The following is a 288,358-nucleotide window of genomic DNA, read 5'->3' as shown; positions in this document are numbered from 1 at the left end:
GGTCTTAAGAAGAATTTGATTTTAGTTTTTATGCTGTAAAATTTTGGCTATGATTCGATATTTAGAAAAGGAAAGGTTTGCCTTCGTCACATAACCTTAGGACAAGTGGAGTGAATCGAGGTTCAAGTGAAGAACAACTACAAATTGGATGTAGAAGTTTGTGTTGCTTTTTGTAGAAGTTTGTGTTGCTTTGAGCACAAAATTAGAGAAGGTGTAGAGCCAAGACATCGACATAGAAGATTGGGTCACTTGCACCATATTGTCTTGAAGACCATGCAAAAAATTTCTACAGGAGACTTCCCAAGAGAACACTAGAGTAGAGAGATACATTCAAAGGGTGTACATTAGGGAAGTACACCAAATCCACCTTTCATGATAAGGATAGTTGAGTGCAAGAGGTCCTCAGATGTGTTTGGACCATTCTTAATAGCCTCCATGGCCAAGAAAACGTATGATGTAATTTTTGTAGATGATTTCTCTCATAAGTGTTGGGTTTTATTAATGCATAAAAAATATCATACATTTGCTAAACTTTATGAATTTAAAGAACTTGTTGAGAAAGAAACTGGCAAGAAAGCGAAGGCTCTTAGGAGCGATAATGGTGGAGGATATGGGTCGAATGAATTCAATAACTTCTATGCATCAGAAGGCATTTGAAGATAGTTAATAACACCCAATAAACGACAACAAAATGGGGTGGATGAAAGGAAGAAAAAAATTATTGTGGGAGCTGCACGAGTGATGTTAAATGATTAGGGCATATCGTTGCACTTGTGGACTTAAGCATGCAACGGAATTGTATATATGCAGAACAAGAGGCCTCATCAGATTCTCAGGATGAGTACACCAGAATAATATTTTTCAGGTAAGAAACCAAAGGTGGCACACTTTAGGATCTTTAGTTCATCAGTTTATTGGCATGTTACGAAGGATGCAAGGAAAAATCTAGAACCAACAATTGAGTTAGGCATATTTATGTGGTACACTGATACACATCACAACTATCAAGTGTACTTTCCATATCATAGGATGACAGTGGTTTATAGAGATGTGAATTTCAATGAAGATAAGGGCATGATATTTTCCCTTGAGATGGAGTTTTAGTTGCATGGACAAGAAGAGCTTTTAGATCCAAAGGAAGAACCTCAGGATGATGTGGAGTATCCACTTACAAAGGAGAAGAGAATTGAAGAACCCATTCATGTAAAGACTTCCAGAGATGGAAGGAAGCAAACTAGAGAGGCTGACATATTGATGCATGATGCTAGAGATAATTTAGGAGCACCCGCATCACAACGTAGGCAAAGGAGGTCACCAGATAAGTACATTGGCTACATGCCTATGATGAGTGAGAGTGTAGAGATTGAGCCGTCCTCATTCGATGAAGTAGTGCAGAAAACCATATGGGTTTATGCCACGATAGAGGAGTATGAATCTGTTATTAGAAACAATGTTTAGGAAGTGGTCCCAAGACTAGTAGACAAGTCAGTGGTGAGTTCCATATGGATTTACAAGGTAGATAAAACAATAGATAGGAGTGTGGAGAAACACAAGGTGAAATTTTGGGCCAGAGAATTCTCTTAGGTGGAGGGAATTGATTAGGAGGAGACCTTTTCTCTAGTAGTAAGATACTCTTCAATCATATCTATTCTATAACTTTCAGTGAAGATGGGATGGAAGATACAAAAAATGGATGCAAAGACAACATTCCTGAATGGTGTGATTGAGGAAGAGGTGTACATTGAGAATCGAGAAGGATTTGAGACCTTCAATAGAGAGTCACATATATGAAAACTCAAGTGAGTATTGTATGGATTGAAACAAGAACCATATGAAGGAGATAAAAACCTTCAACATATTGTGGTTCAAGTTAAATTGTTGACTATATTATTATATGTCGATGATTTAATTCTATCATGTGATGATAATCTAGTAAAATCCTGCAAAGAGGATCTTGCAAGAGAATTTGAGGTGAAGGACCTGGGGCTCATGCACTATTTCCTTGGAATGGAAGTAGGGAAAGGAGACGAGGAAATGTTTTTCTCTCAGGACAAGTATGCCAATGACATATTGAAGAAGTTCCACATGGAGAAAAGAAAAATCATGGAGACTCCTCTAGTAGGGAATGGGAGGAAGGAAGATACCACATCAGGTGAAGTAGTGGATGCTACTATTTACATGCATCTTGTGGGTTCCCTTATGTATTTGGTGAACACACGATGAGACATATGTTTTGTAGTTAACCAACTTAGTCAAGAAATGGTTAATCCAACCAAACTCTATTTGAAGAAAACTATACATGTGTTGATATACCTTGGGGGCACCACTCAGTTTGGGCTTTGGTACAGACAGACAGAGGGAGTGAAGCTTCAAGGCTTCACAAATGCATATTGGGTAGGGAGTTCATCTAATAGGAAGAGCACATCAAGGGGAATCTTTAGTATTAGGTCAACAATAGCTTCTTGGTACAAAAGGAAGCAGAGATTAGTTGCACTCAGTTTGGTAGAAGGTGAGTAAGTGTTTGTTAGTCAAACAGCTTGTGAGGCTTTCTAGATGATGATGATCCTTTTTGGGTTATTTGGTCTGTAGATGGATCCTACAATGATTTATTGTGACAATCAAACATGTATCAAACTCTCTAATAATCTATTTTTTCATGATCAGTCCAAGCATATCGACATCCGATATCACCATCTACAATATTTTTTTCATATGAGATCATGTTGTTGGATTACATTCCTATGGAGGAACAATATGTAAATATTTTGAAAAAGGCATTGTTAAGATGAAAAGTCGAGTTTTATAGAGGTAGGATCGGGGTAGAAGATATTCCCTTTCTTGTTGAGAGGGAGCGTTGTGTTAGTGTCTGTTAGTTCATCCTATCACTAGTGATCAAATATGCTCTTACAAGGTGTTGCTAGGGTGTCAAGTCAAATTTTTGTCATTTCAGTGAGTCTTCAAATAAAAATTTGGTCACTGGTTATTGTGTCAATGTCACTGTTTCTCCCTTCACTTACTCATGGTCTTCATCACTCATCACAGTCACTATCTTCTTCGAGGTATCATATCTTCATTTAAGTGTCTTGGGTCATGAAATGGTTAAATTCCTCATTTTAGGTCATGGTCTAGGTTTCACTCCATGTGTCGTCATGATACCATCTATCAAAACAAAACATGTCCATCATGTGATTTAGTGGGTAAATGGAGTTAGTAGCCTAGGGAAATAAAAATAAAGGTAAAGGTAAATATTTAATTTCAAATAAGACAATGTTGTAGTACACTACCTTACCTCATCATTCCCTCATAGGGACATGTTTGATTCAAAATATGTTTCTGGCAAAATGGATAATAATTTTACAAAAGTGAAAGAGGTTTTTGTCCATTATAGTCCAAGGAACACCAAAATCCTTTAGTTTATGCATAGGTGTTATGATTTGAAATAAATACCCCAAATACACTTGATGTGGGAGAGTTGCTATACTTTTGGACAACTTGACTTCAAGATAGTTTTTCAGGGGTTTGGAGTAGGTTTTGGCAGTGTTTTAGGACTCTACTATGTAGAAGACATCCTAGTCTTTTCAATGGTACCTTCAACTTTTGATTTGATTAGTGGAAGGAATCCAAAAGTAATCTGCAAGTTTGCGTTGTGCTCTTGTCAGAGAAACCCTGATTTTTTGGAGTGACCATGGGAAAATCAATTGTTATCCCTCATGGAGTGTCCAAATTACATGCTTGAGGTGTCCATCTTATAACAGACTTCAAGAGCTTTCCAACAAGCTATCATGCTCTCAATTTTAGTAGGTTAAGGCCTCAAAAAGTGGTTTGGGAGACTGACGTTGCACTCAAGAACAAAGCACTGCACTTAGAGCAGAGGCGTTGCACTTAGAATAACTGTGTTGCGCTCAGGAACAAAGCACTGTGCATAGGACAGAGTGCCTAGAAATCATTCAAAACTCTCCCAAATCTCATTTTTTGACTTTCAAGATTGATTTTATTGACTTATAAGCCAAGGTACAAGTAAGTACACCATCATTATCCCTCATTTTCTTTTCCAAATTCATCTCATGTCAATGATTCTCCAAATTATGGTTTGTAGTGAAATTTGCATGGGGAATGTTAGGTGAAAATGGCCATCTTTATTTTTGGTTTCTAAAACATGTAAAATGATATCCTACACTTACATACATGTTTAATAAACCATTATAACCATTTAACCCATCTCAAAACAAAGTTTTAACACTCAAAATGTAAAACCCTAGCTCATTCCTAGAGGTTTTTGGGCATTTTTCATTACAAACCTTGTTTTTCCTCCTTGCAAGTAGATCACTCTTCCACTATTTCTTCACTCATTTTCATCAGCTTCCAAAGTTCATATCCACCTTTTCCAAACCTCCTTTATAATTTTGTCAAAATCCACCATCACATCACTTCATTTCCCACTCATACCTCATTGTTTTTCCCTTTTTCTATCATCTAGGCTTTCAAAAATGAAATGAGATTGCTTCACCAAGACACATCAACACAGCCTATGGAAGTAGGGTTATCTAGCAAAATAGAGGAGAAGACTCAGATACCCAAACTTGAGGTGACTAAAATGTATAAGAGAGGATAGAGGTTTGTGTTTTCTTCTCATGGAGAGAAAGGGGCCAAGTCTTCTTCATCAACAATGTAGGAACCGACAACAAATGAGAAAGACACAGTTGAGCATGAGTTTGAACTGGTTGATTTAGAGACTAAGGACTAGACTTAAAACATGCGACAAACAATCAAGGATAAGGACTATCAAATCAAGGAGCTAGCAATAAATTTTTAAAGATCAAATTATGTTATATCATTCCTTGAATAGGAAAACAATGAACTCAAAGAAAAGGAGTTGATCCTAGAAAGGGAAAAAGGCAAGTTATTGTAGCAAGTTGGAAAAGGTAAGGAGGTCATGGAATCAAGTGATCCTATAGCATTAAAGGAGAGAGGAAAAAGGAAAATACCAAGAACAATAGGCCTCAAGAAAGCTTTGCAAGAAGAGCAAGAACAAATTATGCTAAATGAGCACCTTGACCTAGAAGATAGGATTGCCTTAGAGGTTCATCAAGATGAGGAATATTGGCTAAATAGGGTAAATGAACACTTGGAGAAGCTTCTTGAGAAGGAAAACATGGATAATCAGTTGCTCAAGCACATGGCACACCACTACCAAGCTCAAAACATGATCACCAATGTCAAAGTAAAGCATCTTGAAAATAAGCTCAAGGAGGCCAAAAAAGACCCAAAGGATGAGGGGAACTTAGAGACGCTTGCTGAAGCATAAATGAATCTATAAGAAACATGTTTTTACACCTTCCCTCCAATTTTAAGAAAATTATGATAATTTTGAGTTTCTTGAGAAAGTTTGGTCCAAATTCAAAAATTCAGTTGCTCCAAAAGCGCAACACCTTAGCGCTACGCTTTTTCCTCACACCTCCATTTGCAGAAATATCTATTTTTTTGGAAATCTATTGCCATACTATAAAAAAAATTTGATTAGATTTTGCAGAGGTGGCTCAGTTTTGGAGAAAAAGGAAAATAAGTGGCAACAAACTAGCATTCTAGACCATTTTTTGACAGGTGCTGCACTTATGGAGTGACCTTGGGAGAATGGATTTTTGAAGGCCTTCCCATGCTCCAAATTCAAAAATTCAAAATGTTATGGAAACTATACTTGAAGGGTTAGTTGACTGTTCTCTCAGTTTTGCATTTTAACCCCTAAAAGGCACCTCACAATCATCTCAAAGTCGGCATTGCTCTTCTACACTTTTTTATGTTTTAATTGGAAAATTTCACTGTGTAAAATTTCTAGTTTCTAGTTTGACTCAGTCAAAGTCAAGATTATTTATGTAATGGCACTAGTTTCAAGGATAGGTGATGTAGGCATTAATAAATGTACATCATAGGTTTTTTTTTATGTTTATTAGGCCTCATAAAAGAAGCAAACTCCTAAACAAACTCTCCATGAAGTGTTTGAGTTTCACCTTCTCACTCTCACCTGTTGGTTGAGAGAATCTTGGAGTCAGTTCCTCAACCAAGTAATTTGACTCCTGAATGTGGGAAAGTGGTCTAGGAGAGTCTATATGTACCATTTCTCCTTAAGAGAAGATGGTTGAACTTTTCGTGAAGGAAGCTTGCATGTAATCATCTTTTCAGCCAATACAAAGACAGGTTGTAGCTATTTTCAAGGAACTCTAGCCCATTGAGTTCATGGTGCTTGTACTTCATTATTTATATTTTCTAATGGTATAAACATCTTTATCTACATTATATCTCTTCTTTCTATGGATGCCTTACAATAAAATACACATAATTCTTGTTTTTCAAGTTCTGTTATATGGTTTTCATAGTTATGTGTATGTCTTCCTAAGCTAATGAAATCATGTTTACTTATGATCATTGCTCAAAATAGACATCGAAATAGATACATACATGACAAGTACATTAGGTTTTAACACTCTATGAGGAAAGGAAATAATTTACCTCATGTATGTTGAGAACAATAGTCATAAAATGTTAGTGAGCTAAGGAGAATGGGGAAGCATTATCAATTATCTAACTATGGAGAACCATGGATGTCATATATAGAATTAGCATTTTGGATCAAGATGAGGAGACCAAAATATCTCATAGTTACCCCTAAATTTTATGGAATAATAGTTGGCTCCAACATGGGGACATGTGCTCATTTTAGAGCATAACCTTAGCAATATCTAGAACTCTAAGAACTAGACTACATCAATCCAGAAAAAAATAAAAATAAAAAAATAAATAATAAAAAAATAAAATAAAAAATAAAATAAAATAAAAAAAATCCCACTACATCTCACCATAAAACCAATAGAAACAAAAGGGAAGTGAAATACTCCCCTTGGTATATGAAAAATGTAAAGGAGTCACAACACAAAGTCATATTTCATCATATATTTGTATACACATTTATCTCTCTCTCTCTCTCTCTCTCTCTCTCTCTCTCTACATGAATAAATAAAAATTACAACTATTATAAATGCATAAATCCCTGTAATAATTGAAAGTAAGAAAGTAAGAAACACATTCAAGATGCAAAATAAACATATAAAATGTAATACAATTATCCTACTCAAATCTATAACTAACAAGTGAAGTATTAGTTGCAAAGTAAATCTAGAGAAGTTTCCCATTAACTCACAAAGGCAGCATCTCTCAAGTTTAAAAATTGAGCCAATATTCGAGAATCCTTTGTCGTCATTGCAATGACATTTCATCACTATAATGACAAAAGATGGTTTCACTAACCATTATTTATGGTACAATCATGCACTCAAAATTTTTTAGAATCATCGAAATTTCAATGCTTGTTATGCATTGGTAGACTAATGGAAGGACGATTTTCTTGTCTCACATAATCTGTTAGGATATTCCGACACATAGGATATAGTTAAGTTCAACTTGGTCTAGTATAGAGTTAGGTTAGAGTTAGGTAAAGTGTGTTTCTTTACCGTTGTACATTTTGTAACTTACAATCCGACGGTCACGATATGTAGGGATCTGACGGTTCACTCTCACCTCGGTATTACTGACACTTGATCCGTGGCTTGACACCCGATTGGTCCATGAGTTCTATTTAAAGCGCATGGAGGGTCATTGTTCGGGTAATCCGTGCATGAGAGAAGCTTATGTAAATTTTCATTCTTTGATTAATAAATTGCCTGTAGTACCCACGTTGGGACAGGCCGTGGACTGTTTCCCTCCTTGCACTCTGAGGGTTTTAACCACGTCAAAAATACTGGTGTATTGATTTGAGATCTGGTTGTGAGCGGTGTCCTTTTGGTATTCTTTCTGTGGAACTTACCCTGTAAATTACTACATTGTATCGGAGCTATTTGAGGGCCGCGTCTGTTGGTGATCCAAATCTGAAGCCGGTAGAACTGCATGCGGCTGTCGTTTCCTAGATCTGCTATTTCTGACTGCTTTTGGGCCGAGAGGACTACTCTGTTGCGTTCGGAGCATCTGTTCCAGTGAGGAACCCCTTTCGTTTCACGCGAAAAGGTTTCCGGTAGCCCTAGCTGCGTCATTTTTCAGATCAGGAGGTATACAGTGTTTTTTTTTGCAGTTTACTGTTATTTTCTCTCTGCTTATTTCGGTCTTAGTTTATTTAGCCTTTTTTTTTAACCGGATCTATACCTTTCATTTCTGCGTATGCTCTTTGCCCTGCAACTCTGTGCGATCTGGGCAAATCAGAAACAGAAAGGAAGGATTTTTCTCATGCGTATGCTCTTTTCCCTGCACCTTAGTGTGATCTCGGAAAATCAGAAACATTGAAAAAAATATTTAGTTTTTCGGCTAAAGCTAACTTTGAGATTTTTTTTTAAAATTTCTAATTTTTTGGCTAAAGCTAACTTCGAGCCGCAAGGTTCATTTTTCTTTGCATATTCGTGTTGGGTTTTGTGTTTTGTGTTGGGTTTTGTGTTTTGTGTTTTGTAGGGAAAAAGAGCTTTCTCAAGGCAAGCACGCAAATCAAGGCCCCCCCTCTCTCTCTCTCTCTCTCTCTCTCTCTCAAATTTTTTGTATAGATCAATTGGTTCAAAGCTATTTTAAGAGAGTAGAGGTCTTGGGTTCAAGTCTCCATTTTGTGGGGGCGGATTTTTTCATTCCCGCACATTCGCGCACTTTGCCGGCAACGTCAACAATTTTTTTTCAAAAAGCCATAACTTCTTCATCCGGAAGCCTTTTTCAGAGCCGTTTTTTTTTAAACCGCCTATTTTTTCGAGATCTATCCGTTGGAACACTTACTTTCAGCATCTTCAGCTTCAGTTTTTAAAAAAATGGAAAGTCCATGCCAAGTCATTCTTGACAGCACTAACTACTTCCAATGGGTAGACTACATGGAAGATTTACTTAGAAGTAAAGGTCTCTTCAGAATAGCCACAGACCAAGAGAAGAAACCAAAAGATGAAGACAAGGCGGCAAAATGGGAAAATAGACAAGATCAAGCACGAGGTTTGATAGGGATGTCTATTTCTCCTGATCTTAGATTCCACATTGCAGGACTTGAGACTCCTCATGAAGCATTAGAAAAACTTGCTAAAGTTTTTGGGATTAAAAATGTAATTAGAGCCCATCAACTTGAAAATGAGCTGCTTACTTTGGATCCTAATAATTTTTCTTGCATTGGAGATTTCTTGTCCAAATTCAAGACCCTTAGATATCTCTTGGAAGGTGTTAAAGTTAAGAAAGAAGATGGTAACCTTATTTATTCCATCCTTACTAAGTTGGGACCAGCCTACTTTGTATTTGTTTCCACTTTCCATTCTACAAGGGAAGCTTTCATTTGTCAAGGACAAGACTACAAGGCCCCTTCCTTTGACTCCTTTTGTGATTCCTTAATAAGAGAACAAGAAAAACTCTTACACCTTGGTCTTCTTAATCTTGGAAACTCTTCCACGAAAGCATTAGCCGCCCAACAGCAACCAAATTCAAAGAATCCTAAGAAGTCATATCCTCAAAAGAATGGTCCTAAACCATCTCAGCCTCAAAATGAAAGATCATTTCAGCAAAATGATAAGACCAATAAAAACAAATGGAAGAAGACTGATAGACATTGTAACTTTTGTAATCGAGATGGCCACTTAGAATCTAAATGCTTTAAGAAGATGGAAGCCTTGGAAGCCGCAATGAAGAAACATAACATCCATGTGGAGCCTACTTCAACTTCAACTTCCGGAATGGCACTTTCTGCATGTCATTGTCAATCATCTCAGTCTGGTTATGCATTAAATGTATCTTCTTCTTCTTCTCATTCTCATGAGTGGCTCATTGATTCTGGAGCCTCTTGTCACATGGCCAAAAACCAAGCCATGTTTTCTTCTTTAAATGATTGTAACACCAAAAATATATATATTGGTGATGATAGATCTCTTAATGTTGCAGGGACTGGAACTGTTCATCTAGACAATGGTCAGTTTAATGATGTATTATGTGTTCCAACCTTATCCTGCAACCTTCTATCTGTCTATCAGATAACTCATTCAGGTGAAGGTAAAATTGTTGAATTTTCACCTCATGATGTTGTAATCAAGGATCTAAAAGATCCTAAACAGATTCTAGCTACTGGTCTTGCTGATGATTCCAAAAGGTTGTATAAGTTTCACAACTTTGGGTCATCCAATCTTCCCTCAGTATTTGTTGCTCATAATGATGAAGTGAGCAAACTTTGGCATGAGCGATTTGGTCACTTAAACTATCGCTCCCTTCAGCATCTATGTAAAGAAAATATGGTAACAGGTCTTCCTATGGTATCTTGCAGAGATGGTGTTTGTTCCGGATATGTACTCGGAAAACATCATCGGGACAGTTTTGACAAACGTGCCTCTTGGCACGCCTCAGCCCCTTTACAGCTTGTGCACAGTGATTTATGTGGTCCTCTTCCTGTTGCTTCATTCAGTGGCTGCAAGTACTTCTTAACTTTCATTGATGATTTCTCCAGACGCACTTGGGTATACTTCTTAAAACTCAAGAGTGAAGTATTTAACACTTTTTTGGCCTTCAAAGCCTTTGTTGAAAAACAATCTGGACATCAAATTCTTAAGCTAAGAACTAATAATGGTGGAGAATATGTTAAAAACACATTCATCAACTTTTGCACCGAAAATGGAATTCAAATGCAACATACTGTTCCATACACTCCACAACAAAATGGTGTAGCTGAAAGGAAAAATCGCACCTTAAAGGAAATGGCTAATTGTATGTTGCAATCTAAAGGACTCAGTCTTAGTTTTTGGGCCGAAGCAATTAATTGTGCAAATTATATAATCAATCGCACTCCTACTAAGGTTCTAGAGAATATCACTCCAGAAGAAGCTTGGAGTTCCATTAAACCAGATGTAAGTCACTTTCGTGTGTTTGGAAGTGAAGCATGGGCCCATATTCCAGATGAAAAGCATAAAGCTTTAGAACCTAAGAGTGAGAAATGTACTTTTGTTGGATATTCTGAAGATGTAAAAGGTTATAGACTTATTCCATTTAAGTCCAAAAATGTTATCATTAGAAGAGATGTAAAATTTGATGAAAATAAATCGGCCTGCGAGCCTAGTCCGGCGGATGTGCCACCTCTTCCTATCTCTTCTATTTTTGAAAACATTTCTTCTTCAGATGATGAAAGCGAGGATGATAATCCTCCCCCACCTTCTCAAGATCCTCAACTTCCAAGATGGGTCCGTGCTACTCGGGATGCAGCAGGTGATCTTGCCGGTGATCCTACAGATCAACGACGTACACGTTCTCAGTTTGAAAGAGCCTCTTCTTTACTGGCTCAAGCTCCAGTAAATCATGATCCTGACACTTTTGCAGAAGCTTCAGGCCATCCACATTGGGAAGCAGCTATGAATGAAGAATATCATTCATTAATTACAAATGATACATGGGACCTTGTTCCTCTACCAAAGGGACGCAAACTTGTTAGATGTAAATGGGTTTACAGAACCAAGTATGGACCAGATGGGAAAGTTGATAAACATAAAGCTCGTCTCGTTGCTAAGGGCTTTTCACAAGTCGAAGGCATTGACTACACTGAAACCTTCTCCCCTGTTGCCAAAATGAACTCTATCCGCCTTGTTCTTTCCCTTGCTGCCTCTTTAAAATGGGAAGTCCATCAGATGGATGTTAAATCTGCCTTCTTGCATGGGGACTTGCAGGAAGAAATCTATATGGAACAACCCATTGGCTTCATACAAACGGACTCCAGCCTTGTTTGTCGACTTAAGAAATCCCTTTATGGCCTCAAGCAAGCTCCTCGGGCTTGGTATGCCAAAATGGATAGCTTTCTTTTAGAATCTGGCTTTTCTAGGTGTCATTCTGATAATACTGTCTACACGAAGAAAGTGGGCAACTCTCTTATCATCCTTGTTCTTTATGTTGATGATCTTATTCTTACTGGTAGTGATCCCAACCTTATAAACCATGTGAAGTCCAGCCTTAAAAGGAAATTTGAAATGACAGACTTAGGACACTTACACTATTTTCTCGGTCTTCAAGTCTTGCAATCCCAAGAGGGTATTTTCCTTTCCCAGTCCAAGTATGCTTGTGATATTCTTCGTCATTTTCACATGGAAGACTGTAAGCCAGCCCCTTCTCCCTTTCAGTCTGGAGTCAAACTTTCAGTCTCTTGTACTTCTCCTGAAGTTGATGCTACCTTATACCGTCAACTTATCGGAAAACTCTTGTATTTAACCCATACTCGTCTTGATCTTTCCTTTGTTGTTGGCCTTGTTGCTCGTTTTATGCAAAACCCCCGTGAAAGTCATTGGAAAGCAGCTAAAAGAATACTTCGTTATGTTCGAGGTACAGTACAGTTTGGGATTCATTACAGTGCCAAAGAAGCTCCTCTGTTAGTTGGTTTCACTGATTCTGATTGGGCTGGTGACCCTGATGATCGGAAGTCTACTGCCGGTTATGTCTTCACTCTTGGTTCAGGACCTATTACATGGGCTTGTAAGAAACAGGCCGCCATTTCTCTTTCGTCAGCAGAAGTAGAGTATCGTGGTGCCGTGGAAGCTAATAAGGAAGCCTTGTGGCTTCGTCAGATCCTATCAGAGTTTGGCTTTAAGCAGCAGCATCCAACCACACTTTGGTGTGATAATCAAAGTGCCATTCAGCTATGCAAAGATCCAGTCCAGCATCAGCGCAGCAAACACATTGAACTACACATGCACTTCATCAGAAAGCTCATTCATGACCATGTTCTTGAAGTGCAATATTGTCCAACAGATGATCAGGTTGCAGACATCTTCACAAAGGCTCTCACAGAGGCGAAGTTCACTAAACTTCGATATATGCTTGGAGTTCAGGAAGTTGTCACTAAGGGGGGATAGGCTCTAGTGCCTCCTTCCTTCTCCTATTGTGTCATATTTGTAAATCCTTCAATCCTATCCCAAGTTGTTCTTAAGGGGGGATGTTAGGATATTCCGACACATAGGATATAGTTAAGTTCAACTTGGTCTAGTATAGAGTTAGGTTAGAGTTAGGTAAAGTGTGTTTCTTTACCGTTGTACATTTTGTAACTTACAATCCGACGGTCACGATATGTAGTGATCCGACGGTTCACTCTCACCTCGGTATTACTGACACTTGATCCGTGGCTTGACACCCGATTGGTCCATGAGTTCTATTTAAAGCGCATGGAGGGTCATTGTTCGGGTAATCTGTGCATGAGAGAAGCTTATGTAAATTTTCATTCTTTGATTAATAAATTTCCTGTAGTACCCATGTTGGGACAGGCCGTGGACTGTTTCCCTCCTTGCACTCTGAGGGTTTTAACCACGTCAAAAATACTGGTGTATTGATTTGAGATCTGGTTGTGAGCGGTGTCCTTTTGGTATTCTTTCTGTGGAACTTACCCTGTAAATTCCTACATAATTGGCGCTAATTGCTGTCATTTTGTTGATGAAAGCAAACATCCTTTGATGAAATCGGTCAATCTAAGACTAATGTGAGTGGGGTTTGGTCTACCAACAATGTCAAAAAATATGCATTAGAAGACCGATGGGCTAGGGGTGTCAATCTATCAATGCACAATTAACATCATTTGATGAACTTACGATATCAACCATGGTTTTCTTGTGATGCTTGTATGTTACCTCTCGTCAGACTCCTTCAATGGAAGACCAATGAGCTATAGTATATATAGATATATATATCCTGCTTACTCCATAAATGAGTAATGTTAACCTAAAATCTTATAATTTTAACCCCATAAAGTCCTATTTCTCACATAGCCATTTTATAGAATTATTTCCAAACTACGAACTAGCGAGGAATATAACCTAGTGATTTACTCTAATCTTAAAAAGCATACTTCAACTTCAAAAATACACACATTTTTTATTCTCTTATATTATCTTGAATCAATAACAGTAACATCTTATCTTCAATCAATAAAAGTACAAAATTTAGCAAACCAGATTCATGCCTTTATCCCTTTTTAGTATGACATCAATTCTACTACATACATTGCTTACTATGGCGAATGAGTTATTTTGTTTTGAACAAATGATTGCAAGGAACCTTAAATTCCATATCATTATTAGGTCCATCTCCTATTTAGGAATGTCTAATAACCCTACCATTCATTCTAGAAGTTGTATTCCACTTCCATTATAAGGATGTTTAAATGAATATAGAGGTTTCCTTCTTGCAATGTATAACAACTCTACTATCCACACAATACTTATATAATTTGTACTTCCACTACCATTAGAAGCATGTTTGCATGACCTTGGAGGTTTCCTTCTATTTTATTTTAAAAGTATATAAAACACATTTCTTGAGAAAATTGGCTCACTCTAGAAACACCCTAGAAGCACTGGAGAAATAACAAGAAAATTAAGTGACTTATAAGAGATGGGATTTCCAATAAAAAATAAGGGGGTCAGTTCTTTTCTAAATGTTGCATTTTATAGATTTTGTAGTTCATCAATACAATATTTTCTATACAACACTCATGCATCTACTTCCTGATTTGAAATGCATTACTCATATATATAGCTCATTGTTAGAACCATACAGCATGAAAGAAAATTGCTAGTCTCACGTGTACAAGCACAAAAAAAACCCCAGAAACACAAACGTATTATTGAAAGCCACAAGATGTTATCCAAATAAATGTGGACTTTAATCACCCAATAGAAACCATTACAAAGTTCAAAAAATTATTAAATATTCTAAACATGAGAAAAAATGCTTAACATTAACAAAAAAATTTAGAGCCAGATTTTGGATGAGAAGCAATCGAAGAAATATAAACATAACTATAAAGTGTTAATATTAACATTGATTTTATTTTTTATCAACTCACCCATGGATTTTGAAGAGAACATATATGCATCTTTGTTGATAAGTATTTGAAATTCCCCTTGATTACATGCGCGTGCATCATTTGATGATGCATTCAAATGCTCATGAACATTCCTTCTATCCAAAGCCTCTCTTCCTTTTGACCATGTATTATGAAACTGTCTCTTATATGTCAAAGAGCTAGAAAAATTACTTGACTCATTTTTTTATTCATCTTCTCTTGGAAATGAAAACCTATACTTCTCTCTATTGTGGAATTCCCATGAACTCTATGTGTTTTTTGGAAAACTAGGCTTCATATCGTTCTCACTAACCAATACTTTGGCTAGGTTGTGTGCGTTAGTTATTGAATTGTCTACCCAAATGTCAAAGTTCACGGACATATATTTTAAATAATGTTGCTCTCCCTAGCATCTATATCCATACTATTCCTAGCATTGGATTTATCTTTTTGAAGATTTTCCAACCATTTTTGTTGTGATATTCCAAAAGAATCTTCATAAGTCTGCTCACTGGCTTGAAAATTTACCATTGAAATTTCATAATTATCCATGTTATATTATTTATAAGGAGGTATGAAACAAGTGGTATAAATTATTCCAGATGAATAAAATACCTCAGTTTTGTCATTGAGCATTCCAATTTTATAGTCATCACTATGAGTAACATCATAATTTGAAACCTTGATAGGATATTCCATGCTTATATCTCTCTCATTCAAGGAAATATAATGAGAAGTATCTGTCATCATGGTACCACCAACTGGAACACATACCGCAAGGATGATAGTTAATGCCTTAGAATCTAAATCCCTATTATTATCCTCAGATGCAAGTTCATGTTTGTTTTCTTCTTTTATCTAAGGGTATATGAATAGATGAGCTTGAATATTCTTCCAACTCTTTTGGATGACATAGATCTTTATAATCCATGATGCAAACATTTTTTTATCTATGCACCCATGGAAGTCTTAATATCAACCTTATTATCAATCTGTGATGAGTTTGAGCATGCAATTGGCATGTCAAAAGGAATTTTGGTGGTATGAATCTGATATTCAAACCTTTTCTTGAGGAAGTTGAGTTTGTGCTAGAAACATTAGGTTTTGGTGGAGGCAGAAAAATTCCCCCACATCTACGTCAAGGATTTTTAAGGCCATGGAATTGTTGAATCCTGTTTCTAATGCAACCAAAATTAAAGTAAAAAGACCACAATTAAGTAAAGCTATGTCTCTTTTGTGATACTTGAACCATACTAGTGACTACTCAACTCAAAGCTCATAAATATCATATTTTGAGCAATAAGCTATAAGATGTAAAAAAAATCTCCTGGACCAACACATTTAATAAAGGTTAAAAAGGGATCTAAGTTACCTAAGGAATGATAAAATATTAATATAAAAATAGTAACCATACATGAAATCATTCAAAACAAATTGATAAAGTTATAAAACTCATCATTGAAGATAGAAAATATCATCTCCTAAACATACATTAAGTAACTCAAAAGAATAGGGATTGTAAGAAGAGAATCATAATGAGATTCATGCTGAAGAAAAACTATAAGAAACCTGTTACAGATCCATTTGGGAACATCAATCCCATCATTTAGATCAATGGTTTAGGGCTCATCGAATCCTAATTCTAGTTGTTACATGCCCTAAACAAGTCACCCCTTTGAATGCCTCCTTCCCAGACACTTTCCTGATTTGGAGACATCCAAAATAGCCTCTAGAGGGACCAACGTAGGTAGGCCCATGTAAGGGTGCACTGCAGAGAAATTAAGTCCATGATAGGGTGCTATGTAGAGAACTTAAGATTCCTTTCACATGCTCTGGGTGAGATTGAGAGAAATTCACATAGGGTTTGGGGAATATTCTTATCTTTTGGATTCATCTAGAATGTTCCCTCACTTATCAACTCCTATGAGCTCAAAAATGTATGATGAATGATTTAAGGTGCATCATATCCTCTCATCCCTTCCTCCATGGAACTAATTCTATGTATGGAAGGTCATTCAATGGCACCATTTATGACAAAAACTCCTTCATATTCCTATAAATTGGCCACTCATCTAAGTGATCAGGGGGTTGGATTATGTTGAATTTTAAGGAGATACTACTGCTATGAGATTTGGCTTTGAAGAAAGTATTGTAATGCTACAAGTTTCTCATCCTTTTGATGTGATGTGGATGGGATACAAGCTAGAGGAATGGATTTCAATGAAAGAAAAATGGTTGTAGTTCCTTCTTCTATTCAATAAAGTGTTTGAACCTTTCTCCCATATGTTTGTATTGTTTTATAATGCTTTTTTTTATGTTGTGTTAACAGGTACCTCTCAAGCGTATTAAGTATGGGAAGGAGCGATGGGTTCAATACAAAGGAGATGAGAGGAAAGTGGAACTACAAGTAGATCTTATCATCTTCTAATCTTATCTATTGCTTATAGAAAAAGACTAAAACAATTCAAACTATTGTTCTAGATATGGCTACTTATCCAGGGAATTAGTATTTATGCGTAGATACCAAATTCTCCAAAACAAATTGGTGACTCCACTGGGGAAGAACCTATTTCCTAGTAGCTTATCCACCTCCTAGGACATCCTTGCAGACCTTACTTGTGTTCATAGATTCTAATTTAGCTCTTTTGCATTGAAAATTTGGTCAAAACTGTGTCAAATTTCCTCCTAGGATCAATTTCCCATGTTTAGAATGTGTTTTGCCAAACTTTTCTTTGTTTGTTTTCTTGTTGATTGATCAATGAATGCCATGTCTCAAAGAATAAGTTTCTATCTCGCTGGCCGTACTTTGACTTGATTGATTAGTGTTTCTTGAATTTTTTTCTTTGTCATTATCAGTCTATAGTCAAAGTTAGAATATATTTTATTAATATTTGCTCGAAAGAAAGTGTCATAAAGTCTTCTTTTCCTTCGAAACTGAACTGTCGAAAAGTCTTCATTCTCATAAAAGGATTGATTGATTGTATGTCCATTAGTTTCCCTTTTTGTTCATCATAACATTAAGGGAACCAAAAACAAAAACTTGCATCGTTCATATTGTAGTTTGTGAATGCTTGAAAGGAATAGCTAGCGAAATTGCATTAGATGTGCTATTTTCTCTTTGTCAAAGATTTGATTACTCTATCCCTACTAGCTAAGGTTTTCATTGTTCAATTGAATCAAAAGAATGCTTAGCATATTAGTTGCATATCAGGAATTGAAAACATACATCACGTGATGAACCTTGTAAGGAAAATTCTAAAGAAGATCAACTTAAAATTTATCTATATTTACCTAATGGAGCATTGTCACCTAACGAAAAACATTTAGTGGCTATAGGCTAGACACACATTCTGGTGCCGTAAAAGAAAGTAGTTGTCACTAACTTGTCTACAATACATCCTGAGTTTGATACCTCATTCTTAATATGTGAGTACATCGTAGTTCATCCACGTACCTTTGGGTATATAGGGCAGTGTTCCAGTACATAAAGTATATGGGAATTCTCTCATTGTGCGATTTTGCATTAGACAACGCTTATAGGATTGGGCCTCCACATACCTTTGGGTATATATAGGAGGACAAAACTAGGTCTCTATCCATCCTTAGGTAACTGAGTCGGTCGCCTTATACATTTTAATAAGCCGAACACAAAATTTTGGGAGATTGCCTTCCCGTAGTTCTCGGTTCGCTAGGAGGTATTTTGCAGTTCACAGTTTCTTGGTAAACCTTTTTCCTAGATTATCCCTCTTTTGTTTTGTTATGTTACTTTGATTAAAATAAAATTAATTGACTATAGATAACATCCTCCACGCTCACTCCTTAGTTTATCTTAGGTTGAAACATATGGCGACAAATACAGAGTCCACCGATCAAGGAATTCCTTTTGATGGGAATCCTAGTCCTTTTCCTCCTTTTGGAAATATTGGTGCTCCTTATATGGCTACATTATCCCTACCAGGACATACCATTGGCTTGCCAGTATGGTTTCTTTCAGCCTCCTTGATACAAAATATTGCGATTTCTCTGCAATCGAGTACTCCTCCAACTAGACAAAATCAACTTCCATTTGATCCTAAAGTTGACCCTTTGTCTTCTTCCTCAGTTGTTTCTTCCTACCCTTCTTCCTCTTCGCTTGGTGAAAGTATTGGTACTAATAACCAGGTGACTATGAAGAATAATAAAGGGAAGAAGAAAAAGAATAAGAAAATTCATCAGAGGGGAAACCAAGCAACCATTGGTTTGAATGCAACATCTGATGAGAATTCTTCTGTCAAGCCTCACAAAGTTTGATATCCATGAAAACTTTGTGTTGGAGACCATAGTCTTCGAAACTGTCTTGATATTCCTCAGATATTAAAAGAATGGTCTTTTCGTTCACATTGTCCTGTGTCATCAACTTCTAGAGATCATGCTGGTGACACACCATCAACTTGTGGTAGTAAAGTTCATGGAAAGAAGGGTAGAGTTAAGTTTCCCTATAGGTTATGTGAAGGGAATCACCCTATACACCTTTGTCCCTATATGGATGAAGCCAAAAGAGTGTTAGCTATTCTTCCTACTTCTCCACAGTGACTCCCATCTAGTTACAGGAGACTATCCCTTAATCCTTCACTAGTTGATAAATTGACTGATCAAAATCAACCGTCAGTCAAACCCACTCTCTAAAAGTAAATCTTATGAGTCGATACCTGACCCAAATCAATAGGTCAAGGAAATAGTTGACCTAATTTCACCTTCAGTTAATCATACCTTTCCTAAAGAGAGTGAATATGATACCACTTAGGTTCTTTTCATTTCTTCAGATTGAAATGAGCTTGGGGGAAATCCTATTGTTCCATCAAGATAGGAGGAAAATCCTCCCATTATCGTAACTCAAGGGGTTAATTCTACCGTCTCTACAGTACCTCCTCCAAGTAGTCTATTCACTTCCTTTGATTGGAATCGACTGGCAGGATTTTATCTTCATTCTTATGTGCCTTTCTAGATCATAGTATAGGTTTGTACCTGGCACTATTATAGATGAATTTGCATCTGTGAGTATCCTTTCCTCAACTGCTTGGAAAGCACTCTATTCACAGCCACTTGTGCATGTTACCTAGAATCCGTTGGCTCTTAATAGAGGAACTAGTCAACCATTAAGGATCCTTCCTCAATTCCTATTACTTTGGGAGGAAAAATCATTTATCTGAATGTGATGGTAGTCCCAGGCCCTTTATATTACAATTTACTTCTTAGGCACGACTATGTTTATGACATGGGAGCTATTGTTTCAACACTCTTTCGAGTGATTTGTTTCCTGCAGGAAGGTAGAATTGTCACCGTTGACCAGCTTTCATTTCTCGATCCAAATATGGCTTCTAGTCAACCATCTTCCCTAAATGGTCCTTTTGTACCAATGGTATCTTCCCCACCACGGGTCAATTATGTTGCAACCCATTCCATATCTACATCAATTGATGATCAATTCAGTGATGTTGTACATCATGTATTGGGGGCATTGGAATCAGATCTCTCCTTCATGACCTCTTATGAGTTGTGAAACCAAGGAATACGAGGACAATTCCTTTTCTTGTGTCAACCTCATCAAAAAATGAAACGAGGGTATCTGAGAATAGTTCCTTGTCTTGTGTCAAGCTCATTAAAAAATGAAACAAGTGTCTATGAGGAGATTTATTTTACTGTGTAAACCTCATTAAAAAATGAAACAACTCCCATAAGTATATTTCCTTGTCTTGTGTCAACCTCGTTAAAAAATTAAACAAGGAATATGAGGATAGTTCTTGGTCTTATGTCAACCTTGTTAAAAAATGAAATAAGAAGTATGAGCATAGTTCCTTGTCTTGTGTTAAGCTCATAAAAAAATGAAACAAGGAATCTGAGTAGAGTTCCTTATCTTGTATCAATCTCATTAAAAAATGAAACAAGGTCCCCTGGAACAAAGTTCCAATTCGAGTCTTTGATTAGATCTCGAAAAATCTCAGTCGCATCTTTCACTTGGTATCATAAGTGAACCTTCACTCCATCCACCTGATAGCCACAAGTAGTCTACTTAGGTGAATTTAATGAAGCTTGGGTGGCATGCACCTAGTGGTAAAGTTAAGTTTTCCTGTAGGTTATGTGAAGGGAATCACCCCATTCACCTTTGTCCCTATATGGACGAAGCCAAATAGGTGTTGGATAATTGTCATGCTTCACCGCAGCGACTTCCATCTGGTTACATGAGACTCTCCCTTTCATGTAAATCAATCTCAAGCATAGTTTTGTTGTTTCAAGCTTGTGTAAAAATGAAACTGAATTCAAGCGTAGTTTTTCATTTCAATCTTGTGTAAACATGAAACTGAATCCAAGCATAGTTCCCTATGGTTCAAGCTTGTGTAAAAATGAACCCATTTCCATTTTTAACCCTCATGATTTCCATTCTATCAGCCTTTTTCGTCAGATGAGCCTTGGTTGTTTTCATCCCATCACCATCATCCCTTTGGCCGATCATACGCTTTCACTTGGTTGTTTTACCCTTTTTTGAGTAAGAGTTGCAATGAGTGGTCTTATTAGCCACCCTCTTCATATCAATCAACATGTTTTGAGAAGTTCCAACATCACTAGAACCAATTTCTATCCTAGACACCACTCGTTCCTCAAATTGGAGTCTTCTTTAAGCTCTTTTTAGACTCTCTAAACATGAGAATATTGTTAAACACTTGTCCTTTACAGCTCATTAACAGATTGGAAATGACATCTCTCTTGTATTATTCTATGCTTTTTCAGCTTTGAGAGATTAATTTACAAAAAATAACTTGTGGAGTTTTCGTTTTGTCCCTTTTAAAACTTTCTAAACATGAAAAGAACCGAGTTAACAACACCAAGTTTCACCTTCATTAGACTCGTTAAAACATCAAATAGCGATGGATTCACCCAAAGCATGGAATCATACAACAAGAATATGCTATCGTCCTCAAGCTTGATAAAAATAAAGAGGTACTGGTCAACAATCACTGGGGAAAATGGGAAAAAGGAGAAACCACTTTATGGAAGTAGGTCGCTCTTGGACATGACAGTTTCACTCCATCAGCGTGACTATTTGGGTTGGGTTATTAGCTTGATGGTTATCATACCGTTGGTCTATCATACCATCCATCACCTTGTTTTGGGTCAATGCTACCAATTCATTTCAATGTCACTAACATGTTCAAAAGAATTCATTCAATCAAAATTAATTCTTTGAAATACCATAAACCTTCATTTTGATGACCGCCATTCCTTAAACTTGTGTCATGAGTCAAATTCCATCTCTAAAATCACTACACTCATTTTGTGTCATTGATTTGGGATCCATCAAGGCCCTCCTATGATGAGTCGCTTCTTGTCGACATTAGCACATTATCCAAGAAGTTGACTTAGAAATTACACCCTTCTAGTACCTTGAGGCTTGCATGCATCAATGACATGTTTCTTGCTTCTGGCGATAGGTTGACATCAATGACCTTTGACCAAAATACTTTGTATGGTGTTAGACATCAAATCATCCATTCACACCATGCAGAATGTACTACAGTACCTTGAGGATAATTAACATTATCAATGATTTCTCTCGGATCTGTTAGGAACTTACATCATTAGGTGGTAATCAGATGGTGTCTTCCAATGTTCGACTTCAGATCACATATTCACATGGTTAGACTCATACTTGAGTGAATGATTGAACGAGATAGAAGATCCCAAATCTAGTTTCATCCATTTGGGCTGCGATTTCGAGAGTACTAAATCATATGTACAATGTTTTTACATTGATGGTCATTCTGATCATGGGTCTATATTTGTAGATGACTATTTATGTACATGTAATGAAATTTTATAAGTAGAGCATGGTTATACCTTCCCTCAGAAACTCATGTAAAAATCAAATATCATGATATATTTATTGTAATTGATGTAGGTCACCTTCCACTTCGATAACTCCTCATCACATCGTAAAGCATTTAATTCGACATTGGCATTTTTCCAACTTCATGCTTTAGGGGGTAGTTATTAAAGATCCATTTGGACACATTAATACCATCATTCAGATCAGTTTTTTAGGGCTCATCAAACCCTAATTTTAGTTGTTACATGCCCTAAACAATTCACCCCTTTGAATGCCTCCCTCCCAGCTAGTTTTATGATTTGAAGACATCCAGAAATAGCCTCTAGATGGACTAGTGTAGGTAGGCTCATGTAAAGATGCTTGCAGAGCAGTTAAGTCCATGCCAGGGTGCTCTGCGGAGAACTTAGGCTTCCATTCACTTGCGCTGGGTGAGATTGAAAGAAATTCACATAGTTTTTGTGGAATATTCTAAAATTTTGGAGTCATCTAGAAGGTTCCCTCAATTATCAACTCCTATGATCTCAAAAATGGATGAGGAATGAGTTAAGGTGCATCCTATCCTCTCATCCCTTCCTCCATGGAACTAATTCTAAGTATGGAAGGTCATTTAATGCCACCATATATAACAAAACCTCCCTCATCTTGCTATAAATTGACCACTCATATAAGTGAATAGGGGGCTGGATTATGTTGAATTATAAGGAGATAATGCTGCTATGAGATTTGGCTTTGAAGCAAGTATTGTAATGCTACAAGTTTGTCATGATTTTGATGTGATGTGGATGGGATCCAAGCTGGAGGAATGGCTTTGAATCAAACACAAATGGTTGTAATTCCTTCTATTCAATAAATTGTTTGAACCGTTCTCCCACATGATTGTATTGTTTTATAATGCTTATATGTGTGAAATGTATCTGATTCCATTCACTTATATTCAATAGTTCTTTTTCTTTGATCAATTCTTTGTTTTCTGTTGTGTTAATAGGTACTTCTCAAGTGTATTAAGTACGAGAAGGAGCGACGGGATCGATACAAAGGAGATGAGAGGAAAACAGAACTACAAGTAGGTCTTCTCATCTTCTCATCTTATCTATTGCTGATAGGAAAAGACTAAAACACTTTAAAATGTTATTCTAGATATGGCTACTTATCTAGGGAACTAGTATTTATCTGTAGATACCAAATTCTCCAAAAAAAATTGGCGACTCCATTGGGGAAGGTCCTCTTTCCTAGTAGCTTATTGACCTCCTAAGACATCCTTTTAGACCTTACTTGTGTTCATAGATTGTAATTTGGCTCTTTTGCATTGAAAATTTGGTCAAAATTGTGCCAAATTTCCTTTTGAAATGGCTCACTTTCACCAGCGCAAGCTTGTGAGGGACATAGTACGCTGCAAAGAAACCCTGGCTTAGGGACAATGCTCTAAAGCACACTGTCTCCCATTCAGGGTTGCACTAATCCTCTTAGGGTCAGTTTCCCACCTTTGGAATGTGTTTTGCCAAACTTTTCTATGTTTGTTTGCTTATTGATTGATAAATGAATGTCATGTCTTAGAGAACAAGTTTCTATCTCCTTGTCTAGCCTTACTTTGACTTGATTGATTAATGTTTCTTGAATGTTTTCTTTTTCATTTTCAGTCTACAGTCAAAGTTAGAATATAATTGATTAATATTTGTTCAAAAGCAAGTGTCATAAAGTATTCTTTTCCTTTGAAACTGAACTATCGTAAAGCCTTCGTTCTCATAAAAGGATTGATTGATTGTATGTGAATTAGTTTCCTTTTTTGTTCATCATAACATTAAGGGAATTGAAAAGAAAAACTTACATCATTCATATTGTATTTTGTGAATGCTTGAAAGGAATAGCTAGGGAAATGTCATTAGATGTGCTCTTTTCTCTTTGTCAAAGATATGATTTCTCTATCCCTACTAGCTAAGGTTTTCATTGTTCAATTGAATGAAAAGAATGCTTATAATATTAGTTTCATTTTAGTAATTGCAAACATACATCATGTGGTTAACCTTGAAAGGAAAATTCTAAAGAAGATCAACTTAAAATTTATCTGAATTTACCTAATGGAGCATTGTCACCCAACAATAAACATTTAGTGCTTCTAGTCTAGAGACGTGTTCCAATGTTGTAAAACAAAGAACTTGTCTCTAACTTATCTTCAATACATCCCAAGTGTGATAACTCATTCGCGTACATGAGTATATCATAGGTCGTCCACGTACCTTCGGGTATATAGGGCGGTGTTACAATACGTAAAGTATATGGGAATTCTCTCACTGTGTAGTTTTGCATTAGACAACGCTTATGTGGATTGGGCCTCCACATACCTTTAGGTATATATAGGAGGAAAAAACTAGGTTTCTATCCATCCTTAGGTAACCGAGTCAGATACCTTGTACATTTTGATAAGCTGAACACAACATTTGGGGAGATTGCTTGCCCCTACTTCTTAGTTTGTCGAGAGGTATTCTGCAGTTCACAGTTTCTTAGTAAACCTTTTGCCTAGATTATGCCTCTTTTATTTTGTTATGTTACTTTGATTAAATTAAAATTAATTTACCATGGATAACATCCTCCACACTCACTCCTTAGTTGAAATTAGGTTGAAACATATGGCGACAAATCCAGAGTCCACCGGTCAAGGAATTCCTTTTGATGGGAATCCTAGTCCTTTTCTTCCTTTCGAAAATATTGGTGCTCCTTATATGGCTACATCATCCCTACTGGGACTTACAATTTTCTTGCCAGTATGGTTGCTTTCAACCTTCTTGTTTCAAATTATCGTGATTTCTTTGCAATCGAGTACTCCTCGAACTGGACAAAATCAACCTCCAATTGATCCTAAACTTGACCCTTTGCCTTCTTCCTCGGTTGTTTCTTCCTCCCCTTCTTCCTCTTCGCCTAGTGAAAGTATTGGTACTAGTAACCAGGTGACTAAGAAGAAGAAGAAAGGGAAGAAGAAAAAGAAGAAGCAAACTCAACAGAGGGGCAACCAAGCAACCATTGCTTTGAATGCAACATCTGATGAGAAACTATGCGTCAAGCCTCACAAAATTTGATATCCATGAAAAGTTTGTGCGGGAGACCATCTTCTTCGAAATTGTCTTGATATTCCTCAGATCTTAGAAGAATGGTATTTTCGTTCACATTGTCTTGCATCATCAACTTGTAGAGATCATGCTAGTGACACACCATCAACTAGTGGTAGTAAATTTCATGGAAAGAAGGGTATATTTAAGTTTCCCTGTAGGTTCAACTTATGTGAAGGTAATCACCCCATTCACCTTTGTCCCTAACTGGATGAAACCAAAAAAGTGTTGGATAACCATCCTGCTTCTCTACAGTGAGTTCCATATGGTTACATGAGACTATCCCTTAATCCTTCACTAGTTGATAAATTGACTGACCAAAATCAACTGTTGGTCAAACCAACTCTCTCTGAAAGTGAATCCTATGAGTCTATACCTAACCCAAATCAACAGGTCAAGGAAATAGCTGACCCGATTTCACCTTCAGTTAATCAGACCTTTCCCGAAGAGAGTGAATATGATACCACTCAGGTTATTTTCATTTTTTAGATTCAAATGATCTTGGGGAAAATCTTCCTGTTCCATCAAGACAGGAGGAAAATCCTCCTGTTCTTGTAATTCATGGGATTAATTCTACCATTTCTACAGTACCTCGTCCAAGTAGTCTGGTAACTTCCTTTGATTGGAATCGACTGGTAGGATTTCGTCTTCCTTCTTATGTGCCTTTCTGAATCATAGTAAAGGTTTGTAATATGATTGTTCCTAGCACTATTATAGATGAAGGTGTATCTGTGAGTATCCTTTACTCAACTGCTTGGAAAGCGCTCGGTTCACCACTGCTTGTGCCTGTTACCTAGAATCTATTGGATTTTAATAGAGGAACCAGTCAACCATTATGGATCCTTCCTTAGTTTCCTATTAATTTGGGAGGAAAATTCATTTATCTGAATGTGATGGTAGTCCCAAGCCCTTTAGATTAAAATTTACTTCTCGGGTGTGATTATGTTTATGACACAGGAACTATTGTTTCAAAACTCATTTGAGTGATTTGTTTCTTGCATGAAGGGAGAATTGTCACTGTTGACCAGCTTTCATTTCCCGGTCCAAATATGGCTTCCAGTCAACCATCTTCCCTAAATGGTCCTTTTGTACCAATGGTATCTTCCCCGCCATGGGTCAATTATGCGGCAACCCATTCCATAACTACATCAACTGATCAATTTGATGATGTTGTACATCATGTACTTGGGGCATTGGAACCAGATCTCTCCTTCATGACTTATTATGAGTTGTGAAACCAAGGAATATGAGGACAGTTCCTTGTCTTATGTCAACCTCATTAAAAAATGAAACAGGGGTCTGTGAGCATAGTTCCTTGTCTTATGTCAACCTCGTTAAAAACTGAAACAAGGGTCTATGAGGAGAGTTCTTTTACTATGTCAACCTCACTAAAAAATGAAACATCTCCCATGAGGATAGTTCTTGGTCTTATGTCAACCTCATTAAAAAATGAAACAAGGAGTATGAGCTTAGTTCCTCATCATGTTTCAAACTCATTAGAAAATGAAACAAGGAATATGAGCAGAGTTCCTTGTCTTATGTCAATCTCATTAAAAAATGAAACAAGGTCCCCCAGAGTAAATTTCCATTTTGAGTATTTCATTAGATCTTGTAAAATCCCAGTTGAGTCTTCCACTTGGTCTCATAAATGAACCTTCATTCCATCCACCTGTATAGCCACAAGTAGTATACATAGGTGAATTTAATGAAGTTTGTGGGGCATGCACCTAGGGGTAAAGTTATGTTTCCCTGTAGGTTATGTGAAGGGAATCACCTGATTCACCTTTGTCCCTATCTAGACGAAGCCAAATAGGTTTTGGATAACCAGCCTACTTCACCACAATAACTTCCATCTTGTCACAAGAGACTCTCCCTTTCATGTAAACCAATCTCAAGCATAGTTTTAGCTTTCAAGCTTGTGTAAAAATGAAACCGAATTCAAGCATAGTTTTTTGTTTCAAGCTTGTGTAAACATGAAACTGAATCCAAGCATAGTTCCCTATGGTTCAAGCTTGTGTAAAAGGGAACTCATTTCCATTTTTAACCCTTGTGATTTCCATTCTATCAGCCTTTTTCGTTAGATGAGCCTTGGCTGTTTTCATCCCATCACCACCATCCCTTTGGCCGATCATACGCTTTCACTTGGTTGTTTTACCCTTTTTTGAGGAACAGTTGCAATGAGTGGTCTTATTAGCCAGCCTCTTCACATCAATCAACATGTTTTGAGAAGTTCCAACATCACTGAAACCAGTTGTTATCCTAGAAACCACTTATTCATCAAATTGGAGTCCTCTTTAAGCTCTTTTCAGACTCTCTAAACATGAAAATATTTCCGAGCGCTTGTCCTTTCTAGCTCGTTAACAGATTGGAAATGACATCTCTCTTGTATTATTTTATGCTTTTTTGGGCTTGAGATATTAATTTATGTCAGGCCAGGCAGTAACTCTCCAAGCACAAAAAAACTAATTGGTGTGTTTATTTCATAGGTATGTTATTGTTTTATACATTAGGAGTGATTGTTCTGTTCATCTTCTGATGACTCTTCACATTCCTGATTTATTTATGTTACAAATTCCCCAATCATGAAGATTAGGTGTCAACATTCCCCCCCTAATCTAAGGGATGTTGGTGAGTCCAAGCATCATTCTGAATCGTTCAAGCTTTTCCTTTCCAAGTGCTTTGGTGAAGATGTCTGCAACTTGCTCATTTGTGGAACAATGACGGAGATGGATTGTTTTGGCCTCAACATGATGTCGAATTAGATGATATTTAGTATTGATATGCTTTGTTCGATCATGGAACTTTTGATTCTTGGCCAACTTTATTGCAGAGGTGTTATCAATCATGAGTGGAGTTGATTGTACTTGTTTTACCTACAAATCTTCAAGAATTTTCCTGAGCCACACAATTTCTTCTATTGCTTCAGCTGCTACCACGTATTCTGCTTCAGTTGTGGAATCTGTTGGAACTGATTGTTTGCGTGATCTCCAGGAGACAGCTCCTGATCCAAGACTCATAGCATATCCTGAAGTAGATACCCCAATTTCTTTGTCTCCATCGAAGTCTGAATCAGAGTATCCAATCAAGCTGAAGTCGTCCACCTGTGTATACTTGATTCCAAGGTATAGAGTTCCCTTCAAGTACCTTATAACTATTTTTGCAGCAGACCAATGTACCTCACAAGGCTTTTGCATGAACCTGGAGAGGATTCCAACAGTAAATGAAATGTCTGGTCTGGTAGTAGTGAGGTAGATGAGACTTCCTACAAGCTGTCTATACTTTGTTGCATCCTCAAATTCGTTTCCTTCAATAGTTGTGAGCTTTAAGTTTTGTTCCATTGGAGTAGAAAGAGGATTGCACTCTGTCATGCCAAATCTTTTTAACAAATCTCCAATGTATTTATTTTGAGAAAGAAATCTGGATTTTGGATGTCGGGTTACTTCAATGCCAAGATAGTAATGAAGATAGCCCAAATCAGTCATTTCAAAACTTTTCCCTAATTCCTTCTTTATGGATGCAATGTAGCTTTCATTGTTCCCTGTCATTAAAAGATCATATACATATACCACAAGATACACAACCGTTTTTCCAACTTTCTTAACAAATAAAGTTGCATCATCAAGATCAAAATGATTGAAGTTGAGTTTCAGAAGATGCTCAGTTAGTTTTTCATACCAGGCTCGCGGTGCTTGTTTGAGGCCATACAAGGAATTCACAAGTTTGCATACTTTATGTTCATGTCCTTTCACAGCAAATCCTTCAGGTTGGGACATAAAAACATTTTCTTTTAGATCTCCATTCAAGAATGCAGTTTTTACATCCATTTGATGGACTTTCCAACCGTTCTGAGCAGCTAGTGCAAAGAGTGTTCGGATGGTGGCCCATTTTGCTGTGGGGGCAAAAGTTTCCTCATAATCGACCCCTTCCTTCTATGCAAAGCCTTTTGCCACAAGCCTAGCTTTGTTCTTTTCAAGTGAGCCATCAGCTTTGTACTTGTTCTTGTAGACCCACTTGCAGCCAATTGGTTTGGTTCCAAATGGAGGATCAACCAGCTTCCAAGTGTCAATCTTTATGAGGACATCATACTCCTTTTTCATCACTTCTTTCCATTCATCATGAGAAGCAGCTTCTTTGAAGGAAGTTGGTTCAAAATCTGTAGACAAGTTCAATTCACAATCATAAGTAACATCCATATAAACAGGTGAATTAGAGTCATCTACATCACCTCCATTTTGTCGGTTTGAATTTCTCGTTCCTATTTCTCCAATTTCATCAGGATGAACACTTTCAAGTGTCTCTGTCAGCCACTTTGGGGGACCATTCTGAGATGGTCCATGCTTCTCTGTTGATTGAGTTGGGACTGAATCAAGATTGAGTCTCCAAATTCTATCAATTACATCACTTAAAGCATCATCCGTTGTTAGAGTTTCATGCAGAGGAGATTGTTCTTCAGAAGAAGATTCCACATGTTGTTCTAGTATAGGAATACCCCCTTCAAGATGTGGAATATGATTATCAAATTCTTGAAATGATTTCGTTTTTGTAAATCTATCCAAGCGATCAAGTTGCCACTCAACAACATTGTCAGATTTGGATGATTCAAGAAAAATGACATCTCTAGATACAACAAACTTTTTATTTACTTCATCATAGAGGCGGTATGCTTTGGAGCTGTTTGAATAGCCCAGGAAGATACACTTACGACTTCTAGCACCAAGTTTGTTTCTATGTACCTTTGGTATCAAAGCATAACAGGTGGAACCAAAGATCCTGAGATGTTTTACCGAAGGAACATGTCCATACCACAATTCATAAGGAGTCTTGTTTCTTATAGCATTAGATGGACATCTATTCTTTATATATGCAGCACATAGAACAACATCAGCCCAAAACATTATCTTTACATTTTTGAAGAAAAACATGGATCGTACCATATTCAAAAGTGTTCTATTCATTCTTTCTGCTACACCATTCTGTTGGGGATTATAAGGTACAATTGTTTGATGTTTGATCCCATGTTGGCGAAGATAGTTTTCAAATTCCTTTGATGTATATTCTTTTCCATTATCAGTGCGAATAGACCCAATATGAGATTGTGCATCATTTTCAATCCATTTATGAAAATTCTTGAATCTTTGAAAAGCATCAGATTTGTTCTTCAATAAATAAACCCAACACATTCTGGTGTAATCATCAATAAATGTCATGATATATTTATTTCCAATTGCAGAAGGAACAGGAATTGGACCACATAAATCAGAATGAATGAGTTCAAGCTTCCTATGTGCTCTTGAATGTGAATCATGAAAAGACTGCTTGCTATGCTTTCCTAGAATGCAAGCATCACATTGCTTATGTTTCCTAGGAATTGTAGGCAAACCAGCAACAACATTTTTCTTCAATAAGCGGAGATTGTCATAGTTTAAATGTCCAAATCTAGCATGCCATAATAAACTTGATGGAAGTGTAGCTTCTTTGTTATGAAACCAGCTCACAAAAAGATAGAAAAGAGAGATCCACGCCTTAGAATTCAACATCTTCGAGGGGGCAACCTCCTTTACATTACATAAATGAACAATTCTTGGATGATACAAATGAAAATACCTCCTTTCTATATATAGGAGTCTAAGTGGTCCCAATACAATCAAAGCCTACATAACAATAATATTGTAGGGCACAACAGTAACAATGGTGGGCTTCTATGTGGCATAATAGTAACAATATGGGCACTACATGGGTACATCAATATAATAAGTGGGTTATACTAATAACAATAAGGGGTTACACTAGTAGTATAGGGGCTAACATGCCCCTCTCCTTCAAAAAGCGTTGTCCTCAACGCTTGAGTAGTTCTTGATGCTTCTATATAAAATTCTTGTCCTCCCATGTGGAATATTCAGCGGGTAAGTTCTTCCACTTGATGAGATACTCTGAAATTGATCGATTTCGTAGCTGTCGGGTTCTTGTTTCTGTGACTGCTCCAGGTTCCAATATGATTTTTCCTTCCTCTTCAATTTCTGGCAATATTGCTTGAATTGGGATCTTTTGCAACTTTTGAATAAGTGGCCATACTTCTTCGTTCTTCTTCCATTCATCTGTTGCTTCGTTTATCCAATTTGGTTGGATGATATAAATAGCACAAAACAATGCTTCCACATCCTCATCCTTGAAGCGTCTTCCCATACGGTAAGGTCGCCATTTTTTAATTGCATGTAGTATTGCCAACGTTTCCTTCTCATAAATAGTTTTCTTGAGATGTAGCAGTAAAAATACCCAATCACTCACATCAAAACATTTTTCACTACGATGTTGATCTACCTGTTGTTTCATTTGATTTTGTACCGAAGTGGCATTATCCTTTAAAAGTTGGAGAACTTGCTGTTGATGCTCGATATGATCTTTCTCTACTTGAACCTTTTTCTTCTTGATATGTCCTTCTATCTTTTGAGGAGTGGTAATTTCTTCCAGTCCTTTACAAGATATGGTCGGATTCATTTCTTGATGCTCGATGTGATCTTTCACTTCTTGAACATTTTTCTTCTTGATGTGTCCTTCTATCTTGATAGTTTGAGGAGTGGTAATTTCATCCATTGAATTACAAGATATGGTTGGATTCATTTCTTCTTTCTCGATGTGATATTTCACTTCTGGCACCTTTTTCTTCTTGATATGTCCTTCTATCTTGAGAGTTTGAGGAGTGGTAATTCTTGCCAATGCTTTACAAGATATGGTCTGATTCATTTCTTCTTTCTCTGGGGTGGTGTCCTGACGTATATCCTCTTCTTTTGATGTTTCTTGATCCTTTTCTTCCTCCTCTTCATATTCTATGTAAAATAATTTCTTCTCAGCACACCTATGACTTTTAGTGCATTTTCTATCACAATTGTAACAAAGCCCTTTTTCTCTTTTTTCTTCCAATTTTTGTGGTGTAACCCTTGTAGGTTGTGGAAGGCTGGGAGAAACAACACTTCCATCTTTATAGTTGTGAGGGGTATGCTTCCTGGTTTCCATAATTTTGCTTTCCATTATGTCACAAATCCCTTTTACTCTTTCCAATTGTTGTGGTGTTTCTCTAAAGAAGGTGTTTCTCTTTATATCCTCATAATGTGCTATCATTTCCTCCGTGAAAATTGACCACGTAACAAGTTTTTTACGAGAACAAAGCCCTTTGTACCATAAAAATTGATCTGGTTCTAAATATGAAGATGCAATACATACCTTTTGTAACAGTTGTACACCATGTATATCAAAATATTGCTCCATCTGAAGTATCCAATTTACCGGATCCTTGCCATCAAACTTCCTCATCTTGCTTTTTCTTGATTTTAGGAGCTCTACCTTGAAACCACTGTAACTCTGTACTTTCAGATCTTTAAGTTCTGAACTTGTGACTTGTAGTATCCCTCTGTGTCCTCTTTCGAATGCCACAAGTCTGATCCAAATTTGATTCTCCAAGAAAAAGTTATGTACAATCTCCCACAGTGACCTGATTATAGACTAGTTCAGTAGAGCGAACTTGTAGGAAGTGCCACGTGTCACTGTTTCAACCTTTGACTCTAAAAAATATATAAACCGAAACTACAGTCCGTCCTCTTTCTGTACCTTCTTACGAAATTTCAATCCGATCCTAAGAAAGAAAGTTATGACGCTTTTCCCCAGGTCACCTGTATTGAGTGTAATTCAGGAGTCTGCAAAAAGACCAACTTCCGCAGATCATATCTCCGAAAATATCGCGCGAAAAGATATGAAATTCGGAACCAAGGTTCAGCGCCAATTCTTCTCAAATGGGTTTTTTTTGCGACTTCTGAAACGTCACAGAAAAAAAGGTATAGCCAAAATTCCACGATGACCTGTTTGGATCAGCGAAACCCTAGAATCCAAAGCTCTGATACCAAATGTTATGAAACCAGCTTACAAAAAGATAGAAAAGAGAGATCCACGCCTTAGAATTCAGCCTCTTCAAGGGGGCAACCTCCTTTACATTACATAAATGAAAAATTCTTGGATGATACAAATGAAAATACCTCCTTTCTATGTATAGGAGTCTAAGTGGTCCCAATACAATCAAAGCCTACATAGCAATAATATTTTAGGGCACAACAGTAACAATGGTGGGCTTCTATGTGGCATAATAGTAACAATATGGGCACTACATGGGTACATCAATATAATAAGTGGGTTATACTAATAACAATAAGGGGTTACACTAGTAGTATAGGGGCCTAACATTCTTCATGATGAGAAATATATGAGAAATTTTGTGCATGAGCAGAGGTTCCTTGCAGTTTGAGAAGTCTTTCTTCTTCTATTCCCCTCATGACAAGTGAGTGGTCAGATGCTTTTCTTACCTCAAGCTTGCCATCAAACATATGAATGGAGTGACCTAGCTGGCGGATGTGGACGAAGGAAAGCAAGTTTCTCTTGAGCTGTTGGAGATATAGAACATGATCCAGAAGAAAGTCTAGAAGACCAGGCAGTTTAAGCCTGATTGTGCCAAGCCCTGATGGCTTGATTTTTGACTGATCTGCAAAGTATACTGCTCCATCAACATTGTCAGTGAAATCTTCAAAAAAATCTTTCCTATGAGTCATATGAGATGTTGCTCCTGAATCAAGCAACCAATAATTTTTCGAAGAATCAAGTGAAGCATTAAACAAATCTTCATTTTCTCCAATGTTACATTGTGCCTCAATATAGTGAGCGGATTCAGGTGCTTTACCTTTGTCTGTATCATCAGTTTTACCTTTCTGCTGGTTTCTTTTCTACTCAATTTTTTCCCATGGTAGCTTGCATGTAGAAGCATCATGTGGTCCATTTCATTTGCAGTGAATGCAATGCAGATATGCTTTTTCTCCTTGAGAATGTCCGCCCCCCTGCCTCTGAAGTATCTTCCTCTTCCTCTTCGTCCACCTCTTCCTCTTGTAGAATCTTGAGCAGGATGCTTTTCTTTATGAGCAAGCAAACAGTCTCTTCAGAAGATTCAGGGACTGTCTTCTTTCTAAAGGCTTTCTCTCTTTCAACAAACGTTTTCACAAGAGAGTCAAAGGTTATATCTTTAAGATTTCCATTTGCTTGTAAAGACTCAAGATAATTGGAGTAAGTAGGATAGAGTGCCTTGAGAAAAGCAATAAGAGGGATATCCATCTCAACCTTAGTGGATTTGATATCATGCATTATGGATTTTACTTCAGATGTAAGAGAAAGAGGATCATTATTTTTCACTTCAAGAGTGAAGAGTTTAATCATGAGCTGAACAACTTCAAGTGCAGAATGTGAGTCATAGAGTTATTTAAGATTTTGTAAAGCTTCAAAGGAAGTTGAATATGATGAAATATGGCGACTTACTTCTTCATTTACAGATGCTGCGATTAATGCATATGCTTTGTTGTTCTTGTTAACCCAAATGACGAGCTCTTTTTCTGATGTAGGCTGTACTGGGTCATTGTCTCCTTCTCTGATACACACTCCCTTCCACAACTCATTGAAGGTGAGGGTGTGTTTTATCATCCGAGACCATTCAGGATAGTTCTCCTTGCCAGTGAGAACTATTCCTACAATACATATGATTGAATGCATTCTGTAAAAAAAAAACTTTTGCTGATAGAAAAGAATACTTCTACCAGTGTACTCAAAAAAGCATTCTCAAAGGATTTCAAATCCACAATGTGACTCATATAAATCCATCATTGTATAAATTCACCTCACATAAACCTCATATAAGTTTTATATAAGTTCATCATATAAATCTCATAAAACTTTGCCTTATAAATCTTAAAAAAACTCCACCTTATAAATCTTATATATCTCATATGAATCCACCATATGAATCTCATATAAACTTCATATAAGTTTTATATAAATCCATACAAATCCACTATTATATATGCATATGGCATACTTATCCTTTTAAAAATTCAATTACCAGGTGAGATGGTAATTTCAAATATAATGAAAACCACAAAAAAAGGATCATACGACTTATATTCAGCTCGTACGATGAAGATGAATAAATAACCAGCTCTCACCATAAATTCTGAATCTGTGAAATGCTCAGAAATCTGATCAGTTAATAGATGATTGCATTGATTCTTCAATGTCCATGGATTACTGCTTAGTTTACCTTTCACGTGATTACAAATTCAATCTTGGAATTTATATAAAGCAGCGTTTATACAAAGCAGCGTTTTAACACAGCATTTCTGGAATTTATATAAAGCAGTGTTTATATAAAGCAGCGTTTAACACAGCATGACAGCGTATAGCCAAAACACATTCAACGTATATATACCAGTGTTCTTCATAACAGAGCAGCATTCCAGAGTGCATTCAAATCAAGAGCAGCATATTCAATATAGGGTTACTATTCAACTCAGGAGCAGCATTCAAATCAGGAGCAGCGTTCATACATTCCTTTGGCATGTAGATAGACTCATTCCAATGCGTGCTCGCTTCTGCCTGCCTCCAACGCCTAGGATTGTCAAATCCTCTAACGCCTCTGACAACGTCCAAAATGTATTTCAGAGGATGAGCAGCGCAGCTTACAGTGAATATGAAAAAAAATGGTCAGAGAAGAGGGTGCAGGAAATGTCAGGCACCAGTGTTCAGGTGACAGTGTGGAGTAGGCTACCATATTTATGAACATGCAACATTTTTGAATGGAAAGCAGAGGAGCAGAGGAGCAGAATAGGGAGTTACAATAGCTAAAAAAAGGGCTGGCTCTGATACCATGTCAGGCCAGGAAGTAACTCTCCAAGCGCAGAAAAACTGATTGGTGTGTTTATTTCATAGGTATGTTATTGTTTTATACATTAGGAGTGATTGTTCAGTTCATCTTCCGATGACTGTTCACATTCCTGATTTATTTATGTTACAAATTCCCCAATCATGAAGATTAGGTGTCAAAAATTTACAAAAAATAACTTGTGGAGTTTTCTTTTTGTCCATTTTCAAACTCTCTAAACATGAAAATGATCAAGTTATCTTTGTCGTTAGACTCGTTAAAACATCAAATAGTGACAAACTTGTCCATCTAGACAAGACCAAGTTTCACCTTCGCTAGACTCGTTAAAACATCAAGTAGCAATGGATTCGCCTGAAGGGTGGAATTATACAACAAGCGTATGTTATCATCCTCAAGATTGATAAAAATAAATAGGTATTTGTCAACAATGACTAGGGAAAATGGGAAAAAGGGGAAAACCACTTTATGGTAGCAGGTCGCTCTTGAACATGACACTTTCACTCCATCACCGTGACTATTTGCGTTGGGTTATTAGCTTGATGGTTATCATTCCATTGGTCTATCATACCATCCATTACTTTTTTTTGGGTCTATGCTACCAATTCATTTCAGTGTCATCGACATGTTCAAGAGAAGTCATTCAGTCAAAATTCATCCGTTGCAATATCATAAAACTTCATTTTCATGACCGCCATTCCTGAAACTTGTGTCGTCAGTCAAGTTCCATCTCTAAAATCATTACACTCATTTCGTGTCGTTGATGTGGGATACATCAAGACCCTCCTGCGATGAGTCACTTCTTGTTGGCATTAGCACATTATCCAAGAAGTTGACATAGAAACACCCTTCCAGTACCTTGAGGCTTGCATGCATCAATGACAGGTTTCTCACTTCCGACTATAGGTTGACATCAATGACCTTCAACCAAAAGACTTTGTATGGTGTTATACATCAAATCATCCATTCACACCATGCAGAATGTACTATAGTGCTTTGAGGATCATTATCATTATCGGTGATTTCTCTTGCATCTATTAAGAGTTTACATCATCGGTTGGTAATCAGATGGTGCCTTTCCATTTTCGATTTTAGATCACATATTCACATGGTTAGACTCATACTTGAGTGAATGATTGAACGAGATAGAAGACCCTGAATCTAGTTTCATCCATCTGGGCTACGATTTCAAGAGTACTAAATCATATGTACAATGTTTTTACATTGATGTTCATTCCGATCATGGGCCTATATATGTAGACCACTGTTTATGTACATGTAATAAAAATTTATAGGTTGAGCATGGGTATACCTTCCCTCAACAATTCATGTAAAAATAAAATATCATGATATATGTATTGTAATTGATGCAAGCCACCTTCCACTTCGATACCTCCTCATCACATCGTAAAGCATTTAATTCAACATTGTCATTTTTCTGACTTCATGCTTTAGGGGGCAGCTGTTACAGATCCATTTGGACACATCAATCCCATCATTCAGATCAATGTTTTAGGGCTCATCAAACCCTAATTTTAGTTGTTACATGCCCTAAAAAAGTCACCCCTTTGAATGCCTCCTTCCCAGACACTTTCATGATTTGAAGACATCTAGAAATAGCCTCTAGAGGGACCAGTGCAGGTAGGCCCATGTAAGGGTGCACTGCAGAGCAGTTAAGTCCATGCTAGGGTTCTTTGTAGAGAACTTAGGCTTCTTTTCACCTGCACTGGGTGAAATTGAGTTTTGGGGAATATTCTTATCTTTTTGAGTCATCTAGAAGGTTCCCTCACTTATCAACTCCTATGAGCTCAAAAATGGAAGAGGAATCAGTTAAGGTGCATCCTATCCTCTCATCCCTTCCTCCGTGGAACTAATTCTAAAAATGGAAGGCCATTCAATGCCACCATTTATGACAAAACCTCCTTAATCTTCCTATAAATTGACCACTCATCTAAGTGATCAAGGGGCTGGATTATGTTGAATTGTAAGGAGATAATGCTACTATGAGATTTCGCTTTGAAGCAAGTATTGTAATGCTACAAGTTTTTCATGCTTTTGATGTGATGTGGATGGGATCCAAGATGGATGAATGGCTTTGAATCAAACACAAATGGTTGTAATTCCTTCTTCTATTAAATAAAGTGTTTGAACCTTTCTCCCATATTTTTGTATTATTTTATAATGCTTATATGTGTGAAATGTATCTGATTCCATTCACTTATATTCAATAGATCTTTACTTTGATCAATTCTTTATTTTCTGTTGTGTTAGCAGGTACTTCTCAAACATATTAAGTAAGGGAAGGAGTGATGGGATTGATACAAAAGAGACGAGAGGAAAGCGTAACTACTATTAGGTATTCTCATCTTCTCATATTATCTAGTGATTATAGGAAAAGACTAAAACAATTTAAATTGTTGTTCTAGATATGGCTACTTATTTAGGGAATTAGTATTTATCTGTAGATACAAAATTCTCCAAAACAACACCCCTACACCATTTACTTTGTGCATGTGAAATCCATCTCTTTTGCAAAACTGTCTTCTTATGCACTTATATCGTGCAAGTATAAACAATATGGATTATTGCATGGATAAATAAAGAAAGAAACCATTTATCATATAAAACTAAATATTAATGTCATGATCATTGGATATGAGTATAGAACAAGTTTAGTAGTCAAATTTATAACTCTAATGTAGTAATAACATTGAATCAAATAAATTTACTTTAGGAAATATATTGCAACAAAATACACATCAAATTTTCCAACAATTTTCAATAGTGAAATGCATCAACCATGTTTTCCTTTGTTGACAATTCCTAGCTAGAGAACTATGTCAAAGCATCTATGTAGTGGATGTGCTTTAAAGATGACCGATTTAAGCATAAAACCCTTGCTTAAGTAAATAGGCCTTATTCTTGTAAAGACTACCCAAAGTGTTGATTTCCAATAATAACAACATACAATCCTTTTAAAGGTATTGATGGAAGAATAAAAGAGAAATTAAACAAATTGTTTCCAATCTAAATATTTAATCATCTAATGATAACATAAAGTGTATAGAAGTATCTCCCATAAATTAACATTAATACATGCAGGAATTGTACAAAAGGAAACAATCTAAAAATTACATAGTAACTAAAACAAACAAACAATTTTCTTATTTCACCTATTATTGAACATAAATTTGCTAGGGGATGTTCAAAGGCTAAGCCTCAGCCCAACCTTTCCCAATTATCAATACAATCTTTAATTTTATTGAAGAAAAATATAATGGAATACTAGAAGAACTCACATGTGAAGTAATATTTCTATAAGTTGAAAACATAACTCCTTGATTTGCTTTGAAATATTAAAGTATTAGAAAAATATCCAAACTTTGGTCCAAGAAACAACCCTTTTTCAATTAAAATAAATAATATATATAGATTTAAAAAAAAACTGCACATTACAATGAAAAATAGTTTTTTATCCAAAATAATATCCTTCATAATATTAACAAAACTTCGGCCAAAATAGAAAATATTTAGTTTGATAATCTGCAACTATCCTTGATATTTGCATTATGTCCCTAAGATATCTGAGTCTTCTTTGATTTTGCACCTCTAGATCTAAATTTTCCTTTATTAATTGCCCAAATATATTTCTCCTTTGAGATACTTCCTTTCACTTTGAGAACTAAGATATGAGATCAACAAGTTGTTCCCATTCTTATCCTACTCGGTAAGTTAAAGAAATCATATTTCTATATGTTTCATCCACTTTAGTATATTTTTGAAAGGTTGGTTTAACTGTGAATTGGAAAAATCATTAGATAATTTCTCAAGCATTCTTTGACTAGTCAAAGCCCCTTTAATTCTAGAACAAATTTTGACTTATCCAATGCAACGCTATTAAGCGATCTTTGATATTCTTTTTGATATGCAAATTTTACCTGTGAGTTTTTAAAAGAGGTTAAAACTCTTTGTTGTAGAGTAGCGAGATTTATATTACACTTTTCTTTCATTTGCATAATAATATTTTTCTTAGTCAAAATGTTTTTGGTTTGTATGATTGAAAGAGTTCTCTCAACAATACCCTTTTATTCTAATTCCTGTTTTGAATTTGAATTTAAACACTTCATAATTTTGCTAGCTTGATTGGATTTGTTTCCAAGCTCATTGTTGATTTCATCTATTGCTCTTTTTTCTATTTCTAATAGTCTCCATTGTTCAACTGTAATCTCATTTGATGTCCAAACATTAGATACTTAAGGAATGATATCCACCCAAATTATTTCTTTAGCTTGAATTCGACATCGAACACTGTTAACTCCACCTAGATTCCATTCATGTTGTTTCTATAACTTGGAAGTATTTTGAATTTCAAACCAAAGCATTATCTAACTTAATGTTCTGTTACTCAAATTTGTTTAAATATTTCTTCAATTTGTCAATTTCTTGATTCGCTAAAGTTAGATATGGTAATTCTTGTGTTAATTCCTCAGTTGCATCATTTCTTTGTAAACTCACTTGGTATGCAAAAGGAATTGTACCTCATATTTGTTCTCTTTCCTTTAGTATTTGTTCATTTGTGTTCCCAAATTATACATCTGCAAATTATGCACAATCATTACTAGTAAGAGTAATTTTTTTTCTTTTTCCAACTCTCCAATTTTTTGTGTTTGTGGACGTTCAATAGTTCGCAACTTTAATCTTTTGTGATGACTTGAATGTATGCATTACTTTTATTTTTTATTTCTTCTATAGCATTGATATCATGAGGATCTAATCCCATATTGATAATTATATCCTCCAATGATTTTATTTTGTTATCCTTAGAAAGAGAAAACATTCTCACCATATTTAACTCATAAATTTTATATTTTAAAGAATTATGCAACTTTGAAAAAATAATTGTTGAATTTGTTAAGGTGGAAGAGAAAATATCCCCTATTTTTATATGGAGATCAATTTGGTAAATTGGATGGAATTTCTTTATATTAAAAAGAATACATAAGTCTTAAAATATTTTGTAGCCTTAGCCCCTCGGACCTTTGGTTCTAGGAAGGCTAATTGAAAATGTCCCTTCTCAGCGTCCAAGGCTGAGTGTAACCTATTCTTTGTAGAAGAAGTTTGTTTCCAGAATTGAGTGTAGGTAACTGACTTCAAAAATTATTTTTACTTTTAATCTCCATGAATTTAGAATAGATACTCTATCTATTAGAGGAAGGAGTTGAAGAATAATTTCTTGTTACTGTTTCCATTTTTTGTAGCTTGAATACAAGCTGACTTGAGAGAATAATTGTAGAAGGTGTAGATACATCTATGGATCTAGTATTTAACATAACTTCTTCTATTTCCATCACATTTTTCCTTTTGTATAATCTAAATTCTATTCCTTCTGATTCTGAAGTGGAATGTGTAACATTTTCAATTACCCTTCTGAGTTCTTTTTCCATTTGTTTAGTAGTTTCTAAAACATTAATTTTACTGGTTTCTATAACTATTGTTCTTCTAGTAACTCATCTAGTGTTCTTTCTTCCCATGTTTCTTTATTGGAGTATCTTTCAATATCTGGTTTTGGTGAATGAACATATGAAGTAGAATTCTGATAGATGAAACATTCCCAATTGGATCATAATATCAACTCATTCCCTTTGTAAATTTCATTTGTGCCAACATAAATTCAACATCTTTATCAGTTGACCTAGTATTCAAAATAAAAGGTCCAACTTTTTATTCATTTTTAAAATACCCTCTTTATTTCTTGGTACGAAATGAATTTGATCTATATTCAGACTCTGTCTAATGAATTCAAGAGAAAAAATTCTGATTGGGAGCAAAACGGGAAAACAATATGGAGGGAGTTCAAATCCATACATTCTTATCTCAGTGAAAGTTTTATACAAATACCATTATCCTAATTTAGTTTGTTCACTAAGTTGTAGAAAGTTCTTGACCTTTGGTAGACTTATTGGGAATTCCTCACTATTTGAAAGATTGAAACATACTGATGGAAATTGGTCCACAAACTTTACAAAAGAAATTTCTCCAAAGTGTTTATTGACCAAAGAGTATAGTGAAAGACTAACCATTGAATCCCCTGTATATCCTATTTTCGAAACTACATTTGAAGGAACTTATATAACTGATGATATAGAAATAGATATACCAAAACTCATTGATGTTTAAATGATCACTCAATTCCAAATTTCAAAAATTGCTCATGAATGGTGTTTGAGAGAAATTGATTGAAATTGAATAAAATATAGTGTTTCTTTCATGGTGAATGAGTTGACATAAAAACTAAGACCACTTCATCCATAACTTCATCACATTCATACCCTAATAAATAACATAGCATGGATATTATTTGTTTGGAAATATCTAGGAATATATTTGAAGGATAATGAGGCTTGTGTTGGGGAATACTATTGTTAGGCCCCTATACTACTAGTGTAACCCCTTATTGTTATTAGTACAACCCACTTATTATGTTGATGTACCCATCTAGTGCCCATATTATTACTAATGTGCCCCATAGAAGCCCACTATTATTATTGTGCCCTTACATTATTATTGTTATGTCGGCTCTAGTTATGTCATGACCCCTTAGACTCCTATATATAGAAATGAGGTATTTTCATTTGTATCATCCAAGAATTGTTCATTTATGTAATGTAAAGGAGGTTTCCCCCTCGAAGAGGCTGAATTCTAAGGCGTGGATCTCTCTTTTCTATCTTTTTGTGAGCTGGTTTCATAACATTTGGTATCAGAGCTTTGGATTCTAGGGTTTCGCTGCTCCAAACAGGTCATCGTGGAATTTTCGCTATAACTTTTTTTCTGTGATGTTTCAGAAGTCGCAAAGAAAATCCCATTTGATATGAAATTGCGCTGAACGTTGGGGCCGAATTTCAGAGCTTTTCACGAGATATTTGCGGAGATATGATCTGAGGAACTTGGTCTTTTTGCAGACTCCTGAATTACATTCAAAATAGGTGACCTGGGGAAAATTGTCATAACTTTCTCTCTGGGAATCAGATTGAAATTTCGTAAGAAGGTACAGAAAGAGGACGGACTGTAGTTTCTTGTATATCTTTTTCAGAACCAAATATCGAAGACTGTACATGTGGCGCTTCATACAAGTTCGCTCTTCTGGAAAGGTCTATAATCAGGTCATGTTGGGAGATTGTGAATAACTCTTTTTTGGGAAATCCAATTTGGATCAGACTGGTGGCATTGTAAAGAGGACATAGAGGGCTACTACAGGTAGCAATTTTAGAACTTAAATATCCGCAAGTACAGAGTTACAATCATTTCAAGTTCAAGGTCCTAAAATCAAGAAAAAGCAAGATGAGGAAGTTTGATGGCAAGGATCCGATAAATTGGATACTTCAGATGGAGAAATATTTTGATCTACATGGTGTGCCACTGTTACAAAAGGTATGTATTGCATATTCATATTTAGAACCAGATCAATTTTTATGGTATAAAGGGCTTTGTTCTCGTAAAAAACTTGTTACATGGTCAATTCTCACGGAGGAAATGATAGCACATTATGAGGATACAAAGAGCAACACCTTCTTTAAAGAAACACCACAACAATTGGAAAGAGTAAAAGGGCTTTGTGACATATTTGAAAGTAAAATTATGGAAACAAGGAAGTCTACCCCTCACAACTATAAAGATGGAGGTGTTGTTCCTCCTAGCCTTCCACAACCTACAAGGGTTACACCACAACAATTGGAAGAAAAAAGAGAAAAAGGGCTTTGTTACAATTGTGATATAAAATGCACTAAAGGCCGTAAGTGTGCTGAGAAGAAATTATTTTACATAGAGTATGAAGAGGAGGAAGAAAAGGATCAAGAAACATCAAAAGAAGAGGATATATGCCAGGACCCGACCTCAGAGAAAGAAGAAATGAATCAGAACATATCTTGTAAACTATTGGCAAGAATGACCACTCCTCAAACTCTCAAGATAGAAGGAAATATGAAGAAGAAAAAGGTGCAAGAATTGAAAGATCACATCAAGAAAGAGGAAATGAATCCAACCATATCTTGTAATTCAGTGCTCGGAATTACCACTCCTCAAACTGGCGAGATAGAAGGACATATCAAGAAGAAAAGTGTTCAAGAAGTGAAAGATCACATCGAGCATCAAGAAATGAATCCGACCATATCTTGTAAAGGATTGGAAGAAATTACCACTCCTAAAAATCTAAAGATATAAGGACATATCAAGAAGAAAAAGGTTCAAGCAGTGAAAGATCACATCGAGCATCAACAACAAGTTCTCCAACTTTTAAAGGATAGCGCCACTTCGGTGAAAAATAAAATGAAACAACAGGTAGATCAACATCATAGTGAAAAATGTTTTGATGTAGGCGATTGAGTATTTTTACTGCTACATCTAAAGCAAGCTATTTATGAGAAGGAAATGTTGGCAATACTACATGCACTTAAAAAATGGCGACCTTACCGAATGGGAAGACTCTTCAAGGATGAGGACATGGAAGCATTGTTTTGTGCTATTTCTATTATCCAACTAGATTGGATAAACGAAGCAAGGGATGAATGGAAGAAGGAAAAAAAAGTATGACCACTTATTCAAAACTTTCAAAAGATCCCAAATAAAACAATATTGCCAGATATTGAAAAGGAAGGAAAAATCATATTGGAACTTGGAGCAGTCACAGAAACAAGAACCCGACAGCTACGAAATCGATCAATTTCAGAGTATCTCATCAAGTGGAAGAACTTACCCGCTAAAGATTCCACATGGGAGGATAAGAATTTTATACAGAAACATCAAGAACTACTCAAGCGTTGAGGACAACGCTTTTTGAAGGATAGGGGCATGTTAGGCCCCTATACTACTAGTGTAACCCCTTATTGTTATTAGTACAACCCACTTATTATGTTGATGTACCCATGTAGTGCCCATATTGTTACTAATGTGCCCCATAGAAGCCCACTATTATTATTATTATTGTGCCCTTACATTATTATTGTTATGTCGGCTTGTTGAGGGCCCCGAAGTCGGGTCAACAACAAGGGGGATACCCACCCGGTCCGGAACCTGGTTGGCGGCTCCTTGCCCGTTTGGAGTAGCGGGTCCGACTGGGGGTAACGGGACCAGTTTCCCAATGTGAAGGGTATGCGTGTGTGTGTAGAGTTTGATGATATTAATCTAAAAGGTTTCTCTGAACTAGTCTTAATTCTAACAGCTAAACTACTTCTATACTAATGTGATCTAATGAAGAGAAACAATACATCTAATCTACGCTAACCCGGGGTGTTCTCTTTTGTTATGCGATCTAGAAAGATTTCTAACAACAGCTGGTAATAAAGATCATTCAACTATTATCAGAATATAAATCGATAAAGATAAACCATTCTGCATAAGAAGTTAGGCAGAGTAGTTGTGAACAACATATCGCATAATCAGTTTTCTATATGTCAAGCATAAATAAATGACTCCACCGTACAGAAGTGCCAAATGGTAATACAGATATTCATACAGTAACATATAAAGAACTCAGCTGTATATCACTTTAGGGATACTAGCAGAATTTAGTCAAGAGATAAAAGTACCATTTATGACTGATTTCACTAATAAACTTCAAGCAATAATGATTTACTTCTACTTGTTTCTAATATCTGCTAAGAGTACAGAAGTGAAACATCAGTAACAAACATTAAAATGCAAACATAAATAAATCTCGATCCATCCATTCATCAAAAACCTCCTCTGAGGGTGTAGAAGTGCATGTTCTGAGGACAAGTTTTTTGACAGATTTCTGGACCCTTCTCCAAATGCCATGAGAAGGGTTAAATACTACTAGCTAATTGATATTAATTACATGAATCTAGGGAATCGGCTTCAGATGACCGCCCTTTACTAAAAGAAAATTTATTTCTAAAACTTTAAATCTAATTTCTGACCATTTCTGTATATTCTCTTTAGTGCTGTCAACAGCGCAATGCTTTCCTGGGAAGAGTCGGCTGGCTGCCTTCTTCTTTTGCTCGGGAGATAAAAGTGGAAATAACAAGAGCTGGCACCTCCTTCTGACAGACCAGAAGATATTTTCGAAAACCTTTCTCTAGCTGCGTGTATTTGCCGCGTGTATACTTAGCACAACCCAGGTTCTTGTCGAACTAATTTTGCTGTTGCTGTTTCGGTTTTCGGTCGTGCGAATGACTGAGTGGGTTAGGAGTCGCGCTGTATGGACAACCCCCTGTTTCGAGAATTGTTTCCGCTCTTTGTTCCAGGCTTTTATGGAGCGTCCTCCTTCTTCTGCGTTTCTCTTTCTGCTTTACCCAGTCTGAGCTTTAAGATCTTTGGTGAACACGCTGCTTTTGTGCGCCTTTGACTCTGAGTCCTGGATAGTCTAATTTCATCAGTGCCGATTGTCTGACAGTCTGGAATCCGCGGTCCTGCTGCATGCGGCATTCGTTTGCGGAGGCATCTTCTCTCTGCTATTTGATTGGCGCTTTCCCCTTTCTCTCAGATGTTTCCTGCATATAGATTTATATCAGTTGCGTGTCTTGCAGTCTACGCAAAGAAGAAGGGAAATGAAAAGATTGACATAAAAGCATTAAACTTTAATGAATGCGTAATCCTGACATGAATCATGACTTGAATCTTCGATAAATGCGATGCAATCATTCCTTGATACTCAAGCATGCGGTCATTAATTTCCTTTAAGGTGCGCGCTTGGTCTTTGGGTTTATCGTGTGATGAGTCTTTTCAGATTGCAGATCGCAGTTTACTAATATCGCAGATCGCAGATTTTGTTCAATGGTTCATGGTGCCATAGCGTGACGTTTGCGATGTGTGATGTCGCATATCGGCGATCGGCGCTTCTTGGAGGTCCTCCTTTTAGAGCGCGTTTGAGATGCATGTGACGTGATGAACTTCGCGTTGCTCTTTCGCAGTTTTACTTTTCGCGCTTTAAGTAATGCTTTAACCTTTCTTTGCGATGCGATTTAAGCCTTAGGGAGAAAAATACAAAAATTTAACAAAATATTTTTTTGGGATTTTTTGTTCAGGGTTCCCCCTTTGCTCGACGTTATTGCTAATATCAAGCAAAGAGGGGGGTTTTTGGTGACCACAACAATGGCGATTCACTGTGAAGAACCAGTTATCTCTGCTCGTTCTATTGCATTTTCACTTCCAAAACAGAAAAAATTTTCTGATGTCTAAATTTTGTTATGGACGGATAGAGTATTACCCCTTATCTTGTCAATGATGTTTCGTCACAACTTTTTATTTCATTCTGATTGTTTGCTTCCTCTGGGTTATTTCTTGTATTCACACCTAGACATTACTCAGTCTTTTCAAAGACAAAATAAGGTCTTCTCTGCGTACTGGCTTTGTAAAGTATGCTCATTTGTCGTAGGTAGAGCCTCTGCTGCCCGCAAGCGTCCATAGCCTCGACAAGGTTACCATATTATCCAGCAATGATCCTTTTTCCTGCTTGAGGTTATTTACAACATTCCAGAGAAAAATCCTTTTGACACTTTTCTTTCTTTTTTGATTTTTTATTCTCTAAAGAACAATGTCTTGGTTTGGTAGCCAAATTATGACACAGTCATTCACTTGATTTACACTTTTGCTGAACAAGTTGGCTCGCGATGAGACCCCTTGTCTTTTGATTGCGACAATCTTGAGTCATTTCCCTATTTTGATAGACAGTAGTGGCAAAGTCAGCAAGTTATAATATCTGTGATCATGATAAGCCAGCTCGTGATGAGACCTCTTATTCTTTGAGATATAGTGTTTTCTTGGATTGTTTCTCTGGATGCTGCGATTTTCCTTAACAGGGAGGAAGTCATTGTTTTTCCTTAAGAAAGCTCTGGACGACAATAATAGAGTTTAAGAACAACAGTTTTGCAGAGAATACTTATTTTGCTATTGATGATACTTTTCATTGCGTTGGCATAAAACAATTTTTTGCCAAAAGTTACTTTCATCCCAGATTTCTTTGTGAAGTTGAAACTAACATCATATTCAGGCTAAAGTTAACTCTATCTGTCAATAATAAAAGTCAGATTTTTCGAAATTTTTTACTATTTATACAAGTGAAATCAAAATCTGATAGAGAAATGGTATATTCTTCATAAATACAATTTATGATCACTCACAACCAACCTTATTTATAAAAATATAAAACTAAAATTATCCTACAAAAATTAGAAGGATAACCTTCTATGGAAAATACATTTTGAGGATTTGTCCATTTACAGGCAGAGAATCTCTTTTGCCTATTAAGTCCTGCAACACAAAAGTCGACAGGCCTATGACCTCTACAATCTGAAAAGGACCAAGCCAAAGCTTCTGGAATTTCGTATGTTTGCCCTTTTCTTCATGTGCCTTATCCCACTTTAAAACTAAATCTCCCATCTGAAATTTTTTTCTGGTCATTATGTTCGAATCAAAAGAGGATTTTATCAGCGCTTGGTGGTGAGCATGGGTTTTCTTGGCCTGTTCTCGTTGTTCTTCTAGCTTGATTATTTCCGTTTGCCTTAGTTGTAAGGGAGAAGTGGATACTTCATCATGTATTGTACTAAGGACAAGGAGGGAATGACTAAGTGAGTAGGAAGAACTGCTTCTCTCTCGTAAACTAAATTAAATGGAGAAGTGCCGATAGAGGCTTTCTTTGTAATTTTGTCTGCCCATAGGGCGTTTACTAGCGCTTTATGCCAATTCTTTTGGTTTTGGTCGACTGTCTTTTTGATAATCCTGATTAGGTTCTTGTTCGTTGATTCAGCCAACCCATTGCCTTGCAGATAGTAGTTGGTAGAATACTTCAGTTTGAACCCTCTTTTGAGCGCGAACTCAGTCATGGTATTTCCAGAAAAATATGAAGCATTATCGACTATTAAGGCTGTTGGCAATCCAAACCTAGTAATGATAAACTGATCTATGAATTCAATAATGTTTTCAGAATTAGCTGTTTTGAGAGGAACTGCCTCTACCCATTTAGTGAAATAGTCAATTGCCGTGAGGATATACCTATGCTGTTTAGAGGAGTGAGGAACAATCTCACCTATTATGTCCAGGCCCCATTGGCTGAACGACTGTTCAATGTTAACCAGCTGCAGTGGCATGGATGACTTCTTTTGTTTTCCTGCAGAAGTCTAGCAGACTTGGAATTTTCTTACGTGATTGTACGAGTCTTTGAACATCGTGGGCCAGTAGTATCCTGCACGTAATATTTTGTGCGCGGTGGCTTCTCCAGCATAGTGTCCACCTGCTGGTCCATCGTGGAGTTCCTGCAAAACCAATTCGGCTTCAGTTTTCTCAAGACATCTAAGAACCACAGAATCATAATTTCTTTTAAACAAGACATCATTCACGAGTTGGTATTGTTTGGCTTTTAATCTCAGGGCTCTCTTCTTGAAGTGATCCAGGTGAAATGGAGCATGCCCGTTCTTCAGGAAATAAATGATGTCAGCATATAATGATTCTGCGTCGTTTAGGCTTACCTCATACACGTGTACCTCTTCAGACAATTTTTCGGGGATTTGCGATGCTCCAGCTAACATCTTGCAGAAGCCTTGGCCTCGAACGATGTGTGCCGGCTTGATCTCCAGGTCGTATTCTTGCAAGGCGGTGATCCAATTCGCTCTCTTTTCGCCCACATCCTTCTGTATCAGGAGATTTCTTACCACTGGGAATGGTACTATGACCTTGGTATGGGCCTTTAGCAAGAATGGTCTGAAATATTTAATCGCTTTAAAAACGGCATATGCCTGTTTCTCTAGGTCTGAATATTTCAGCTCAGCACCTTGTAAGTTTGAGCTAAAGAATGCGATCGGAGCTTCTACCTTTTCTTGATTCGCTTGAGTCAAGATTGCAGCATAAGAATTCTCTGAGGCAAACGTGTATAAGAAAAAAGGCTCTGAAAAGTTTGGGGTTGCTAGAGATGGAGCATTGATGATGGCTTGTTTGATTAAGTTAAACGCTTCGTGCTCGTCTAGACCCCATTTAAAGTTTGAATTCTTTTTTATCATTTTTTGTAAAGGAGAAATAATACGTGAAAAATCAGGGACAAATATTTCGACAAAATTGATCTGTCCTAGGAAAGATTGCATGGTCTTTTTGTTATGGGGCATGGATATCTCGAAAATTTCTTTGATTATGTCAGGTTCAATGTGAATGCCAGATTTGGACACTATGAATCCTAGCAATTTTCCTTCACTCAACGCGAAAAAAGATTTCTTCGGGTTAAGCGAGATCCCATACCTTAAACATCTCTGAAAGATTTGCTTCAAATATTTGAGGTGGTCGTTTCGGTTCTTGGAGTACACAGTTATATCATCCAGGTAAATCACAACCGATTTGTTGACTAAACCTTTAAACGCGATGTCCATGGCCCTTTGAAAAGTAGCGCCGGCGTTGATCAGACCGAACGACATTTTCCGATACGCGTAGGTACCCCATTTAGTTCGGAAGGTGGTTTTTAACTGATCATATGGGTGTACCAACACTTGGTTATATCCTAAAAATCCGTCCATGAAAGACATTAACTCTGAGCCTGCGACTGCCTGTAATATTTGCTCCATAGGTGGGAGGGGGAAATTGTCTTTCTGACAGGCTTTGTTGAGGTTCCGGAAGTCGATGCAGATTCTAATATCTCCGTTTTTCTTCCTAACGGGTACCATATTGGATACCCATTTGGAATGTCTGACCGGGAAGATTATTTTGGCTCTCAACAATTTATTCAGCTCAGTTTTTATCTGACTTTCCAAGTTGGGGTGGATTTTCCTGAGCTTCTGCTGGACAGGTTTCTCGTTGTCAATCATGGGGATAGTGTGTTGGATGATAGAAGTGTTGTAAGTCTTCAGCTCATCGTAATTCCAGGCGAAGACATTTTTGTACTATTGTAGAAGACGGATATATGCTTATTTTTCTTCAGGAGCCAGGCCTTGGCCTAGATTAACGTTTTGCGGCTTCTCATCGGTTCCTAGGTTCACTGATTCATAGTTCAGAGTCGAACTGTAAAGTTTGGCATTAGCTGACCTTTTGAACCGACTTTTCAAGTCGTATAAGTCTTCTAGTTTGACCACCGATTTGGGTATGGCATTATCAGTGTTATTTTGTTGTATCTGGTGATCATGACAGTCTTCGTCGATTATCTGGTTTGAGTAGGATCCTTCGGAGGTGAGGAAACTTACGATGTCTGGGTCGTCGTTGAATACTCTCCAGTTAGTGATGTTGTCAGGGATAGATGGTTTAAAAATCAATTCTATCGAAAACCTATCTGGACTAAAGTCTTCGGAGGGAATGAGTCTGGAGGCTACGTTAGCTAACAGGTCTGTGCTTGCGTTGTGAAGTCTCGGGATTGATGAAATATTGAACGCTGTAAAATGTGCAGTGAGATCTTGTACTAAAGATTGATAGTGCTTTAAATGACTAGACAGGTAGTGTATGGTGTTACGTACCTGTTTGACGACGATCTCGGAATCTCCAAAGACTTGAAGATATTTGACGTTGCAGCCGATTGCTTTGTATAGGCCTTGGACCAAGGCTTCGTATTCCGCTATGTTGTTCATGCAATTGAACTCCAATCTGCATGTGAGCATGGTCTTATTTCCGTCAAGGCTAATCAAAACGCATCCTGCTCCCGCTCCCTCGTTGGATTTAGAGCCATCAAAATACAATTTCCAAAATAAAGAAGTATTTACAAGGTTATCTAAGAAACTAACACATTTTGAATCATCAGTCTGGGAAAAGTTTTCTACTTGGGACAAAACTGAATTTTCTAAATATGGTGATATGTGAGCATTGAAATTTCCGAGGAAAGAGTCTACCGAGTAGTTGCCTATGATGCTGCTGTTGTATTCTATGGCTTCATTCTCTCCTTCCAAATCCGTCACTATGTATTTTTGGTGCAATTCTCGTTCAACATTTATTTGATTAGGTTTCCCGTTGAAGGGTAACCACATGTGCGACCAGTCGGTCGAAAAGTATCCGTGGAGTTTCTCGGACCAGTCTCTGCTAAGAATCAGGCCATAAAATTCAGGGATGTCAGCCACTAGGATGTCGATAACTTGGCATACCTTGGGTTTAGACGACAGTCTTATGGTTACTTGATTCAGTTCACCTATCACTTCGACTTGTGATCGATCAAGTTGAACTATGCGCACTGCAGATTTTTGTGGTTGAACGTTGAGTTTGGCACATATTGACTTGGGTAGAATATTGGTTGAAGCACCAGAATCAACCAAGCAGTTGTGCACATTTTTGTTAAAGATTTCATAAGTGAGGAGGAAAGGAGGAGTATGAGATCTAGATCTCCCTCCAATCAAAGCGATGTCATTTGGATCGATTTTATTGATTGTGTTGACTGGAGGTCTTCCTATATTATGGGAAGCTACGGCTATAGGTAAAGGCGTAGTAGGTACGGCGTGTAACTCTTTCATCATGATTTTCTGTTGGTGTTTCAATTTGCTCAACTCGTACATGGTGATATTAGCCCTAGTCTTTTTCATGTCATCGATGATGCTATACTCCATTTCATCCGACACTATTAGTGTCTTTGATGGAGGCGTTTGTTCTGATTGGATTGGGCTAAAAGAGGTCGCTTTAGCAGTTGTTTTCTTTGGTGCGACCCTTTCTTTTGCTGCAGGGCTTGCGCCCTTCTGTTTTTGGATATTCTGGGGAGGATCAAGCTGATTTCTGCTTCGTGTGCTGACCGGAAGTGCTTCTTGATCTTCCTCTTGTGGGAGGATGAAATCCCACATTCCTTGCAGTTCCACCACTTCTTCATCGTCGGTCTGCGTTTCGATGGTGATCTCTTCTTCTTCTTCGTCAGATTCCACGTTTGAGACCACGTTGGGTGGATTCGTCTCCATAGGAGGATTTCTCTTAAAACTCCTAAAAGGCTTTCCTGGGGATGATTCTAGTACTTGTTTCCTTATATCAATCATCTCATTGGACATGGCCTTTAATACCTTTTGTAATCCTTCCATGTCGAAAGGATCTTTCGTTTGCTTCTTCTTGGTGTCTTCTTTGAAAGAGATTTTCTTGGATTTACGCTCTTCGATTGTAGATCTATTTTCTAGGGATACTACGCGTCTTTCAACTGCCAACGCCTCAGCCAAATTTTCGACTAAGGTTGTCTTGCTCGCCCTATCTACGAAGATGGCCAAGTTTGAAGGTAAGGCCGTGATGTACCATTCGCATCTTACTTCCTCACTGGGTTGAGAAGCAGCGGGGATTTTGTTGAGGATCTTGTTGAACCGTAAGTTAAAATCTTTAATGGGTTCTCTAGCCTCAGCTTTGAGATTGGATAAATCGTTGATCAGTGTCGCGGTCGATCTATCATCGCCGAATTTGGTGAGAAATTGATTTTGAAAAATGTCCCAGCTGGTGATAGATCCGGAGGGCAGCAAAAAGTACCATGACCCGGCTGTCCCTTGCATTGTATAGGGGAAGATTCGGACCACGACATCTTCGTTGGTAACTCCGTTGAGATTAACAGAAAGCATGAAATTATTGATATGTTCTTCAGCTAGCATTCCTGTTTCTGGATTGAATTTCGGCAGCCATTTCTCAGGATGGGCAGGTATTGGACTTAGGGGTGGAGGCATTAAAACCGTCCCAGGATTGTTCCATGGAGATTGGGCCATCGCTGAGTGACTAATTAACAAAAGTGCAGAAGATGATCTTTGATGTTGAGAAGATGGAGATGTTACGATCTTCGACGATTGCGGAGGAAGGGTTGTGGGGGATGGATGAGTGTTTTGAGGTGACGACGTGGGTGGTAGACTTCGCGGAGAGGGAGTCGAAATGGACGAAGTGGATGAAAGAGTCTCTCTATCAGACTCTGGAAGTGCTTTCCTTGCTCTTTTCCTAGTAGGGAGAGGGGTTTCAGTTGGCTGGATGCCAAACTTTTCACTCTTCAATCGGGTCAGGGGATGAGCAGGGTTGTATTGCGAAGTCAAGCTGCCTTTAGATTTATCAGACTTCTGGGTGAAAATAGAGAATCCCTGGAGTTTACGGATCAACGTTTGAACTTCAGGGGGATCAAAAATAGGACGGTCTGATGTATCGGGGTGTATAGCAGCGGTGGATGTCCGAGTGACTTCTAGTTCCGAGTTTAATCGTACTGGAGAAGTCGGGGAAGTTGGTGAGGGTGATTTTCTCTCAGAATGGTATTTGGATTTTGAATTATGCGCCATTCATAGCTTCATCCCTCCTTCTAGCGCCAGAAATGTTGAGGGCCCCGAAGTCGGGTCAACAACAAGGGGGATACCCACCCGGTCTGGAACCTGGTTGGCGGCTCCTTGCCCGTTTGGAGTAGCGGGTCCGACTGGGGGTAATGGGACCAGTTTCCCAATGTGAAGGGTATGCGTGTGTGTGTAGAGTTTGATGATATTAATCTAAAAAGTTTCTCTGAACTAGTCTTAATTCTAACAGCTAAACTACTTCTATACTAATGTGATCTAATGAAGAGAAACAATACATCTAATCTACGATAACCCGAGGTGTTCTCTTTTGTTATGCGATCTAGAAAGATTTCTAACAACAGCTGGTAGTAAAGATCATTCAACTGTTATCAGAATATAAATCGATAAAGATAAACCATTCTGCATAAGAAGTTAGGCAGAGTAGTTGTGAACAGCATATTGCATAATCAGTTTTCTATATGTTAAGCATAAATAAATGACTCCACCATACAGAAGTGCCAAATGGTAATACAGACATTCATACAGTAACATATAAAGAACTCAGCTGTATATCACTTTAGGGATACTAGCAGAATTTAGTCAAGAGATAAAAGTACCATTTATGACTGATTTCACTAATAAACTTCAAGCAATAATGATTTACTTCTACTTGTTTCTAATATCTGCTAAGAGTACAGAAGTGCAACATCAGTAACAGGCATTAAAATGCAAACATAAATAAATCTCGATCCATCCATTCATCAAAAACCTCCTCTGAGGGTGCAGAAGTGCATGTTCTGAGGACAAGTTTTTTGACAGATTTCTAGACCCTTCTCCAAATGCCATGAGAAGGGTTAAATACTGCTAGCTAATTGATATTAATTACATGAATCTAGGGAATCGGCTTCAGATGACCGCCCTTTACTAAAAGAAAATTTATTTCTAAAACTTTAAATCTAATTTCTGACCGTTTCTGTATATTCTCTTTAGTGCTGTCAACAGCGCAATGCTTTCCTGGGAAGAGTCGGCTGGCTGCCTTCTTCTTTTGCTCGGGAGATAAAAGTGGAAATAACAAGAGCTGGCACCTCCTTCTGACAGACCAGAAGATATTTTCGAAAACCTTTCTCTAACTGGGTGTATTCGCCGCGTGTATAGTTAGCACAACCCAGGTTCTTCTCGAACTGATTTTGCTGTTGCTGTTTCGGTTTCCGGTCGTGCGAATGACTGAGTGGGTTAGGAGTCGCGCAGTATGGACAACCCCCTGTTTCGAGAATTTTTTCCGCTCTTTGTTCCAGGATTTTCTGGAGCGTCCTCCTTCTTTTGCGTTTCTCTTTCTGCTTTACCCAGTCTGAGCTTTAATATCTTTGGTGAACACGCTGCTTTTGTGCGCCTTTGACTCTGAGTCCTGGATAGTCTAATTTCATCAGTGCCGGTTGTCTGATAGTCTGGAATCCGCGGTCCTGCTGCATGCGGCATTCATTTGCGGAGGCATCTTCTCTCTGCTATTTGATTGGCGCTTTCCCCTTTCTCTCAGATGTTTCCTGCATATAGATTTATATCAGTTGCATGTCTTGCAGTCTATGCAAAGAAGAAGGGAAATGAAAAGATTGACATAAAAGCATTAAACTTTAATGAATGCGTAATCCTGACATGAATCATGACTAGACTCTTCGATAAATGCGATGCAATCATTCCTTGATACTCAAGCATGCGGTCATTAATTTCCTTTAAGGCGCGCACTTGGTCTTTGGGTTTATCGTGTGATGAGTCTTTTCAGATCGCAGATCGCAGTTTACTGATATCGCAGATCGCAGATATCGCAGATCGCAGATTTTGTTCAATGGTTCATGGTGCCATAGCGTGACGTTTGCGATGTGCGACGTCGCATATCGGCGATCGACGCTTCTTGGAGGTCCTCCTTTTAGAGTGCGTTTGAGATGCATGCGACGCGATGAACTTCGCGTCGCTCTTTCGCAGTTTTACTTTTCGCGCTTTAAGTAATGCTTTAACCTTTCTTTGCGATGTGATTTAAGCCTTAGGGAGAAAAATACAAAAATTTAACAAAATATTTTTTGGGGATTTTTTGTTCAGGGTCCCCCTTTGCTCGACGTTATTGCTAATATCAAGCAAAGACGGGGGTTGTTGGTGACCACAACACGGCTCTGGCTATGTCATGACCCCTTAGACTCCTATATATAGAAAGAAGGTCTTTTCATTTGTATCATCCAAGAATTGTTCATTTATGTAATGTAAAGGAGGTTGCCCCCTCGAAGAGGCTGAATTCTAAGGCGTGGATCTCTCTTTTCTATCTTTTTGTGAGTTGGTTTCATAACAACTGTCTCCTTCTGGAAAAACGGATTCAAGTATGAAATTTATTTGATGAGGGGTTAATCTCTAATAGGTTTCTAATAAAAATTGACTATATAATGGATGGAGTGAACTATAAACAATAATCTATAGGGCCTGTAGAATTGATGCAAGAGTAATATAGAATAAATGCTCTTCATTCTTAGAAATAATGCCTCTCTCACTCAGTAAGTATCTATTTGAACACCACACAACAAAATGATCAAAATGATGGGTTTTTGGAAAAAAAAAACTGGAGAAGGATTCCCAAAGGGAAAAGTCATCATTGTTGTCCTAGAACCTTTGCAATGCCCAATTCTCTAGTTCATAAAGGTTAAATTCACATTTTATTTCCACAATCCTGACATCTAGATCAATTAAATACATCTTTTCAATTTTTATTGGTGTAGGAGGTGGTGTTTTTGAATGGGATTTAACTGATTTTCCTTCTTGTGAACTAATTTTAACAATGTGAAATGAGGGAAAAATAAAATAATATTACCAATGAAACCATGGTGCTTGAAAATAAAATGCATTTGATTCCTTTGAATGACTTAGGATTGGTGTTGTTCTTCCTCTAACATATATTTAATTAAATTTTTTAACTACAAGGTGGATCTATAATTTTTTTACTTTAACTAGATTGAGTTTTTCCCAAAAAAAGAACTAGAAAATCATTTAATTCACTACTTTGAATGGATATATTCACTATTTTTGAGACAACATTATCATGATAAACTATGTAACTCAAATTTATATAATCTTCACTACTTTTCTGATAAAATTATCATAATAAACTATGTAACACAAAGATTTTCTGAAAAAAGGAACTAGAAAATCACTTAATTCACTAAGTTGAATAGATATATTCACTATTTCTGTTCTAAATTTATCATGATAAACTATTTAAGAAACATTTATATAATATTCACTACTTTTCTCATAAAATTATCATAATAAACTATGTAACATAATTTTTTCCAAAAAGAGGGACTGGAAAATCACTTAATTCACTACTTTGAATGGATATATTCACTATTTTTGTGATAAAATTATCATGATAAAATGTAACAAAATTTTATATAATATTCACTACTTTTCTAATAAAACTATCATAATAAATTGTGTTACACAATGTTATATAAGTTTGCAGAAGAAAATATTTCAAGTATTCATGTCTTAGTACTTTATGTGATTTCAACCTTGAATTTCATCATTTACATAATAATCCATAACACAAACATTACCAATTGAGATGAACTTTGTGGGTTCATTATTCCTTTATTAATCAATTAGTAATATTTCATGTGGATATTAATAATAATTCTTAGCTATTAATAATAATTTAATATTTATTATTAAAAAAATCATAAATTAATAAACTATTATGAAATAAATAACTTAATTTAACTATTCAATAATTAAAATATCCAAGGGAACAAACAACCTAAACTTGACTAGAAATGGGGCCCAATCAATTGATTGGCTTCTTGGTATACTTGGCATGAAATTGGAAGGATGGCCTTGATCCATGACTAGCAGTTAGTCGGGCCAGCGAAACATGGTAGCCTTTGGGCTCTGCCTGAGGTAAGTTTTAGGACTTTGGACAAGGTCAGGGGTTGGTCTAAGTCGTATTCGTAGAAAAAAGAAAAAAGGTGGTGGAACACCTGACCCCCGACTGGAAGTGGCGCCCAATAATTTGGGTTGGGCATATGGCCTAGTCTTATAAATTCCCATAGAGATTGGAGGAAGAACCTTCTCCACTGTAACATTTGGGATTACATAGTGATTTTTTTCATCATATGGGATTAATTATGGATAGATTGGATTGGCCTATGCACTGAGAAAGGAGAAAATTCAGAGTTCCTTCCTCATAGGAAAGGAAGAAATTCATTGCGCTATCATACTAGCCTACGTTTGAATATTAAAATAAGGGCCACCTTAGACATGGGATTTCTCCTCCATTTTTCCTTTGAAATTCGTTTCAGGGCATAATCATTCCAAGTGGGGGTCTTCTCCTATTTTTATAGTCATTTAGAGCATAAGCATTCAAAGTTGAAACCTTCTCCCATTGTTTCAAGTGGATACATTTATTAGTGTTGGATCAAGGATTTATATCAACTATAATAAGAAACATTAAGAAAATATCGCTTCAAATTTTATTTCAATTGTTTGGCATTTATTCAATAAGTGCTTAAATCGTTTATATTGAAATTATCTACCCCAATACTATTTTAATATACAAAGTCTAAATAGACATTGCTTTTAAGTGCATTATTGAATTTGACTATGAAATTTTGATATTGTGATAAGTTATGTTGGTTAAAATCATTTTGAACTTAAAAATTGAATAAAAGTGTCATGTAATTCACATAAAGTATCATCACATGGAAGAGCATAATAGTGGAAACAAAAGCCCACTTTATTTCAATTGTCTGGCATTTAGTCATTAAGTGCTTAAATGGTTTATATTTAAGTTAGCTACTGCAATATTATTTTAATATACAAAGTCTAAAAAGGCATTCATTTTAAGTGGATTATTGAATTTGACCATGTGAAATTGATATAGTGAGAAGTTATGTTGGTTAAGAAAATTGAACATCAAAATTGAATTAAAGTGTGATGTAATTCACATAAAGTATCATCATATGGAAGAGAAGAATAGTGGAAACAAAATCCCACTTTCAAGATATCAGATTCCATCATATATACAAAGAATACAACAAAGAATCAGACATGTTATCAAAGAGTGGCTTATCACTAGAGATGAGCTTCATAACATTCAAAGATCTTGATGGTAACATTGTCCAGGAAGCACACTCCCTACCCATAGCATCAATGCAATAAATATCACCTTTATGGTAGGATGAAATTCCATATCCATAAAGAAAAAAGTAAAAATTATCAGCCAAACAAATTAGTACAATTCTAATAGTCACATCCTCATTTTTATTTTTATTTTAGCAGTGCTATAGGCTAAAGCATCAAGTCACAATTTTGAAATTTTTATAGACACACTTTTTGATATGATACATTAGGATCCAAATCAATATGTAATCTTACAACCATGTATTAAAAACAAACCAGTGAGGTCAAGGTGAATTTGTAGTCATCAACTGATAGACGGTTAAATTTCGCAATTATAGTTGTTATTATGTAAAAGTAAAAATCTGAAAAACAAAAAATGTTACAGTCTACAATGTACTTTTTATTATTATATTCGAATAAAAAAAAGTAAATTTTTGAAGTGAAAAAGTATCATCACATGATTACATTGAAGTTGTATTAAAATGTGCATATATGTACTAAATAATATAAAACTACTCAAAAAATAATATGAATACAATACTTGATATAAAAAAAACATTGAAAATTTCTTTTGAAGTATATCATTAGATCCTTCAAAATACAAAATTACATTCATGAATCATCTCTACCCAATCTCAATATATTCTCTCAAGTAGATTAAAAACAATTTCTACACCACATTTATTTATCTTTATCTTCTGGCAATCTTCTTTATTTGACATCTATGCTGAAACTATGGTGATGATTAGAATAAAGCCAAGTTTTATGTCATTTTCATTTGGTACAGGGGCAAAGTTTTGAGTTGCAACGATTTGAGTATTGGCCTAATTGGGGTCCCAATAAGGCCCCTTTTTGTTGAAGTGGTTGTATACTCTCTGGAACCAAGGCACGATTTCCTATTTTAACTTAAAACTAAACTTAAGTAATGCTTAAAATTAAAAAATATTAGGGAAAATGTATGACATAAGTCAATATTTACAAATAATTACAAAAGTATAAAAATTGTTGTATGTGTTAATGGGCATTGGCTTGAAAGATCCAAAAACGGTAAGGGTGAGGGGATGGAGAATTCATTCAAACATAATATTTTAAAGAAAACATTGTGTGTCTAAAAATTATCTTGTGTGGTTAGCTGGACCCAAATTCCAACTAGATTTAAACATACATAATGTTTTCTTTATATATGTATATAGACTTTTATATTGATTTTCATGCATTATGTTGAAATAAATGATCTGAAAATAAATGTATCTCGATAAAATATCGAACCAAAACATTATTGTTGGAATATCAATATTTACCATCAAACTCGTCAAACATGAACATATAACATACCTTTTGTACTTAAATAATTTTGGTAGCAAAAAAAATATTGTAACCTATCATAAGAGACATTAACCAGAATATCCTAATATTCAATAGAAATATGTATATAAGTTAGAGAATTGGTACGAAATATATCAATTAAATGATTAAAATTATTGCACGATATCAAACACATAACTCATGAACAAATTCAAGTATGAAATTTGGTATTCAAAAACTTAAAGTAAAAATATGATTGAAAAATGCAAGTCTTGGTTGTGAACAATTTTTGACCCTTACACCAATGTAATGGGTCATATAAATAATAAAATGTAACATAAGATAAGATTTGTCATTAGCTAAATATATAAAATATTTCCATATTTTCTCAACTAAAGATATTCCTAAAATAGAAATCTTATCTAACCAAAAAACTTCATTCTTTGGATTGGGTAGGCCATTTTAATCTTCTTGCTAGATTGAAGAAGGAGAGGTTGACTCGACTGACATCTTCTTCGGAGCATTCTTCTAGATATATGCAACCCATACCAAATATTTCTCTGTAATATGTTGAAGATAAAGTGGAACAAAGTGATGAATATTGCACTGATATGTGGACAACAAATTTTCAAGGTACATTTTCTTGTGGTTATATCTTTTTGAGAAATTAGAAATCTATTTCATTTGTTCAAATGGAAGCTTGAAGGAATTTTGAAAGCTCTGCTCATCCCAAGTAGCAATTTCTTTAATTTTACTTTCATCTGCTCTTCTTTTTTCTTCAATTGCGTCTTGATTGACTGTTAATGGAGGTGCTTGTCTAAGAGGATTTGGATTAGGCATATTGAACTCATCTGTTACATTTAAACCTTTATCCCATATATAGTCAAAAAGTTTGATTGCATCATCAATCCATTCCTTGATTTCTTTACAACTTATATTTCTTTGATTAAGTGAATCCAACATCAATATTTTATGTTTCTTTGAGAATATAACAATATTTTTAGGACTAAATTGTTTCTCCCATTCAAAAATATATCCAAATTTAGTATTAATAATTTGATCATCTACTATTATTGACTCAATTTTATCTATAAGGGATAATAGCTCGATATAAAACCTATAAATATTATACTGCTGTTTGTAGAACTATAGCTAGACCTTATTTAAGCTTCGACTTGTTTGCAAATATCGCTCTTTCAAAAAAATGACATTTTTATCTTTTTCTTGGCTTTGTTTCAATTGTTGTTGTAAGGAGGCATATTCAATTTTGAAAACTAAAATATGACACTCTTGAGCTATTTTCAAATCTTTTATTTTTGTGGCATGTTGAGTAATCGTTTCATTTAACTTGGTTTTCCATGATTGTTCTAATTTTGTTTTATTAGAACTTTGTTTTTGCTCCATGTGCTGCAGAGTTATAGAAAATCCTTCTATAATTTTAGTAGAATGCTTGTTCCAATCATATTCATTGGAGTATTTGCTTCTTTCAAGTTTTTCTTCTAGTTCTTTAATCTTGTCTAAACTTTGAACATGTCTATCATAAAGATTGTCCACTAAGCTTTGTGTGTAATTTACAGAGGCTCCTAAGACTTTGGTTAATTCCTTTGCCTTGTCATTATGGTACCCTAAGGCTTGCCAACTAAATTTTATAATTTCCACAAAATAATTATACTTCCTCTTCTTTGTTTACGTGACCACTGATTTAGTTTCTGAATTGAAAAGAGAAGCGCCAGTTTTTGTAACTAGCTCAACCTTGGATAGAGGTCTAAAAAGAAAAGAGGCAATAAGAGTGTTTTCTGAAAATAACTTCATCTAAAGCAATCATTATATAATTTCAAATATTGTAGAAATTCTTTTTGCAATTTCTTTTCCACAAAATGGAGATATAATATTATATGGTTTGATGGGAATTAAATGAATAATTTAATTACAATAATGGAAAAGTAATTGTTGCCAAGAAAACATCCATGAGGAAGAAAAACATATAAAATCTGTGTTCAAACCCAGGAAGAACCACTTTAGAATATGATTTAATAGCATGTGAAATATTTTGGGACAAAATATCACCATTTAAATCTCTTTGACTTGTTATATATTCCATGAATAAGAGGGATCCATTCAAGTTTGGAGTCATCTAGATTAGTGTCTTGATATATTCTAGAGGGCATCTTGACTATATTCCTACAAGGGACTTTTAGGATTGTTATTGGGTGATCTTCCCCTATTTTTAATTTACAACTTTCAAGATCATGTAACCATCTTTCAATCAACAAATTGTAGCTTTTTTTCTTCTTTAAGATATCATTGTTTAACTCATCTAACAACTCCCTATTCTAAAGAATTTATGGGGGGGGGGGGGGATTTAACTTATAAATATTGTTAAACTCTTGAGGCTTCTAAGAGGCAATCACATTTCGGTTGTGATAAAAGATAGGGCAAGTTGGAACATGAGAATGTGACAAAATCCGGTTTATCATATAAAAATAGGGACAAATAATTGGTATTGATCCAACTTTATGCAATTTTGTTCTCCTAATAGCCTCAAAAGTGAAAGAATAATTGGCATCATCTAAAGTTTCTAATCCTATCCATTTCTTTTCTTGAAACAAAGTAAAGATTTCTTCCCAAGAATTCTTACCTACATTGTTGATCCAGTAAGTAGTGTTTGAGATGAATGATGGAATTAAATTTTTGTGTTCAAACTCTTAGATATCCACAAATTTCATTTTCATTTTAACTTATGAATTTCTTGTCTGCTAGCCCGAAATTTTGCTTATTTACCCACTTTCAAACCACCTGTAAGAGAGAGCAAGATGAGAATTTTTTTATTATAAAATCGAGCTAAATATTACAAATGAGTAACCAACAAATTTATAATAAGATAAATACTAATAAGTAACCAAAAAATTTCAATGGAGTTTCAGAATCAGTTTTGCAACAAATGAGAAACTCTGTGTATAAAAGTCTGGAAATTAAAAAAAAGAAAGCTATTTTTTATTCTTTTCAAAAAACTTGTGGGTAATAATCATGGTGAATTAATAATGAAGCATGGAAATTTAATAAAACTAAAAAAATTTACACGTTAATTAATAGGCATTTAAAGAAAAAATGACAACCATCCATATAAGCAATAGATGAGAAACTTTGTTAAAGAAACTTGAGAAATTTTAACATAAAAAACTATTTTTGATTTTGTTTTTGAAAATTTCCCCAGTATAGGAATCATGGTGAATTAATAACATGCAAAATTGATAAAATGAAAAGCATGTGAAATTGATCAAATAAAGCATGCAAAATTGATAACACTGAAAAAATGCATAAAGGATCATTAGAAAGCATTTAAAGTAGAAATAAAAGCCAACCAAGTTAACTTCTCATGGAACAAGGTTTTATTTAGTCGGATATTGGAGGTTAGATGCTTCTTGACTTAATTATGGACCTATAGAGAGCAAAATTAGAAATAATTTATTACAAAGAGCAAGCTAAACACTAACCATTAAAGCAACAAACATATAATAAGCTAAATACTTACCCATAATCAACAAATTTCAAAGTAGTTTCATAATTTCTTTGGTAACAAATGAGAAATTTTGTTCAAGAAGGTTGGGACATTTTAACATAAAAAGCTCTTTTTTTTTTTTGTTTTCAAATAACTTCCCCCGAAAGATTCATGGTGAATTAATAACATAAAAAATTGATAAAACCGAAAAGCATGTTGAATTGATAAAACACTAACCATTAAGCAACAAACATATAATAAGCTAAATACTTACCAATAACCAACAAATTTCAAAGTAGTTTCATAATTTCTTTGGTAACAAATGAGAAATTTTGTTCAAGAACGTTGGGACATTTTAACATAAAAAGCTCGTTTTTTTTGTTTTCAAATAACTTCCCCGGTGAATTAATAACATGAAAAATTGATAAAACCGAAAAGCATGTTGAATTGATAAAACAAAGGATGCAAAATTGATATAACCGAAAAAATGTATTTTGGGAACTATAAACAAAAGTATCTTGAAAACAATGCCCCAACCCCGACTATTGAAAACAATGCCCCAACCCCGACTATTAGATAGTTGTGGACGTCGGAGGTTAAGAAATTACGAGAACTTTAAATAAAATATTCCATCTCCTAACCTTCCTATTTATTTTCATATTTTTTCAAGGTTTTATATTAAAAAGAGAGGAAAAATATATTTACAACATTTTCAAAAAAATATATACATGTATAGGGTCTTTTTTACTTTTCTTTTTATTAAACAAATATAACATAAAAAAAAATGAGGAGGTTGTTGTAGTCCTAACAATAATACCCAATAATGTTCTAATATTCTTCCATTATATTTCCTTGAAATAGGCTTCCACCAATCAACCTTTACATGAAGAGTGTCACTTTCATTATCCTTGAAGAAGTCCAAGGTGGATTTTTTTCATATAAATCATCTCTCCTTCATCCTCAAATTCACTGATACCATTTTTATTTATGTCTTTCAAACCCCTTCTAGCTGCTGCAATGGCCTTCCTATCCATATGCTGAAGACAAATTTTCTTGCAACACTTAGCTGTAGGCAAAAGTTGAATTTCATTCTCTTCATCTATTTGTGATTTCCATAATTATTTTGGTAGACACAACTCACTTAACCTTTTTATATGCCTTTGTTGCATGAAAATAAATTGAGTTTATGTTTTCTTCATTATAAGTATCCCCATCCCATCTATTTAAGGGAAGTCTTGTGCCCTCTATAACATCACATATTTCCATTTCCTTGGGTGGCTCCTTGAAATTTTTCTTGACCCTTAACATCTCACCTTTTTTTTCAAATAACTTATTTATTGGGCATATAACCAAATAGTGTATATAGCTATCCGCAATCCTATACATTTGACAATTGTTGTCTATTCCTTCTACAAAAACACCAAATATATTCCATTTCACCTAGTATTTACCCTAATCCATATCATCCTCATGGACACCATCATTCCTTTGGCAATGGAAATGATTGTTCCACTGCATTCATGTTGTTACCGGGAAAACTAGTGTCTATGCAGAGCTGCTAGTCCCACTAAGGCTGGTAGCTACCTTAGAAACAAACAAACTAAAAACTACTTTCATTTTCCTTTATGAGAAATAGATGAGAGAAGAATAAGGAGACCAACCTCTGTCTTGCTCTTGGTTCCTTTCTCGTTTCCTCTCTCTTCTGATAGGTCTTTGCCACTCGCTTCCTTGTCTACCCAGCTTCAAAGAGTACCTGCAGAATCAAAGCAACATAACACTATCCAAGAACATATATATATTATGACAAACAATATAGGACCAGATGTATATTAACCACACAAATGCATAAATCATCAATCATACAAGAATGTGGAGGAAAACTTGAATAGCTTTATTGATAATCAAGAAAGAGCAAAGAGGATTACAACCAATTGTTCTGACCCAGCATCATCCTCTCAGCAAGAAAGACCTTCTTCACCTCATGAAAAGCTTAGATCACCCAACACTATGATATTGCACCAAGAAACCAACAGCACTTCCTTACAAGATACAAAATTCCAGCCTCCGGATCTTTGGGATGAGGGATCCATATATAGATGTTTGTAAGGGGAATGAGTCAGATTTTGATATTTGATTAGTGTCCTCTCTCTGATAGTTCTTGATTCCACTTGGAGATTGATGATCTCTTACTCATCCCTAGTCGAATGCAGAGAGGCAAGTGTCACAGGAGAAGTTTCTGGAAGATTTCATGTTCCTCCACCTTGCGGATTGACCGTGCCATTTGTCCACTCTCGCTCATCACACCCCATAGAAGGGCTTTTCAACATGCATCACACCTATTGTGTGTATTCAGGTGGGATGCAATGCACTTTGACTATGATGCAGGTGAAATGGTCCAGTTTTGACCAGTTCTGAGTAGTTTTTCATGGAGAACTTCTGGGAGATGCTGTAATCAGTTGACCTTGTTCTTTTAGGGGTTGGAACAACACCTTTAGGGACTTAGGAGCCCTTGGTTTATGGACATTTATGCTTGGGGTTGTAGTGCCCAAAAATGTCTATAACACATGTGTAAGAGAAACCTTTTCACACATGACCGTAACCTTATCTCAGGGAATATTTTGGGCATGATCATGATAGTGAGGTTCCAAATCTATTTTTTGACAAATCTCAAAAGATTCTAGTGCACCCGCTAGTGAATGTTCAAATTTTTATGGATGTGACAGAGGAGCATCATGTTTTAACACCTCAATTCTAACCACTATGCATAATTTATTTACCATCTTTCCATGCACCTTATTCCCAAGATTTGTATTGAATATGGAGCCCTCACCCATTTTCACTCCATCTTGTAGAATAAATACCTTGTCTCCAGTAGAAAGTGTAGAATAAAAATTTGCACTATAAATCACACTTAACACATGCTTCGAAATTTTGATTTATCTATGTTAAGCCTCAAATCCATGACCTTCCACTAGTGAATTTCCCCTTAATCAACATCCTCTGGAATACAATGTGCTTGAGTGACATCAATTATCAAAATTGTAACATAGTCCACAATAACACTTTCTTTAGCATAATAACTTTCGGTCTCCCTAGATTCAATTATTTTGAGCCCAATAATCCAAACATTAGCTAGGGGGTCAACATAATTCCCTTTTGTCTAAATAAATTTTTCAATTGGAACTCATACAATTTTGTAACAATTCAATTGTAATTTGTAATTAGGGTTAAGCCATGGAAAGTATGATTTTTTTTTATTTTATTTTAGCCAAAACACAACTTTCAAAAATGTGCTACGGTGAAATATTTTAGAACATTGTGGTAGAAATTTTGTATTTATTGAAACATTGTAGTCCAAGGTAGATTTATAAAATGATAAATGTTAGCTCATATATAACCACCAAGTTCATATTTAAATTTGGAAATGACACTTATATTATTAATGCATGTGTACAAATAATGCTCATAAGAAATTTGTAGAAGTTGGAGAACCACAACATGGTCCTTTGGAAAATAAAATAATGTTTAGAATTGATGCTACATAATATTTTTAAAAGCCCTAAGTGAAGCATAAATTATATTTATATCTCACTTAGTGAGTATGTTTTTTGTTTAAACTTGATATTTGGAAGTCATTCTAGAGGTTTTTCTTCCAAATAAAAGTTATAGTACTATAAATACTAGATAATTCTCATTTTCATTCTCAAAGTAATTTCAAAACTTTAGTTCCAATGTTAGGACTCACTACCTTACATATATGAGGACATACTATTTAGGATGGATACATAGGGATGTTAAACTCTAGGTCCTCGAAAAGTGTAGATTTGAGTTTTGTTAGATAGTTGTGTTGATGAAGAAAAGTGTGACCTTATGCATCTATAAATTAGTGAAATTGTATTTTTTTCTAAGAGAAAAAAATATCCTTTTCTATTACCAGAAAAAAGGAGTACATATTCAAGAGGAGTCCGCATATAAAATACATCCCAAGGAAAAACATGCCATATATTGATAGCCAATGTAGGGATGAAACATCTGATAAACCTAACATTTACATCATACATACAATTATCCAAATAACATAGGGGAAAATTCCTAATAAAAAAGAGATCACCTATATCCGAGGTGACTACAAAACACACATTTAAAAATAAAATTAAAACAAAATACAACAGTAATCTCTTCCTATATGGTATGAAGAAGTCATATACCATGCATTTACAAATAAAACTAAAACAAAAGACAACAAATGCTTGTGATTGTGATAGAATCAAATCACACATATGCTAGATTTGTTTTAACCTCTAATGCTTGTGTTTGTGTGCTCGGAACAAATCTTATGCATGCTATGATAATTTACCCTACAAATATTTTTTGTTCTTGTGGTTTTCCTTGCAATGATTTTGTTTGTTCTAGAAACAAATATAACGTGTGCTAGATTTGTTTTACCGTCCATTGCTTATAATTGTGCTAGAAACAATTATAATGTGCGATAGATTTGTTTTAATTTTTTATGCTTTATTTTGTGCTAGAAACAAATATAGTGAGCACTATATTTGTTTTTAACATACGATTCTTATAATTATGTTAGAAACAAATATAGCATGGACTATATTTGTTTCTCTTTGAGATGCTTGTTTGTGTGCTAGAAGCAAATCTAACACATGCTAGATTTGTTTTATCTTGTGATAGAAGAACTCCCTCCCTCTTCATATGCCAAATGATACCATAACCCCTCATACCATGGATTTGTTCGAGTGGATAGTATCCGTTTGATTGGAGTGGCAGAACCAGGAGGCAGAACTGTGATAGTGGGACACCCCCCTCATCTTATGCCAAACGCTACCATACCCCCTGCATATCGTCGATTTGGTTTGGCTAATAGGAGCCGTTCGATAGGATGGGAATAAATAGGAGGAATAAAATTGATAATTTGTCACCCTCTGATTGACTTTATGAGGCCCCCAAATGGCATCAGGAGGCCTGCCACCACTATTCAAATATGACCGTCCAATTATCCATTGAAATGGTACAACCAATCTCGTAGTATAAAAATAATTTCATTTCTATTTGTGGATTATATGAGAACATATGGTGATGAGGATCCACATCTACATTTCATATATACATATTTATTATGCTAGGTGTGTGAAGATAATGGAGGGGATATAACAATTGGCATAGTTTGTACACTTACCACATCATATTGGGAGTTTCTTATCGAAATGTTTTTCTACAGTCCCATTTCAGTTCTTTCGATATTAGAGTTTCAATGTAATGTGGATCCTTAACCATCAAGTATTGAATATATATATTATTTTAAAATTATAAATATTGTCATAATATTGAGCCTTAAAATAAAACTTGATGTAGATGTTATTCCCTAGAGATAGTTATTGGCTGAAAGAACCAATGCCCAAGACATCCACAAAACTGATAAACATTTTAAAGAAAATATTTTCTGAATAAATTCTTCGAGACAATCCACGTATGTATCTAATGCTAACTTCTTGGGAAGAAATCAAGGCCCGACAAATTGGCCTTTTTCTTGACAATTACGAACCTTCAATGATTAAAAATGGAATGAAGAATAAAGAAGATAAACAATGTTTTTACTTAGGCCAAGAGGAATCTAATGCTTGTGCGATGCATGAAAATTAGTGAGTGGAACATAGAACACGATAAAATGTCAGTGCTAAAATTAATGGAGCACTTATTAAGGCTCCTTAAAAGAAGAAACAGGTAATTTTTTCAACAAACTATAAAAGTAATAAACTCGCACTTATATTAAGAGCGACCTGGTACATCATACACTAAATTATTTTGAAAAAATATTTACATACAAATTGTTTCTCATAAAGAGATATATGCCAACTTTTGCAATACTAATTCAAATAAGGAAAATTTTGAATATGACATGTCATTATCTAGTTCCTGGTTCCACTACTTCTATGACTTGAGGTGTGATAATCCTCTCACATATTTCTCATGTTGCTCTGTCCAACTGTGGACACTAAACCATTTGATGACAAGCTATCTATAAATTGGAATTCTTGGTATAATCTGAGTTGGCCACAAACAAGGCTTTTACGAGCCACTAGAGCTCGTTAGGATGCAAAAAAGTGACAATAATTTATCACTTTAGAGATTCTAATGATTAAGGAGTATTTCTAGCTTGATTTTTAACAAGTTTTAGTGCCTTCTCATAAGTCTCCCAAGAAAGTAGCTTCCCATTTTGATCCAAGTAGTTGGGAAATCTAGTTGTTCTTCTTTGATCAAATTTATTGTTAAACATTGAGTCTACCTTTTGAACTTCTTTCAGTATATTAGAAGCTTGGATGAAAATAAGTTTTTTCTTGATAACCTTTCTAACTTATCTAATCAAAGAGGCTTTGTGAATCACATCTAGTGCCCTGAGCTCATTTGGAGAATTTTCATTCAAATATTTTATTATTTTCTTAGTTTTTGGGATGTTATATTTTAATTCATCTTTAATTCTATTTATAACTGGCTCTCACTTTTGTAGAAGGATTTTTTTTTCTGCAACAATATGAATATAATCCTAGACTGAGTGTACTACCTATGTAAAGCCATCCTAGGTTGTCCACTTTTCTTTCAATAGGGAAACATTTCCCTTACATTTTGCTTTGAGTTTATTAATCTCTTTCTAAGAATCTTGCTTTTCCTATATGAACTTGTCATCTCTTTCATTTTCCAAAATAATATGTGTTTCTTTAATATTGAACTAATCACTTGCTTCTACCAAAGTAGCTTGTGTTTTTATCAATTAACTTATGAGAGATTGAGATCAGCTACTAATTTGGATAATTTCTCTAAAGGATCTTGGGAATCCATGTCAACTAAAATGGGAGAAAAAAAACATGGCTTTGAAGGGAGTTCTCCAAATCCTAAATATTCGTTTGTAAGCCGGTGACTCCACTTGATGTAGAACACGCTGATGTGCAAGTCATTACAATATGTGAGTTGGCTTGGTTCATGTTTTTTTGCCATGCGGCCTCGTTGAAACCACATACCACTTAGACAAGGCCCTCCTCGAAGTTTTTGGATAAATAGAGGGATGGTATCACTTTTAACCATCATCGCAGATCTTCAAGATTAGTTTCATCCAAAAAAAACATAACACGAGGCCTCATCCTTGATTAAAATTTGACAAGGTGTGGGCTCTCGCATCTTCTCCACTAGTTCTAGATATGCACATGTTTGATGATTACACCATAGACATGTGCATGCTTTAAATACTTTGTGGAAATAATTGAAGATAATTTGGAAGAACTTGTGTGTTCTATTTTTGATTCAAATGATTGATTGTTGTGATGTGTTGGGGCCCAGATTCACAATGTTGTAGTGTGGAGCCTGTGAACATCTAAGCGGGAACTTAGTTTTTTGTTATGTTAAAAAAATTTAGTGCATGGATCCATATATCATTATATCAAATATTTCTAAATTCACTTATATGTTTTTTGAGCTTGATGCTCTAATGCATTCATTCTTGGCCTAAAACTTGAACAAGAAAACATAGATGACGCAAAGTTGTAGCAAATAAGACCGTATATTAATATTGTTCCTGTGAATGCATTGTTATGAAATGACTGTGCAGTTTTGTGTTGAATATTATTGTTGTTTTAGAATTTGAGTTTAGGTTCAAGTATCATACACTTTATTTCCCCTTATAAAATGTCACAAGAAAGCAAAGTAGCATGAAGAACTATTGCAACCATTGAAATAGTATGTAAATCCTACTATGTGCATGTTTATTTCTATGTTGAATGAAATAAAACTAATTATAATATAACTGATATATAATTATGCCTTTGAAAATCATGTTCATTCAACATTCATCATGAGTTTTCAATAAAGTATCATTACAATGCATAGGTCATAAACATCATAAACATCATTACAAAACTGCCAATTGTATTTTAACTAAATTCTTCCAGAAGTTTCTTGAAGGATTTGTTAGCTGTAGAGTGTGTCCCTTTAGATTTGGCTATAATAGGTTTTAAATATCTCTCTTATTTGGGCGTTGCTGGAGTTGGGCGCTACCATGGATGAGTTTCTGGCGGTGCCAATGATTGTTCTAACACCAATGTTGATGCTAGTGTTGACTACTGAAGTTGTGTTTGATGCAGTGAAGTTCTTGAGCTATAAATTGCCTCTCTAGAGGCTTCTCAAGATATTGGCGCAATGCCTCATTGAATAGCCCATTTGTATAGGTACATTAGAGCCCTCCACTCTTTAGCATATGAAATATCACATGATCGGGCCTCTTTAATAACTCTTTCCAAAATGTTAATGTATTCATAGTCAATTCCACCTCACTCTTTGAAAATATTCTTGAGTAAGAACATAACTTCATGGTCCGTAAACTGCTGTGGATATTCCACTAGACAATTCGTCACAATTGATCTCATAATATTATATTAAAAATCTGAAATTCTACACTATTACAATTTTATTTAATTTCTAGATCTATAAGATTAACTATAATTAGTGCATGCATGTAAAAGTAAATCAAACAGGAAATAAGATAATGAAAAAATAATATTACACACACATAATACACAAGATATTCCCTCTGGGAAACCCTTTTGGGAGAAAACCCAGCTGGAAGGTGACGCCGCTTCGCTCCCTTTCTCCGTCTGTAAATATGGCTGCAGATACAAATAGGTAATGTTTGTGGCCCGTGGACTGCTACAATGCACATACCCTCTCTATGTGATCTACCTCCTATCTATCTTTGTTATATTTTCTCAGCTATGGAAAAAAATGCTCTTGAAAGAATGGAATGCCTCTTCCTCCTAATGGTTTGGTTATAACACAACCCGATAGCCTACTAGTGGTTAATTTTGACTACATAAACTCTTAACTAGAGTTACAAAATTGAATCTTCTAGATAATTTTACATCATCAACACATTACTAGCCCCTTTTCCATGAATAATGGGGGTTGACGCAAGATCCTCTTGAACTATAGGTGTGAAAATAGGAAGGTCAACTTTGAGTGGCATAACTTTTGCATACGAACTCCGATTGACGCGATTCTTATGCCGTTGGAAATATATTTGTGTGTAGAATAACATGAAAATGTACATGATTCAGTAGAAAAATTTTACCCTCAAAAAACGCCATGTGATGCCTCAAAACGCTCCTGGAATGTTTCAGACCTTGTTTCACCAAACTGGGTCTCGTTGGTAAAAACGGTCCTGTGAGATGATTCCTCCACTTTTTCCACTCCAAAATAATATAATGATCCAATTTGGATCACTTCATAATGATAATTATATAATTGTATAATATACTTTCTGTCGAGAGAATGATCTTTCTCTCTAAAACCTTATTGGTCTTCTTTAATTGGAACTAGGATTTTTGTGAAGGAACCTTTGGGGAGAAAGTTCCCATCATTATCATAGATGGTTGGAAAATTATTTTGGCAAAGCATCTCGCATTTCGTTTTAAAACCTTCTCTTTCTTCTGTCACTGCGTTCACCTCTTCTCTAGCCATAATCACTAATTCATTTTTTCTTATTATTTGGTTGGCTCTAGTCAACCATTTAGACCTGTTAAGATTGACCTTTCTAATTTCTTCATTAGGAAATTGGTTAAGGAAGTCTACAATTACTTCATTCTTGGAGGGGAAATCTCCAATATTACTCTTAATGGCCTCTATTTATTTGCATGCTCTCATTACAGTCTCAGTCATTTCTTGAATAAATTCCAAATGATTCTAGTGTTTATCCACCATGTTTATTATTCTTCCATTTACTATCTTCATGGGTGGTTTGATAGAAGGTTTATTAGAGTTCTCTTTTCCTAGAAGTTCTAGCTCTGTTTCCATTCTCCTATTGTGTTCTCGTGCTGAAAGGAGTTCTCTCTTAACTATTTCTAACTCCTATCTTTGATTTAGAAGTGGAAACTAGGACTCTTTGATGATATCTGATGTCGCTAAGGAGTCCACTTCCTCACCGAAAACACTAACCAACTTTGTCAAGTCGAATATTGCCATGAGTGGATCTTGGGTGCTAATATCAATGTTGTAATTGCAACACTCGGACTCAAACTTTACCGAATTTAGAAAATTACTGCTACAATTGCGTAGAGGTCAAGCTAGATGGTAGCAATAGAAAATGCAAAAAATGGGCCCTCATTCACCTTTTATACCAGTTAAGGCATGATTCGTGTGAGGGATGAATTTGGCAAGAAAGTTTGTATGATGTCATGCTGACTCGGTCGACCATGTTGAGAGCTAACTCAACATGCGTGGCATTAGAGGGACATGTGTCCCCCTCTACACCACTCTTTCATGTTAACGTCAGCGTAGCTTTACGATGTAGAACATCCACAACCATTGGACGAAACATCTCTCTCATTGTTGGATTTGAGTGTGCAAGTGGGTTTGGGGTTGGGTGATGCTAGGTTGGTTTCAATAGGAGGTGGGACCTACCATGCAGAGGGAGGAATATGCATGATTGGGATGACGAGGGGTGACATGGTGAATGACTGGACAATAGGCAAAGTAGACATGGCATGTGGGGGGTTGATGAGGAGAATTTCTAGGAGGAAATTGATCACTTATAACAATAAAATCCATAAATATAAAAAAGGCCAATAATGAGAAAACATTTCATTTGGTTTGTCCTTTATAATTAAACTCATCCAATCAACCATTAATTTCAATTTCCTTTATGCATCTGGCATAATTAAATTCAGATGGGTGAACTTATAGAGATGCATATATAGAAATAAATGAACTATATTTGAAGGATATCTAGAAAATATGGCATTTAGAAAATGTTGAAACTAGAAATTGATTGATTGAGCCAAGTAGGTGGGTAGATCTAAAATAACACCTAGTTGCAACATCATATTAAGAAAACCTAAATTTTTTTCATTCACAACTTCAGTGTTGTCCTTGCTGTAACATTTTCCTTTCAGATTTTTTTCCAAAAAATATTATGAATATTTGATTTTTTGCACGTTGTAAAAATTAATGTTATGTATTAATTTGAAATCATAAAATTTATTATTATGTCAATGTCAGTGACCTATATGTTGGTGTTGAAGTACCATTTGATATTTTTACATAAATTTTTGTGCAGTTGCTTAATTTAGAGTTTTGTGTTCCCTAGGCATTGACGTATTGGAAGTGCCACCACTAGGGATTCAAAACCCAATGCAATATGTCAGTAGCTCTTAGGCATGTACAAGGTTTTTTACACGTATACCTCCATTATGCATTTAGATTAAATAAAATAGTTGATCAGGTACATGACACACATCTCAAATATCACAACATCATGTGTTGACATGGATGGATCATCCAATTCCATCCTTCAATGGAATAGGCCATGATTTGATTCTCCTAAATCACAATTAGGATCATGAAAATAGTGGAAACCTTCTTGATATAGGAATCAGAAACCATGACTGGTGAAGGTCGAAGACTCCCAAGATGACATAGACACCGAGAGGATGTGGTAGTCGATGCAACATATAATTTATCCCAAAGCGTTTAAATTTTAATGAAGAAATCAATACAAAATAAACATTTTAATCATTCGATGCAACAATATTGTATTTGTTGTAACATTTTTTTGTTAAAAAAATTGTCTAAAAAATATTATGAATATTTTATTTTTTACACTTTGTAAAGATTAATATGTAGATTTATATTAATAAAATGAAATGTATTAATCTAAAATTCCAAAGTTTATTATTGTAAATTAAACAAGAACTTTGTTTGTAAAGTGTGTACTAGAAGAAACTGTTGGGAAGGGGTCCCCTCTTTCAATTTCAATAAATTATTATAAGTATCCACATTTTGAGGAGCAGAGCCTGAGTGGCGTAGTTCAAATAAGAGTCAGGCTATTTTCGGAAGGTCAAAATCCATTATATTTAGGTATTGTTTTGAGATCCGGCCATGGTTTTCAAACCATGGTATTGTAATAGAAAAGAGTATAAAAAGGTTTCCTAGTGAGTCTAAGGAGGAGAATCACTTGATGGATGAAATACTTTGCATTCTGATTTTCTAAGATCTTTTTGTATTTGTGTGAAGGGGAAGGCTCCTGTAGCTGAGTGTACAGAGACCTTGGTAATTATGCAGTTGAGTGCATGGGGCCTTGCAGCTATGTGCGCAGGATTTGGAAAGTTGTATAAAGAATATCTAAAGTAATAAAAGATATTTGAAGAAATTTTGTGTCTATTTTTATGAACTTGTGTATTTTATGTATTTACGCGCAACTAAATGATATCTATCTATATTTTATTTTAAGTACTCCACGAAGATCTGGATCTACAATTAGATGTTAGTTCATGCATGATTAGATGATTACGCGAAGATTATAAATCTCTTTAATTGAAAATCAGTTGATTTCCATGAATAAGAGTTCATGAACTTCAGATCAGACCTAAAATTGAAGAAAATTCCTTAACCACATCACATAGGCTTCTGGATGTAGAAGTCTGGCTCTAGCATCGCCCAATACTGCTTGGGTGAGACTGCAACCTACGCTACCTTGGTTGTTGATAAAAGGGCTGATAGTGTAGGGTTTTTTTAGTTAGCGGAACTAAATATGAACCTAGGTCCAAGCCCCCTCAAGCCAACAAATGGTTTCATTGTCGGGGCTGAGAGCTATTTTAGGGATTTTTGATGTGCCATACATGGATACCAACTAAGAAGGAAATTGAGAAGTGGATAAATTGAAAGTTGCATGAATTTGCATGCCAAGAGAAAAGGAACCCACCTTTATCAAAAGAGAAGTGGGTATAGTGGTATCTATACATAGAAGTACACAAAGTTTTCTTTTCATCGTTCCCTTGTGAATTATATGAGTGGCAAATTAGCAGATAGTCAACCTACCTGGAAGCACAACGATCCTATTGTGTGGACTCCAGAAATAGTCAAACTTCTTGAAATATCTAATTACAAGGTTGCGAGGCTATTTATTACTAGATTGATAGTATCTTGGGCGGGTTCATCACTGAATTTGCAATAGAAACATATGTGTCTTATAGCGAAGATGAACAACTGTTATTCAAAGGTATGAGAAGTAAATACCTAAAATCGCTAAAAACCTGGATTAAAATGATTTTATGTGAAAAGAGGGTTATGACTTTACCTTAATGTTTAAGAGGGGTCTAACTGGATCTACGCGAAGTGGAAAGTGATTCAAAGTAGACGAAGACAATTTTTTCGAAACTGAATACAATCCCTTATTGAGAGAGTCTGAAAGTGAAGAAGAACGAAGTAGCCCTAGTATGCCCAGAGGTGTGGCATAGACTATAGATCAGGGTAATTCCGGAATTCAACATCCAAGCACACCACCTCCACCTTCACCTTCGCCTCATACACCTACACCTCCACCTCCACCTCCACATCCATATCCGCTATTCAGTATGGAAAATACAGTGAAAATTCTTGTATTGAGGGGTCAAGGATTACAGGATCCCGAATAGTTTTGGTTCATCGCAGAGGATGTGTAGAAAGCACATAGATCAATGATGATGATATGAAGAAATTGAAACTAATTACAACACTACAAGACAAAGCGCTTACCTGGTACATAAGATACAATATAACTAATCTAACTGCTTCATTGGATAATACAAAGGATGCGATGAATGCAAAATTTATGAAGCCAAAGTCGAAATCTTAGTTGTGTGACTAAGATCAAGGAGATTAAGTAGAGGGTTAATGAATCTGCATGGGATATAGATCTGTAACTGAAGTGTTGACTGATTCAAGCTAAACTTCATATTTCAGATGAACAACATAAGGACTGGTATATAGCTTCGCTATTTCCTCACTTAAGATTGTCGTTATCGCAACAGAAGATTGGGTCTCAGGCTAAAGCATTGGAAATCGTGATGAAACTAGAAGCTTTGTCGATCTAGGATACAAATGTAGGAGTTTAGTAGATCCAAGTGTATTTAGCAAGCCTGCATATGGAGTTGTCAGATCTGATGAAGGGAAGGGAGGTTAAGTCAGAGACACATTCTAAAGTTTTGTGCACAAAATACAAGGCTGAAGGTCATGATAAAGATCAATTCCTTGTATTTTGGGATTGTATGGTTGTGGGAGGTTCTAACCCGCTAAAACCAAAGTCTTCTGTTGGATCAAGAACCGGTGCAAGTACCTGGTGTAGTATCTATCAAGTATTAGGACAACATTCGACATATAATTATTCCCTATTAAAGAAATTTATATGATCTCTGAAGAAACTCTTTTACAAATTTTGTAACTCATTTGGTCATGATGAGAGGAATTATCAAAGCTATGAACAAATGAAAGAAAAAGCTTCTTTGTCTAGAATGTAACTAGAAAACTGTGCACAAAATGACCAAGGCTCACCCACAACTCGTAGAGGATTCCAAGGATGGGGAAGAGGATGAGGAGGAGGAGCTAGAAGAAGTCGGGGCCATACTATTTGTTACAACTATGGAGAACCAAGACACTTTGTGAGTGACTTTCAGAATCCAACGCACCCTTTGTGTCAGTACTATCATCAATTTTATCATGTTATAGAAGATTGCTCGATATTAATAGAAAAGATACAGAAGAAGAAGAACTAGAAGCAAACGCAGAATATTCAAATGATGAGATTCGATCCACACGAAGATGACCCTAGTATCAATATAGTCACGAGAAGTAGTGTAGCTACTGGTGAAGCAAGGTTGAAGGAAAAAACCTGAGTTGGATTCTTGGTTCCAAAAATCCGGTGAGAAGAATGATGGGTTTGATTTACATAAAGAAAAATAGACATTCATGGAGGCAAGGAATAATTTTATGAATCCATGTGCTTCTATGTATCAAAACTATATACTAATAGTCTCGCGAAAGGAGAAATCTAAAGATGCTACTGCAAAAAAAGATTCAGATCCTATAGTGCACACCTGCATGAAGTTATTATGGGATCATAAGGTAGTAGAGGGGCTGAAAGAACTGATAGATCAATGTGCCAGCAAGGATAAGCCATTATCATAACAATGTGCAGTCAGTAAGGTGAACTAAAGCAAGAAAATAACCAATAGGGAGATGTAGCTGATGGCACATACTGATGATTTAGAAATCAATCAGGTGTTCCTAGACTTGGACTTTGATGCTAACGTACTACTGAAGCAGACTTAGGAATGTATGGGAAAGCCTAAGTTGGAGTGGTCACCAATTTAGCTATGCATGGTGAATCAAAAAAAGATAATTCCAATGGGGCACCTGCATGAAGTAACTATCGATATTGAAGGTGCAAGGGAAGTGGCTAAATTCAAAGTTATTGAGATCGTTGATGATAGTAATCGATACCCAAAATTGCTCAGGATTGATTGGGCCTTTGACATGAATTTCATCATTAACTTAAAGAAGCAAACCATGGTCTTTGAGAAGAATGAACTTCGAGTAATTGTCTAACTGGATCCAGTTGAAGGTCCGTGATACACAGAATCGAATTGTGACTATTGTGAATATGACAACATTGAGAAAATATATAAGTTAATTGCGTAAAACGAAGATTGGATCATTCCCAATGTGGATGGAAGGACCAGTTGGGAGAAGGGAAATTCCTGCCAATCAAATTTAGATGAAGAGCTAGAAAACTAGAAAAATCAGTTTCATGAGGTCGCTACGCTGAGATGTGATTGACTTACAAAATTGCTACACTGTGTATCTATTGAGGTACATAAGTAACCCTATTATGATGGCTTGGGTGATTTCAATATATTTCTTGAACATTTTGAAAGGAATGTACCAGAGGAACATCAGTTCTAGGCCTTAGATCTAGCATTAAGAGCTACACCTGCAAGATGGTGGGGTACACATAGGGATAATTTTGTTGACTCAAAGGAATATCATAGAATGATGCACTTAATATTTGGCTACACGAACACTTGAATCACTGAGAAATACATTTGGAAGGATGATTCACGCGAACATTTATCAAGATAAACTAAGGCATGGGGTGAGACACATCAACCTAAGTGGGTGCATATATTTATTCATACCCTGGATGTTATTCCAAAGAACTAGTATTTAGAAACAAAGTTACGACACGGGCATGGAAAATTTTAGGGGCTAATGTTCGCCCAGTGGGCTAATTTTCCATGATTTTTCCACAAAAAATATTCGCCAATTTCCAATTTTATAAAAGACGATTCGCCCAAATTTTAGAATATAAAATCAGTTTACGTTAAAAATCGCCTACATTATATAGAGACTATATATAAAATAATTATAAATTTGAATAATTTTACAAATATATCAATAAACATTTATAATTTGCATATTAGGGATTAGTGAGATTCGCCAATGTTTTAAACTTCAAGAAAATTTTCCATCCTTAAAATTTTCCTTGGACACGGGACTGCTGATTGGGATGAGATGAAAGACATTTTCTTGATAACATTCAGTCTTGAAGATGGTTTTGCGTGCATTGATGAAATTCTTTAGGAAATTAAAGAAACAATCTTCTAAATACCCATCGAACCTATCATGTGGGCACATACTGAGTAGAGTACATAGCTACAACACACTTTAGAATGTTACAATGTTACAACAGAAGAAGTTGATGAGGATCCACGCAATATTAATATCCCTGGATCAGAGGGAAAATGTGAAGTTGGTGGACCTACTGCGGAGATCCCTAATATTTTGCAACTGGTGTGCACAAAGTAGGTAAAAATTAGTTTAGAATCAGAACCATAATTCACGAACATTGGTGATTATTGGGATGAAGATACTATGGATAATGTAGCTGAATTATTACATCAATATCATGATTTATTTCCATCCAAGTTCTTTGACTTGAAGGGGATAGTAGGTGATTTAGGGATGATGAATATCAACTTAAAACTTGATGCGAAGCCATTTAAGCAGTGCCCATATCGATTGAACCCAAAATATAAGGAAAAGGTATGAGGGGAACCTGATAAAATTCTCACGACCAAGATAATTGAGTCTATAGAAGAATCTGAGTGGGTCAATCCTATGGTAGTCCAAGAGAAGAAAACAAAATGTGATATCAGGATCTATCTAGACCTACAGAAGTTAAACGATGCATGTGTACATGATCCATTCCCCACATCATTTACAGATGAAGTCCTCAAGAATGATGACATATAGGAAGCCTATTCCTTTACAGATGGGTTCTCTGGATACCACCAAATTAAGATTGCATAGAAGGATAGAAGCAACACTACCTTTTCTACAAAATGAGTGTCATTCTAGTATCTAGTCATGCCTTTCAGACTAAAAAATGCTCCTACAATTTTCTCGAGGGTGGTTTTTGCAGCATTCAAGGATTTCATTCATAGGTTTTTGGAATTCTACTTCAATGATTGGATAGTGATTACACTGGTCAATAAGCATGTCTCTAGTCTGTGCCTGATGTTGGATACCTATAGGAAGTATCAAATCTATATGAACTTGAAGAAATTCATTTTCTGTGTACCTTATGGAATATTATTGGGCCATGTTGTCTGTAAGCATGGATTTATGGTAGACCCTACCAAGATCATTGTAATTATCAATCTGGAGCCCCCTAGGAATGTAAAGCAGCTACATGTGGCATTGGGTCATACAGGATACTATAAGAAGTTTATTAATGCATACACATAGATCACTGCACCCATGGCCAAGTTGTTAAAGAAGGATGTTATGTTTTGTTGGGATGATGATTGTCAGAAGAGATTGGCTACTCTAAAGGAGAAGATGGTTACAACATCAATCCTAGTATTCCTGGATTGGAAGAAGGAATTTCATGTACATGTGGATGCATCTTTCATATCATTTAGAGTCGTCTTAACAAAACCAGGGGCCGAAGATACCGATCGCCCGATTACCTTTGCTAGTCAGAAACTATCTAAGGCTGAAAGGAATTACTCAACCACAGAGTGCGAAGGTTTGTCCAAGGTTTATGCACTACAAAAGTTTAAGCATTATCAACTAGGTGTGCAGTTTAAGATGTACATAGACCATTATGATTTGAAGTACCTGGTCAATATGCATATGTTGGGGGGGGGGGGGGAATTTGTAGATGGTTATTCCTTTTCCAAGAATATGATTTTGAAGTGATAGTGAAGCTCGAGAGACTGAATGCTAGACTAGACCACCTTTCTTAGATCAAAAATGGTGAGGAGCCTACAAATATTGAGGAAGGATTACTTGACACACAACTCTTTGTTGTCAGGGTTGAAGATGAGAATTTTGTAGACACTATTTAGTTATTATCTACTAGCATAGCCCCTAAAGGTTATATGATATAGAAAAAGAAGGAACTAGTTGTCAGGGCTGCCAATTTTTCTGTGATTGTAGGACATATATAATATGGTGTCAGACGAAGTTTTATGCTAATGTGTGCCTGAATATGAAAGATATAGTATTCTAGAGGAAGCACATGGTGGTGTCATTATAGGACACTATGGAGGTAAAGATACTGCAAAAAAGATCATCTGTGCAGGTTATGGTGACAAATGGTACATAAAGATTCCAAGGAATACTATAGTGTGTACGATGTGTTTTAAAGGACTAGGAGACCATTGTGAAGGGATGAACTTCCATTAGATCTATAGGTCATGTTACAAGCATTTGATAAATGGAAAATTGACTTTGTTAGACCTATTCAACCACTAGGAAAGAAGATGAGACCATGTTATATTATAACTGAGACAAAGTAATTAACCAGGTGGGCCAAAGCATAACCTAGGAAGGATTGCAGTGCAGAAATTGTTTCAAAGTTCATATTAGAGTTTCTTCTGTCAAGGCTTAGATGCCCGATAATTCTAATGAGTGAGAGAGGGTCACACTTCCTTAATGAGACAATCACAACTTTAACAAAATAGTTTTGGATGTACCTTTAGAAGAGTATGCCATATGACACTCAGGCGAATGGTATTTTTGATGCTTTCAACAAGATATTAGAGAATGCCCTCACAAAGGTCTATAATGTTAATATGAATGATTGGGATGTATGCATATGAATGGTTCTATGGGTATATAGGACTACCTGTAAGAAATTGACAGGGAAAACAACCTTTCGATTGGTTTACAGATAGGAAGTAGTAATGGCAATGGAATACATAGTTCCCAACCTAAGGATCACAATAGTAACTGAGATGGTAGATTATGACATGATGGAGGAACGCCTAGCCTAGTTGCTAGCATTGGAGGAAGACCACGTTTTGGTTGGATTTAATTAGCCGGTATAGAAAGCTTGAGAAAAGGCATGGCACAATCATCACATTAAGCAGCACACCTTCAAAAATGGTGATTTGGTCCTAATGTGTGATAACAAGTTTATCAAATTTCTAGGGAAGTTTTAGATGCACTGGCTCAGACTGTATGTAATTAAGGACATTTCCTCCAAGAAAATTGACCACGTAGCAAGTGGTTTACGAGAACAAAGCCCTATATACCATAAAAATTGATCCAGTTCTAAATATGAAGATGCAATACATACCTTTTGTAACAATGGTACACCATGTCGATTAAAATATTTCTCCATCTGTGGTATCCAATTTACTGGATCCTTGCCATCAAACTTCCTCATCTCACTTTTTCTTGATTTTAGGAGCTCAACCTTAAAATGACTATAACTCTATCCTTTCGGATCTTTAAGTTCTAAAATTGCGACCTGCAGTATCCCTCTATGACCTCTTTCCAATGCCATCAGTCTGATTGAAATTGGATTCTCCAAGAAAGAGTTCTGCACAATCTCACAATATGACCTAATTATATACCTTTTTAGAAGAGAAAACTTGTATGAAGCTCCACGTATCACTATTTTCAACTTTGGATCTGAAAAATATACATAGAAAACTACTGTTTTTCCTCCTTATGCAACTTCTTATGAAATTTCAATCTGATGCTCAGAGAGAAAGTTATGACAATTTTCCCAAGATCACATGTTTAAAATGTAATTCAGGAGTTTGCAAAAACCCTAACTTCCTCAGATCATATATCTGAAAATAAAGTGATACAAGTTTTCAAATTCAGAACCAACGTTCAGCGATATGTTTCCTCAAATGGGTTTTCTTTTTAGCTTCTGAAATGGCGCAGAAAAATAGTTATAGTGAAAATTCCACGATGACCTGTTTGGAGCAATGAAACCCTAGAATCCAAAGCTCTGATACCAAATGTTATGAAACTAGCTCACAAAAAGATAAAAAATATAGATCAACGCCTTAGGAATAAGCCTCTTTGAGGGGGAAACCTCCTTTACATTACACAAATGAACAATTCATGGATGATACAAATGACAAGACCTCCTTTCTATATATAGGAGTCTAAGGGGTCATAATATAATCAGAACCGACATAACAATAATAATATAAGGGTACAACAATAACAATAGTGGGATTCTATGGGGCACAATAATAACAATATGGAGACTACATGGGCACAAAATTATAATAAGGGGGTTATACTAATAACAATAAGGGGTTACACTAGTAGTCTAAGGACCTAACATTTCCGATGGTGGTGTAGTTCAACTCGCGAAGATGAATGGGGAAATATTTCCTAGAAGGATTAATGGGGGTGGATTGAATGTTTATATGGATGATCTCGCCCCTGCACCATGACTACGTGGACATAGGAAAGCCTTAGTGCTTCTGGCAGTTGAAAGAAAGTGCAGGACTATAAACTACTATGCCGAAGAAAAATTCTATCAAAGAAGAAGGGTTGTGTGAGGTTTAAGAATATGGTGAAGGTGGAAGTTGCGACACAGTAGCTGCGCCACAAGGAGGATAGTTGCGTAACCTACCCAAAAAGGTACCGTTGGAATAGATACAGTTGATTTGACAATGAGTTTTTCATTAAAAGGATCAGGGAAAATGCATTTAAGGCACAAATATGGGAAAATTTGTAGTCAAAATCACATTTATGAGGAAGATTTGCATGGGAACAAACAATTTCAATTCAAATTAAGTTATAAATATCATACCCCACTCCACACATGGCCACTTTGCTTCTTGAGAAATGGTTATGTGTTGTTGCACTTAAAGATTCAAGTGTATTGTTGCATTTTTGGTTCCCTGAGTTGGGAAGAAGCTGATAAAGAATTATTTAAGAGAGGGTTAGGAAACACCGTGCCTGCAACATAGCTAGTCCCTGCTACAACACCCAGGTCACCAAGGTCAAAGCCTACTACCTTTGTGATAGGAGACAAAAAGCATAAAAGGCCACAAAAACCACCATTTAGAAATCATCATGATCTAGGTGGCTCCAGAGACACAGGGACAAAGAGGGCTTATGAACGCTTGAAAATCAAAGTGCTCAAAATGACTTTGACCCAGGACCAGAGTGTATATCTCATCATCCTGATCGTAGAGGTGTGAAGAGTTCGTCAATCTAAGTTTGGATGAAGGAGATAGAGGCAACCAATGTTTAGTTGACTTTTGCTGACTAGGGAGGCTTAAGGAGGCCACAATTTGGATAGAACCTGACCACCAGATTCCAGCCAACCTGGGCTAGATTCCGGGCGAATTTGTTGCCCAGTTAATTTGTCTCCTTCGGCCTAAAATCTGAATAATTTTAAAAGGTCCTATGTTTTTCTAATAAGATAAAAAATAAAATAAAAATATGGTGGTGAGCCACCACCCCCTCCACCGCTCATACCCCTCAACAAATTTTTTGTTGAAAAAAGGGGCCTGGTGACCATGACCCTACCGCCCCCGGAACCACTCAACCAAAAACCACATGGGGTGGGAGGCCATGAGCCCACCACCCCACAACTCACACCATGACCCAACTTAAACTCCGCTGGGAAAAAGTGATGATGGAAAAGGGAGCCGACGGGGGTTGAACCTACCCAGCCCACGTAGTTAGCCCCCAAGCAGGTGACCCCATTAATATAGAGTCCATAACCAACGTACCACCTTAAATGTGTTACCACCATATAGGTATAAGTGCGAGATACAGGGGGTGGGCTGCCCAATGTCGACTGAACCCCCTTTAAAAATGCATTTCGTTTAAAAACAAAACTATACTATGTAAAAGAAAGGAAGGGTGGGGTTTGACCACTCGACGCCTCCTCAACTAATGCCATAACTTAACCACTACACCAAACCGAATCATTGTTTAATCCACCCACGAAATTTTTATAAGAACCTATTTTTTTCAATGCGTGGAGAGCATGGAACAGGCACGTATTTCGAGACAGAGGAGGTAGAATCTTGGCACACAATTCGAGGCAACATTTTGCAGAAGGGGTGAAATTTCACTTTGTCAGATTTTAACAAATTTTATATGGTTTCAACACTTCTCGATGCCATGAATGCAATGAATTTGTCCTTGTATCCATCATAGTTCTGCATTTTTTGGCCATTTTCAGCATGAGGGTGGAACCATGACTGCTGCAAAAATAGGGAGCAAAACCATAATCCTTGAAATTTTCCCGAGGAGGTAATTTTTCTCCATGTCGGAATATCGTCAATTTTACAATCATTTTTCATGTTTTTCTATAGGAATCACAATGGAAAGGTCATATTTGCCTTTGGAGTTACAGATTTCCAGTCCACGCATGGACCAGAATCTTTGAGGAATCTAAGGGGAATATAAAAGATTCCTTGAGCCCTAGATTCTCAATTTCTCAGAATTCAGAAATTGGATAGTTGAATTTTCACTATTCGATGCCAAAAATCTGATGGTGCATTCAGATTTCTCATTCTCTCATTCTAGTCTTTGGCCACTTTTCTAAGTGGAATGCAGGTGTAACCATTTATGTGCGAGTAGCCATTTCTATGTGATTGATGCCATGAGATCGATGGTCCAAGAAGCTTCAACAGTTTGACATTTTCTTCTTTAGATGTCCCTGTTTGTGAGGTATATGCAGTGTATTCATGTACTTCTTTTGATATGTATCATTCCGCATAGATCCCTGTTGATGCTTGATGTGGGATCTTGTTTCTTACTCATTTTCATGATCCCTAGTTGATGTGATGCAGAATCATCTATGTGATGTACTTATTTTCATGATTTGTCATTTTGTGTTTTGAGATCACTTTTTTGTATGTTGATGGGATACTCATGTGTCGCCATGCATGTTAGCTTTGATATCCCTTTTGTGCCATGTTGGTGGGATGCTCATCATGCATGAGTTTTTGTGTCATACTGATAGGAGTATTTTGACTGAGAGTTCCTGTAGTGGAACATCTCATGGTTCCACTCCTGCATGAGCACATTTTCCTAGTATGATAATGACATCAACTCTTATGTACATCATTAATATTGACAACACTTAATTCAGCAGCCTACACCATCTTAACACCAAGGCCTGAAGACATAGTCCCTTCTAAGTGAACTCCATTATAAACGACTTATGTTTTCATGTGTTGATGATTGTCTTATTCCTCTTCTTTACAACATGCATAGGCATTCATTAATGTTCTTTTAAAATTGCAATTTAACACATCATGAGAGTAAAAGTTCTTGGAAGGGTCCTTCATCACACCTAGACCTAGATCTAGTGGTATCAAAGCGGTCTTTGTGTTGATATGCATTTTACCACGAATAACGGAACATGTAGCGATAGAGGATGAAAAAGCGATGTATGAGACCATGCTTAAAATTTCCAAAAGAGTGGAAATAATGTATGAAACTCTATAGAGAGAGACAAAGGAAAAGGAGTGATTACAACTTTAGTTGCAAGCCACGGAAGAGGACCTAGAAGAATTGAAACACAACAAACACAATCTTCAAACAGAGAATGTTGAATTGAAGAAGCTTCTACATGAATAGAAATAGGAGAAACATAGTTTTGTATGACAACTGCAAGAAAAGGACGAGGCCTTGGAAAATCTGCAGCGTGACCCATGTGAAGTAAAAAGTAATTCTCTAAATTCATTTATGTGTCTTGATGATGATTTCGCTATTTTTGAAAATCACACCACAGGAATTGGATCCAAATTGTTGATGAAAATGGAGTATGAAGGAAAGGGCTTGGGTTTCAATGGGCAAGGAATTATCAACCCCATCAAAGTAGAGGAATTACTGCGTCGAACAGGACTTGGGTATGTCAAAAAGGAAGTTGTGGAATGCGCCACAACAGTTAGTGAAAATGAATGGGGAAATATTTCCTGGAAGGATTAATGGGAGTAGGTTGAATGTTTATATGGATGATCTCACCCTTGCACAATGACTACATGGACACAAAAAGCTCTTAGTGATTCTGGAAATTGAAAGAAAGTGCAGGACTATAAACTACTATGTCGAAGAAAATTTCTATTAAAGAAGAAGGGTTGTGTGATGTTTAAGAAGATGGCGAAGGTGGAAGTTGCAACAAAGTAGCTGTGCCACAAGGAGGATAGCTACGCAAGATACCCAGAAAGGTACCATTGGAACAACTAAATTTGATTTGACAATGATTTTTCCATTAAAAGGAGTGGGGGAAGTTCATTTATCGCAAAAATATGGGAAAATTTGTAGCCAAAATTGCATTTATGGGGAATATTTGCATGGGAATAAACAATTTCAATTCGAATTAAGTTATAAATATCCTACCCCACTCCACACTTGGTCACTTTGCTTCTTGAGAAATGGTTATGTGTTGTTGCGCTTAAAGATTCAAGTGTATTGTTGCATTTCTGGTTACCTAAGTTAGGCAGAAGCTGATAAAGAATTATTGAAGAGAGGGTTAGGAAACACCATGCTTGCAACACTGCTAGTCCCTACTACAACAGCCAGGTCACCAAGGCCAAAGCCTACTACCTCTGCGGTAGGAGACAAAAAGCATAAAAGGCCACAACAACCCCCAGCTTAGAAATCACCATGATCTAGGTGGCTCCAAGGACACAGAGGACAAAGAGGGCTTATGAACACTTGAAAATCAAAGTTCTTAGCATGAATTTGACCCAGGACCATAATGTAGATCTTGTCATCCTGTTCGGAGAGGTGAAAACAGTTCGTCAATTTGAGTTCAGATGAAGGAGATATAGGTAGTCAATGTTTGGTTGACTTTTGCTAACTAGGTAGGCTTAAGGAGGCCACAATTTGGATAGAAACCGGCCACCGGATTCTTGCCAACCTGGGCCAGATTCCTTGTGAGGTTGTTGCCCAGTTAATCTGTCTCCTTTGGCCTAAAATCCAAATAATTTTGAACCACCCTATGCTTTTTTAATAAGATATATATATATATATATATATATATATGGTGGTGGACCACCACCCTTGCCACCCCTCATACCCCTCAATAATTTTTTTTTTTACAAAAGGGGGTAGGTGACCATGACCCTGTCACCCCCAGAACCACTCAACCAAACAGCATGTGGGGTGGGAGGCCATGAGCCCGCCACCCCACAATTCACACCACGACCCAACATAAACTCTGTTGAGAACAGGCAATGATGGAAAAGGGAGCCGGTGGGGGTCAAACCCGTCTGACTCATGTGGTCAGCCCCCAAGTGGGCGACCCCATTAATACAGAGCGCATAACCAACGTACCACCTTAAATGCGTTACCACCATATAGGTACAAGTGTGGGAGACATGGGGTGAACCTCCCAATGTGGACTTGACCCCCTTTAAAAATGAATTTCGTTTAAAAACAAAACTGTACTGTGTAAAAGAAAGGAGGGGCGGGGTTGACCACTTGACCCCTCCTCAACAAATGCCTTAACTTAACCACTGCACCAAAGTGAATCATTGTTTAATCCACCAATTTTTTTTTATAAGAACCCAGTTTTTTCAGTGCGTGGAGATCATGGAGGAAATAGGGGCGGGCACGAATTTCGATACAGAGGAGGTAGAATCTTGGCATCCAGTTCGAGGCAGCATTTTGCAGAAGGGGTTAAATTTCACTTTCTCAGATTTTGACAAATTTTATATGGTTTCAGCACTTCTTGATGACACGAATGTAATGGTGCTATCCTTGTATCCATCATAGTTTTGCATTTTTTGGCCATTTTCAGTATGAGGGTGGAACCATGACTGCTGCAAAAATAGGGAGCGAAACCATGATCCTTGAAATTTTCCCGACGAGGTAATTTTTCTCCATGTCAGAATATCATCAAGTTTACAGTCATTTTCATGGTTTTCCATAGGAATCGCAATGGAAAGGTCATATTTTCCTTTGGAGTTACAGATTTCCAGTCCACCCATGGAGCAAAAACTTTGAGGAATCTAGGGGGAATCTAAAATATTCCTTGAGCCATAGATTCTCAATTTCTCAGAATTTAGAAATTGGATAGTCGATTTTCACTATTTGACGCCACAAATTTGATGGTGCATTCAAATTTCTCATTCTCTCATTCTATTCTTTAGCCACTTTTCTAAGTGTAATGCAGGTGTTAGCATTTATGTGCGAGTAGCCATTTCCATGCGATTGATGTCGTGAGATTGATGGTCTGAGCAGCTTCAGCAATTTGGCATCTGCTTGTTCAGATGGCCCTTGGTTGTGAGGTATATGCAATTTATTAATGTACTTCTTTTGCTATGCATCGTGCTGCACAAATCCCTATTGTTGCTTGATATGGAATCCTATTTCTTACTCATTTTCATGATTCCTGGTTGATGTGATGCGGAATCATTTGTGTGATGTACTTATTGTCATGATTTGTCATGTTGTGTTTTGAGATCACTTTGTTGTATGTTGATAGGATACTCATGTCTTGCCATGCATGTTTACTTTGAGATCCCTTTCATGCCAAGTTGGTAGGATGCTCATCATGCATGTGGTTTTGTGTCATACTGATAGGAGTCTTTTGACTGAGAGTTCCTGTAGTGGAACATCTCGTGGCGCCACTCCTGCGTGAGGGCATTTTCCTAGTATGATAACGAAATCACCTTTTATGTACATCATTTCTATTGACAACACTTAATGCAGCAGCCTAAACCATCTTGACACTGGGGACCAGAGACGTAGTCCCTCTTGAGTGAACTCCATTATCAATGACTTATGTTTTCATGTGTTGATGATTGTCTTATTCCTCTTCTTTATAGCATGCATATGTATTCATTAATGTGCTTTTAAAATTGCAATTTAACACATCATGAGAGTAAAAGGTCTTGGAAGGGTCCTTCATCACACCCAGACCTAGATCAAGTGGTATCAAAGCAGTCTTTGTGTTGATATGAATTACAGCATGAACAATGGAACGTGCAATGACAGAGGATGAAAAAGTGATGTATGAGACCATTCTCAAAATTTCCAAAAGAGTGGAAATAGTGTATGAAACTAAACAGAAAGAGATAGAGGAAAAGGAGTGATTGCAACTTCAATTGCAAGCCATGTCAAAGGTCCTAGAAGAACTGAAACACAACAAATATAATCTTCAAGCAGAGAACAATGAATTGAAGACGCTTCTATTTGGAGAAAAAGAGGAGAAACATAGTTTTCTACGACAACTGCAAGAAAAGGACAAGGCCTTGGAAAAGCTGCAACGTGACGCATATGAAGTAAAACGTAATTCTCTAAATTCATGTATCTGTCCTAATGATGATTTCACTGTTTTTGAAAATCACACCACAGGAATTGGCTCCAAACTGTTGAAGAAAATGGGGTATAAAGGAAATGGATTGGGTATCAATGGGCAAGACCTTATCAACCCCATCAAAGTAGAGGAATTACCATGTCGAATAGGAATTGGGTATGTCAGAAACAAAGTTCAACAATGCGCCACAACAGTTAGTGAACCACGAACAACGGATGATGAGAAGCCCTCATCAGTTTTTTCCAAATCGACGGAGGAGGTAAAATATGTTTATTTCCTTTCATTTGCATCGTCACATAGTATGATTTATGTTGGAGATGTGTAGATCCAAATTACATGGACACACATGAGGCTCCTTACTAGGACGAGAGATGAGGAGGAAAAGGAACTTGGTGTTAATAACCAATGCATAACTCAACGATTGGAGGTTATGTAGAGACCTAAATTTGTAGGCTCGAGATACACCAAAGGAAAATTCTCTAAGGTGTCATATTATTTCGAGACATCATCGAAATTGTCAAGGAAAGAGAATGATGGGAACACATCCTCATCATCCCATGGCAGTTTCCATTGCAGGGAAAGAGTCGAGGCAAGCTCTCATCACCATAATGACATTAGAGACAGAAAGGGAAGGTATAACCACTTTCGATCTTCGAATGCTCATTTCAATTATAATCCTGTGGTTAGAGATGAATGTAAAACATGGCATCGAAAAACATGTACCTTTTGTGTATTTCATAACCATACATTTTCGAAGTGTTTGAAAAGAGTGGTAGCACACAAAAGGATGAGGCATGAAAGACCCTCTCAACAGCCAGTAAAGAAACATGTTAAGTAGGTTTGGAGGAAGAAAAACTATTGCAGTCATTTCAACAAAAGTGGCCATCAAAGAGCCACTTGTTGGGGACTCCATCCAGAGTAGCATCTTAAAGACAAAGCGTCAGTGCATGAACAAGGTGAAGCAGTTGTTCGACCATCAAATGTGCCACAAGGTGTTGACCCATTCACCTTGATAAGTGAAAAATGGTTTCTAGATATGTTTGCAGCTCATGGTCATGATTTTGTAAATCATTTGTTTCATTTTAAAATGTAAAAGTGATGATGTGTTTTCCATCACTTGTTCAACAACAATGATGTCTGATCCTATTTTGTGTTGCATGATGAAATATGAAAGTGATTCCATGTTTCAATCACTTGTTAAAGAAAATAATGTCTGGCCTATCTTTGTAAATCATGTGTTGCAGTGATGATCCATTTTCCATCACGTGTTGAAGCAATAATGATATGTTAGTCTTAGTTTTGTAGCTGGGGTATTGAGCCCATACTGTTGTAAACTTGACCACCGAGTATGTGTTATAAACTCGTGGCAAGTGTGGAGATGGAAGCGAGACCTTTCAAGACACTTGTGATGCAAACAAGGGGTAGAGAAGTTGCAAATTATTTTTCATGCTTTTGGAGGACCAAAATCTCCTCAGTGGGGAGGATTGATCTAGGTGGCTCTAGAGACATAGAGGACAAAGAGGGCTTATGAACGCTCAAAAATCAAAGTGCTCAAAATGATTTCAACCCAGGACCAAAGCGTAGATCTCATGGTCCTAATCAAAAAGGTGTGAACGGTTCATCAATCTAAGTCTGGATGAAGGAGATATAGGCAGTCAATGTTCGGTTGACTTTTGCTAACTAGGTAGGCTTAAGGAGGCCACAATTTGGACAGAACCAGCCACCCGATTCCAGCCAACCTGGGCCAGATTCCAGGTGAATTTGTTGCCCAGTTAATTTGTCTCCTTTGGCCTAAAATCCTAACAATTTTAAAAGGCCCTATGTTTTTTCATAAGATAAAAAATAAAAAAAATATGGTGGCGGGCCAGCACCCCGCCACCCCTAATATCCCTCAAAAAAAAATTTGTTTAAAAAGGGAGGCAGGCAACAATGGCCCCCCCGCCCCCGAAACCACTCAACCAAACACCACGTGGGGTGGGAGGCCATGATCCCACCACCACACAACTCACACCATGACACAACTTAAACTATGTTGTGAACAAGTAATGATGGAAAAGGGAGTCGGTGGGGGTCAAGCTTGCCTAACCCATGTGGTCAGCCCCAACCAGGCAACCCCATTAATACAAATCCCATAACCAATGTACCACCTTAAATGCGTTACCACCATATAGGCATAAATGCGGGAAACATGGGGCGAGCCACACAATGTAGGCCCAACCCCCTTTAAAAATGGACTCAGTAACTTACTTGAACCTCTGAAGAGTATGCTGAAATTCCTCACACGAACTCGAGAAATACGAGGACACGAGACTCCTTTGCTCCTTCAACTCACTTTACAGTCTCGACCACAGGTGATCTTAAAACTAACTGTCCTCAGAAAAGCGGCCCAGCGGGCTTCGGAATTAATTCAAATAAAGATATTACATACCAAGTTATGCTTCAGAATAGAGTGAACTAGTCTCTAGTCTCTTAAAGCACAGGATACAAACACTCTTTCACACACTCACACTCTCGATGATCATTTACATATGTACACACTCTTACTTATAATACCTAAAATCATATGAGAATTATTAAGGGTCCTTGTCAGACATTACTTAGTCTAGACGGTGTCTATTCAATATTCTCGAGTACAATAATTAAACAGAAAACACACTACCAAGGACCCACCGGACTTTAGTCACTATCATAATCTGAACCGGGATCATGTTCTTCGGATGAAGAAGAAGGAAGCTTTTGATTGAACCAAGATTGATTTAGCCATTTCAAATATTCTTCCTCCCATGTGGGGTCATGTTATTGTTGAGCATCTTGGTACATATGTACAAACACGGTTTCATTTTCCTCGGATACCTTTTCTTTTCCTTTTGTCATGACTGTAGAAGATTCCCCTTTTAGTGGTGCCCGTGAAGTTTGTCCTGTGTCAAACTTTATCATATTTGTCGTGACATAAAGATTCTTTTGTGGAAAGACGTATTCATTATCGGCTTTAGCCCACCTGTTAACATAGGCAAATGGGTCTATCTCTATGTCAAGGAAAGAATCCTTTTTACTTTTTTGGAAATCAGGTTTTGTTTGAACTGAAATTTCCACTCCATCTAATAATTCCCATTTGAAAATTTGGAACATGCTGGCAGAGTGTTCGATGGCGCATTGGACCGACAACTTGCAGTTATGATTGATATTTTCTTGCTGTTGCCAACCTAATTCAAAAATATCAGATGAACATACTTTAGTTGGCAATAATAAATTTATCAAGCAAACTACATCATCACTCCAATTTCCGGCCATAACACTAATAGGAATTAAGGCCTTCTGATTAATCAACAATTTAATTACTCCAAATCTTCCTTGAAGCCTTTCCAACGCTCTGATCATTGACAATTTTTTAGGCAGCCTGAGGGTGTGGAATTCCTTGAGCCAAAGCGTAATTTTCTTGATTTCTTCTTGATTGTTGGCTATCACGGATGCAACAACTCTGTCAAGGCCATACAACTGTGCAAAATGATTTGGTACAATGGGATTTCTAAATTCCATACTTTTATAATCCCATGGTGTAGGGAAAGTTTTCAAATATTGTAATGTTCTTTCAACACAATGAGAGGCTCTAGTTTGTGGCTTCTTTTGATAGCGGCCTTCTCTTGTTTCCCAATCTACAAATGGTTCAAACAGTTCATATTGGGGAAATGAATCTGTACCTGAAAAGTTTTCATCATTTCTTTGTAGAAATGTAGCTTCAAGTTCTTCAAAGAGATCAAGAATTCTTAAATACTTTAAAAATCTTCCCGCTCTTTCAGTCATATTAATTTCTTCTAAATCTAACATTTTAGCAGATGTGTAAACATCAAAAGTGAAATCTTTTCCTCCAATTATCTGATAATAATTCAGACTTTGCAGAACCTTGATCATGGCTTCATTGTATTCTTTGGTCTAGTAGTCATCAAGAGTCTTAAAATATAATTTTACTTTCATATTAGGTAGAGGATATACTTTACCAACTCTTCATGTAGACCCAAAAAAACACCAACATTTTTGGACTGCCAGGCTTGACATCTATGTATCCACTGATTCCTCCTAAGTCTCAACCCAACAATCTTTTTGATTTCATCAACAATGTCGGCAAGAATTAATTCAAGAATCTAAAATCTTTTGACAAATGTTTCAAAATTATCATCTGCAGGAGTCTTACCAGGGAGATTAAAAATATCAGCTCTTTGTCGGTGAACATGGACTTTGTTCATTTCTCTGGTAAGAGAATCAGCCAAATAATTGGAGTTACCTGGAACCCATTCAACATCAAAATCATACATTTGAAACCAAATTTTCCATGCCAAGAGTCGTCCTCTTGCGAGTTGTTTTGAAATTTTTGCTGACAAGAAATATTTGAAATTCATCGAATCTGTTCTTATCAGGAACTTGGCAGGGGCTAAATATAACTCAAATTTTTGTATGCCATTAAAAATGGCAAGAGTTTCTTTTTCTACTGGAAAATAATTTTTCTGGTGAATTAAAAATTCTCCAGATGCATAAGCACATAAAGTTTCTTCCTTTTCTCCCTTTCTTTCAAAAAGGACTGCTACCCAAAAATTATTAGAGGCATCAGTCTGAAGGATGAGGAATCCATTACCTGGAGGTTTAAGCTCAGGGAGATGTTGACATTTAGCTTTTAGCAATTGAACTACTGTTGTGGCTTTTGGTGACCATCCAGAATGCAAATGCTTGCGAATTGGAGTAGTTTTTTCTGAAAGTCTAGGAATATATTTATGCACATAATTGAGTATTCCTAGAAAATGCTGAATCATTTTGACATCTTGCAATTGATCAGGAAATTCAGATAGCTTGGTCAACACATGGGGCTGCATCTGAATTTTTCCATTTATAACATGAATACCTAAAAAATCAATACTATCTTGAAACAGAAGCATTTTCTTCTCTGACAAAACAATACCATGTTGTTTTGCTTCTTCAAGGAATATCTGTAAATGCTTCAAATATGACTCAAGATCTTGACTGTGAACCAAAATATCATCAATATATACAACAATAAAGTCATATTTACCAAAGATATGATCCATTCTTCTTTGGAAGAATGCTGGAGCATTCTTCAAACCAAACGGAACTACTCTCCATTGGTAAAAATTGACAGGACATGCAAAAGCAGTTTTGTGTCGATATTCTTCTTTGATTTGTATCTGGTAATTACCAGATTTCATGTCGAACTTACTGAAGATCTTACTGTTCTGGATCTTCTGCATTATTGTTTCCTGGTGTGGCAGAGGATAGTTAAATCTCTTTGTAATTGCATTCAAAGGCTTATAATTAATAACCATTCTATCTTTTCCTCTAACTATTTCATAGTGATTTCTCACCAGGAAAGAAGAACAGGAATAATGTGAAGAACTCGACTCAATCAACTGAAGATTTAATAATTCTTCAATCTGCTTTCTTATTTCTCTTTCATCATTTGGAGTGCAGGGTATCAGTTTTCCTTTAACCCCGTTATCATGGAGAGTGATTATTTCTTGCTGGGGACTCTCGACACTCCAGAATGCTTGAGGATTCTTAGAACAACATTTCAGCAATTCATCAAAAATAGTCATTTGTTCAGGAGACCAATCAAGATTTCTATTTGCTTTTTGTTTTGACTGACACCTTTTCTCATAAATCTATAATACTTCTTGCCAGTCATGGGACTCATTTTGGGGTTTTTTTATCCCTGCCTTCTTCTGACTATTTTCTCTTCTAGCTTCGAAATTAGCCAGGGTCAATCTTGGAACTGAAATTGCCTTTTTCTTTATATTGAAGATTATTTTATCTTCACTGGTTGTAACATGAAATACAGAGTTAATAAATGGCATTCCAAGAAATAAACTTGCAGAGGCATCATAATGTTGAATTGTAGAAAATTTGACAATCCTCCCCCCAATTTTCAAAGAAACATTATCAACATAATGGGTAAGATTGACGGAGCCACCAATGGTCTCAGAAATCAAAATATTCTCTAAAGGCTTCCATAAACCTTTGAATAAGGAAGGGCGAGCCAAATTGTTGGAGCTGCCTATGTCTATGAAAGCATCCACAGCAATCCATTCTCCTTTGACGAGAACTTCAACAGGAATATATAGAAGATTGTTAGTTTTAACAATCTTTTTGAGGAATGAACTTTCGTTGGTATTAACAGATGTGGAACTAGGCAGAGATGAGGATGAGGTGGAAACTGTCTTTGGATACGGGTAGAAAGAATTCAATGTGGACTGTGGAGGCAGAGAATTTAAAACAGATAATGAATTCTTAGTACCTTGATCTCTAGAGGCAGAGGTTAGAGCAGAGACAGTATCGTTTCAAGAATCTTCAGATGTCTCATCTATGTATTGATCTAAGCTATATTCATCACTGTACTGCAATTCAGGTTCATTTTCAAATTCAGAACAATCATAGCAAATGTTCATTTTCTGACAAATATCGGGGACTGACTCAATATCGGACAAGGAAGCATTAGCTAAAATATATACATCTGACACTTCATCTTGGGAATCAACAATAGATCAGTTATCTACAAAAGCTTCAATTTCTATACATGCTTCCAACTTGTTCGAAGAGTTTTTTGGACATTTTCGAGCAAAGTGACCTTCTTGCTTGCATATAAAACATGCATTGTCTCTCTTTGGTTGCCTACGTTTTTTCAAATATTTGAACTTTCTGAATGGTCTTCTAGGGTTAGCTACTCTCTTGGGTCTTAACTTACCATACCTTTTGGATTTTCTCTTTTTAAATGGTGTCCATGGGAGTACAGAACGACATACATCAAGACCAGGAGAAAAGTCTTGGGCTTTCTTCTGCCAACAAAGATATTTAACCTTTTCTTGACACCTGAATAAGAGATCTATCCAGTAAGTTTGGTCGATCTTTTTGCCTTGGACTTCTAGATCTTTCATGATCATATCACCTAAATTTCCAGGCAGTTTTGACAAGAAGGAAATCTTTTGAGTAGAATCATTGGTAAGATTAGCTTTATAAATCTTTGCCATATAATCATTACCAAATTGTTCTAAAAATTTTAGATCCTTTAATTCCATTCTTGTTAAATCTGTTATAATTTATTTCCTTTCATCAGCTAGTTCAGGAACAAACTGAGTTTTGAGTAGCAATTCTAATGTAGCTAATCCTGCCATAGCTACATTCATTTCTTCTTCTTCTAATGGTCCCAACCACCAGTCATGGACAATTTTGGCCATTCTTTTTTCTGCTAGGGCAAATATAGAAATATTATCTAATCTAGAGAAAACTTGCATCTGATAAAGGGAACCAATCCAAATTTGAAGAGACTCGGCTGGATTTGTAGATTTTTTTAAATCAAGAACATATCCAGCGGAATTGGCTGCAAACAGATCTTCTTCAACCCTTGGGTATTTATGGACTTCTCTAAGTACATTAGACTTTTGGAGAGATGGCAAAATGAAGGATGGAAATTTAGAGGCAGCATTTTCTAAAGTGGCTATTTCACTTTTTGGCTTTTGAAAATTGAGAGAATTTACTGGCTCTAATCTCCTTTCAGCTTGAGAACTGGACTCAGCTTCATTTCCTTCCTATTTTTCATCTATATCCTAGTAGTTAGGGGCATCCATGGATGTAGAGAATTTAGGAGTTTTGGATTCTCTCCTTTTCTTTTCTTTTCTTGTCTCTTCTATTTGGCTTCTCTCCTATGTTTTTCTTCTTACTTTTCATCATGGAGAAGCTTAAGATTAGCCAAAATCAACTCACCCTGAGATCCTAGATCATCAAGGACTTCTTCTGCATGTGCACACCATGTTGTAAGGTAATTACCTAGGTAGTAAGTCTGATCTAACTCATTGGTGTTTTGTGCATTATGCTCTATGAGAGGAGCATAATCAGCTCGAGTTGTTGGCTATTTGGATGTAGAAGAGGTAGTGCAAAACTTTGTCTTAGGGGGCATTTCCCACCTTTTAGAAAACGACAGTTGGCATACTGCCATTCTTCAACAGGATGATATTGGGTATGAGAAATATGACGCATTTTATTTACAGCTAAAAAGGGTTTTGATTCTGGTATATACAATTCATTCGGGGACAACTGTGGCTCAGAAAGACTAACTTCTTCGAGTGGGGGTAACTCAACACTTCTAGAAGACGATGCTTCAGTTGGAGGTATAGGAATTACAAAACAACGAGGCCTGAAAATGGGTCGAGGAATCTCTATTTTTTTGGGAATTATCTTGACTTGACCATTATCAATAGAGACTCGTTTAATCTTCGACTCAAGCTTTTTTTCATCTGTAAGTGACTTGTATTGAAAATACCAATTTCTTGGAAATTCATTCGGATCATATAAAACACCTTCAACTTGTGCATTGGACAGACCAACAGTAACACAATCTTTTAAAACAGGTTGTTTCAATTTAGGATGAGTTGTGTTTGTTAACTAGAAAGAAGCTTGAACTAATGTAGAAAGATACTCACTATCTTCTATCATTTTGAGACCTTGAACTCCCACTTAGAGTTTCCAACAATCTTTAAGATGGAAATCATTCAAACTGATAGAGTAATCAGGAAATATTGTACCATATTGACATCCAGTGGAAAGATTTCCCATAATAGTTCCTATTCGTGCATTGTCATAAGTTTGATGACAGGTATCAAAGAGTTCAACAATACAGGGGGTATTTAAGCCATGTTGGAACAGAGGGGCAAGAACAATTCTTATACCACCAAAATGAAGATAAGCATACTTCTGATCCTTAACATATTGTCGAATTTTTTTAATTTCATCATCAGAGGATAAATTCAGAGCAATTATTTGAAATGCGGGACCAAAAATTTTGATAGTAACTTCTACCTCTTTCAGAAAATATTTTCGTTTGAAGAAAAAAGATAGAGGCATTTTATAGACATCAGTAGCATGAAGAATAGGAGGATTCCAATTCTGAGGATTTTCAATGGCTTCATGAGTTTCATTAGTGTCTATGTCAGATTCAAGAGAGCGAGCAGAAACTTACTTACTTGAGCCCTTATTGTTTGTAAAATGGACTCAGTAACTTACTTGAACCTCTAAAGACTATGCTGAAATTCCTCACACCAACTCGAGAAATACGAGGACACGCGACTCCTTCGCTCCTTCATCTCACTTTACAGTCTTGACCACAGGTGATCTTACAATGAACTGTCCTCAGACAGGCCGCCCAACAGGCTTCATAATTAATTCAAATAAAAATATTACATACCAAGTTATGCTTCAGAGTAGAGCGAACTAGTCTCTGGTCTCTTAAAGCACAGGATAGAAACACTCTTTCACACACTCATATACACACTCACACTCTTGATGATCATTTACATATGAACACACTCTTACTTATAATACCTAAAAGCGTATGATAATTATAGAGGGTCCTTTTCAGACATTACTTAGTCCAGACGGTGTCTACTCAATATTCTCCAGTACAATAATTAAAAAGAAAATGCACTACCAGGGTCCCATCGAACTTTGGTCACTATCATAACCTGAACAGGGATCATGTTCTTCGGATGAAGAAGAAGGAAGCTTTTGATTTAACCAAGATTGATTTAGCCATTTCAAATATTCGTCCTCCCATGTGGGGTCATGTTGTTCTTGAGCATCTTGGTACATATCTACAAACACAGTTTCCTTTTCCTCGGATACCTTCTCTTTTCCTTTTGTCATTACTGTAGAAGATTCCCCTTTTAGTGGTGCCCGTGAAGTTTGTCCTGTGTCAAACTTTATCATATTTGTCGTGACATAAAGATTCTTTTGTGGAAAGACGTATTCATTATCGGCTTTAGCCCACCTGTTAACATAGGAAAATGGGTCTATCTCTATGTCAAGGAAAGAATCCTTTTTACTTTTTTGGAAATCAGGTTTTGTTTGAATTGAAATTTCCACTCCATCTAATAATTCCCATTTGAAAATTTGGAACATGCTGGCAGAGTGTTCGATGGCGCATTGGACCGACAACTTGCAGTTATGATTGATATTTTCTTGTTGTTGCCAACATAATTCAAAAATATCGGATGAACATACTTTAGTTGACAATAATAAATTTATCAAGCAAACTACATCATCACTCCAATTTCCGGCCACAACACTAATAGTAATTAAGGCCTTCTGATTAATCAACAATTTAATTACTCCAAATCTTCCTTGAAGCCTTTCCAATGCTCTGATCATTGACAATTTTTCAGGCAGCCTGAGGGTGTGGAATTCCTTGAGCCAAAGCGTAATTTTCTTGATTTCTTCTTGATTGTTGGCTATCACGGATGCAACAACTCTATTAGGGCCATATAACTATGCAAAAGGATTTGGTACAATGGGATTTCTAAATCCCATGGTGTAGAGAAATTTCTCAAATATTGTAATGTTCTTTCAACACATTGAGAGGCTCTAGTTTGTGGCTTCTTTTGACAGCGGCCTTCTCTTATTTCCCAATCTGCAAATGGTTCAAACAGTTCATATTGGGGAAATGAATCTGTACCTGCAAAGTTTTCATCATTTCTTTGTAGAAATGCAGCTTCAAGTTCTTCAAAGAGATCAGGAATTCTTAAAGACTTTAAAAATCTTCCCACTCTTTCAGTCATATTAATTTCTTCTAAATCTAACATTTTAGCATATGTGTAAACAACAAAAGAGAAATCTATTCCTCCAATTATCCGATAATAATTCAGATTTTTCAGAACCTTGATCATGGCTTCAGTGTATTCTTTGTTCCAGTAGTCATCAAGAGTCTTAAAATATAATTTTACTTTCATATTAGGTAGAGGATATATCTTTACCAACTCTTCATCTAGACCCAACAAAACACCAACACTTTTGGACTGCCAGGCTTGACATCTCTATATCCAGTGATTCCTTCTAAGTCTCAGCCCAACAATCTTTTTGATTTCATCAACAATGTCGCCAAGAATTATTTCAAGAATCTGAAATCTTTTGACAAATGTTTCAAAATTATCATTTGCAGGAGTCTTACCATGGAGAATAAAAATATCAGTTCTTTGTCGGTGAACATGGACTTTGTTCATTTCTCTGGTAAGAGAATCAACCAAATAATTGGAGTTACCTGGAACCCATTCAACATCAAAATCATACATTTGAAACCAAATTTGCCCTGCCAGGAGTCGTCCTCTTGCGAGTTGTTTTGAAATTTTTGCTGACAAGAAATATTTGAAGTTCATCGAATACGTTCTTATCAGGAACTTGGCAGGGGCTAAATATAACTCAACTTTTTGTATGCCATTAAAAATGGAAAGAGTTTCTTTTTCTGCTGGAAAATAATTTTCTGGTGAATTAAAAATTCTCCAGATGCATAAGCACATAAAGTATCTTCCTTTTCTCCCATTCTTTCAAAAAGGACTGTTGCCCAAAAATTATTAGAGGCATCAGTCTGAAGGATGAGGAATCCATTACCTGGAGATTTAAGCTCAGGGATATGTTGACATTCAACGTTTAGCAATTGAACTACTTCTGTGTCTTCTGGTGACAGCAACAGTTCAATTGTTAAAAGCTGAATGTAAACATCTCCCTAAGATTAAACCTCCAGGTAATGGATTCCTCAACCTTCAAAATGATGCCTCTGATAATTTTTGGGCAGCAGTCCTTTTTGAAAGAAAGGGAGAAAAGGAAAAAACTTTATGTGCTTATGCATCTGGAGAATTTTTTATTCACCAGGAAAATTATTTTCCAGCAGAAAAAGAAACTCTTGCCATTTTTAATGGCATACAGAAATTTGAGTTATATTTAGCCCCTACCAAGTTCCTGATAAGAATAGATTCAATGAACTTAAAATAGTTCTTGTTAGCAAACATTTCAAAACAACTCGCAAGAGGATGACTCTTGGCATGGAAAATTTGGTTTCAAATGTATGATTTTGATGTTGAATGGGTTCCAGGTAACTCCAATTATTTGGCTGATTCTCTTACTAGAGAAATGAAAAAAGTCGATGTTCACCGACAAAGAACTGATATTTAGTAAGACTCCTGCAGATGATAATTTTGAAACATTTGTCAAAAGATTTCAGATTCTAGAATTAATTCTTGGCGACATTGTTGATGAAATCAAAAAGATTGTTGGGCTGAGACTTAGAAGGAATCAGTGGATACAGAGATGTCAAGCCTGGCAGTCCAAAAATGTTGGTGTTTTGTTGGGTCTAGATGAAGAGTTGGTAAAGGTATATCCTCTACCTAATATGAAAGCAAAATTATATTTTAAGACTCTTGATGACTACTGGACCAAAGAATTCACTGAAGCCATGATCAAGGTTCTGCAAACTCTGAATTATTATCAGATAATTGGAGGAATAGATTTCTCTTTTGATGTTTACACATCTGCTAAAATGTTAGATTTAGAAGAAATTAATATGACTGAAAGAGTGGGAAGATTTTTAAAGTCTTTAAGAATTCTTGATCTCTTTGAAGAACTTGAAGCTGCATTTCTACAAAGAAATGATGAAAACTTTGCAGGTATAGATTCATTTCCACAATATGAACTGTTTGAGCCATTTTCAGACTAGGAAATAAGAGAAGGCCACTGTCAAAAGAAGCCACAAACTAGAGCCTCTCAATGTGTTGAAAGAACATTACAATATTTGAGAACTTTCTCTACACCATGGGATTATCAAAGTATGGAATTTAGAAATCCCATTGTACCAAATCCTTTTGCACAGTTGTATGGCCCTGACAGAGTTGATGCATTCATGATAGCCAACAATCAAGAAGAAATCAAGAAAATTACGGTTTGGCTCAAGGAATTCCACACCCTCAGGCTGCCTGAAAAATTGTTGATGATCAGAACATTGGAAAGGCTTCAAGGAAAATTTGGAGTAATTAAATTGTTGATTAATCAAAAGGCCTTAATTACTATTAGTGTTATGGCCAGAAATTGGAGTGATGATGTAGTTTGTTTGATAAATCTATTATTATCAACTAAAGTATGTTCATCCGTGATTTTTGAATTAGGTTGGCAGCAACAAGAAAATATCAATCATAACTGCAAGTTGTGGGTCCAATGTGCCATCGAACGCTCTATCATAATTTTCCAAATTTTCAAATGGGAATAATTAGATGGAGTGGAAATGTCAGTTCAAACAATGCCTGATTTCCAAAAAAGTAAAACGGATTCCTTCCTTGACATAGAGAGAGACCCATTTTCCTATGTTAACAGGTCGACTAAATTTGATAATGAATACGTCTTTCCACAAAAAATCTTTATGTCACGACAAATATGATAAATTTTGACACAAGACAAACTTCATGGGCACCACTAAAAGGGGAATCTTCTACAGTCATGACAAAAGGAAAAGAGAAGGTATTCGAGGAAAAGGAAACTGTGTTTGTAGATATGTACCAAGATGATCAAGAAAAACATGACCCCACATGGGAGGACGAATATTTGAAATTGCTAAATCAATCTTGGTTAAATCAAAAGCTTCCTTATTCTTGATCCGAAGAACATGATCCCGGTTCAGATTATGATAGTGACTGAAGTCCGATGGGACCTTAGTAGTGCGTTTTCTTTTTAATTATTGTACTCAAGAATATTGATTAGACACTGTCTAGACTAAGTAATGTCTGACAAGGACCCTCAATAATTCTCATATGCTTTTAGGTATTATAAGTAAGAGTGTGTTCATATGTAAATGATCATCGAGAGTGTGAGTGTGTGAAAGAGTGTTTGTATCCTGTGCTTTAAGAGACCAGAGACTAGTTCGCTCTACTCTGAAGCATAATGTAATATCTTCATTTGAATTAATTCTGAAGCCTGCTGGGCCACCTATCTGAGGACAGTTCATTTTACGATCACCTGTGGTCAAGACTGTAAATCGAGTTGAAGGAGCGAAGGAGTCACGTGTCCTCACATTTCTTGAGTTGGTGTGAGGAATTTCAGCATACTCTTCAGAGGTTCAAGTAAGTTACTGAGTCCATTTTACAAACAATAAGGGCTCAAGTAAGTAAGTTTCTGCTCGCTCTCTTGAATCTGACATAGACACTAATGAAACTCATGAAGCCATTGAAAATCCTCAGAATTGGAATCCTCCTATTCTTCATGCTACTGATGTCTATAAAATGCCTCTATCTTTTGTCTTCAAATGAAAATCGTTTCTGAAAGAGGTAGAAGTTACTATCAAAATTTTTGGTCCCGCAGTTCAAATAATTTCTCTAAATTTATTCGCTGATGATGAAATTAAAAAATTTCGACAATATGTTAAGGATTAGAAGTATGCTTATCTTCATTTTGGTGGTATAAGAATTGGTCTTGCCTCTCTATTCTGACATGGCTTAAATACCCCATGTATTGTTGAACTCTTTGATACCTGTCATCAAACTTATGACAATGCACGAATAGGAACTATTATGGGAAATATTTCCACTGGATGTCAATATGGTACAACATTTCCTGATTACTCTATCAGTTTGAATGATGTCCATCTTAAAGATTGTTGGAAACTCTTAGTGGGAGTTCAAGGTCTCAAAATGATAGAAGATAGTGAGTAGCTTTCTACATTAGTTCAAGCTTCTTTCTAGTTAACCAACATGGCTCATCCTAAATTGAAACAATCTGTTTTAAAATATTGTGTCACTGTTGGTCTATCCAATGCACAAGTTGAAGGTATTTTATAGGATCCGAATGAATTGCGAAGCAATTGGTATTTTCAATACAAGTCACTTACAGATGACAAAAAGCATGAGTCTAAGATTAAACGAGTCTCTATTGATAATGGTCAAGTCAAGCTAATTCCCAAAAAATTAGAGATTCCTCAACCCATTGTCAGGCCTTGTCGTTTTGTAATTCCTGTACCTCCAACTGAAGCATCATCTTCTATAAGCATTGAGTTACCCCCACTCGAAGAAGTTAGTCTTTTTGAACCACAATTGTTCCCGATCGAATTGTATATACCAAAATCAAAACCCTTTTTAGCTGTAAATAAAATGTATCATATTTCTCATACCCAATATCCTCCTGTTGAAGAATGGCAGTATGCCAACCGTCGTTTCGTAAAAGGTGGGAAATGGCCGCATAGGACAATGTTTAACACTACCTCTTCTACATCCAAACAGTCAGCAACTCAAGCTAATTGTGCTCCTCTCATAGAGCATAATGCACAAAACACCAATGAGTTAGATCAAACTTACCAAATAGGTAATTACCTTACAACATGGTGTGCACATGCAGAAGAAGTCCTTGATGATCTAGGATCTCAGAGTGAGTTGATTTTGGCTAATCTTAAGCTTCTCCATGATGAACAGCAAGAAGAAAAACACAGGAGAGAAGCCAAACAGAAGAAAAAAGAAAAGAAAAGGAGAGAATCCAAAACTCCTAAATTCTCTATATCCATGGATGCCCCTAACTACTGGGATATAGATGAAAAACAGGAAGGAAGTGAAGCTGAGTCCAGTTCTCAAGCTGAAAGGAGATTAGAGCCAGTAAAGTCTATCAATTTTCAAAAGCCAAAAAGTGAAATAGCCACTTTAGAAAATGTTGCCTCTAAATTTCCATCCTTCATTTTTCCATCTCTCCAAAAAGCCAATGTACTTAGAGAAGTCCATAAATACCCAAGGGTTGAAGAAGACCTGTTTTCCGCCAATTCCATTGGATATGTTCTTGATTTAGACAAATCTACAAATCCAGTCAAGTCTATTCGAATTTGGAATGGTGCCCTTTATCAGATGCAAGTTGTCTCCAGATTAGATAGTATTTCTATATTTTCCCTAGCAGAAAAAAGAATGGTCAGAATTGCCCATGACTGGTGGATGGGACCATCAGAAGAAGAAAGAATGAATGTAGTTGCAACAGGATTGGCTACATTAGAATTGCTACTTAAAACTCAGTTTGTTCCTAAACCAGCTGATGAAAGGAAACAAACTATAACAGATTTAACAAGAATGGAACTAAAGGATCTGAAATTTTTAGAATAGTTTGGGAATGATTATATGGAAAAGATTTATAAAGCTAATCTTCCCAATGATTCTACTCAAAAGATTTCCTTCTGATAAAAAATGCCTGGAAATTTAGGTGATATGATCATGAAAGATCTAGAAGTCAAAGACAAAAAGATCGATCAAACTTACTGGATAGATCTCTTATTTAGGTGTCAAGAAAAGGTTAAATATCTTTGTTGGCAGAAGAAAGCCCAATACTTTTCTCTTGGTCTTGATGTATGTCATTCTGTACTCGCATGGACACCATTTAAAAATAGAAAATCCAAAAGGTATGGCAAGTTTAGACCCAAGAGAGTAGCTAACCCTAGAAGACCATTCAGAAAGTTCAAATATTTAAAAAAATGCAGGCAACCAAAGAGAGACAATGCATGTTTTATATGCAAGCAAGAATGTCACTTTGCTCGAAAATGTCTGAAAAGCTCTTCGAACAAGTTGAAAGAATGTATAGAAATTGAAGATTTTGCAGATAACTTCCCTATTGTTGATTCCCAAGATGAAGTGTTAGATGTATATATTTTAACTGATGCTTCCTTGTCCGATACTAAGTTAGTCCCCGATATTTTTCAGAAAATGAACATTTTCTATGATTGTTTTGAATCCGAAAATGAACCTGAATTGCACTATAGTGATGAATATAGCTCAGATGAATACACAGATGAGACATCTGGAGATTTTTCAGACAATATTGTCTCTGCTCTAACCTCTGTTTCTACAAATCAAGGTACTAAGAATTCAATATCCGTTTTAAATTCTCTGCCTCCTCAGTCCACATTGAATTCTTTCTTCCCTTATACAAAGATAGTTTCCCCCTCATCCTCATCTCTGCCTAGTTCCACATCCATTAATACTGATGAAATTTCATTCCTCAGAAAGATTGTTAAAACTAACAATCTTCTATATATTCCTATTGAAGTTCTTGTCAAAGGAGAATGGATGGTTGTGGATGCTTTCATATACATAGGCAGCTCCAACAATTTGGCTCGCCCTTCCTTATTGAAAGGTTTATGGAAGCCTTTATAGAATATTTTGATTTATGAGACCATTGGTGGCTCCATCAATCTTACCCATTATGTTGATAATGTTTCTTTGAAAATTGGGGAGAGTATTGTCAAATTTTCTGCAATTCAACATTATGATGCCTCTACAATTTTGTTTCTTGGAATGCCATTTATTAACTCTATATTGCCTGTTATAATCAGTGAAGATAAAATAATCTTCAATATAAATAAAAATGCAATTTCAGTTCCAAGATTGACCCTGGCTAATTCCGAAGCTAGAAGAGAAAATAGTTAGAAGAAGGCAGGGATCAAAAAACCCCAAAATGAGTCCCATGACTGGCAAGAAGTATTGCAGATTTATGAGAAAAGGTGTCAGTCAAAACAAAAAGCAAATAGAAATCCTAATTGGTCTCCTAAACAAATGACTATTTTTGATGAATTGTTGAAATGTTGTTCTGAGAATCCTCAAGCATTCTGGAGTGTCGAGAGTCCCCAAAAAGAAATAATTACTCTCCGTGATAACGGGGTTAAAGGCAAACTGATACCCTGCACTCCAAATGATGAAAGAGAAATAAGAAAGTAGATTGAAGAATTATTAAATCTTCAGTTGATTGAACCGAGTTCTTCACATTATTCCTATTCTGCTTTCCTCATGAGATATCACTCTGAAATAGTCAGAGGAAAAGATAGAATGGTTATTAATTATAAGCCTTTGAAGGCAATTACAAAGATCTTTAACTATCCTCTGCCACACCAGGAAACAATAATGAAGAAGATCTAGAACAGTAAGATCTTCAGTAAGTTCGACATGGGATCTGGTTATTACCAGATACAAATAAAAGAAGAAGATCGACACAAAACTGCTTTTACATGTCCTGCCGGTTTTTACCAATGGAGAGTAGTTCTGTTTGGTTTGAAGAATGCTCTAGCATTCTTCCAAAGAAGAATGGATCATATCTTTGGTAAATATGACTTTATTGTTGTATATATTGATGATATTTTGGTTCACAGTCAAGATCTTGAGTCACATCTGAAGCATTTACAGATATTCCTTGAAGAAGCAAAACAACATGGTATTGTTTTGTCAGAGAAGAAAATGCTTCTGTTTCAAGATAGTATTCATTTTTAAGGTATTCATGTTATAAATGGAAAAGTTCAGATGTAGCCCCATGTGTTTAAAAAGCTATCTGAATTTCCTGATCAATTGCAAGATGTCAAAATGATTCAGCGTTTTCTAGGAATACTCAATTATGTGCATAAATATATTCCTAGACTTTCCGAAAAATTGCTCCAATTCGCAAGCATTTGCATTCTGGATGGTCACCAGAAGCCACAACAGCAGTTCAATTGCTAAAAGCTGAATTTCAACATCTCCCTGAGCTTAAACCTCCAAGTAATGGATTCCTCATCCTTCAGACTGATGCCTATGACAATTTTTGGGTAACAGTCCTTTCTGAAAGAAAGGGAGAAAAGGAAGAAACTTTATGTGCTTATGCATCTGGAGAATTTTTAATTCCCCAAAAAAATTATTTTCCAACAAAAAAAGAAACTCTTGCCATTTTTAATGGCATACAAAAATTTGAGTTATGTTTACCCCTGCCAAGTTCCTAATAAGAACAGATTCGATGAACTTCAAATATTTCTTGTAAGCAAAAAATTCAAAACAACTCGCAAGAGGACGACTCTTGGCATGGAAAATTTGGTTTCAAATGTATGATTTTGATGTTGAATGGGTTCCAGGTAACTCCAATTATTTGGCTGATTCTCTTACCAGAGAAATGAACAAAGTCCATGTTCACCACCAAAGAACTGATATTTTTAATCTCCCTGGTAAGACTCCTGTAGATGATAATTTTGAAACATTTGTCAAAAGATTTCAGATTCTTGAATTAATTCTTGGTGACATTGTTTATGAAATAAAAAAGGTTGTTGCGCTGAGACTTAGAAGGAATCAGTGGATACAGAGATGTCAAGCCTAGCAATCCAAAAATGTTGGTGTTTTGTTGGGTCTAGATGAAGAGTTGGTAAAGGTATATCCTCTACCTAATATGAAAGTAAAATTATATTTTAAGACTCTTGATGACTATTGGACCAAAGAATACACTGAAGCCATGATCAAGGTTCTAAAAACTCTGAATTATTATCATATAATTGGAGGAATAGATTTCCCTTTTGTTGTTTACACATCTGCTAAAATGTTATATTTAGAAGAAATTAATATGACTGAAAGGGTGGGAAGATTTTTAAAGTCTTTAAAAATTCCTGATCTCTTTGAAGAACTTGAAGCTACGTTTCTACAAAGAAATGATGAAAACTTTGCAGGTACAGATTCATTTTGCCAATATGAACTGTTTGAAACATTTGTAGATTGGGAAATAAGAGAAGGTCGCTGTCAAAAGAAGCCACAAACTAGAGCCTCTCAATGTGTTGAAAGAACATTACAATATTTGAGAACTTTCTCTACATCATGGGATTATCAAAGTATGGAATTTAGAAATCCCATTTTACCAAATCCTTTTGCACAGTTGTATGACCCTGATGGAGTTGTTGCATCCGTGATAGCCAACAATCAAGAAGAAATCAAGAAAATTATGATTTTTCTCAAGGAATTCCACACCCTCAGGCTGCCTGAAAATTGTCAATGATCAGAATGTTGGAAAGGCTTCAAGGAAGATTTGGAGTAATTAAATTGTTGATTAATCAGAAGGCCTTAATTACTATTAGTGTTATGGCTGGAAATTGGAGTGATGATGTAGTTTGTTTGATAAATCTATTATTGTCAACTAAAGTATGTTCATCCGTGATTTTTGAATTAGGTTGGCAACAACAAGAAAATATCAATCATAACTGCAAGTTGTGGGTCCAATGCGCCATCGAACGCTCTGTCAGCATGTTCCAAATTTTCAAATGGGAATTATTAAATGGAGTGGAAATTTCAGTTCAAGCAATGCCTGATTTCCAGAAAAGTAAAAAGGATTCCTTCCTTGACATAGAGATATACCCATTTGCCTATGTTAACAGGTGGACTAAAGTCGATAATGAATACATATTTCCACAAAAGAATATTTATGTCACGATAGATATGATAAAGTTTGACACAGGACAAACTTCACGAGCACCACTAAAAGGGGAGTCTTCTACAGTCATGACAAAAGGAAAAGAGAAGGTATCCGAGGAAAAGGAAACCGTGTTTGTAGATATGTACCAAGATGCTCAACAACAACATGACCCCACATGCGAGGACGAATATTTGAAATGGCTAAATCAATCTTGGTTAAATCAAAATCTTCCTTCTTCTTCATCCGAGGAACATGATCCCGGTTCAGATTATGATAGTGACTGAAGTCTGATTGGACCTTCGTAGTGCGTTTTCTTTTTAATTATTGTACTCGAGAATATTGAGCAGACACCGTCTGGACTAGCTAATGTCTGACAAGGACCTTCAATGATTCTCATATGCTTTTAGGTATTATAAGTAAAAGTGTGTTCATATGTAAATGATCATCGAGAGTGTGAGTGTGTGAAAGAGTGTTTGTATCCTGTGCTTTAAGAGACCAGAGACTAGTTCGATCTACTTTGAAGCATAACTTGGTATGTAATATCTTTATTTGAATTAATTCTGAAGCCTGTTGGGTCGCCTGTCTGAGGACAGCTCGTTTTAAGATCACCTGTGGTCGAGACTGTAAAGTGAGTTGAAGGAGCGAAGGAGTCACGTGTCCTCGTATTTCTTGAGTTGGTGTGAGGAATTTTAGCATACTCTTCAGAGGTTCAAGTAAGTCGTTTAAAAACAAAACTATACTACGTAAACGAAAGGAGGGGCGGGGTTTGACCACCCGACCCCTCCTCAACTAATGTCATAACTTAACAACTGCACCAAACTAACTCATTGTTTAATCCGCCCATGAAATTTTTATAAGAACCTAGTTTTTTTAGTGCGTGGAGAGCATGGAGGAACTAGGAGCGGGCATGAATTTCGAGACAAAGGAGGCAGAATCTTGGCATGCAGTTCGAGGCAACATTTCACTTTGTCAGATTTTGACAAATTTTATATGGTTTCAACACTTCTCGATGCCACGAATGTGATGGTGTTGTTCTTGTCTCCATTAGAGTTCTACATTTTTTGGCCATTTTCAGTATGAGGGTGGAACCATGACTACTACAAAAATAGGGAGCAGAACCATGATCCTTAAAATTTTCCCGAAGAGGTAATTTTTCTCCATGTTGGAATATAGTTAAGTTTATAGTCATTTTTCACGGTTTTCCACGGGGATTGTAATGGCGAGGTCAAATTCGCCTTTGGAGTTACACATTTCCAGTCCACCCATGGAGAAAAATCTTTTTGGAATCTAAAAGATTCCTTGAGCCCCAAATTCTCAATTGCTCAGAATTCAGAAATTGGATAGTTGATTTTTCATTATTCGACGCCACAAATCTTATGGTGCAATCAGATTTCTCATTATCGCATTCTATTCTTCAACCACTTTTCTAAGTAGAATGCGGGTGTCAACATTTATGTTTGAGCAACCATTTCCATGTGATTGATACCGTGAGATTGATGGTCCGAGCAACTTTAGTAGTTTGACATCTGCTTCTTTAGGTGGCCCTTGGTTGTGAGGTATATGCAATGTATTTATGTAATTCATTTTCTATGCATTGTTCTGCACAGATCCCTGTTGATGCTTGATGTGGGATCCCGTTTCTTACTCATTTTCATGATTCCTACTTGATGTGATGCGGAATCATCTGGGCGATGTACTTATTGTCATGATTTGTCATGTCATGTTTTGAGATCCCTTTGTTGTATGTTGATGGGATACTCATGTGTCGCCATGTATGTTTTCTTTGAGATCCCTTTCATGCCATGTTGGTGGGATGCTGATCATGCATGAGTTTTTGTGTCATACTGATAGGAGTCTATTGACGGAGAGTTCCTGTAATGGAACATCTCATGGCACCACTCCTATGTGAGGAAATTTTCCTGGTATGATAATGACATCACCTCTTATGTACATCATTACTATTGACAACACTTAATGCAGCGGCTTACACCATCTTGACACCAGGGCCCGGAGACCTAGTCCCTCCTAGATGAACTCCATTATCAACATATTATGTTTTCATGTGCTGATGATTGTATTATTCTCTTATTTACAACATGCATATTCATTAATTAATGTTATTTTAAAATTGCAATTTAACACATCACGAGAGTAAAAGGTCTTGGAAGGGTCCTTCATCACACCCGGACATGGATCACACCATGAAAGATCCCAACCAAGTAAAGGAAGAAGGATATAATGGATAAAAACAAGCAACCTATGGAACCTTAGGACTTGGACGAAGAAGAAATGAATGTGGGGATTGAGGATATCAGCATAGAAGGCACACAGCTAATTTCTAGGTTGCCGCCGTATATACCCACATAGAAACCAACCGTAAAAGTAACTAGGGACCCTAATTCTGTAAAATTCAAGGTATTCATGATGTTGCTATCAGAGGAAGTAATTATTGAGGTTGACTTGTTGGCTTGGGTTCCATTTCTGAAGATGGAGGCTTGGTATATGGGCAGCCATGAAAAAATTCCACATTTGGAACCCAATAAATACTTGAAGAAAACCTATTATGAAGAGGCCGGCATTAAAATACTTGAAATAATGAAGTGGGTGGTTGATATTGAGTGTTGAAGGTTGCTCAATATGTTGTATGTCCCACATTTTAGCTGAAACATTATTAATACCATTTGTGTGTGCTAGTTGTTGGCACTGGTTCATGATGGGTGTCTCTGCCTGGGAGGGCCCATCCCAATTAATGATATGTTGATCTCCAAAATCACAGTGCTACCATATTAGGGTGAAAACCCCGCATATGATTTTGTGGGGAAGTCATAGGACAAAATTCTTGTGGACAAAATGAAAAGTGACTTCGGTTTGGTGAAGAAGTCACAGGGATATGCCATTATCTCTATCTTGGATGAAGCTGTGTAGTTTGTTGTGCAAATCTTGTCAAGAAAAATCATGAGAAAGTGTCATGCTGATGAAGTGCCGACACTAGTGGTATCCTTGGCTGTGTAGTGCAACAAGGGGTTCCAATTCAATTGGGCGAAGTACCTTTGCCAAGAAATTCTGCATGATTGTTGTGAAGAACAAGATGAAGGAAAATCATTCCACTATGCGTTATTGCTATTACTGATCACAGTGATAGCTTGGAGGATGCTAGAGGATTCCTAGTTCCCAACGACGGATCAAGAGTTGTGCTAGGCTACAAAATTTTCCTCGCTATGGGAAACCAAGGAACCTGCCTGTATCATTTAAAATAAGATGTTATGGGTAATGTTTGAAATGGAATTACGAATGGTGATTAATCAGAAGCCATGGTTGTCAGGTATTCTGTTCAAATAATATCAAAACATTGCATATTTTAAGGCTGATTTCCATAATGTATACATCTACACGAGGCGCAATTTGACAAAGAAAGGGATGACGCTGTTGCTTTTGGTCATCGAAGATGTTATCGCATAGTTAGTCCTTCAGTGTCTGACTGACTGTCTCCTTCCAACATATATTGTCGAAGGTATAATAGGGGATAGTGTAGAAGGCACAACATGGACTGGTAAAGAGCTGCAGAAGGAAAAGAAGACAATGACCATTGACCTAGAGAAGAATACCGTGTAGGAACTAGAGGGCAAGCATGATGAAGAGAAACATACATAAGAACTTGATCAGGGTATTAAAGACCCCTTTGTATACTTAGAGAACATGGATTCTCCCTTTATTATTAAGTCGTGAGAAAAGTCAAGTGTGGGAGGTGCACGAAAGAAGCACAAATATGATAAGTCCATCAATGCAGATAACACGATCATCACTATGGGGGACTTTGATGAAATTGGAGATACTGTTAGGTCTGCGATAGAATATATTTGGGGCCACATTGAAGAACAATATCAGTCTGTTTTGATGAAGGTCCAAGCAAGCCTCAAGGAGTTGTAAGTTAATGTGAGCCAAGTTTAAGCGAGCATGGTTCAAGTGAGTTAATCTCAAGCGAGCGAGAAACCAATGACATCAGGTAGTTTGTAGTTGGTCCTCACTTTAGAGCTCCACCCTATACCCCTTCCCGATGGATCCTTGCATATGAATGATGTGGAAAAATAGAAGAGTGCCCAGCTCCATAAACATGTAAGTATTAACCTCGCAGTGCTCCCTCTATCCACATTGCATGAGCTACACCAAGGTGTAGCAGATGAGATTAAGGTGTATGAGAAATAGGATCTCATTGTGATAAAGGATATGCAGATCACTAGTTAATAGATGTGAGATGAAAATAACAAATCTCTCCAAGATCATGATGAGGTAGTTGCACGAAGGGCGCAACTGGAGCAGGCCATTTCTAGAGTATGCAATGAGCTCCCCGAGCTCCAAATTCAGTTTGAGGCCGCTTCTAAAGAAAAGGTGGAGTATCTGGAAGATGTGCCTAGAGAGTCAAAGGTGTAGGTGGATAAAGTTCGCTTTGATCTGCAACTACAAATTATTGAGCTTCAATTGAAGCTAGAACCCACCACCACCAGAGTTTTGAGAGCAGCACGAGACTGCCATCAAAACAGACCGGGAAAAAATCGATGTTGCGGTCAAATAATGTAGCTAGTTGTTCGAAGAGACTATGGAGCTATGGGACTCGCTATAGGAGGAACCATTTGAAAAAGCTCAAAGTCGCCATTTGGGATAAGAAGATAGAATATGACGAGATATAGTCAATGACACACAACTTAGCCCCTGTGCAACGGTTCTGTTAGGCCCCTATACTACTAGTGCAACCCCTTATTGTTATTATTAAAACCCACTTATTATATTGATGTACCCATGTAGTGCCCATATTTTTACTATTGTTCCCCATAGAAGCCCACTATTATTATTATTGTGCCCTCACATTATTATTGTTATGTCGGCTCTGATTATGTTATGACCCCTTAGACTCCTGTATATAGAAAGGAGGTCTTTTCATTTGTATCATCCAAGAATTGCTCATTTATGTAATGTAAAGGAGGTTTCCCCCTCGAAGAGGATGAATTCTAAGGCGTTGATCTATCTTTTCTATCTTTTCTTGAGCTGGTTTCATAACATTTGGTATCGGAGCTTTGGATTCTAGGGTTTCGCTGCTCCAAACAAGTCATCGTGGCATTTTCACTATAACTTTTTTTTCTGTGATGTTTCAAACGTTGCAACAAGAACCCATTTGAGAAGAAATCGCGCTGAACCTTAGGTCCAAATTTCAGAGCTTTTCACATGATATTTGCGGAGATATGATCTGAGGAAGTTGGTCTTTATGTAGACTCCTAAATTACATTCAAAACAGGTGACCTGGGGAAAATCGTCATAACTTTCTCTCTTGGGATCATATTGAAACTTCATAAGAAGGTATGGAAAGACGACAGACTGTAGTTTCTTGTATGCATTTTTAAGATCCAAAGGTCGAAACAGTGACTTGTGGCATGTCGTACAAGTTCACTCTACTGAACTAGTCTATAATCAAGTCATTGTGGGAGATTTCGCATAACTCTTCCTTGGAGAATCCAATTTGGGTCCAACTTGTGGCATTGGAAAGAGGACATAGAGGGCTACTGCAGGTCATAATTTCAGAACTTAAAGAGCTGAAAGTACAAAGTTACAGTCGTTTCAAGATAAATCTCCTAAAATAAAGAAAAAGCAAGATGAGGAAGTTTGATGGCAAGGATCTGGTAAATTGGATACTTCATATGGATCAATATTTTGATCTACATGGTGTACAACTGTTACTAAAGGTATGTATTTCATCTTCATATTTAGAACCGGATCAATTTTTACAGTATGAAGGGCTGTGTTCTCGTAAATAACTTGTTACGTGGTCAATTTTCACAGAGGAAATGATAGCACATTATGAGGATACAAAGAGCAACACCTTCTTTAGAGCAACACCACAACAATTGGAAAGAGTAAAAGGGCTCTGTGACATAGTGGAAAGCAAAATTATGGAAACTAGGAAGCATACCCCTCACAACTATAAAGATGGAAGTGTTGTTTCTCCCAGCCTTGCACAACCTACAAGGTTTACACCACAACAATTGGAAGAAAAAAGAGAAAAAGGGCTTTGTTACAATTATGATATCAAATGCACTAAAGGTCATAAGTGTTATGAGAAAAAATTATTTTACATAGAATATGAAGAGGAGGAAGAAAAGGATCAAGAAACATCAAAAGAAGAGGATATACGCCAGGACCCCACCCCAGAGAAAGAAGAAATGAATCAGACGATATCTTGTAAAGCATTGGCAAGAATTACCACTCCTCAAACTCTCAAGATAGAAGAACATATCAAGAAGAAAAAGGTGCAAGAAGTGAAAGATCACATCGAGAAAGAAGAAATGAATCCAACCATATCTTGTAATTCATTGGTCGAAATTTAGTATCAAGATAGAAGGACATATAAAGAAGAAAAATGTTCAAGAAGTGAAAGATCACATCGAGCATCAAGAAATGAATCCGGCCATATCTTGTAAAGGATGGGAAGAAATTACCACTCCTAAAACTCTAGAGATAGAAGGACATATCAAGAAGAAAAAGGTTCAAGCATAGAAAGATCACATCGAGCATCAACAACAAGTTCTCCAACTTTTAAAGTATAACGCCACTTCGGTGCAATATCAAACGAAAGAACAGGTAGATCAACATCGTAGTGAAAAATGTTTTGATGTAGGTGATTGGGTATTTTTACTGCTACATCTCAAGCAAGCTATTTATGAGAAGGAAATGTTGGCAATACTACATGCACTTAAAAAATGGTGACCTTACTGAATGGGAAGACTCTTCAAGGATAAGGATGTGGAAGAATTGTTTTGTGCTATTTCTATTATCCAACCAGATTGGATAAACGAAGCAAGGGATGAATGGAAGAAGGATGAAGAATTATGGCCACTTATTCAAAAGTTGCAAAATATCCCAATTCAAACAATATTGCGAGAAATTAAAGAGGAAGGAAAAATCATATTGGAACCTGGAGCAGTCATAGAAACAAGAACCCGATATCTACAAAATCGATCAATTTCAGAGTATCTCATCAAGTGGAAGAACTTACCCGCTGAAGATTCCACATGGGAGGACAAGAATTTTATACAGAAACATCAAGAACTACTCAAGTGTTGAGGACAATGCTTTTTGAAGGAGAGGGGCATGTTAGGCCCCTATACTACTAGTGCAACCCCTTATTGTTATTAGTACAACCCACTTATTATATTGATGTACCCATGTAGTGCCCATATTGTTACTATTGTGCCCCATAGAAGCCCACTATTATTATTATTGTGCCTTCACATTATTATTGTTATGTCGACTTTGATTATGTTATGACCCCTTAGACTCGTATATATAGAAAGGAGGTATTTTCATTTGTATCATCCAAGAATTGCTCATTTGTGTAATGTAAAGGAGGTTGCCCCCTCAAAGAGGCTGAATCCTAAGGTGTTAATTTCTCTTTTCTATCTTTTTGTGAGCTGGTTTCATAACAGGTTCATTCGGTTGAAAGAGGGGACATCCTTGTAAGCGCATATCGTGGAGATGCGTACGAAGATGCAGATCATCACTGCACGGATGAAGTCATGGGAAGAAGTAGGGAAACTCTCACCGAATGTGGAAGGCACACTAAAGAGTTTGTAGCAGACAAAACGAACCATAAGCTAAGTAGCAGAAGGGCCAACTACTGAAAATTTGGTCAACAAAGTTTGACAGGTAGTAGGTTAATGCACATAAGTGCTTCACCCAATGAAGTCTTCGTTCACCAGCCTGAAAGAAAAGATCCAAAACATACCAATGGAGTGACTTGAGGATGAGTCACATGTTTTTTTTGGGGGCCTAATGGGACGAGGTCCATTGGGTCAATTTTTTTAAAATATTGTAAGTCTCCGCATTTTGAGGAGCATAGTGCAAATAACATGGTCACATAAGAGTTAAGGGGTTTTGGGAAGGTAAAAACCCCTTATATTTTGGTATTGTTTTGAGATCTAACCATGGTTTGCAGAACATGGTATTGTAATAGGAAATAGTATAAAAAGGTGTCTTAGCAAGTCTAAGGACGAGAATCACTTCATGGATGAAATTCTTTGGAGTTTGATTTTGTAAGATCTTTCTATATTCGAGAGAAGGGGAAGGCTCCTGCAACTAAGTGTGTAGAGACCTTGGTAAGTCTGCAGCTGAGTGCATGAGCCCTTGCAACCATTTACACATGATTTGGAAATTTGTTTAAGGAATATCTGAAGTAATAAAATATATTTGAAGCAATTACATGTCTATTTTTATGCACTTGTGTATTTTCTATATTGACGTGCAACTGAATGATATCTATCTGTATTTTATCTTAGGTACTTCACAAATATCTATATCTAATGTTATATGTTAGTTTATGCATGATTAGATAGATACATGAAGCTTATAACTCTCTTTAACTGAAAATCACTTGAGTTCCATGAATAAGGGTTCACGAAGGTCAAATCGGACCTAAAACTGTAGAAAACGCCTTAACCAAATCACATAGCCTTCTGGATGCAAAATCCCAGTTCTAGCATCCCCCAATACTGCCTTAGGTGAGATTACAACATGCGCTATGCGGGTTGTTGCCGAAAGGACCGGTAGTGTAAAGTTTTGTTGGTTATCACAACTAAATTTGAACCTGGGTCAAAGCCCCCTCAAGCTAATAGAAATAGGTATTCCTGAACACAAAATCAAAGTGGGAGTTAGAAGAAATAGGTATTCTTAATAGAACTGATGTCATCATGGAGATTGTTGTAACATTTTTTGTCACAAAAATTTCCAAATAAAATTTATTTTTCTTCACACTTTGTATAAATAATGTATAGCCTATATCATATAAAGCACCATATATTAAATCAAAACTTAAATAAGTGTAAATAATCCATGGCATAATACACATGTTTCTTTGCACAATGTAGATATATGTGCATAGATCAACGAATGAGCATCAAAAGCAGACCCTCCCCCACATGTTTGATTTTTATTGCACAGGGGGTTTTGTTAGTGTTGGAATAATACATGTGCTTCATTGCACGGTGTAGATATGCATGCATAGATTAATGGATAGTGATCAAAATTGGATCACCCCTCATGTTTGATGTTTATCACGTTGGGGGGGGGGGGGGGTGGGGGTCCACTATTAGTTGTATTCATAAAACAACTTTGGTTTATGTGGAAACTTCATATCAAAAGTAGATATTCCCTCATAAAAAATAATTACCACCCTACCGCACCTCCCTACAACATTACCACCATGGTTTGGGGTCATGTCAAAGGATTTTTTCACTAAATGTTTGATTATAAAAATTTCAAAGAAAATGGCGATGTTCAATGATAGAAAGGTTTTGTTTCCTTTAATCATTGGTTCATTTCTTCTGTTGAGAGAAACAAAACAAAATAATGAAGTCATAACAATCAAAGCACAAATTCAAAAACTTTTCAATCACTGGGTAATTTTACTAATCACTCTCTTATTCTTGTTCATATCTACTGCAACTAGGAGTATGGGCTAGAGGGGTAAAACCCAATCCAAAGCCCCACCTATCTCTAATGCAGTAAAACATTATGAGATTCCTTTAATCGAGTGAGATGCTAAGATTGTGAAAACACAATGTGAATTTTACCTTTATGAATTGAAAGATTTAGAATTCCAAAGGTTTCAAGACCATAGTGATGGTTTTTCCCTTTGGGAATTCTTCCTTCCCCAATTTTTTTCCCAAAAAACCACCACTTTCTTGAATTTGTCATGTGGTGTTTAGACAAATATTTACCTAGTAAGAGAGCCATTTTTGCCAAAAACCAAAATCCCTTTTTTATATCACCTTTGAGTAAATTTTACAATCCCTATAGGTTGTCATTCCTAATTCACTTCATCCATTTTCTAGTGGAATTTTGTTGGAAACATCTCATAAATTAACCCCTCAACAAAGAACTCTCATCTTTGAATCATTTTTACCAGAGGGAGCCAACATTCCCCAACAAAACCCTCCTTACCCTTCAAATATCTTCCTAGAGATTTCCAGACAAATCATATCAATGTTGTGTTGTTTATTAGGATATGAAAATGATGAGGTTGTAGATGAAGTGGTATTAGGTTTTCTATCCACTTTATCTCCAGGAAAGAAGCCTTTTATGTACTTCAATTTTAGTCAGTTTCTCTCAAACACCATTCATGAACAATTTATGAACTTTGAAATTGAGAGATCCTTTAACCATCAATCAATTTTGGTGTATTTGTTCCTATTCCATTAGTCAAGTAAGTTCTCTTAGTTACAACTTCAAAATAAAGATATATAGGGGAATTTATGGTCAGTCTTCCATTGGACATCTTTGGTTAGGAAACATTTTGAGGAGTTTTATTTTTCAAACTTTGTGGATCAATTTCTATCAGTATTTTACGGTCTCTTGAATAATAGTGAAGTTCAAAGGATTTTACCTTAGGTCAAGCATACTTTACATCTTAGTGGACAAAAACTATTAGGAAATTGGTATTTGTAAACAGTATTTACTGAGATAAGGATGTATGGATGTGAAATTCCTCCATATCATTTACCAGTCTTTCTCCCAATCAAAATTTTTTCACTTGAATTCATTAGACAAAGTTTGAACATAGATCAAATACACTCTTTAATAAGAAATAAATAGGATCTTTTCAAGTGCAAGGCAAAGGTAGGACATTTTGTTGTGAACACGAGGGATAATGATAAAGAATTTGAATTATTGTTGCAACAAATGAATTTTACAAAGGGACAGAGCTAGCCTTATGATACAATTATTGAAAACTACTTAAGTTCAATAAGGTTCTACCCCATATATTCATTCACCAAGACTAAACATTGAAAGATATGCAAATAGAGAAATATGGGAAGAGGGTACCCTAGAAGAGTAACCACGAGATAAATAAATAGAGAAACCTCTAAAAATTGATGTTTTATTTACTCCTCAACTAAAAGAAAAAGAACTCAAGAGGGTTATTGAATATGTTCCACATTCCACTTCAGATTCAAAAGGAACATCATTCAGAGTATGCAAAAGGAAAAAAGTAAGGGAAACAAAAGAAGCAATGTCAGAAACTATGTCACCTGATGTATCTTCACCTTCTACAGTTATTTTATCAAGTGACCCTATATACAATATACAACACGTGGAAACAACAACATGACAATATTCTTCAACTTATTTTTCCAATCAGACTAATATATTTTCTCAATTTATGGAAATTAAAAAGAAGAATGAAAATTTGAAATCAATCACCTACAATCAATTTTGGAAACAAGGTTGTTCTACAAAAATAGATTACTCTCAACCCTAAATGCTGAGAAGGGGTAGTTTTAGTTGGACATTTTAGAACCTAACATACAAGGGGATAGAGAACCAAAATATTATAAAACTTCCATATTTTCTTTTAATACAAAGAAAATCCATCTTATTGACTATATTGATCACCATAGACAAACAAGGGAGATGATTTACTCCACTTTAGCCAGTTCAACAATTAATTTGAATAAATTACACAATACATTGAATACCATAATTTTTTAAGTTAAATATGGAGAATTAAATGTTCTCTCTCACTAACAATACCAAGATAAAATCACAAGAGGATGTAGTTATAAAAATGGGATTAGATCCTAATGATATCAATGCTACCCAATAAATAATAAAGAATAGAAATGTAGATATTTAGACCCTTCGCAAGAGGTTAAATTTGCAATCTACTAAGAATCCACAAAAAAAAAAAAAAAAAAATTGGGGAGATGGAGAAAGAGAAATAATTTCTCTTATCAATGATTATTGAGGAAAATAAGAAGATGCACAGCCTGGAATCACAAGTGGAATTGTTTTTGAAGGAAAGAGAGTAGGTAAAAGATGTAGTCGGTTCCTCATCTCAAACAACTTTGGAAGGAAATGATTCAACAGAGGAATTAACAAATGCGTTGTCATATTTGAGCATAAAGAATCAAGAAATTGATAATTTGAAGATAGCTTTAGAGAAAGTTGAACAAGAGAAACTTAAGTCAGATAATTCCTTAGTTGTTGAACTTCAAAAGAATTCTAAGTTACAAAAGAGCTAGAATGACATTTGGGTCAAGATAATAGTATTCAATGCTTAATTCAAGCTAAAGAAAGAATATGGGTGGAGATCATGTCTTCAATGTATTATGTTTGGACATCAATTGGAATTATGGTTGAATAAGAGGAATTGTTAGAATGAGAAGAAAGGGAAATAGATGAAATCAAGAATGAGCTTGGAAACAAACCCAATCAAGTTGGTAAGATTGTAAGGTTTTTGAATTCAAAAACAAAGATGGAATTAGAAGAAATGGATATTGTTGATAGGACTCATTCAATTATACAAACCAAAAATGTTATGACTAAGAAGAACCTGATGGTGGAAATGAAATAAAAATGTAAACACATGTAGATTCTTTTCTCTACAACGAAGAGGTTTATCTTCTTTCAAAAATTCAGAGGGAAAAAATAATGTCTATGGAAGAATATCAAACATTACTTAAGATGGATGTACAGGATAAGTGAAATTTTGCTGGAATAAAACGGTCTTTGAGTGGTCAAAATATTCTTGAGAAAATATCTTATGACTTATTTATATTGTTGAATTGAGGCTTCTGTGATCCATATTATTTATAAGTAGAACTTCGGATTAAATCACATAAGGAGAGACATTTGTTGACGCGTTTCGAACCAACCAATGTGGCTCATCGTCAGGACAAGTTGAAGAAACAGATCCATCTATGCATGCTAAATAGTCTGAGCAGAGCCTCCAACGACTATCTTAACTAGCGGCTAATTTTGACTTAAGGACAGCAGTCAAAAAGTCAAAATTATAATTAAGGGGAGTTATTTAGATTAAATAAAAGAAATAATTATATATATTGATTTTGTTATTAGTTTAATAAGAATAGTGACTTATATGGGAATTAGTTAGAATATATATATATATATATATATATATATATATATATATATATATAAGTTAGTTGAAAAATAAAATTAAGGGGAAAGGTCAAAATATAAATATATATAAGGTAGGCTAGTTAGTTAAAATAACTAGAAACTTTTTAAAAAATAATTTTAAATGGTGTTAACTTATTGGTTGGTTAAAATTTTATATAAAATTAATGGAAATTAGTTAGATAAAGGACCTTACTTTCATAATATATTTATAAGGTAATTTAAGGTGATAGATGGTTATAGTAATTATATAGTCCTAATCTGCTAAAATAAGATGGATAGCTAACTAAAAATAAAACTGACTAAAACTAATTAAGAACGTGAAAAAAATAAAAATAAATAATAATAATAATAATAATAAATTTAATTAATTAATTAATTAATAATAATATATAATAGTTATGATCATATTTATATAATAGCTATGATCAAATCTCTGTTCACAATTAAACCAAACTTTCAGAAATATACAGAAGTGGATGAAACTGATAGAATGATGTTTAATTTAGCTTATCAAAAGGGGGAAGAATGAGAAAACCTCGTTGACCTTATATCATAATTTCAACAATAGTATTTCAAAGGAAGAATATGTTTCAGTAGATGATCAAGGAAGATCTAGGTTCAGAGGAGCAGAATCAGAGTAAATTTAGATAGTGTGGAACACAATCCACAAATCAAGGGTGGTTAGAGATAATCAAGCTGAAAATTTTATGTATTGATAGAAGTTTTTGTTGAGAGAATCCAAGTTGTTATTGGGATATAAATTATTTTCCTTGTAATCTTTAGAAATAAGATTTTGTACAAACTCTATATATATTGCATATTTTGATTGGAAAAGGGTTTATTCCTCGACCAAAAAATTGGATATTTAGGTAATACCTAGATATCTCAAAGTTAATCAAGGAGTTTTTTTTCATCTTATAACAAAATGGTTTCATAGGTGAATGTTTCAAGTGTTTCACTATATTTTTCTTCAATACCTTTAATATTGGATAGATAATTAGGAAAGGATTGGCTAAGGATTAGCCTCCTTGACATCACCTAAATAAGTTATGCTCAATATTGGGTTAATTAAATAAGAAATTTGTTTGCTTTAGTTACTCTGCAATTTATAGATTGTTGTCTTCTATACAATTCCTATATGTATTAAGCAAAGTATTTCGGTAGAAATCACATATGATAAATTTTTGGCCAACGCATTGGCCAAAAACTTCTCTTATGTGATTTATACCAAAAGACTTTGGTTAATTCATTATGGATCACAGAAGCTTCATTCCTATATGTGTGAATGTTTAGCTATAGAAGATCCTTCTACATGCTTTATAATATTAAGTATTCAGATTGGATATATAAATCAAACTAATTGAACCAATCAATGCTTATAATATTAAGTTGAAGCTATTCATCAACTTCCCAACATGAAATTTGTTGTAATCACACTTTAATTTATAAATACTACAAGTATGCATGGTCAACTTGGGTAGTTGTAGGGTGAAACACAGTTTTTTCCTTCCCACCATTACACCATCTTCCCCATGATGGGAAACCATTTTTTCTCATTAGGTTCCCCAAACCTCATGATGGGGAGTGTTGGAAAGATTGGCTTGTAATATCCATGTTTGATTTAATGACAACATTTACAAACAAAAAGTGTAGATCAAGAAAGAATGGAGGTAGGGTTTTTCTTTTAACGTTGAGGCAGTAATTACTACTAGTGCTAGTGTATCCCCTCTGCAAATTGCAGGTGAAGTAACAAAGAAGATGAATCACTTCAGTAAAGTCAAGTCGGTTCATTTTTCAATCAACAAGATCATTATCAAAATAGCATTGAACTTCACTAAAGCTACTTCATCCAACAAGATCAATCAATAGACAAGCCTTCTACTTTAGTAAAGTTGATTCGACATGGAATGATGCAGAGTTATCCAATAAAATCAAAATCATACATAGAATATTAGCATGGCTCCTACTCAAGGATGACACACACAAATCAAGAAATGGTCCAAATTTTTACTAGAATTGAAAAAAGCAACAATGCGGGTGGCGAGAACATCAACAAGATTCTGAGCCTTTGACATCTTTATTGTAATTAAATAACTCATATAACTAAAGACATGAGAGTCACAATACCACATCATGATTCATAGGACTGTAATTACAATTGCAAATGGGTATGAGAAAAATGAAACATCCCTTAAAAGTGAAATGTCAAATCGACAAGTTGGATGTTTTAATACCTGTCATTTATGACATGTAATTTTTTATTATACAAGTCACATATCAGCAATCACACTACAATAATTCAATAGATGATGAGTTCATATCAACTCCATATAAATAATTTTTAACAAGTGTAATATGCAAGGTTGTTGCTTAGTACCTTCCTCTTATGCAAAAAGTAATTGACAGCTAAATTAAAGTAAAAATAATAAATAATTAAAATTGCATCTATATAATTAAAATGAAAAATATAAATATTAAAAGTAGAGTTGGTTTATTTACATAGTTATTTGTTGTTTGAATTAATAACCATTTTAATTTACTATTAACATTTTTTATTAATTTCTTATTGATATTAAGTAGAAATATATAAGTCTACAAATATACATTTTTACTCTTAGTTAAAATGTTGAAGAAATCATAAAAAATGGTGGAGAGTAACAACTCATGGTAAGTGTACATATTTAAATTTCATGTTATTTGTTAAATGTAATTGATATATATAGGATATTCGTTATATATTATTGGATGTACATAATAAAATAATATAGAATAATTATTTTGGATGTTCTTATTTTTATAAAGTATATTTTAAAAGTAAATTGATATAAAAATATGGTTTCTATATAGTTGATGAAGTTTGTATAGTTTGTGGTTAGAAATTTATTTTTTAATAAAAAATGAAATAAAGGAGAAAATGTAATTAGATTAAAGTACTCAAATAAATTTTAATAGGTCACATTAATGATTTTTATTGTAGTCTTTGCACAATAGAATGGCATGTGGATAAACACTCACCATAATTCAAGACTACAATAACAAACATTATTATAACACTTGTGAATAATACACACACACACACACACACACACATATATATATAGCTTTAGTGAACTTCATAGACTCTGTTTGAAAATTTGAAAAGTAATTGAAGGTTAAAGATTTTTTACCAAAAAAAAAACAATATAACTTGCTTTGTAGGTATAATCATCACTGGTCTTAGTGGATGTTAATCATCATCATCATCATCGTCATCATTAATAACATGAGGGGACACCAAACATACTTACCATAAAATCCTATAGATATCATTTTGAATTGATGAAATTATAAATATCAAAGATTAACATTTACTGTACGAATTCCAAGTGTAGTAGTGATCGCAATAGACTATTTTATAGTGTTTGACTTCATTTTTATGTTAAAAATAATAATTTCAATAATCCAAAATTGCAATTTTAACGAGAATTACTTTACCCAATTTTAATAATAACAAACATAAAATATTTAATCTTCTTTCAAATTATAAATTAAATATTTCCAATATTTTTATAAATTCAATAAATATAATTTTTAAGATGAAATATTATATATATATATATATAACAACTACAAAAAATTTAAGAAAAAATTATTTAACTATATAAGAAATTGCTAAAACGCTTCATTTATACAATAATTTCATTTAATTTCTTTTCGAGTCAACCACAAAACATTATTTTTTAATAATTCCATTATCATCATGTGTCATTTTCCAATTTGATATGATTATTTAAAAAAGAGATGTGTGATGATGTTATAGATATTTGAAATTGAATTTATTTGAATTTATACTTATTATACAATAATAAATTTGACAAACCATTTGTACATATATAATAGTTGTCATATTAAAAAATAAATTTGACAAATCTTTCAAATATATATAATCAAATTTTCATAGATATTAAGATTTGACATATGCACTATTAGTTAATTGTTATAACACTTGGTGATATGGAGATATTTTTTTTTAAATAAATAAATTTGTTTTATAATTGAATTTAAAACTTCATAAAATTAGTCATTTAGTGCAAATGAACCAATTAAAAAATAGAAATTCAAATTTATTTTTTATTTTCAAATTATTTAGTTTAATATTTGTTTTTTCAAAACTTTAATAGACTTATATAATGTGTTTTTAATTGAAACTCAACTTTTTGAAAAAAAAAAAAAACAATATGATGTATGCCTGTTTAAATATTTCATATTAATTATAATTAATAAATAGTTACAAAAAGTATCTACTTTAAAAACTCAAAATAACTTAAAATATATTAAAAATTTATTTATCATTTCATTTTTGAAAAATTTCTTAAGTATTTTTCTTTGAGTTATAGTAAATTTGAATTATAATGAATCTTATGTAATAAAAAAATATAATCTATTAGTTGGAATTTCAAACTAATATAATTTTAAAATACTAAATTAATTATAATGTTAATTTGGAAATATATAAATAAAGTATTATCATGTATACATATTGTTATTTTACAATAACAAATTATATATAAATCATGATTTGAATAAGGTTTTGGTAAAGATCTATTGATAAATATTTTTTTAATACTAAATATAGAGTATTTTTTAAAATAAATGCCAAATTAATTCAAGTCATAATGATATTACAAGCAAAGTGATCTCATACACCAATTTGGTGTTTGTTTGGTTGAGACCTTGAATGAAGTAGTGCTAAAAACAACGTAGCCATCACAAACTAAGGGTATGCAAAAGCCAACAACAAGCTACTTATATTATATGAACTCCAAAAAATCAACATATATTGAATATAGTTGATGGCTCCAATATAATGTTCAAAAAGGTGGACACATTTCTACTTTCATAATTGGACCAACATCATATGATTCATGTTCGACAATCATTATTGTTGAAGATATCTAGAAAGGACACCGTTCTAGATGTGTAGGAAATGTCAACTCATGAAACTATTATTGTAGAGGATAGCTCAAAAGGATAATAGATCTATCATATATGTGGAGGAAACACTCATAAAATGATGGAAAAGAAATCGAGGTCCTGGGTAGTAAAAGGAATAAACAACAAACCCTATAATATAAGTTGTCTTACTAAATACTCTCCTAAATACTTTCTAATGTATACCATTATTTTGAATGCTCTTGAATTTCGAGAGTCTTGTGTAAAGCGTTTTGGGCCTATTCGTATAGGGTGGACCTTAAGCCATTTCTCAGAAGAGTGACATACTCTAAATAAGCACTAGAGCTAATAAATTGTGTTTGTTGACATGAGAAAAAACACAATCTAGAGTATGGCATGCTTCTGAATAAGATGTGAAATATTTTCTTATTGATATATGTCACTAGTGAGGAGTAATAAAGGACCAGTACTAGTAAAAGATGTGTTAGGATATTCCGGCACATAGGAAATAGTTAACTCTAACTTGGCCTAGTGTATAGTTAGCTAAAGTGTGTTTCTTTAATATGTACTTTTTGTAACTTACAATTTGACGGTCATGATATGTTATAGACATGAAGTGAACTGATGGTTCATTTTCTCCTCAGTATTACTGAGACTTGATCCGTGGATTAACATCGGATTGGTCCATGATCTCTATTTAAAGAGCATGGAGGGTCATTTGTAAGGTGACCATTCATGAGAGAAGCTTATGTAAATTTTATTTCTTTTATCTTAATAAATTTCCTAAAGTGGATGTGTTGGCTTAGGTCGTGGGTTGTTTCCCTCTTTGACAGTTTTAAACATGTCAAGAATACTAGTGTGCCGATCTGTGATCTGTTTGTGAATGGTGTCCTTTGGTGTTCTATTTAAGGAGCTTACCCTATAAATTCCTACATGGTATCAGAGCTATTCGAGGGTTAGATCGTCGGTGACTCAAATCTGAAGCCAGTGCAACTGAATCCGAATGTTGTTTACTATATCTACTATTTATGACTAGTTTCAGGCTGAGAGGACTGCTCTATTGTATTAGGAGCATATGTTCTAGTCACGAGGGATTCACTCAATGAACCAATGACCTATAATGTGCGTTTGTGGAATATTAAAGAATACCCTTAATTTGACTACATATTGGAAAACATCCTTAAAAATCACATTATTTAACCCCCTACCAATACAAACCCAATACACCTTCCTAATTTAAAAAACCCCTACTTCCACTAGATATTGTAGGTATCCATTTTTTCATTAAATTTTTTATACCCCTTTATATTTTATCATTAATATTGAGCTCCTTTTTTATACCTTCCAATATAAAAACCCCTTACCCCCTATATATCCCCCAATATATTATGCCATTTTTTCCTCAATATAAATCCACTAATATGAATGCACGTGGTATGGTATTGCTCCTCGAGGGATTCCCCTGTGGTTCTAGTGAGGAACCCATTTCATTTCACGTGAAAAAGTTTCCAGTAGCCCTAGCTATGTCATTTTTAAGATCTGAAGGTATACAATCTTTATTTGCAATTACAATTATTTATCTCTCTATTTTTTTTGGTTTATAGACGTCTATAATTTCTTTTATTACTGGATCTATACCTTTCATTTCCTCATATGCTCTTTGCCCCACGACTCTGTCCGATCTTGGCAAACCAGAAATAGAAAGAAAATATTTTTCTCATGCATATGCTCTTTTCCGCTGCACCTTAGTGTGATCTCGGGAAATCATAAACATTGAGGAAATTATTTAGTTGCTAGCCAAATCTAATTTTAAGTTGTAAGGCTTGGATTTCTTTTGCATGTTCATTTTTGGGTTGTGTGTTTTTTTTTTTTGTTTTGTAGGAAAAAAGAGGATTTTTAAGTAAGCACACACTCCAAAGCTTCAATGAGCAAAAAAAATAAAAATCCTTCCTCTTTTCCAAAAATTAGTAACCTTTTAAACTAGCTCACTTGTTCCAAAGTTACTTTATGAGAATAAAGGTCTTCGGTTCAAGTCTTTCTTTTTGTTGAATTACTTTTTAAAAAAAGCACATGTATCTTATGTTTTAAATTTACTTTATGTAAAAGTGTTCTCACCCATTATAAAAAGTGAGTCACTTATAATTCCGAAGTCACTTTATCTTTTATTTAGCTTACAATTTAGTGGGTAATTCATAAAGTACCATTGTAAAATTGACTTTCACTTATTTATAAAAGTGGGTCACATAATTTTTTATTTTTATTTTTAAAAAGTGAGCTAATTAGATTATGTTTGGAAGGGAGGGGGTGATTTTTTTTTAAATATAACATCATCATTCGCATCCCAACATTCACGTAGTTCGTCGGCATATTCAACAACTTTTCATCAAAAAGCCATAACTTCTTCATCCGAAAGTCGTTTTCAGAGCTGTTTTTTTTAATCAGCCTGATTTTTCGAGATATTTCCATTGGAACACTTAGTTTCAACATATTCAACTTCAGTTTATTTTAAAATGGAAATTGCATACCTAGTTATTCTTGATAGTACCAACTACTTCCAATGGTTATCCTACATTGTGGATTTACTTAGAAGTAAATGTATTTATAGAATAGCCTCAGGCCAATAATCTAAACCTAAAGATGAAGATAAGGTAGCCAAATGGGAAAATAAGAAAGACAAGCATGTGGGTTGATAGGGATGTTTATTTCTCCAGACCTTAGATTCCATATCAGAGAACTTGATACCCCTGATGAAGCAATGAAACAACTTAATAAAGTCTTTGGAATTAAAAATGAAATTAGAGCCCATCAATTCGAAAATGATTTTCTTATGTTGGACTTCGATAATTTTTCTTCCGTTGAATATTTTTTTTCCAAGTTCAAGACCCTTAGAATTCTCTTGGAAGGTCTTAAGGTTAAGAAAGAAGATGGCAACCTTATCTATTCCATTCTTGCCAAGTTAGGACCAACCTACTGTGTGTTTGTTTCCACCTTTAGATTTTACTAGAGAAGCCTTTATTTCTCAAGGACAAGCCTACAAGTCCCCCTCTTTTGATGCCTTCTATGATTCTTTAATAGGAGAACAAGAAAAAAACTTACATCATGGTCTTCTTAATAATGAAAACTCTTCTAAGAAAGCCTTAGCAGCCCAATAACAACCAAATTAAAAAATTCTAAGAAGCATAATTCTAAAAAGAATGGTCCTAAAACAAACAAGGGTCCTAAGCAATTTTAGTCTTAAAATGAAAAATAAATTCAACAAAATGATAAGGAAAATAAAAAAAAGGGAAGAATACTTATAGACATTGTAACTTTTGTAATCATGATGGTCACTTAGAATCCAAATGTTTTAAGAAGATGGAAGCCTTGGAAGCATCAATGAAGAATCATAACATCCATTTGGAGCACTCTTCAACTTCAAATTCATCTTCAGGAAGAACACATTACGCATGTGGTTGTCAAGAATCTCGGTCTGATTATGCAATAAATGTATCCTCTTCTTCTCATTCTCATGAGTGGCTCAATGATTTTGGAGCTTCTTATCACATGGCCAAAAACAAAGCCATTTTTTCTTCTTTAAATGATTGTAACACCAAAAATATATGTTGGTGATGATAAATCTCTTATTGTTGTAGGGACTGGAACTATTCATCTAGACAATGGTCAACTTAATAATTTATTATGTGTTCCTACCTTATCCTACAACCTTATATCTGTATATCAGATAACTCATTCAGGTGAAGGTAAAATCATTGAATTTTCACTTCATGATGTTGTAATTAAGGACCTAATATATCCTAAACAGATTTTAGCTACAAGCATTGTTGATGATTCTACAAGGTTGTATATTTTAACAACTTTGGGTCATCAACTCTTCCCTCGCTATTTGTTGCTCGTAATGATGAAGTGAGAAAACTTTGGCATGAGTGATTTGGTCACTTAAACTATCACTCCCCTCAAAATCCATGTAAATAAAATATGGTGGCAGGTCTTCCTATGGTATCTTGTAGAGATGGTGTTTGTTCCGGATGTGTACTCGGAAAACACCATCGGGATAGTTTTGAAAAACGTTCTTCTTCGCACGCCTCAACCCTTTTACAACTTGTGCATAGTGATTTATGTGGTCCACTTCTAGTTGTTTCATTCTCTGGCTACAAGTATTTCTTAACTTTCATTGATGATCTCTCCAGACGCACTTGGGCATACATTTTAAAACTCAAGAGTGAAGTCTTTAACATGTTCTTGGCCTTTAAGGCCTTTGTTGAGAAACAATATGGACATCAAATTCTTAAGCTAAGATCCAATAATGGTGGAGAATATTTTAACAACAAATTCATCAACATTTGCACTGAACATGAATTCAATTGCAACATACTGTTCCATATACTGACAACAAAATGGTGTAGCTGAAAGGAAGAATTGAACCTTAAAATAAATGGCTAATTGTATGCTTCAACCTAAAGGACTTAGTCTTAAATTTTGGGCAGAAGAAATTAACAGTGAAAATCACATAGTAAATCGCACTCCTACTAAGGTTTTAAAAAATATCACTCCAAAAGAAGCATGGAGTTTAATTAAACCAGATGTAAGTCACTTTTTTGTTTTTGGAAGTGAAGCATGGACGCATATTCCAGATGATAAACATAAAGCCTTAGAACCTAAGAGTGAAAAATATATTTTTGTTGGATATTTTGAAGATGTCAAAGGGTATAGACCTCTTCAACCTAAATCCAAAAATGTTATCATTAGAAGAGATGTAAATTTTGCAAAAAGTATATCGACCTACGAACCTTGTTTTTCGGATGTGACACCTCTCTCTAACCCTTATACTTTTGAAAATATTTCTTCTTTAGATGATGACAACGAGGATGAAATTCTTTTTCCCACCTTTTCAGGATCCTCCTTCAGCTCCTCAGCTTCCAAAATGGGTCTGTGCTACTTGGGATGTAGCAGGTGCTCTTGTATGTGATCCTACAGATCATCATCGTACATGTTCTTAGTTCAATAGAGCCTCTTCGTTACTGGCTCAAGCTTCAATGAATTATGATCTTGATACATTTGTATAATATTCAGGCCATCTAGATTGGGATGCAACTATGAATGAATAATATCATTCACTATTGGCAAATGATACATGGGACCTTGTTCCTCTTACAAAGGGATGAAAACTTGTTAGATGATAATGGGTTTATAGAACCAAGTTTGAACTAGATGGAAAAGTTGATAAACATAAAGCTCGTCTTGTTGCTAATGGTTTTTCACAAGTTGAAGGCATTGGCTATACTGAAACCTTCTCCCCTATTTTGAAAATGAGCTCTATCCGCCTTGTTCTTTCCCTTGTTTCCTCTTTCAAATGGGAAGTCCATCAAATGGATGTTAAATCTGCCTTCTTGCATGGGGACTTGCATGAAGAAATCTATATGGAAAAACCTCCTAGCTTTATGCAAACAGACTCCAACCCTATATGTCAGCTTAATAAATCCATTTATAGTCCCGAAAAAACCCCTCGGGCTTGGTATGCAAAAACAAATAGCTTTCTTTTAGATGCTGGATTTTCTAGGTGTCATTCTGATAATACTATCTACACCAAGAAAGTGGGTAAGTCTCTTATAATTCTTGTTCTTTATGTAACTAATGATATTATCCTTACTAGTAGTGAACCCAACCTTATAAACCATGTGAAGTATAGCCTTAAAAAGTAGTTTGAAATGACATACTTAGGATAATTGCATTATCTTCTTGGTCTTCAAGTCTTGCAATCCAAAGAAGGTATTTCCCTTTCCCAGTCCAAGTATGCCTGTGATCTTCTACAACACTTTCGCATGGATTACTATAAGCCATCCCCTTCTCCCTTTCAGTTTGGAGCAAAACTTTTAGTCACTTCTACTTCCCCTAAATTTGATGCTACCATGAACTGTCAGCTTGTTGGAAAACTTTTGTATCTGACTCATACCCGTCTTGAGATTTCCTTTGATGTTGGCCTTATTGCTCGGTTTATGCAAAACCCACATGAAAATCACTAGAAAGAAGAGAAAATAATACTTCATAATGTTTAAGGTACAATTTTTTTTAGGATTCATTACAGTGCAGAAGCATCTCCTCTATTGGTTGGTTTCATTGATTCTGATTGAGCTGGCGACCATAATGATTGGAATTCTACTGCAAGTTATGTATTCACTCTTGGTCTTGGACCTATTTGTTATAGACATTTTTGGGAACTACAACACCAGGCATGAAATTTCCATAAACCAAGGGCTCCTAAGTCCCTAAAAGTGTTGTTATAACCCCTAAAGGAACAAGTTCAACAGATTACAGCTTCTCCAAGAAGTTCTCCATAAAAAACTACTCAGAATTGGTCAAAACAAGATCATTTCAGCTGATCCACTGGCCAACTGCGTTGCATCTCACCTAAATCTAACTCTTCTCTTGTTTGTTTTCGAGATATTTGGAGTAAGATGACTATCACATGGCAAGAACGTGAGCATGAAGAAGAGGACATGCTTGCCCTACATGATTCGGTTACAGTAAACGCACTGCGGAACTGTGGCTTGCTGAAGTTTTTCCGCATTTCTAGCATGAGACAACATATAAACTTACTGCAATATTTTCTCGATGCTTGGGATCCTACCAACCAAGTTTTCCAGATCAGGGGAAAATCCATCCCCTTGACTGTAGTAGACATCTATTTCTTGACTGGCTTGTCGAGGCGGGGTGCTCCCATCTCTTTATCAGGTTCGACCCGAGGAGGTGAATCTGTGAGAGATTATGTTCGCTGGTATTGCAGAGAGGGATCTCAGCCGAGTAAAGACGATAAGATCATCATCTGTGATGTCACTGACAGGTCCCTCAGGACTATTCTGTTTACTTTTGGTAGGATGGCTGGTGGTGCGGCTGTTCATGTAGCCAACCGATCTTATATGCAGTATGCCTTGGAATGCCTCCAACCGAAGGTGTTCAACTGGTGCGACACAGTACTTCTTGCGATGAAAGAACAGTTTTCCAAGGTAAAGAGTGGGAGGTTGAAGAACTTTGGATATGGTTCTATTTTGATTGCCTTTGCCTTGGAAAAGATACCACTGATTGAGCCGCAGTATATTGCACTCGATTTACCTTCACTTATTGAACCACGTATGTAGAGATGGGTTGACCATATTTCTAGGCATGCTGGTCAGTCTTAGATTTCATTTTCTGATACCTTCTTCAGGTGGTTTGATCGTCAGGAGATGGTTTATTCCGAGTATCCATATGCTGGCATGGACTTCTGGGGTGATCCAGATTTAGTACTGCCGGATGGCGAACAGTGGGGCACCATTGGTAAATTCTTTGACCATATTCATGTTTATCATTTTTCATTTATAATGTCCTTGTGCTTTATTCTGTCAAGACTTTAATCAAGCTCATGTGTTCATGCAGATGTTGGTCATGTTCGGCCTGTAGCACGCCTGAGAGTGCCAGCTGCGGCCCCAGCAGGAGAGGCTGTTGGAAGGGCTATCCTTCACGACCTCGATGTGGCCGAGACTCTCACAGCATTACAGGAGCAGGTCGAGGGCCTCACTCTTGGTATTCCAGATGTGAGGACTGACGAGCTACCCTTGAGGTTGCAACGGCATACTACTGGTGTGCTAAGACGATGGACTCGTCTCTTACGCATGATCGCACAGGTTGTGACTTGCTATCACGAGCATCATTAGACTAGGGTGCCCCCTAGCATTTTTTAGTTTTTTGATCATTTGACCAATTTTGTCTTGGTTACAAAACATTATGTGTAAACCATAAACAGTTATATATATTTTTTATTTTCGGAGTTTTATTTTGGTTAAGTTACATGATCCAAATGCAAACATTGATGGTATGCTTCTTTTTATAAATGTTGCAAATGTCTATCTAACACATAATTTGCCAATGAGTCAGTTAATGTGTTTAAGTTTTTGGAAATATGTTGATATTGATAAAATTAAATTGTCTTTCCAAAATCTTAACCCTTAGGCACATTCGATAAATAGCTGGATTTCAGACAGAATAGATACCAGTGAGTTATAGTATGACGAGTTGTGAGTCTAGCCTGACAATCAGTCGGCATATACCATGTGTGATGGCATCAGAGAGAAGTTCTATCAACGCGCTATATTCAGCGATGTTATTCGTTGATCGACCAATACATACCCCTCTGAAACTTACTAACTCGCCGCTTGGATCAAAAATGGCCCAGGCCGTGGAAGATAGGTTCTGCGAATTACGACTCACTCCGTTGGCATATCCAACACATGACTCCAATAGGTTTTACATCTGCAACAAATGTAAAAAGTGGATTACTTGACCAAAATAAACACTTTATCGAAAACAAAAACATAACAAAAGCATACAGGTTACCATTACGCATAGTAACGCTTGAGGTACAACCCGTTACGAGGTTGTGCGCCAGTGGAATTCTGTCATAATCCATTAACTTGTAGGATCCTTTTGCTAACACCCACTTAACAATATGGGGCCGATATATAAAGACTTAAATTTACCTGCTCCCAATTTATCGGATTCTTGATCGTATTGGATTAGTTCCAAGAAATGAGCTTCTTCTTCTGAAGTTCCGGGGAGGAGATAAATTGCGAGTTTGAGAGACGAGATTTCGCACTGGATTGGTAAGACTGCTTCCAGGCCATATACTAGTTGAAAAGGTGTAAACTCGGTTGCATTCCTTACCGATGTTCGGTAAGCCCACAAAGCTGAGTACAGGATTAGGTGCCATCTTCTTTTGTGAACTCCAATCATCCTTTGCAGCATGCGTTTCAGGACCTTTTTGATTGCTTCAACTTGTCCGTTGGCTTGCGGATAATATGGAGTAGAGCTGTCGTGAGACAACCCTAGTTTGGCAGCTAATTCGACCATCATGTGATTGCGAAAGTGCGATCCATGATCTGTGACTATAGCTTGTGGTATGCCGAATCTGGCGACTACATGATTGAAAAAAAAAGAGGGTAGTTGTTTCACCAGTATTATCTAATGTAGGCATCGCCTCGGCCCATTTGGTAAAATAGTCAACCGCGACTATGATATACCCATCCCCCCCGGTCGAGGTGGGGTTACATGTCATGAAATTGATGCCCCATTTGGCAAATGGCCCGACATCAACTATTGGCTGTAGAGGTGTGGGTGGTCTTCTGGTTTTTCTATCGAAAATTTGACAAGCATGGCAACTTCTGACTGCGTTTATGCAATCTTTAAACATTGTTGGCCAGAAGTATCCTGATCGTAATATTTTTTGCGCTGTCGCATAACCGGATTGATGCCCCCCACACGCGCCTGAATGACAATCATTCAAGACTTTTTCGGCCTCCTCATGTGTGAGGCACCTTCTCAGAACTGTATCGATACTGCGACGGTAAAGTGTATCACCGACGATCATGTAGTCTTTTGCTTGGTATCGAATACGTTTTTTTTCAGAGCGGGAGGTGTTTGGCCTATATTTTTGGGTTTGGAGATAAATTATTATATCTCCATACCACTCATTGCTTGAATATATCAGAAACAAAATTTCGTCCACGATTGCTTCTTCGGATGTTTCATCGTTGGACGACGATGGGAGATCGCATAATAATTCTGTGAAAACCAGAGCTTTCTTTGACTTGGATTTTACAAATTCCAGATCAAACTCTTGTAGGATTGTTATCCATTTTGAATATTTGCCCCCCAGCAATTGTCGCAACAATATATAAGTCACGAGGTTGCAATCTGACAGAATGGTAGTTTTTCGAAAGAGGACATAGTGTCGAAATCTTTGTATCGCTTGAACAGCTGCAAGCGCTAGCTTTTCAACATAAGAATATTTTCTTTCTGTATCATTTAAGTTTTTACTTAAAGAATATATAGGATGTTCGATTCCGTTGACTTCTTGAACTAAAACCATTGCGATGGTCGTATCTGTTGTAGCCAGATACAGGTTAAAATCTTTTTGATAATTAGGAGCGTACATTAATGATGCTTTCATTAGGGATTCTTTTAAAGCATCAAAGGAAGCTTGCACAACCTGATCCCAGACAAAGGGTACTCCCTTTTTCAAAAGATGCGTATAACCTTTAGCAAGTTTGGCATAATTTGGAATGAACCTCCTCAGAAATTTTGCTTTCCCTTGGAGTTTCTGAATCTGAAGCAAATTCGAAGGTGGAGGCAAATTTATGATTGCCTGAACCTTACATGGATCGAGACAAATCCCGTCGTTTGAGACTACAAAGCCAAGCAAATGACCAGAACTGACGCAAAATACACATTTGTGTGGATTGAGTCGTATCTTTTAGTGTCGGTAACGTAGAAATATTGCTCTTAAATGCTGCGGGTGATCAGTCCACTTTCGCGAATGAGCCGGAATGTCGTCAAGGTATGGTTGAATGATGTTTTGATGTCATGGAAGTCATAATTCATTGCCCTCTGAAACGTCGCCCCTGCGTTCTTTAAACCAAAGGGTAATTTTCGATATGCGAATGTGCCCCATGGAAAAATAAATGCAGTCTTTGACTAGTCCTGTGGGCGGATATTTATTTGATTATACCCGGAGAATCCATCCATGAATGAAAAGATTTCGCATCCGGCGTATTCATCAATTATCTGGTCGATGAAGGGTGTAGGGTAGTTGTCTTTTGGACAAGCTTGATTTACATCCCTATAATCGACGCACACTTTAATTGTTCCTTGTTTTTTCATAACAGGGGCAATATTCGATACCCAATCGGTTAGAGGAATCGGGTAAATGAAACCAGCATGGAGAAGTTTCTCAACTTCTACCTTAATGGCAGCGGCTTTCTTGGGGTGCACCTGCCGTAGCTGTTGTCGTACTAGTTTGACATCTGGATACATCTTAATTTCATGTTCAATGATACTCGAGTCAATGCCTGGAATTTCACTATATGACCAAGCAAAGACATCTCTGAATTCTCGAAAAAGAGCGTCATATATTTCCAGTTCTAAAGGAGAACAACATTTTCCAACATAAATATTCTCTACAACATCTATTTTGGTCGAGATATTTATGGCGATAGTCTCTTCAATGTTGGACAAGTTTCTCTCGGAATCCACCGTGTTTACAGTATTTGATAGAAAATCAAAAACTGAAGGATGATAAAGGTCATCAGGAGTATCTTCTCCACAATCCAGAAGAAGGGAACGATGGTGGGAATCATTCCATGGTGCGCCTTCAATTACCATTGATTGAACAGTTCCTTCATCGGTGACATGCACTCGCGACCAAGGATCTGAAGGGGTACCATATTCCTCAAACCTATCTATCCAAACGCTTGATGAGTGTTGATTTGGGTTTGCCCTCCAAGCTAGGAACATTGATTGCTACAATATTTCTGTTGGGCTTGGAGGCCAAACCATTGCATGATCCATGTCGATATCATCTTTTGAGATCTTTTTAGAAGATATCATATTGAAGGTTCCTACCGAAGCTACTTCCGCCAGATTGATTTGAGGAGGAAGGGCGAAAGTTCCCATTAATATAGGATCTTTTAGTAGGCCTACTCCGATATTTTGAAGCGAATGGGGGCTTCCATGGATCATAGGGATGCTTCCTGTAACCTGAGAACCATTGGGGAGGAAGTTTTGTTGATCGACGATTGTAATTCCTCCTTGGAAGGGAAATGTAATCTTCCTAAAATAGGTCGAAACAACGGCAGCCATAGCATATATCCATGGTCTTCCTAGTAGGATGTTGTAATCGAGATTTCCATCGATTACTTCAACATCTATTTCTACTGTTTTCCCTCCTAGTTCAACCTTTAAGTTACTTAGAATACCATATGGGGTATATGTTCTTCCATCGAATGCTTTTAATGTCGTCGAAGATTGCGACAAGGTTGGAGATCCTAAAGTTTTCCAGCAACTCATCGACATAATGCATGTAGATGCCCCCTCATCAATAATTGTTCGATGAACAGTTTTGTTGAGGGCTTTCACTTGAACAAGGAAAGCTAGTTGAGCTAGTAATAAAGGATCATATCCTTTGTGATCAAAGGATACAAGATTGGAATCCTTTGGGTCTATCCCACCAATGGCTGATAATAAAGCCTGCCTCTGGGATGGGAAATTTTGTAGTACTTCAAGAGTCGACATAGCGGATGGCGATTGGGCCAAATCTTCCACTATATTATAATGTTGTGCCGCTCTAGCGCGGGGATTAAATGTCGACTTGTGTACTACTCCCTTCGATGGTTTTATTGTCAATTCAGGAATGATGGGTGGCGCAACTTCTGTCGAAGTTGTTGTCGAACTACTAGGTTGATCTTTATCCTTGTTGTTCGACAGCTGTGGACTCCCATAATCTTTGTTCCTCGTCGATATCAAAGAATCATTTTTTCTGTTTTGAAACCGACAACATTAGCACTTGAGACGGGGAAGCATTTCCACTCTCAACCAGATTTGTTCCTGGATTTGGAAATGAATTAGTTAACACTGCGGAGGTTTTTGAATTCTTGAAGATTTTTTTAAGCTCAGCTCTGTGTGGACAATTTACGGTCCAATGATCCTCATCGCATATAAAGCATGGATTTTTTGGTTTCATATCTCCAGGAGGGTTTGTAGAAGATTTTTCAGGTGATGATTCTTCCTATTTCTTCTTCTTCCTTTTGCCTTTCTTCTTGCCCCCTGGTTTTTTGGTTTCTTTGCCTTTATCTGTCGATACGGCATTTACTTCCGAGGCAAGAAGTTCATCTTTTGCATTTTGACCTGAAATATTACAGGCCTTTTTGGATGTAGCCTTTGTCAATTTCGTGTCTATTGCGCCAATCATGCCATCGCCGGCATGAGAGTCATTGTTTGATTTAGGAGGAGGAGGAATTGAGAATTCTGGTCTAGGGGCATCAGGTATTTTATCGTAGAGCATACCAGACTGAGTGTAAATCAAGTCCAAATATTGCGCACGAGCAATAACTTTCTCTTCTGTTACGACTCCCCCCTTTGCCACATCTTGCGTGATGGAAGGTAGTAATGATTTGATAAACCATTCAGCTAAGAGCTGATCGGGAACATACGTTTTTACCATTCTACGACGACGTCGCCACTCATGTATATGATCAAATATGTGAGTGGCCATTGTCTGTTTGAAGTTGATGAGGAGTTCTATTCCCATTTCGTACCTTACCGGTAATTGAAAATGGGTTAAAAAGGTTGTGGCTAGGGTACTGAAGTTGTCGAATGAAGCTCTAGGCAATTCGATGTACCATTTTGCCACCAGACTAGTTAACGTCCTCTTAAAAAGGCGAAGCCTTATCGAATCATCATTTAGGGTGTTTGATGAACACCACAGATGAAAGGTCATCACATGATTCGATGGATCTTCACCCGGATTTCCATTAAATTTAGGAATATCTGATGTAATTTTATGCGGAATCGCTGGCCACCAAGGGGCGTAAGCGATTGGATCGTTTGTTAACCGATTTAAATTAGGTAACTCTAAAGTTGCCACAAAGGGTAACTGCTGGTTCAGGTTAGGTGAAGCATACCCAAGATAAGATGGGATTGCCTGAGCAGTTGGTCTTTGCATACCGGCATAATGCATTTGATGTTGGTAACTTTGGTAAGGTTGGTGGGCATGACCATTGTAAAATGGTTGATTTTGACCGTTTTGAATATATGGCTATCCACCATTTGCAAATATTTGTTGCTCAGAACCTTGGTATACTTGTTGGAATTGCGGTTGTTGGTATTGTACTAGCCATGGTTGTGAAGCCATGTGTTGTTTCTCGATACTAACATTTTGACCAAGACGGTGGGTAATTGTACCCGTCTGAACCTGTGTCATTCCACCAGTCGGCGATTGTGGTTGAGTCACAGGGATCAAGGGGTTGTTGCATTACAACCTGAGAAACTTGAGGTTGGCATACAATAGGCAGCGCTTTGAACTTGCGACACCGTCAAAATAGCTGGCATAGTTGGTATATTTGACATAGGTAAGCATTGTTGCATCGAGTATACAACTCTTGGTTGTTGAGGTAGTATTGGTACCCAACCGCTAGAAGTAATTCCAACATAACCCGAATTTTGTTGTGAACTCCCATATGGTTGTCCTCCCGAAGGGGATAATGAAAGGGCATACTACCCCCCATACGATGGTAATCCAGAACTCAAGGGAATGGTTTGCCCTTGAGGGACGGACTGCCCAAATTGACCTCCAAACGGATCAATTTGTTGAGACTCAACATAAGAGTTTCTGGATATTATTCCGAATGAACAAACAGGAACAGACCATACTATCGAAATGGCCCCTGAGTGGGCTCCTTCTAGCGGTTGAGAGCTAGTTGGGACATATGGTATACCAGCGAACATTGTTGGAGTGATAACAGGGAGGTTTGACGTCGATGTGTCAGACGACACAGTCCTAGATGTTGATGGTTGTTCAGACATTTCTAGTCTATCCAAAATATTACCTAGAGATTCTACAGGAGATTCTGTTGGCGGTAGACTAACTTCTGATGAAGAAGGATAAAGAGTGATCCCGACTCCAAATTGCGATGGAGTACTAGTTGGAGGATCTTCCACAATCTCTTCTATGGCAATCAGACCAGGTGGAAGGGGTTGACCGTCAGGTCCGTAGAATATTTCTGGTTCCGAAGAAGGTATGGAATCGGCAGCGACAGATGTTTGAGGAACAAGACTCTCCAAACCAGTTGTAAATGGAACTGGTTCGGTAACACAAGTGTTTACTCTCAGACTAGGATCAGTACTACTATCCTTCTGTGGTTGTTGAACTTCTTCTGTAGAGGCAGGGTTTCTAGAAATGTTTGGAGTAACCGGAGTCTCTGATGTTGTTGGAACACTTGTTCTAACTTTAACAGGAGATTTGGAACCGGTTAAATGAGTTCGCTTTGTCCGTACTAGCTTCGATTCCGGAGACAAAGACGGTCGACTTGTAAGCCTCCGCGAACGGCGGGGTTTCAATGGAATTTCTTCCACGATTGCGGATTACTTGATGAACTAAAATAAATGGGAAGTATGTTTTCGAATTAAATGAATTTTAGACGCTTTGACACAACTTGTTTTTTCAATTTTTAAGAGTCGCGAAAAAACAAAATATGACTCTAGTGTCCTTCGACTTTTAATGAGCCTGAAGTGACAAGTGCTCAGATGGACCTTTTCTGTTAAAGAGTCTGAAAAGGAACGAAAGGGACTGCTCTGGAAATCTAGGTAGAGGGATTACCAAACCAATTGCAAAACTGCAGAATACTTTTTATGGTACGGCAATCAATCTTCCCGAATGTTGTGTTCAGTGCATTGCGATCGATAGGGCGGCAGACACTGCTTCCTATGGATTAGGATTAAGCCTATTGGGGTCTCCCAAAATATATTCAACATTACGTGGGAGCACAAGTCCGTACTGGCACTTATCGTCTCAAAGTGGAGGAATCACCCAACCATCAGTGAGAACAAAAGTTACAAGGCTTTACGATGCCAGAATACGTCTCTAGCCTAGACTTCTAAATGTTGTGCGTTAAGTTCCAAAGCGTTGTTAGATTCATTGAATTTATTTTATAGTTGATCTTGTTTATGAAGTTTGCCTTTCAGGTTCACCGTGAGATGTAGATGTAATTCCTAAAATGCAATCTAAGATGATAAACAATCTTTTTATCTTCTTTGTGCAATGAAAACCCTAGCTACTAAGGAAAGAAAGACAAAATATTTTCACAAAGATAAAAGAGCACACTCTAAATGCACTTTCCTAAATCAAAGAAATCAGACTGTCTATATGCAAATGCACATGCATGTATTTGGTTTTCGACTTTCTTAGTATATGAATGATAAGAAGAAAGTTGATGCACAAATCTGAATTTCTTTTCAAGCGACAAATATCAACAAGTTTCTTTTCGAAATAAAAAATGGAGACGATCACAACACCTTACGATTTTGAAATGAATACTTGTTTTCGACACTAGAAAAATTACAAATTCAGACCAAAAACAATAGTAACAAGATAATCGACCATCAACAACAATCAAACTCTTTCCTACGATTGAAATCGACACTTGCGACAGTTTCAAATCAAAGGACGACAGTACGATTACGCTACTTTTGCAAAGGAGAACTGAAAGTGACTCAACAAACACACAAAAACATTTACAGTTCTTTTGTACAAAGGAGGCGGAATAACAGCAAGGAAAAGGGGTTTCAAACAGACATATACTGATCACAGACAACAAAATTCAGGAATAGAACTGGAAAGAATGAATCATAGAAACCAAAACTGCACAAAGCCTAGTCTGATCAGCGCACCTGTAACACAGAGAATTTGAAATACAGCACACCTTCTCCACTCGGGAAGTGTGCTGAAGTTTAGATTCTCTGAACAGTACCTGTGCTGGGCCAGAAACGAGACTCTGTTTGGGTTCCGGGTCACAGTTTGCAGTTCAATTCATGGGTTTTGGTCGAACAAAAGGCAATCAGTAATGCAACAATCATGGGTAGATCTAAGGAGGATCTAAGAGCTATCACATGGGAAATTAGAGAATTTGTGAATCAGTTGTCTAAATCATAAACAGGTCCCGTAGATGGACTAAATTAGCGTTTATCTACTTTGCATTTGCTATGGAAAATGCAGTTCGAATGCTACCTATAAGTTTATGAAATAGACAACAAGGAATGATAAACAAACAAACTAATTCTTCCCCAGTGGAGTCGCCATTTTGTTACAGGGAAAAGTGTCTATATAGAACTGTTCTATCCCACTAAGGTGTGACAGCTGCCTTAGAAACAAACAGAGTAAAGCTACTTTCATTTTTCCTTTATGAATTATAGATAGAGAGGAATAGAAAGACCAACCTCTGTCTTGCGCTAATCTCCTGGTTTGATTCCTCTCTTCCTTGATAGTCTTTCGCTACTTGTTCCCTTGCATGCCCAGCTTCAAAAAGTACCTGTAAGATCATAGTAGGTACAAAGACATGGATCTATAATCATAAACAATCTAGGATCAGATATAAATTGACCATACAAATGCAGCAAATATCAATGACACAAGAGCACGGAGGAGAACTTGAATAGCTTTTATTGATAAACAAGAAAGAGCCAAGAGGAGTTACAACCAGTTGTTCTGACCCAGCATCAACCTCTCAGCAAGGAAGCCCCTCTTCACCTCATACAAAGCTTAGATCACCCAACAATCTGATGTTTGTCTCAAGAAACCAATAGCAATTCCTTACAATATGCAAAATTCCAGCCTCTGGATCTTTGGGGTGAGGGATCCATATATAGATATCTGTAATGGAGATGAGTCAGCTTATGATTTGATTAATGTCTTCCCTCTGATAGTTCTTGCTTCCACTTGGAGATTGATGATATCTTACTCATTCTTGGTCGAATTCAGAGAGGCAAGTGTCACAGGAGAAGTTTCTGGAAGCTTGCATTGCCTCTCCGCCTCGCGGAATGACACTTCCATTTGTCATTTCTCACCCATCTGTGCCCATCGCACCTATAGTAGTGCTTTGGGTGCGTTGCATGTCAGATGGCCAGTGGACAGGCCAACATCCAACACACCTTTCGATACACAGAGGGTGCGCTGAAGGCAGCACGAGTTTTTCAAACCCCAAGGGCTCAGAAAAACCAGGAATCAAGCTTAGAATGCAAAATGGAAAGCATGAAATGAAATATCTCAACTTTAGCTCCTACCTAGTCCAGACGGTGCCGAGAATCGTCCACAGAATCTCCTGGAATCAGCCGATGAAAATCAAAGGGGGAAAGCACCTCCAAAGCTCCAACAAATCAAAGTTCAAATGAAATGGTAAAATGAGAGGTAAAAGCACTTTTCAATTACTTTTTACATAGTTCAAAGTAAAATATTAGTGTTATAACTCATTTTTCAAGCATATACTGTTCATTTCTAACTAGTTTGATGAAGCATTTGAAAATACAGTACAATCTTTCAAAAAACAAAGCTATTTATGGTAAAGTCAAAAAGAGACCATTCAATCGAGTAGTGTTACCGCAAGGTTCAAGCTCGTTAAAAAATAAACCCACATCGAGCAGTTTTAGCACATAGTTCAAGCTCGTTAAAAAATAAACATAAGCCATGAGCAAATGTTTCCCCCTGCGTTTAAGCTCATTAAAAAATGAACTATTCCCCGATAAATAACCATCGTGAATGTAGTACTTCAGCCATTAAAGCCTTGGCCGTGTTTGCACCATCACCTCCACTTTTTCATTGGCCGATCATTCACCTCCATTTGATTGTTTACCCATTTTGAGGAATAGTTGTGAAGAGTGATCTCACTAGCCATCCTTGTAACACTACCGTGATTGGAAAATTCCAAACCTTACCTGGAATCAGTTGCTACCCATTTTATCACTCGTTCCTCAAAAGACGAGTCTCCTTTAAGCTCTTTTCAACTGACTCGTAAAATATGAAAAGATTACCGAGCCATTGGCCTCTCCAGCTCGTTAAATGGACCGGAAGTGCTATCTCTCCTCTAAATTTTAATCTTTTTTGGACCTGAGAGATTATTACACAAAAATATCGAGCGCTTGTTTTGTTTGGCTCGTTAAAAGTATCGACAATTCATCCCTTCTGTATTGTTTTATACTTTTTCGGACTTAAGGGATTAGATGACGAAAAAGGAATTTTTGAGTTACCTTTACGTCCTTTCCAAGCTCTCTAAACTTGAAAAGGACCGAGTTATCTTTGTCTTTAAACTCGTTAAAATTTTAATAGCGACAAACTTGTCTATAGATGAGAACGAGTTTCACTATCGCTAGGCTCGTTAAAACATAGCGATGGGTTTTCCCGAAGGTCAAATTATAGAACAAGCTTATGTTATCCTCCTCAAGCTTGACAAAAATAAAGAGGTACTGGTCAGCAATGACTGGGGAAAATTGGAAAGAAAACATGAAGAAACTTTGTTGGTAGCAAGTCGCTCTTGAACATGTCACTTCCACTTCGCGTCCGAGTCGGGTTGGGTTGTTTCATTCATCGGTCACATCACCATGGTACCATCATACCATCCACATTTGGGGTTAATGCTACCAATCCATCACAACAGTGTCGCCGATATGTTCAAGAGAAGTCATTCAGAGAATTCACCTATGTCTCATCCACTACCATACATTTATACTCCATTCTTTCATGATCGCCACCCTGAACTTATATCACCAAATCGTTTTCACCTCCATTAAAATCATTTTCTCCGTTCTGTGTCATTGATGTGGGATTCATTAAGGCCCTCCTGTGATGGATCACTTCTTGTTGACATCAGCTCATTATCCAAGAAGTCGATCTAGGAACATCCCATTCAGTACTTTGAAGCTTGCATGCCTCAATGGCAAGTTTCTCACTTCCGGTGATAGGTTACATCAATGGCCTTCGACCGAAAGATTTTGTGTGGTGTTCGATGCCAAGTCCTCTATTCACACCACATGAATTGTACTGCAGTACCTTGAGGGTCATTATCATTATCGGTGATTCCTCTCGCGCCTGTTAACAACTTACATCATTGGCTGGTAATCAGGCGATGTCTTTCCATGTTCGACTCCAAACATCCTTCACATGGATCGACTTGTACTTCAAGTGAATATCGAACGAGATTGAAGACCCCGAATCTAGTTTCATCCATCTGGGCTGTGATATATATTCATGGAAATAAAGACATCAAATGTACATCATTGCTGCACATATAAGCATCCAATCAAAGGGATGATGGCTCTACCAAAATCATCAGTCTACACTCAGACGATTGTCTGTCCTGTGTACATGAAAATGAATTTATAAAGCTGAGCATGGGAATGCCCGCCTCAACTAGATCATGAAAATATTATGAAGATAATGTATTGTATTGTATCTTAGTACAGGTCTCCTCCCATCTTGAAAGAACTTCGGATCCTCATAATAAAGCATTTCACCCGACATCAAAAGATTAACGACCTCATGCTTTAGGGGGCAATTGTTATAGACATTTTTGGGAACTACAACCCCAAGCATGAAATTTCCATAAACCAGTGGCTCCTAAGTCCCCAAAAGTGTTGTTCTAACCCCTAAAGGAACAAGGTCAACAGATTACAGCTTCTCCCAGAAGTTCTCCATAAAATACTGCTCAAAATTGGTCAAAACAGGATCATTTCAGCTGCTCCATTGGCCAAGTGCGTTGCATCTCACCTAAATACACTGTGTGGGTGCATTTCATTTCAAAAATCCCTTCTATGGGGTGCGATGGGTGAGAAATGACAAATGGAAATGTCATTCTGCGAGGTGGAGAGGCAATGGAAGCTTCCAAAAACTTCTCCTGTGAAACTTGCCTCTCTGAATTCAACCAAGAATGAGTAAGAGATCATCAATCTCCAAGTGGAAGTGAGAACTATCAGAGGGAAGACACTAATCAAATCATAAGCTGACTCATCTCCATTACAGATATCTATATATGGATCCCTCATCCCAGAGATCCAGAGGCTAGAATTTTTCATATTGTAAGGAATTGTTGTTGGTTTCTTGAGACAAACATTAGATTGTTGGGTGATCTAAGATTTGTATGAGGTGAAGAGGGGCTTCCTTGCTGAGAGGTTGATGCTGGGCTCAGAACAACTGGTTGTAACTCCTCTTGGCTCTTTCTTGTTTATCAATAAAAGCTATTCAAGTTTTCCTCCATGCTCTTGTGTCATTGATATTCGCTGCATTTGTATGGTCAATTTATATCTGATCCTACATTTTTATGATTATAGATCCATGTCTTTGTACCTACTGTGATCTTACAGGTACTTTGTGAAGCCGGGCGTGCAAGGGAACAAGTAGCAAAAGACTATCAAGGAAGAGAGGAATCAAACCAGGAGATTAGCGCAAGACAGAGGTTGGTCTTTATGTTCCTCTCTATCTATAATTCATAAAGGAAAAACGAAAGTAGCTTTACTTTGTTTGTTTCTAAGGCAGTTGTCACACCTTAGTGGGATAGAGCAGTTCTATATAGACACTTTCCCCTGTAACACTATTACATGGTCTTGCAATAAAAAAGGTACCATTTCTCTTTCTTCAGTAGAAGTTGAGTATCGTGGCACCATAGAAGCTAGTAAGGAAGCCATGTGGCTTCATCAGATCCTATTTGTGTTTGGTTTTCAGCAAGAACACCTGACTACAATTCTATGTGATAATAAAAGTGTCATTCAACTATGCAAAGATCCACTCCAACATCAATGAAACAAACACATTGATATACACATGCACTTCATGAGAAAGTTCATTCATGACCATGTTCTTGAAGTGCAATATTGTTCAACTGAAAATCAAGTTGCAGATATATTTACAAAGGCTCTCACAAAGGTGAAATTTACTAAACTTTGATTTATGGTTGGAGTTCAGGAAGTTGTCACTAAGGAGGGATAGGCTCTAATGCCTCCTTCCTTCTTCTATTGTGTCATATTTGTACATCCTTCAATCATATCCCAAGTTGTTCTTAAGAGGGGATGTTAGAATATTCCAACACATAGGAAATAGTTAAGTATAACTTGGTTTAGTGTATAGTTAGGTAAAGTGTATTTCTTTACTATGTACGTTTTGTAACTTACAATCTGACGGTCATGATAAGTTCTAGACATGAAGTGATTTGATGGTTCATTCTCTCCTCAGTATTACCGACACTTGATCCTTGTATTAACACCCAATTGGTCCATGATCTCTATTTAAAGAGCATGGAGGGTAATTTGTAAGGTGACCATTCATGAGAAAAGCTTATGTAAATTTTCTTTCTTTTATATTAATAAATTGCCTGAAGTGGCTGCGTTGGTTGAGGTTGTGGATTCTTTCCCTCCTTGAGGGTTTTAACCATGTCAAGAATATTGGTGTATTGTTTTGCAATCTGTTTTTGAGCGGTATCCTTTGGTGTTCTATCTAAGGAACTTACCCTCTAAATTCCTACAAGATGTATGAAATCATTGGAGTCACTATCCTAGTTCTCAATAATGTGTATGAGTATGTTTCCAATTAGAACATATATTTAAAATATTCATATGACAAAGTCATACCAACCCAAAAGCGAGATATAACTATAGGATACAAGTTGGTAAAATTCATGTGTTTGTATCCTCTCTCTCTCTTTGTGATGCATTTTTATTTTATGATTAGTTACCTTGTGGTGGTGGTTATGTGTGTGATTTACAATTCCCATCCTAGTATGTTCAATTATGGAATGCTAGAATATATTCAACCACCTTAAAATTATTCAAATATGACTCCATTCTATATGGAGTGCTAATTTTTTATTTATTTTGGATTGGTGTGTATGGTGCATTTCAAATCAATGATATTGATGTGCTTATTATCACTGAGAGATAATCCATTAATCTGGCATATCAACATATGTATAAGATCCCAAAGAAGGCCACATGCTTGTTAGAGCTATTTAGCCATGATTTGATTGGTTTATCATTAAAGTCACCTCGAATAGTCAATGTAGTTGTGTATGTTGTTCATATGCTCACATTTGTAATAGAAAAAGGCACTAGAATAGTAACTAGTGTCGCTAATGATTCAATTAATGATTATATGGCCTTGTCAGATCTAAGTTAAAACCTTCCCTCAAGGCGTATTTCCTTGTGAAGGATGAATGGGTTTTATCATTTAATGTAATCCATACAATTAACACTCTAGAATTTAGGGACAAGTCATCTAAAAAGGTATGTATTTGTTTGAATATCAAGAGCCCAAATGACAAAGACAAACTTGCGAAGACAAAGATATTAACCTATCCTATAGATTTCACAAATGGAACAATGATTGTGGGGGAATTCAAGGGAACAAAATTTCAAGAAGCAAGACCATTAATCAGGAAAAATATATTGGAGATGAGGAAATCCTTTATAGGGGCCTACAAAAATAATAATATATAGGTTAGGTGATGAATGTGCTATGGCCCTTACCGACCAATGGTTCATAACTTATGGTGAACCTGAGTGGAAAGAAAAGGAAACAAAGTTTTTGACCAAGATGGAGTTGTATTAGGATGAGGCTAGGCATGGATTTGAGAATACATTAAGTTGGTTGAATTAGTGGGCCTATTCTATATATCACCTTGGAACATCAATTCAGTGGGATGGCCAATTTCTCATTGATTCATTATCAAATTCCATATTAGATATGGCCTATTACATTGTTGCTCATTGTTTTTCAAAATTAGGAAATTATTGTAGGAATGTTGCTCTGATCAAGCCATAACAAATGAAAACTTAGGTTTGGGATTATATATTCCTTAAGGGACCCACAATTAGAAATTCCCTCATATCTCTTGAAAGACATGAAGAAAGATTTTGAATACTTGTATCCTTTTAATTTTTGAGTGTATAGGAAGGATATAATTTAGAACCATATGATTAGTCATATTTACAATCACATTGCCATATTCCATAAGGATAAAGAACCTAGTTCATTTAGATGCAATGGGCACTTTATGCTGAATTCAGATAAAAAAGTCAAAGTCTATAGGAAATATCAAAACATCACTTGAAGCAATAAAATATTTCTCTTTATATGCCACTCAATTTTCTTTGATTGGTGTAGGATATGGCATAGATGATGTCATTTTGTTTTATGAGAATATCAATGCTATGATTCTATATTTGACAAATGAGAATGCATGTTTGTAGGATATTTTGGTTGCAAACTTGTCCTTAAGGCAAGGCCCTCCAACTTTTATAGATTAGGTATTTTATAATGAAATAAATATTATCGTCAAGTTGACTAAAAAAAACTGCAATTCAATGATGTCTAGGCAAGCCTTGAATATAGGTTTCTATGACCTTCAGGAATCACAATATGAGTAGAAATTGTTCTGTTCTTTATGGAGAGTAAACATAAACTTACTATGTGATGAGACCCAGAAATGGGTAACTATATGGGCTCATTCCGCCTATTATTTTCATTTAATCCACCATTCTCAATGGTTTTGTGCATGTTTTTGAATATATTTATGTCAGTAGAGTGAATGGGGATAGCCACTTTGCCACATAGTCTAATGAGTGTTTATTGCAGATTTTTGGAAATTTTTGGACAATGACCAGGCATTTATGAGCATATTGGCAGCCAAACTCAAGGAAACAGGGCTAAGGACTTATAGGAGGGGTGTCTCCTTCATTAATGACCCCTTCCTCGAGTTCTCCATCAAAGATCGGAGTACAAAAGCCCACAAATGATGATTCCAAGGGGCAGCTGAGCAGGTCTAGTGAAGTTGTTATTATCTATAGTTTTAGGCTGCTGAGTTCCTAAAGTTTAGGACTGTTGGGAGTCATCACTTGTATAAATAATAAGACTTCAAGCCTCAGTAGGTTAGCCATTTGATAGTCTATTTTCACACTTTAGTGCAGCCTTGTACTCAGCTCATTTTTGAGCTCTTTTTGCAGACAATTTGGCGATGTAACTATTTTTTTTTTCATCAATGAAGATGGATTCAGCTTTGAACCAACACTGATCTTTCCTACAGGGTTGCAGCTCTTGGTTTTGGGCCTAACCCAAGTGCCCATCACCTGCTTTGTGTATTTATATGATTTTTCTTGCATTCATGAGATAATTTCTGTTGTGTAGGTTAAATCTTGCTTTGTTAGTTAGGTTGCTTTTGATGGTTAGAATAATTGTTCTTGCTTCAGGTTGATTAGATAGTTTTCTATAGTAACAGAAAAAGATCCAAAAATGCTACCAAGTAGTCCTTGATCTCCTTTCTCCGTCTATGGGACCATGATTTGAGACCAACGCACTATTGCTACCACCAAAAACATTGTTTTTGCTTTCCAATGCAATTTCTAGTGTGAGATTTCGAGTTGGAGAAGTTGATATCAGTTGGATTCACATGATTAGATCATTTCTTGTTCATTTCCCATGGCTTTCTTGCATAGTTTTCTAACCATAAATTTCTGTTCAACACTTTTCTAGTTTTAGGTCAGAATTAGGTTAAAATAGGTAAAACTCTGTTTTTTAAGTTCTTGCTTGGGTCAGCTTTGAAAAGTAAGTGTGCAGGTCACTTGTAGAACACTCCATCTTATCATTCTTCCATCAGAAAACCTACTCCAGTTCATCTCCAAAGATTCCCCCACTCATTCGCCATACTTCTCCAAACTGCCCTAATTTCTGCGTTTTTGTGCAAAATTGCTTTCTTGACCTTTGAAGAAATCCAACCATCTCTTTCAATCCTGATCTTCATTGACAGAGTCTTAGACCCCTTAACGCCTCCATCCAGCCTTAATTTCCCTTTCCCACCATTTTTCCACCTTCAAACCTCCAAAAACCACTTTCAGCCTCTTCCTGTAGATCCTCTTGTAGAACATCGTGTAGATCCCCTGTAGCCTCCTGTAGAAGTTCATGTGAGTGATTTTTCAAAGTTTGATCACAATGAAAGTATCCATAAGGGTACTAGAGACTTCTTAGGACCTCTCCACACCTTCCTCACCTCCTGCAACCACCAATTCCATCTCCCTTCGCCACCATACCTCTGCATAGTCACAACTAGTTAGAACACAAGCATAATAATTCTACATAAAATTGCTCAAAAGTACAAAAAGATGATTTCTTCTCATTTTCCTTCAGAGGTAGCTTTAATACATGAATTTTACCTTTTCAATAGTTAATGACATCCATTTCATTAGTTTTCATCTCTTTTCTTACAAAAGTAGAGTTAGTGGGTGAAACTAGGGTTTGCTAGGGATTGTGTTTCCTTTTAGTTTTCATTATAGTTCTGCAAGTAAAATAGTCTCTTTTGAGTTATATTTCTTCCATCACAGTTAAAAGCTTATTTTGATAACTCATAGAAGTTGGCTTAAGCTCCTAGCTGATCAAGTGATAGCCTGCAGTAAGAGCTAGTACTTGTGCATATAGCATCATCGCTTCCAAGTTTGTTACGAACTACTGGGTTGATAAAATTAAAGTAGGGAGTCCTAGGAGTTGTAGCATCATTGTTGCAATATTGGAGCACACCATATTTTTGGCGCTATTTCTGGGGAAGCATCAGAGCATTTTGTGATTGTTGCATTTCTTCTATTTTCTACTACAACATTCTTCTAAATAGTTTATTTCATCAAGAGTAGAGTAGTTGTTTCATTTCAATTCTGCAATTTCCTTTCTGCAAAAGTATAATAGACATTTCCTACTTTCATTTCAATTCCGAAATTTCATTTCAGCAAGCGTAAATTAGGCATTTCCTGCTTTCATTCATTTCAGCAAAATAGATTAGTCATTTCCTTCTTTCATTTCAATTCTGCAATTTTCATTTCAGCAAGGTTTATTTTAGTTAGTTGCAATTTGTTGTTCAATCCATTTCAGTTTTTATAGGTACAAACAGAAAAAGAAACACAAAAATTGTTGGAAATAATACTGAGAGGGGGGGTGAATCAGTATTATCAAATTCTTTTCACTATACCTTCCAGATTTATAATTCAATTTATTCTTCAGATGTTGACCATTAATTTGTATGTCAGTACCATATAATAAAGAATAAGAACAAGAAAAATAGATAGTTACACCAAAGAACACCAGATATAAGGTGGAAACCCAATGTGGGTGAAAACCTCCTACTGCAATATGTCTCTATCTTCTTTCAATTAGAAACTTCTTTTTACAATGATTTTGTACTAGTGTAGTCCTTTACCAGTACGTAGGCTGCAACCTACAGAGAGCTACAACTATCTCTCATTTTCCAGACTCTCTTGGAAGGGAGCTACAACCCCCTTACCTCTTGTACTAGATGAGATACTAGTACGTAGGTGTTGACCTACTTCTTTTCTTCCAGGGACCACGTTTCATAAATTTTCAGACTGGATCCATGAACTTCAAATAATCATCAAGTACATGTGAATCAACCAATCTCCTTTTACAATCAACTAATGAATCAACCAATAGCTTCTCAGAATGCAGTAACCAGAAAATCAATACCAGTAATTTGAACCCAGAACTCTGTAACAATAGACAAAAGACAACCAACAAATATTTCAAGAAAAGTCTGCAACTTCACCAATAGAATCCTGCGAATATCCGCACTTCTTCTATGTCTAGCCTGCACAGCTCCGCACCTGCTCTGTCTACTCAACATCGTACCTCAGCACCTGATCCGTCTGTTGGAATGTGCACCTCCGCACCTGTGCCTTCTACTGGACTGCGTACCTCCACACCTGCGCCGTCTACTGGACTGCACACCTCCGCACCTGCAACTTCTACTGGGTTGCGTACCTCCACACCTGATCTGTATCTCGCCTGTGGACCTCTGGATATAACACTTTATCAGTCCTCAATTGTACCCTAGTCTGTCGAATTCACGGATCTGACCATGCGCCAAAGAGACCTCAACCTACCAGTAGATTCGCCTTATATTTACAGTTTTCTCCTTGATTCAGATCTAGCTTCACAAACCGATCACCAAAATTTCAAGTCTTAAGATATTCAATATTCACAAGTGTCTAGGCCAAATGATCTCCTTTCCTTTTTATAGTCTAGGCCTTTCTCAAACCATGGAGCAAACCCATTGAGAAACAATACCAAGGACTCAATACTTGGGTTCAATTCTTTTGAATGCAATACCACGGACCAAAACCATAGGATCAAAAACGCCGGACTAAATACCATGGATCAATCATAAAAATTTCCACGTGCATGCACTTCTCTTCATGAAAGTGAGTGAATTTGATGTCCGCACCTTTTGTTCAGAGATCCTGCGGGTATGTCCGCACTTCTTGTTTGGTGCACTTGTGGGTCCATAGGGTTTTTTAGGCGCACCTACGAGTATCTCATTTTCTATTATTTTGAGAGCCTGAATAGTGATTTTCCACTTGAGTGAGTTGCCATCAAGGACAACACCTGTTCCATAGCGCCAAACCTGAGTCATAATGCCAACGATCTCCCCCTTTGGGCTTGATGGCAACCCCAAGATCCTCAAAGTCATTCTCCCCCTTTGTCATCAAGGGCAAAGGGTTATGCTCCCCCTAAGAACATGCTGAAAACTCTGTTCTTTTGTGCTGATCGTGCACCCCCTGACTGTAGGCCAGATCTGCAAAAGAAATTTTCTTCAAGAAGAACCATAATCCACCATACACCATAAATGACCTTCCTATCACCAAAAGACTCTATACATTCATCACCCAACCAGGTGGGGTTGCATCAGAAATTTACATATGACAACCAAGTACATTATATCATTCATCCAGACATAGGCCGTTACATGACCTTGACAAATGAAATAGAGACAAAACATTAGCAGTAATATTCAGATCCGCATCCATGTTTTCCTTTTGTACTTGCTCCTCCAAGATCTACAATAATGCCAACAATGCATTATTAGAAGAATATATGCTCCCCCTGAACCTGTGCCATTTGGTCTTTGACCAAACCATAAACCAGCGAAAGTACGCGTATATGAAACTCGCGTACAACCAACAAGATTCAATAGCAAGATGATGCATCAACTACCCCCAGCTTTTTCCTGAGGTATTCAAAGGTCTCCCTGGGCAACGGTTTGGTGAGTATATCAACAACTTGTTCCTTAGAGGGAACATACTCCAACTTGACCTTTTGTTCAAGCACTTGTTCCCGAAGAAAATGATATTTGATAGGTATATGCTTGGTCTTTGAGTGCATGACTGGGTTCTTTGAAATGTTGATAGCACTTGTATTATCACATAGGATGGAGATATGTGGAGTACAAGTGATTTGAAAGTCCTGCAAAGTTTTCATCATCCAAATAAGTTGTATGCAACAAGATGTAGCAGCCACATACTCGGCTTCAGCTGTAGATAATGCTACTGAACTCTATTTCTTGCTGAACCAAGATACTAATTTGGAACCCATGAAGAATGCACCACCACTAGTGCTTTTTCTATCATCCACGCTTACAGCCCAATCTGCATCTGTATAAGCAGGAAGTGTGACATCTGTATCTCTAGGATACCATAATCCATATTTTTTAGTTCCTTGAAGGTACTTGAAGATTCTCTTAATTGCTTGAAGATGAGTTTCCTTTGGATTTACCTGAAATATTCCAACTATTCCCACTGCATGCATGATGTCTGGTCAGGTACCTGTCAAATAAAGTAGACTTCCAATCATGGATCTATAGGTTGGCTGATGCACTGCTACTAATTCATCATTTGCACTGAGGTTGCATCCTGTAACCACAGGGGTACATACTGGTTTCGAATCATCCATGCCATATTTCTTCAAGATCTGCTTGAGGTACTTGGTTTGAGATAAAAAGATACCACCTTCATTTTTTTGGATTTGTAGACCAAGAAAATATGTCAGCTCTCCAAGCAATGACATTTCAAATTCTTTTTGCATCACCAAGGCAAATTTTTGACTCATAGCTTCTTCATTGCTGCCAAAGATAATATCATCTACATACACAACAAGTTTTAGTAATTTGTCATTTTCAATTTTTATATAAAGATTTCTATCTGCTGATCCTTTTGAAAAACCTTGTTGATGAAGGTATTTGTCCAAGCGATAATACCAAGCCCTTGGAGCCTGTTTAAGACCATAGAGAGCCTTTTTTAGTCTGCATACAAGATTTGGATCATTCCCAAGGATGAAACCATCTGGTTTCTCAATGTACACTTCTTCTTCTAAGTCTCCATTCAGAAACACTGATTTCACATCCATTCGAAATACTTTGAACTTCTTAAAGCTAGAGAGAGCAAGGAACATTCTGATGGCCTCAAGTCTAGCAATGGGAGCAAAAGTTTCTTCAAAGTCTATTCCTTCTTGTTGAGCATACCCTTTACAAAAAAGTCAGGCATTGTTTCTAATTAATTCCCCATTTTCATTCAACTTGTTTTTGAAGATCCATTTTGTCCCTATGACATTCTTATCTTTTGGTCTAGGAACCAACTCCCAAGTATTATTCTTTTCAATCTGCTTAAGTTCTTCATCCATTTCCTTGACCCAGCATTCATCTTTTCATGCCTCTCTTACATTTTGTGGTTTAGTGGGGGAGAGTAATGCCAAATAGCTTGAAGCTTCTGCAATTGTTCTTCTTGTTTGTATGCCTGCCTCCTTTTGCCCCAAAATTTGAGATTCTGGATGATTCTTTTGAACATACCTGGATGGAGTCTTTTCTTCTACCCTTATCTGTTCCTCTGGTGCCTCATGAGTTTCTTCTTCATCATGAATCTGATTTGATGTTGATGGATAGTCCTCATCATCTTCGAAGTCTTCAAATCTTACCTGCCTAGGAGTGTTTTCTTTTTCATCAACCACTACATCAATGTTGTCAACAATTCTTCCAAGCCTTTTATTGTAACATTTGTATGCTTTGCTGTGAGGAGAATAACTAAAGAGAATTCCTTCATCTTCTCTAAGTTCAAACTTGCCAAGGTTTTCATCAGTATTTTTAATATAGCATTTGCTTCCAAAAATTTTGAAATGTTTTACCAAAGGAGTCTCACCATACCAGAGCTCATGAGGAGTTTGAGTGTTTTTCACCCAGATATTTTTCTTGTTGATAATAACAACTGCAGCAAATGCGGCTTCACCCCAGAATGTTGCAGGAGTTCCAGACTCATCAAGCATAGCACGAACCATTTGTGGAACAGTTCTGTTCATCATTTCCACTACTCCATTTTACTGAGGAGTCCTAGCTATAGAGAATTCCCTTCTTATTCCATGTTCTTCACAAAAGTCGAAAAATTCATTTGAGGTAAACTCCCCACCTCTATCAGACCTGAGGCATTTGATTCTGTGATTTGATTCGTTCTCCACCAAGGCTTTGAATGATTTGAACTTTTCAAAGGCTTCGTCTTTGTGCTTCATAAGTCCTATCCAACACATCCTGGAAAAGTCTTCAATGAATAATATGAAATATTCTTCTCCTCGAGGTGACCTTTTCCTAGATGGGCCACATACATCAGTATGGACAAGTTCAAGTGGCCTGCTAGCTGATCCTTCCTTCTCAGGGAAGTTAGTTTTAGTTTGCTTACCAAACTGACATGATTTGCAAATTGTATTGTCTGGAATTCTGATGTCTGGAAGACCATGAATTGCCTGGTATTTACATGCTTTCATTATCTACGAGAAGCTAAGATGCCCTAATCTTCTGTGCCATAACCATTGTTCATCGTTCTTGCTTAGATAGCATTGATGTTGTCCTTCTTTGAATATGTATAAATTATTTGGAGTCCTTATGGAGTACTTGAGTTTGATATAGTCTGCGGCACTTCTATCCGATCTGTGGCACTTTTGATCTGTGGCTTTACATAAATAAAATCCAGTGCTAAAACTTTTGGTGGACGGGGTGTTCTAATCTACGGCTCTTCTGCCCGCACTATCCGATCTGCGTCACTTCTATCTGATCTGCGACACTTCTGATCTGGGATCTGCAGCACTTCTGATCTACAGCTTTACACAAATAAAATCCAATGCTAAAACTTTTGGTGGATGGGGTGTTCTGATCTGCGGCTCTTCTGCCCACACTTCTGATCTGCGGCACTTCTGAGGTTGAACTATTTGAGTTGCTCTTGCAGATTAAAAGGCTTACTAAGACTTTGTGGCTGGGTTCTAGATCTAATCTTCTGCATCTAGATCTAGATCTATATCTAATCTTCTTTGTGGCTAAGTTCTAGATCTAATCTTCTGCGGCTAGATCTAGATCTAATCTTATCCTCTGCCTTATTTCTCTGCAGATGGGTTCTACGAGCAAGTAAAATATGGCTCCCAGCTTCACGAAAATAGCTGCTAGCCCAGTTCTGTTCGCTTTTGGAGCACAAGCTCCTACCCATATCGTCAGTGAAGCCCCAGCTCCCACTGTCCAGGTGGTCCAGGCCTCACTCGATGAGGCTTTGAAGTTTTCCAAAAGTTCCCTAATTTTCCAGTTCAATGGTTTTTGGCCGTGGCTGATAGCTCTCCACAATTGGATCTCAAAGGTATGGAAGCCTGTCATTTCTGATGAAATTAATATCTACCCATGTGCTAGGGGTTTCTTTATAGTAGATTTTGAAAATCCTGAAAGCAGACAATGTATTCTAGATTCCGGCCCTTGGTTTTGGGAAAAATTAGGGCTATCCATGAAGCCATGGAACCCATCATTCGATCCATCAACAGCAGTCATAACCTCGGCACCAGTTTGGGTGAGATTTCTAAGTCTACCCTTGCATCTCTGGAATCTCTCCTCGCTAAAAGCCATTGGAAATGCAATTGGGGAATTTTACTGCAGGTGCCCAAAAACAGAGGAATATGCCAGAACCACCTATGCACACATCTGTGTGGAAATGGACTTCAGCGCTCGATTCCCAGCTAAAATAAAACTAACAAGTAAAGACTATGTGTGGAACCAGAAACTTGATTATGAAAGTGTCCTCTTCAGATGTCGATCCTACTTTGAGACAGGGCATCTAGCCAAAAATTGCCCAAAAGCCTCTGAGAAAAATTTTGCTAGAAAAAACTACCATAGATCTACATGGTGGGAAGGAGCACAAAAAGAACACTACACTGTCATAAAAGAAGAATACTCTAGAGAAAGCTCTGAATCACAAGAAATCAAGAAAAAAAGAAACAAATCTCAAGACAAGCAGGGAGAAAGCCCCACCCAACAACAAAAAAGTGAACTCGACAACCCCTCAAGCATCAACAGTGATGAGGATTCGAATACCGCACAAAATAAATCTTCACTTAACAGCAACACAGATCTTGTAGACCAAACTTGTTCTCCGACTAACTTCAAAAGGATGAACACAATAGATCGCGAAGCTAAAACACCAATGTCCCAAGAACTAGAAGAGATGAAGGAGATGCAAGATAAAGGAATTTGGAAGACTGTAGAGAAAAAAAAGAAAGCTACAGCACCAATCTCACCAAGAAAGACGAGGAACCAGATAATTAAAAACTAAGAAAATTATAGGTTCGATAGACCAATTTGGTCTCAGTGGACGTTAACCATCATCATCATCACTGTTTTTCCTATATCAAGATCACGAACACTACATCCATTTGATCGAAATATTACCTCCATTCCTTGATCACACAAATGACTGACACTCAATAAATTATGCTTTAACCCATCAAAATACATAAAATTTCCATCTTTGACCTTTTCTTTCAACTGAACAGAACCTTTACCTTTTATGAGCACAGGGGTGTCATTTCCAAATGAGACCTTCTTCTCCTTCTCTAAGGCACTATATGACTGAAGTTTTTCTTTATCACCCGTCATATGTTTTGAACATCCATTGTTGATGTACCATGATTTTCTTGTCCTTCCGCATATAAGGCTATACCACATCTTTCTAGTTGTGGTTCTTTCATTCTCCATGTTTTGGCATTTGAGGCTTGTTCCTTTGTTTGCCGAAACCTGCTCCTGAATTCAGAATCTTCATGACTGAAGTTGTTACAAATAGAACATTCAATTTCATTCTCAAGGGCAGAAAAGTTATTGTAGGTTCTTTTTGTGATCCTAGTCATACTTCTTTGTTTTTGAGCTTCTCTAGTCATGATTGTCTTATAGGCAACACATTGAGCTGCTTTGTGACCAAATTTATGACAAGAAAAACATTGGCCATTGAATAAACTCCTGCGATTATCAAATCTACCAACTAACCCATTGTAATTTCTACTGACATCCATTCCTGAGGGAAATTGGGAAGATTTTACCTGTGGCTGGTTGTAGCTTCTCTTCATCCTTAAGGTGGATTGCCCCTGATTTACCTGGTAGTCTTTGTTCATTCTTGAGGTAAATTGTCCCTGATTTCTATTTGGCCTTTGCTCACTCCTCCTTGTTGCATCAAGATAACTTTTAGAGGTGGATGGTTGCTGCGCTTGAGATGCTTCTTCATTATATCCCAGACCTGTCTTGATTAGTGGAGAATGCTGCACATTTATAATCTCATCTAGAGTTTTAGATCCTTTAACAAATCTAAGATTAAGAGCTTTTGTTTTCTCAATCTCTTTTCTAAGACCAACAATTTCACATTCTAATTTTTCATGAGGTTTTTCTTTTTCAGCCAGTTGGAATTGCAGATTATCAATAATCATATTTTTCTCTTCTAAACAAATTTTGAGTTTAGAAATCTCTTCATATAGACCTTCTTCATCTATAGCATCCATGAAATCATCATCTTCAAAGGCCATTAAAAGTCTATAATTGTTACCTTGTTCATCTTCATCACTATCTGAAAGTCCATCACTGTCTTCATGAGTGTAATAGCTTTTCTTATTCTATTTCTTGTTCCATCTAACAGGTTCCTTACTGTTAGGGCCTCATATTGTCCCTTTTTGACCATATATTTTGCTATGATACTATCCCTTTCACTCTTATATTTAAAAGCCTTTGTTAAGATTTTGACCCAATTATATCTAAGGTATGCAATGATTCTTCTCATCACTATATGTTTAATTATTTAGCATATAATCACGACATCTTCATAGTTAATCTTTGAATTATTAAGTGCTAAACAGTTAAAGGATGATGTGCAGTTTGTGATGTTGAAACAACTGGAAGACTATTTTTGGTAGTTGCTGAAATAGCAGGAACAACATGCGGATCACGATGCTAAAACAGTTGAGATCCGTATTCTAAATACAACAATAGCAAAGGAATCGAGACTGATCATCAAAGAAGCTGTTACACGGATGTAATGCTTATTTCTAAAGACAACATTACTATAACAGCATTTCATTGACAGGGAATTGACTTCCCTATTTTTGTATAATAGGTTAGAACAATGTAAATCTTTTGTAATAGATGTCTCCTCTATAAAGAGGAGACATCTACATTAGAAGAGGAGGAGACTGTAGAAAAAAGGCTTAGCTGAAGGAACAAGACCGAAACTCTTCTCTGTAATATGATATATTGATGGATGAATAAAGTTTTGTTCTGAGCATCTTTTTCTAGTTTTTGTTTCCTGGGGAATCTTGTGAGAAGGACAGGGCCCACCTTCATCACAAGATTCACCCATTACATTTTTGCAATGTGTTAAGTGTGCCTTTTTTCCTTGTTAAAAATAATGCTTGCTGAGCATTATTTATAATATCTTTGCTGAAACTCTATTTTTGATCATTGTTATATGAGTGTTTCACCGATGATTTATTACAGAGTGAATTGGCAAGGCTGAATTAATCAGAGGCAGGTGCTGGAGATTCCCACTCTAGGGAATAGGGTCCTGACTCTCTATTATAGCATAGCCATTGTTTTCTTTTGCAGATTGATTTTCTTCATTTCTTATTGAATTAAGCACTTGTCTGATAGCTATTTGTAATTGTTGTAATGCAGAGTGGAGCTTCAGTTTGTTGACTTAAGACGTGATTCACTTATACTATAATTTCTATTACTTTTAAAATTAAAGTACATACAGTACGCAGTTGCCTTTGAAATAACAAGACTTCCCTGGGTTGACAATTAATGTCGCACTTTGTTATTTAATTCAATAAGAAATTAAAGTGACCAAAATTTTGGCGCCGTTGTCGAGGAAGGCAATTATAGATTTTAAAAGTACTGATGATTTTTCTGTAGGTATGCAGAATGCATGAGAGGACGCAAGAAAACTAATCCTACAAGCGACAAGGTAAAAGGAGGAGGAAGAAAAACTTTCCTCGATGATATTATTTCAAAAGCTGAGACATCCCAGAGGTTAAGCTCTCGAAGGCCACAAACCCAACACTCTTTCCAAACAGATTATCAAACAGAAGAAGTAGTGGGACCTAAAAGAGTTATAGAACCACCAGAATACGCTGAGGAACCAGTGGAAGAATTCGAAGGACCAGTAGAAAATATTGAGGAGCCAGTAGAGGATATTGAAGTGGAGGAACCAGTTCAGGACATTGAAAGTCCAACAGAAAGCACCGAAGACTGGGCAAGCGCATTAGGAAACAACCAATGGAGGATAACAATGAAGGACTTTTCGGTGGAGGCCGCAGAGGAGAAGGAAGGGGAGAGAATTCTCTCTCCACCCTGGAATTCCCTATTGGGGAACTCCCCAGAGGAGCAACTCCTATGAAGAATATTCCACTTTCAGCATTACCCAATTTTCATGGTTTATCTTCAGAAGATCCTGATGAGTTTCGTTTTGAATTTGATATATTGTGTAGAAGCTATGACTATGTTAATGCTACTAAGAAATTGAAGTTGTTTCTAGCTACATTAAAGGGGAATGCACTAATATGGTTTATGAGCTTGGGAGCTCATGTGATTACGACATGGGACCAGATGAAAGAGAAATTTCTAGCCAAATACCAAGACTATTGCCGGACAAGGGAAAAATGGGAGGAATTATTCAAGATGGTCCAGAAGGAGGATGAAAATCTGGAAGACTTTACGGAAAGACTCCAGTATAATTTGCAGAGATCTGAACACCCCAATGTAAGTAAAGATATTCACAAAACAATATTGTTGAAAGGGGTAAGAGATGATTGTTTAGATATGATAAATATTCTTGGTAAAGGAGATATATCCAAAGAATCGTATGATGAAATTGTTAACCTCTGCAAGAGATGTCCAAGAGGAGCTGCAAATAAATCAAAGAGCAGGGATAGTACTTATTCAAGAGTCCACAAATCAGCTAATAGTGGAGCAACAAGGGCTGAAATAGGAAATTTACTTGATGAATTTAAAACTGAAATGTTAAGTTCTTTTGCTTCACAGATTGATACCTTACAGGTTAAAAAGAAGCAGGCAGAGGCAGAAGCTGCTTTGGCCATATTCTGCTCTAAATGCAGGGAAAAACATCCGTTGAGGGATTGACCACTGGACAAGGTGCCAATCTGTACCATTTGTGAAAAGGACCATGAAACTCAACAATGCCCCTCTTTACCAGGGATAAAGGCAGCGTTACAACCAACAGAGGAAGAAGCTGAAGCAGTTTATCTGTTGACACAAAGGAGGCAATGGCAACCACGAGGACAAGGTACGAATTCTAGTATGCCATTTAATCGTTGGAATAATTATCCTTCGTTTAATCAAGCAAATTACCCACCCTTTAACCAAATTCAATACCCACCCTTCAATTTCCTACCCATGTAGCAAACAAACCCTCCCTTTGTAGACCCTACAATGTGGAATCCCTGGCTTCTACAATAATCCTATTTTAACCAATGGAATCCAAACTAGAGAGCTCAACAGACTCCATTCCCAAATCAATTTCCTCAGCTCCAGCAACAAATTTCTCTCCCGGCAGGTACCCCGTCGAATAATTAGACCATGAAACCTCAGCTGCCTGTACAACCAAACCCTAACCCAAATAGCAATAAAGTTGTGCAAGTTATTAACGTGCAGAACCTGTCTACATATCCTATGCAATGTAGTGATATTCATTTACGATCTGGGAGAGTAGCTGAGCCAATTATAGATGATATTTCATCTTCCGACTCTGAGAAAGAGGAAGCAGAACAGAATAAATCATCTAATAAAATTTTGAGATAGCCAATCCATCCTCTAATGGAACTACTGAAACAGCAGAACCACTGTCAGGCGGAAAGAGTCGATTGTGCGGACACAATCGACCTCCCTAGGAGCCTAAGACTCTCTAGTGACAAACAAGACAAACAAGAGCAATCCTTCTCTAAACATGCATTTACTATATAAGAAATCAAGCGTTTAGATCCTACCTGTAGTCCAACGCTGTTGTAGCAGTCCAGCTCCGCTAATCCGGATGAGCTCCTCCTTCACTTTGAAACCTGCATCCACTAACAATCAAACGATTAAATAGCACTTGACAATCTCATAGAATAAAACATATTTAACACATAGACCAAGGAGTACATGAAACAACTAATAAATAACAAGTTATTGAGAAGAATGGACTCATTTGCATTAATAGGAAACAAAAGGAACAATTACAACCTGAGCCTTGGTGTTGTGCAAGTCCCTCCCAGGGTCCATCAAGAGTTCTCCTTTACTTTGACAAAGCTCACCCACTTCCAAATAGAACAAGCAAAGATGGCAATCTCTCCTCACAAGCTTCTAAATGGGAGTCCTAATTCCTGCAACATCTACCCTTAGAAATGTTTAGCTTCCAACCTCCCCTCCTTCTGGCCCAATGCCTGTATTTATAGTGCTCTAGAGGAAGTTATTCAGGTCCACCATCAATGGGATAATCCCCTCTTTAGATGGGATAGCTCCCTTATTGATGGGATAAGTTCCTCTTTGATAGGGGTACATGAACCATCTGGAGGCGCTCAATACACGTCGAACAACCTTCTAGAATGCTCTAGAAATGACCACAAGTAACTTTTTAAAGATGAAACTTGCGTATTTTGACCTTTACAGGGGGACGCACCTGCCCCTTTACATACAGAGCGTACAAGTATGCAGCTTTTGTGAACATTGGGTGCGTACCCGCAGGTAAGGCTAAGAGAACCTGCGTACCTAGAGATAAATACATTTATAAAGACTTTCTCTCTTTTTGGAGTTTGACATGGAGAGCAGAGGCATAAGACTTGCCCAGGAGGATAGCATGACTGTTGATAGAGCCATACTAACTGTAAATAGTCATGGTGACATTTTTTAGTGTAACAGATTGCCCCCTAAAGTGCGAAGCCTGTAATAGATTAGGGTTTTGTATTATCTAGGAAGGGTGAAGCGCTTTATCATTTCAAGGATTATCTCGTGGAGAGCCTGGTCAGAACCTGCAATTTTCAACACAAAATATATGTATAAGATTATATCATCACTGAGGTAGGCATTCCCATACTCAGATCAAAACTTTAACTAACAGACTAACTACTTTGATACAGGAATGATCTTGCAGTACATCATAATCATAGACTTTTGTAGACACAGTATGGGCGCAACCATTTGTTTATGATTAGTCTACTTAGATAATGAATACAAAACTCCTCGCAGCCTGGATGGTGGAAACTAGATCCAGGGTCTTCACTTCTACTTCCCGAATTGGTACGATTCTAGCCATGCGAATAAATGAGTTGATGTCGAACATGGTAGAAACCACTTGATTACCAGTCGATGATGTAAATTGTTAACAAGTGTGAGAGAGACCACCAGTAATGTCAATGGTTCTCAAAGTACCCAGTACAATCCATGAGATGTGAATAGATGAGTTGATGTCGAACATTTCACGGAGTCCTTTGATCGAAAGTCAATGATGTAAACTGACGTCAAAGGTGAGAAACCTGCCATTGATGCATGCAGACTTCAAGGTACTGACGATTTCTAAGTCATCTCTCTAGATAATGTGTTGATGTCGATAGAAAGCGACCCGTTGCAGGCAAGCCCACAACACGAAATCATTTGTTCAAGTTGAAGAAATGTTGCTGTAAGGACTGACTCAGGGATGGTCAAATGGATGACAAGTATTTTGCAGATGAAAGTTTTGCTTGCAGACCTCTTGAACACATAATGACACAACAGATGGCTTGGTGATAAACGACTCAAAGTTAATCCCCGGAACCTGGATGAAGACTTTCAAAGTGGTTTGATCAACTGTGAGGTAAAGGATTTCCCAACCCAGGTGAATGAAAAGTGTCGTGTTCAAGAGTGGTAATAAAGTTTCTTCTGAGACAAAAGATAACAAATAGGCTCATTCTTCTCTCTTTTCCCCCACCATTTCTGGCAAGTACCTCTTTATTTTTAACAAGCTTGAGGAGGATAACATATGCTTGACTATAAGCTCATCCTTCGAATGAGTCCAACCTAGTTTTGATTCGAACCCTAGGAAGGAGTGGTCCGTTCCTGTTTGTAATTGAACAAGTCCTTTACTGTGAAATCTTAACGAGCCCAGTATAGGAGAAACTCGGCGTTTTTCAATTTTAGAGAGTCTGAAAAACTTAAGAAGACTCCAGGTTGAACTTTTTCGTAAATTTGTGTCCCCCAAGCCCGAAAAAGTATAAAATAATACCTGGGAGAACCGCTTGATCTTGCGACCAAGGAGTACTTTCATGATTAGTGCCACTGACCTGAAAAGTAAAAAGCGATCAAAGACCCGTCGTTTTATTTCCATATTGAGTTTGAAACGACAAAAACCCGGCAATCTTTTCCTGTTTTTACGGTCAGAAAAGAGCTATAAGGGGACCGTCTTTTAATTCCTTTTTAACGAGTGTAAAAGAAATGCTCAGCAATCTTTTCATGTTTTAGGAGTCAGAAAAGGGCTTAAAAGAGAACTCCAAGGTTTCACTTTTTCGTAAGTTTAAACGAGTTCGAAAAAGGGATAAAAATGTACTCATATGACCGACTTTCAATTTAATTTACGAGTAGGAAAAGATGGAAAGAACTCGGCGTTTTCATTTGTTTTACGAGAATGAAAGATAGCAAAATAATCTCGGTATTTTCATGAGTTTAACGAGTCTTGAAAATAACTGAAATTGACTCGAGATAGGTTTCATTTTTACAAAAGCTTGAAACAGAGAAAAACTATGCTTCAAAGTGGTTTCATTTTTTCACAAGCTTGAAACAGAGAGAAAATTGTGCTTGATGCCCCCTAAGCATAACTGCTAGAGCGCATGACCCCCAGCTTCCTTTCATTCAACCAGTTGGATGAAATGAAGGTTGATTTACGAGATCATTTGAAAGACTCAACCTAAAACTGTAAGAAAATTATGCAAAACACTGAAATAACTAAGCTAAATATACAACTTAACATTTACGAGATATAGTCAATCTCTCGACTCAAGTAGAGGAGGATTTGTTTCATTTTTTAATGAGCTTGACACAGGAAACGAACTATGCTCAGATTCGGTTTCATTTTTTATAAGTTCACATGCCCCCAGCATAATGACGCAAAACGAGGTACATGCCCTCCAAGCTTCATTTCATTCAATGAGGTGGATGGAATGAAGCTTTGCTTTCAAGATCTTGGAAAGACTTGTAGGAGTTGTTTCATTTTTTTAGTGAGGTTGACACAGGAAAAGAACTATCCTCAAAACCCTTGTTTCATTTTTTAAACGAGCTTGACACAAGATAAGGAACTATGCTCATAACTACTCTACAATCTACCTAACAAAAACTCTACTCTAAAACCTTGATTCATTTTTTAACGAACTTGACACAAGACAAGGAACTATGCTCATGACTCCTTGTTTCTTTTTTTAACGAGCTTGACACAAGACAAGGAACTGTGCTCTAAAATCCTTGATTCATTTTTTAATGAGCTTGACACAAGACAAGGAACTATGCTCATGACTACTCTCTACCATCTACCTACTTAACCTACCCTTGTTTCATTTTTTAAAGAGCTTGACACAAGACAAGGAACTATGCTCAAAAAGTTCGCATGCCCCCAGTATAATGATGCAAAGCGAGGTACATGCCCCCCAGGATTCATTGCATTCAACCAGATGGATGGAATGATGGTTTACTTTCAAGATTAAACTTGAAAAGGGAGTTGTTTCATTTTTAAGGAGGTTGACACAAGAAAAGAACTATCCTCATACCTGATTCATTTTTTAACGAGGTTGACTCAGTAACAGGAACTATCCTCAAAACCCTTCTTTCTACAATCTACTTACATATCCTTAAATCTAGCTTATTCATTTTTTAATGAGGTTGACACAGTAAAAGGAACTTTCCTCGTACACACTGATTCATTTTTTAACGAGGTTGACTCAGTAAAAGGAACTTTCCTTACACACACTGATTCATTTTTTAATGAGGTTGACACAGTAAAAGGAACTTTCCTCACACACGCTGATTCATTTTTTAATGAGGTTGACATAGTAAAAGGAACTTTCCTCACAACTCCTTGTTTCATTTTTTAATGAGCTTGACACAAGACAAGGAACTATGCTCATGACTTCCAGTTTCATTTTTTAATGAGGTTGAGACTAGAAGAAACTATCCTCACACACACTGATCATGGCTTCCAACTGGAAGAAAGACATGTCAATGGACACACCTTGATCATGGCTTCCAAAAGGTCTTCATCAGAAGGAAGAACACTTCTCTGGAAGGAACACATGTCAAGGAACTCAAAAGGGATAAGAACATCATGTTCAAATAATCCCATAGAGTTTTCCATGTCAATTACCGGATCTAAATCAACAGTGAGAGGCTCACTTACATCGGTAACTGAAAACATGGGACTGGTTGCCACATAATTAACCCGAGGCAGGGTAGATACCACTTTAGAATTAGGAACATTTAGGGGTGTCATATTATTGGTAGTTGAAACAAGACTAGGGAACGAAAGCTGGTCTACAGTCACAATATTGCCATTGTGAGGGAAAGACATCACACGAAAGAGTGTAGATACGACAACTTTCATTGCATAAACATAGTCTCGCCCAAGGAGTAAATTGAAATCCAAGGGACCTCGAACTACCATAAGATCAATACAGACAGTTTTACCTTCCAAGGTAATAGAAAAATTAGGAAGGATCCCTAAAGGTTCACTAATGGTTCTGTTAAAAGCTTTCAGATTCTGCGTAATAGGCGCAAGCTGAGGGGAACCCAAAGCTTTCCAAACAGTTGAGGATAAAATACTAACAGAAGCACCTTCATCTACTTGAGTACGATGTATGTCCCTACCACTAGCCTTGACAATGATTTGGAAAGGGATGGAGGAAGGAAGACGAGATTCTGTTAGTCTATTCCAATCAAAGGAAAAGACCTCAGTACTTGGAGGGGGTTCTGTAGAAACAGGTGAAATGCCCCTCGGCATAGAAGAATCTGATGTAACAAGAAGAACCTGAGCAGTATGAAGTTCACTCTCTAAAGGGAAAGTGGGATCGACCGAATGTGAAATTGAATCGACCACTTGATCAACTAATGGATCATCAACCTGAGTGACATGAGTTTCACTCTCCAATGGGAGAGTGTGATCGACTGTACTTGAATTTAGATCAATCACTCTGTCAGTTGACGGTAGGTTGGGAGAAAGTTTACGGTAACCAGGTGGAAATTCTTGTTGTGAAACAGTAAGGTTTTCCAACAATGTTGAGGCTTCATCCATGTGAGGGCAAACGTGAGTTTGATGACTCACTTTGCATAACTTACAAGGAAACCTAACTTTACCCTTTTTCCCAGGAACCTGACTATCACTGGTTGATGGATCAATGGAAAGTTGATGAGATTTTTCTGACCATACTTCCAAGACCTTTGGAATACCAGGACAATTGACAAGGAAGTGGTCACCCTTACAAAGCCTGCAAGGGTATTTGGGTTTACGATGCATGTCAGAATTTTCCTCAACACAACCAACACTTACAGCCATGGTTGGTTGGTTGACTTCTTTCTTATCTTGCTTCTTCTTCTTCTTCTTCTTCTTCCCTTTCTTCTTCTTCTTAGCCTCCTGGTTACTAGCATCAAGGCTTTTACCAGGCGAAGAGGAAGAAATGGAGGAAGAAAAATTAGGCAAAGAAGGTAAAGGGTCAACAGAAGGTTGGTGATGTTGAGATGGTGAACTCTGTTGAGGTGAAGCATCCGGTTGAGATGGAACAATTGGAGTATTTTGGGCCAACGAAGTTGAAAATAACCATATCGGTAAACCTATTGTAAATCCAGGTAATGACAAAGTAGCCATATAAGGAGGACCAACATTTCCAAAGTAAGGAAAAGTACTAGGATTCTCATTAGGAGGGGTTCCTAGGTTGATAAATTCTGGAACATTTGCCATTATATTCAACTTCAGTGAATTTTATTAACAATTTAAAACTAAAATTAACAATTCACAATTCACACCTAACAATTAAAATTGACAATTCACACCTATGGTCTCTAAAAGTAAAAAAAAACAAATTAACACGCGCTATCAAATCTAGGAGTCAAACCACACACAAACAGTAGCCTTCCGGACTGAAAACACTAGTTGGTGATGAAGCCCAACATCGTCGAATTCAGTACAGAAGTGGTGGGTGGAACAGTTACCCCGAAACCTGCTTAATGAATAGACTGGACCAAGTTCCTCCACTTTAACCGTCTCGAGTGAAGTGAACCCCCCAGAAAATCCAAGTGAGTCTAGCCGACGTCTGCTCCAGGTACAGTGGGATCTTCCCTCCACCGTCACCTTGGGTAGAACCCTAAAGATAATGGTCACTAAGGTCACCAACAACAACAAATGCACCTGGGGGAACAGTCTACACTCCGACAGCACGCAAGGGCAGAGTATCAAGCTCAATCCCCTTGCCGGCTCCTTGACAATAATCCAAGGTTTACCGATAAGTGACCCCTGGCTCCTCGACAATGGTTAATCCGAGGTTTACTGTTTGTAATACGTGCGTGTCTGGCGTCGTTCCCAATGAGGGAGGATTGATCCCCTCACTGGTTCGGACACGAGCTCGTGCTTCTCCTTTAAGAGGAGCTTTCCCAGAGTACAAATGAAACAGTTGGATTTATCCTACCACAAGATGAGCTACCTGTTTGGTTTTGCTGTCTTGGAGAGTTAATTACTCTCCTACTCCAAGACACTAGCCTAAGCTATCTTGGTGTTTCAGAGCCCTAGAAATGTAAAAATTACTAGATGAATTTTAATTAAGCGCTGTGTTATTAAGGCTGTTATTACTCAAATGGGTAAATGGAGATGAAACCAATGGTGTTATGACCCGACTCAACTGAATGCAATCGAATATGATAATGTAATCGTTTCAATTCGATGAATCCTAACTAAAGTAAGGAGAGAGTTTCCATTCACTTCCAACAATGCAAAAAATTGATCACTAAGAGAAAATATAACAAATTCTCTAATGCACTAATTTTATCAAGAAAAACTAATGCAAATCAATTCCAAACCATTTTTTTATTTTTATTTTTGTGTAAATTCAAATCAAAGAAAACTGATCTAAATCTACGATTGATTTTCCATAATGTAAACTATGCAATTGTAATCTATGCACAATTCACTCGAAAAGTATGCAAATGTAATCTATGCACATTTTTCATCCATATTCTGAAAATGAGAATTCTAATTATGCAAATGTGATCTATGCAAGAGAATTCTCAAACACAAGATGATTCTAATGTAATCTAAGAACCAATCAAGTGCAAGTTGAGAAAATTGGGTGAGAGTTCCAAAGATCAAAAATAAAAACACTCAAAGGCGATTAACACTCATACACAATTTAGCCCCCCCCCCCGGCGAATGAGGGGGAAATTTTTTTGCAAAAACAAAAGCAAAAAGATGCAAAATTGTGAAAAGACTAAGACAAACCTCCAAGTAATGACCAAAGGGAATCAAATCAAGAATTTCTCAAAAGATAGACTCAAAACACCCAATTGATGAAAGCTTAGAGTAGGAATGCCAATGAAACAAGCTTAGGTGAAGATCTTTGACAAGAGACTAATGGATCTGGGCAGTAAAAACTAAGAAAAAGCAAAATCTAAGAGAAAAAATGCAAAAAATGGAAATTCCTTAATTTTTAGCAGGGGACGCAGGCAACCAGTTAAGCCAGGTGCGGGCCCGCTCTGTGCACACAGCAACAGTGCGTACAAGTACGCACTGTGCAATACTCAGAGGGTGCGTCCTACTGAAAAAACCAAGAAAAACTAAATTGAATCTAACCCTAAGCTAACCCACCCAAATGCAAAGTCACAGAGCCAAAAACCAGAAAATAAATGAATTTTCTCAAATCAAAGTTGCATGCAAAGGAAAAGACTTTCACATCAATGGATTCCCCAGTGGAGTCGCCAATTTGTCAAGCGGAAAGAGTCGATTGTGCGGACACAACCAACCTCCCTAGGAGCCTAAGACTCTCTAGTGACAAACAAGACAAACAAGAGCAATCCTTCTCTAAACATGCATTTACTATATAAGAAATCAAGTGTTTAGATCCTACCTGTAGTCCAACGCTGTTGTAGCAGTCCAGCTCCGCTGATCCGGATGAGCTCCTCCTTCACTTTGAAACCTGCATCCACTAACAATCAAACGATTAAATAGCACTTGACAATCTCATAGAATAAAACATATTTAACACATAGACCAAGGAGTACATGAAACAACTCATAAATAACAAGTTATTGAGAAGAATGGACTCATTTGCATTAATAGGAAACAAAAAGAACAATTACAACCTGAGCCTTGGTGTTGTGCAAGTCCCTCCCAGGGTCCATCAAGAGTTCTCCTTTACTTTGACAAAGCTCACCCACTTCCAAATAGAACAAGCAAAGATGGCAATCTCTCCTCACAAGCTTCTAAATGGGAGTCCTAATTCCTGCAGCATCTATCCTTAGAAATGTTTAGCTTCCAACCTCCCCTCCTTCTGGCCCAATGCCTGTATTTATAGTGCTCTAGAGGAAGTTATTCAGGTCCACCATCAATGGGATAATCCCCTCTTTAGATGGGATAGCTCCCTTATTGATGGGATAAGTTCCTCTTTGATAGGGGTACATGAACCATCTGGAGGCGCTCAATACACGTCGAACAACCTTCTAGAATGCTCTAGAAATGACCACAAGTAACTTTTTAAAGATGAAACTTGCGCATTTTGACCTTTACAGGGGGACGCACCTGCCCCTTTACATACAGAGCGTACAAGTACGCAGCTTTTGTGAACATTGGGTGCGTACCCGCAGGTAAGGCTGAGAGAACCTGCGTACCCAGAGATAAATACATTTATAAAGACTTTCTCTCTTTTTGGAGTTTGACATGGAGAGCAGAGGCATAAGACTTGCCCAGGAGGATAGCATGACTGTTGATAGAGCCATACTAACTGTAAATAGTCATGGTGACATTTTTTAGTGTAACAACCACCATTCCCTGAGTGCTTGGCTCTCACTAAGACGCCTGAGCCACCTTATTTTCACATTTTAGGGGAATTATAGAATATGTATGTTAAAATTCCACTCTTACAAGCACTCAGTGATGTACCAATCTATGCCAGAACTGTTAGAGAAATTTGCATTAAGAAACCTGGAAGGAGGGCTAAAGATCCCCTTACAGTTCATGTGATGGGAGATCTAGCTGCTTTAATGACAGGAAAAGCCACTCCTATTAAATATGGTGACCCTGGTCACCCTACGGTCACAGTGCAGGTTGGAAAAACTATTGTTTCACGAGTTCTGGTAGACCTAGGTGCTGCTATAAATATCATGACCCTTGAAACTACACAGCTGTTACAATTGAAAAATGTAATTAGAGAAACACCAACTATTCTAGAATTAGTTGATCATTCCACAATCAAACCAGAAGGGGTTATTGAAGATCTGATTATTTCAGTTGAATCCTGGAATTATCCAGCTGACTTTGTGGTGTTACAGACTAAAGCAAAGTTGGGGGGTATCCTCTGATCTTGGGAAGACCCTGGTTGGCTACAACAGATGCTTTTATCAGTTGTCAATCAGGTTCAATGACAATTCCTAATGGCTGTGAAACAAAGCAGCTTATGATGTACCCTCATGCTACACCTATGATTAATAATGACGATTATGTATGGTTAGACTATGAGGATAATGATACCCAACCCATCTTGACCATTGGACAGGCCTTAACTCTTAAATATACCACAGAAGACGAAGTAATTAGTAATTTTATTTCTAAACCTTCCTCAGTAACTTCTGAAGCACATAATCAGTTAACTGCAATTCTGGATCCTGAAGTACAGAAAAAGCTTAAATCTGAAGATTTACCTCAAACATCAACTGCTATCTCCTCTAAGAGCATAACAATAAAAATTGAACCTGGCAAAACACTAAACATGAACCCCAATCTATCAGATGCTGAAACACAACAGCTAATGAGGTTGCTCCGTGAAAACAAAGAAGCATTCACCTGGGATTACACGGACATGAAGGGGATCTCTCCTGAATTGTATACTCATCGTATTTATATTAAGGAGGGAGCCCGGCCAATCTGTCAACCCCAGCGAAGAATGAATCCCAACCTAAGGGAAATTGTTAAGGAAGAGCTTCAAAAATTCCTTGATGTCGAGTTTATATATCCTATATCTGACAGTGAATGTGTTTTTCCATTGGTGATAGTGCCTAAGAAAAACGGGAAATGGAGAGTGTGTGTGGATTATAGACCATTAAACAAAGCCACCCAAAAATATCATTTCCCCTTACCCTTTATTGATCAGGTGTTGGATAGTTTGTTAGGGAAGAAATTATTTTCCCTTTTAGATGGTTTTAGCGGATATAACCAAATCAGAATTGCACCCCAAGATCAGGACAAGACCACCTTTACTAGTCCTTGGGGAATTTTTTCCTATAGAGTTCTCCCATTTGGACTATGTAATGCTCCAGCAACATTTCAAAGAGCAGTTATAGGAATTTTTCTGATATGCTTAATGATTTTTTGGAAATATTTATGGATGATTTCACTCCTTATGGTGTGACTTTTGAAGTGGCGCTGCAAAACCTTGAAAAATTACTCAAACGATGTATACAAGCTAATCTTTCCTTGAGAACTGAAAAATGTCATATGATGATGAACGAACGAATTGTACTAGGGCACTCATTTCATTTCTTGGGATTCAGGTGGATCCATCCAAAGTACAGGTAATTGAAACACTTCCTATTCCTAAAACACAAACTAATGTAAGAAGCTTTTTAGGACATGCTGGATATTACAGAAGATTTATCAAAAATTTCTCTAAAATAGCTTCCCTTTTGTTTGTGTTACTTATGAAAAATGATGAATTTAAGTGGACTAATGCCTTTCAGAAAGCATTTGATGAACTTAAGCATCAGTTGTCTACAACTCCTATTCTGAGGGGACCTGATTGGGCACTTCCCTTTCACATATCCTCTGATGCTTCGAACACAGCAATTGGAGCTGTCTTGGGTCAAGAAGAAAACAATCTTCCTTATGCTTTCTACTTCATTAGTAATAATATGACCCCTGCTGAACTTAATTACACAGTTACCAAGAAAGAATTTTTAGCAGTCATTTATGCTATTAATAAATTTCGACATTATATTACTAGTTATCCTACTTTTGTTCACACTGACCACTCAACTATTAAGTACTTAATGAATAAATCCATTACAAATGCTCGAGTTACCAGGTGGTTATTATTACTACAAGAATTTGATATTACAATTGTGGATCGACTAGGTAAAGAAAATGTGGTTGCTGATTTCCTTTCTCGGATAAAAAATGATGATCATACTCCAGTACATGATTCCTTTCCTGATGAATATTTGTTTGCAGTATCTGCTCACTCACCATGGTATGCAAACATTGCTAATTATTTGGTTGCAGGGAAGTTACCATCACACCTATCACATAGGGAGAAAAGAAGGATCATTCAACAAAGTGCTAGGTACAGCTGGAAAAATGTGTGTCTTTTTCATACAGGACTTGATCAGGAGATACGAAGATGCATTAGAGAAGATGAAGTTTATGACATATTGAAGGCTTGTCATGATGGCCCTTGTGGTGGGCATTTCGCTGATAAGAGAACAACACATAAAATTCTTAGAATGGGATATTATTGGCCCTCACTTTTCAAGGATGCAAAGAAATATGTCAGGGCCTGTGACAACTGTCAGAGAATGGGCCAATCCAACCATAGAGATGAAATTCTGCTAAACCCTCAGGTAATACTTGAACCCTTTGAAAGATGGGCTCTAAATTTTGTAGGGCCCATCAACCCTCCATCCAACCAAAGAGTTTATATATTGGTTTGTACAGATTACATGACTAAATGGGTGGAAGCTAAGGCACTAATCAAAGCTAATGAAGAATCTGTTTTAACCTTTTTATTTGAAGAAATCTTCATTAGATTTGGGTGCCTAGAGAATTATTTACAGATGGAGGACCTCCTTTCAATTCACATAGTTTCAAAGATATGCTTCAAAAATATCATATCAACCATAAAATGACTACACCTTACCACCCCCAAGCTATTGGTCAGGTGGAAAGCACAAATAAAGTCATAGAAGCTATTTTAACAAAAACTATGAAAGACAATAGGAAGGATTAGTCTCAAAGACTGCCTGAGGCATTATGGGCTTATAGAACTACTTGGAGAAACACTACAGGTTTTTCACCCTATGAATTGGTTTACGGTAAAAGTGATGTTTTTCCTGTGGAATTTGAAATTAAAACTTTAAGAACTGCTTTAGCTATTAACCTTGATTTAACTAATGCACAGACAGCTAGGTTGCAGCAGTTGTAGGAATTGGATGAAAAAAGGTTGGATGCCATCCATCAAACAACTATGATTCAACAGCAAAGAACTAGGTGGCATGACAAAGCTATTAAACATAAGTAGTTCCTAAAAGGTAATTGGGATTTACTATATAATTCCAGGTTTGAAAATTTTCAAGGAAGGTTACGAACAAGGTGGCTGGGACCTTACGAAATAGACACTGTTTTTCCCAATGGAACAGTAAGGCTCCTAACAATTGATGGTTCTTGAACTCCATTACTAGTAAATGGGAATCGGCTTCGTCCGTACCAGCAACCAATTTCTAAGGAGGATTTTAGAGCCACTTGCATGGTAGAATCACACTACATTTTCTTAGGGGAGTCTCTCACCCCTCATTGCACTTAATTTCTGCATTATTTTTGTATTAGTATTAGATTAGAGTACTTAACTAATAATCCCTGTCAAGGGTTGTCATATTACAATTTATTTTTGCAGGTCTTAATTCGGAGGCTAGTTGAAGGAGTAATGGCATTACAAGCAGGATCAAGTTTTCAATTTGGGAAACATGGCCACTCCATCTAAATTCATTATCCATCAACAACATTTCCCTATCCTCTTTAACGACAACACCTCTTTTCCCCGTTGCTAAAACACCAGTTTCAGCCGTTGCTGAAACACCAGCTTTGGTCATTGCTGAAACACCAATCTTCCCCCATCTTTTCCCCGTTACTGAAACACCAATATCCCCCATTTTTCCCATCGCTAAAACATCAATTTTTCCTCATTTTTCTCCATTGTGGAAACACCGACTTTTTCTCATTTTTTCGAAAAAGTGTTAATTTTTCCCATTTTTCCCATAATAGAGGCATCAACTTCTCTCAAAAATAATTAATACATATCCATTTTCAGAGAATCAGCCATTTATCCTGATAATTGAAGTTCCTTTGCCATCACATCCTATGAATAAAGAAAGCCTTTTATGTAAATACCCTCATATCTTATAACCTATTCTAATAACCATTGGTGATCCACTAAACGACAAAAATGGACTTTGAGCACAACAATCAAAGGTAAAACGTGAGGTATGTGTGTTTATGTGTGAATACTAAATTATAGTTAATGAGAAGATCACGAAATGATTGCCGAAATCATCGTACATTAAAAAACTCATCATTTTAGCCGTAGTTGGGGGGGAATATCAAAGTTTCGTAATAATTACCCGATATGCCAATCACCGTCATTTTTTTAACACGAGTGAAGTCTCATCACCCTATCCTGGTTATATTATGTCATGCCCCATTTGCAATATCTTACTCTGTCTCGGCTACTGTAACTCAGCTCTGTATTGTGCATTTCACTGAATCAGTAAGTATGGGAGGAAACACTGTCCGAAATGAACCTGGTTCAACAGCTTTATTGGAGATTTACCCAAAAGTATATCAAATTTTTCTGCAAGTGGGCTGGGTGGATTACTTCCGAAGACTCCAGGAATTTGACTCTCAGCAAGTCCTAGAATTCGCACTTAATTTAATGGAAGAAGATTCTATTGTTCGGGGAGTGCGAATCCGGTAATAGAGAAGGATATAGCACAGGTTTCAGGATTACCTGCCAATGGTATCCATTGGTTCAGCTGAAAACTCGTAATTCTGAATGCTCAGCAATATTTTCTTCTACCTGGGGAGCAAGTCGAACCTAAAGGCAGAGGTGTTGCACTACGTTCATTACTACCTCCATGGGCAAAGGTTGTAGAGTTTGTTAAGCACTATCTTACCTACGAAGGACGTTACCAGGTAGTGTACCAACATGAATTTGTATTATTGAATCATTTAAGACATGGTCGTTTATAGAATATGTCGTACTATCTGCTTGGGTGTCTAAAGAATATGTTGCATTATTCCAAGGATGCAAGGTACCCACTCCTCTCCATTAGTCACCATCGCCTAGTTCAACTCTTAATCCTCAGGGGCTTTGCCCTGCAGAACCCTCTCCCCCTTAATAACCCACCCCAGGAAGCTGCTACAATTCCGCAAGAAATCACTGAAACTTCTCAGGCGGTAGCTGAGACTTCTCAGGTACAGGATGAAATTCCTCAGCCATCCACAACAGCGAGACCAATTGACCCCGCTAGTGTATCAACCCCATCCCATAATTCACCTGAACCATCCATTCCCACTATCCATATTTCCAGTGGTGATTCAGACGATGACATCCCCCTGGCTAGGCTGAGAAGGAAAAGAAAAACGCAAGAAATGGTTGCCCCTTCAATAAAAGGACGAACAAGAACCTCAGTGAAACAAGCTAGTATTTCGAGTGTTCCTCCCACCCCAGAAAAAGCCATCCATAAAAGAAAAACCTTCATTTTTTCTGCCTCCTTACCTCGAAGACAAAGGAGGACATCTCCCGCAGCAGCAATAGAGACCCCTATCCTAGATACACCACCCATTATTTTAAAACCCCATACCTCGCCAAACCCCGAATCCCTACCTTCCTCACCCTCGGGTACCGAAATGCAAAATGCCCAGGATTTTGTGACATCATTCATTTTAGAAGACGCAACTGCTCCACAAGAACCAGCTGCTAACCTATCAAAAGTAGATACCCAGGACGATGTACTGCATGTAGCTGTTACACAAGAACCAGCTACTAGTCCAGCAGGTGTTACACAAGAACCACTTGCTGACGACCATGATCTGGAAACACATCAGGACATAGCAGCCACTGTATTAGCATGTGTTACACAAGAACCACCTGCTGATAAACAGGAAACAGGTAATCAACATACAGCTGAATCAACCACTGTCTCAGCAAGTGTCACACAAGAACCACTTGCCGATGACCAGGAACAGGAAACTGAACAAGACTTAGCTGTTATTGACTCAATAGCTGATACACAAGAACCAGCTACTAGTCCAGCAGGTGTTACACAAGAACCACCTGCTAATGAGCAAAGAATTGATACCCAGGATATTGCTGCTACGGTAGAGCTAGCGACTCAGTTGCTCAATATGAAAAAATCTCATGTTCAGGAAGAGATAGTTGTGGCAAAACCAGCCGATGGCCCAGCAGTTGTCACACAAGAACCACCTGCTGGAGAAATGAATGATGAAGCTGCCACCAAACAGCCATCCTTCCACCCACCTGAACTAACCATGGAGACTCCAATTGTTACAGAAGGCCCAGTCACGATAGCTTCCCTTCAACGGGAGAATGAGTTTCTGAAAGCCGAGATTGAGGCTTATAAGCAGGAGTTAATAATAGCAAGGGAAGCTTCTGAAAAAGAACTTAATCTGTATACTTTGGCCGAGGTAGCATCTGCAGCTGAGAAAAGTGCGAATAAGGATCGGTATGAGGAATACATGTGCAACCAATGTGGTGATCTATATTCTCGAGCTAGTTATAAGGTAGTGGAAGTTCCATTGTCTGGACCTACTCCTGCAATCACTCTTGTTATAGTTAAAAAGGAACGCCCTGTTGTCACACAAGAACCAGCAGGGCCTTTAAAGATTTTTGGAAAAGAAGAAAAACCGCAAGTACACTGGCCTACCCCAAATATCAAAGTTGAGAATCCTGCACTAAAATCTGCAAAGACAGTATTTACCCAGACTGAGCCTCTTCGTGCAGAGACTGTGTTTACTCAAACTTTAAGCATTCAAGAACTCAGTGCTATATGGAAGAAAGAGTATGCCTTATCGCAAGAATGGGCATTTCAGGCACAAAAATCATCATGGAAGAACCATGCATATATGAATTGGGAAGTCTTGGAACAGTTCCACGTGCAGCAGAAGGAAAACAAAAAGTTAAAAACCAGATTGTCCCTTATCTTTGAATTAGTTCAAATACTTCTGGCCACTAGGAAGCCATATTTTAATTATTCTGTGTTCCTAGTAGAATGCCTAGCATTCCTTCAGATAAAAGCAGTCAGAGATGGATGACCACATGAAGTCACCACACAACAACAGTTTATTGAAACCTTTGCAGCAGCCTAAGTTAGCGAGCAGAATATGTTATGTGAACTTTATCTTCATAATGAGGCCATGCCAGAAGATAGAAAGTTTAATTTGATTCCTGTAGCTGGTGATATTCAGATTAGAGATTTGGTTTCTTTTATGGCTAATAAGCTCACATGGAAAAACACTTTTCTTTCAGCAAAACATAACGAAGAAAATCGCCTTCTATGGATTCGAGCTGAACCACAGAACGCTGCTATTTTCATTGTTGAACATCATAGGATAATAAAAGAACCAGGAATGACTGAGCATATCATGGAATTACAGGTAACAGTCTTAGAAGAATGTCAGCAGTATAGCAAGAAGAAAGGACCTCTTGCCATGCAGGCAAACAATTTGTTTTTGGAACACTGCCCTAAGGAGAGGAGGGAATATCATCCTTTCAACCCTCTCAATCTTCATGCAGCAATTTTACGTGTGCCTAATTATGTTAAATGTGTTCAACAATGTGGTAACAAATGGTTAGGTTATCACTTTCACTTTCCCCTTATTTGGTTGCTAGTACAACAATATAAGGCTGACTTTAAGGTGCCCAAAAAGGAGGAGCTTGCAGCATGGCAGAGATTACAGAGTGTCTAGGGTTTCAGAAATCCGACTGATAGCACCTTTTATACTTACGACATAAGTAATTTGCATTGTACATCCCAGTATTCCGATTTAGATTCAGAGTAGATGTTTCATGGGGACATGCAATTGCTTCAGTTGGGGGGGATGTTAGGGCTTCATATTGTCCCTTTTTGACCAGATATTTTGCTATGATACTATCCCTTTCACTCTTATATTTAAAAGCCTTTGTTAAGATTTTGACCCAATTATCTCTAAGGTATGCAATGATTCTCCTCATCACTATACGTTTAATTATTTAGCATATAATCACGATATCTTCATAGTTAATCTTTGAATTATTAAGTGCTAAATAGTTAAAGGATGATGTGTAGTTTGTGATGCTGAAATAGTTGGAAGACTATTTTTGGTAGTTGCTGAAACAACAGGAACAACATGCGGATCACGATGTTGAAACAGTTGAAATCCATATTCTAAATACAACAACAACAAAGGAATCAGGACTGATCACCAAAGAAGCTGTTACACGGGATATAACACTTATATCTAAAGACAACATTACTGTAACAACATTTCATTGACAGGGAATTGACTTCCCTATTTTTGTATAATGGGTTAGAACAATGTAAATCTTTTGCAATAGATGTCTCCTCTATAAAGAGGAGACATCTACATTAGAAGAGGAGGAGACTGTAGAAAAAAGGGCTTAGCTGAAGGAACAGGATTGGAACTCTTCTCTATAATATGATATATTGATGGATGAATAAAGTTTTGTTCTGAGCATCTTTTTCTACTTTTTGTTTCCTGGGGAATCTTGTGAGAAGGACAGGGCCCACCTTCATCACAAGGTTCACCCATTACATTTCTGCAGTGTGTTAAGTGTGCCTTTTTACCTTGTTAACAATACTGCTTGCTGAGCATTATTTATAATACCTTTGCTAAAACTCTGTTTTTGATCATTGTTATATGAGTGTTTCACCGGTGATTTGTTACAGAGTGAATTGGCAAGGCTGAATTAATCAGAGGCAGGTGCTGGAGATTCCCACTCTGCGGAATAGGGTCCTAACTCTCTGTTACAGCATAGCCACTCTTTTGTTTTGCAGATTGATTTTCTTCATTTCTTTATTTTAATTAAGCACTTGTCTGATAGCCATCTGTAATTGTTGTAATGCGAAGTGGAGCTTTAGTTTGTTGAATTAAGACGTGATTTGCTTATACTATAACTTCTGTTACTTTTAAAATTAAGGTACATACAGTACGCAATTTCCTTTGAAATAAAAAGACTTCCCTGGGTTGACAATTAATGTCGCACTTTGTTGTTTAATTCAATAAGCAATTAAAGTGACCAACACTTACCTTTATCAAGCTTATCTTTATGAAGACACTTTGCAGCATAGTGACCAACTCTTCCACAAGCAAAGCATTTGAAAGGTAACTTACCTCTGAATCTTCCAGCACCCCGTTGAAGGTTCTTGATAAAATTTGATTCTTCGTCTTCTTTTGATAGATGTCTTGACTCATAGTAATCTCCTTTGCCTGAAGCCTTGAATGTAGCTTCTCTTCTGTCTTATGGTCCTCCTTTCTTCATTTCATAAGCAGTCAGAATTCCTTGCAGCTGTGACATGGTAAGATTTCGTAGATTCTCTTTTTCTTCTATTGCAGAAACTTTAGATTCAAACCTAGGGGACAAATATCTTAGAACCTTTTCAACCACAACAACCTCTTTTATTTATTCACCCAAGTTTTTCATACAATTAACAATCTCATCTACATGAAGGCAATAGTTAGCCACACTTTCATCATTGTGCATTCTAAGATTTTCATACTGAATTCTGAGGGTTTGAAGTTTTTCTCATTTTACCTGTTCATCTCCTTCATAGCTCAGAACAATCTTGTCCCATATTTCTTTTGCGGATTTATACTGCATAACTTTGACAAATTCTGATTGAGATAGACATCCCAATAGAGTATTGACAACCTTTGAATTTGTTTCATATTGCTTCTTACCAGCTGAATCTGTAAGAGTTGTGGATGGAAAAGTGAACCCTATATCTATGATATCCTAGACTTCTGTACCAAGAGATTGAAGATATGTTGTGACTCTTACCTTCCAATAGACGAAGTTGGTCCCATCAAAAATTGGTGACCTGATCGATGCTTCTCTCTCGTAGTTGCTCACGATGATGGATCTTCCTTCAAGTGATCAAGATTCTTCAGAAAGACCTACTCTGATACCAATTTTTGGAAATAATACTGAGAGGGGGGGTGAATCAGTATTATCAAATTATTTTCACTATACCTTCTAGATTTATAATTCAATTTATTCTTCAGATGTTGACCATTAATTTGTATGTCAGTACCATATAATAAAGAGCAAGAACAAGAAAAACAGATAGTCACACCAAAGAGCACTAGATATAAGGTGGAAACCCAATGTGGGTGAAAACCACCTACTGCAATATGTATCTATCTTCTTTCAATTAGAAACTTCTTTTTACAATGATTCTGTATTGGTGCAGTCCTTTACCAGTATGTAGGTTGCAGCCTGCAGAGAGCTACAACCCTCTCTCATTTTCCAGACTCTCCTGGAAGGGAGCTACAACCCCCTTAGCTCTTGTACTAGCTGAGCTACTAGTACATAGGTGCTGACCTACTTCTTTTCTTCCAAGGACCACATTTCATAAATTTTCAGACTGGATCCATGAACTTCAAATAATCATCAAGTACATGTGAGTTAACTAATCTCCTTTTACAATCAATTAATGAATCAACCAATAGCTTCTCAGAATGCAGTAACCAGAAAAGAAATACCAATAACTTGAACCCAGAACTCTGCAGCAATAGACAAAAGGCAGCCAACAAATATTTCAAGAAAATTTCGCAACTTCACCAGTAGAAACCTACGAATATCCGCACTTCTGCTGTGTCTAGCCTGCGCAACTCCGTACCTGCTCTGTCTACTCGACACCGTACCTCCGCACCTGATCCATCTACTGGACTGCGCACCTCCACACCTGTGCCTTCTAGTGGACTACGCACCTCTGCACCTGCGTCGTCTACTGGACTGTGCACCTCCGCACCTACACCTTCTACTGGGCTGCGTACCTCCGCACCTGATCCATATCTCACCTACAGACCTCCGGATATAACACTTTATCAGTCCTAAATTGTATCTCAGTCTGTCGAATTCACAGATCTGACCATGCGCCAAAGAGACCTCGACCTACCAGTAGATCTGCCTTATAATTTACAGTTTTCTCCTTGATTCAAATCTAGCTTCACAAACCGATCACCAAAATTTCAAGTCTTAAGATATTCAATATTCACAAGTGTCTAGGCCAAATGATCTCCTTTCCTTTTTATAGTCTAGGCCTTTCTCAAACCATGGACCAAAACCATTGAGAAACAATACCAAGGACTCAATACTTGGGTTCAATTCTTTTGAATGCAATACCACAAACCAAAACCATAGGATCAAAAATGTCGAACTAAATACCACGAGTCAATAATAAAAATTCCCACGTGTGCATGCTTCTCTACATGAAAGTGAGTGAATTTGATGTCCGCACCTTTTGTTCGGAGATCCTGCGGGTATGTCCTCACTTATTGTTCGGGGCACCTGCGGGTCCACAGGTTTTGTTAGGCGCACCTGCGGGTATCTCATTTTCTATTATTTTGAGAGCCTGAACAGTGATTTTCCACTTGAGTGAGCTGCTAGCAAGGACAACACCTGTGCCATAGTGCCAAACCTGAGTCATAATGCCAACAAAAATCACCCAAAAAGAGATTTCCTTTCATGCCTCGTAGGAACAGAGACAATTCAAGAAAATTCCTGCCCAACACCTCTACCACATCACTAAGTCACCCTTCTCTCTTCTTTAGTGGCAGTGATCTAGAAGAACCTATAGGTGAACCTCCAGAGATATATGAAGATCCTATAATAGAAGAAGAGCGAGAAACCATTCCTCCTGAGACCATGGCTGAAAATAGAAACGTTAGAGGAAATGGGGAGAGAATATAAGGTGCCTTTCCTATCCAAGAGACTAATGGGGACACAAAAATGAAAGACATAAGTCCCTCAGCCTTACCTCACTTCCATGGATTGACTATGAAGACCCTGATACCTTCTTGTTTGAGTTTTTTGTTCTCTATCAAACCTATTACTATGCAGAAGATGAGCAGAAGTTGAAACTCTTTCCCTCTGCCCTCAAGTATGCAGCATTATGCTGGTTCATGGGGTTACCTGGAAACAATATCACAACTTGGGCTCAAATGCAGCAAGCCTTTAACAACAAATACCAGGACTATTGTAGGTCAAAGGATACAAAGGAAGAAATCTTCCAAATGACCATGGGAAGTAATGAATCTTTAGAAGACTATGAAGAGAGGTTTCAAATCAGTTATAAAATGGCCAGGTGCACACTTGACCCCGAATCTCTGAAGTTGGTTCTGCTCAGAGGAGTCCCTGAAGACCTTCTAGATACCCTCTATTTGCTGGCTAGGGGAGAAATCTACCAACTACCTTATGATAACATAAAGATGGTGTTTAGAAACCATTTTAGGGTAGCCAGAAAGAGAGGTAGGGGAGGTCAACCTTTAGCCAGTACCCCCTTATCCAGTTCATCCCTTAAAAACGAACTTGCAAATTAGATGGAAGATTTCAAAAGCGAGATGAGGCAGACTATTGCCATGCAAATGGATACCTTGCAATCCAAATGAAGCAAGAGGAAGCCGACAGGGCCTTTAGCCATATTTTGTCCTAGGTGCACTAGAAAGAATCCTAGGAACGAATGTCCGTTGCACTCTGTAGAAGTGTGTTGTGTCTGTGAAGAAGACCATCCTATGAATCAATGCCCTTTCTTGCCCAGATTTAAAGTTGTGTACCAAGGGGTTGAAGGAGCCACTGAACCACTCTACTTCATGAACCAAAGGAGGCCACATGGACCCAGACCTTACCAACAAGGAATGCAAGGGACATCTCAGATTCATTACAACCCCAATCAAGCCACTTCCATGCCTTCTTGGGGTCCCCCTGCTCATCCTTCCTGGTCCACACCCCCTCCTTGGTCGTATCCATCTCAATATCATACTCAACCAGATGCTCATTCATTTCACTCTTATGCTCAGCCACAACCTCAGTGGAATTCACCTCATCAGGGGTGGAGGCCCCAATATAACTCTTCTCCCACTCTTTTTCCTCCTCCACCTCCTCAACCACAACCATTACCTCCTGCTCCTCTAAGACAAGCCTAAATACCTGCTCAACTGAACCCAAACCCTAATAACAGACAGGCCCAACAGGTATATACTAGAGAAACTACGTGCCCTACCTATGCTGTGGAGATTCAGAGATCGACCTATGATCTGGGAAGGTTCTCCCATATAGCCAACCTCCTCCTAAGGAGGATGAGGAAGAAAAATAGGAAAGTGAACCAAAAATCATTCCACCTTTACCTAAGACACTAACTGGAACCATACAACTGACCCCAAAAGAAACTAAACTTTTGGGAGAACTAAAACAGTTATGTGTAAAAATACCACTTCTCCAAGTCATAAAAGATGTACCAATCTACAACAAGTTGATCAAAGAGAAGTGCTTTAGGCACCGAAGCAGGCACAAGAGAGACACCCCAACTATTAATGCCATAGGACAACTATCCTACCTAATGTTGAGGCAAGTAATCTATCCAAAATATTTGGACCCTGGGAGTCCTGTAGTTGATGTCCACGTCAATGGCACCATAATCCCCCACACCTTGATTGATCTTGGGGCTGCCATTAATGTAATGACTAGGGACACTATGCTCAAACTCAACCTTCAGGGTTTCATAAGAAAGACCTCAACAATACTGCAGTTGGCAGACCGCTCCACTGTGACCCCTGAGGGGATTGTGGAAGATGTCATGGTCTCCATTGATTCCTGGGAGTACCCTGCTGACTTCTTGGTTCTTCAACCAAAGGAAAATCTCACTGGGTATCCTCTCATCCTGGGAAGACCTTGGTTAGCTACTACAGATGCTTACATCAGTTGTCAAGATGGGAGCATGACCATCAAGAATGGGCATATGTCCAAATAGCTAGTCCTATATCCTCCTGCCCAACCTCTGCTAGAACATGACTTACCTCTTTGGTTGGAGGAGGAAGATGAGGATGAATTCTACTCCACACCATTGTGCACAGTGGAAGCTACCAAGGGGGGTCCTCAAATCAAGGATGATCTTATTGAGAACTTGATTCAAAATCCACCCCCAGTGTGTTGCCATTAGAAGAGTTGGTGGAAGAAACCCAAGCCAATGCTTTAGTTGATCTATATGTGGCTGATCTAACCTCTCTCTGAGTTAAGACTGTGGAATTTGGCCTAGAAAGAACCTTGAAGATAAACTCATCCCTATCCACCTTTCAGGAGAAAGAACTATGTAGCTTATTGAATAACCATTTGGATGCTTTTGCTTGGAGCTATAAGGAGATGAAGGGATTCCACCCTTCAGTCTGTACTCATCACATTTTACATTAAAGAAGATTGTAAACCAGTCAGGTAGCCTCAAAAGAGGATGAATCCAGTCCTTAAAGACATTGTTAAATAAGAACTACAAAATTTGTTGGATGTAGGATTCATCTACCCCATCTCTGACAGTGAATGGGTTTCTCCTTTGGTGCTAGTGCCAAAGAAAAATGGGAAGTGGAGAATCTATGTATATTATCAAGAACTCAACAAGGCCACCAAGAAGGACTATTTCCCTTTGCCTTTCATAGATCAAGTGTTAGATGGCCTGGCAGGGAAGAAGTTCTTTTCCTTCCTAGATGGGTTTAGCGGGTACAACCAGATCCAAATCAGCCTGGAAGACCAAGATAACACCACTTTCACTTGTGCATGGGGTACCTTTGCCTACCAGGTCCTTCCCTTTGGGTTGTGCAATTCTCTTGCCACTTTCCAGAGAGAAGTACTGAACATATATTCTGAACTAGTTCATGATTCAGTGGAAATCTATATGGATGAATTTACCCCTTATGGTTCTAACTTCCAGGAAACTTTGACGAACCTGAGGAACATTTTAGCCAAGTGTATTAAAATGAACCTGGCCCTCAGTCCTAATAAACATGAATTCTTGATCATTGAAGGGACCATTCTAGGTCATACAATTTCTCAGGAAGGATTACAGGTGGATCCCAACAAGATTTCTATCATCCAAAGGGTTCCACCTCCTCAAAAGGTAAGAGATGTTCAGAGTTTTCTAGGCTTATCAACGGCATTATAGAAGATTCATTAAGGATTTTAGTAAGCTAGCCTCTCCCTTGTTTGGTCTTTTGGGAAAAGATGTTGAGTTCATATGGACTGACAACTGTCAAGAGGCTCAGGATGCCTTGAAAGGTAAGCTGATAATTGCCCCAATTTTGAGAGGTCCAAACTGGGCCATACCTTTCCACATTCACACATATGCCTCGACCAAAGCTATAGGAGAAGCCTTAGGGCAAGTTGAAGAGAAGTTGCCAAATGCCATATATTTTGTCAATAAAAACCTGTCTAAGGCAGAATTAAACTACACTGTAACCGAAAAAGAGCTCCTAGCTGTAGTCCATTCCCTGAAAAAGTTCAGACACTACATCACTGACTATCAAACATTCATACACACTGATCATGCTACCATTAGGTATTTATGAATAAACCTGATGTGAATCCTCATATCATTAGATGGTTACTTTTATTGCAACAATCTGATTTGACCATTGTTGATAAGCGAGGTAAGGAAAATGTCGTTGCTGATTTTTTGTCTAGACTAGATATGCCTACAAGTGAAGAAGGAATGGTGGATGATCAAATGCTAGATGAACACCTTTTTCCTATTTCAGTACTCTCTCCATGGTTTGCTGATATAGCAAATTATTTGGTTTCAGCACAGTTTCTGCCACACCTGTCCTCAAAAGAGAAGAGAAAGATCATGAGAAAAAGTGTTAGAAAATTATATATTACGGAGCAATGGAACACATAAAATATTGCAGAAATATAAACACAGAAAACGCACAAAACAAGAGAGACACAGATATACGTGGTTCACCCAGTTTGGGCTACATCCACCCCGGACAGCGAGTCCTTCCTTTCTATTATCCAGCAAAATGAAGAGACACAACCTACAACAAATCCACTGTAATATCCTATGTTTTCTCTCACAGTCTCACCTCTCTATTTCTCGTTCACCGAATACACATCTACCACACAGCCTCAAATACAATACCCTCATACAAAGAGAGGGGTTGCCTTCTAGGGCAAAAAACCCTAAAATAAACATAAGTTCTACCGTCAGATCATCCGCCTAATGAACGGCCCAGATTGACTAGAAATTACTATACTTTTACAAGGCAATTTTACAGTTGTTTTTAGCTTCGGGGGCGCTGCCCCCGAAAACCCCCGCCAGGGGGGGGCTCCCAAAGGTCACAGCCGCCCCCCCTGGACCCCCCCTGCAGCGAATATTTTACGGGCGACGTTGCCGCCGCCATTTCGAACTGGGGTCCTATGTGGTGATACCTTTGAATATAGAAGATAATCAGGCTCCACACCCAACAATCTCCCACTTGGAGATTGATTGTATTAACTCCACCGCTGCTCCATTTGCTGGAAAATCAATCCTCTTTGGACCTGGCTGTTTCTCATCTTCATCATCATCCTTGAAGACCAACTGAAACTGAGCATATTCTCAGTTTCTCCCTGGTTACAACTTTTGTTAACATATCTGCAGGATTCTGGCTAGTGTGTATCTTTTCCAGCTTCAACTCTCCATCTTCCAACACTGATCGTAGAAATGGTACTTGAGCTGTATGTGTTTAGTCCTGGAATGAAATGCTGAGTTCTTTGCAAGATTAATGGCACTTTGTCTATCACTGTATAACGTGCCCATATCATGCTCCTTACCCAATTCACCCATAAACCTTTGTAACCAAATCATTTCTTTACTAGCCTCTATAGCATCAACATACTCTGCTTCTGTTGTTGAAAGTGCAACAACACTTTGGATTTTTGAAACCCAACTGATAGTTATTCCTCCAACAGTAAATACATATCCTGTAGTACTCCTCATGTTATCTTTGTCACCTGCCATATCTGCATCAACATATGCTTGTAGGGAGATGTTTGAACCACCAAAGCATAATGCTTGATTTGTGGTACCTTTCAAATATCTGAGAATCCATTTCATTGCCATCCAATGTTCCTTTCCTGGATTTTTCATGTACCTGCTTACAACTCCCACTGCATGTGCAATATCAGGCCTTGTGCAGACCATTGCATACATTAAGCTTCCAACTGCTAATGCATATGGAACTTTAGACATATAATCCATGTCTTCTTGGGTCTTTGGGCACATTTCCTTGCTAAGTTTGAAATGGCTAGCAAAAGGTGTACTAGCTGGTTTTGCATTGTGCATGTTAAATCTTTTCAACACCTTTTGTATGTACTCATTCTGAGACAATGTTAATTTACAATTTTTTCTGTCTCTAGTTATTCTCATACCAAGGATTTGTTTTGCATCTCCCAAATCCTTCATTGAAAATGAATTTGCCAATTTTCTTTTGAGCACATTTATTTCCTGCATGTTAGATCCTGTAGCAAGCATGTCATCTACATACAATAACAATATAATATAGCTGCTATCATTTTTCTTTTTCAAATAAACACAATGATCAGAGTGACATCTAGTATAACCTTGTTCAGACATAAACTTGTCAAATTTTAGATACCATGCCTTGGTGCCTATTTTAAGCCATACAAGCTCTTCTTCAACCTGCACACTAGTTTCTCCTTCCCTTTCACCTCATATCCTTATGGCTGCTGCATATATATCTCTTCCTCCAAATCCCCATGGAGAAAGGTTGTCTTTAAATCTAACTGCTCAAGATGCAAATCTTCAGCTACTACAAGACTTAAAATAGTTCTGATTGAAGTCATTTTGTCAATAGGAGAAAATATTTCATCAAAATCAATACCTTTCTTCTGTGCAAACCCCTTTACCACAAGTCTAGCTTTATACCTCTGTTTTCCTCCATCTTCTTCCTTCAGCCTGTAAACCCATTTATTCTTCAATGTAGTTTTTCCTACAGGCAACCTGACTAAATCCCAAGTCTGGTTATGCATTAAGGAGTCCATCGCTTCTTCCATGGCTACCTCCCACTTCTTCCTGCTTTCAACCTGCATTGCTTCTTCATAACACTCGGGTTCACCGAAATCAGTCAACAATAAATAATATAATGAATGAGAGTATCGTTCATGGGGTCTACTTATCCTGGTAGATCTTCTAACACTACTTTCAGGTGTTTGGGGTGCCTGTTGTGGTGGTTGCTATTGTTGTGGTTGTTGATTATTATTATTTTCAGGCACCTTTACTTTTTCAGTGATTTCATCAAGAACTGCGTATTCCTTGTTTTCCTTTTCCTGTTTCTTTTCCCGCAACTGATTCTTATACAAGACCTTTTCATTGAATATTACATCTCTGCTCCTAATGATTTTGTGATTTTTGTAATCATATAAGCGATAACCAAAATCATTAACACCATATCCAATAAAGGTACATTTCTTTGACTTTGCCTCAAGCTTTGTTCTATTTTATTTATCAATATGGACAAAGGCCTCACAACCAAAAGGCTTTAAAATAGAGTAGTTTACCTTTTTACCTGTCCATGCTTCCTCTGGAACACCACCATCCAAGGAACTTGAAGGCCCTCTGTTTATTAGATAAACAGAAGTATCTACAGCATCTGCCAAAAACTGTAAAGGCAATCTTGCATGCAATCTCATGCACCTTGCATGCTCCATGATTGTTATGTTAATCCTTTCTGACACACCATTTTCTTGTGGTGTTCTTGGAACTGTCTTCTCTCTGCGAATTCCATGCTCTGAACAGTACCTATCAAACTCTTTGCTGCAATATTCACCTCCATTGTCTGATCTAAGACACTTCAATTTCTTTCCTGTCTCAATCTCAACCAAAGCTTTCCATTTCTTGAAAGTATCAAATACATCAGATTTATTCTTAATAAAATAAATCCAAGTTTTTCTAGTTGCATCATCAATAAAAGTAGCATAATAATGAGAGCCACCGAGAGATGATACCTGAGCAGGTCCCCATACATCTGTATGCACAAGCTCTAATTTTTCATTCTTTTTTTCTTTCCCAACTCTGAGAAATCTGACTCTCTTCTGTTTTCCATAAATGCAATTCTCACAGAAGTCCAAATCAACATTCTTCAAACCGAGCAACAAATTTCTTGAGTGAAGAATCTTCATCCTCTTTTCACTCATTTGTCTGAGCCTATGATGCCATAATGCTACATCTGCTCCTTTGGAAGTTAAAGCATTAACAGAGTTAGAAATACCATTGCATAAATACAATGTACCAACCTTTTTGCCTTTTGCTATTACCAGGGCTCCTTTAGTGACCTTCCAAGCTTTATCTGTGAAAGTTGTCACACAACCTTCACCGCCTAACTGCCCCGTTGAAATCAGATTTTTCTTTAGATCGGCAACATGCCTTACTTCCTTTAATAGCCATTGGTTTCCATTTTGCTGTTTTACAAGAACCTTACCCATTCCAATGATTTTACAGGGTTTATCATCACCCAGACGAACTTGTCCAAAATATCCTTGAACATAGTCATGAAAGTATTTCTTATCAGGTGTGGCATAGAATGAAGCCCCTGAATCTACCACCTAGGAATCAGTAATATTTTCGAAAGAAAGAATCAAAGAATCTTGTAACACCTCACCTGTCACATTTGCTTCATGATTGTTTTCTTGTTGTGCGTCTCCTTCTTTTCCCTTCCGAGATCTACATTCTTTCTTTAGGTGTCCTTTCTTTCCACATTTCCAGCACACTATCCCCGATTTGGACTTGGATCTGCCTTTCCTTGATTTACTGCGATATCTGAGCTCTTTCCTCTTTCCATTTTTCTTCCTCTAGACTCTGCACTCAAAGCATTTCCCGATGTCTCACCAGAGCTTTTCTGTCGCATTTCCTCGCTAAGGATAGCACCGAAAACATCATCAAAGTTTAAAGTACTAGATCCAGAAACAAAGTTACTAATGGCCATTACCAAAACATTCCAACTTTCTGGTAATGAGCACAAGAATAACAGAGCTCTAACTTCATCATCAAAGTTTACCCCTACAGAACTTAACTGACTTGTAACTATATTAAAATCATTTAAATGGCTTGCAACAGATCCACCTTTCGACATATTCATATTAAATAACTGTTTCATAAGAAATACCTTGTTTGAGGCCGAGGTTTTTTCATATAGTTTCGACAACGTCTCCATCAAACCCTCTGTCGTGGTTTCCTTCGAAATGTTGAAGGTGACTGACGCAGCAAGGCACAACCGTATTGTTTCAAGTGCCTTTCTATCGAGAAGGTTCCATTCTTCATCTTTGATACCCGTCGGCATCTTTGTTTTTCCGCCCAATGGTAGGTATAGATCTTTCTGATACAGATAATCTTCCATCTGCATCTTCCACAGCGAGAAGTTTTGGCCGTTAAATTTCTCGACCCTAAACTTACCATCTCCCGCCATGGCTCCCACTCGAACCAGGAACCATTCTTTCCTGCGAGTTTATCAGCCAAATAGACCTTCAGCTCTGATACCAGTTGTTAGAAAATTATATATTATGGAGCAATGGAACACATAAAATATTGCAGAAATATAAACACAGAAAATGCACAAAACAAGAGAGACACAGATATACGTGGTTCACCCAGTTTGGGCTACGTCCACCCCGAACAGCTAGTCCTTCCTTTCTATTATCCAACAAAATGAAGAGACAGAACCTACAGCAAATCCGTTGTAATATCCTCTATTTTCTCATACAGTCTCACCTCTCTATTTCTCACTCACACGAATACACATCTACCACACAACCTCAAATACAATACCCTCATACAAAGAGAGGGGTTGCCTTCTAGGTCAAAAAACCCTAAACTAAACATAAGTTCTACCGTCAGATCATCCGCCTAATGAACGGCCTAGATTGACTAGAAATTACTATACTTTTACAAGGCAATTTTACAACTGTTTTTAGCTTCGGGGGCACTGCCCCTGAAACCCCCCACTAGGGGGGGCTCCCAAAGGTCGCAGCCGCCCCCCCTGGACCCCCCCTGCAGTGAATATTTTACGGGCGGTGTTGCCGCCCCCATTTCGAACTGGGGTCCTATGTGGCGATACCTTTGAATATAGAAGATAATCAGGCTCCACACCCAACAAAAAGTGCCCCATTCACTTGGATTGTGGGCAATCTTTTTAAACTTGGCCCAAATTAGATTTTGAGGTGATGTGTTAGGGAGGAGGAAGCTTTTGACATCCTCCTAACCTATCATGATAGGCCCTATGGGGGCCACTTTGAAGCAAAGAGAACTACCTTTAATATTCTGCAGACAAGTTACTATTGGCCCACTCTTCATCAAGATGTCAGAAGATACGTTAGCTGATGTGACCAATGTCAAAGGACGGGGAAACCTGCTCAAAGGGATGAGATGCCCCTGCAGCCTCAAGTGACTTTTGATCCATTTGAGAATTGGGGCATAGATTTTGTGGGTCCTATCAACCCTCCTTCAAAACAGAAGTCTTACATCATTGTGTGCACAGATTACCTAACAAAATGGGCAAAAACAAAGGCAATCAAGCAGCAACATAAGAAAAAGTAGCTGAGTTTTTTAGGGAAAATATCTTTACAAGTTTGGCTATCCAAGAGAATTAGTCACAAATCAAGGAAGTCAATTTACCTCCAATCTGATTGAGGACCTGCTCATGCATCACAAGATTAAGCATAGAACGTCCACCCCTTATCATCCGCAAGCAAATGGGTAGGTGGAAGTCACTAACAGAGCTTTGGAAGGGATTTTGACTAAGGTAGTGAGCAGTAGCAGAAAAGATTGGGTAGAGCGATTGGTTGAGGCACTTGGGCCTATAACACTACTTGGAAGACCACCACATGTTTCACACCCTATGAGCTGGTCTATGGGAAGAAGGCTTTGTTGTCCATAGAATTTGAATATAACACATTAAGGATGGCAGCTTAGTTGGACCTAGATCTCAATCATGCACAACAGGAAAGATTACTTCAACTGAGTGGATTAAATGAATAGAGAATGCAGGCCCTTCTCCACTCAGAGGTAGTCCAACTTCAAAGAAAAATATCGCATGACTGACACCTCAAAGAAAAACAATTCCAGCAAGGAGATTGGGCGCTACTGTATGATTCGAGATACAAGGATTTCAAGGGCAAGCTGAGGACAAGATGGCTGGGACCATATGCAGTAGAAAAATTCAATGACAATGGTTCAGTCCTTATTTGGACCATTGATGAAGAAGCCATACCCATGCTCATCAATGGGCATATATTGAAGATCTACAGGAAGCCCCTTTTCAGGCAGGAGTTCATTGAGAATTTGGGTAAATTAGTGTTGGTAGTGGAGCAGATCCATGTCTCCACTCCACCCACACTCTGAGAAAAAAAAAATAAAAAACAAAAAATGGAATAAAAGATCCCTGGGTGAAAACCTCCAGGAGGCACCCCAGCTGTCTCAAAAAAAAAGAAAAAAAAAAGAGAGAAAAAAAAAAGAAAAAAAGAAGAAGAAAAAAACCTAACTTCTTTTGAATAAGTTGCAGGTTGCAAGAGGGTCACACAAGAATAAAAAGACATGGCCAGGATGAATACATCCTTCACAGTCCATCCCTCCATTTCCATTATCATTTCCTAGGCCTTGGTCCCATTTGTTCTGAAAATTTCGCATCCTATAGGAAACTCTGTGTATTCTACAGGAGGATCCTGTAGAAACTACAAAAAGGCCAAAATCAATCTCAGAGAAGGACTCGAGGGTTGGAAATTTGTCTATGAGGCCTGCGAACCTCCCTGCCACCATCCATCTTCCTATTTCACCATTCCATCCCTATACACCCACATTTCCACTCGTTTTTTTTGTCCTTGCACAGCCACATACAGAAATTCTGTTTCTTTCATTCTGTAAACCCAAAAAAATGATGACAAATAAAAGCAGTAGCATTCTTACTCATTCCTACCTAATACCTTCCAGCTTCTATTTCTTTTCAGTCGAGACCTTCTTCAGCATTTTTTTAGCCCTACTCAAGTATTAGCTTGAATTTCAGAAGGAGAAGCAGCTACATCAAATCGTAGAGGATTCCTGTAGCAGCTAATCCCTTTGAAAAACACACTTCAGAGACAGGGTCAGTGCAGCAGGACGTATGAAGCATGCAAGGAGTAGAGTTTGAACAACAGATCATCAACATAAGCCAAAGGCCAAGCATGTAGAGCACCAGCATCAATAGCAATGAGGAAATGAAGTGCTAATGTCCAAAGCATGCATAACACGCAACGACTAAGCAGGTAAGTGCCTAAAAATATTTCTCGATTGCATGAATATTATTTCAAAATTTCACGAACTGTGGGAATGGTCACGATTAAATAGAATTAGTGGCCAGCTAATTAGCCACCCTCGTTCAGTTACACACCCTCATGGAATTCAAATGAGCCCTGTCAAATTCAAACTGCCAATCACATACGTAGTCAACACGTGTGGCATGTCAACTCAGGAAGAAAGCATTCAGAATCGGTAGTGGTGGCGGCATATAACAGGAGTAAGGGAGGTGATGGCAGTTAGGTGACATGAAGAAAAATAATGACATTGGTGTAGGACCAATGGTTCAGATGGGGATAATGTACCCATCCATCCACCTCACCTCCTCACCGTAGATTATTCCATTAGTTAAGTATAGCGTGGTCTAAGCCTCTGCCACCCTTTGTTTCATTCTTCATTCATGAATTTCTCGACTGCAGTGCTCACCTACCACCTGTAGAACAACAAACTAGTTGTTTCTGCTAGTTTTTTGCTAGTTTTTCAAAACCCCCCTACCTATCAGGCTCTACAGGAGCACTACTATGTTCTACAGGAGTAGGAACACCGTCTACAGGAAGATTTCTATAGGAAGGGCAGAGAGCAGCTCTGCAACTGAAAAATCCGAGATTTTTGTCAAAATTCGAGCTTGAAAAGAGGTAGGCTTAGGACACTACTCTGCATATGACATATTTATATAAGGTGGTGGATTAAAAACACAATATTCGGTTGAAAGAAAAGAAAGTGAAGCTTAAAAGTCTGCCTATATTTTTTTCTAAGTTCTACATAGTCTTTTTGTTTCCTTCTCTACATCCAAAATTTGTCTTTTCCTTTCTCACATTCTGTTGTAAAAAATAGATGCAACCATAGAAACTAAGCCTATATGAAATAAAGAATTTGCAAGACTGTCCACTCCTGAAAGAAAAAAAATTGTGTTATTTGTTCTTTGTTCTGTCAAAAAATTGAGTTATTTCCAAAAACTGAGAAACGCATTCAAGATAAAAGTAGTTTGAAACAAGGGAAATATTTCCATTTGGTGTTGTAAGGAGAAAGAACATGGGAAAATTCCCTCTCTGGTCAAGAAAAGACAAAACTCAGTTATCCCTCTATTTCTGGTTTTGGAAATTATTGCCTCTTTCCTCACCTGAGTATTTTAGCAATCACTCAACACCATGCCAGGAGGTTTCATGAGAAAAGAGCCTTTGAACTCCAACAAATTGTATGAGCACCGTGAGGTGGTGGCCCTCTTCACCAGGGAAAACTGGATGCCCTTCTTTGAGAGAATTCATGGATATGATGAGGAGGTGACTGAAGAATTTTTTATGTCTTTAAGACCCCATTCGAAAACACATGCTACAATCAGTTTTAGGGGTCTTACCCTAGAGCTTACACTTGATTTTATCAACAGAATCACAGGTCTTCCACTTGGGCTCCCTTCGAGAAAGGAGGAAAAAAACATTGGGACAGGTTGCTAAGGAGACATTTTTTTAGCCTGAGGAGCATCCTGTAGAGGATAAAAATGGGGTCAGAAGGACAAGATTACCTCCTCTATGGAGTGAATTCAGCTACCAGATAATGAAATATATCACCTTTGAAGGGAGTTTCAACATAATTTATGGTTATCACTTCAGGTTATTGCATGAATTGAGATATGGGATGGACCTACCTCCAGCTAGAAAACTCAGTCTCCCATATTTTCTCCCCCAGTCTTTGATAGAATGTGACACCAAGCTAAATGTAGGGGTCCCAGACCATCTGGCCCACCATGGGCTCATCAAACTATTGGTAGAAGATGCCCTACACACATATACCATCCCCATAGCTTGGGAAATTTTCAGGAATATGTCCAAAGAAGATGACATCCAAACTTTCACAGAGGAAATTAGCCCATCTAGCAGTGAGGAGGAGGAGCAAATAGAGGAACTTGAGAAGAATACTAATAAGGAAGCACAAGACATTCAAACAGAAGGAAAAACAGAGGAGAAACAAAAAGAAGAGGAGAAATTTGACAAAACTACTGTTGAGCCTAAGATAGAAAAGAAGACATCCTTAAAAATAGAGAAGAGGAAAAAGATAAAGGCTGAGAAGAAAAAGCCCAAGAAATCCCAAAAGAAGACTGCCACAGGGAAGGTAGGGACTCAGCAAGAAAAGGAGAAGACACCACCAGAGATAGTAGAGACACAAACAAAAATAGCAGACATAGGAAAGACTGCAGGAGATGAAGGAAAAGAACAGCAGGAAGAAACATCCCTTGAAACATTGGCAAGGGAAGCAGCAGTTGTGCTTGAGCAATTAAGAACTCCAACAAAACAAAAAGGAAAAAGAAAAAAGCAAACCTCTATGTATTTCAAAGCCAGAAGGAGCACCAGGATTAAGGTGGGCAAGCCCCAGCCACCATCAAAGGAACCAGTTATCATTGAAGATGCACCTACTGAAAAGAAGGCAAATATCTCTCCAATATCTCTATCACGTATGAGAGAGGAAGTCCCAAAACCTCCACCTGGAAGGAAAGAATTAAATTGATGGACTCCAAAGTAGTTCTATAAGAGGCACAATCCTCTCTACAGGAGACACTGGCCAAGCTGAAAGAAACTGAAAAATTAGAAGAGAAGGTAGAAGAACAGTCACAAGGGGAAGGCAAAGCCAAAGAAATACCTGAACCAAGCACTCAGCCTAATTTAGGATCCTATTACAATCTGCTAGAATGTGGGAAGATCATCCCACAAAAATTCGCTGTGCCGCTTTTCTTTGAATTAGAAAAAGAAAGGTTCAGAACCCACATCTAGATTCAAATTGCTAAATATAAAGGAGTTGAAGATATATGGCATATGGAAGACAACTTGAAAGAGTTTAGAAGGGATTTGGGCATGGTTAGGCATATAGAGAGCATTAAAAGAGCCCAAATATAGGAAGAAAATGAACTGCTGAAAAAGAAATTACAGGACTGGGAAACACAAGGGGGAGACAAGTTACCAATCTTAGAAGGGCAGTAGTAGCAAGAAGGTCCACTAGCAAATAATGAAGAAACATAGAGAAACAACAGCAAGAGGGAGAGCCACATACTGATGTTGAAATGCTAATGAAACAATTGCAAGAAAAAGAGTCTCAGGTAGTCGCTGAAGTGTAGATTTTGAAACATCAGTTGCAGGAAAAAGAAGCCCAAATGGCCTGCATGGACAGCTGGGCAATGGAGGCCTTGCAATGCAAACAACCAGCTAGATCATATGCACTATATATTAAATACCAATGGCTCCAATTCTAGATTAAAACATTGGCCCAAAGGGACACAAGCCCATCCCAAAATTATAATCAGTTCATGCATTTATGTGATAGTAGTTCAGCAGAGGATAAAGCCAAATTAGCATAATTTTACCTACGCAATATGGCACTCCCTGATATGAATTTATGGGATCCAAATGTTGCATTGGAAGATATACAGCTCATGGCTATGGCTTCTTGGTTGAGCCATGAGGAAAAGAGAGCAATAGAAATTCAGAATATCATGACAAAGGTGTTAAGTGAACCTCTCCTGATAACGACCGAACTAGAAGATCCCTCAGCTCTCATCTATGCTCATCAACACCTTGCAAGAAACCCTCAAGTCCTCCTTGACTATGTTGAAAGGTAAGCACATGCTATCGCTCACTTTGAAGATATGGAGAGATTATTTGGCGATAACTGCCTTCATGCTTGCATAAGAAGATGGAATACATTGTCCCATAGCCTAAAGATAAGGGAGTATTGCTTCCCAACCAGAATGAGGGAAGCTATGAGGAGAGTACACATATACAAACAATCAATGCAAAACTTGAAAGCCAACGGGATTGGTCTTAAGTTCAGTCCTCCACTACTGCTAGGACTGTTGGAAGGGGTTAAGGAGGAGGAAGAACAAAACAATGGGAGGAAGTGGACAGAAAAGTAGGTTTTCATGACAGAGAAGACAACATCACCTTAGAGGTTTGGGATGTCAGGGAAGCTGTTAAAGCCATTAAAGATGAAGAACTGGATTAATTACTCAGAGGATGAGCAACCCATTCAACAGGGGGTGATGATAAGCCCTAGAAATGGGTAATTATATGGGCTCATTCTGCATATTATTTTCATTTAATCCACCATTATCCATATTTTTGTGCATGTTTTTGAATATATTTATGTCAATATAGTGAATGGGGATAGTCACTTTGCCACATAGTCTAATGAGTGTTTATTGCATATTTGGGACATTTTTGGACGAAGAACAAGCGTTTATGAGCAGATTGGTAGCCAAACTCGAGGAAACAAGGATGAGGACTTATAGGAGAGGTGTTGTTATGAAACCAGCTCAAGAAAAGATAGAAAATATAGATCAACGCCTTAGAATTCAGCCTCTTCGAGGGGGCAACCTCCTTTACATTACATAAATGAACAATTCTTGGATGATTCAAATGACAAAACCTCCTTTCTATATATAGGAGTCTAAGGAGTCACAATATAATCCATCCAACCTAACAATAATAATATAAAGCCACAAAAAATAACAATAGAGGGATTCTATGGGGCACAGTAATAACAATATGGGGGCAATAGGGGCACAACAATATTAATAAGGGGTATAACTACAATAGTAATGGGGTAATCACTAGTATATAGGGACCCAACATGCCCCTCTCCTTCAAAAAAGTGTTGTCCTCAACACTTGAGTAGTTCTAGATAATTCTGCATAAAATTTTCATCCTCCCATGTGGAATCTTCAGCAGATAAGTTCTTCCACTTGATAAGATACTCTGAAATTGATCGATTTCGTAGCTGTCGAATTCTTGTTTCTGTGACTGCTTCCGGTTCCAATATAATTTTTCCTTCCTCGTCAAGTTCTCAGAATATTGTTTGAACTGGGGCTTGTCGCCTATAACCTTCTTTAAACATGAAACATGGAAAACTGGGTGCAATCGAGAAGCTGCAAGAAGTGCCAATTTGTATGCCATAGTACCAATCTTTTGCAAGACCTTGTACAGACCATAATACTTTGGTGATAATTTATTATCCTTCTTAGCTTACTTGAGGGACATTTGCTTATATGGTTGTAGCCGTAGGAATACCCAATCACTTATATCAAAACTTCTTTCATTGCGATGTGGATCTACCTGTTGTTTCATTCTATTATGTGCCAACACGAGGTTATCCTTTAAGAGTTGGAGGAATTGATTTTGATGTTCAATGTGATGTTCCACTGCCTGGACCTTAGAATTTTCTATTAAATATGATGTGATGGACGGTGGTTGATACCCATAAAGTGCCATAAATGGGGTCATTTTTGTTTCTGTATGGAAGGAAGTGTTATACCACCATTTAGCCAGAGGCAACCATTTGACCCATTGTGTCTGTTTATCAGATACAAAGTAGCGAAGATATCCTTCCAAACATTTGTTTACTATCTCAGTTTTCCCATAATATTGAGTATGATAAGATGAGCTATGAGCTAACTGAGTACCAAGACAAGAAAATAATTTTGTCCAAAAATTTCCAGTGAAAATGGGATCTCTCTCACTTACAATAATCTTTGGGTTTCCATGTAGCTTTTGAATTGTTTCCATAAATGCAGTAGAAACTGTACTTGCTTTAAATGGATGTGATAATGCACAAAAGTGTGCATACTTGGTAAGTCTGTCAACTACCACCATGATGACACTCTTTCCCTCAGACTTGCGTAAACCTGTGATAAAATCCATTGAAACCTCCTCCCAATGTTGGCTTGGAATGGATAAAGGTTGTAATAGACCTGGTGTCTTAATTGTTTCAACTTTATTTTGTTGGCAAACGAAACATTCCACCACAAACTTTTGATTATCTGATTTAAGGCCATCCCAAAAAAATTTCTTCTTAACCTTGTGGTAAGTTTTTAGAAACCCTGAGTGCCCTCCTAAGGGAGAAGTGTGCAATTCCATAAGAATATTTTGTTTTAGCTGGGAATTCTTACAGAGGTATAAGCGATCTTTGTACCATAACCAATCATTTTTCCAGCTAAATGTATCAGACGTACTGGAATCTTGTAGTAACTTTCGAATAAGTGCCCACACTTCTTCATCATTCTTCCATTCATCCCTTTCTTCATTTATGCAATCTGGTTGGATAATAGAAATGGCGCACAAGAATGCTTCCACATCCTCATCCTTTCTGTTAACGCTTGAGATTTCACCCTAGGCTGAGGAAGGTAAACCTTCAAGGCAACATCAAACCATATTTCACCTCGTAGCTAGCCCTACGAGGTATGAGAAGGCTCTCTCCGGTCAAACTCGGTAGATCTTTCAATAGGATGAGCTGACCCAATTGGGAACACTGATATTAGGCTAGTAAACTGATAAGGAGGGTTGATTTAAAGTTTTTGGGGTTTTTGGTGGCAATTGGAGGAAGTGCAATTCAGGGTGTGGAGATTGAGCTTAGTTTTTGCAGGTGGGTCTTTGGGGCAAGGAAGGAGTTTGTGCTGATGCCTTAAGCTGAGATGGATGATCAAGGAAGAAAAGAGAGGGAGCTAAAGAGGGCAAACAATGACTTTGAATCCTCTTTAGACAGTGGAAAACATAAATATTAAACAAAATTGAAAGCTGAGCATGGCATGCATGAATTCAAACTTTATCACTTCTTTGTTTAATTAGCAGCATTAGAATAAGAGATGGAACACATAAACACACTTAAAATGAAAAGTAGGAAAACACCCCATCAACACAATAATCCACAAGAATCCACAATGATGTCTGCAAACCCTGGCCTTCCTTTTCCTCAATTGCAGAGATACAAGTAAAATATACAATAGAGCTTCTCCCTCAAGAGTCCAACCATGAAATTAGCAAGAGAAGGCATAATATAGATCATCTAAATCCTTTCCCTACCTCTAGGGGTCGAGCTCAGCTTCCTAGGAGCAGTTTGAACTAATTCTAAAATGAGCACTAGATAATAGGCAGTCAAATACACTTGCCTGTAAAACTTAGGTAACCACATTCATGCATTTAATATTCACTATTTACATCAAGGAAACTTCTAGAAGTGTTAAAGGAGAGTAAATGTATCCATGTGCCATGAAAATTACCCAAAAAATCCATCATTTACATGCATTAAGAGTCAACCAAAGTAAAAAACAGTGTTTTGCAGGCCGAAATAGTCAAAATGGTGAAATTTCCCTGTGTGGTCGCGCCCCTCCCTGGAGTGTGTGGTAGCGCACATTGAAAGCTGTGTTTGAGGGCCTTTTGGTGTCAAATCAAGTGAAAGATAGCTTGTTGGAAAGGTATATGAGTCTACTTTCCAACCCCACTGGAATTTCTTAATTTGGAGTTGATTTGACCCCTCAAAAATTATTTCTCCCAAGGCAGCTTTCTGCAACTCAAAATAGGGCAGAAAGTCAAAAATTGCATGTATTTTGAGCTTTTGGAAGTCCAAATCTCCATAAAATTTGAAGTCCATCCATAGGCAAGTGTTATTTTTGCATGCAATTCCAAAAATTGTAGAGTTTCCCCATTCTAAGTTGTCCCCACGAGTGGTAGCGCGCGGGGTGAGACCACTCCAACGGCCAAAACCTGTAAAATTGCACAAAAATTTCACAAATGACAAAATTTTCTCCAAATTTCTTGAAATTTGGGCTGGGAGTCCCCAATCAAGTACCATGCTCATTCAAAGAGGCTTTGGCCAAAATTTGGAGTGGATCGGGCGTTTTCCTTCGTTTTTGTGCTTTGGCCAACCGTCCTTGGAGCACCTTCGTTCTCGCCGGTATTTTTGACATTTCTCTCAAACCATGACACCTGTGTAAAACATGAAATAGGTTTTTCTTCCTTGGCATGTTTTGGACAAAAACCTCTCTCAGTTTTGCAAAATTCATCTTTGATTGCTCAGAAACAGCTTTTGAGTGAAACTTGTCCCGATGTGTGAAACAAGGGATTTTGTCAAAATGGAGCGAAATGAAGGGGATAGGGGGCTTCTAAATTCTTGGGGAAATTTTTGGGAGTAGGGAGGGATGTTAGGAAGCAGGGGAAAGTGGAATCTCAGAGATTGAGTGAGGGGAAGGGGTCGAAAAGGGCAAAACACAGGCCAAACCTAGAAAATTGCCAGATTGTAGCTAGAAACTAGGGTTTGTGCAAAAATGAGGAATTTGGTGGATCTAAGGGATGGGAATTGTTTTTTAAGGTACTTTAAGGATAGGGTAAGGTGTATGAACATCAGGAAACAAGTTTTGCTAATGATTTGACCGCCCAAGAGAAATTTCCTTCAAAACCCTAGGAGAGGGAAATGACCTTGCCTGGGTGGCAACTGAAGCATGGACAAGGTGTGAAATGACTCATTAGACACTGACATGATAATGACAACCCTACGAATGATGATAAACTCAGCTGAATGGTGACATGGACTGACATTTGGGCAAACCCTAGACCTAATGCCTAGTGACCAAATTTTGCTTGAAGACTCACTGAAATGACAAAATTTGACCTTGACACTTCAAAATCACTTTGTAAGAGCACATTTGATCACTGTAGGAAGGCTGGAAAGACTGACACTAACATTGGCTCCAATGGGGATGGTAGCTCCTTGGAGGTGCCAAGAACCTCAGACCTCTGGGAGAGCAGACCAGTGCTTTTGACCATTGGGCAATGGAGTCATAAACTCAAGCTGAAATGCAAGACTGAAAACTGACACAAACTAACTTAACCACAAGGCTAAAAATTGACTCATAAAGGACTCATGACTCAACTAAAAACTGACTCGATACTTAAACACGATCGACCAACTGAAAATGATGCTCAAAGTGGAGCTTATTCATCAAAACCTACTCTAACAGTTTCATTCATCACCTGATCAAGTGAAATGAAACAACCAATGTAACCAAGTAAGTGTCCCATCTGCTGTTTGAAATCTCCGCAAGTTCTTGATTATGACCAACAAGAGAGAACTACTGAAAGGCAACTCCCATGCCAACTTAGAAACAGATCCATTGAATGATATGGCTTCTCTATCCACCTCCAAAAACACTGCATAAGGATCTTGAAATTCAAGCACACTGGAACTTAGCTCATCTAATAGATTACTTCTCGTTTCCTCATACCATGAATGCAAACTTTGATCTGAGTCTTGTGACGAGACCTCTGCTGAAAATGACAAAGAAACCGGCTGCCAGATCAAATTCATATCAGCGCATGTTTCAAGCTCACATGTAGTCAATGGTGAAAGACTTTGACTGCAAACCTCATCCAAAACATCAGCTATTGGATCATGAAAAACTTGAAAAGACTGCTGCAATGTATCCATTGAAAATGTATGACATCCTTCTAGCTGTTCATCCTTTTCTTGAGAGATTTTATGAAAATTCTGCCTTATAAACTGAAATGCTTCGAAACAAAAGGGTATAGAATCTTGTTGCATCATCAAATCATCTTCCATAGCTTCATCTGTAATCTGCCCTTCAATTTCATTTGGTAGCTGCAAATCTAATGTTACAGGCTGCTCAAGAATTTTGTCATCTGTCTCATCCTCAACATTTATACTGAGAGATTGCTGATTTGTTATAGGCTGTTCATTTGAAGATTTACTATGCAATCTACCCTTCAAAAACTGAAATGATTCAAAACAAAATGGTACAGAGTCACCTTGAATCATTAAATCATGTGTGTGCACTTCCAAGTCTTCAGCTGCATCTTGATAATCAATGGCTTTCGAAGGTTGCAAATCTGAATATGAGAAGTCTTGAACAAAATTTTCATTGCCCTCAAGATGGTCTAGATCAAGACTTGTTGACAGTTGATTTCTAATTTCATGGAAGTTGTCTTTAATGAACTGACATGAATCAAAACAAAAAGGTAAAGATCCTTCACTTACTTCAAAATTTGCTGCACTTTCCTCATCGATGTCATAGCTGATATGTGATGGCTGAACATTGTATTCAAGCTACTGAAAATGAACTTTTTCCTCCCACAAACTAGCTGTTGGTTCATCTGCAAGATTAGCGTTTGTTTGGAGAACATAATCATCATCATACTCATCAAACTCAGGCAAATCATCGGTATAAAACATATCATCAAGCATGCAGGTCATATCAACAGTTCTTTCTTCGCCAAGGTGATCTACAAAACAATCATTATCAGATCTACTACAACTACGAAAAGAAACAAAATGTTTTGGATCAGCAACTTGTTCTTCTTCAATCAGCGAGCCTTGAACATCATAAGCATTTCTTGAGGTGACCTTCTCCATCATCTTTTCCATTGCACTTACCAAAATATCAAGCTTCACCTCTAGAGATGTTGATTTTTCCGGATCTATGTTTTTCATCTCTTCTTCCTTCAACCTTGCCCTTCAGATCAGCAGATGCGCCTCTACATTTACTGCACTGTTTTGCATCTCGTGAAGTGTTGCAATATCCCTTTCTCTCAGCTGAAACTCCATATCTGGATCTAAGGCACCTGGATAGTGCAAGAGAGCAGATCTAGGAGAAGGTCTTATATCAATTGGCATCGAATAATAAACTTGATTAAATCTGGCCGAAAACTGTTGTACTGTTTCACCTGGCAATATTTTTAGCTGATTATACTCTTCTACAATAAAAAAAGGTTTTGACTGATCATCCACCTGTCGAGAAAAACTTTGACAAACTGCTGGAAATCTGAGATGCTTGCATCAGGCAGGGCTTTGAACCAACTCTTCACTTCAGCTTGCAAAGAAAGAGCAAAAAGCCTCATACTAACATCTTCATCATCGACTTCAAAAAGGTCAAGAAATAACTCAAAATTCTGCACATGTTGCTCAGCGTTGACATCCTTACTTTCGCCATCAAACCTCGGCAAGTATAGATCATAGTTTTTGGGGAAAGCATGAAGAACAGAAGGTAAAACAAGAGGTTTATACCGATCTGGAATTTTACAAGGTATAGGGGTATGTACAGCAGGTATAAAATTAGTTTTGGTCTTTCGAGATTCATCAATTTGAATATGATCATCACAAAATTCGGAAAAAGGATCTTGATCAAGCTCAAAGGCATGCAAATCATTGGTTTTCACATTTTTCAAAGGGAAAGAATCAATTGCAGGCCGAGGATCTCTTCTCAAATACAATATACTTTGCAAAGCCTTCTTGACATTCGTGGGAAAAGAGAAGAAATAATTTATGACAAAGAACAAAATGTCTTGGATGAAATTCCAACTTGAATACCTGCTCTTGCCATATTCTCCTTTCATGTTTTTGCTAGTCGGGATCATTCTCCAATGGAGTCTTTGGATCTGATCTCAAAACTGATTTAGAGTCGCCAAGTGAATGATTTCAGCCTGTCAAGTGTCTGATCGTTGTCCACCATCAACAATCAGATCTGAACTTGATACATATATTGGGGTGAAATTCAAATGAAGTGGTCGTATTCACAAGCTCACGGAGATTGACTGAAGCAGCGTTTATCTACTAACGCTGATGTAAAACAAGAGCATTTTCGAAGGCTTCTGGCGTAACTTCAGGCTCCGTGTAAGACTTATGAAACAAACACATCAATCCACAAACAAGTTTGTTCTCCCCAGTATGGTTGCCAATATGTTAGCGCTTGAGATTTCACCCTAGGCTGAGGAAGGTAAACCTTCAAGGCAACATCAAACCATTTCACCTCGTAGCTAGCCCTACGGGGTATGAGAAGGCTCTCTCCGATCAAACTCGGTAGATCTTTCAATAGGATGAGCTGACCCAATTAGGAACACTGATATTAGGCTAGTAAACTGATAAGGAGGGTTGATTTAAAGTTTTTGGGGTTTTTGGTGGCAATTGGAGGAAGTGCAATTCAGGGTGTGGAGATTGAGCTCAGTTTTTGCAGGTGGGTCTTTGGGGCAAGGAAGGAGTTTGCGCTGATGCCTTAAGCTGAGATGGATGATCAAGGAAGAAAGAGAGGGAGCTAAATAGGGCAAACAATGACTTTGAATCCTCTTTAGACAGTGGAAAACATAAATATTAAACAAAATTGAAAGTTGAGCATGGCATGCATGAATTCAAACTTTATCACTTCTTTTGTTTAATTAGCAGCAATAGAATAAGAGATGGAACACATAAACACACTTACAATGACAATTAGGAAACACACCATCAACACAATAATCCACAAGAATCCACAATGATGTCTGCAAAACCCTGGCCTTCCTTTTCCTCAAATTGCAAAGATACAACTAAAATATACAATAGAGCTTCTCCCTCAAGAGTCCAACCATGAAAATGAGCAAGAGAAGGCATAATATAGATCATCTAACTCCTTTCCCCACCTCTAGGGGTCGAGCTCAACTTCCTAGGAGCAGTTTGAACTAATTCTAAACTGAGCACTAGATAATAGGCAGTCAAAACAACTTGCCTCTAAAACTTAGGTAACCCATTCATGCATTTAATATTCACTATTTACATCAAGGAAACTTCTAGAAGTGTTATAGGAGAGTAAATGTATCCATGTGCCATGAAAATTACCCAACAATCCATCATCTACATGCATTAAGAGTCAACCAAAGTAAAAACAGTGTTTTGCAGGCCGAAATAGTCAAAATGGTGAAATTTCCCTGAGTGGTCGCGCCCCTCCCTTGGAGTGGTCGCGCACATTGGTAGCTGTGTTTGAGGGCCTTCCTGGTGTCCAAATCAAGCGCAAGATAGCTTGTTCGAAAGGTCTATGAGTCTACTTTCCAACCCCACTAGAATTTCTGAATTTGGAGTTGATTTTACCCCTCAAAAATCATTTCTCCCAAGGCAGCTTTCTGCAACTCAAAATAGGGGCAGAAAGTCAAAAATTGCATGTATTTTGAGCTTTTGGAAGTCCAAATCTCCATAAAATTTGAAGTCCATCCATAGGCAAGTGTATTTTTGCATGAAAATTCCAAAAATGTAGAGTTTTCCCCGTTCTGAGCTGTCCCCACGTGTTATCACTAGGAACTATAGTTCATGTATATGAAATTGTCCACAAGTTTTTATAAAGTCTTGAGGTCTTGTAAATAGGTTTGTTAGTTTATGTCAATTTCAAAATTTGAAATTCAAGAGTTATGGATGAAAATTCGTGTAAAGGCAAGGTTATTAGTCATCCTCCATCATTGTTAGTTATGTCATGTCATGTCATTGGTACTTGCGCAGTTTCGCAGCGCGGGTGTGATTGGTCAGTTTTGTTGCGAAATAATGTTTGCGTGTTTTCGTAGCGCCCCGTTTGTCAGCGATTTCGTAGCGCATTCCCTTAAATTTGAACTGCCCGCGCTACGAAATCGGGGTTTCAGGCTTTTTTGTAGCGTTTTTCTCTGAATGTCTAATCCGAGAAGTAGTGAGTCACGAATCCGGTCATGATTGTTTTTTCACACCATTTCTATGTCATGATTAGCCATTACTTTGCCATAAGGTCCGAAGTCATATAGTTGTGTGTCAGTTTAGAGGACGTTATAGGAGCTGGTCATTCCATAATGAGTTCTTCATATCATATGAATGTTTTTGCTCTATGAAAAGCCTGAGCTTTGTTTTAAACGGACTACTGCAAGCGAGCCTGCTCTCTACAGCTAAAGATTGTTTTCGTGCTGCAAACCACCGTCATTCCCTTGTGTAAAATTACTCAAAGAAGCATGGAAAGAAAGGAACACCATTCGGGTAAATGTGTGAGAACAGAGCCGGAGGGGTTAGATGTAACTCTCGGAGATGAGGAGGTAGCAAAGGCGTTTAGAAGTGCTGGTTGCTGGCGATTTTGTGAAAAATTAAAGGGTGGACATGCAGAAGTGACCAAGGCATTTGCATTGAACTTCACTGGACTGAATTCGAAGGTGGCCATGTTGGAGTTTCCAGTGTCCCCTGAAGTCATTTCTACTGTCACAGAAATCCCGAGGGGTGGCCAAGAGTGGTTCAAGAATTTCAAGTTTGACATGGGTCCGTGCAAGGAGTTCTTGAAGGCACCATATGTAGACGAAGATCTCACTAAAGCTGTCCCAAGGAGCTATCTAAAGGAGAATTATGCTATGCTATTGACATGTATCCAGAAGTACCTGACATGTGAGGGTCGGTACAACAAAGTTTACTCATACCACTTCAAGCTGCTGTTGCACTTCACTGGTAAGAGCTCAATAGACATACCTTTTTACTTATTCAGGAGTATTAGCAAGATGTGTGATAAGATTCAGTTAAAGAAGGAAGCTTATGAAACATCTCTTTTTCATCATGGTCTGGTTAAATTACTGGTGTTGGATAGCCTACATAAAATTGGTAAAGACTGGGATTCATTTGTGTTCATGGCCGGTTTCCCAAGTAAAACGGGCCTAACTCCATTACCTATAAGAGAAAGAGAAGAAAAGAGTGAGGAAACTACTTTGGCTGAGATTAGGAAAGAAATAACAGACCATAAGAAGCCCAAAGCTAAAACAAAGAAATCAGAGAGGTCTGTAACAGTCAAAGAAACACCTGAAGCATCAATGAAGAAAACTCCTAAGCCAGCAGTTAAAGAAACACCTGAAGCATCAGTAGATAAAACTTCAAAATCATCTAGAGTATCTGAAAAGGAAATCTCTAAGTCAACTCCTAAGGAAACACCTCAGTCATCAAAACAGAAAACTCACAAAAGAAAAGATGAAATTAAATCCAGTGAAGTTGAAAGAGTTTCAAGAGTGAGAACTAGAGGCCAGCTAAGCAAAGAAAAAGGAAAGTCAGCCCCTGTGGAAGAGAGTCCTATTTCTAAGGGTAGTTTAAATGACTTACTGGAAGCCATTGAATTAGAGCAAGACCATCCAATTCAAATTGAACCACTTGAAATTGAGCGAGATCAATTGGTATCACCAATGCATATTGATCTAACACAATCCTCACCTGAAAGTTCTAAGAAGTCAAAGGCTTCTAAAAGGTTAAAGTTTGAAGAACCAAGTGAAGAGTATGCCTTTAAACCACGCAGACCAATGACTAGAAGGCAAATGAAAGAAGTGGAAAAAGCTCAAAAAGAGAAAGTACCTTCAGAGATGCCTAGGACAGAGGCGCTTGAAACCTTCTCTGAAATAGTCCAAGCAGCTAAAAATAAGAACAAGGACAATAAGGTGGTTATTAGTCAAAGTGGAAATGTGATTGCCATTAAGAAACAAGCTGGAGCAAGTAAGGAAATACCTCAGGTTCAAAATGTTTTTAAAGAAAGAGGAAGTAAAGATATACAAGCTATAAGAAAGCTGTAATGAAAGGTAAAACAAGTTTGATCAGTCAAGCTAGCTCAGTATCTGATGCCTATGTATGGACAGTGCCAGCTCTGAAGCAGGCAAAGGTTATGAAACAAATGAATGCAGGTCTAAGAGCAGAGAACAAGAAGTTGAAGGAAGAAGTCATCAGCCTGAAAGAGAAGCTAGACAAACTAGCTAAATGATTCAAGAAGGGATGTGTTTTCCAAATTTTGATATATTTTGGCCATCGTCTTTTTAAAGCTTTTTGAGACTTTTTGATGTCTTTACACCTGTATAGAATGACTGAAGAAATCACAGACTTGAGTTATTGTTGCTTTAAGGTTCATGTATTTAATTTTGATGACCTACAGCAGTTTCGTAGCGCGCTACGAAACTGCTGTAGATGACTGGTTATGTTGAAAACTTGAGTTTGAATGCTGAGGTCAGCAAATATTTAAAGAGATGACTTAATGCCAGCATGGAGGTTATAGAAGGTCAGTCAGATATTTAAAAAAGGATGCCAGGTGTAAATATTCGAAGAAAAGGTGAAGTTTTGTCTCTTATTGAAAGTTTCACTTTATGTCCGAGTTTTTAGGGTTATGATAGAGCTGCTGAGGTGTTAAGTGATACACTTGTCTAGTTATGGGATGACCAGATCATGAGTTTTCTTCAGTCACACGGGACTATCCAAGGATTAAATGGCTTAAAACTGGATCATTAATACATGAACACCGATGGGAGGCAGCAACCGAGAATATAGGTTTCATTTTCTTATTGGTTGATGAATCATCTATGCATCAGGTATCCGGAGCTGTTCATACATTGAATCTGCTTTCAGTTTGGGTTTGGTTATTATTGTAATGCTACAGGTGGCAAGCTCCAAGAACGCAGCAAAGTATACGAGGAGAAAGACTTAAAGTGCCAATGTGATGGAGTCCTCTGTTTTCGTAGCACCATATCTCTTGTAATCAATTAGTTTGTTTATGATATAGTTAAGGTCATTAATGTCAAAATTCCGAGCTCCCTTCATGCTTGTTGAGGAGTCTCGTGCAGTAGTGTTTTGATTGGCTATATATAGGAATAACTTTTATGTAAAAAAGGGTTGGATACTTTATAAAAAAACAGTGTTGTTTTGGGCCATTGTAAGACCTTTTTGACAGTAATAGTAAAACAGAGTTATTCTCTTCTCAAGATTCTCGAAGGATTGTCATGTTCAAATGTAGTGATGGTGTTTTATACTTTATGTTATTTTATAGTCTTGTTGTATGCAATCACTCAGAATTCATAATTATATGCTCTGACTTCATGTGTATTCAGCAAGCTATGTTTTGGTGGAGTATGTTTGATATGTAATGCTAAGAGCCTTGATTTCCATGAGATCACTTTGTTTTCCTTGTTTACTTAATATTATAGACTCCATAGCCCAATGAGAGCCAGTTTGATGTGTTTCCAACCAGTTATGCTTTCATAAGTGAATAAAGAGTTAGCCATCTAGTGTTTGAAGGATTTTATCAAGAGTTGTGAGAGAGCCCTCTCTGATTAGGAAGGCTAATTCCTAATCTAAAGTATGGTCTGAAACAGTTACATGAAACCTGGCTTGGTTGCAGCCCCTAGTACTGGTTTTGTGATAACACCACGAGTGGTCGCGCGCGGGGTGAGACCACTCCAACGGCCAAAACCTGTAAAATTGCACAAAAAATTCACAAATGACAAAATTTTCTCCAAATTTCTTGAAATTTGGGCTGGGAGTCCCCAATCAAGTACCATGCTCAGTCAAAGAGGCTTTGGCCAAAATTTGGAGTGAATCGAGTGTTTTCCTTCGTTTTTGTGCTTTGGCCAACCGTCCTTGGAGCACCTTCGTTCTCGACGGTATTTTTGACATTTCTCTCAAACCATGACACATGTGTAAAACGTGAAAGAGGTTTTTCTTCCTTGGCATGTTGTGGACAAAAACCTCTCTCAGTTTTGCAAAATTCATCTTTGATTGCTCAGAAACATCTTTTGAGTGAAACTTGTCCCGATGTGTGAAACAAGGGATTTTGTCAAAATGGAGCGAAATGAAGGGGATAGGGGGCTTCTAAATTCTTGGAGAAATTTTTGGGAGTAGGGAGGGATGTTAGGAAGTAGGGGAAAGTGGAATCTCAGAGATTGAGTGAGGGGAAGGGGTCGAAAAGGGCAAAACACAGGCCAAACCTAGAAAATTGCCAGATTGTAGCTAGAAACTAGGGTTTGTGCAAAAATGAGGAATTTGGCGGATCTAAGGGATGGGAAGTGTTTGTTAAGGTACTTTAAGGATAGGGTAAGGTGTATGAACATCCGGAAACAAGTTTTGCTAATGATTTGACCGCCCAAGAGAAATTGCCTTCAAAACCCTAGGAGAGGGAAATGACCTTGCCTGGGTGGCAACTGAAGCATGGACAAGGTGTGAAATGACTCATTAGACACTGACATGATAATGACAACCCTACGAATGATGATAAACTCAGCTGAATGGTGACATGGACTGACATTTGGGCAAACCCTAGACCTAATGCCTAGTGACCAAATTTTGTTTGAAGACTCACTGAAATGACAAAATTTGACCTTGACACTTCAAAATCACTTTGTAAGAGCACATTTGATCACTGTAGGAAGGCTGGAAAGACTGACACTAACACTTTCTTGAGAGTGCATCTGCCACCACATTTTGCTTCCATTTTTTGTAGATGATTTCAAAGTCATAACCCAGCATCTTTGTGACCCACTTTTGTTGCTCTTCAGAGGATAATCTTTGTTCTAAAAATCATTTAAGGCTATCATGATCCATTTTTACCTTGAAGTGTCTTCCCATTAGGTAGGGTCACCATTTCTTAAGTGCATGGAGTATTGCCAACATTTCCTTCTCATAAATATCTTTGCTTAAAAACTTTCCCTTGATTGGACGACTTTCAAAAGCAATGGGTCTTTCATCTTGCATTAGAATAACAACAATTCCATTTCCTGAAGCATCACATTCCACAATAAATGTTTTTGTGAAGTTCGGTGTAGCTAAGACCGGTGCTTGGCACATTGCCTCTTTAAGGGCATTTTTTGCTTTCGGAGTCCATGAAAATGCATCTTTCTTCAATAATGTTGTTAGAGGTGTTGCTATTCTCCCATAATCCTTAACAAACTTGTGATAATACCCTGTCAACCTGAGAAATCCTCGCATATGCTTTATGGATGTGGGGATTTTCCATTCCTTAATGGCTTTAATTTTGCTAGGGTCTACCTTAACTCCTTCATGAGATACAATATGACCCAGATGTTCCACCTCCTGGACTCCAAAGAAACATTTGGATCTTTTTGCATATAATTGTTTCTCCTCCAATAGTTGTAGCACCCTATCAACATGTTCAACATGATCCTTCCAAGACTTGCTGTAGATTAGTATATCATCAAAAAATACTAACACAAATTTTCTAAGGAATGGTTTGAAAATTGAATTCATCAAACCTTGAAATGTTGAAGGTGCATTGGTAAGGCCAAAAGGCATGACCAAAAATTCATAATGACCCTCATGAGTTCTAAATGTTGTTTTCGGAATGTCTTCAGTCTTCATTCTGATTTGATGATATCCTGAACGAAGATCCAACTTGGTGAAGTAAATTGATCCATGCAATTCATCCAGTAATTCATCAATGACAGGAATGGGGAACTTATCTTTAATAGTGAGCTTGTTTAGCTCCCTATAATCCAGAAACATGCGCCATGACCCATCCTTCTTGTGCACCAATACTACTGGAGCAGAGAAAGAACTTTAACTGGGTTGAATTATACCAGCCTCTAGCATTTCTGAAACCATACGTTCAATTTCACTCTTTTGGACATAGGGATATCTGTACGGCCTGATGTTTGGAGGAACACTTCCTGGAATCAAATGAATAGCATGATCATGATCACGCATAGGTGGGAGAACTTTGGGAGTCTCAAATACCTTGGAATGATTGTCCAGGACTTTTTGGAGATCTGGAGAAATAGATGATTCCGATGTGGAAACATATAATGAACATAATTGTGAAATTACACCTCTTTGCTCCTTTTTTAGAAGCTTTGTCATACCATTAGAGCTAATTATATTTCCTGGTTTCCCTGCAATACCCATTAATTCAACTTCCTTTCCTTCCATAGAAAATTTGATGAAAAGTTCTTGAAAATTAAAAGCTATTGTACCCAAGGATTGTAGCCATTGGACTCCTAGTACAACATCAACACCTCCCATTGGAATGGAAAGCATTGGGCTAGTCAATACATATTCTCCCATGGATAGCTTGATATTATGGCACTTTCCAGAGCAATTTGTTGTTCCTCCATTTGTAATCATAACTTGACACTCTGGTGCTGGATATAGGAAGCAATTCAATTCTTTTGCTACCTTACAATGAATAAAATTGTGGGTGCTTCCTGAATCAATCAACACTATTACCTTTTTCTTCTTGATTTGTCCTTCTATATTGATGGTTTGAGGAGTGGTAATTCCGCCAATGCATTACAAGATATGGTCGGATTTATTTGTTTTTCATCTAGGCTTTGTTCCTGGAGTATATCCTCTTCTTTTGACCTTTCTTTCTCCTTTTCTTCTTCCTCTTCACAATCCATGTAGAATAATTTCTTCTCAGCACACTTATGACCTTTAGTGTATTTTTTATCACAACTGTAACAAAGCCCTTTTGCTCTTTTATCTTCCAATTTTTGTGGTGTCAAACTTATAGGTTGTGGAAGACTAGGGGCAACAACACTTATGTCTTTATAATCGTGAGTGGTATGCTTCCTGGTTGCCATAATTTTGCTTTCCATTTTTCTATCTGAATGCCTTCTCTAATGAATCAGGTTCCCAAAGGTGAAAATTATGTTGGATATTATCCTTTAAATACCCTATGAACACATCAATCTTATGCTCCTTTGGAATATCTTTTACCCTTATGTTCAATTTTTGGAACTCCTCATTGTGCTCCATTATTGAACCCTTTTGTTTGAGACTTATCAATTGGCTAAAAAAAGTGTTTCTTTTTGTATCTTCATAATGTGCTATCAATTCTTCCGTAAAAATTGCCCAAGTGATAAATTGTTTACGAGAGAAAAGACATTGATATCATACAAACTGATTTGGTTCCAAATATAAAGTTGCCATATGTACCTTTTGTGTGTTTTGCGCATTATTGAGATCAAAGAATTGCTCCATCTGTAATATCCATGTTGCGGGATCCTTGCCATCAAACTTCCTCATATCGATTTTTGGAATATGGTGGGTCTTCGATCCAACATTAGAGTCTATGGAATCATGATTAACATTTCTTTTGTTCTCATCATGAGTTTCCTTTACTACCCTTTCACCATTAGTGACCCTTTCTTGTAGCAACTTCTTCAATTCTTCCATGTCTGTCTTCAAATCTATCTTCAAATCATCCATCTTAGCTTCTACGCCTTTCTTTAAACCATCCATCTTAGCTTCTACATCTTTCTTTAAACCATCCTTCTTAGATTCTGTTCCTTTTGTGCAAGTGACACTTGTTGCACTTGGTCTCGTAATTTTGCTATATCATGTTGCATTTCTTCCTCTTCTTCATAAGTCATGCTAGAGCTTTCAGGTTGCTTACTAGGTGTTTGCATTTTCTTTCCTCGGGGCATCAATTATCGATAATAATGCTTTACTATGCACTTTTAATTCCTTCAAACCAAGATTACACAAAAATTGAAAAAAAAAACTACACACCTTTTTTCACTTTGTAGAAGCCTGATATTGAATCTGATTTATCTCTGTAATTTCGAATCATCCAGTTCTAAAATTGTGACTTGTAGTAGCCTTCTGTGTCCTCTTTCCAATGCCACTAGTCTGATCCAAATTTGATTTTCCAAGAAAGATTTATGCAAAATCTCCCGCAAGTGACCTGATTATAGACTAGTTCAGTAGAGAAAACTTGTATGAAGTGCCACGTGTCATTGTTTCAACATTTGACTCTAAAAGATATATAAAGAAAATTACAGTCCGTCCTCTTTCTGCAACTTCTTACGAAATTTCAATCTGATTCTCAGAAATAAAGTTATGATGATTTTCCCCAGGTCACCTGTTTGGAATGTAATTCAGGAGACTGCAAAAAGACCAACTTCCTCAGATCATATCTCCGCAACTATAGCGCGAAAATCTCTGAAATTTAGACCCGAGGTTCAGCGTGATTTCTTATCAAATGGGTATTTTTTGAAACTTTTGTAACATTGCAGAAAAAAAGTTATAGCGAAAATTCTATGATGACCCATTTGGAGCAGCAAAACCCTAGAATCCAAAGCTCTGATACCAAATGTTATGAAACCAGCTCAAGAAAAGATAGAAAAGATAGATCAACACCTTAGAATTCAGCGTCTTCGAGGGGCCAACCTCCTTTACATTACATAAATGAACAATTCTTGGATGATTCAAATGACAAAGCCTTCTTTCTATATATAGGAGTCTAAGGAGTCACAATATAATCCATCCGACCTAACAATAATAATATAAAGCCACAAAAATAACAATAGAGGGATTCTATGGGGCACAGTAATAGCAATCTGGGGGAAATAGGGGCACAACAATATTAATAAGGGGTATAACTACAATAGTAATGGGGTAATCACTAGTATTATAGGGACCCAACAGGTGTATCTTTCATTAATGACTCCTTCCTCAAGTTCTCCATTAACATCTCAGAGTACAAATGCCCACAAATGATGATTCCAAGCGGTAGCCAAGCAGGTCTAGTGAAGTTGCTATTATCTGTAGTTTTAGGCAGCCAAGTTCCTAAAGTTTAGGAGGACTGTCAGGAGTCCTCACTTGTATAAATAATAAGGCTTAAAGCCTCAGTAGGTTAGCCATATGATAGTCTATTTTCGCATTTTAGTGCAACCTTGTACTAAGCTAATTTTTGAACTCTTTTTGCAGACAGTGTGGTGTTGTAACTATTATTTTTTTTATCAAAGAAGATGAATTCAACTTTGAACCAGCACTGATCTTCCTAGAGGGTTGCATCTCTTGGGTTTGGGCCCAACCCAAGTTCCCAACACCTCCTTTCTGTATTTATATGCTTTTTATTGCATCCATGAGATAATTTCTATTGTGTAGGTTAAATCTTTCTTTATTAGTTAGGTTTCTTTTGATGGTTAGAATAATTTTTCTTACGTTAGGTTGATTAGATAGTTTACTGCAATAATAGAAAAAGATCCAAAAATTCTATCAAGTAGGCCTTGATCTCCTTTCTCCCTCTGTGGGACCATGATTTGAGATCAAGGCACTATTGCTACCACCAAAAACATTGTTTTTGCTTTCCAATGCAATTTCTAGTGTGAGATTTCGAGATGGAGAAGTTGATATCAGTTGGATTCACATGCTTAGATCCTTTCTTGTTCATTTCCCATGGATTTCTTGCATAATTTTCTGTCCATAAAGTTATGTTCAACACTTTTCTAGTTTTAGGTCAGAATTAGGTTAACATACGTAAAACTCTATTTTTTAAGTTCTTACTTGGGTTAGTTTTGAAAAGTAAGTGTGCATCTCACTTGTAGAACACATCCAATTATCATTATTCCATCACACAACCTGCTCTAGTTCATCTCCAAAGATTCCCCCACTCATTCGCCATACTTCTCCAAACTGCCCTAATTTCTGCGTTTTTGTGCAAAATTGATTTCTTGACCTTTGAACAAATCCAACCATCTCATTCATTCCTAATCTTCATTAGCAAACTCCTAGACCCCTTAAATCCTCCAGCTAGCCTTCAGTTCCCTTCTCCCACCTTTTTTCCACCTCCAACCTCCAAAAGCCACTTTCAGCCTCTTCTTGTAGATCCTCCTGTAGAACATCATATAGATCCCCTGCAGCCTCCTATAGAAGTTCATGCGAATGATTTTTCGAAGTTTGATCGCAATGAAATTCTCCAGAAGGGTATTAGGAACTTCCTAGGACCTCTCCACACCTTCCTCACCTCCTGCAGCTACCAACTCCATCTCCCTTTGCCACCAAACCTCTGCATAGTCACAACTAGTTAGAACACAAGCATAATAATTCTACATAAAATTGCTCAAAAGTACAAAAATATGATTTCTTCTCATTTTCCTTCAGAAGTAGCTTGAATACATGCATTTTACCTTTTCAATAGTCAATGGCATCCATTTCAGTAGTTTCCATCTCTTTTCTTGCAAAAGTAAGGTTAGTGGGTGAAACTAGGGTTTGCTAGTGTTTGTGTTTCCTTTCAGTTTTCATTATCTTTCTCCAAGTAGAATAGCCTCTTTTGAGTTAGCTTTCTTTGATCATAGGTAAAAGCTTCTTTTGAGAACTCATAGAAGTTGGCTTAAGCTCCTAGCGAACTTGTGCCAACTGATCAAGTGACAGCCTGCAGTAAGAGCTAGTACTTGTGCATATAGCCGTCACTTCCAAGTTTGTTACGAACTATCAGGTTGATAAAAGTAAAGTAGGGAGTCCTAGGATTCGCAGCATCATTGCTGCAATACTGGAGCTCACCACTATGGAGATTCATGGATGTCCAAACAATCTTAATCACTCCCATATGCCCTGATTATGTAGAACATGTTTAGAAAAACGTTTTGAAGAAGGATGGATTTGTATTCAAATCAAGGTGGCCAACTGTAGATGTCCCTGATATTACCCTTTAGTGAGCCAATAAGTATTTCTAAGATCAATTTTTTCCATGTGGAAGCTTATTTAGCAGTATACATTTTCTCTAAAGAAGACAAATAAAGGTCGAACAAACACTACAACAATAGTTCAAGAGAAAGATACAACTATAGGATTACTAGACTATGCTGTAGAAAAGTATGAACTTTAGAAATAATAATGCCTAAATATTCTCTAAGAAAAGTATGATAAGGGTTGTTTCTCTAACCAAGGCATATCGACTACTTTGAAGGACAATCCTATTGCACAACTTGTTTATTGTAAATAATTCTTAAATAATGCAGACCTTTTTTTAAGTTCAAAAGGATGAAACACTTGTTGTTGGGCCTGAAGGCCTAGATGTAAAACTATGTTTGGATGAGATGAAAGTGTTGCAAGAAAATTTTGACTTAATCAAAATACAAATAGGACTTAAAAATTTGGAGACAATCAAAGAATAAAAAAAATAGTAAAATAAATTAAGAAATTTTTCTATGACTAAATAATAATTAAAAAACTTTAGTGCATGAGTACCTAAATGAGCTCCTATTTATTTCAAGAATAATTTCTTGGAGTAGTCTAATATTGGAGAAAACCTCCCTTCATTTGACGAAGCAACATTGAAGTCAACATTGACATTTTCGTTGCTTTGTTGGATTGATGGAGGTTTATTCCATGATTATCTAAATGCTAATTTATTCTCTACTGAATAGGGCCAACCATGTCAAGGTGGAAGCTCTTATGGGGTTGGGGGGTAGAGATTTTGGGTAAGAATGTGATTTCTAGTTACTAAAAATGTGTTTTGAATTTATAACAAGATTTGACAACCTAGAAAACCTTGGGGCATCCATAATTAATAGGTGATACAACTCAAACTTACAATTATTAAAGATCGTAAAAGAGAAAAACCATCTATTAGTTAGAATACACTATTATAGAATTAGTTATTATCTATTAATTTTCTGAATGTGGAAGCTCTTATGGGGGTGGGTGAGGGGGTAGGGGGGTTGTGGATTTTGGGTCACTTTTGGGTAAGAATGTGACTTCTTATTACTAAAAATGTGTTTTGAACCTATAACTAGATTAAACAACCTATAAACCCTTGGGGAATTCAAATTTAGTAGGTTAAACAACTCAAACTTATGATTCTAAAATATTTTTACCAAAATTTGGGAAAAAATTATCATAAAAGAGAAAAAACATCTATTAGTTAGACTACAGTATTATAGAATTAGTTATTATTATATATCATTTTTTGATACAATTAATCATATAAAATATTTATGACTCCATTAGTTTAATCTATATGATGATGATAATAATAATAATAATAATATATTCTTAAGGTCTCGGCTAAACAAAAACCAAATTGGTGTATGAGACTCCTTTGTTTATGGGACAAGGGAGTAACTTTGAGTAGGAATTTGACCCTTAATTCTACATGCATGTACATACTCTACCCCCTATGGGTTTGAACATGTGACCTAAGGAATATGTTATATAATTATTTGTAATAAATTAATTTTGTTAACTAATAATGTGAAATGTTTGTAATATCATTATGACCTAAATTAATTTGACATTTACTTTTAGAAGTACTTGATATTCAGTGTTTAAAAAATATTTATCAAATGATCTTTACCAAAATCTTGTTCAAAGAAAAATTTATATTCTATTTGTTATTGTAAAACAATAATATGTAGACATGATAATATTTTATTTATACATTTAAAAATTAACATTATAATTAATTTAGTATTTTAAAATTCTATTAGTTTTGAAATTCCAACTAATAGATCATAATTTTTTTATATAAGATTCATTAGATATCTGTTGATGGTGTTTGGACCTGCAAACATGTCAAGTGATCTCCTTGGTAAGAAGTCCCAGTTAGACCTCAGACTATTTGGAGTAGGAGTCCCAGCAGTGGATAGAAAAGTAGTGCCTTGACCGTGGTAGTGCGCAAAGGTAGGTATGATAACTTTGTCGGAAGCAAGTGTGTTACCCTGCATCAATGCAAGTGAGATACATGGGGGTTATAACACACAAAGGGGAAAATGAAGTGTGTTCCTTAGAAGCCTGTAATAGTACGCAACCTGAAAGGAACACACGAGAGGAATGAAATCACAGGATGGAGGCGAAATAACCCACAATCCAAAGTGACAGGTTAATACAATAACACGTCTTAAACAAGACTCATACAATTGCATACAAAATAGTTCATACACAAATGTGTAAGTTAAATAACATCAATTTCTAAAGTAACCAAAATAGTTGAACTAAAATAACAACATATGCATGAAAACGCGTGGGCTCAATTATATTATTAAGTGAAAGTCCATCCATACATACACCATTGACAACAACTAGCCCCAGTAGTGGAACATTACAGTCAACACCGCCTTCTCCTCCAAAGAGATATACTTTCTCTACATTGTGGAGAAGCCAAGGCTCATCACAATACTCTCCAATACTTCTCTAACTAATGCCTAGCCCAAATCTTGGCTCCCAAAATCCTGTTCTATGAGTTATGATTTTCTATATATACCAAATGATTGGGTGACCCTTTACATTCCCCTTTAACTCTTTGACTAGCCTCATGACTCTTCAACTCCTTTACAAATAACTCTTTACATTAATAGTGTCTGTTCACATTCCACTAATGACACTTGGAATTTCACTTATAATATATTTACAAATAATCATACAATTTCCACATACACCCATGTGGGACAAAATAAGCTTGAGTCAGCCTAACAAGACAAACACCCTCTCTTGAAAGCTTGGGGAAAGACTAGCTCAACAATATCCTCTTGATGGTATTCAGTGTCGAACTAACACCAAGCTTGGTACTGCACTATTGTGTCCCCGTACTGTTTGGTGATGGCTTTATGGAAACAGCCTCTTGCTTCCATGGTTTACAGGTATATGGTTCAAGAACCTTTGTCCAAGTCATATTGAGGCATGCACAACATTGTCCTGAGTGTGGCTGGACCACCGATGTGCTTCTTCATGTTTTTTGCACTCAACTACAAGTCATCGTTAGTGGCCTCTCGCATCAACTGCTCCATGTACCTATCGCCGTCTAGCAAGACTTGGTTTTTCTTGATGGCTTGAGTGAGGGATCCAGTTGAAGGGATATTATGTGTCCTCACTATGACATCTAGATCTTGACCAAAAATGCGTAGGAAGGCTCAATGTTGGTAATGAGTGGAGGGAGCTACGTATAGTTCCAGATCAACATATGAATTTGTGCTTTGTCTAGCTCTACCCACAACTTCATTATCTTGTGCAAGTAAAGTGAGGCTCCCTTGTACTTCATTGTCCATTCATGTACATGTGTAATAATAGTGTGGATGTCTTTGATAGTTTCAAAAATCTTCATGCACTACTGCTGAAAACCATATAGATGGACAATTGCCTTTTGCACGATGAAAAATCTATTGTAGAGTTTCCGTATGGTGGTCTCAACGGTTGATACTTCAACAAGTATCGCTTTTATCATCTCTTCCATAACAGATCTTGCAAATTGTTTTGTTCTTTTCCTAGCCTCTTACAAGTCCTTTGCCATCCAATCATTCTCTACTAACAAGAACTTGACAGTTGGAATCTTGGCTTCTGTGTAAGCCTTAGAAGCATCAACCATGGTAGCTAGATGTCTTCTAACATCTGACACAATCACGCTTTCCTCTATATGTGCAAGATATGCGTGATCATCCGAGAGATACTTTCTTCATGCTTGTACAATCCTTTGTTGTAACTCTTAAAATGACAGATTATATACATCCATCACTGGATCATCATCAAGGAGAACAACCTCTCCTTGTTTGCTTAGGACTGGTTCTGATTCTGTAGTTGGCAAAGACTGAGGTGTGACCTCGGATGTATTCAGCATGAGGTCGGTATCTTGGTCCTATGGATTCTTTTCCAGCTCCATATCTATTTCTTCAACCATCTGCTCAATCTACTGATCAAGTTCCAAAACCTGCACCTTCTCACCCTCTTCTTCATATGTTGGCTACTCTGAATCCTCAACTTGTATTGGCACAATTTTCTTTGTGATTACAGCTTGCCTTTCTTCCTATTTGTGTTTCTTCTTCTCTTCCCTCTCTCTCCTCTTGAGTTCCTGCTCTTCTTTCAACTTCTTCTATGTTTCTTGAAACTTCCTCTCTGCATCCTCCAACCTTTACTTCTCTCTCTTCCTCTGTTCTACTCTCCTTATGTGATGTTTTCTCTTTGCCTCTATTTCCAAAGCTAGTTTCCCAACAAGAGTATCTTCTATGAACTTGTAGCTTTTATTAGCCTCAAGGTTCTCGAAAATATTCCTCTTGCCTTTGTCTTGCACCAGTTTAATACTCATTGTTGTTGTTGTATCTACTTCCCATGGTGCTACTCCCTATAGAGATACTTTCCATTCTATAGCCATGTTGACTGGTTCATTGAGATTAGAGGATTTGTAACAATACCTCCAAGGGCCCTCCTTTGGCCAATTACATGCCCCATGGATCCATGGATAATACACCTTCGCACGGTGGTTCTTGCATATGTAGTGGGGATCATAAATATTGAAATCGTTTGTGTAAAAATCAAACTTCTTTAAGTCCTCATCCTCGGCATCTGCATCCTTTAAGCTCTGGATACCGTATAATCCAATCCACAAAGGAAGAGTAGGCCATGGTTCCTTCTTCCTCCTGTGTAGTCGTGCTATAACCCTGTGGAGATGTGATATGAAACTTCTTCCATGACCAACCTATCCGTGGAAAACCTCTGGTAGAACATAGGGAAGCTCCTCTCTACCAAACATGCTAATGAAGATGCCACCGGGTGAGGCATACCAATATGCAATGTTAAGTAATGCCTGCATTTCTTCTTGGCACATGTAAGCTATATCCTATTCGAAGATCATCTTGTAAAATGGGGTGATGAAATGGTCAAATGGCATCACCATGACTTCTCGATAAATGCACTTGGAAAGAAACTTACAGTAGATGTTCACAACATAATCCAATGGTTCCCATGTCCAACCCATTCCAGGAAACTGAAGTTGGGCATAAATTGCATCAAGTAGGTAAACAAACATATAGAATCTCGCTTGCTCGTCCTTGGGTTGATTCCAGGAATTAGTCACATGCACTTTCAGCTGAAGAGCCAACATATTCGACTAGTTGAATGACCACTCTTCATTTCCCAAATGATCAAACACAATCACCCAATTTCGTGAAAAGGTATTCGTGCTCTCTTGACCGTACAAGTGGCATGCAAAGATGATCAAGAGTTGGTAGGACTTTTTGAGTGACTTAGTCTTGTAGACTTGATTGGGTGTCGACCTAAACTTCGATAGATCTTTTAACCAACACTTCATGATGCCTCTAGTGTTCACATTGTTGTTGGGAGTATATAAGAGTGCATCCATGTGGTTCACTGGTTGTGGCAATTGATACATCTGATGATAGTTTTCCATCCTGAAGGTAGAAAGTTGTCTTCTACTAGCATTGCTTAATGTCATCATCTCAGGATTGGTATGTGAGACAATATAGTGAATGATGTATACACATGGGAACGAGGGGGTACATTCATGCAACCTTATACAATCATGACTTGTGGATGTTGACATAGACTTATTGATCTTCTAGATCTTCCTTGAAGCTACCTGCAAATATGTCCTTAATTTCCTGCCATGTAATCTTTGTGTCCTTCTCTATGAAAAACTCTGTGTTTGCATAGAGTAGAAATTTCATTGACATCTGTTCAAAAAAACTCTATTGTTTCTCTCTATAGTATCCTTTGATCGAACCCTCTTGGAAGCCATGTTACCTGTACTGCTGAGAAGCTACTCAACAACTGTTGTAGCTAGAGAAAGAGCAAACACTCATGGCATGCAAATATTAGCTTGAAATCAAAAGCACATTAAGACAAATCATGCAACAAAATGGGAAACTACTAAGAAATATTTCATAATTATGTGTTTCATAGGTGAGGGACTGTCAGCTGGATCTATGCATTGCGCAGTCCCAGCTACTAGTGAGAGGTGATGATGACTAGAACTACGCAATGCACAATCTAGTGTGGTTTTCTGATGACTAGAACTGCATAATGCATAGTTTAGTTTGGCTTTGATGTTGGTTGGGACTGTGCATTGCACAATCCCAATGGGAAAGAATCTGGGACTTGCTCCTGGAACTGCGTAGTGTGTAGTTGGAGCTAGTCACTAGCAGCCTCTATGCAATTATTGGAGCCAAGGCAGAGCCTTGAGATCCAAAAATGCATAGTGCATGCCAGGAAGAGTTATATTTGGGCCAAGGTAGCCAAGATCTACCCAAGGGCAACTTATAAATGAGTAGATATGAATGTGTGTGTGATGGTTGGAACTTGGTGCATATCTGAGTGAATAGTCATGCATGAAAAAAAAACAAATGCAGGAATAATTCAAACAGAAGAACGATGAAGCTTGTGGGGAGAGTCACTGTAATGACGAGTGCTAGTGCAAAACTAGGTTATGCATGCGACACTTAGGAAAAGCAATTCAAAACTTGAAACAACACTTATACAAGCTAAAAAAAATCAAAATGCCAGTTTTCATTTATTAAAACAGGAAAAAGAACTCTCACAAGCTAAGGGAATAAAATCGACAGAAAAATAGGAAAAAGACAAGAGAATAAAGACATACTCGGAAAAGTTGTGCTGACTGTGCCAAAGGTTCCTACATGCTATCGAGCAGTAAAAAGGGTCTTTTTCACCTCTATTTTCCCTACATTAACTTATCAATCCAGGAATGATTTGTTATCTCAAAGATTGTACTTAGTTTGAAGCAGTCATTTGTCAGAGTAATGCTAGTAGTATAGTGCTCTAAATACAAGAGTAAATGGATGCTTGAAATATGATCTACTTACAAAAAAGAACCTTAAAACTCAAATCATGCACTCAACAATTTATCAGTCAAGGGTACAGTAATGTTAACTCATCCCTCTATAAATTGATGTAATTAAAGACAATCTAGGAAAAGATCATCAATCTGGGAACTAGACAACAAATGTCAATGTTCACTATAATCTCAGATCATTCTACACACCAAAGCAGTAATAATACCAATAACAGGAAATGGAACAGTAACTATTCTTATGAGCAAGATTGAACAACAAAACCTTAGTCTACAGAAATAAATGTAGCAACTGTATCCTACAAGAATTAGATAACAATATTTTCTCTAAAGATAAATTGGAAAACAACGGAAATGGAACAACAATGAACAGAGATGAAATATGGAACAACAACTAGAGTCAGATATAAATGTACAGTGAACTAGAACAAATATCACACATGAAACGCTTAATATTTAGAAGAAACAATAATTAGACTTTGATACAACAAGTATAAATCTTAGTTATAAAGAATGACGATTGTAATTCGTAATGAAACAGCAACATCAGTTGAACAACAATCATGATTAAGCGTAAACCATAGATAAATACAGTAATACCAACTTAGGAATGTTACAGCACGGTTACTCAGTAATTGAACAACAATAGCATTCTGTACGGAACAACAATGTTATATCAATGGTTAAAGGAACAACAATATATTACAAAGTCAGAATGAGCAACACAACATTCTTGTTACAGAGAAAAACATTACTTAGTTGAGTATAAACAAAATATAACAGAACCGTGATGTAAAATAGCAAAACACATCAGATTACCGAATAGAGCTAATAATGAAAACCACACACAAATTAGAAATAGTGGTACAGGAGCAAGTGTTCCACCGGGGCTGGGCCCTTAGCCTCCAGGGACACACCGCTTGAGATTACTCCAAAATCAAAGATGGAATGGCAGCTAGATTTATATTAAAACATCAAAACAAAGTTACAGTGGATCGCTCCTCAACAAGAGTCGATGATCAAAGTTTCAAATACAAAGGAAAATTACATAAAAATAACAACAAGTCATCCCCCGGGATAGCAATGTTGCCCCTTCTTATAATAGCCGAGCGGAGATATCAATGATACAAAAATCGTTTAGATAGTGATCCCTCAAGATCAAAGGATCCTGAGGGATTCACCAGACTGTTAATTATCAGTTACCCTCTTGTTCTCGTGCACCGATTTGATATCTCCTTTTCCCTTTCCTAGCTGATACGTTCGAATTTGGATCGCCTTGTTTGCATGTGGTTCCCTGTCAAAGGGACAATAGTTAACATTGTCATGTCTTTTCCTTTAGGATGGAAATCTTCCGTTTTCTCCTTTTCTTGCATAAGAAAAGGGCAATTATTAGTTGTTTTTCATTACATACAAATCCCATATATTTTGTCATAATTTCTTATTATCTACCTAGTTCATGATGTAAAGAGGTTATCTGTTTTAAAGAAAAGATGACAAAATAAATGATTATAACATACCTTCTTTAGTACTCCACACACCCCCCTACTTACCCTTTTTCATGCCCTCATGAAAACATTGTAGTTGACATGCAAGGCAATGAGAGAAGAGGCCAGAGATGGGATCTCATGAGGTGGTCTACAACCATGATGTCTAGCTAGCTGTTCAAAAAGATGTCCTGTCTGACCCTCAGGAATTTCATACAAGGCTTGGTATCCAGGTGCAGGGTGCCAGATAACTGGATTGTGGAACCTACAGCCTAACCAAGATGGTCCTTATCTCAAATAAGGTTACCATAAAGACCCAAGTGATCAGCAGTTGGCTTAAATTTCTCATAATTAAATGGTTCCCTGAGTTGGATGTTCGGATTAGAAGTCTGATATTATAATTTGGCAGTTGCAATGGCAAGGTCCTTAGTGGTAAAGAAATATTCTATCCCTTGCCGATTGATTGCTATATGAATAGATCCTAATGCCTCAATCACGCCCAAAGTACTCATGAGGTTCCTATGTTTATTCCACAACTGTAATGGGTCTCTAGGCTCATGTTGTAGGGAAAAGTATCCGATTCGGATGACCCTATCCCACTCTAAGGGTGATAGTACCTCAGCAACAACTGTAAAGGAAATTACTGAAGGTTTACTTCTTTATGAAAGCAAAAGAGAATGAAAGAATGCACTAACCGTTGCCTTGCGCTTAATGTCGAATCCAAACTCTTCTCTATGGCTGCTTGCTCCCAGCTCCTTGCTCTATTGCTAGCCTAGCTACAATGAGATCCTGCAAAATAGCAAAGAAGGAAACTACAAGCAACATGCAATCATAACTGATTCAAGAATTAGTGTAAATAAAATATACAATTATCACAATATATCATTGAAACAAGAGCATATAGAAGAACCTCAATAGCTTTTATTAATGAAGAAGTAAAGGTTCTGAGAGTGTTACAACCATTGAAGGCTCCAATCCAGCAACACCTCCCAGCAGAAAGAATTTCTCCTCTTCACCTCCTTCAAGCAATCACCCAATAGCTCTATAGTGAAACCAACAGCATATAATTACTTTGCACAAAATTCCAGCCCTCCCTGAGCTCATAGGAGAGAGCTCAATATATAGATGAATTGAGAAAGGATGAGTCAGCTTGCAACTGATGTGTAGCTGCCTTGTGTCCTCTCTCTCTTCAGTTGATCTTCAGTTCTTGAGTCCACTTGGTGAACTTTGCTTCCACTTGGAGAAACAGAGCCTCTGACTCATCACAAGGCGAAATCCCTGATCCAAGTGTCATTTTTGGAAGATTCCAGAGCAATGACTCAGTGTGCCACTTGTCCCATCTCGCTCAGCGCAGGTGGCCTTTGTTCCACTTGCTTTGCAATGCAGGTACACCATGGAGGAGTTGAGTTTCAGCGCAGAAGCCTAGTGGAGCACCTACTTTGATTTCAGGATTGCTTGTTTTTGAGTGTTTTCAGGTGGAGAACTGATCTGAGAGCTGTTGGTTTGCTGACCTTATTCCTCTAGGGGTAGGAACATCATGTTTAGGGACTTTGGATCCCTTGGATTATTGACAATTCATGCAAGGCACAAAATTTTCTATAACAGATGCCCCCTAAAGTATGAGGTCGTTTATCGGGTGAAATGCTTTATTAGGATGATCCGAAGTTCATTCAATCTGCTGAGAAGTGTCCTGTAATAAGATACAATACAATACATTATTCTTTCATACTTTTTCATGATCTAGCTGAGGCGGGCATTCCCATGCTCAGCTTTATAAATACATTTTGGTACATAGAACAAACGATCGTCTGATGATAGACTGATAATTCTCTGCTGTAATTATCATCCTTTGGGAAGGATGATCATCTGCTGCAATGATGTACATGTCAAATGTCTTTATATCCTGAATATATATCGCAGCCCGGATGGATGAAACTGGATCCGGGGTCTTCAATCTCTTCCGATCTTCACTCGATGTACAAGTCGATCCATGTGAGAATATTTTGAAGTCGAACATGGAAAGACATCGCTTGATTACTGGTCAATGATGTAAACCGTTAACAAGCACGAGAGGAATCACCGATAAGGATGATGACCCTCAAGGTATGGCAGTACAATTCACATGGTGGGAATAAAGGACTTGGCGTCGACCACCATGCAAAATCTTCTGGTCGAAGGTCATTGATGTATACCTATCGCCGGAAGTGAGAAACTTGCCATTGAGGCATGCAAGCTTCAAAGTACTGAAGGGGTTGTTCCTAGATCAACTCCTTGGATAATGAGCTGATGTCGACAAGGAGCGATCCGTCAAAGGAGGGCCTTAATGAATCCCACATCAGTGACACGAAACGGAGCTAGTGATTGTGATGAGGTGAAAACAAACTGTGATGTATGATTCAGGGTGGCGGTCATGAAATGGATGAAGGACAATGTATGGTAGTGGATGGGACACGGTTGACTCTTTGCAGAACAACATCTCTTGAACATATAACGACACTGATGTGATGGATCGGTAGCATTACCCCAAATGTGGATGGTGTGGCGAGGACCATGGTGATGAGACCGGTGAATGAAACAACCCAACCCGATGTGATACGGAGGACAAAGTGTCATGTTCAAGAGCGACTTGCTACCATTAAAGCTGTGAGGTTCTCCCAATTTTTCCCCAGTCATTGCTGACCAGTACCTCTTTATTTTTATCAAGCTTGAGGAGGATAACATATGCTTGTTCTATAACCTGCCCTTCGGGCAAGCCCATCGCTATGTTTTAACGAGCCTAGCGATAGGGAAACTCGTTCTCGTCTAAAGACAAGTTTGTCGCTATTTAATGAATTTAACGAGTCTAACGACAAGGATAACTCGGTCCTTTTCATTTTTAGAGAGTCTGAAAAGGTACATAAAGTCAACTCCAAAAATCCTTTTTCGTCATTTAATCCCTTAAGTCCGAAAAAGTATAAAACAATACAGAAGGGATGAGTTTTCGATTGCTTTAACGAGCCGAACAAAACAAGCGCTCGATCTTTTTGTGCAATAATCCCTCAGGTCCAAAAAGATTAAAATTTAGAGGAGGGATAGCTTTCCGGTTGCTTTAACGAGCTGGAAGGCCAAAACTCGACAAACTTTTCATATTTTACGAGTCAGTGAAAAGAGCTCAAAGAAGACTCGTCTTTTGAGGAACGAGTGATAAACAGGGATAGAAGCAGATTCCAGGTACAGGTTGGAATTTTCCAATCACGGCAGTGTCACAAGGATGGCTAAGTGAAATCACTCTTCGCAGCTGTTCCTCAAAATGGGTAAACAAACATATGGAGATGAACGATTGGCCAAATGAATGGATGGAGGTGATGGCATATAAACATGACCAAGGGCTTTTAATATGGCTGTCAAAGGTTACATTTCTCAAGGTTATTTACCGGTTCATTTTTTCTAGGTGAGCTTGAACTGTAGGGGAAGATTGCTCACAACTTATGTTTATTTTTTAACGAGCATGAACTATGTATTAAAACTTCTTGGATTCTGCGTTTAATTTTTTTTAACGAGCATGAACTATATGCTAAAACTGCTCGATGATGGATGCCCCCAGCATAATAATAATGCAGATGAGGCATATGCCCCCCTAAACTTTAAGGGGTAGTTCATTTTTTAACGAGCTTGAATGCGTCCAAACCTTGCTCAATTATACCAGTCTTAATACAAGGAACGCCTCAGGTGAGGTATTCTTATTTAAGGAGCTATACCTCACTAGCTACTCCAATTTGGCAAGTTTTAACTTTTGCCCCACATCCCTTTTTTATGCAAGCTGGAAACGGCTAATCCTACGAGTTTAACGGGTTAGACCTACAGGTTTAAAGGGAGGACCTAAAAATTTAAAAAAATAAATAGTCGTCCCGTGCTTGCACTCCAAAAGGTTTGCATGCCCCCAGGTATAAAGTATAATTTCAAGGCTGCCCCTCCTCTGTCCCACCTCTGTTTTTCTACTTGTCGTCTTGCTATATTTTTAACGATACTTGTCTTCTCGTTATTTTTCGGTGCCGACAGTACTTGTCTTCCCATCAGTTCACTTTTTGATTTTTGCAAGATCGCAACAGATAAAACATTGGTGTTACGGAGGGAGGCCCTCTTACTTATTATCCAAAAAATGGTTTCGTTCGCTGCCGCAAACTAAACTCTCTTTTCGGCGATGTCTATCATTAGGTTGCTAAGGATGGTGACTACTTGTTGCAGCAATTTCATCTCTTTCTTTGGAGACTGCCCCTACTTATCCTTCAAAACATATGTTTTAATGGGTGAGGCTTGACATTCAAAGATGGTGGCTACTTGCCGCAACAAATGGATCTCCTCCTTAGGAGAGCCTACTTTTTTAGACAAAGGGAGCGAGAACTTTATCTCACTCACATAACTTTGACAAAAGAACTTTATCCTAGAACAACCCTCTCTTCCTTCTTTCGGACGGGGTACAGACTAGTCCATTCTTCTGCGGAAATTAACTTTATACCCAAGGTTTCCTCTGCCCAAGGCAGGCCAGGGTGCATGCCCCCTGGGTCCCAGTTCTTTCTTTCCGAATCACTCGCATTCATCGGGAAGTAGAACCGGGGGTGGAGGCATTCCTTGAGTGAATAAACCATTAAGGGATGGTATTTGACTATTTGCGATGCGAGATCCTGGAAATGAAAGTTGGTCTACGAGCTTGACCATTCTTCCTTCGTGCGGAAAACACATAACTCTGAAGAGTGAGGACACTATCGCCTCCATGCAATATATATAGTCTCGTCCAAGGAGTAAGTTATAAACCAAGGGTCCCTGGACGACCATGATGTTCATATGAACTGTCTTCCCTTTCAATGTAACTGGAACATTGGGGAGAATCCCTAACGGGTGACTGGTTCCTTTATCAAAACCTGATAGATTTCTCATCTCAGGTAAAAGCACCGGGGAACCCAGTGCTTTCCAAGCAATAGAGGAAAGGATACTCACAGATGCCCCTTCATCAATGATAGTTCCAGCCATCACCATTCTGTAGATTTGGATGATGATTCTGAATGGGATACTGGCTGGTAACCGGGGTCTGCCTAGTTGATTCCAATCAAAGGATACAACTAGGTTGCTTGGTGGTGGGACCGAATACACGGCCGGATACGACCCTGACGATGTTCCTTCCTGCGATAAAGGAATGGGCGCATTGCCCTGATGCTCATGAGAGTCTGTGTTGATGAAAAGAATATGGACGGTGTCATCCTTATCCTCTTCAGTGAGAGTGTCATTTGAAGATGAATCTTCAACGACGGTGTCATTTGAGGATGAAACCTCTGAAGGAAGAACCAGGTCAACTGTCGTTTCGACCTTTAGACTTTCGTCTGGTCTGGATTCAGCAGGTTCATTCTCAATGACTGACACTTCAGCTGACCACTTGAGCGGGTCAGCTGGATTTTCAACTATCGAGGGATTAGGCACGAGTTTTTGGTATCCAGGAGGAAGTCGTAACAGTGATACCGGACGATCTTCCAAAACTCTCTTCGCCTCATCTAAGAATGGACATCGGTGGATGGCGTGATCGCCTTCACACAACATACAGGGTGATCTTGGTCTCCCTTTTCGTCCTTCACTCTCGCTAGTTGACGGACTGCAATCAACATGACTACCAGAGGTTGATGCTACCGGATTGTGCAACCTGGGGGACCAGTCCCTTAGTATCCGGGGAATACAAGGACAATCACGATGGAAGTGGGTCCCTTTGCAAATGACACATGGCGATTTAGGCCCGGTCGGTGCAGTGTGTGGATTTTTGTTAGATGTCTTTTGCTTGCCCCCAGTCGCCTTCGCCATAGGCCCCTTCTGCTTCTTTTCTTTCTTCTTCTTTTCCTTCTTCTCCATGGGAGGCTGACTTTTGCCGGTTCTACCTTGCGAAGATGAAGGATCAGAGGAAGAATTGTAAGAAGTGGAAGGCTGGTGGGTAGCTCTAGACTGGTCTGACTGTTGATTCGACTGCTCAGGATTAGTGGCGATCTGAACTACATTAGTTGAAAAGAGCCATACAGGTAGGCCAATTGTCAATCCTGGAAGTGACAATGTGGCCATATGAGGCGCACCAACATCTCCCCAAGAGGAGAAGGGATTGGGATTTCTGCCAAGGTGACTTCCTTGGTTGGTGGGCTCCATACTTTTCAACTGAAAGATCAACGTGAGAATAACAGGTGATTATGTTCCGATTAAAATAAATTTTATTAACGACGCTTTAGACACAACTTTGCTTTTTCATATTTTAAGAGTCGAGAAAAAGCTAAAGATGACTCTAGTCTCCTTCGATGTTTTAACGAGCCCGAAGTGACAAATGCTCGGATGGACTTTTTTAGTTATAGAGTTTGAAAAAGGCCAAAAGAAACTTCTCTGGAGTTCTAGGCAGAGGGTGTGCCAAACTTTTCGCGAAACCACAGAATACGTTTTACGGTACGGGTGGTCGATCTTCGTGAATGCTGTGTTCACTGCATCGCGATCAGTAGGGCGGTCGACATGGCTTCCTATGGATAAAGGCTTTGTTCCTATAGGGGTCTCCCAATATATACGCGACGGTACGTGGGAGCACAAGTCCGTATTAGTGCCACCGACTCTCAGGAGGAATCACCCACCTTCGTAGAGATCGACAGTCACTATGTTTAACGACGTCGGAACACGTCTCTACCTAGACCTCTATGTGTTTGCGTTATGTTACAAAGCGTTGTTATGTAAATTGAATTTATTTTAATGTTGATCTTGTTTAGCAGTTTGCCTTTAAGGATCACCACGAGATGTATGTAACAAATTCCTGAATGCAGTCTAAGATGAGAAGCAAACTTTTCAATCTTTCAACTTTGAAAATCTTAACTACTGAGGGAGAAGAAAGGCAAATCTTTTCTCACAGATCATAGAGCACACACTAATGCAAAATTTCCTAAATCGTCATGCAAACAGTCAAATGCAAAATGCACAATGCATGTATTTTCTTTTCCCTTTCTTAATGTTGATTGGTTACAAAAAGAAAGTTGTTATATAACTTTGATTTCGATTTAAAGCGAAAGTAAACAAGCTTGTCCAAAATCAAAAGACACCTTAAGATTTACTTGTTTAATCACTGGAAATGCATGAAATCAAACCATAATGACGAAAGTAAAAAGACTAACCAGCTATGGACAGCAAACAAGCTAACTCTTTAGACCAGCAAAATGCCTAACACAGGTTCAGATCTAAGAGGCCAAAGCAAGACTAGTTTACTCTTCGTTATGGGAAATTGTAAATGAAGTAAGAAATACAAAGAACAAGTACAATTTCGTTATATAACAGAGGCGGAATGATGGCAAGTAAGGTTGGTTTCAGAACTGGTACAAGACTGGTAACTGGCTGCAAAACCTATAATGAAAACAGGCAAGAAAAAGGGAGGAAACCCCAACTGCACTAGGCAAAATTGGGCCAACGCAGGTGCTGCTCAGCCAGTCTGGCTCTCAGCGCAGGTAGCCCCTTCGGGACCTGCGTTGCAAAGCAGGTAGCCTGTGTACTACCTGCTTTGGAAAACGAAAGTTGCGTTTTCACAGTTTCCGGGTCACAATTTTCTCAAAAATGCACAGTTTTTGCTCAAATCAAAAGCAATCAGTCAAGCACACTCAAAGGGATGATTAGGAAGATGAAAAGCTATCACTAAGAGCTTACAAGGGTCCTTGTAGATCAGCTCTTCAAATCATGAACATGCTCAGAAATGAGCTAGAGTAGCTGCCCTCTACTTCGCTTTTGATATAGTCAAAAGCTTTTTGATTTGGTACTCTTTTGTTCAGGAAATGAATAGCAAAATACTACAAACAATCAAATAGATACGATCCCCAGTGGAGTCGCCAGTTTGTTGTAGGGAAAAGTATCCGATTCGGATGACCCTATCCCACTCTAAGGGTGAGAGTACCTCAGCAACAACTGTAAAGGAAACTACTGAAGATTTACTTCTTTATGAAAGCAAAAGAGAATGAAAGAATGCACTAACCGTTGCCTTGCGCTTAATGTCGAATCCAAACTCTTCTCTATGGCTGCTTGCTGCCAGCTCCTTGCTCTATTGCTAGCCCAGCTATAATGAGATCCTGCAAAATAGCAAAGAAGGAAACTACAAGCAACATGCAATCATAACTGATTCAAGGATTAGTGTAAATCAAATATACAATTATCACAATATATCATTGAAACAAGAGCATATAGAAGAACCTCAATAGCTTTTATTAATGAAGAAGTAAAGGTTCTGAGAGTGTTACAACCATTGAAGGCTCCAATCCAGCAACACCTCCCAGCAGAAAGAATTTCTCCTCTTCACCTCCTTCAAGCAATCACCCAATAGCTCTATAGTGAAACCAACAGCATATAATTACTTTGCACAAAATTCCAGCCCTCCCTGAGCTCATAGGAGAGAGCTCAATATATAGATGAATTGAGAAAGGATGAGTCAGCTTGCAACTGATGTGTAGCTGCCTTGTGTCCTCTCTCTCTTCAGTTGATCTTCAGTTCTTGAGTCCACTTGGTGAACTTTGCTTCCACTTGGAGAAACAGAGCCTCTGACTCATCACAAGGCGAAATCCCTGATCCAAGTGTCATTTTTGGAAGATTCCAGAGCAATGACTCAGTGTGCCACTTGTCCCATCTCGCTCAGCGCAGGTGGCCTTTGTTCCACTTGCTTTGCAACGCAGGTACACCATGGAGGAGTTGAGTTTCAGCGCAGAAGCCTAGTGGAGCACCTGCTTTGATTTCAGGATTGCTTGTTTTTGAGTGTTTTCAGGTGGAGAACTGATCTGAGAGCTGTTGGTTTGCTGACCTTGTTCCTCTAGGGGTAGGAACATCATGTTTAGGGACTTTGGATCCCTTGGATTATTGACAATTCATGCAAGGCACAAAATTGTCTATAACAGCTCATCTCGCACCCATAAGTCTAATCCATTTTCTTGTCTTTGAAAGGAATTATAGGCTTTAAGCCATTTTATTTGATTAACACCAAAAGAAATGAATGCTTGCAATTGGATATCCCCAACGAAAGGGTCGGGGTTCTACTCTAGCTCTTGATCTAACACGAGGTTATGCAGATAGAATTCACATAATAATCTTTGAACCTTCACCCCATAGTGCATACAACAATTTATGAAATCATCAATAGTATTTATTTCTATCAGGGCTCCTACTTTGATAGCTTTAATTTTCAATGGCAAATATCGTTCCATTAAAAATAAGGCATAATTCCTAGCAGGTGCTCTACACGCTAGGATGTCAGTATACAAAGAGCATAAGGTATCCATTTGTTTGATGACTACATCTAGTCTATGAGTTACCTTTTTGACCCTTTCTTCTTCCTTTCGCCATCCTTCAAAGGCTTGGCTTTCGAATAAGTTGACATTTCTACACTGTTGTTGCAATTTTTCATACTTTTCCCGAGAGATGGTCTGTTCTGTCAGTTTCTCTACTGTTTTTTGGGCTTGCACCAAGTCCTTTCATAGAGTTACTGTCCTCGAATCACTGTCCCACATTGTAGTTGTAAGTGGAAGGTTTACTTGAATCTTCTTATTGCATTGTCTCATTTTTATGGTTTTCATTCCTTCAGAGGATTGTGCCTCTGTTTGAACTTCTTTTTCATAGGCCGATATATCATCTATTTTTACTTCAACATGGGAAACAGCTAAATGTCGTTCCTTTTGGTTTTGAGCAACAAGCGGACTTGAGTCCTCCTAATCTTTTTCTTGAAGGCTTTCGCCGGAGTGGTTGCATGTCTTACCCCCCAGTTTCTTTTTTCTCTCTTTCCCATTTTCAAAACCCTGATTTTGTTGTTGAAATCGTGCTATCACATTCAACAACTATTCTTTTCGTAATCTTTTAATTTCTTCTATTTTCCTAGAAAGAACAATTGTCTGTTTACTCGGCCTAGACTATTGTCTTGGCCAATTTCCTGGTTCTCTTCTTGGGGTGCTCCTTCATTGTTATGATTGGGTTGTTCATGAGTAAAAACCCTAGCTTGTTCTATTATTTCCTGGGTGACTTCTTCTTCCACCCCTTCTCCTCCATGAAATTCTTCCAGTGTAGTATGGTTGGCAACAGATTGTTCCTCTTTTGTATCTTCATCACTTTTCTCTCCAACCATACTTTCATCATGAAAAGAGTGATTCTCTTCTTCTTCTTCCTCGTTGCACGATTCTTCGGATGAATCTTTGTCATGAGCCGAATTCTCCTTCAGTTCTTCATCGATGTGGAGGTTTAGTGGGTTGATAGGTTGAGCGTATTCACCCATATTGGCCAGAATTTGGGCCAATTCATCCTCCTGCAATGGATTTTGTAATGGGCTTTCTTCGCGTTGCTCTGTCTCTTCCTCCACCTGCCCAGACTGCTCGGTATCTTCCTCTATTTCTCCTTCCTCATTTTCCTCCAACTCATTCTCATTCTCCTCTCATTCCAATTATGGGGGTTGCTCATCCCCTGAATCATCTATCTCCACCAATTGGCTGGTATTCCCTTGGGAATTTTCCATCCTCCCTCTGATCCATGCCAATATAACTGATTTCCTCCACTTCAATGTTCTATTCAGTGTACCGGTAGCATGTTTTCTTTTTGGGGCTGGCAGAGCCAATCCCCTGTCTATCGTGACAATTAGTTCTTCCCAACTGCTCTATTTCTGAGCAAGACTATAACTAACTATTAGTCATATCAACCCATGGTGACTTACTACTGATTCTATGTGTCGTGATTTTTTCATGCTTCAGGCAGCATCATGTAGTAAAGAATTTAAAAATGTAGACAAATTCACAGAGAATTTATGTTTTAATATGGCTAAGAGTTTAAGGTGGCATGATCTTACCATGTCTTTCCTGCCTTCACAGGTGATGTAGCTCTGAATGACTTTTACCAATTTTTCCTACCGCTCTCCTAATGCTGCTGGTAGAACTCCTTTTCCTCTTACAGTTAGGTTCTATCCTTCATCTTGGAATATTTTTATGATTTTTCGCAGTCTATCCTTCTTTAGAGTCCACATAGGTCCAGTGGCTAGCAGTCCGGAGACCTCTGCAATTATGTCATTGGTGACTGCTATGTGTCTCCCTCTTACTGTGGAATGATATTCTTGCAAGTTTTGCAAGAATTCTATTGCTACGGTCTCGTTGGATTCTTGTAAACGATTGAGATAAACTATCCATCCTTCCCTTGTTAGGATTTCCCATGCAGCATCAGAAACTGTAAATACCTGTGGTTCTCTCTGAATTGATCTTCCTCCCATGCTTTAGCACACTGTAAAAGCACAGACACGGCAATGGAACAATAGGTTATTCAAATTGTTAGAAAATACAGAGAAAATAACGAAATAGCAAGCTTGTTCAAATTCCCGAGTCACTTACTAATTATTGCAGAGCATAATATGGAAATAGCTTAGGAATGGCAAGCCATGCAAATTGGAAAACAATATACCATTAAGCCTTGCTATTCCCAAGTGAAAATTCTTCGAATAATAGTCTAACACATATACCATCAAATTATGAGGTCACCTGCTTCCCCCCTACAATGTGATAGGCCATCCTCAGCTGTCAAATGAGGGAGCGACATGTCAAACTACCATGGTACAGAGTCATAAAGGAAAAACGTATACCGAGATGCCATGTTTACAAAAGGAGCATGTTGCCGAAATCGAGGTGTATAATAGAATCTCTTAATAAATACGACAACTGACGTGAAAAAAAAGTCTGATGCGGTCATTATCAACTTTTTCCGTCATGATTGGTTGTAATAAATTTTCATGTGTTTAAATGTCCGCGGAAGTTATATACATAATCTCCTTTGACCTATTACAAAGGTATAATACAAAGAAGGGTCTTCATAATTGCTATTGGTGTATAAGGAATGTGACTTCAATACCATCAACAAAGCTCTATTGCCCATAGGTGTTCATAACCTTAACAGAGTTGTTCGTTTCACCCATGGAACCATGATCCTTTTTGTATGCTTAGGAAGTGTTGTGAAATGTCAAAATGGAGGCCATTATGATGGCTTGGTAACCAGATAAACCATAATGCCATTCACCAAGAAGGAGTGAAAGGTGGGTAGGTCAGCTCGTGATGAGACCTCTTGTTCCAAGGACTCTTTATTTTTTCTGATGTGCCTCTTGGATCATATCCATAGTGTGGTGGACAAGTGCAAGTGCCACTTCACTTTCTTCCTTATGATTATGGTAGGCTGGCTCTTGATGAGACTTCCTATCCTTCATTTGACAACCCATATTAGAAAATCATATAAAAAAAATTCTCTTTTTTTCTTTTATTAAGTACTTTCCTATTTATACACAAAGGGTGGTTTAGCACTCCTTAAGAGTAGGAATGGTGGAAGAATTCTTAACATCTCAATAGAAAAATATACCCTTTGTTCTTATTCCTTAATAATGATCAAGAAGATTATGGGAATTTAAAAGGAACCACCTTGATAAAGATAACAAATCATATCAGTATTAATAGAATAATGACATCAAAGTGATGAATAGTTGTGTCCTTTCCTCTTTTCTTCCCTCAAATCGAAGCAATTTTATGTAATTTGTTTATTTCAATATTCTCTAGTTTTGCATACATTTCATAAGTGTATAGCTGTGCTCCAAATAACAAAAAAAGGACTCGAAAATGTTGTATATTGATAGGAACAGCAGCTGTCCTTTAATTGGAACAGCAAGGAGAATAAGTGTAAGTAAAAGGAATACGAAAATGTTGTCTTTTCAAAAAGAAATAGTAGAAAACGCAAGTGTTGTTCCTTCGGAAAAGGAACAACAGAAAATGCAAGTGTTGTTCCTTCAGAAAAAGGAACCGCAGAAACCAAAAGTGTTGTTCCTTTGGAAAAGGAACAACAAAAACGAAAGTGTTGTTCCTTCAGAAAAAGGAACAACAGAAAAACAAAAGTGTTGTTCCTTCAGAAAAGGAACAACAAAATGAAAGTGTTGTTCCTTCAGAAAAAGGAACAACAAAAAACAAAAGTGTTTCTCCTTTGGAAAAGGAACAGCAAAAATGAAAGTGTTGTTCGTTCGGAAAAAGGAACAACAAAAAAAGAAAGTGTTGTTCCTTTAGAAAAGGAACAACAAAATGAAAGTGCTATTCCTTTGGAAAAGGAACAACAAAAATGAAAGTCTTATTCCTTCAGAAAAAGGAACAGCAAAAAATGAAAGTGTTGTTCCTTCGGAAAAGGAGCAATAGAAAATGCAAGTGTTATTCCTTTGGAAAAGGAACAGCAAAAACGAAAGTGCACACACATTCTGTTCCATCAGAAAAGGAACAACAAAAATGGCATTGTTGTTCCTTCGGAAAAAGGAACGGCAGAAAAATGAAAATGTTGTTCCTTTGGAAAAGGAAATAGCAAAATGGTGAAACTGTTGTTCCTTCGAAAAGGAACAACAAAATGCAGAGGTGCTATTCCTTGAAAAAGGAACAACAAATCGGTGAGAATGTTGTTGCTTCCTAAAAGGAAAAACAAAGTGCAAATACAAAAAAATATGTACAGAGAATAATCTACACTAAAAAAATGAAAGAATTATATACAGAATGTAAGAATAGTTGAATCAGTTAATGAACTAGAGGTGAGGAAGATTTCTCTTCCTCCACCAAAATCTGCATGTTGGAGTCTTCACGGAGTTGCTGGTAGAAGGATTCCCGAGTAAGTGGTTTGTAGTATAGTCAAACTCGGTGGTCATTCGCCTTGAAGGTATGTACAGATCCGTCAATAGTGGTTAGAGTAAGGGTACCATTATCATGTACCTTCTAGATTTCATATGGCCCCAGCCAACAAGTCTGAAGCTTCTGGGAAAGTCCTGAAACCTGGAGTTGTATAGGAGCGCCCAATCTCCTTTGCGGAAGACTTTCTTTTTAATGAGAGCATCATGCCATTTAGCTCGCTGTTGTTGGATTAATGCAGTGTGTTGAAGGGCAGAGAGCCTGATTTCATCTAGCTCATTGATCTACTGTAATCTATTAATCTGTGCCTCGTTTAGATCTAGATCGACTTCTTGTGTTGTTCGCAGTGTTTGTATCTCGAATTCTATCGGAAATATGGGTTCATTTCCAAATACTAATTGGGATGGTGAATAGCCGGTAGTTCTTCTCCATGTTGTTCTATAAGCCCCCAAGGCTTTTGGCAATCTTGCAGCCCAATCGCATCTATGTGACGCAATGGTTTTTGTTAGGATTGCTTCTATTATTTTATTATTACTTTCTACCTAACCATTTGCCTGTGGGTGGTATGGAGTAGTAATTTTATGCTGGATATCATAGTTTTTTAGTGTTGCAGCAATCTTGTTATCAGCAAATTGTGGTCCACCATCTGTATTATATCTCTTGGGAGCCCATATCACACAAATATATGGATGATCCAGGTGGATGTCGGTGGCCACCCACCAACCCATTTGGACCCCCACAACTATCTCTTTTAGTCTTTTCAGTTTCCTAAATTGTAGCACAGTTTACTATTTTTAGCAGTTTTTCGGGTCCTGAACTTCCGGAGCCGTTTTGAGGCCCTAAACGACTTTTTTTTGGGATTCTATGGCAACATGGGTCCATGGACCGATGTTGCCTCCCAAAGTGGTAATACTCGGATAGATATTTCTAACGAGCTATCGTACGCGTCAAACGGAGATCGTATGCCAAAGTTACGACCCCGGGAAATTGATGTACCAATTTACCCAAACGGGGCCCACAATTTGGCGTTTCATATTCTAGGGCTAGGTTTCGGGATGTGAAGGGTTTTCCATTGTTTCTCAACAATAAATAGGCCTTCGAGCCTCATTGTAATACAGTTCGGAACAGTTCAGAGGCATGTAGCCGCCACATCTCTCCTCAGAGATAAGCTACCATCGCCCTAGCTGGTTTCTTTCCATTTCTGTTTGTAAGAATATTTCAGTATTTTATAGTAATGAAATGAAGTATTATTTCTGCTGCATCTCTGTATTTATGGTTATCGCATCTCTGTATTTATGGTTATCTCTGTAATCTATTGTGTTCCTATTAAATCCGGAGCAGTGGTATCAGAGCGGTCTGCTTTTTCTCTGTTTTTCTTTGCATGTCCCCAACGAGGTCAGGATATAAGGAGTTAGGGCTTTAACTGGTCGAACCTTTGCAAGACCAGCCTCGCAAATCCCGACGACCTACCATGGCGGATGAGAAGAAAGACGAGGGGGCAGGAGATCCTATCAAAATCTTGCTCGAAGAAGTGCTCGAGCGGCAAAGGAACGCGATGATGGATAGCTTTGCGCAGATCCTTCAACGGCTACCCAAAGGCGACGCATCGGCTTCCAACAGCGACTCTGGAAATGCCACACCCTTCAAGGTACAAGTTAATTTTGAAATCCCCATCTTCGAGGGTCAAATAGATGCAGATGTCATAGATAAATGGTTAAATCTACTAGATGGGTATTTTTCTGTTCATGAATTTTCAAGTCGGGAAAAGATTGTTTTTGCTCTTCTCAAAGCAGCCCCCCACGTCAAGGACTGGTGGGAAACCTACTGCGAGCAGAAGGATGAAAGTACAGGCTCACTATTTTCAGCCGCACCCACTTGGAATGACTTCCGGGATGCCATCAAGCAGCAGTACTACCCTGTCGGAAGTTATGAGGACAAATACATCAAATGGACCACACTGCGGCAGGGACGAGACCAAGATGTGCCGGAGTTCACAAACATTTTTCATACCCTTCACACACAGTTGGGTATCAAAGATACTGAGCGGCATCTGGTACTCAAATACCATGGCTGCTTGCACAAATACATCCAGGAAGAGATGGTGTTCTTAAACATCTCCTCACTTGGCACAGCATACCGATACGCTGTCAAAATCGAGCAAAAGTTCAAACAGAAGAAGCGAGACTTTGTATCTACAAATCCAAAGCCCAAAGGACAAAGCCAAGGCGGGGTGACCCAAGACAACCCGTCGAAGCCGCAAGAAAAGAACACCACCATGAAGCCAAAGAAGGACACAGGGAAGTGGTGCGAGTTCCACAAGAGTCCCACTCATAACACAAGTGAGTGTCGGACCAAGCAGTCGCTGGTGGCTGAGTTGAAGGCTTCCGAATCAGATGCATGTTCCGACCCTGAGCTAGAACCTGAAAAGGGGAATGGAAAAGAGAAGCAGATCATTGATGCGGATCCCAGCGCCACTGTTGCCACTGCCAAGATCCAGAAGAATGAACCTACAGATCCAGAAGAGGGGGAGCGTCTATTCCACTCACAAATGTGGGTGAAGGGTTCGTCGCTGCAATTCATTGTCGACAGTGGCAGCCAAAAGAACCTTATTTCAGCAGAGGTCGTGAAGCGGTTGGGCCTACCGACTACACCACACCCACAACCATACAGTATCGGGTGGCTTCATGAAGGACGAGATCTCAAAGTTCGCCAGCAGTGCCACCTTCCCTACAGCATCAAGCCCTTCACATACGAGGTATTGTGTGATGTTACACCTCTGGATGTTTGTGATGTATTATTAGGCCAGCCATACTTGTGGAGGCGACATGCTATGTATGAGTCAAGGCCTCGTGCTGTCATTATTTCTTTGAGTAATTCATTATACAGGATACCAGAGGTAGCCCCACCTACTGCCACATCTTTGATCACTGCTAAGAAAGGCAGCAAGCTCATCTCCCAGACCAAGAAATTCACATGTCTGGTTCACTCCCAAAGTAAGGGGAAGATCGTTGCTACATCCATGACCCATGCAAAGGGTTCCTCCATGCAGCAGCAACAGCAAAGGAATACGGTCATGATAGAACACAGGAACAACTTCTCCTCACCCACAGGGGGACCACACAAGTTTCAGGTGGGCAACAAAGTCTGGTTGCATCTGCAAAAAGAACGCCTTACCAGAACCCATCAGAAGCTTAGACCACTCCGACATGGTCCTTACAGCAGTACCAAGGCGATGGGGAACAATGCTTTGGAGCACATCATTCCTCCATTCCTTCGCCTGCACCAAATGTTCAATGTGGACCATCGTCGACCATGCTTCCCACCATCACTGGACACATCAGAGATTGCAGGACAAGTTCAACAGATGGAGGAACTCAACGCAATGGGGACCATTGCTTCCTAAGGGGGGAGGAATTATCCAGGTGGATGTTGGTGGCCACCCACCAACCCATTTGGACCCCCACAACTATCTCTTTCAGTCTTTTCAGTTTCCTAAATTGTAGCACAGTTTACTATTTTTAGAAGTTTTTCGGGTCCTGAACTTCCGGAGCCGTTTTGAGGCCCTAAACACCGTTTTTTTGGGATTCTGGGGCAACTTGTGTCCATGGACCGATTTTGCCTCCCAAAGTGGTAGTACTCGGATAGATCTGTCTAACGAGCTATCGTACGCGTCAAACGGAGATCGTATGCCAAAGTTACGACCCCGGGAAATTGATGTACCAATTTACCCAAACGGGACCCACAATTTGGCGTTTCATCTTCTAGGGCTAGGTTTCGGGATGTGAAGGGTTTTCCATTGTTTCTTAACAATAAATAGGCCTTCGAGCCTCATTGTAATACAGTTCGGAACATTTCAGAGGCATGTAGCCGCCACATCTCTCCTCAGAGATAAGCTACCATCGCCCTAGCTGGTTTCTTTCCATTTCTGTTTGTAAGAATATTTCAGTATTTTATAGTAATGAAATGAAGTATTATTTCTGCTGCATATCTGTATTTATGGTTATCGCATCTCTGTATTTATGGTTATCTCTGTAATCTATTGCGTTCCTGTTTAAATCCAGATCAATGGAACATGAACTATATGAGGAATCCTCTGTAGCTCTCGGCAATGCCTCTGCTTCAACCCATTTGGTGACATATTCTATTGCTACCAAAATATATGTTTTCTAGTTCTATGATGGGTTAATTGGACCAACAAAATCAAGGGCCCATCATTCGAATGGTTCAATAACTAGCTATGGGTTCAGGGGCATTTCATCGGACTGTCCAGGGTGTCCTGCTCTTTGGCAGTAGTCACAAGCTTGAACGAACTTCTTTGCATCTTTGAAGATCGTGGGCCAATAATAGCCTGTTTGTAGCACCTTGTGACCAGTTCTTTGATCGACGAAATGTCCGCCACATGGTCCATCGTGACAAGCTTTCAAAATGTCAAAAATTTCATCTTCGTGGACGCATCTCCTGATGTGCATATCTGCCCCTATATGGAATAGGTAGCCCCTTATCCAAGAAAATCGAGTACTTTGCTAGACAATCTGTTTTAATTCATTAGGGGTCAAATGTTTCAGTAATTTGCCTACTGCTAATTAATTTGCAACATCAGCATACCAAGGTGTTTTAATAATGACAACAAACAAATGCTCATCTGGAAATTGATCTTCAACTACTGCTGTGTCCACTGGTTTTGGCATTCGTGAGAGAAAGTCAGCTACAAGATTTTCTTTTCCAGGGCAGTCCTTTATTGTGATATCGAATTCCTACAATAAGATTAGCCATCTGGTTACTCTACCATTTGTGATTGGTTTATTTGCTAAATATTTTATGGCAGAGTGATCTATATACAAGATAACAGGATATCCAGTAATATAATGCCTGAATTTATTGACATCATGTATTACAACCAAAAATTCATTTTCACTAACAGTATAGTTAAATTTAGCAGAAGATAAATTATTGCTAATATAATAAATTGCATATGGTTTTTTATCTTCTTCCTGCCCAAGGACTGCTCCAATAGTTGTATCTGAAGAATCTGATGAAATTTGAAATGGAAGGTCCCAATTTTAACCTCTAAGGACTGGAGCTATTGACACAAGCTTTTTCAGATCCTAAAAAGCACGATCGCATTTTTCTATCCAAAGAAAGTCAACATTACCTATCAGTGCATATAGTGGTGTAGCAATATGAGAAAAATGTTCCATAAATCTTCTATAATGACCAGAAAATCCAAGAAAACTGCGTACCTCTGTCTGAGTGGTAAAGTGGGAATTAGCAAAATTATTTGGATTTTGGCCAGGTCTACCTATATTCCAGCTGCTGAGATATAATGGCCTAAAATAAGTCCTTCAGCCATGATCATATAGCATTTTTCATGGCTCAAACAAAGCCTAGTGGCAATGCAGCGCTGCAACAATTTTTCCAGTGTGTCCAATGCTGTGTCAAAATCATCCATGTATGGCGTAAAATCATCCATGTATACTTCAAGCCCTTCATTTATTAAGTTTGAAAAGATGCTGAGGATAGCCCTTTGAAATGTGGTAGGGGCATTGCATAGGCCAAAAGGTAGAACTTTGTAGGCAAATGTTCCCCAAGGAAAAGTAAAAGTAGTTTTCTCTTAGTCTTCAGGGGCAATCTGAATCTGATTGTATCCACTGATGTCATCTAAGAAAAAAAAAGAATTTCTTTCCTTCCAAAGTGTCTAATACTTGGTCAATGAATGGAAGGGGAAAGTGATCTTTTTGTGTTGCTTTATTTAGCTCTCTATAATCTACACAAATCCTCCATTTTCCATTCTTCTTTGGCACCACAACAAGTGGAGAGACGCATTTACTATTGGAGATAGGGTAGATGAAGTTCACATCTAAAAGTTTTTGAGGTTCAACTTTTACAATCTCTTTTAAATGAGGGTTAAGTATCCTTTTTGGTTGGCGAACGGGTCTTGCATCCTTCTCTATGTAAATTTGGTGTGTACATAACTGGGGATCAATTCCTTTCATGTCAGGGCAATCCCATGCAAGTGCTTCTTTTTATTTCCTCAATAGTTGGATTAGCTTCTCTTCTTGTTCATAAGCCAGGTTGGCTTTAATGTTTAAAGTCTTTCCTGGCTCAATTTCTATAGTTTTTCTATTTGAGACAGAGGTAGTAGGTATTGTTTGATCGTGAGTATCTTTAAGAGGATCTTCTTCTAATTCATTATCAAATGTTGCTTCTATCATGTGACATTGTATGTGGGATCTGGATTCAGCTTGGCTAATAAAATTGTTAATGGCATCATCTTCTATTTGATTTTTGAAATCGAGGTCATCTTCTATGGTTAATGGAGATCTAATATTTTCGGTGAGGTATGATACAGGATGTTTGTTAGTTTCTATTATTGTGACACTTGGCTGGGTTGGAGGATATAAAGCTAGATTCTTGATATTAGCCCCCCTAGTTATGGTCATACTGCCTTGTCAACAACCAATATAAGTGTCAGCAGTTGCAAGCCAAGGTCTACCTAAAATCAATGGATGTCAATCAAGTTAGTTTTTTGGGTTTATTATCAGAAAATCGGTAGGGCACTCCCAGGGATCAACGAATATCATGACATCATGCAGTGTGCCCTCTGGCCTAACCATAGATCAGTTAGCTAGTTCTAATAAAGTGGAAGTCGGTTCTACTGATGTAATGCCCAATTTTTGACAAGTGGTGGTTGTTAAGATATTGATTGTAGCTCCTAGATCAACTAAGGCATTTGAGAAGGTTTGTCCATTGATTTGTACTGTTACTATTGGATTTCCTAGGTCTTCATATTTAACGAGTGTTTCTTTTCCTGACAATAGATCGGATAAGGTACTAACTACTTGGACTTTTGGGTTATTTGTTATTTTCCTCGGTTTTTTTATACATAGCTCTTTGATGGTCTTTCCATATATTGGAATGTCTTGGATGGCTTGGAGGAGTGGGATTTTTATGTACAATTTTTTAGTTCTCCCAGAATGTCAAAATCAGGATGTTGTATAGGTCAAGGTATAATTAATTGTTATGGGAATGGGGGAGAAGATGTGGTTGCTTGATCATGAATTTTTTGTCTGGTCACATCCTCTTCTTGCGGTGGTTGTTCTATAGGTAACTAATTTTCAACTTGAGTGGTTTTATTTCCCTCCGTTTCTATAATGCGCCAAGATCTTAATTGAAGATCATTACACTCCTTTAGATTGGTTTCTGGTTCTGGTGTTTTGATTATTTGGATATATTGGACCAATCTATTATTTGGATTAGGGTTGGGGTAGGTTGGGAGTTGCGGTCTTAAATTAGACTGAGGGTTTTGTTGTAATGTTGGCAGTGTAGGTTGAGGGAGCAGAATGGTTCCTACTGGTTGATTCATCAGCCTTTTCCAGTTTGTCTGTCAGGCTTGACTCTGTGAAGTAGGAGGGGACCATTGTGTTGGATATACATTATTTTTCCAATATGGTGGAGTATAAGGAAAATTTTGCCAACTGGGTTGACTTGTTTGGTTTGGCCATGGTGATGATGAAGGAAATGGTTGTTGTGACCAATTCGAAAAGGGAGGTTGATTTTTCCCCATTGTATTATATTGTTGAGCATGATATTGTGGAGGCTGAAAAGAAGAAGTTGGATCTGGGAACATACCTTATTGTCGCGGCTGCCATTAACGGCGTTGATTGAGTAGGTACACCGGTTCTGGCTCTTCTTTTGCTTCCTTGTATACTGCTTTCAATCCAAGAAGTGAGGGACAACTCTCTGTAGAGTGGACTGCATCTAATGGACACTCATTGTGGTTGTGTTTCTTTCGGCATCTGGGACAGAAGATTGCCAAATTTTTTTCTGTCTCTACTTGCTTTTGTTTGGCCTGCATAATATCGAGTTGTGTTGTTAGTGTCCCCAATATGTCACTTCTAAAATTTTCTAATAAATTTCCAATTTCTGCACGAGTTACTCCCTCTGTAGAGATCTTGTTGTCTCTTATAAACCTGTCATGTTCCGTTGGTTTTAGTCTTGTGCTACCTCTCGAGCTCCCAATACATAAATCAATAATGTCAGCAAACTTTTCTTGATAAATATCTCCTTTTCCCATACTATTTAGTGTTTCAATCCATTGTTCCTTCATTCCCCTAATTAATGTTGTTTTTAATACATTATCAGGTAAGGGTAATGATGCATAAGGAAATCTTTGAAGATTATACTGGAAACGTTCAACATACTCTTCTAATGTTTCATTCAGTCTAGCTACCATCTGAAATATTTCATCTTTTAATTCTCTAGACCTGCAATATTCCTGATATTTCTTTAGAAAAGCATCTTTCATTTGATCCCAATTGTTTATAACACCACCTCCCAATCCCATAAACCATCTTAAAGCAACCCCTTTTAATGTAGACGGGAACAATTTCAATTTCTAGGGATCGATGGTATAGTCATATCATCTACACAGCACATCAAATTCAAATAAGAATGCATCCGGATCTTCTGATGTAAGGCCATGGAATGTAGGGATATGCTGGAGAGGGATTGCCTTCATAGGTACATTAGTTGCAGTATCCACAATGGGCTATTGCAGTGTAGAGGTTTGGGTGTTTGGCTGGTTCTGGGCCATTTGGTCAAATATATGCGAATAACCTTCTGGGATATCTAGGAGGGTATTCCTAGGTTGTTGAGGGGGAATGGCTTTAACAGGAATGACCTTAACAACACTTCCTTTATCTAGGATGATGAGAGTTCCTAATGTCTAGGGGGATTCTGGTTCTTGAGGTTCCTCAACTTTGTTATAAATGATTTTTATAGCACTTCCCTTATCTAGGCTACTTAATGGCGAATTATCCCAAGAGGAGATCTTGGTTCTTTAATTTCTCCTGTTTCTCTCTCCCTTCATAGAGGTTGCTAAAATTCCCTTCTTGCAATGATTTTGGGCTAGAATTATCAATTTCTTGAAAATCTTGCTCTTCAGTTTGACGACGCACCTCAACAAAGGCTACAGATGGTGATCCTGTGGCTTGAAGGGAACTAGTAGGTTGTCTAGAAACAACTTTTCTAGGTCCTACTGAAGGCTAAGATTATGCTTTCTTAAGGATTTCATCTATAAAGTTTGATCAGCCAAGGGTCACCGGCCCCTTAGCTTTGTCAAACTTGGGTAGAGGTTTAGGATTCCTTTCAATATTTTTCTGCTTAGTCATGCACACAAATCAAATACTAATTTCTACCCAAAAAAAAAACAACAAGTCTGCAGGAAAGCGAGCAGGGGAGCGGGGCTATTACATGCTCCGTACACAGGCTCTTAACTTTCATTTTTAAAACCCAATTCTCTCCTAGCAGGTTCTTACATCACTCTAGAAAGAAACAAATGGCTACACTCTTCCCCAGAAACGGCCCAAAATGTCGAGCAGTAAAAAGGGTCTTTTTCACTTCTATTTACCCTACATTAACTTATCAATCTAGGAACAATTTGTTATCTCAAAGAGTGTACTCAGTTTGAGGTGGTCATTTGTCAGACTAATGCTAGTAGTATAGTGCTCTAAATACAAGAGTAAACAGATGCTTGAAATAAGATCTACTTACAGAAAAGAACAAAAACTCAAATCATGCACTCAACAATTTATTAGTCAAGGGTACAGTAATGGTAACTCATCCCTCTGTAAACTGATGTAATTAAGACAATCAAGGAAAAGATCATCAATCTAGGAACTAGACAACAAGTGTCAATGTTCGCTATAGTCTCAGATCGTTCTGTACACCAAAGAAATAGTAATACCAATAACATGAAATGGAACAAAAACTAGTTTTATGAACAAGATTGAACAACAAAACTTTAGTCTACGAAAATAAATGCAGCAATTGTATCCTACAAGAATTAGATAACAATCTTTGCTCTAAAGATAAATCAAACAAAAACGGAAATGGAATGGCAATGAACAAAGATGAAATATGGAACAATAACTAGAGTCAGATATAAATGTACAGTGAACCAGAACAAATATCACACACGGCACACTTAATATTTAGAAGAAACAGTAATCTGACTTTGATACAACAAGTATAAATCTTAGTTATAAAGAATGATTATTGTAATTCGTAATGGAACAATAACACCAGTTGAACAACAATCGTGATTAAGTGTAAACCATAGATAAATACAGTAATACCAACTTAGGAATGTTACAGCACGGTTACTTGGTAATTGAACAGCAATAGGATTCTGTAAGGAGGAACAATATTATATCAATGGTTAAAGGAATAACAATGCGTTACAAAGTTAGAATGAGCAACACAACATTCCTGTTACAGAGAACAACATTACTTAGTTGAGCGTAAACAAAATATACAGAACCGTAATGTAAAATAACAAAACAAATCAGATTACCAAATAGAGCTAATAATGAAAACCACACACGAATTAGAAATAGTGGTATAGAAGCAAGTGTTCCACTAGGGTTGGACCCTTAGCCTCCAGGGACACGCTGCTTGAGATTACTCCAGAATCAAAGATGGAATGACAGCCGGATTTATATTAAAACATCAAAACAGAGTTACAATGGATCACTCCTCAACGAGAGTCAATGATCAAAGTTTCAAATACAAAGGAGAATTACTTTAAAATAACAACAAGTCGTCCCTGAGGCTAACAATGTTGCCCCTTCTTATAACAGCTGAGCGGAGATATCAATGATACAAAAATTGTTAAGATAGTGATCCCTCAAGATCAAAGGATCCTGAGGGATTCACCAGATTGTTAATTCTCAATTATCCTCTTTTTCTCGTGTGCCAATTTGATATCTCCTTTTCCCTTTCCTATCTGATACACTCCAATTTGGATCGCCTTGTTTGCCTGCAGTTCCTTGCCAAAGGGACAATAATTTGTCCTGTCTTTTCCTTTGGGATGCCAATCTTCCGTTTTCTCCTTTTCCTGCATAATAAAAGGGTAATTATTAGTTGTTTTGTGTTGCATACAAATCCCATAGATTATGTCATAATTTCTTATTATCTACCTAGTTCATGATGTAAAGAGGTTATGAGTTTTAAAGAAAAGATGACAAATAAACGATAATAACATACCTTCTTCAGTACTCCACACATGCCTCAGGAATGCTAGAGCTACAAGATAGAATGTGAAAATGAGCTTTGGTGTTGTCGATTAAATAGATTTGACTGATTTAGGGTTTATGATGTGAAGGAAAAAATCTAGGAAAAAGCGACACATGGCGGTAGTTTCTAAAAATAATTCAAGTGTAACTCCAATTGCTAAAAATAGATCCCTATTTTTTAGGGATGCTTTTTCACTTTTTTCCTTCTTCTTTTTTGGGAAAGGTTTCCATGCATGCATGGAGAAATTGCTTAGTTCTAGGTAGATCTGGGCAACTCATTGGCACATGCATCAGACAACAATTGAGGGAATGCTTCTGTGCAATTCCTAGGCTAAGTGGCTCTGGCTTCCTCTCATGCTCTGCATAGTTTTCTAGTTGAAGACAAGCTTCCAACTAGTTCTGCGTAATTCTAGAGTCGAAGCTCATTGTTCGGTTGAACTGCACATTTCCTGAGAGAAAGGTTGGTTTCCCTCAAGGAATGCGCAAATCATCAAGGAAATGCTAGAATCAGATTGCAACCAAGTCACAGGGTCAACTTGTGGTTAGATAGTAAAGAAAGTGAGCAAACACAAGTTGTAAAGTGAAATATAAAACTCAAATGAAAGCACAAGTACCTGGGTAGTGTAAGAAAAAATACTGAGATTTTAGTAGGGAGGCTCCAAAATGAAGCGAAGGCAAAATTTTGGAGGGCGGTTGTAGCCACTACAATAATACCCAAATTTACCCTAAAAATAATGTAACTCTAAGAAAAATACATATAAAATTTCTCAAAAATAAAATGATAAATAAAATTTTAATAAATTTTTTAAAGTTATGTTGAGTTTTTAAAGTAGATCATTTTTGTAACCATTTATTAACTATAATTAATATGAATGATTTATTTTTAAAACTTAGTTGTGTGGTATTATTCAAATATACAAAGAACTTATATTTGACCCCTCATAATATGGATTTGATATGAAATCTTCATCTATTGAATTATTATGGTGTGATTTCCCATATTTTACCTGTATAATAAAAAATTACTCGATAAGTATTAAAATATCCAACTAGTCAATTTCTACAATGTTGTCTACCGAGGCCAGAATTTTGCCTGGATGGTGAAATTTTCACTAGAAATCGTCCATACATTTAAAAAAAAAAGTCAATTATGGTAGTGTTTGAATAACATTTTTGAAAGTGTAAATGGATTAAACACCACCAAGAACCCCTGTGCTACCAGGATTTCCAAACTCTTACCTGAATTTTTCAAAATTTTGTCGAAATATCCATTATTTTCTGAGAAAAATTGTGGCCTCGTTAGACTATGGCTAACTGATCGATTTCACATTTGGTTTTGAAGGGACCTTTCATAATTGTTGATACCGCTATGGCGGTTGCATTTACACTCCTAAGGTTTCTTTGTGGTATTATGAATCTCCTACAATATTTAGTTACCCAAGCTATTTGATTACAATAAATATGTCAAAGGCTCAAATCTCAAAATCTTGTTAATGTTCCCGCTACCCACGTTTTTTTTTTTATTGAACTGGCTTCACTAAAGAGGAAGGATTATATGTTGATTGATTTTTTTTTGAACCAACTTTAGAGAATTCAAAGGTTTATTTGACAACGATATTGTTGATTTAATGGTGAACCAACGTTTTTGAAGTGGAATGCTTCTCTGCTTTGTTCCCTTACCTGCAATTTGATAGTGGATGCTCTAGCACTAACAATAAGTAATACCTCAACATTCACAAAATCCTTGCCTCCATTCTTTCTTGATTTATAGTTTTTGTTTGCAAATGATGTAATTAAATAAAAAAGGTATATTACAAGACAATAATTCAAACACTTAATCCCATCATGAGGTTTGGGGAACCTAATGAGAAAAATGGTTTCCCAACATGGGGAAGATTATGCAATGGTGGGAAGGTAAAATTTTTGTTTCACCTTGTTGTTACCCAAGTTGGTTATGTCTACCTTTACTATTTATAAATTAAAGTTTGATTAAAACAATATCATGATGGGTAGTGTCATTTGTCAAAGGTTATGTAGCCATGGATTATGAAAAGAACTCATAGAAAAGAGAAAAAAACCATCGTGGACAAGAAGACGAAGAAAAAAGGAAGACAAAACCTAGAGAGCATAGAACAAAGAATAAGAGAGGATAGATCCATGGTGAGAAAATGATAATATAGAAAACCTATGTGGACAATAACGTGCATAAGAGTTCATTGTGGAGAAGCACACACATGGAGGTACATTTGGTCGTTCCAGGGATCCCAAGGGAGTTGTCTTACTTTTTGGTTGCACAATAGCAAATGGTAGGAGCTTCTCCAGGTGAGGTAAACCTCAAGACACCTAGGGGTTGGAGCATGGAGATGGGTTTTCTCTAGAATCCCTTGATAACTTGGGTGGAGGTTTAGCTCTTGGATTCTTAGAAGGAAGTTTTGGGGATTCCTTTGCTCATTGATTGGTTGACAATGGCTTATGCATTCCCTTAGTGGGTGGAACCACTATGTTTTAGGGTGGAGGTGAAACCTCTGAATTCCATAGAGGATGGAGGTGATGCCTCTGGATTCCCTATAGTTTTATAGTTGTTGAACAACTAAAGGGTGGAGGCAGTATACTTATGGATTCACTTTGAAATTTTGGACTACTATGTGCTTGGTGGGTAGAAGGAGGAGAGCCTCTACAGTCCCTACCTCAACCAAAATATTGTACACAATCCCTTGAGCAATCCATCTTAGTATTTGGAATCCATATCAAGGTTGATAACTACAAGTGAGGAATGGCTAAAACTATTTGTTGAAAATAACAACAAGAATGTTAAAGATAACATTCATAAAAATCCTAATTTAATTTGTCCTTGAATTAAGTTAGGAATTAAATTGTAATTATAATTTTCATAGCAACTTGTAATAGTTAGCTAAGTTAATTTGACTTAGTTGGCTTAGTTAATTCGAGTTGGGAGCATGTCCGGAGTCATGTACATTGGTTCTTAAATTTTATGGGCCCTGATTGAGTTCCTTTGAGTTGTAATTAGTTAATTCATTTTAACTAAGTTAAATTCAGTTAAAATAGTTGTAACTGATGGAGGAATTAGTGGGATATCTAGTAGTGGGGTGTAACCTGTAGTAGTGGGGTTTCACCAACACTACTCAACCAGTAAACTGAAGATTCATTCATAATTAACTCATGCATATCAGATCAGGGAAAGACCCAGTTGATATTGGAGTTCATGGACAATGTACTATAAGTTATAGAATCATCTAAATTAAAAAAACGGTGAATGTAATCAAAAGAATGCCTAAAATAAATCATTCCCTAATTGGAAAACTCACTAATTTTAGCCATTCAAATTTCCTTTAAAATTAGGAATGAAGGCACAATTTTAATCATTGTTTTGGTGAGCACGAGTTAGTGAGACCAAGAAATAGGAAACACAATTTTGTGCGTGGATATTGTGAGAGAAAGGTGTGCCAAGAGAAGATTGTGCACAGGTTGGTAGTGAGATAGATAGATATAGCGCAAAGATTACTCGGTCTTGAGAAAATCATTTTAATATTCTCATATTTTATGACTAATGCAATAAATATATAGGAATGGGTTTTGAGCAGCAAGATTTCCCCCGAGATAATTCTCTGAGCCTATGTGATTGAATCTTGTCTCATGTTTATGTTGTGATTTTGTGATCATTTAATTGTTTCTACTAATCAGTAGAGTAGATTCAAGTCTTTTTTTTTAGAATATTACATAAGCTATTTGAATCTACAAGGAATCTCTACATGTTATCAAATCTATATTTGTAGAAATTTCTACATGGTATCTGAGCTAGATTTGTACAAATTTCTACATGGTATTAGAGGTAGATTTGTAGAAATTTATACATGGTATCTGAGTTGAAATCGTGATAGAAGAGAAGAATTAGAATTTGTCATTTTAGGTGGATACACTTTGTAGAATCATTATTCAGAGCTAGCAAGATGTCCTTCTATGGGCTGAGATTCGAATATTCCCTTGAGGGTAGTTTGAATTATATTGCTTGGAAGGACATGATGTAGGCAGTGTTGGAAGATAACCAGCTAAAGGAATTCATAGATCATGATATCTCGAAGCCTCAAACATCTGATGCTAAAGGAATAAAATAATAGAAGAAGAGTGTAGAAAGAGTCAGGATGATTATCGTGGGGGGTGTGAGAGACCACATGGTCTTGAAACTACATGGAAAAGAGACTCCCTTTTCTATGTGGAAGAATCTCAATGAGATATTTGGTAATATCCATGAAGCCAATAAACTTGAACTGATGAAAAGTTTAAGGGTTGAAGACAATGGGTATGAGGTAGTCCTTAGAGATGGGAAGGCCTACCTCAATCATATTACTTCAAGCCAACTCAAGCAATTTGGTGTCAGGGTTGAGAGCCTCTAAACATTAGAGGAAGAGGCATGCACAACCTTGAGGAGAATTTAGGGATTAGATATGTTATGGTTGAGAGGGAGAATGATTTATCTCTAAACAATGAAGCCAAATCCATTTGGCAATTGGGCTAACTGAGAGGATAATGATGAAGAGAACCTATCAGAAACCTTGAGTAGGAGGAGAGTTAGAGCCAAGTGGGTTGAGGGAGCACATGAAAATATACCTGCAGGAGTGAGGTGGAGCAATGTAGATTCTTAGTCCTAGGAGTGCAGAGATTTGGTCAGAGTCCAATGCAGTTGCAACAAGGAGAACAATAATATCAGTTCTAGATTGATGTGGTGGGACAACAACCTTTACTACAAGAGCCTACAGTAGTATAGCAGATTCAGTGTCAACAGGTGTAAGAAACCATCTAGATGAAAACTGCATAACTAGTTGTAGTTAGTACCTAGGAGACAACTGCAAAACTAGCTACAGTGACAAAGGAAATGTGAATTTCCTGGTTGTAGTATGACGGTGAAATTCCAGCCATGAGATTCCCATCGCATATATTTGTAGTCTAGTTCCCAGTGCAAGAGGATAGTGCAAGTTTTCACAAGGAAGTAAGGACATTTCCCATAGGGAGATCGAGACTCGTAGGGAGTCTAGTTTCAGAGGGAGAAACCCTATGGAAGCTACTAATTCACGATATGGGGAGATCAAACTCATTATTACAATAGTTGTAGCAAAAGTGTAAAAGCGTCAACCAAGAAATAGCAACAACAATATGAGTATATCATATTTTTCTTTGCATGAAATTATACCTCTTGGTTTGATGTGGGGAAATGTGAAGCAATAGTCACAAGAGTTGCATATATTTAGTAGGATCCATTGAGGTGTGTTTTTATCATGGATCATTACCTTTTTACAGGGCCCATAGTATTTAGTAGCAGGAGGATCAGTTTCAGTTAGATACTGAGAGGTGCAGAGCAGTGTTGGCAATAGAGAAGTAGGTTCAGTAGCAGAGTCAACAACAACACAGTTTTCCTAGTAGACAATTGTAGACATAGTTGATTCAGTTTATCTTGTTTGGATGCTTTTCGGTTGCAGATGTTGGAGTAGCAACAAAAACAGTGACAAGTTTTTCATGTAGAACATTCCAAAGGTACCAGATCGGGATAGAGTTGAATTCCTTTCTTGTTGAGAGGAAGTTTTGAAAATAACAACAAGAAATGTTAAAATAACATCAAGAAAAATCCTAATTTAATTTGTCCTTGAATTAAATTAGGAATTAGATTGTAATTCTAATTCTCATAGTAACTTGTAATAGTTAAGTTAATTTGACTTAGTTGCCTCAGTTAATTTGAGTTGGGAGTCATGTGGAGTGGTTCCTAAAGTTTAGGGGCCCAGGTTGAGTTCTTTTGAGTTGTAATTATTTAATTTAGTTTAAGTGATTTAAATTTAGTTAAACTAGTTCCAATTGATGCAGGAATTTGTGGGAGATCCAATAGTAGGGTGTAACTAGCATTGCTCAACTAGTAAACTGAAGATTCACTCATAATTAACTCATGCATGCTAGATCAAAGAGAGACCTAGTTGAGATTCGAGTTTAGGGACAGTGTACTATCAGTTTTAAAATCATATAAATTAAAAATATGGAGCATGCAATCAGAAGAAGGAATAAAATAAATCATTCCTTAATTAGAAAAATCACTAATTTTAGCCATTCAAATTTCCTTTAAAAGAAGGAATGAAGGCACAAGTTTAATCATTGTTTTGGTGAGCATAAGTTGGTGAGACCAAGAAATATGAAGCACAAGTTTGTGCATGGATTTTGTGAGAGAAAGGTGTGCCAAGAGAAACTTTTGCACATGTTGGTAGTGAGATATATAGAGATAGTGCAAAGGTTTCTCGGGCTTCAGAAAATCATTGTCATCTTCTCATATTTTCTAGCTAATGCAATAAATAGATAGAAGGGGTTTTAAGCAACAAGCTTTCCCCTTAGATAAATATCTGAGCACATGTGATTGAATATTGTCTCATGTTTATGTTGTTATTTCACGATCGTTTAATTTTTTCCACTGATGAGTAGAGTAGATTCAAGTCTTTTGTTTTAGGATATTAAATAATAAATTTGAAGCTACAAGGAATCTCTACACTATCTATGGTTGGGTGTAGATTCATATTGCCTCACTCCATTGCCTGAAAGATCACAAGATAAGTAATATTATATATCCTTTACATTGTAATGATCATATGTTTCATTTTTGGTTGAAAAGGTATTGTTATGCAAAAGGAAAATACGTGATTGTATGTTGCATTTATGGTTTAAATCATATTGCTATGCACAAGGAAAATACATGACTATAATTTTAATGTTACACTGTAAATAATGGCCATTGAAAAATATAAAGTCATTGGAATAACCCATAACATGTTTGATTTGATTGCACAAATATTTATAAGAGGACTTATTCTTGTTACAATACGATGTTACGTTGATGGTAGTCTGCATTAGTATGGTTAATGTTGAAAAGTGATAATGTTGAGGATTTCTACCTCCCTTATTGTTATAGACATATCTGGGCACTGCAACCCCAAACTCATATTTCTATAAACCAAGGGCTCTTTGACCCCTAAAAGTGTTGTTTCATACCCTAAAGGATCATGGTCAACTAATTACATCATTTCCCAGAAGTTCCACCTAAAAAACCACTCAGAACTGGCCAAAAATGGACCATACTGACTACTCCATGGTCAAGGTACGATGCATACTGGCTGCTACACTAGCCAGGTGTGATGAATACTGAAAGAGCCTTCTGTGGGGTGTGATGAGCAAGAATAGACAAATGGCAGAGACAATTTTCTAAGTGGTATGATCATGGTATCTTCCATAAACTTCTCATATGACACTTTCCTCTCTGAATTCGCCCAGGGATGAGTAAGAGATCAATGAAATCTCCAAGTGGAACCAAGAACTATCAGTGGAATGACACTAATAAAAAACCCAGAGCTGACTCACACTCTTGGAAGACATCTATAAATGGATCCCTCATCTGAGAGATCTAGAGGCTGGAATTTTGTAATTTGTAAGGAAGTGTTGTTGGTTTATCTGTGAGAAGAGACATTGTATTGTTGGGGGATCTTGCTTTTCATGAGGTGAAGAGGGCTTCTATGCTGGGAGGATGATGCTGGATCTGACAGCTGGGTTGTAATCCTCTCTTCTACTATTAATAAAGTTCTTTGAGTTTTCCTCCATATAATCGTGTGTTTGTGAATCTTATTGTTTATGAATGCAATTTTATGGTCAATGTGTGTCTGATTCTGCATTGTTTATGATGTTTTAGATAGAGATGATTTGACGGATTTTTGTTACTTTGACTCTACAGGTACTCTTTAAGAAGGACAAGTAGGATAGGAGTGGCAAATTATATCAAGGGAGAGAGAAATATAGCAAGGATCCTAGTGGAAGATCCAGGTTGGTCCTCTTTTCTTCCCTCTTATCTATTGCACTTAAAGGAAATCTCGAATTGCTTTGATTGTTTGTTTCTAAGATAGATACCCATCTTAGTGGGACTAGCAGATCGAATAGACACTAGTTTTCCTGGAAACAAAATGGCAACTCCGCTGGGTAGCGAATAGTTTGTTTGTTGGTTATTGTTTTTTGATTTATAAACTACAAACTGAGCCTGAAGTTAGCCAACTAGCCTTCGAACTGCCTTTGTTATGAAATTGCGAAGTAGATGAATGTTGCTTCAACCAATATCCAGGTTGGTCTATGAACTGAACATCTAACGTACAAGCATTCTAAGTGCCCTTGTGGTAGCTCATAACCTCATAAGACCATACCCTATACTTTGTTTTTACTATCCATCATAACTCAGCCTAAAGCACTGAACTTAGCTGCAAATTTTGAGCAAAAACCAAACTCAGTTTCGCTCCCTAGTCCATCACACTATCTGTAACTAGGCAGCCTGTATGCATCACACCTCCCATGTGTTGCAGGTGAGATGCATCCCTGTTTCCCTTAAGGACAGGTGTGATGATTGAGTGACACTGTTTTTCTCTTTGAAATTTGGTTTTTCCTCCTTGTTTTCAGCTCTATTCAGTAGTTTTGATGCTTATGATCAGTATCTCATTGCTGAAGCCTCCTTCCTTTACATTATTTGGCCTCCATTGATTAGGATTTGTAATTTTTTTTATGTATTTTTCAATCATTTACAGTCCTCTTTTGTTGAAAGTATCTTAATCAAACTGTCGTTTTTGATGCAAAAAAGTGTCGTAACTATCATTTTGGGTCAAAAAGAAGAGTGTCGTAAAGTCTTCCTCTTCTAGATAGTCAATTGTACTTTTGTGATTGTATTTGATTTGAATTTTTAATATTTGAATTGTCGAAAGTAGTTTTCCGTTCGAAATTGAAAGTGTCGTTTTAGTCTTCCTCTCGTTTTGAAAATAAATTGTCGGAATGTCACTTTGAAGAAAATAGTTCAGATCTGTGCTTAGTTTTCCTTTTGAGCATTCTCACATTAAGGAAACGAAAAAAAATACATGCATTTGCATTTGCATTTAGACTGTGTGTGAAAGATGATCTAGGAAAAGTGCATTTAGTGTGTGATCTTTGCTCTATGTTGAAAGAATTGTATTCTTCTTTCCTTAGTAGCTAGGATTTTCATTGCTAAAACAAAATAAATGATTGTTTATCATTTTAGAATGCATATTTAGGAATTTTACATCTACATCATGAAGTGAACCTTGAAAGACAAACTTCTAATCAATATCAACTCTAAAATAAATCTCAATGAACATAAAAACGCTTTGGGACCTAACGCAACACATCCAAAAGTCTAGGCTAGAGACGTGTTCTAGCGTCGTAAAACCTGGTAACTATCATTTTCAACGAAGGTTGGGTGATTCCTCCTCTTTGATACAACAAGTGGCAGTATGGAATTTTTCTCCCCATACTATCGAGTATATATTGGGAGACCACAATAGGTTGATATCCTTTATCCTTATGAAGCCATGTCTGCCACCCTATCAATCGCAATGCACTAAACACAACATTCGGGAAGATTGACTACCATATGTAAAGTCCTTGGTAATTTCTTTTTAATTTACCACCAAGGTGTATATTGCAGTTTTGCGATTGGTTTGGTTATCCCTCTATCTAGATTTCTAGAGTAGTCACTTTCATTCATTTTTGACTCCTTAAAAGAAAAGGTCCATCTGAGCACTTGTCACTTCAGGATCATTAAAAATCGAAGGAAACTAGAGTCACCTTTAGCTTTTTCTAGACTCTTAAAATTTGAAAAAGAAAAGTTGTGTCAAAGCGTCCTAAAATTTATTTAAATCAGAATAACATCCCTGTTCCTTCATTAATCTTAGGTTGAGATAATTAAGTCCACCAATCAAGGAATCCCTCTTGGGGGGAATCCTAGTCCTTTCTCCTCTTGGGGAGATATTGGTGCTTTGTATATGGCTACATTGTCCCTTCCAGGAATCACAATCGACTTGCCAGTATGGCTATTCTCGACCTCTATCATTAAAAACATCGCAATTCCTCAACAATAAAATCAGTAACCAGATGATACTGAAGTTGTCCCTTCACCCTCTACTTCACTTGTTTCTCCCTCCCCTTCTTCCTCTTCACTTGGTGAAACTAGTGACACTAAAAACCAAGTAACTGAGAAGAAGAAGAAAGGGAGGGAAAAGAAGAAGAAGTCAGGTAAACAAGAGGACAACCATGCATCATCCGGTGAAAATCCACACACCAAACTTTCCAAGCACATATCTCCATGCATAATTTGTAATGGAGACCACCTTCATCGAGATTTCCCTTGCATGATCTTGAGAGATTGGTCTCCTCATTCGCACTATCAAGTATCATCAACCTCTAGTGATCATGTTGATAGCACGCCATCAACTAGTGAAGTCATTGGACAAGAAATAAAGGTCAAATTTCCTTGTAGCTTATGTGAAGGTAATCGTGCTCTTCACCATTGTCCTTTTCTAGATGGAGCCAAAAGTGTTATGGATAACCTTCCTGCTTCACCACAACAACTTCCACCTGGATACAAGAAACTTTCACCAAGTCCTTCTCTAGTTGAAAAATCGATTGACATAACTGAATTTTAGGTCAAAATGCCTATCATTGAAAGTGAACCTTTTGAGTCCATACCAGACAAAAGTCAATGGGTCGAGATGGCATTCGATCCAATCTTGCCTTCAGAAGGTCCACCTTCAAATGATACAGTCTCCAAAGAGAATGAGAACGACATCGTTCAAATTCTTTTTGTCAATACAGAGTTTGATGAACTTAGGGGTAATCCGCTCATTCCTTCACAATAGGAGGAAAGCCCCCCAATTCATGAGGTTTACCCAGCCGTTTATCCGGTACCTCCTCCAAGTAGTCTAGTCATTTTCTTTGATTGGAATCAACTAGCAAGACCCCGCTTTCCATTTAGTGTACTATTCTGGATCATAGTACAAGTTTACAAAATGATCGTGTCTGGCACTATCATAGATGAAGGGGATTCAGTGAGTATCGTTTCCTCAACTGCTTGGAAAGCGCTTGGTTCGCCATTGCTTCTGCCTAAAACACAAAATTTGTCAGGCTTCAACAAAGGAACTAGTCGACCATTAGGGATCCTTCTGAAGTTACCGATAACTTTGAAAAGGAAAGTTTTTCACTTGAAGGTGATGGTAGTCCAAGAGCCACTAGATTACAATCTACTCCTTGGACGTGACTATATATATAGCATGGAAGCTATTGTTTCCACACTCTTTCGAGTGATGTGTTTTCTGCATGAAGGCAAACTGGTGCAATTTGTTGACCAGCTTTCATTTCCTGGTTCAAACACATCTATGAATCAACCATCATCCCTAAATGGTCTCTTTGCATCAACAATGTCTCTTCAGCCTTCATTTCATCCGCGTAATTACTGCGAGTAGTCCGGTGAATGTAATGAAGTTTAGGAGGCATGCACCCTGTCTTCTTCAGCAAGCGAACCCAGCTAAAATGAGAGATTTCATTGAAGGTTATATGATCAGACTGAAAAACCATTTTCTTGCAGGTTATGTGATCGGTCTGAAACAACTATTTCCTTGTAAGTTATGTGATTGGAAGCTCACACCATTCACCTTCGTCTATTTCGATGGACAAAGTTGAGGAATTCCTACCTAACCGTAGGAACTTCCATATGGTGACCTGGGAACTCTAATTTTCTTAGATACTAGGGGGCATGCAAATCTTTTTATGCAAATGAAAAATGACCAATTTTGTTATAGACATTTTTGTGCCTCACAGCCTCGAGCATGAAATGTCCATAATCTAAGGGATCCAAAGTCCCTAAACATGTTGTTCCTACCCCTAGAGGAACAAGGCCAACCAACCACAGCAATTCACAGAAGTTCTCCACCTGAAAACACTCAAAAACAAGGCAATTCTGGATCATGTCAACTGCTCCACTAAGCATCTACGCTGAATGTCAACTGCTCCACTGTCTACCTGTGTTGAATGTCAACTGCAACAAAGGCTACCTACGCTGAGCGTAACTAGACAAGTGGCAGGCTCATTTCTCAAGGTGTCAATGCTCAGGAAGCTTCCAAAATGACACTTGCATCAGGGAATTCGACTGGTGATGAGTAAGAGGTTCCAAATCTCCAAGTGGAAGCAAGAACCTCCAAGTGGACTCAAGAACTGATAGAGGGAGAGGACACTAGTCAGATCTCAAGCTGACTCATCCTCTCTCCAAACATCTATATATGGATCTCTCCTCCATGAGATCCAAGGGCTGGAATTTGGTGATTGCAAAGAATTGTTGTTGGTTTGTGGCTAGAAACATTGGGTGTGTAATGCTTTGAAGGGAGTTGAAGAAGGAATTCCATTCTGCTGGGAAGGAGATGCTGGATCGGAGCCCCATGGGTTGTATCTCTTCCTGAACCCTGTTACTTTCAATAAATCTATCTTGATTCTTTCCTATATGCTGGTGTATTTTGTATGATTGCATTAGTATATTTGATTTACTTCTAATCCTGAATCATTTATGAATATGTATATTTGCCTTTGTATGGTGTTCTTCTCTTGTCACAAGTAGTTGTTCTCTTGTCACAGGTAGCTATTCTCTTGTGATCTCGTGGGATTCAAGTAGTTGTTCTCTTGATCAAGCGAGGAGGCAAGTAGCTGTGGAACACAAAGAGAAGAGGGTCTAGTTCGAGGGACAACCGGAAGACAACGGTAAGTCTGCCGATCTCCCCTCTTTCACATTTCATAAAGGAAAGAAATCATAATAGTTGTATTCGTTTGTTGCTAAGGCACTGTCACACCTTAGGTGGATAGGATCGTCCTGCATAGGCATTTTTCCCCACAAAAAATTGGCGACTCCACTGGGGAAGAACTTGTTTATTCATTTCATTTGTGTTTCCGTCATTTGTTTACTTCATAGACTTGACAGCAACTATTGAACTGCATCTTTCCCGGATGCAAAGTAAAAGTTGTTGCTTTGATCCAGTTGTTGGACTTGTCTATGATCTAAACTAGATCCACAAATGAGTAGATGATCCTTGTGATAGTCTTTAGTACCCTATCAAAGTATCCCTCTGTTTATACCTTGCTTGTGTTTATGATTTGGCCTGAAACGATTGATTTTTGAGCATTTTGTGATCCAGAAACCAAGGGAAACGAGAGTTTCTCTCTTCAGCGCAGGCACTGTGAAGGCAGTCTGCATTTCAACGCAGGTCCCGAAGGGGCTACCTGCACTGAATGTCAAACTGACAGTGTTAAACATGCGCTGAACCAGTGTGGCCTTGTGCAGCTGGGGTTCTTTGTCCTCTGTTGCCCTGTTTTGATCTCTGTTTTTGCAGCCTTTAACCAGCATAGGTGCCAGTCTGATAAACCTTTTCTTTGCTTGAAATTCCGCCTCATTTTTGTACAAAAATATTGTGAATGTTTTTATGTGTTTGTGGCGTCATTTACAGTCTTCCTTTGCTTGAGTAAAGTAGTCATTATGTAGCCTTTGATTCAGATCTGATTGATAGTGATCTTAGAAGAGAGTTCATTGGTTGTTTGTTCAGATTGATTATAGTTTTACTTTTGCTTATTGGTTTGAATTTGTCTCTTTCAAAGTGTCAAAAAAAGTCTTTATTTCGAAAATCGCAAAGTGATTGTAATCTCTTCTACCCTTGTTGGTTTCGAAGAAAGTGAACTTGTTTGTATTGATCATCTTGGAAGCAAATTCAAAGTTGTGCAAAAAGCTTTCTTTGTAGGCATTTATACTAAGAAAGTGGAAAACAAACACCTGCATTGTGAATTTTTCATTTGATAGTTTGCATGTTGGATTTAGGGAAAGTGCATTAGAGTGTGCTGATTTCTCTTTGAGAAAAGATAGTCGCTCTCTGTTTCCTTAGTAGCTAGGATTTTCAAAGTTGAAAGATTGTAAAGCTTGCTTATCATCTTAGACTGCATTTAGGAAGTTGTATCATACATCTCGTGATGAACCTTGAAAGGCAAAATTTAAAAAGATCAACCTAAAATAAACTGAATGAACCTAACAACGCTTTGTAACATAACGCACAACATAGAGGTCTAGGCTAGAGACGTGTTCCGGCGTCGTTAAGCCTAGTGACTGTCGATCTCTAAGAAGGTGGGTGATTCCTCCTGAGAGATGGTAGCGCTAGTACGGATTTATGCTCCCACGTACCGTCGTGTATATATTGGGAGACCCCTATAGGCATATATCTTTTATCCTTAGGAAACCGTGTCAGCCACCCTACTGATCGCAATGCAGTGAACACAACATTCACGAAGATCGACCACCCGTACCGTAAAAAGTATTCTATGGTTTTGCGAAAAGTTTGGCACACTCTCTGCCTAGATCTCCAGAGCAGTTTCTTTTGGCCTTTTTCAGACTCTATAACAGAAAAAGTCCATCCGAGCATTTGTCACTTCGGGCTCGTTAAAACATCGAAGGAGACTAGAGTCATCTTTAGCTTTTTCTCGACTCTTTAAAACTGAAAAAGCAAGTTGTGTCTAAAAGCGTCGTTAACAATTTATTTTAAACGGAACAATCACCCTTTAATTCTTGCGTTGGTCTTTAGGTTGAAAATATGGAGCACACCAACCAAGGAGTTCCCTTGGGTGGAAATCCTAGTCCCTTCTCCTCTTGGGGAGATGTTGGTGCACCCCACATGGCCACATTGTCGCTTCCAGGACTGACAATTGGCCTACCAGTTTGGCTCTTTTCAACCAATGTCGTTCAGAATACCACCATTCCTGAACAGTCGAGTCAACAGTTAGATCAGACAAGAGTTGCCTCCCAGCCTTCAACTTCATCTTCCTCCCCTCCTTCCTCTTCGCTTGACGGAACTGGTTGAATTAAAAACTAGGTTCCTAAGGAGAAGAAGGAGAAGAAGAAGAAAGAAAAGAAGAAGAAGGATCCTAAGGCGACTGGGGGCAAACAACTCTCATCTAACAAAAATCCACACACCGCACTCGTAAGGCCTAAATCGCCATGCGTCATATGCAGGGGAGACCACTTCCATAGAGATTTTCCCTGTATCCCACGGATACTAAGAGACTGGTCCCCCCGTTTGCACAATTAGGGAGCATCGACCTCTGATAGCCATGTCGACTGCTCACCGTCAACTAGTGGGAGTGAAGCTCCAGGACAGAATGGGAGAGTTAAATTTCCCTGCAGACTGTGTGAAGGTGATCACGCCATCCACCGTTGTCCCTTCTTAGACGAGGCAAAAAGAGTTCTGGAAGATCGCCCGATTTTACGAGCGCATCTCCCTCCTGGATATCAAAGACTCCTGCCAAGTCCCTCACTAGTTGAGAATCCGGCTGAGCCACTTAGGTGGTCAGCCGAAGCATTTGTCATTGAAGAAGAACCGTCTGGATCCATGCCTGACAAAAGTCAAAAGGTTGATACGGCAGTTGACCCAGTTTTTCCTTCAGAGGCTCCATCTTCGAATGACACCATCGCAGAGGAGAATAAAGACGACACCGTCCAGATTCTCTTCATCAGAACCGACTCTGATGATCAAGGGGGCAATGCCACCATTCCTTTATCGCAGGAAGGAAGTTCATCAGAGTGATATCCGGCCGTATATTCGGTCCCACCACCAAGCAACCTGGTTGTGTCCTTTGATTGGAACCAACTAGGCAGACCCCGGTTGCCAGCCAGTGTACCATTCAGAATTATTTGTCAAATATACAGAATGGTAATGGTTGGCACTATCATTGATGAGGGGGCATCTGTGAGTATCCTTTCCTCTATTGCTTGGAAAGCGTTTGGTTCGCCAGCGCTTTTACCTGAGATGAGAAGTCTATCAAGTTATGATAAAGGAACCAGTCGACCTTTAGGGATCCTCCCCAATGTGCCTATAACATTGAAAGGGAAGACCGTTCAAATGAACGTGATGGTCATTCAAGGACCCTTGGATTATAACCTACTCCTTGGACGAGACTATATATATTGCATGGGAGCTATAGTCTCCTCACTCTTTAGAGTAATGTGTTTTCCGCATGAAGAAAGAATGGTCAAGCTCGTAGACCAGCTTTCGTTTCCCGGATCACACATCGCAATTAGTCATGTCCCATACCTAAATGGTCTATTCATGCAAGAAGTGTCTCAACCCACGGTCCGTCCTCCTGATGAGCACGAGTAATCCGGGAGGATATGACTGGAACCCAAGGGGCATGCATCCTGGCCTGTTTCGGCAGGAAAACTTTGGGTATAGGGTAGGTTTCCGCGGGAGAATATGACTAGTCCGTACCCCGTCCGTGGATGGAAGAGGGGATGTTCTAGAATAGGATTCTTTTTTCAAAGTTACGTGTTTGGCGCCAGAGTCATTCACCCTTGTCTATTTCGGTAGACATTGCCGAGGAAGTGTCTTGTTTGAAAGAATAACGAGACAATCTTTGGGTAACCTGAAAGAGGTAAGCCTCTCTCGATTAAAACAAATGTTTTGGCGGAGGGTAAGTAGAGGTAACCTTGAAACTCTGTTTTATACCTGGAGGCATGCAAACCTTTTGGAGTCCAAGCAAGGGGCGACTATTTATTTTTTAAATTTTTAGGTCCTCCCTTTAAACCTGTAGGTCTAACCCTTTAAATTCGTAGGATTAGCCATTTCCGAACTTGCATAAAGAAAGGAGAGGGAGCATAGCTTTGGTAAGGCGCAAGCTCAATAAAAAATGGGATCTTTCATGAGACACTCTTATCAAATGACTGGGTAATCGAGCAGTTTTAGCATAAAGTTCATGCTCGTTAAAAAATAAACACAAGATCCGAGCAGTTTTAACGCGGTCTTCATGCTCGTTAAAAAATAAATATAAGCAGTGAGCAGAGTTTCCTCCAGTGTTTAAGCTCATTTTTATCTAAAAAATGAACCTATCCCTGTAAATAACCACTGTGATCGTAAATTTATCAACCATAAAAGCCTTGGTCGTGTTTGCACCTACCACCTCCACTTTTCATTTGGCTGATCGTTCACCTCCATATGATTGTTTACCCATTTTGAGGAACAGCTGCGAAGAGTGATTTCACCTAGCCATCCTTGTGACACTACCGTGATTGGAAATTTCCAACCTGTACCTGGAATCAGTTGCTATCCCTGTCTATCACTCGTTCCTCAAAAGACGAGTCTTCTTTAAGCTCTTTTTCAATTAACTCGTAAAATATGAAAAGATTGTCGAGTTTTGGCCATCCAGCTCATTAAAGGACAGGAAGAGCTATCCCTCCTCTAGATTTTAATCTTTTTGGACCTGAGGGATTATTGCACAAAAATATCGAGCGCTTGTTTTGTTCGGCTCGTTAAAGTTATCGAAAACTCATCCCTTCTGTATTGTTTTATACTTTTTCGGACTTAAGGGATTAGATGACGAAAAAAGAATTTTGGAGTTAACTTTATGTACCTTTTCAGACTCTCTAAAAATGAAAAGGACCGAGTTATCCTTGTCGTTAGACTCGTTAAAATTATTAAATAGCGACAAACTTGTCTTGAGACGAGAACGAGTTTCACTATCGCTAGGCTCGTTAAAACATAGCGATGGGCTTGCCCGAAGGGCAGGTTATAGAACAAGCATATGTTATCCTCCTCAAGCTTGACAAAAATAAAGAGGTACTGGTTAGCAATGACTGGGCAAAAATTGGGAGAAAATCAAGAAAACTTTGATGGTAGCAGGTCACTCTTGAACATGACACTTTTCCTCCGTACCACATTCAGGTTGGGTTGTTTCATTCACCGGTCACATCACCATGGTCTCGCCATACCATCCATTTTTGGGGTAATGCTACCGATCCATCGCATCAGTGTCGCCATATGTTCAAGAGAAGTCGTTCAGAAAGAGTCAACCGGGTCCCATCCACTGCCATACATTATCCTTCATCCATTCATGACTGCCACCCTGAATCATATGTCACAGATCGTTTTCACCTCCATTAAAATCATTAGCTCCGTTCCGTGTCACTGATGTGGGATCCATCAAGGCCCTCCTTTGACGGATCGTTCCTTGTCGACATCAGCTCATTATCCAAGGAGTTGATCTAGGAACAACCCCTTCAGTACTTTGAAGCTTGCATGCCTCAACGGTAAGTTTCTCACTTCCGGCGACAGGTATACATCAATGACCTTCGACCGGAAGATTTTGCATGGTGTTCGACGCCAAGTCCTTTATTCACACCACGTGAATTGTACTGCAGTACCTTGAGGGTCATTATCATTATCGGTGATTCCTCTCGCGCTTGTTAACGGTTTACATCATTGACCAGTAATCAAGCGATGTCTTTCCATGTTCGACTTCAGCGCAATTCTCACATGGATCGACTTGTACTTAGAGTGAAGATCGAACGAGTTTGAAGACCCCAGATCTAGTTTCATCCATCCGGGCTGCGATATATATTCAGGAAAAATAAAGACATTTGACACGTACATCATTGCAGCAGATGATCATCCTACTCAAAGGATGATAATTTCGCCAAAATTATCAGTCTACCATCAGACGATCGTCTGTTCTATGTACAAAAATGAATTTATAAAGCTGAGCATGGGAATGCCCGCCTCAGCTAGATCATGAAAGCAGTATGAATCACAATGTATTGTATTGTATTTTATTACAGGTCTCCTCCCAGCAGATGGATGAACTTCGGACCCTCCTGGATAAAGCATTTCACCCGATAAACGGCCTCATACTTTAGGGGGCAACTGTTATAGACATTTTTGTGCCTCACAGCCTCGAGCATGAAATGTCCATAATCTAAGGGATCCAAAGTCCCTAAACATGTTGTTCCTACCCCTAGAGGAATAAGGCCAACCAACCACAGCAATTCACAGAAGTTCTCCACCTGAAAACACTCAAAAACAAGGCAGTTCTGGATCATGTCAAATGCTCCACTGAGCATTTGTGCTGAATGTCAACTGCTCCACTGTCTACCTGCGTTGAATGTCAACTGCAACAAAGGCTACCTGCGTTGAGCGTAACTGGACAAGTGGCAGGCTCATTTCTCAAGGTGTCAATCCTCAAGAAGCTTCCAAAATGACACTTGCATCAGGGAATTCGACTGGTGATGAGTAAGAGGTTCCAAATCTCCAAGTGGAAGCAAGAACCTCCAAGTGGACTCAAGAACTGATAGAGGGAGAGGACACTAGTTAGATCTCAAGCTGACTCATCCTCTCTCCAAACATCTATATATGGATCTCTCCTCCATGAGATCCAAGGGCTGGAATTTGGTGATTGCAAAGAATTGTTGTTGGTTTGTGGCTAGAAACATTGGGTGTGTAATGCTTTGAAGGGAGCTGAAGAAGGAATTCCATTCAGCTGGGAAGGAGATGCTGGATCGGAGCCCCATGAGTTGTATCTCTTCCTGAACCTTGTTACTTTCAATAAAGCTATCTTGATTCTTTCCTATATGCTGGTGTATTTTGTATGATTGCATTAGTATATTTGATTTACTTCTAATCCTGAATCATTTATGAATATGTATATTTGCCTTTGTATGGTGTTCTTCTCTTGTCACAAGTAGCTTTTCTCTTGTCACACGTAGTTGTTATCTTGTGATCTCGTGGGATTCAAGTAACTGTTCTCTTGATCAAGCGAGGAGGCAAGTAGCTGTGGACACACAAAGAGAAGAGGGTCTAGTTCGAGGGACAACCGGAAGACAACGGTAAGTCTGCCGATCTCCCCTCTTTCACATTTCATAAAGGAAAGAAATCATAATAGTTGTATTCGTTTGTTGCTAAGGTGCTGTCACACCTTAGGTGGATAGGATCGTCCTGCATAGGCATTTTTCCCCACAACAAATTTGATTTTTTAGCTTTTTAGCATTTTCAACTTTTTAGCTTTTTAGTTCAAATTCTTAAGTTAGGCAGTTGGTCCAAGATGTTTGCACACCAGATGGACCAAAGGAAGTTCTTTGCCTCGTCAGAGGACAAAACCATCCTACCTAACCTCAGTAGTTTCTTAGCTTTGGTGTAGTTAGCTTTGTAGTTTGGTAGTTTCTAGCTTACATAAAAAGGCAATGAGCACATGTTATAGTAGATTTCAAGCTCATTAAAAATAAATAAATTAATAAACCTACCAATAAGAGACATCTTCAAATGACTGGCATGAGCAATGTTTCCACAAGGTTCAAGCTCGTTAAAAAATAAACATGCCACTGAGCATAGTTTCTTCCCATTCAAGCTCATTAAAAAATGAATCCACCCTCAGTAAATAACCTCTGTGATTGCCTTGCTATCAGCCTCTTGAGCCTTGGTTGTGTTCTTACCATCACCTCCATTCTTTTGGCCAATCATATGCTTCCACTTGATTGTTTACCCTTTTGAGGAAAAACTATGATGAGTGGTTCTGTCAACCATCCTCTTCACACTGCCATGTTTTGAGAAGTTCCAAACTTACCTGGAACTATTTGCTACCCAAAAATACCACTTGTTCCTCAAAAAACGAGCCTCTTTTAAACTCTTTTAGACTCGTTAAATATAAAAAGATTGTCGAGATATTGGCCTTTCCAGCTCGTTAAAGTAAGGGGAAATTCCATTACCTCATGTATTTTAATCTTTTGGACCTGAGGGATTAGCAAACAAAAAGATCGAGCGCTTGTCTTTTCGGCTCGCTAAAGTGATTGAAAATTCATCCCTTTCATATTATTTTATACTTTTTTGGACTTAATGGATTATGCTACAAAAAAGGACTGTTGGAGTTTCCTTTTCATCCCTTTTCAAACTCTCTAAACATGAAAAGGACCGAGTTATCTTTGTTTTTAAACTCGTTAAAACAATAGCGACAAACTTGTCCACCCAGGCAAGAACAAGTTTCATTGTCGCTAGGCTCACTAAAACATAGCGACAAGTTTGCCCGAAGGCAAAATTATAGAATAGGCATATGTTATTCTCCTCAAGCTTGACCAAAATAAAGAGGTACTAGTCAGCAATGACTGGGGAAAAAGGGATGAAAACTTAGAAGAATTTTATTGGTAGTAGGTCACTCTTGAACATGACACTTTCACTCCATCACCATGATTGAGTCGGGTTGGGTTATTCCATTCACCGGCCATTGGTCCTCCGTACCATCCATCTTTTGGGGTTAACACTAGCAATCCATCTCAATGTTGCCAACATGTTCAAGAGAATTCATTCAGAGAATTCACCATCCAGCAAACACCTCATCCACTGCAATACCTCCACCCTTCATTTTTCATGACCGTCATTCTTGAACCTTATATCACTAGATCATTTTCACCTCTAGAAGATCTTTTTGTTATGTTTGATGTCGTAGATTTGGGATACATTAAGGCCCTCCTACGGTGAGTCACTTCTTGTCGACATTAGCTCATTATCCAAGAATTTGACTTAGAAACAACCCTTTCAATACTTTGAAGTGTGAATGCCTCAATGGCAAGTTTCTCACTTCCGGCGACAGGTTTACATCAATGGCCTTCGACTGAAAGATTATGCATGGTGTTCGACATCAGATCATATATTCACACCACATGAATTGTACTATAGTACCTTGAGGGTCATTATCATTATCGATGATTCCTCTCACGCCTGTAATAGCTTACATTATTGGCTAGTAATTAGGAGATGTCTTTCCATGTTCGACTTCAGAACATCTTTTCACATGGATCGACTTGTACATAGGGCGAAGATTGAACAAGTTTGAAGACCCCGGATCTAGTTTCATCAATCCAGGTTGTGATATATATAGAAAAAAATAAAGACATCAATTGTACACAGAAGCTGCATAGATAGTCATCTAAGCCAGGGAAGATGACTCTTCATGCGAAGAATCACCAATCTGCAATAGCGGATGATTGTCTATCCTATGTACATGAAAATGAATTTATAAAGATGAGCATGGGAATGCCCACCTAAGCTAGATCATGAAAATAATATGATGATGATGTATCATATTATATCTTATATAGGTCACCTTCTAGTTCAAATACCTTGGATCCTCATGATAAAGCGTTTCACCCGACATCAGAAGATTTACGACCTCATGCTTTAGGGGGAAACTCTTATAGACATATTTGGGCACTGCAACCCCGATCTCAAACCCCTAAAAGTGTTGTTTCAAACCCTAAAAGATCAAGGTCAACTGATTACATAATTTCCCAGAAGTTCTCCCTTAAAAACTACTCAGAACTTGTTAAAACTGGACCATACAAACTGCTCCATGCTGAGGGTACGATGCATCTCACCTGTTACACACAAGGGGTGCGATGCATACTGAAAATCCTTCTGTAGGGTGCAATGAGCGAGATCAGACAAATGGGAGAGGCAGTTTTCCAGGTGGAAACTCAGAGAATCTTGTAGAAACTACTCATATGACACTTGCCTCTCTGAATTCGCCGAGGGATGAGTAAGAGATCATGAAATCTCCAAGTGGAACCAAGAAATCATGGAATCTCCAAAACTTGACCATACTGACAGCTCCATGGTCAAGGTGCGATGCATATTGGCTGCTACACTAGCCAGGTGTGATGCATACTGAAAGAGCCTTCTGTGGGGTGCGATGAGCAAGAATAGACAAATGGCAGAGATAGTTTGCTAAGTAGATGATCATGGAATCTTCCAAAAACTTCTCATATGACACTGGCCTCTCTGAATTCGCCCAGGGATGAGTAAGAGATCAATGAAATCTCCAAGTGGAACCAAGAACTATCAGTGGAATGACACTAATCAAAAACCCAGAGCTGACTCACACCCTTTCAAGAAATATATAAATGGATCCCTCATCTGAGAGATCTAGAGGCTGTAATTTTGTAATTTGTAAGGAAGTGCTGCTGGTTTATCTGTGAGAAAAGACATTGTATTGTTGGTGACCTTACTTTTCATGAGGTGAAGAGGGCTTCTATGCTGGGAGGATGATGCTGGATCAAACAGCTGGGTTGTAATCCTCTCTTCTACTATTAATAAAGTTCTTTGAGTTTTCCTCCATATAATCATGTGTTTGTGAATCTTATTGTTTATGAATGCACTTTTATGGTCAATGTGTTTCTGATTCTACATTGTTTATGATGTTTTAGATAGAGATGCTTTGATGGTTTTATGTTACTTTGACTCTACAGGTACTCTTTAAAGCGGGACAAGTAACATAGGAGTGGCGAATTCTATCAAGGGAGAGAGAAATCTAGCAAGGATCCAAGGGAAAGATCCACGTTGGTACTCTTTTCTTCCCTCTTATCTATTAGACTTAAAGGAAATCTTGAATTTCTTTGATTATTTGTTTCTAAGATAGCTACCCATCTTAGTGGGACTAGCAGATCGAATAGACACTAGTTTTCTTGAAAACACTTATTCATATTAACATGTGATTTACATGAGTGGCATATATAGCCTACTGCAATTTGTTACCTAATGATGGGAATACACATTCATCGGAATTGGGACTTGGTTAATGGATCTATGAGCTCTCATGAGAAGGTTGCGACCTTATAGGATGAGTTGACCTGGTTTTTCTAACATTTCATTCTAATAAAAATGAATCCTCATTCTATTTGATATAGTTTTGAAGCTCCTCATGTTGGACACCATAGTATGTTCTATATCTCGGTGATAAGATACTGTGGCATATTCTTACTTGAGTGGCTAGTGAAAGCCATGGTGTTGCAAGGAATGTTACTTCACATGGAGGAATAAACCTCTGGTCCATAGTAATATCTAAAAGTCATAGATATTCTTGACAAGCATCAAAGTGTTGATGGCCAAGTCACTGCAATACCTATGGTGCACTTTAGCGCGTGGGATCTTTGAGGAGAACAAATCCCCTGGTAGCCTTGTTGGTATCTTATGAAACCCATGGATCCAAAAAAATAGAAACATGTGGTAATATTAGGAGGGATAACATTGGTGGGTTCCTTAATAAGCTCTAATGGACATGGCATAATGTTGGTGAAATTCCAGACATTGGTAGAACCCTTGCGGCCAAGCCAAGACGAGACTCCTTGGTGAATGGCACATAGTGCCAAAAGGGAGGAAACCCTTATGAAAAACCATCGGATTCAAGGGCAAGCATGTTTCTCAAGCTCTGCAAAAAGATTCCTTAGTTTGGTCCATGCTGAAGTTCTGTTGTGACTAGTGTGGTTGCAACCTCCAACTTAGAATTATCCTTATAGAGAAGGTTATAGACTTATTATGCGGGTACCAAGACCCTACGCTTTAAAATATTTAAAGGAATTGGAAATACTATCATAGCTAAAGCTCAATATATGGAGGAAAGTGGGACAACTAGGCATCACAAGAAGGGTGTTTTCTACCGAGGCGATAAATTTTCCGAAACGATAAAAATAACCAGAATCAGGTGATTTGTTTTCTCAAAAATTCTAATAGTAGGAGTGTTTTGTGGGAAAAGTTTAAGCCTCATTAAAATACACACACTAGAGATGGGTACAATCCATAGCTACGCCACCTTTTAAGAATTTGGTTAATCGAAATAAGCATTAATAGGAAGAGGTGATATCCCCTATGTGTGTGTGTGTGTGTATGATGTATGATGTATGATGTAAGTATGATGTAAATAAATCAGGATTGAATAGATAGTAGTAATATTTGGGTACTTGAATGGAGTTGTTAAGAAGAAAATGAACAAATCAATTCATTGTGCTGACAAAAAAGAGGTTGAGCTAGAGGCATATCAACACATAAGTATTTTGGAAGATGGATAACATGCATGTGTTGGGGGGAAGCCTGTCAAAACATTATCCTATGGGAAAAATTGAAAAGGGCTACAATAATTATATCCTTGGGATTCAAATACACTAGACACAGTAGAGTCCAACATGTGAAGGCTCAATAATTTAGAGCGAGGCAAAAATCATATCACGCTAACCATGCATAAAAGATCATCCATAGTATGGTAGTGCTAGTTGAAATTAAATAAAGTGGCTGAAAATTTTATCGTATTTAAATTTGGTTGTAGGAGGGAGCACACAAGTTGTCACATTGAACCATGAATTATCAGGATAAGGAGCTTAAAATGGTTAATACTAAGGTAAAAGGAATCAAACAAGCTAAAATTAATTGGGATGAAAGAAATACATAGGTGAACCATTGTATTAAACTGATTCAAAGGAAGATTGTTATAAAAATTGTGCAGAAATGTAGGGACCCAGATCAAAAATCATGATGTGGGGATCAATTTCATGTTCGACTATGAGAAGGAAGAAGGAAGAATGGAATGTTATAAAATACCACTGAAGGGACTTATGGAGAAAATACAAATGCTTGATAGAAATTTTGAGGATAATAAAAGGAATATAGGGAATAAAAATTGTTCATAAGTGAATAAGGAAGGATTGTGCAAGAGTGGAAAAACTGAAGAAGTATGAGGGAGATCATAGAGGGAGTTTAATGGGGAATTAGAAGGATTACTAAAATGGTAAGAGGATCTTCCCTCAACATTTACAATAATAAGAGGATGTGATTTTGGAAAAGGAGACTACGTCACAAAAGCACAAAATCTTGGATGATGAAAATAGGAATGGGAGGTATAGGTCAAGGAGGGTGGTTAAGTTGAATAGGGAGGTACACATAGAGGATGTTCCCCACCTCTCACAGAGATGGTTCTCACATAAGGCTATAGTCACACCATTTAATTTACCCCAACACCCTTTGAAGGGTGGATTTGCAGGTTCATATGGTGGAAGGGTGTCAGGGTAGATTCCACCAGGAGGGATGTAGCAGTAGGATGGGGTTTTTCCCCTAGTGCATCATGGATTTTCACAAGGTTGCATAGGATAAAACCCTCACTTTGGAAGGTGGAAAATACAATGACTTGTTTCATGAATAAAACAACCAAGTTAAGGTATTTCCTTCCCCTATCAATGAAGAGTGCATGTATGGCTGTAAGAAGAAGATAAATCTTGGGGACAAACATAGAACTCAACCCTGGAGAAATAGTGGTGGAAATGATTCTTTTTCTGAGAGCCCCACTGTCAGGAGGGAAGAAGTGACACTCCCCTCTTAGCCAGTTGGAGGAGCTCAGGATGACTGGCTTCCCTGATCACACCTCCAACAGTTGTACCAGAAGCATTATTATATTGTTCATGTCTATTTGTATGTCTAGGTTTCATGCAATAAGTTCTAATCCTATTTGTACATGACACATATTTTAATGGTGGGTGAGATTGTTGTTTTAATGGATGTGCTTAGTGCATACCTCCTTTTTCATTGATGATAATATTAAGTAATGGATGGAGGGGTTGACCCCTATGTTTTGTATCAATGTTTGAATTCCTAATACTATTTATTTGTATTAATTTTCTACATGTAAAAAGGAGTTTATAATATTTATGAAAATTTGTATCCAAGCTTAATTTTCTAATATTCATAATGCTTATGTTGTGTGGGATTTATGTTTGTCAACTAGTTTGTTACTGTATCGAATAAATATCAATGTGTTTAATGGGTTCAATGATTGTAAGGAATTTAGGATAATATTTGTATGAGGGAATAGTCTTGGATGAGTGTTGATATAACATCTAATGGTCGAAATCATAAAATATTGGGACTTCTCTTGCATTTTTGGTCTCAACTTATGTGTTGTATGGTAAGATGGAAGACTAAAATCCTTTCGTGGTATGCAATACTAGAGTGATAGTCAAGTGTTTGTTAGTGGTAGTTCAATATCGTAGATCATAGGCCGTCTTGTTAGACTGCGAAAACCTAGTTCCGATAGTCACCCATTAGCATCTCGAGTGAGACTTCACTAACTTCATGGTTATTGCATAAACAATCAATGCTAAGTGGGTTTTTGTTGGCCACTATGTAGCAAATCATGGAGGCAATGATTTCTTTTGTCTACTTCGTCAAAGATGTGTTTATTTTATCAGACAACTAGCTTTAAGGGATTTGGGCCCTGTTGTAGGGCTACAACCACCCTCCAAAATTTTGTCTTAGTCTATTTTGGAGCCTCCCTACCAGCCTTACACACTTTGTCTTGATTCATCAAGTACTCAAGCTTCAGTAATTTCCTTACAAAAAGGCAGCCTGCCAAACACAAGTGATCCATTTCCTTCACAGGGTTCTCATCCAGACTTGGTCCAGTTGCAGGCTGAGCAGCTTCCCAGTGAAATTTGTGCATTCCTAGACGGAAACCAACCCTTCCCTCTAGGAATTGTGAAATTCCTTCTGATGGTCTGCTACTGGCCTCCAGGATTGCATAATCTTCTCTGCCCTACCAGTAGGCTTTGTGCAATTTTTCCCATCATCAGGTAGTTCAACCCAAGATTTGTGTAAATATGTGTTAGAAAATTATATATTACAGAGCACTTGAACACATAAAATATTACAGAAATATAAACATAGAAAATGCATAAAACAATAGAGACATGGATATATGTGGTTCACCCAACTTGGGCTACATCCATGGAGAAACAACTAGCCCTTCCTTTTATATTATCCAGCAAACTGAAGAGATACAACCTACAACAGATCAGTTGTAATTCCCTCTTCTCTCTCACTCAATCTCCTCTCTCTTCTAAGCTCAGAATACAGATATACATAAATGTAATACAATTACATCATATATAGCGAGGGGTTTCCTTCTAGGGAAAAAACCCCTAAATTAAACATAACTTTTACAGTCATATCTTCGCCTAATGAATGGCCGAGATTTACTACGAAATTACAACATTTTAAAAGGAAATTTTACATTTACTTTTAGCTTCGGGAACACTGCCCCTAATCCCTGCACCAAGGGGGGCTCCCCCTAGACCCCCCCTATAGCATAAATATTATAGGCGGCGTTGCTGCCACATTATGAACTGGGGTCCAAGGCGGTGATACCTATGAATAAAGAACATAATCAGGCTCCACACCCAACAATCTCCCACTTGGAGACTGATTATAGCAACTTCACCGCTGCTTCATTTTCTAGACAATGACTCCACTTTGGACCTGGATATTTCTCATATTATTCATCATACTTGAATACCAACTGAAACTGAGCAGATTCTTAGTTTCTCCCTGGTTACAACTTTTGTTAACATATCTTAAAGATTCTGGCTAGTGTGTACCATTTCCAGCTTCAACCATCCATCTTCCAATGCTAACCATATGAAATGGTACTTGAGCTATATATGTTTAGTCTTGGAATGAAATGCAAAGTTATTTGCAAGATGTATGGCACTCTAGTTGTCACTATATAACCTACCCAACTCCTTCTTACCCAATTCATCCAGAAACCTTTGTAACCAAATCATTTCTTTACTAGCCTCTGTAGTAACAACATACTCTACTTCCGTTGTTGAGAGTACAACACTTTGCAGTTTTGAGACCCAACTGATAGTTGTTCCACCTACAGTAAACACATACCCTGTTATGCTCCTCTTGTTATCTCTATCACTCGCCATATCTGCATCAACATAATCTTGTAGTGTAATGTTTGAAACCACCAAAGCATAATGTTTGATTTGTGTTACCTCTCAAATACATGAGAATCCACTTCATCACCATCCAATGTTATTTTCCTGGATTTTTCATGTACCTGCTTATAACTCCCACTACATGTGCAATATCAAGCCTTGTGTAGACCATTGCATACATTAAGCTTCCAACTACTGATGCATAGGGAACTTTAGACATATGAGCTATTTCTTCCTGAGTCTTGGGACACTCCTCCTTACTTAATTTGAAATGGCTATCCAAAGGTATATGAATTGGTTTTGCATTCTGCATATTAAACCTTTTCAACACCTTTTCTATGCACTCACTTTGAGACAATGTTAATTTGTGATTCGTCTTGTCTCTAGTTACTCTCATACCAAGGATTTATTTTGTAGCACCCAAATCCTTCATTGCAAATGAGTTCGCCAATTTTATTTTGAGAACATTTATTTCCTGCATGTTAGAACCTACAACAAGCATGTCATCTACATACAATAACAACATATTATAGCTGCCATCATTTTACTTTTTGAGATAAAGACAATGATCAGAGTAACATATAGTATAACATTGTTTAGACATAAACTTGTCAAATTTTATATACCACTGCCTTGGAGCCTATTTTAAGCCATACAAGATCTTCTTCAATCTGCACACTTGTTTCTCCTTACCTTTTACCTCATATCCTTGTGGCTGCTGAATATATCTCTTTGTCCAAATCCCCATGGAGAAAGATTGTCTTTACATCTCACTGTTCAAGATGTAAATCTTCAACTGCTACTAGACTTAAAATAATTCTATTTGAAGTCATTTTAACAACAGGAGAAAATATCTCATCAAAGTCTACACACTTTTTATGTGCAAACCCCTTCACCACAAGTCTAGCTTTATACCTTTTACTACCTCCATCTTCTTCCTTCAACCTATAAACCCATTTATTCTGCAATGTTGTTTTACCTGTAGGCAACTTGACTAAGTCCCAACTCTGGTTATGTTTTAAGGATTCCATCTCTTCTTTCATGGCTTGCTCTGACTTCTTCCTGGCTTCTACTTGAACTACTTTTTCATAACATTTTGGTTCACCAAAATCAGACAACAATACATAATATAGTGAAGGAGAGTATTGTTCAGGGGGTCTACATATCCTGGTAGATCTTCTAACACCACTTTCAGGTGCTTGAGGTGCTTGTTACTATTGTAGTAGTTATTGATTTTCTGGCAGTTGATCATATGATTTTCAGGCACCATCACTTTTTCTTTGATCTCTTAAAGCACTATGTATTCTTTGCTTTCTTTTTCCTATTTCTTTTCCTACAGTTGATCCTTATAGAAAATCTTTTCATTGAATATGACATCTCTGCTCCTAATGATTTTTTTTTTTTCATAATCATAAAAGCTATAACCAAAATCATTAACACCATATCAAATAAAAGTACACTTCTTTGATTTTTCCTCAATATTTGTTCTATTTTCTTTATTAATGTGGACAAAGGCTTCACAACAATTTTTTTTAAAAATGAGTAGTTTACCTTTTTAGCTATCCATGCCTCCTCTGGAACACCACCATCCAATGAGCTTGAAGGCCCTCTATTTATTAGATAAATAATAGTATCTACAACATCTTCCAAAAATTGTAAAGGAAATCCCACATGCAGTCTCATGCAGCTTGCACGCTCCATGATTTTCTTGTTCATCCTTTCTGACACACCATTTTCTTGTGGTGTTTCTCGAACTGTCTTTCCTCTACAAATTCCATTTTTTGAATAGTACCTATCAAAATCTATGCTAAGATATTCACCTCCATTTTCTGATCTAAGACACTTCAACATTTTTCCTCTCTCATTTTCAACCAAAGCTTTCCATTTCGTGAAAGTATCAAATACATCAGATTTATTTCGAATACAATAAATCCAGCCTTTTCTGGTTGCATCATCAATAAAAATAACATAATATCGAGATCTACAAAGAGATGATACCTAACCAGGTTCCCATACATCTGTATGCACAAGCTCTATTTTTTCTCTCTTCTTTTCTTTCTCAACTCTAAGGAATCTGACTCTCTTCTGTTTTCCATAAACACAATTCTCACAAAATTTTAAATCAACATGCTTCAATCCTGAAAACAAATTTCTTGAGTGAAGGATATGCATCCCCTTCTCACTTATGTGCCCGAGCCTATGATGCCATAATGTCATATCTTCTCCTGTAAAGGTTAGAGCATTAACATAATTAGAAATACCATTGCATCAATACAATGTATCGACCTTTTCTCCTTTTGCTATTACCAAGGATCCTTTAGTGACCTTCCAGGTTTTACCTGTAAAATTAGTCACACAAACTTCACCTCCCAACTACCCTGTTGAAATAAGTTTTCTCTTCAGATCTATAACATGCCTTTCCTCCTTCAAAATCCATTGATTTCCATTTTTCTATATTATAAAAACTGTACCCATTCTAATGATTTTACAAGGTTTATCATTACCCAATCGAACCTATCCAAAATATCCTTGAACATAATCATGAAAATGTTTCCTATCAAGTGTGGCATGGAATGAGGCCCCTGAATCTACCACCCAGGAATCAATAATATTTTCTAATGTAATAATCAAATCATCTTGCAACACATCACCTATTACATTCGCTTCATGATTGTTTTCTTGTTGCGCCTCCTTATTTTCCCTTCTGAGACTTGTAATATTTCTTCAAGTGTCCTTTCTACCCACATTTCTAGCACACTATCCCTGATCTAGACTTGGATCTTCCTTTCCTTGACTTATTGTGATATCCTAGGATCTTTCCTCTTTCCATTTTTCTTCCCCTAGTATCTGTAGTCAAAGAATTACTTGATGTCTCACCAAAGCTTTTTTGTCACATTTCCTCGCTAAGGATTGCACCGACAACATCATCAAATTTTAAAGTACTAGATCTAGAGACAAATTTACTAAAGGCCATAACTAAACCATTCCAACCTTCTAGCAATGAGCATAGAAAAAAACTGAGCCCTAACTTCATCATCAAAAGTTATCTCTATAGAACTTAATTGACTAGTAGTTGTATTAAATTCACTTAAATGATCAACAGCAAATCAACCTTCTGACATTTTCATATTAAAGAAATGCTTCATAAGGAATACCTTATTTGAGGTTGAGGGTTTTTCATATAGTTTGGCCAATGTTGACATTAAACCCTCTATTGTCATTTCATTTGAAATATTAAACACTACCGATGCGCTAAGCACAGTCGTATTGTTCCAAGTGCCTTTTTGTCGAGAATATCCCATTTTTTGTCTGTCACACTCATCGACTTCTTTGCATTTCTGATCAATGGTTTCTATAGATCTCTCT

General features: G+C 37.5%; 2 pseudogenes; both read left to right on the top strand.

The window, feature by feature from the left end:
- Positions 1-104,071: 104,071 nt before the first annotated feature.
- Positions 104,072-223,660, top strand: LOC149168504 (leucine--tRNA ligase, cytoplasmic-like; annotated as a pseudogene).
- LOC149168505 (U6 spliceosomal RNA) lies at positions 126,991-127,100 on the top strand (annotated as a pseudogene).
- Positions 223,661-288,358: the final 64,698 nt, after the last annotated feature.

This window comes from Pinus tabuliformis, chromosome 4_2 (genome assembly GCF_031772625.1).
Source record: "Pinus tabuliformis cultivar Carrire ecotype Pingquan chromosome 4_2, CPIR1, whole genome shotgun sequence".
NCBI lineage: Eukaryota > Viridiplantae > Streptophyta > Pinopsida > Pinales > Pinaceae > Pinus > Pinus tabuliformis.
This window is presented reverse-complemented; position numbering and strand designations above follow the sequence as displayed.